This window comes from Esox lucius, chromosome 11 (genome assembly GCF_011004845.1).
Source record: "Esox lucius isolate fEsoLuc1 chromosome 11, fEsoLuc1.pri, whole genome shotgun sequence".
NCBI lineage: Eukaryota > Metazoa > Chordata > Actinopteri > Esociformes > Esocidae > Esox > Esox lucius.
In genome coordinates, this window is record NC_047579.1 from 19,817,398 (window position 1) to 20,066,305 (window position 248,908).

General features: G+C 42.1%; 4 protein-coding genes and 1 long non-coding RNA gene across 9 annotated transcripts; 1 reads left to right on the forward strand and 4 right to left on the reverse strand.

Moving 5' to 3' along the window:
• Nucleotides 1-42,171: 42,171 nt before the first annotated feature.
• socs3a (suppressor of cytokine signaling 3a) lies at nucleotides 42,172-45,797 on the reverse strand. Its single transcript, XM_010874319.4, has 2 exons — nucleotides 45,591-45,797; nucleotides 42,172-44,583 (listed from the first exon to the last, which is right to left on the reverse strand). The coding sequence occupies exon 2, from the start codon at nucleotides 44,449-44,451 to the stop codon at nucleotides 43,819-43,821; it is 633 nt and encodes a 210-aa protein (XP_010872621.1). The 5' UTR covers nucleotides 44,452-44,583; nucleotides 45,591-45,797; the 3' UTR covers nucleotides 42,172-43,818.
• A 27,206-nt stretch (nucleotides 45,798-73,003) lies between these two features.
• cyth1a (cytohesin 1a) lies at nucleotides 73,004-160,860 on the reverse strand. 4 transcript variants are annotated; one of them, XM_010874315.5, is made up of 13 exons: nucleotides 160,645-160,860; nucleotides 94,912-94,994; nucleotides 89,644-89,708; nucleotides 87,888-87,954; nucleotides 87,274-87,392; nucleotides 86,330-86,410; nucleotides 85,824-85,936; nucleotides 84,578-84,726; nucleotides 84,350-84,461; nucleotides 77,602-77,678; nucleotides 77,286-77,354; nucleotides 76,284-76,438; nucleotides 73,004-75,947 (listed from the first exon to the last, which is right to left on the reverse strand). In XM_010874315.5, exons 1-13 carry the CDS (start codon nucleotides 160,856-160,858, stop codon nucleotides 75,869-75,871), a joined length of 1,383 nt encoding a protein of 460 aa, XP_010872617.1. In that variant the 5' UTR covers nucleotides 160,859-160,860; the 3' UTR covers nucleotides 73,004-75,868. The 4 variants fall into 4 exon arrangements, with proteins under 4 accessions (XP_010872617.1, XP_010872618.2, XP_010872619.1 ...); XM_010874316.5 differs by lacking the exon at nucleotides 160,645-160,860 and adding an exon at nucleotides 138,001-138,496 and having other exon boundaries at nucleotides 77,602-77,680; nucleotides 84,349-84,461; XM_010874317.5 differs by lacking the exon at nucleotides 160,645-160,860 and adding an exon at nucleotides 114,133-114,343 and having other exon boundaries at nucleotides 77,602-77,680; nucleotides 84,349-84,461.
• On the forward strand, nucleotides 146,498-148,947 carry LOC109616276. The gene is made up of 3 exons (XR_002197384.1): nucleotides 146,498-147,090; nucleotides 147,326-147,399; nucleotides 148,628-148,947. It is a non-coding gene; the product is annotated as an uncharacterized LOC109616276 (long non-coding RNA).
• Nucleotides 160,861-161,142: 282 nt separating the features above from the next.
• Nucleotides 161,143-196,828, reverse strand: usp36 (ubiquitin specific peptidase 36). 2 transcript variants are annotated; one of them, XM_010874313.4, is made up of 20 exons: nucleotides 196,724-196,828; nucleotides 178,519-178,793; nucleotides 178,022-178,243; nucleotides 177,598-177,708; nucleotides 174,897-174,999; nucleotides 174,695-174,762; nucleotides 174,385-174,455; nucleotides 173,978-174,060; nucleotides 173,787-173,898; nucleotides 173,506-173,646; nucleotides 173,202-173,302; nucleotides 172,169-172,298; nucleotides 169,181-169,549; nucleotides 168,858-169,079; nucleotides 167,943-168,073; nucleotides 166,647-167,318; nucleotides 166,234-166,436; nucleotides 165,806-165,982; nucleotides 165,178-165,293; nucleotides 161,143-164,896 (listed from the first exon to the last, which is right to left on the reverse strand). In XM_010874313.4, the coding sequence occupies exons 2-20, from the start codon at nucleotides 178,778-178,780 to the stop codon at nucleotides 164,765-164,767; spliced, it is 3,426 nt and encodes a 1,141-aa protein (XP_010872615.2). In that variant the 5' UTR covers nucleotides 178,781-178,793; nucleotides 196,724-196,828; the 3' UTR covers nucleotides 161,143-164,764. The 2 variants fall into 2 exon arrangements, with proteins under 2 accessions (XP_010872615.2, XP_010872616.2); XM_010874314.4 differs by lacking the exons at nucleotides 161,143-164,896; nucleotides 165,178-165,293 and having other exon boundaries at nucleotides 165,952-166,043.
• Nucleotides 196,829-199,842: 3,014 nt separating this feature from the next.
• On the reverse strand, nucleotides 199,843-217,397 carry timp2b (TIMP metallopeptidase inhibitor 2b). The gene is made up of 5 exons (XM_010874312.3): nucleotides 217,012-217,397; nucleotides 203,591-203,691; nucleotides 203,177-203,285; nucleotides 202,564-202,688; nucleotides 199,843-202,458 (listed from the first exon to the last, which is right to left on the reverse strand). The coding sequence occupies exons 1-5, from the start codon at nucleotides 217,136-217,138 to the stop codon at nucleotides 202,261-202,263; spliced, it is 660 nt and encodes a 219-aa protein (XP_010872614.1). The 5' UTR covers nucleotides 217,139-217,397; the 3' UTR covers nucleotides 199,843-202,260.
• Between the last annotated feature and the right edge of the window lie 31,511 nt (nucleotides 217,398-248,908).

Below are 248,908 nucleotides of genomic sequence, written 5' to 3' on the forward strand. Positions count from 1 at the left end.
AAAATTGCCTGGTATTTGGAACTGTTCATAATTCCCTCTACCCAGACTAAGGCCCTGGTTCCAGCTGAAGAAAAACAGCCCCAAAGCATGATGCTGCCACCACCATGCTTCACTGTGGGTATGGTGTTTTTTGGGTGATGTGCAGTGTTGTTTTTGCGCCGAACATACCTTTTGGAATTATGGCCAAAAAGTTCAACCTTGGTTTCATCAGAACATAAAACATTTTCCCACATGATTTTGGGGGACTTCAGCCCGGCTTGGATTTTCTTTGTAAGAAAAGGCTTCTGTCTTGACACCCTACAACATAGCTGTCACGGATGAGGTTGTGGTACGACACAGGCGCAGAGTCAAAATGGATGGTGTAATCCATGTTTTAATCAAAAAAAGGGAAGACAAAACAAAAGCAGCAACCAGTGTCGTGGGGTATCCAAAGGAGAGACAAAACCAAAATGAACCACACCACGGGTGTGGCCAAACAGAAAACATAAATAGGGTCCCCAATTGGAGGCAACAATCTGGAGGTGCCACCTTCCGTCCTGTCGTGACTATGGCCCTAGCCCAGTGCAGAGATGGCTAGAGGCATAGCCAGGACGTGACAATAGCCCATTCATATGAAGAATACGGGAGTTGTTGTCACATGTAGCACACAGCCAGTACTTGCCAGAAATTCCTGCAGTTCCTTTAATGTTGCTGTAGGCCTATTGGAAGGTTCCCTGACCAGTTTTCTTCTCGTCTTTTCATCAATTTTGGAGGGACCTCCAGTTCTTGGTAATGTCTCTGTTGTGCCATATTTTCTCCACTTGATGATGACTGTCTTCACTGTGTTCCATGGTATATCTAATGCTTTTGGAAATTATTTTGTACCCTTCTCCTGACTGATATTTCTCAACAATGAGATCTCTTTGTTGCTTTGGAAATTCTCTGTGGACCATGGCTTTTGCTCTGAGATGCAACCAAGAAAATATCAGGAAAATCCTACTAGAACAGCTGAACTTTTTTTGTGATTAATCAGAGTCACTTTAAATGATGGCAGGTGTGAAATGACCTATATTTAACATGAGTTTGAATGTGATTGGTTAAGTCTGAACACAGACACATCCCCAGTTAGAAGAGAGTGTGCACACTTATGCAACAAGGTTATTGTAAGGTTTTTATTTTATATTTTTCCCCCTTGAAGATTTCATTTTGTTTTTCAATTAAATTGTTCACATTATTGGTGACATTAAAAGTGGAAATCAAGTTATGACATGATTTATCTTTGTCTCATTCTTTTACATCACAAAAACCTGGCATTTTAAAAGGGGTGTGTAAACTTTTTATATCCACTGTACATTCAGTAAAGTGGTCATTGGAACACAAATTAATGCTTAAGGACATAAGTACCCAGGTGGGTTAAAATAGACAAGACGTTATCATTGTTACACTTTCAAAAACAGGCTTACAAACAAATTACTTAACTTTCAATTTGACCTATATGGTTGATTTCCCTGCTTGACATTTCAAATGTATTTTTAGGGTTGATTTCCATACAATCATCATGCTAATGTTTTTACCTCATCGAAGTGTGAAATACACATATTAACAATAGCTTTTGTTTAAGTTCAATGGGGAGATTCACAACCAATAACTTTTTTAATGTGAAGACAGTGGCTCTCTGTAAGGCAATTACCCAAATTACTTTTTACGAAAGATATCTCTGATGATTCTTAGAAACGCTGTGTTTTCCAGCATGGTCTATTGCCCTTTGAGTGATTTTCAGAATATTTGGTTTTAACATCTGTTCACTGTTTATTTTCCATCTACCAAGACATTTCCCCAACTATCTGCTTGCTAAGGTTAGTCTTAGGTTTAGATTAAGGTTTAGATTAAGGGTTAGGATTTTAAAATAAAGTGAAACTGTTTTTTTTGTTATGTTTTTGATTAGTTTAAATATGCTACAAAAAGTAAATATCAACATAACACTATTTTGAGGTGACCATTAAAGTTGAGATGATTGAGGTACTTTGGGCATAACATCTTCCGTTTCCCAGACAGTAGTACTTATTTATTTTTGTAGCTGTATTTTACCAGGTATGTAAAATAATGACCAGACAGTGGTCAGATGCGCTAACATCTGACAGCTGTGTCTGCTTTAATTAATAACGCTCTACTTGTGAGATATCCTAACTATGAATTTCTTATATGACTGGAAGGCCTGTTAACCAGGGATTTCATAAAACCCTCAAAAGCTCTCAATCAAAGCACTCATAGAATGGCCTCATTATCTGTTATCATAACTAATTATATATTTAGGCTAACAAGGTTGGTATAAAAGTTCATAGAGGCTTAAGTATAGAACCAAAAATACCATGCATTTAGATTTCTGTAGTATTCAGACCCCTTCACCTTTTCACATATTGTTACGTGACTTATTCTAAAAGGGATTACATTAATGTGATTGTCCTGTTGGAAGGTGAACCTCTGCCCCAGTCTGAGGTCCTGAGCGCACAGGAGCAACATTTCATCCAGGTGTTGTCTATACTTTTCTCTGTTCTTCTTTCTCTTCATACTGACTAGTTTCACAGTCTCTGCCACTGAAAAACATCCCCAGAGTATCATTCTGTCATCACCATGCTTCACCATAGAAATGGTATTGGCAAGGTGAAGAGCGATGCTTAGTTTCCTCCAGAGTGATGCTTGGTTTTCAGGCCAAAGAGTTCAATCTTGGTTACATCAGAGAAGAAGAATTTTGTTACTCATGGTTTGAGTCCTTTAGGTCCTTTTGGCAAATTCCAACTGGGGCTGATATGTGCCTCTTAGTGGGGAGTGGCTTCCATCTGGCTACTCTACCATAAAGGCCTGTTTGATGGAAAAGCCCTACTGGGTTTTTAGACACCCCCCTGACCAAGGCCCTACTCCCCAAATTGCTCAGTTTTGCCAGGCAGCCAGTTCTAGGAAAAGTGGTGGTTTCAAACGCCTTCCATTTAAGAATGATGGAGGCCACTGTGTCCTAAGGGAACTTCAATGCTGCAGACAATTTCTTGTACCCGTCCTCAGATTTATGCCTCAACACAATCCTGCCTCCTGCCACAATCCTGAGCTCTACAGACAGCTCCTTCAACCTCATGGCTTGGTTTTTGGTCTGACATGTATCATCAACTGTGGGACCTTATATAGATATGTGCTTTTCCAAATCATGTACAATCAACAGACTCAGGTGGACTACAATCAAGTTGTAGAAACATCTCAAGGATGTTTAATGGAATCAGGATGGACCTGAGCTCAATTTGGAGGGTCATAGCAAAGGGTCTGAATACTTTTTAAGTGGTTGCCGCTGTAATATTGTGATGCGCTGCCACAGAAAAACTATGTTCTTTCCAAGCTAAGCGCAGTTTACCACTGCACACAGTGTACTATTGCTTGAGCATCAGAGCAACAATGTCCTGCATTTGACGCTCAGAGTATCGAGCTAGCGAGTGAGATCAAATAAACGTAACTGTCGGTAAGTGGCGGTCACATTGGTATAAAGTTAGCTATCATCTAAGAGACAACCAAAGGTAAGACGCTAGCTAGCTAGCTAACTGTCACAACTCGATAGATTAGCATCATGCAGGCATCATTAGAGATTCGGCAGCAACAATAAGCCCTCTGGTTCGATAACATACTATGTACTGTTACATGCCTAGTGTACAGGGAGAAAATGTTTGCACTGCATAAAAAACGTTTTTATAGCATTTACCGCATCTAGCCGTTTCAATCAATCAAATGTATTCATATAGCCCTTTTTACATTAGCATTTGTCACAAAGTGCTTTTACAAAACACCCAGCCTGAAACCCCAAGGAGCACGCAACAACAGTGTTGATGCACAGTGGCTAGGAAAAAAATAAATAAAAGCGGCCGAAATTTAGGAAGAAACCTATAGAGGGACCAGGCTGGTAGGGATGACCAGTCCGCTTCTGGCTGCGCCAGGTGAACACTTTAAGAGTAGAAGTTGTAATAATTAAGAAATGCATGTGGGCTGTGACCAGAGTCTGTAAAACCATTCTGTAAAATGCGTTTGTGTTGTTGATGTCGGCATGTCGGCGTGCAACAAGCCCCCCCCAACCCCCCATGAAAAAAGGGAAACATAGAGGAAACATAAATTTGATAATCATTCAAAATTTGTCAATATAGGGTATTGTTTGTATATTGATGAAAAAATGCAGGTTAATCGATTCTAGAATAAGGCTGAAAAATCGTAGTTAATTTGTCATTTGGTACTCTTAGGTGCACATTCATGACTTCCTGTTTCTATGGAGTACGGTGTGACAAAAATGCAAAGCTCTGTCATCTACCAACATGGGAAAAAACACAAATTAAATTAAACAAAAGCTTGTCGGCCATCATACATTTAGCCATGGGTATATTATAGGTACACACATGAAAATACACATCTCCTCAAATTGAGCTGTGATGAAGCGGGCTGGAAGAAACCCCTCTCCTTCACAAGCTCCATTGGCTTACGGTAGAATCTTGCAACCGTTACAAGACCATGGTTCTTGCCGAGGGAACTGCAGCAAAGGGAACTTCACCTCCTTACCTGCAGGTTAAACCAAAACCTTACAACCATACCCGGGCACATCACTTCATGTCTTTTTGCCACCAAACCCTCAGGGGTGGGCAGCTCCCGCTCAGCCAAAGCAAAACTCTTCTCGGTCTTGGCACCTCAATGGTGGAACAAACTTCCCCCTGAAGCCAGGACAGCAGAATCTCTGCCAATCTTCCAAAAACTGCTGAAAACCCACCTTTTTGATGAGTATCTTAATTACTTGTGTATCCCCCCACCCTCGAAATAAGAAAATATACAGGTGCATCTAAAAGTGACACCTTCATATATTCTAGATTTATTGCACATAAAGTGAAATATTTCAAGCTTTTTTTGTTTCAATCTTGATGATTACGGCTTACAGCTCATGGAAATAAAAAATACAGTATCTCAAAATATTAGAATAAAATATTTACAATACAGAAATCTCATCCTGAAAATAACTCTAATCAGCTAATTAACTCTCTGAGCCTTCAGTCTCTCAGTCTGGTTCAGTACACAACCACGATCATGGGAAAAACTGCTGACTTGACAGTTGTCCAGAAGACACTCATTGACACCCTCCATGAGGAGGGTAAGCCACAGAAGGTAATTGCTGAAAGGGCTGGCTGTTTCCAGAGTGCTTGTATCAAAGCATATTCATGGAAAGTTGACTGGAAGGGGAAAAGTGTAATAGGAAAAGATGCACAAGAAACAGGGACGACCGTAGCCTTGAGAGGATTGTTACTGGATTTTCTATTTCCATGAGCTGTGAACTGTAATCATCAAGATTGAAAGAAACAAGAAACCAGGCAAGCCTAGTTCAGCTGGCCCGCAATAGAAAGTGTTACCACCTCTAAGTTTTCAAACCTGGGTCACCCACGTGAAAGGCTGCATCGTTAACCACTACACCACCGAGCTGTACATTTTCCCGGGCTGTCTATACTGACACCCGGCATCTGTATATCCTTATCAAATCCACTTTTGCCACTGGCCGTTTTAATAGTTAATTGGCCATTCATTAATGACAATGTTACAGTTAAACAGACTAACGTTTCTTACTAAGTATACCTCCTACCACAAATATTGTCTATATATGCCGTTTGTCACTAGCTGTTTTAACAGCATATTAGCCAGCAATAAGCTTTTCCGGTATCAACTAACTTACTGGAATAGTCATAAGAATTGAGCAATTGCTAGCGAGTCAGCCAAAGCTATTTCATTTCATAAGCTTAAGAACGTATTCTTCTCTTTCATGGCAAAACAACATACTTTTTTCTTTCATTCATGAATTACATTTATACTGTAAATATCAATAAAGGCGACGATAACTAACTTTTTCATCAAGTGAAAAGACGAGAGAATCATGGAATCTACCAGAAATAATTAATAAATGTTGTTGCTCTCAATAGATTTGAATTTATGTCTTCCACATGAGAGACATATGTCTGTAACTACTACGCCACGACATTACACGTTTCAGCAGTCGCTAGACTCCATTGAGGATTGTGCTAAACTGACCAACATTTCTTATTTAAGTTTCTTCCACCATAGCGTCTATGAACTGTATTGCTTTTGCCACTGGCCGTTTTAACAGCTTATTAGCCAGTAATAGGCTTACTAGTATCTACTAACTTCCTGGGAATAATCATAAACATTTAGCAATTGCTAGCGAGACTGAAGATGGAACTTTTCCATGCCAGAAACAGTCGCAATATAACCATATACAGTTTCAGTTAAGGCTTACTATAACGTAACTACTGTATGTTAAGCCAGCAAATGTGTTTGTCTATCCTGATCCAAAAAGCATGCACAGATGCATACTTCAAAAATCCACCAGAAAAAGTTGCAATATATCCATGAACTGTTTTATTTCAGGCTTACTATAATGTAGATACTAATGGTTTTTCATCTATATGGAATAATACATAACGCATACTTCGCCTGCGAGGAGATATGAACACAGGACCTATAGCCCGCATGTCTGCTTCTCTAACCACTTCACTATTCAACAAGCGCCGGTCAGTTAGGTCAGTCACTCACTCAGTCAGTTAGAGACATTCGCTCTTCTTAACCGGCTCCGCTATTGCGGTCCGGCAAAAAGTCTTGAAATATTTCATTTTGTGTATTGAATCTAGAATATACAGTTGTGCTCAAAAGTTTGCATACCCCTGGAAAATTGGTTATATACACACACCTAAAGGAACACCTGTTCAATTTCTCATTAATGCAATTATCTAATCAACCAATCACATGGCAGTTGCTTCAATGCATTTAGGGGTGTGGTCCTGGTCAAGACAATCTCCTGAACTCCAAACTGAATGTCAGAATGGGAAAGAAAGGTGATTTAAGCAATTTTGAGCGTGGCATGGTTGTTGGTGCCAGACATGCCGGTCTGAGTATTTCACAATCTGCTCAGTTACTGGGATTTTCACACACAACCATTTCTAGGGTTTACAAAGAATGGTGTGAAAAGGTAAAAACATCCAGTATGCGGCAGTCCTGTGGGCGAAAAAGCCTCAGAGGTCAGAGGAGAATGGGCAGACTGTTTCAAGCTGATAGAAGAGCAACTTTGACTGAAATAACCACTCGTTACAACCGAGGTATGCAGCAAAGCATTTGTGAACCCAAAACACGTACAACATGAGGCGGATGGGCTACAACAGCAGAAGACACCACCGGGTACCACTCATCTCCACTACAAATAGGAAAAAGAGGCTACAATTTGCACGAGCTCACCAAAATTGGACAGTTGAAGACTGGAAGAATGTTGCCTGGTCTGATGAGTCTCGATTTCTGTTGAGACATTCAGATGGTAGAGTCAGAATTTGGCATAAACAGAATGAGAACATGGATCCATCATGCCTTGTTACCACTGTGCAGGCTGGTGGTGGTGGTGTAATGGTGTGGTGGATGTTTTCTTGGCACACTTTAGGCCCCTTAGTGCCAATTGGGCATCGTTTAAATGCCACGGCCTACCTGAGCATTGTTTCTGACCATGTCCATCCCTTTATGACCACCATGTACCCATCCTCTGATGGCTACTTCCAACAGGATAATGCACCATGTCACAAAGCTCGAATCATTTCAAATTGGTTTCTTGAACATGACAATGCGTTCACTGTACTGATATGGCCCCCACAGTCACCAGATCTCAACCCAATAGAGCATCTTTGGGATTTGGTGGAACGGGAGCTTCGTGCCCTGGATGTGCATCCCACAAATCTCCCATCAACTGCAAGATGCTATCCTATCAATATGGGCCAACATTTCTAAAGAATGCTTTCAGCACCTTTTTGAATCAATGACACGTAGAATTAAGGCAGTTCTGAAGGCGAAAGGGGGTCAAACACAGTATTAGTATGGTGTTCCTAATAATCCTTTAGATGAGTGTATGGACCATTGGCAAAGAAAACATGAGCGAGCAGGCTGAACACATGCCTATTATTTCTTGTGGGATTTGCATTCAACTGTAGGTCATAACAAAATGGCACAATCATAAAACAAAACATGGCAAAAAAGAAAAAGAATAATAATAGCGTAGCGTAACTTTTGTAATAGTTGTCTATGAGGCCCTGAATTTTTGCAGGTGGTATAGCTGCCCATTCGTCTTGGCAAAATGCCTCCAGGTAATGCTAAGTTTTTGGTCGTCTTGCATGAACCGCATGTTTGAGATCTCCCCAGAGGGTCTCGATGATATTAAGGTCAGGAGACTGTGATGGCCACTCCAGAACCTTCACCTTTCTCTGCTGTAACAATTGGAGGGTCAACTTGGCCTTGTGCTTAGGGTCATTGTCATGCTGGAAAGTCCAAGAGCGTCCCATGCACAATGTTCATGCAGAAGAATGCAAATTGTCTGCCAGTATTTTCTTATGAGATGCTGCATTAATCTTGCCATCAAATTTCACAAGATTCCCCATGCCTTTAAGGCACCCCCCCCAAAACATCAGTGAGTCACCACCATACTTCACAGTGGGGAAGGTATTCTGTTCTCTATTGGCCTTATTGACCACTCTCTAAACATATTGCTTATGGTTGTGACTCTGTTTTGGTCTTGTCACTCCAAATTACTGTGTGCCTGAAGTTGTGAAGCATGTCAAGGTGTTGTTGAGTATATTGTAAACAGGCTTTTTTGTGGCATTGGCGCAGTAAAGGCTTTTTTCTAAAAACTTGACATGCATCTAATTTTTGTTCAAGTATCATCGTATTGTTCTCCTTGAGACAACCACACCATCTTTTTCCAGAGCAGCCTGTACTTCCCCTGAGGTTACCTGTATGTTTTTCTTTGTATCCTGGACAAATCTTCTTGCAGTTTTGGCTGAAATACTTCTTGGTCTACCTGACCTTAGCTTGGTATCAAGAGATCCCGAATTTTCCAAGTCTTAATAAGTGATTGAACAGTACTGACTGGCATTTGCAAGGCTTTGGATATATTTTTATACCCTTTTCCATCTTTATAAAGTTCCATTACCTTGTTATGCAGGTCTTTTGACAGTTCTTTTCTGCTCCCCACGGCTCAGTATCTAGCCTGCTCAGTGCATCCACGTGAGAGTTAACAAACTCATTGACTATTTATACACAGACACTAATCGCAATTTAAAATGCCACAGGTGTGGGTAATTCACCTATAATTGCCATTTTCACCTGTATGTTTCACCTTGTGTGTCTGTAACAAGGCCAAACATTCGAGGGTATGTCAACTTTTAATCTGGGCCATTTGGGTGATTTCTGTTCTCATTATGATTTCAAAAGGAGCCAAACAACTACATGATAATAAATGGGTTCATATGATCACTATCTTAAAATTAAAAAGTTAAAGTAAAGTTTATTTTGCCCTCATGCAAAGTGAAAAATTATTATTTATTGATCACAGTCGGACAATTGCATAAGTTTGGCAAACAAAACTACCAATAGATAGCACCTCCAAGCGATTAGAACATAATGGTGAATGGTGGTGGGTATGTGATGCTCTGTTGGTGTTTGGTTTCCAAAGGCTCTGCGAAGTTGGTGAGGATATTTGGCATCATGGACTCAAACCCCAGGAGATTGTGGAGAAAATCAGCCTCCTTTTCCGGGACACTCAAACTGGGTCGTTGTTGAAACTTCCCACAGGACAATAAATCTAAAGCAATTCCCCAGATCCACACAAAATGGTCTCATTGACCACAGAATCAAGCTTTTGCACAGTCCATTCCAGTCCCCTAACCTAAACTAAACAAAAAGAAGGAGATTACATGCGTGAGGACCAAGGACTCTAAAGGATCAGGAGAAATTCTCCAATAGTCTCAGACAACTTTGTTATGCGTTCTCCCACCTAATCAAGCATTATTGGAGAAGACTCAGGGCTGCTATCTTGGTAAGGAGAGAGCAAACCAAGTATTAAATCCAGGGTTGCCAATCATTTTGCAATTTTTTTAAGAAAATGACTGTATTTACATATTCACAGGGTTGTCTATAGCATCAGAAAGTGTTCTACTATGGGGGGAATATCAAATCACCTTATGTGGTTCTGCTTTTTGTTAGAGTCTATATGTACCTCTCACCTCAGCACCTGTCAGGTCAACAAGGCAGTCATCCCTAGTAATGTACACATTTTTGTATGAACAGCAATTACTACCAACACAATGGAAATTAAGTGAGCAGTTTACTCGATTCAATGCCTGGCAGAATGATATCATGTTCTGCATAAATACAGTGGCCCTTTGTTTTGCAAACTAGAACGTATGTGTGTTACATAAACATGGCTACAGCAGTGCAAGAAGCCTTTCCACTGTGACCTTTTCAAAACACCTCTTTTATGGGTGGCTTGGTTAGGACATTTTAGGAAACACCACTTATCTGAGCATCACAAAAACAGGATATATTCTGAGAAAGTGGTGGAACTACTTTTATGTATGATTCCAAATGGTCAACGAACTAATGTATCAAACATAGCAGTTCTCTGGAGATTTGACATTTTTCAAGAGCTAAGATGCATGTACAGAGGTTAAGGGAAATGCTAGAACAGTGTTTCTAAAACAATTTTTTATAACTCAAAAGGTGGATTTAGCCCACTAATTTATCAGTGGATTCACATTCCAATCTATGGCTTCCTGGGTAGTGTCTGTCTAAATGATCTAAAGGCCTAAACAACTAATGCATTACATTTGGACTAGGACACAGTAACAGAGAGACATCTAAATAGAACAGCAACAACTAATAGTATTCAATTAAATGGCACAAACAGTTCATGGCATAGAATATTCTATGATACACAGAATATTCAGGACATCTGAATGGATATAGTACAGAGTGAAGAATCATTGCATGGGTAGTGAATGAACATAGAATGAAAATGTTTTGGTTCCTTCAAAGATAAAACTTTGCTGATTTAGTTTGTTGTGGAATGCTGGCTGCAAGCTACATTCACTGGAAACTCAGTGACAGCATTTAGGCCAGCTAAGGTTAATTAGTGCAGCGATAAACATACTTTATCTTGTTACTTATTTTTGATATGTTTTTAGATATGTTTTTAACTTTCAAGCAGTCAGTTTTGTAATTTTAACTTCCAAGCAGTCAGTTCTCCAGTCAGAACTGCTTTCATCCTCTGTGGTGCTGTCATTTCTAGTGCTGTTTGTCCCTAAGGGCCTGCCATAATGCAGTCCAGTTCAGCAAGTGACATTCCAACCTGTCCCCTGCTTCCTTGGAACTGAGCTATTTCTGTCAATGAATTTCAGATGAATGGTTCCACTCCAGTTTGGCTGTAGGACATGTTTCCAGTTCTACATTTGAAAGATAGTATAGTCATGGGTTTGGGCATTTAAGACTAATACACATGCAATGTGCTCAGATGATTTGGCTCACATTCCACTCTGGTTTAAATATTTACAGCAATGGCAATACAACTTCAAAACATTGTTGTACTTTGCATTTTAAATATAGGGTCATACAGGACACATTCAGGATTTGGATATTAACCAAAGTAAACTTTCTAACCAATAACAAAATTCTGTCAACCTCCCCATCAAGCATTAAATGTCATGCCTTTATCCTCTGAATTCTGTTGTTCAAAAATACAGTATAACACACAAACAGTGTTTATTTCTTTACCTCCACTATGCCTCTTTAATAAAGGCTTTTTGTAGTGTCATACAAGAGAGTTCCTTGGATTGAAGTTTGAAAAGTATTACCCTTGTACAGTTTATTTTTTTAGCAGATAGATAGTTACTTTGGTTTTTGGTTTAGCAATTTCTGTTTCAGCATTTGAGCAAATTTCTAAACCAATGTGGGGTTTGCTACTTTAGAATGCTTCATCATTAAGGGAATTGACATTTAAATACATGACTATGCCTTGAATTTAGTTTGTTGTTTTCACCCGGTACACGTTAGATTTGAGTGCCAAGATAATACATTAGTACATATTTTCATTTAATGGTTAACTACCCACTATCTAGCCAAATAGCATTTGATGTAATTTCTGAAGAACGGCAGACAACAGTACAGGAGAACCCACCCCCAGCGTGTGTGTGTATGTGTGTAAGCTGTCACTTTCGTTTTGTAACATGTAGGAGGGGGAACAGCTGGGGCAAGCCCAGTCAATATGTTTGGGTAGTTTTGCCTCCTGGTTAATGTGGGTGGTGATGTGTGGGCAATGACAGTTCCCCTTCTTCAAAGGAAAGGCGTGTTTGATGCACCAGAAGCCTGTCTTTGGTATTCAGCCATATCGTTTTTCTTCTCAATTAAATTAGCATTTGGGGATTCCCTAAACATTTATAAACAAAATGTATTTGGTGATGTTGGGAAAATCAATGAATTCCTGAAACTAGTCTCTTTCAAATAAATGTCTTGCATTGTGTTCTGTTCAAAGTTTAGCTTTCATTAGATTAGCTAAATGTAATTTATTTCAATTAATTGGACAGCAATGTTTTGTGTGAAATGATCATGCCCTTCTGTAGTTAGACTAAATGTCCATAACTGGTTAAAACAACGTGTAGTCACACCGTACATCTGGGACGACTCCCCCTTCCTCTACACCCCTCCCTGGGGTGTCGCGCTTCGGCAGGTCGACGTCACCAGCCAACTAGCTGCCTCCGTCCCGTGTACTCCATGCCGGGTTTTTGGTTTTTCCTTTGGATCATATGGCACACACCTGTCTCCCATTATTCGTTACCTGTATATATACTCCCTCAGTTCTGGGTTCGGTGTCCTTTGTTAAGTTACCGTACGTTTCGTTACCCATGTGTATCACAGCAGAAGAGACTCGCTGTGTTGTTTTTCCTCATGTCGTTTTGAGGCATTTTGTTGTGTTAGCTTTTGATCAAAGAGCGGTGCTCATTAAAACCCTCCGGTTTCTCTCCACCTGCATTTGGGTCTCCTCCTTTTCGGAACATCACAATGTTTTTTTCCGAATGTAATTATAGATCATAACCAATGCTTGTTACCATGCTTGTTGCAAATGTAACAACAGCTTTTCATAGAATCTGAATACCTTGAGAAGTCACTGTATTTATTAATGGTAATGTACATCTTTAAGGGAGAGTTGACCCTATGCAGGTCAAGATTATTTTATTTACAGTTCTGGTTGCCTAGTGACATCAGTTCTTCACAGACCAAGGAAATGCTTGTTCTGTGGAACAAAATTATATTTAGAGATGCATTTTTGTTTCAGTATTTTACAAAACAGTTACCAAAAATATATGATTAGGTTGTCAGATTGGGTAATCTTGACAGGTTCACATTAATGAAAAATAATGCCTAACAAACATTTTATTACAACTAACAGCATTCTGTGTAATGACTATTAGAGTGTACTCTGTGGTGTGCAAGTGGGTGGGTCCTCCCAGTTGAATGACAGTGAGGTTCAGGTTGTCCAAATGGATAACCTACACATGTATTATAAGTAAATGGGTGTAATTTCTGATCTTGGATGACACTCATAGAGTAGACCCCCAGTCAGTGAGGTTGACAAATAGCCTAAACGCAGCCACTTAAACATTAATGGTTGTTTTGGATTTCCTGTTTCAATTGACAGTGGTGGCCAACATTGTGTTTCTGCTGTCAGCTGTCATTGTTGAGTGACAATACAGTTTTGGTCGTAACAGTTTTGGTATTTCAGGGGTTATTTCCGCTGGTGGGTGTGAGTGTAGGTGCTTTGTGTGTTGGTTTCTCTTCTCCTTTTCAGTGCAGCGAGAAGTCAAATCTTAGCTAGAGCATGCCCTTTGTGCTTCACTACACAAATGGTCTGTTTCAAGAATGTGATGCCACCAGTTTCTGTGTTGTGTTATGAATCACCAGAGATAGTACATCTCTGTTTATCTTATTGTAACCTAAAGGGTTGCCATGGTGAATAAAGCTAGAGTTGTGAATGAAAGGATTGTGGTGGTGGTGACATCAGGGTGACGTCTGATTGAAGTACAGACTGTTCTACGACACGCCTACACTTGTTCCAGGAGCAACACCACTTACAGACAGAGGCATACCTGGCACATACAGTACCTGAGTAATGTGTACAGATCTTCATGAAAGCCTGTCTATTTTTGGGTTTTCTGACTTGATGTATTAGATATCCCTAGAATGTAGTTAAATCAGGAATAGTTAACGAAAGAGGACTTTTTTTTTCCTTTCCTATATTTGTTTGCTTAAGTGTTTAGGTTTTAAAGGGTTAGGGTCAGAATATGGGTAGGCTTATGTTTAAGCATAAATGTTTGGTTATTTAGGTTAAGGTTGGATTGAAGTTAAGGTTAGGGTTAAGGTAAGCTTTGGGATTAGGATTGGGATTAATTAAAGTAAAAGTGTGTTTTGAAAAGGCCATTTACTTTGGTGCATCTATGAGCATAATTTTGCAGACGCAAATTTAGCCTTGTCCTGGACAAAAAATGTAAGCTCAATGGAAATCTCCCAGAGTAAAAAGGTTTAGATTTAGTTTTAAAGTCAAGTTTTTGGAGCTTAGGTTACGATTCGGTGTAGGATTTCTGTTAGGAAGTACATTCTGAAAAAGTTAACCCATGATCGCTGTCATCGATGGCTAATCCCCTTGCTGTGAACAGACTTTATCTCCAATTCACAAGTCAATAGTGGACCTTGTGAAAAAAATGCTATAGAATAAATACAAGCACCTGTTTAAATATTGTAATAGCATAGACTTTGTATTGGGAAATCATACAGCCCACTCTGTACACACTGTGCTTTCACAGTTCGACATCAACACAGCATTTCCTTAAAGTTGCGTTAACTCGAAGCTACAGTACAGTATGTAATATCCCCAGGCTTTTCAGATGAGTCACTGTTTCTGAGATAACTGTTTTTTTTGTTATGGAATACAATTGAGCCAGCAACACCCTCATCATCTTTGTAATGAGGAATGTTGGTATAACATATGATCCAATTGAGTTCATACAAACTGAACTGTAGCAGTGTTTAATATTCAGCATTTACAGTAATCATTCCCATTGAAGCCCCGTACATTGGTTGGTTACTATGGCCGTATCACCGTGCATAAACACAACTGCCCCTACGCTAACATTAGTCGATTGGACAGCCAGAGAATGAACAGCTGTTATTCTAACAACCCACAAAGGTCTCGTATTCAGTAAAAAAAAGAACTACTCATAAAAAAACGGTCAAGACGTCAAGGAAAGACGTAGTAAAGGACGCTTAAAATCCCAGTCTAATTGTGGAGTAATGAATTCATGAACAAAATATGTCTATATTAATCTTATTTACTATTCTGAGACATTGTGAATATAAAGTTAAAGTTCACTAAGGTGTGCACTACACAATTAAGAAAAAGATGATGCTCCCTCAAAACACATGCTGAGAAATACAGTGCGGCACCACTGCAGGACATGCACTGGAGCATGCACTGGAGCAGTGAAGCACGATTTTCAAGCTTAAAGACACATTCCGGGATTACTGGCCACTGGTTGAAATAGTGGCGCTGTTGAGCCGTAACGGGTAACCAAAGAATCATGCACATATAAACAACACACCACTGGTCTTCGGGGGGACATTGATCAAACAATGCATTTCGATACGGAATGTCACCTGCTTACTCCGCTCCAGATTTTCCCGTTGAATTCAGGATTTGATCTGGTGACCCTCTTGTCGTGTCTCCTTAAACACTGTTTCGCCTTTCTCATGATTGTCTATTCCACAATATTCTGTGGCTCCTTTGGTTTCATGTTAACATGTTTTCCTGGAACATCCCTGATGGTGAAAACCACTCATGTTCTGAATACAGAGCCAAATTGACCGTGTTGCTTTTTTCCCTCATTGAGCTTCTGAAATGAGTTCCTTTTTGGAAACCTAAATGTATGACGAGGAAATCCAGAGTGAAGTCTCCCTTTTCACCACAAACATCATCACTATGGTCAAAGTGATGCTAAATGTCCTGGTTTTTATTTTATTGGCTTACATACAAATGCCCTATCTGGAAGAAATGTGACGTCTGTATTTGGATCATTTGAATAATGCAATTCTTACTCGCATTCTAGTGACTGTGTTTTCTATGTACTGTATGCTCTGTACGGATGTTGATATTTCCTTGACTTTTCTCAGTATCATGTGATATTTTGTTAAATGCCAACTGAGGTGTGTGAGGTTAATTTTCAAGCCTGTGTGCGGTCTGTTCACTTCGCTGCCTCTGCTCCTCCTCGCTGAGTCTTACAGAAGCTATGTGAAATGTCAGTCTTCTCACGAAGCTGTCTCATCTCCAACGCATGTGGTATTTTTACTTTATGTCGCCTGCATAAGGTCATGCTAAACCAAACCAGCCAGTGCATGGTTGAGGTAGGTGCACACACAGACACTGTCTGGCCACATGACTCAACTCAGTAAAACTACACTACCCACAAACTTAACCAGTAACCTCTATTACGGGGAATCGACTGTAACATGGAAATGCAAGTTTGTCACAGTGTAGTATAGATATAACTTGTCGATTCACAAACGCACACACGCACACACACACACACACACACACACACACACACTTGTTAAGGCTTTCTTAGAGTTTTTACATTTCATGTTGAAAAGAGCAACAGGCTATTAGTCAAAGCTAACAGTCTGTTCTACAATGCAGCCTCCATACACGGGCCAGCACAACCCGCTCACTTATAGCCAAGCAACCCGTAATGAAGTTGAGTGACTGTCGGGTCGCTGTGGTGTGGCGGTTTGAGCCACGAGCTGCTGCCCACAGCCTTGGTCGGACACACGTCTAGTGAATTGTGATGATGGTGGACTACTGTGTGAGCTCCCAGATCACATATCAGAAAGGAGTCTGTCAGGTTTCCGGGAAAGCCTGGCTTACAATATTACACATCGAATGTCTTTGCAACTAATAACATAGAGGTCTACACACGCTTAGTACAGAACTTTAAAGAACTCAGAACTCTAAAGTAATTACAGAAAACTTGAAGAACATCCTGTCGTTTGAAGTTGTTGAAATCCTTCTAACCTATATCCGTGGTCCAAAATTTAAATTCCCTCTAGGAATAAAGCACAGGAACAGTTTATCAGGGTGTATTAATATCATATTATAAATAGTTGCCAACTGTTATTCCTCACTCTTTGTCTACACTTTTCTTTTCTACATAACTTCATTCCAAAAAAGGAAGCTCTAAGTGTGGAGATCTGCAAAGGGGAGTGTATTTACCGTAAAGGTCAAACAAGAGGAGTGGAGAAAAGGGAGTGGAGAGCATTCAGTAAATCACTTGATCCAGGACTAGGAGGAGTTCGCCCGCATTACCCTGTCAGGAGAGGGGCAGGGCTGACAGGTCATTACGACTACCAGTCCCTCTCCCTGGTTGGCTCAGTGACCTGGCATCTGGAGCTCATTGGGCTGTGTCATGGCAACCGTGTAAACAGAGGCAAGACAGAGAGGAGAACTGGGAATTAGGGTTTTGCGGTTTGCCTCTGCACGTGTAAGTCCTTCGTCTGTCTCCTGTGAGATTACACACAGGAGAGGGAGATGCCAGGAAGTTGAGGGTAGGTTGAAAAGGGCAAGATGTCTGTCAGTGTACAGAATGGGCCAACAAGAGTGTAAATAGATATATCCTATCTAGAGGGGTTAAACTGGGATGTGGCGGAACACTGCTTTCTACTTTCCAGGTAGGGAAATTAGAAAGCTCTCCTTAGGGCTCATTACAACCATGTGTGCGTGAGGCCATTTTCTGCGGGCCCCTGCCCAATTTAACTCCTGCCAATGTGACTTTTCTTCTCTACTATTTTGCCACTGTCAGACTGCAACATTGATTTTTCACATTCAAGTTATTTTTTTGCATGGTTTAGCATGGGATAGTCTGCCATCTTCTTATACAGTGCGTCAGCTCAGTATGGCTCAGTAGTATGAATAGACTAGTAAGATAGGGGAGTTTAGCATCCTTGTCAGCAGTCAATTCGATTTAAATTTTAGTCAATTCAGAAAGTGCAGTGCAACTCCAATGCTCTTTAATCCCTATGGAAAGGTTTACATTTGGATTCGCATTTACCCAAACCCTGCTTGTCAGCATGCTCTTAATAACATTTCTAACACGTTGCGTATGGAAATGTAGGGCAAGGCCTCTCAAAATACATAAATACATAGAATACATGAATACATAGTTTCATCAAAGTACAACATTACGTGTAAGATCATATTGATCAATATTCAGAAGATTTATCCAGAACTGCTGTTATTCATCTTGGGGTCCAAATGATAAATATTCTATCCGTGTGGAGCACGTTCGAGTCTGAGATCCTGTTGTAGAACAGGGAGGCTGCGATGGAGGGCACCCGCTTCAGGTCCCCTCTACAGTCTCTTCAGCAAAACGATGTGGCTAATCCGCTGGTCCCTCTTTGTGTTTCATCCACCCCAAAGGCAGAGACAACACTGTTGAGCTCTTCTCGTATCAGCTCCAGTACCAATGCGCCAATCTAACTAGTCTATCCAGCATATTATAATAAAAAGTTCAGAAGTTGTCATTTGATTGCTAGATGTTATTTTACATGCTGTAGAATTAGATTGCAAATAAGAAAATGTTTATTGTAAATGTAGGCTATTCTTTACTGGGGGACATTTTGGACTATGAATATGTAATAATAAGTGAAGTGTTTATTTAAAGTTGTCCACAAATACTGAGTCATACTGAGTTTATTATGTAGGCCTATGTCGTTGAAGAAATTTAACTAGAATTGAACCAAGAGAAGTGGCCTACAAAATACATGAGAGAGAGAAATTCGGGTTTATTTATAATGTAAACAGAACACCTTTCTCTAGAAATAACATTATCGGTCATCTCTTGTCACACTACATCTGATGAGCTCTGTTTTACTCTCCCAGTATACACCAATTCATTATTTTGAACATACCATACATAAGATACAGCCTTTGTCTCAGTTTTGTACAATATGTGTTTTTTGCTGGCATATTTTTAAATACACAAGAAAAGCAGTTCCTTAGAGATATCGGGTCATGAATGTTTCTCAGTGTAGCCAGAAACAAAGAGTTGGCTCTGCCGGTGTTGTGGGTGGGGAATTACAGAGAACGTAGTGCTTTCATGACATGACAAAGGTTTGCAGAACTATACTAACTCTTCCGTGGGGCACTCACTTCTCTGGAATCACATGACCAAGTACAGCAGAATTTCAGTTGGTGTTGCATTATTATGACTTGGCTGAAGGATGTACTTGTATAAACTTGTCTCTTAAAGTACCCAGCATAAAAACTTTGTCAAACAAGATTACAATTGTTATTAATAGTTTGAGCTTTTCCTTTAACACAATGAGCCAGACAACTGTAAGATCAGTCAGACAGAGTTTTTAATCTGCCATGAGGCTGCTAACGGCAGTCTGTCAGACAGTTTTTAATCTGCCATGAGGCTGCTAACGGCAGTCTATCAGACAGAGTTTTTAATCTGCCATGAGGCTGCTAACGGGAGTCTGTCAGAGATTTTAATCTGCCATGAGGCTGCTAATGGCAGTCTGTCAGGCAGAGTTTTTAATCTGCCGGGAGGCTGATAATGGGAGTCTGTCAGACAGAGTTTGTAATCTGCCATGAGGCTGCTAACAGGAGTCTGTCAGGCAGAGTATTTAATCTGCAATGAGGCTGCTAGCGGGAGTCTGTCAGACAGAGTTTTTAATCTGCCATGAGGCTGCTAGCGGGAGTCTGTCAGACAGAGTTTTTAATCTGCCATGAGGCTGCTAACGGCAGTCTGTCAGACAGTTTTTAATCTGCCATGAGGCTGCTAATGGGAGTCTGTCAGACAGAGTTTTTAATCTGCCATGAGGCTGCTAACGGCAGTCTGTCAGACAGAGTTTTTAATCTGCCATGAGGCTGCAAATGGGAGTCTGTCAGAGATTTTAATCTGCCATGAGGCTGCTAACAGGAGTCTGTCAGGCAGAGTTTTAATCTGCCGTGAGGCTGCTAACGGGAGTCTGTCAGACAGAGTTTTTAATCTGCCATGAGGCTGCTAGCGGGAGTCTGTCAGACAGAGTTTTTAATCTGCCATGAGGCTGCTAACGAGAGTCTGTCAGACAGAGTTTGTAATCTGCCATGAGGCTGCTAACGGGAGTCTCTCAGACAGAGTTTTTAATCTGCCATGAGGCTGCTAACGGGAGTCTGTCAGACAGATTTTTTTAATCTGCCATGAGGCTGCTAACGGGAGTCTGTCAGACAGAGTTTTTAATCTGCCATGAGGCTGCTAAAGTGAGTCTGTCAGACAGAGTTTTAACCTGCCGTGAGGCAGCTAACAGGAGTCTGTCAGACAGAGTTTTTAATCTGTCGTGAGGTTGCTAACAGGAGTCTGCCGAGGTCAAGGAGGTAGGATGAAGCTTGGCAAGACTTTCAAATCATGGTGTGAGCATGAAGGGCATAACTGAACACAACTGAAGTTATCACGGAGGAAGGTGATAGTGAGGTTGTGCGCTTATGTTCAGAAAATATGTGATTGTTGTTTTTATGTTCCATCACAAATAACTTGGTATTTGCTGAACATTAGATGGAACTGTTTTCATTTAACTCTCATGGATAAGTTTCAGAATATTAACAGGGCTGAAGTTAGGTAGTACCCAGGTTGATAGGGTTAGGACATTTTAGCGTCATGTGATGGAATAGAAGAAACAAAAAAAAGGTATTTCAGGAAGTGTAAACCCTGGGAAATCTCCTTCTTGCTGCAAGATAGGAATATTAATGTTGGGGAAACCCATAGATTAAAATACAACAGTGAATGTGCAAGCACCTGTTTTTCTGGTTTACTGCTATGATGAGATCCTGATTGGGAATGCTGCTTTGGATGTTGAAAATATGGATGTAAACGAGGAATTCATGCATCCAAGTTATCAATCAAGGTCAATCTCATTGCCAAAGATAGAAGACACAGGTATTGTTCTACAGACATGCATCCTCTTTCCAATGAATGCACCAAAAACTGTAAACTGGCCACAGATATCATTTAGAACGCACTGATATCCCCGCGACAGAAGATGCACCAAAAAAAAGAAAAAAAGAAAGAAGTGAAACAATTAAATGCAGAATCAGGATTTTTAAAATGTTGATTCTTTTGGATATATTTTGAAAAATACATTGCTCTGGCTGTTATGAAGTTCCCAGAAATGTCTCATTGACAACTCATTGACATGAAAAACAACTCATTGACATGAAATTCATTAGCCAATAAGAAATTACTCTTGTCATAGGCATTGGTTTAATTGGCTAAATCTATTGACAAACATCTCCCACAAAATAAAATCACTATCAGGACTTCAATAACTGAAAATAACTTGCATCAAATCTCCTCTAGACTTTGCCGGAAGGTATGTGTTAGACTCTGAGACCACATGAAAGAAGAAGCTATGGTCAGTTAAGACAAAAACAGACATCAATGCTGTGTGTTATGTTTGGTGCATGCCAAACACTGCACATCCTGCTGAGAACACCATCCCTAACTTGAAGCATGGTGGTGAGTTTTTGGGTCTGTTTCTCTGCATCAGGGCTTGGAAGGATGTGAAGATAGAGGGCAAAATGAATGCCGCGAAGTGCAGAGAAATCCTAGAAGAAAACCTGTTGAAGTCTCCAAGAACCCTGAGTGAAGATTCATCTTCCAGTATGAAAATGACCCCAAACATATAGCCAAAGCCACACCAGAGAGGCTTAAAAACGTAAAAACATAATGGTCACTGTCCTGGAAAGGCCAGTCAAAGCCTGGACCTCAATCAAATTGAGAATACAGTGAGGATAACAAGTATTTGATACACTGCCGATTTTGCAGATTTTCCCACTTACAAAGCATGTAGAAGTGTGTAATTTTTATCAAAAGTACTCTTCAACTGTGAGTTGAAGTAAAATTTGCAATAAAATGCAAATTCATTATTTATAAATCATACAAAATGACTTTCTGGACTTTTGTTTTAGATTGTTTACAGACTTCTACATGCTTTATAAGTGGGAAAATCTGCAAAATCAGCAGTATATCAAATACTTGTTCTCCCCATTGTATGTAGCTGCCAACTGCGGTTCAATAAAGGTCCCCACACAACTTGAGGGACTTGAAACTTGCAAAAACGAATGGCCAAAACTTGCTATATCCAGATATGGAAAAGAGGTAGAGACTTATCCAAATACACTCATGGCTGTCATTGCTGCCAAAGGTGCTTCTGACAAATATTCACTAAAGGGGTGAATACAGTCAACGATTTTATTAGATTTGTAATTAATTTAAAACAATTTGATGTTACTTATGTACTTATTTTGTGTTAATCAGTGGTAAAAAATACAATTGAAATTAAATGCTATTCAGCCCAAGGTGGTGAATACTTTTGAGAGCCACTGTACGGCTGTGACTGCAACCAGTTTAAACTGAGGAAAGACTTCTAGTAATGAAAGACATGTTAATTATTTCTGTGAAAACAGGCAGCAATGTGGGTTGGCAGGTGTGAATTCAGGACATTTGGATAGGATCGACCGTAACAGGGGAAGTCACTTTTCAGTTCACTGCTATGACATTTTCACAGTTGCATAGTCAACGGAACGCATTTCCTCCTGGATTTGACTGATACTGTACCTTAACGCACTGTACCATAATGTACCGAAGGTTACCAAGAACCACGTCCAAATGATACGCCCATTACATGAATGTACCGTCCCGTCACACAGCACTTCAGTTTAACTACCTCCATTGTTGTTTCATCTCCAGCATTCTTCACAACTCCCATAACCCTGATGTGGATATGCAGCTTTGGTAGTTGAATGAGGAAATACATTTGAGGGGAGGGAGAGATGTGATCCTAATCTAGTCTTCTCTTCCATCAGAACACTCTGCACCCTCTCCTGTAATCTCCTAATCTCTGTCACCCACGTCATCAATCCCAGGGCCCGTATTCCATGGAATGTCTTGTCTTTTACTTTACAGTTGTTGACATTAAAGGGGAATTTCACCATACCGCAGCTACATAATGTAGTAATTACTAATGTAAGAAATGATACACTTGGGTCATAAACATGTAGCATCACCATCAACACAATCCAGAACGAACAAATGTGAATTTCTTGGTAGAATATTATTCTATTTGTATTTGAATGTATTTCCCCGGGATATTGGCTGGGGAAAGGAGCTAAAGCAGCTACAGCAGTGTTTCTCAACCCTGCGCCTGGACACCCCCCTGCCCTGCATGTTTTAGGTCTCTCCGTGCTGTAGCATACCTGATGTAACTCATGAAGGACTTGATAATGACCTGATCATTTGAATAAGGTGTGACAGAACAGGGTGAGATCTAAAACATGCAGGGCAGGGGGGCTCCCAGGAGCAGGGTTGAGAAACACTGAGTTACAGTTTCGAATCATGGCTATTGGACCTAGTCACTTTGTGCTGGAAAATATCCCCTAAAACATTGTATTGAACTGAATAATCAAGAAAAATCACAGAATCACTCATTTACTTTAGGTGCCTGCTATTTATCTGTTTCAATGCTTTTTGATGACATCCTAAATTATACAAATAGGCCAGAAATCCAAATCCAAGCTAAAGATACGCCATACTCGTATATGTAATCGTAACTGTGTCTCACAGTTACTCATAATCAACTGTACATGTTACTTGAAAGTTAATGAACCCTACAGGGGTACCATGCAGAGAGAGTGATTGGCTGCAATCTGCCGTCTTTACGCGACCTACACACCTCCAGGACGCGGAGGTGAGTGGCAAAGATTGGGGCTGATCCCACTCACCCTGGAAATGGACTATTCAGAGCTCTCCCCTCTGGCAGAAGGCTGAGGTCCATCAGGACCAAAACTTCTCACCACAAGAACAGTTTCTTTCTTACAGCTGTAGGCCTCATGAACATGCCCCTGGAACCAATCTGACTATAGCCACTCCCCATATACACACACAACCTTTAACTGGACAAATCTATAAGCTCTCACCCATACACACATGTTGAAATATATGAATGTATGCTTGTTTATGTTTAGATAACAAAAGAGCACCTGTTCATCCGTACACAGGAAGTCACGTTCATTTAAAGCGTGACAATTGTTGTATTCTGTTTGGGATATCTATAAAGGTGAGGACAACCAGACATTTCTTTGAGATTGAGTGAGAGGAGCTCAAGTTTGTAAGATTAATTATCAAGCCTGTAACATCATGAACAAGATTATCTAATGCTCCAAAAAATAATTGAATTACTGTCTCCCTTGACGACCGTGTACGCAATCATTATTTCAACCACTATACCAAATGGCGGATTCCTAACACACACAACCCTTAACTGGACAAATCTCGCACCTAACATTTATTTTTTGCAATTTATTAATGCTCAGTCTACAGTTTCTATTCTCAGTCCACTGGGTTTATTTGTTTAAAAAATAATTGTATAAATTGTTGCACTAATGGGCCAGAACAAATTCCTTGTTTGCTGTGAAACTTGAACGGGACATTGGAAAATGGGACTCTCTAGAGAATCTGGAGGGTTAGCAAACAGATCCATCTACAAACAGTAACATTGCATGAAAAGTAAATGAATGAGATAAACACATGATGATTTGGAAAAATGCAGGATCATTTTGTCCAGAAAACAAACAAAGCCAGCCTAAAAATAGAAGAGAGGGAAGAATTCTTAGCTGAACTATTTTGTTTGGAATTATTGGATTGATAACACTTATAGGGCAATTCTTCTTATGTCACCTTGGCAGCTAAATTAAGCTATTATCCAATCTTATTGTCAGATAAATAAGAGCTAGAATAAATACGAATGCATGGTGCACTATTGCAGCATATTCATTAGAGGATGGCCTGTCTAGCCTCTCTGATGGACTTGAACTAAACTAAACTATTCTCAGTAGAGTTGAACAGTCAGAACTAACCATCAAATCCAAGCAAAATCATGTATTATGATTAAAACCGTGCATGCTGATAACACTGCGCCTACAAACAACTTGACTGTCAGCACGGATGCGCTGCCGTCTGTCCGACCGCTGAAAACACTGCGTGGCAACGTAAACAGGATGTGTGGTGTGAGAGCGTGTAAAAAAGGTTCAGTTCTGTGAGTCAGGCAGTCAATGCGTGAGAGCTGGCTGCCCTGATGATCACACTGTAAATGGGCTGACTTTCCAACAGGCCTGGGGTAGCTACTTTCTAATAGGCCTACTTCATCCAGGGCCAACCTGAAAAGGGGTATCAAGATAACTAAACATGACGACAAACTGTGGATTGGGGAGCACTTCAGCAGCTCCAAATCTCAATTCATGTGACAGGGCATTTAAGTAACGGATTGCAGTTACAGTTTTTTTGTTTTACGTGTAATCCGTTACTCCCCAACTCTGTCTGTGATAGCTTGGATGCCCTGCCACATGCATTGAGATTTGGAGTTGAAGTGCTCCCCAATCCACAGTTTGTGGATCCACAGTTTATATTATATTACAACTAAAATTGAAATTGAAAAATAATATCATCATCATCATCTACCGCTTATCCGGGGCCGGGTCGCGGGGGCAGCAGTCTAAGCAGAGATGCCCAGACTTCCCTCTCCCTAGACACTTCCTGCAGCTCTTCCGGGGGGACACCGAGGCGTTCCCAGGCCAGCCGGGAGACATAGTCCCTCCAGCGTGTCCTAGGTCTTCCCCGGGGTCTCTTCCCGGTGGGACGGGACCCGAACACCTTCCCAGGAAGGCGTTCCAGAGGCATCCGAAACAGATGCCCAAGCCACCTCAGCTGACCCCTCTCGATGTGGAGGAGCAGCGGCTCTACTCTGAGCTCCTCCCGGGTGACCGAGCTTCTCACCCTATCTCTAAGGGATCGCCCAGCCACTCTGCGGAGAAAGCTCATTTCGGCCGCCTGTATCCGGGATCTTGTCCTTTCGGTCATTACTCAAAGCTCATGACCATAGGTGAGAGTAGGAACGTAGATTGACCGGTAAATCGAGAGCTTCGCCTTAGGGCTCAGCTATTTCTTCACCACGACAGACCGATACATCGACCGCATTACTGCTACCTCGGTCAAGATAGTATGTCAAAAAATGTCCAATCATCACCTTTTAATTCCATTTTCTAAAGCCAATCATTTATCACAATTCCATTTTATACAGCCAATCACAAATCTCCACTCCATTTTCTCAGTCCAATTATTGCCCTTAAATTCCATTTTTTCTTCCCCTTTTTTCACCTTTCTTCCCCCCCTTTAACAGACTATTGTTCCCCAGCTTCATGTATACATCCCACCTATAACATGCATTGTTCTAGAACATCTATTGGCACTTCTGGTGGAATGCTAACTGCATTTCATTGTATGGACTTCTACTTGTTAAATGACAATAAAGTTGATTGTAATCTAATCTATTGCTAATTTTCTCAGAAAATGCTCAAACTTACCAAAAGAACACAAGTAAATAAACATGGAAATGTGTAAAATATGTTAACTATTCCTGTGTATATATTCCTATGACGTTAAACAGAGTGAAGGAAAACAATATGCAGAGAAATAATGTTTTATTCACACAGTAAAGTTCTGTTTTGTTCCAGTTTGTTTTTGCTGTTGTCCCTAAATGTAGCCTAATTAGTTTTTTTCCCCTTTGTTCTTAAACATAGTCTGTCCTTTATGATCTGATTGTTTTCACCTGTTTGTTGTTTAGCACATGTTAGCAACCTATTTATTTGCCCAGTTCTGTCTGTTATTGTCGAGTCATTGAGTCTTTTTGGGTCTGTGTCTACCTGCCTGCCATGTTCCTGACATTTTTCTTGTTTTAATCCCACCTCAGTTTCCTTATTAAACCCTTTTTTTGTCCTTCTACTCCACGGTTGGTGTCCTGCTAAACCAAAACATGACACACTCGATATCATACCTTTCAACATGTCGCCTTTCAACTAGTGGCCCGTGATAGAAAATACAACCTATTCTCCCTCTTCCAAGGCAATTAAATAACTTTATTTATTGCACATTTTTGCTGGACCGTGTAAGCTGGGCCGGCTAAGAAGAGGTTCAGCTCTGACTGACTGAACAGACTGACTACCCCTTGTTAAATAGTTTAGAGGTTAGAGAAGCAGACTTGTGAACTACAGGTCCTGAGTAGTCCTTGCACGCAAAGCGAAGTACGCATTATGAATTATTCTGTTTAGACGAAATCTTAGCTGGCTAAAACCATTAGTATCTACATTATAGTAAGCCTGAAATAAAACAGTTTACGGTTATATTGCGACTGTTTCTGGTGGATTTTTGAAGTACACATTCGTGCATGTGTTTTGGGTCAGGATAGACAAACACATTTGCTGGCTTAACATACAGTAGTTACGTTATAGTAAGCCTTAATTGAAACTGTATGCGGTTATATTGTGACTATTTCTGGCATGGAAAAAGTTCATCTTCAGTCTCTCTAGAAATTGCTCAATTTCTCAATTACTCAGATGTACAGCTCCATGGTGTAGTGGTTAACGACACAGCCTTTCACTGGGGCTACCCGGGTTTGAATCTCTAGATGGCAACACTTTCTATTACAGGCCGGCTGAACTAGGCTTGCCTGGTTTCTTGTTCATATGCAGTGGTAATTCAAGGTCATCAACAACTATAGTTTAAAAGACAGAGGATGCATAAATATACTACTTGTAAGAAAAGACAGTTGATTTATAAGAACAATTCATAAATAAACAGCAGTGTAGTTACTAGATGTAATTTTTATATATATTTTTTTAAAGATCTCAACTTTAAAAAATGTAGAGAAAATGTATTAAATATTGTGTTCAACCTGTATATTACAAAATGTGCAAGATTATTACAAAATAAGTGTGTTTTTATATAATGAAGCGAAAATGTATTACATTTCTTCAAGTTATTACATAATGCAGCGTTATTACATAATACAGTGTTATTACATAATCTGTTGCTGCACACCCATACTAATTATTGAGTTAAGGTGTTTCAGCCACACACATTGCTCACTGGTGCATAAAATCCTGCACATAGCCATGATATCTCCAAAGACAAACATTGGCAGTACAATGGGCTGTACTGGAGAGCTCAGAGATTTTAAATGATGCACTGTCATAGGATGCCACCTTTGAAAAAGGTCCGTTTGTGGAATTTTTGCCATACTTGATCTGCCCCGGTTAACTGTAAGTGCTACAGTGAAGTGGAAGCGTCTAGGAGCCCAGCCACGAAGTGGTAGACCACACAAATCCTCTGAGCAGGGCCGCCGAGTGCTGAATCACACAGCTCGTATAAATCACATATCATCTGTTGCATCACTCACCACGGAGCTCCAAACTGCCACTGGAAGCATCATCAGACCCATGTGTCGGGAGCTTTCCATGGCGTTTCCATGGCGGAACAGCTGTACGCAAGTCTCACATTAACATGCACAATGCCAAGTGTCACCTGGAGTGGTGAAAAGCGCACAGCCGCTGGACTCGTTTTCTCTGGAGGGATTAATCACACATCACTATCTAGCAGTCGGATGGAAGAATCTTGGTGTGACAGATGCCAGGAAAATGCTGCCTACCGGAATGCATATTGTCTACTGGAAGGTTTGGTGAAGGAGGGTTGCTCTGAGGCTGCGTTTCAGGGTTTGGGTAAGGCCCCTTAGTTCCAGTGAAAAGTCATCGTAATTCTACAGGATACACAGACATTTTAGACAATTGGGTGCTTTCAATTTTGTGGCAACAGTTTGGAGAAGGCCCTTTCCTGTTCCAGCATGACTGTGCCCATGGGTCCATGATTCAATGAGGTTGGTGTGGATGAACTTGAGTGGCCTGCACAGAGTCCTGACCTCAACCCCACTGAACACCTTCAGGATGAATTAGACTGGCATTTGCGAGCCAGGTCTTCTTGTCCAACATCAGAGCCTGCTCTTTTGGCTGAATGGACACAAATTCCCCCAGAGACACTCAACAATTTGGTCGAAAGCATCCCCACAATAGTGGTGGCTCTTATAGCTGCAAAGTGGGGACCAACTCCATATTAATGCCCATGGTTTTGGAATGGGATTTCCAACATGCTCATATAAGTGTGATGGTCATTAGTCCACATACTTTTGGCCAAATTGTGTACTTACTTACTTGATTTAACCAATGCAACTAAAGCATATTCATTCAGTAGAAAGTTTGAACGCATTGAACGCAACACTGGTGATCGGTCTCACCTACTGTTTTCATTGACAAATGCTCCTCTATTACAGTTGAATGCCTGATGCCTTCTGTCCAGATACTGAAGGCCTGGCCCTGGCTGATGAGCTGCCTAGAGAGCACCAAAGTAAAATGAAACATAAAATGTGTGATGTTTGCATTCACCATTTGGCTTGGGGGTACAACGTAGGAGAGTGGCCTCTGGGCCAGAGAATTTTAATGCGTTCAATATCACCATTTAATGTATGGTGTTTCTATATTGTGTGTATGTGTATTGTATTAACATATTTACTGTGCACTTGCAGTTATTACTGATTTCTTTGTAGTGAAACAACTTTTAAAGAGAATAATTATAATTCTTTGGGCTGTTTTACCACTCATAGTCAGAACTCCCAGTACAGTGTAAATCACCTCAGAGACTGCACAGCTCTCTTAAATCCCCAGATTGGCCCCTTGGCTGAGTTAAAACAATAAACTGCACTGAAAGCAGGTAAGAGACAGCTATGGCTGGGAATTCTTTACGGTAAATAGGTTGAACAGGGGTTTGAAATGCAGGTTCCCAGCTATGCAAACAACACTGCAGTGAATCGTGGTGCACTAAGTGTGTGTCCCCAAAGCACTCCAGTAGTGCACTCTAACATGCTGACGCAGTGCTTTTCTCGACTCAGCCTTAGATTCCCGGCTGCACTCTTTGATGACAACTGAGGAGATTGTGTGAATAGAAAACAGAGTTCAAGGGTAGGAGAATAAGATCTGATTAAAATAGGTGTCATGGAAAACCGTGGTCATGTTCATTAGTTAGAAAAACATTTTGAAAAAGGAGAAATACTGGGATGGCATCTGAACGTGACCTAAAACCACGCACATTTATATTTACCATTACAAAAAAAGTGCACCTTCATTAGGGTCCCTCTTTTGAGTTTGAGCTGAATGGGAGGAAATACCTTTTGTACCTTTTGATTGTTAGACAATCAGATACTTGTGCGAGTGTAGAACATACAAGCTAAAACATGATAGAAATGCTATGACTAATATGTAATTCCAACCAGAGAGATCATGTTCAATTGAAAAGGATTATGTAGCCTAACCACTTAGACATGTGGGCGCCTTACTACACTAGCAAGAAAACGGACATACTCTCACACGTACCCTTCGTACGTTTTAGCCCTGGTGATGTCGAGTGACATGTTTTCTTTGGTTAAATATCCTCAGGCTTTTTTCATAAAACAGACACACATGTAATCTTAAGAAAATGTTGAACAATACAAAATAGTACTCTACAATGTTGAGAAGGTTGTCCTTAAATTCTGCAGCTTGTCCTGCATTTAGGTGTTTTAAATGCGGTCACCCTGTTGCTGAGGCAGTGTGCACTGTAGCCTAGTGAAGTGGTGGAAGCGCCCTGTGCAAGCTAGAATTATAGCATGGTCTACTAAGGTGATACTTTGTCCTTGTCTTTCTTGCCTATTTTGTTCACGTTAATGTGTGTAATTAGTTCGCCCTGTTCTTCCAGTTGGTTATTGTTTGTCTCAGGATACTGTCTATGTAAGATCTTTGATGGATTGTGGTTCGAGTTTGCCTAGGAAGCCTATGGGTTTTGTCTGCCCGGCTTGTCTTTAATTTGTTAAAGTATAGCTTGTACTTACCTTTGAATGAAATACTCTTTCATTTGGATCTCCTTCGTATCTGCGCCTACTTCCTACCGCTGTACAGACATTACAGTTACCTCGACAGCTTTCTATAAACTCAGCTCTGAAATGACCAATCTGTATGCGAGTGGTTAGTCCAACTGCCACACAGTTCACTCACCCCTTTGTCCTCCTTTCCCCGATCTAACGTTTAGAAGATATGTGCGGTGAACATCACTTTCCATTGTCTACTTAATTTAGGCGGGCCTGGGAAGCTCTATCCTGAACCAACCTCTAAAACGGTCTACTGCCAAAGTGACATTGAGACCTTTTACTCAATGTTTACCATCAGGATCATGAGGTGCTCAACATAGAGAAGCAGTGGTAACGGCATGTGAGAGAATTGCTTGTGTATGTCGGTCTGGATAAGATAATCTGCCAACTGACTAAATTTAATACAAGATTTAATACAAAATGTCTTCTGATCCCATGGGCCCTCATCTGTAGCTGACTTCATGGATCACGCCATGATGCAACCATGAGAGGAATGCATTTACAGTTTAATATTTTCATGAAGATATCCCTTATTGCGTGTGGTGTAGTTCTATCTAAACTAATGCACGCTGAGAAAAATATACAATCCAGTTTCATTTAATTAACAGTAAAGGTCTACATTGTGTTACAGGTAATGAAGTGGGGAAACCACACCTGCGAATGGTACGACGATTGACACGGACCATAGCACACTGTCAACGCCACCAAACATGTTTACCATGGCATCCAATGTTACATAATAGGTAGCAGTTAGCACTCAATCTAAACCTTAAACAATCACAATTTTCTAGATGGTATGCAGCAACAAAAAGACACATCTTAAAGCTGGACTTGACAAACCACGTTGTGAGCCTGTTGCAATTACAAAATCACGATGGATTCGAGAAATATCCATTTAGACTATGCGGTTTTGGCTGACCTAAAGACGTTCAGCCCGTTAACCTCTTTGAAATCTTTCAAAATCCCGACCATCATCCACATACCTTGATAAGCTTTGTTTTCCCAGGAAAACATGGCGGTGTGGTATCATGCCAAGCAAGAAGGCAGCCTGGGGTGTATGATGCAGTTTGCTCATTTTTCGTTTGGCTACCTAATATTTCTTCCAAACTGGCGCGTAGGTGTGGTAGAATTTCTTTTTTTTAGGCCATGCAACCTAGGTGTACTGGGTTCATAACAGATAACAGTGGGGAGAACAAGTATTTGAAACACTGCTGATTTTGCAGGTTTTCCCACTTACAAAGCATGTAGAAGTCTGTAATTTTTATCATAGGTACTCTTCAACTGTGAGTGACGGAATCTAAAACAAAAATTTAGAAAATCACATTGTATGATTCTTTAATAACTAATTTGCATTTTATTGCATGACATAAGTATTTGATACATCAGAAAAGCAGAACTTAATATTTGGTACGGAAACCTTTGTTTGCAATTACAGAGATCATACGTTTCCTGTAGCTCTTGACCAGGTTTGCACACACTGCAGCTGTTTTTTTTTTTGGCCAACCTTCTCCAGATCCTTCAGGTTTCGGGGCTGTCGCTAGGCAATACAGACTTTCATTTCCCTCCAAAGATTTTATACTGGGTTCAGGTCTGGAGAATGGCTAGGCCACTCCAGGACCTTGAGATGCTTCTTACGGAGACACTCCTTAGTTGCCCTGGCTGTGTGTTTAGGGTCGTTGTCATGCTGGAAGACCCAGCCACGACCCATCTTCAATGCTCTTATTTAGGGAAGGAGGTTGTTGGCCAAGATCTCTTGATACATGGCCCCATCCATCCTCCCCTCAATACGGTGCAATTGTCCTGTCCCCTTTGCAAAAAAGAATCCCCAAAGAATGATGTTTCCACCTCCATGCTTCACAGTTGGGATGGTGTTCTTGGGGTTGTACTCATCCTTGTGGAGTTTAGACCAAAAAGCTCTATTTTTGTCTCATCAGACCACATGACCTTCTCCCATTCCTCCTCTGGATCATCCAGATGGTTATTGGGAAACTTCAGACGGGCCTGCACATGCGCTGGCTTGAGCAGGGGGAACTTGCGTGCGCTGCAGGATTTTTATCCATGACAGCATAGTGTGTTACTAATGGTTTTCTTTGAGACTGTGGTCCCAGCTCTCTTCAGGTCATTGACCAGGTCCTGCCGTGTAGTTCTGGGCTGATCCCTCAACTTACACAGCTCTCTGGGCTTGGCCATTGTGGAGAGGTTGGAGTCTGTTTGATTGAGTGTGTGGACAGGTGTCTTTTATACAGGTAACGAGTTCAAACAGGTGCAGTTAATACAGGCAATGAATGGAGAACAGGAGGGCTTCTTAAAGAAAAACGAACAGGTCTGTGAGAGCCGGAATTCTTACTGGTTGGTAGGTGATCAAATACTTATTTGATGATATATGTCATGCAAAAAAAGGAAATTCATTATTTAAAAATCATACAATGTGATTTTCTGGATTTTTGTTTTAGATTCTATCACTCACAGTTGAAGAGTACCTATGATATAAATGACAGACCTCTACATGCTTTGTTAGTGGGAAAACCTGCAAAATCGGTGTGACAACTGCGACCTCTGCTGGTTCACCTCCCCCTGCAGTGGGCGGGCCCCAGCGGTCGACGTCACCGGCCTTCTGACACCACCGTCTCATCATACATTTCACCTGTGTCTCGTTTAGTGCACCTGTTCCTCATCATCGCTGTTTCCCCCGGTATATATGTTCCCTCTGCTCCCCCTGTCTTTGTGTGTGATTGTCTCTACCTACTAAGAGCTGTACGACGCTTCGTCACCTGTTTATACTTATTTTGCATTGGTTCGTGAGGATACCATTAAAAAGATCCTTCCACCACGCCTTCTCCTGCTCCTCCTTGTCCAAACCCCGAAGCCGTGACAGAATCACACACCCAGACAACAAACAAGGATATGGAGCAACAAGGAGCCACAGGCGAGGCCGGTGTTGCGGAGGTGGTAAAAGTACATTCAACCTTGCTGGCCAGCCTAGGCGCCGCGATGGACACTGTGTTGAAAGCGGTGCAGCGCCTAGAGCTGAGCCAGTGGAACCCCGCAGCACCGGCCGTCTCTCCACCTCCCCAAGCCGCATCGCCCAGCATGGGAGCGATGCCCATTCCGCTGCCCAGGGCCTACGACGGGGCGGCGGACCGCTGCCAGGGTTTCCTGCTACAACTGGACATCGCGCTCCAGGCGGTGCATCCTGCGCCGACCGAAGCCCAGAAGATCTCTTCACTCGTCTCCTGCCTGTCTGGGAAAGCCCTGGAGTGGGCCACCGCCGTTTGGAACATCGAGCAGCCCACCCAGGGCAGCTACGCCGAGTTCACCCGCCGCTTCCGAGTCGTGTTTGACCATCCTCACGAAGGGAGAGAGGCGGGTGAACGACTGTTCCACTTACGGCAGGAGACGAGATCGGCGCAGGAGTTCGCTCTGGAGTTCCGGACCCTGGCAGCGGGATCGGGGTGGAACGAGCGGGCTCAGATCGACCACTACCGGTGTAGCCTTCGCGAGGACGTCCGGAGGGAGCTGGCTTGTCGAGACGTGTCCCTCTCCTTTGACCAACTGGCGGACATGTCCATCCGTCTCGACAACCTGCTAGCTGCCCGAGGACGTCCCGGAAGAGGCCCGCCCGTTCCACCCTGCCAACCAGACGCCGCCGTCCCCATGGACCTGGGGACGGCTGCGCTGTCGGGCAGGTGTAGGGGAGGAGAGGTGCGGAGTGCCTCCAAGAGGAAACAAGGCCGTACAACCACGCCGCACCGCACCTCCCTCCCCGAGTCAAGAGGTGACAGGCAGGGCACTTCCGCATCACCCCAGGTAGCACATGCACATTCACCACTAACCTCTTCCCTCTCTATGTGCACTGTCCCTGTTAGGTTCCCCGGCTTTCCGCGGCTCTCCCGGTGTAAGGCGCTGGTAGACTCAGGCGCAGCCGGAAATTTCATGGATAAGTCTTTTGCCCTGCGGTCACGCATACCCCTCCAGGCCCTCGACACCCCCCTGCCCGTGAGAGCTCTAGACAGCCGGCCACTAGGGTCAGGTCTGGTCACGAGTTGCACTGTTCCCCTCCTCCTGGTTACCGACAACCGACACAGTGAAACCATATCCTTTCACATAATCGACTCACCCACTTTCCCAATAGTTTTAGGTTTCCCCTGGTTATCCCTACACGACCCCGTCATCTCCTGGTCTAGTCGACGTCTGTCGGGGTGGTCGCGGAAGTGCCAGGGTAGGTGTTTGGGTGTTTCCGTTGGCTCGACCTCGGTGGAGAGTCCAGACAGTGCGCCAGCCGTGCCCATTCCCCCCGAATACAGGGACTTGGCTACGGTTTTCTCCAAAGCCAAGGCTGCTGTGTTGCCACCACACCGGCTGGGGGATTGTGCGATAGACCTCGTTGACGGAGCCGCACTCCCGAAGGGTCACGTGTATCCACTGTCCCGCACCGAAACGGAGACTATGAACGCCTACGTTACGGAAGCGTTGGAACAGGGATACATTAGGCCCTCCAAGTCACAGGTCTCCTCGAGTTTCTTTTTTGTGAAAAAGAAGGACGGTGGTTTGCGCCCGTGCATTGATTACCGGGCGCTGAACAAGATCACCATTCCGTTCCGCTACCCTCTCCCTTTGATCTCTGCGGAGGTGGAGAGGATGCACGGGGCCCGCTTTTTCACTAAATTAGACCTCAGGAGTGCCTATAACCTGGTGCGTATCCGGGAAGGAGACGAGTGGAAAACCGCTTTTAGTACCACATCTGGCCATTACGAGTATTTAGTGATGCCGTACGGGTTGATGAATGCTCCTTCAGTCTTCCAGTCCTTCGTCAACGACGTATTCCGGGACTTGTTGTGCGAAGGAGTGGTAGTGTATATTGATGACATCTTGATATTCACTGCTACCCGCGCCAAACATGTCTCGTTAGTGCGCAGAGTGCTGGCTCGACTGCTGGAGCATGACCTGTACGTGAAAGCCGAGAAGTGTCTGTTTTTCCAGTCGTCTGTGTCCTTCCTGGGATATCGCTTTTCCAGCACAGGTGTGGCTATGGAGGAGCCTCACATTGACGCCGTGCGTAATTGGCCGACCCCAACCACGGTCAAGGACGTGCAACGTTTCTTAGGCTTCTCTAATTACTACAGGAGGTTTATCCGGGGCTTTAGCCAGGTCGCGGCTCCGATCACCTCCCTTCTGAAGGGGGGGGCGACCCGGTTGAGGTGGACCGTGGACGCGGAGCGGGCGTTTGTGGAACTGAAACACCGTTTCACCACCGCTCCGGTCCTGGCCCATCCCGACCCGTCGCTCCAGTTCATCGTGGAGGTGGACGCGTCCGATTGTGGGCTCGGTGCCATCCTCTCCCAGCGGACGGGGTGTCGTAACACGCTCCGTCCCTGTGCCTTCTTCTCCCAGAAGCTCAGTGCGGCGGAGCGGAACTACGACATCGGTGATCGTGAGCTGCTGGCCGTGGTTCGAGCTCTGTCGGCGTGGAGGCACTGGTTAGAGGGGGCTAAACACCCTTTCCTCGTCTGGACTGACCACCGGAACCTGGAGTACATGCGGGCAGCGAGGAGGCTGACCCCTCGCCAGGCAAGGTGGGCTATGTTCTTCACCCGGTTTGTGTTTACTCTCACTTACAGGCCGGGGAGTAAGAACGTCGGGGCTGACGCGCTGTCCCGCCAGCATGACACGGAGGAGAGGCCTGTGGATGATGCTCCCGTGCTCCCGGAGTCATGCATCGTGGCACCGGTGGTATGGGAACTGGACGCGGACATCGCCCGAGCGCAGCGCGACGAGCCCTCTCCGCCCACATGCCCTGAGGGCCGTACGTATGTGCCGGCGTCTGTCCGCGACCGCCTCATCTACTGGGCGCATACATCTCCCTCCTCCGGTCATCCTGGCATCGGGCCAACAGTGCGCGCCCTGGCCGGTAAGTACTGGTGGCCCACTTTAGCCAAGGACGCGAGGGTATACGTCTCTTCCTGCTCGGTGTGCGCCCAGAGTAAGGCACCCCGGCACCTACCGGTGGGCAAGTTGCACCCCTTGCCCATTCCACAACGACCATGGTCCCACCTTTCTGTTGATTTTTTGACTGATCTCCCCCCTTCCCAGGGCCATACCACCATCCTGGTCGTTGTGGATCGGTTCTCGAAGTCCTGCCGCCTCTTGCCCCTGCCCGGCCTTCCTACTGCCCTACAGACCGCGGAGGCCCTGTTTACACACGTCTTCCGGCACTATGGGGTGCCCGAGGACATCGTGTCTGACCGGGGTCCCCAATTCACGTCTAGGGTGTGGAAGGCATTTATGCAGCACCTGGGGATCTCGGTCAGCCTGACCTCGGGCTACCATCCCCAGTCCAACGGGCAGGTGGAACGGGTCAATCAAGAAGTGGGTAGGTTCCTCCGGTCCTACTGCCAGGACCGGCCGGGGGAGTGGGCAGAGTTTCTGCCGTGGGCGGAATACGCACTGAATTCTCTGCACCACTCCTCCACGGGAGTGACGCCTTTCCAGTGCGTCCTGGGCTACCAGCCGGTCCTGGCGCCGTGGACGCCGAGCCAGACCGGTACCCCTGCGGTGGACGACTGGTTCCGGCGGGCAGCGGGCACATGGGAGGCAGTGCAATCCCGCCTCCGGCTCGCTGTCCGCCGTCAAAAGACCTCCGCAGACCGCCACCGCGGGGAGGCCCCGGTGTATCGGCCGGGCGACCGGGTCTGGCTCTCGTCCAGGGACCTGCCCCTCCGCCTGCCCTGCCGGAAGCTGGCCCCGCGGTTTGTGGGGCCTTTTAAAGTCCTGAGGAGAGTCAACGAGGTAACATATCGGTTACGCCTTCCCCCCGACTACCGTATTAACCCCTCGTTTCATGTGTCTCTCCTCAGGCCGGTGGTGGATGGTCCCCTCCAGGGGTGTGAGGTGCGGGAGGTGCCCCCTCCCCCTCTGGACATCGAGGGGGCCCCGGCGTACTCTGTCCGCTCCATCGTCGACTCGAGGCGCCGGGCGGGGGGCCTCCAGTACCTCGTGGAGTGGGAGGGGTACGGCCCGGAGGAGCGGAGCTGGGTTCCGGTGAAGGACGTCCTGGCTCCCGTCCTTGTCCGCGACTTCCATCAGCGTCGGCCGGACCGCCCTGCTCCGCGCCCCCCGGGTCGGCCCCGAGGCCGGCGTCGTCGCGCGGCTGGGGCCGCGCGTCAGGGGGGGGGTACTGTGACAACTGCGACCTCTGCTGGTTCACCTCCCCCTGCAGTGGGCGGGCCCCAGCGGTCGACGTCACCGGCCTTCTGACACCACCGTCTCATCATACATTTCACCTGTGTCTCGTTTAGTGCACCTGTTCCTCATCATCGCTGTTTCCCCCGGTATATATGTTCCCTCTGCTCCCCCTGTCTTTGTGTGTGATTGTCTCTACCTACTAAGAGCTGTACGACGCTTCGTCACCTGTTTATACTTATTTTGCATTGGTTCGTGAGGATACCATTAAAAAGATCCTTCCACCACGCCTTCTCCTGCTCCTCCTTGTCCAAACCCCGAAGCCGTGACAATCGGCAGTGTATCAAATACTTGTTCTCCCCACTGTACGTCTGCGAGGCGTATTGCTTAGAGATGGATGGTTTGGAGGAGGAAGGGCCAGTCTAAGTTAGTTATCTACCTTGGCCTAACTGCTCACTCCCTAACAAACAATGTTGATTTTCAGCAGGCCAGCTGTCTATGTAGCTGTCTCACTCCCTCAGCAGACCAGCTGTCTATGTAGCTGTCTCACTCCCTCAGCAGACCAGCTGTCTATGTAGCTGTCTCACTCCGTCAAATGATCACAGTGGAAGCCGTCTGTGCCTTGGTTGACTTTATCCCATCGATGGCAGGGATCAGAGCAAGACGGACCATCTATTAGGTTAGCTGATTTCCCTAAATGCAGCGTGGTTTCAGGAAGTCGGCTCGAGGAGTTGGAGAACGGGGTGGGAAAATGGAGTTTCTCCCACAGATGGTCCGTCACTTTAAATGCTGGTCTCTTCTACATTGTGTGTTTGTGTGTGTGATCCACATCTGTGTGTACACGTCCCGACCTTGGCTCATTAGTCACGGCAAAGAGGGAGTCCACGTAATCCAGTGAGATTTGATCATCAGCATACCAGTAATGTAGCGAGTGGATGATGGGAATGACTGGGTGAAAACACATGTAGAAAGGTTAAGAACCGAACCAAACCTAACAACTCAAAACCACCCATGCTTCCAGAAGGGACGCCCCATAATTAATTAGTGACTGAGAAGGTAAGCCCAATAAGCCCCAGCCAATGTCTACTACAACCCTCTCAGCTCCACTCACCAACCTGCACAGAACAGAACAGTTAAGCAGGCAGAGCGAGAGGGCCGTCACAACAATGGGGAAAATCTGATTTTTGGATGGAGACAAAAACTGCAGTGTTAAAATTGGGGTTACTTTTAGGTTTAGCCAGATTTCTGCAGAGCTCTGGAAAAAGTTAGTGTGGACAGATGAGATGAAGATGAACATGTGTTTAAAACTTTATGAGACCAAGAATAGCCACCAGAAATGTCACCTGTCATCTGGTAGTGTCAACCTCGTTTTTTTCACACTATTTCATGATAAACAATCTGCGATAAAGCCTGTGAACTCAGTTGACAGTTGATTTCACGCTGTGCATACTTAGCACATCTGATGCTGTTCTGGTTCTTAACATGTTGCTTGCTCAACCATGAACTATTCACCAGAATCCTGAAACACTAGAGGGAATGTATTCTCCAGTCTTCTACCTTCATTTATTACACAGGCTCCTAAAGTAGTCACAATGGTGTAACAAGGCAAGGCAACCATATTTGTTACTGAACAATTACAGTAAACCCAGACCCAGCCATAATGCACCACCCTATTTTTGACCCATGGACAAGCAAAAGTGCTGTCATATGTAAGTGGTGAAATGTGTACAAATACCCTCAAATAAAACTATCATTTGCCCTCATACCTATTGTTTGATTAAAAATTCTAACTTATCCAGTAATTAATGGGCACTGGAGGTGCCATATAAACGTATAAACTTGAATATCCCCAAGCAGGAGGGGGGAAAACATGTTATTCTATTTTTGAGTACAACAGTTAACTTAATATTGCTGCTTTAAATAAATGTGGATAAGAGTGTCTGCTAAGTGACTAGAATGTAATGTAATGTGACTTTAATGCCACTGAAACTTCATGGTAATTTGACTCAGCTGTCTTGTGGAATGAGAGAGAGAAGGGTAATATATCATTGAACATATATCTTGTTTATGATCTAATAGCAAAGCATTTCAAGAGATAAGAAAACAAACCAGCAATAAATAATGAATGGTCAATCAAGACCAAGTCTTTGAATGCTGCATTCTCTGAACATGGACAGGGTCTGGTCCTATTTTGACTTTTGAAAGGGGATCAGTGGACTGGAGATGATGGTAATGGAGTTTGCTGATTCGTGGGCAGTCCTCTTCCGTTCAGAGCATAGGTTATAAGTGTAACGCTGCTTCTGAAACTCAGTCTACCAATGTAAAATGTTGGGTCAGTTAACAATTCATGAATGGATTTTGACACACATGTTTGAGGTCATTGTCTTGTTGGAAGATCTATTTGCAGTGAACTTTTCAGTCTTCTGTCTTACCAGGCTAAAATATCCTGGCAAATTGTGGAGTCATTGATGCTGATTACTTTAGCAAGGGTCCCAGGACAAGTAGAAGCAAGGATTAACACTGTTACATGATTACCAGGCAGGATTACCACTGTTATCCGGGGGAGACCTCAGACAGGGCCCAACAGGCAGGAAATCAGTCCACCCACATTGCCAAGCATCAACCAAAGGGACACCAACCAACTGCAACCACCCTGAAATTAGGGCAGAGTATTGCCAGCAGAGTACAGCCCAAATGCACAATGGGCGCAACAGAGAGACAACAATAAGCCAGTGACTCCGCCCCCTGAATGTCATTGAAGGGATGGCATCCCAGTGACGATGAGAGCCCACCTGGCAAGACAGCAAGGATGGACAGTACCAAGCCTTTCCAGTCACCTTCAAATCCCTGGGCCAGGCTGCACGTAAACATAGACCATGCTGTAGAGATTCGTCTTTAGTAGACAGTTGAAAATGTGTTTATCTTAATATGTCATATGTTTATCTTGAAAAAAACAAATTATTGTGGAGATATCAGTGTTACACGATGATTCATGCAGTACAATGCAAAAAGGTTTAAAGGCAATTTCTTCCTCTTTCCCTAGAACAGTGGCCTGGGGCGTGATCTCACTTTAATTTCTAGTGTAATTCTCTGGAGTCTGGATCTACCACATGCTTTCCATGGTAAAGGGAGGAGCTTGGTAATCACTTTGAAGGTTTGATAAATTCCTCCCAATCACTTCAAAGGCAATTCTTCAGGAAAGGTTTTTAACACAGCGGTAGGCTACATTTGTATAGTATAAAATAATAATGAAAAGACAGAATCCTTTATTTTCATTGTTTACTTGGTATTGAGTGATTTGAACAAAAAAAAACTACTGTCGTACATGAGGTGAAGAAGTTTTATATTTCAAAAATTGCTAGAGCTAACTGCACTACCAATTTAGGAGTAAAGCATTAACATGTTCAACTTGCGTTTCTTGCTCAAAGGTGCATTAATCAGGTTAATCATCCCACAGTGCGCTGTGTCCTTTGAGGACATTGAAGGTGATATACTTTGATGAAATGTAAATAAAATATGCGTTGTAGATAAGTGTGCCAGTACCACCTGCAGGCAGGTCTGACGATCTGGGGTGCTGATCTGTTATTGTGGTTTGTGCCCTGTCTCTAGTGATCAGAAAATATAACTGTATTCCTGCACAGACCACTTAGATGTTAAATAACGGGGTGAGGAAAGTGATAATACCCAATGACAGAACATACGCTTAAACCAATTTAGTGGGAGTTTTATGACTGTGACTCTGGGGTGGATTATTCCTGGTAATAGAAAACAAAAATGTGCCTTGGAGCCTTACATTTCTAGCTGGTACTTAATGCTCACAAGTCAAGTTTTTTGGGGTATTAAGTTATCTAACTGTCTATCGCTTTTTATGTAGGTTATCTATTTACGTTTCTTTATGTAGGTTATCACTGTACTAATGAGATTGCTATAAGCTGAGTGTGGTGCCTTATTGGGATTTTGGAACTGCAACTCCAAACATATAATACACATTTTGTGTGCCTAATATTGTTTAGTACATCTTGAATGTGTGTTGTTCCTGCCAAATGACGTGACAAGAGGTTAAGGCACTCTGGTTCTTTTGTTTTTTGGGGGCGACACTCCTGGGAAGGAGGAGGATATAAGCAACATCTTCAGTGTCCATGGAAGATGTGTAGTGATTACAACTTTCATGTCTAAAGTTATCATAAAGCATTGTGACAGACAACAAATGAATTCATAGAAAAATAGTGCTTTTATTATAAATTATTGAAATGTCTTATAAATATAAATATGTGCAAAGTTTTTTTTTTCTGGTCTTCTTGCTTCTGCAATCGTATTTTTCTTCAAAACACTGTCAAGCTTCTACTACAGCCAGTCAGATGGCCAGACAATTATGAATATCTTTATAAAAGATAAGAAAAAAAACATGTTTGCAATTTTCTTTGTCACTAATGTAAACATTGTCTTGCTTTAACAAAAATGATAGAATAGGATTAACCTTTGATAATTCTAATACAATACATTCAATAGCAATAGCAAGCGATATCTGGTCTACAACCTGTGTCACAAATACCACCACATTCATCTAGGTATATTCCCTATCCAGTGAGGACTAAGGACTAACCCATTCTCAAAAACCATTGTCTCTGTGTGAGTGATGCTTCTTCCTCAAGCATAAAAGCAACTTTTCATTTGTATTTGTGGTACATCTGTTGTTCTATCAACAAGCTATTGGAGACATCAGGGCAGGTTTGGCTTGTTCATATGGAAAACCCGTGCCACTGACTAAATCATTACACACATTTATTTTCCCAACAATGTAATCAACACTTCACATCTCAAAATACATTTTTCTCCATTCTTTCAGATTTGTCGTTTACACTCGGTAACTTTGGGCAATATTTGGTTCACAGTTCTGACCTTTTTTTCCTCAAACAAAGACACAAACATTGACTCAAACTGTGGCGTTGGTGGTAGTGACGCCGAACGTCAAAATTGGAACACAGGGTTATAATTCCTGTTTGCTAGGCAGTTTCCTGGCAAGGCAGAGGCGGAGGATCAGAGTTTTCCCAGAGGAGAGGAAAAGGCTTGGCGCTTCTGACCGACGTGTTTAATACTTCCAGGCACTGGCATAATGTTCATGACTAATATTCAACAGGCAGCTAAAGCCAGTTATTACAGCCAGTTCTGCTGTAATAAATGAATGATTATCATAGGCTTGTGTGTGTCTCAGCCGGTGCCACGCCATGGCCAGACTCATGGATAGCAGCAGTGGGAATCTGTGCGTCATCGAAGGAGTGAAGGTGGTCAGCATGTTGGCTCCAGGGCCTTCATAGACTAGAGAAAACGGACCTCTGGGGGAAGTTGTAAGTCATACAGTGAGGTTGAGGATGAGTAGTAGTCCTTTGATCCAATCGTTCGGGCCCGATATGACACATTGTCTGATCCAATAGCAGCACACCTGTTCACAATCTCAGTGGACGAGTCGTTCTTCCCTCTCTGTCTCTCTTTCTACAGTCATGGATGAGAGACTGGAAAGTCTGATGAAAATGCCGACCGCTTTTGGCTGGCAGGCAAATGAATGTGACTGGCTGGCTGATTGCGGGCCGGTACAGCTCGACTCCTCGTGGTAATATGACATCACTCCTGGGCGCCAACACCAAACCCCTTCTCGTTCCTCTCTCGTACTCTAACGGCCGGCTTCCCCTCTGCCTCATTGTCTATAGTAGCTCACCTATAATGGGAGAACTGTCTCTTTTAGACGCAGTCACATTTCTCTCTTTTCAATAGGGCACACTGCAATACAGTCTATACCCAGTCCCTTCATAACACCTTTTATAAGTCCCATGCCCATTGGGGACATCACATCAGCCGAGAGCCCTAGATGGGCGCATCGTACTCCTGCAGGAACTCTTTGAGCGGGTGGGGGAGCTGGTCCCGTTTGCCAGACATATCGAGGTGGCCATTGACCGTCTTCCTGCACAGGTGCTGCAAGGTGGACAGGCTGGACGAGAAAGGCTTGAGGAGCTCGAGGGGGATCTTCTCACCGCCGGAGTCGATGTAGTAGGAGGCGTTCCCCCCTCTCGTGTTCCCCGACGAAGCCCCTTTGGTGGGCGGCATGTAGTGGTGCACCAGCTTGAGCACGCAGTCGAATCGGGGCACGGCCTGCAGGTTTTTGGGGTCCGTCTGGAGAAAGAAGCAACCGGCGTCGCACTGGATGCGCAGGTTCTTGGTGCCCGAAGCCGTCTTGACGCTGAGCGTGAAAAAGTGGCGGTTGTCGGAGCTGTCGCGGATGAGGAAGGTCCCGACCGACTCAGCGGCCAGCATGGCGTTGGCTTCCTTGCCGCTGATGGAGCCCCAGTAGAAGCCGCTCTCCTGGAGCTTGTGGACAGTGGTGAGGACGAGCTGGTACTGCACCTTGGAGCTGAAGGTTTTGTAACGGTGAGGCAGCCGCATGGTGGCGTCGAAGGGGCTGCAGCTCATGACGGAGTCAAACTTGCTGTGGGTTACCATGGCGCTGTACACAGCGTCTCCCTGTGTCCTGCCCGGTGAGCGCTCGGCAACACGCAGACAGCCAGAGGAGTTGTAACGAGAGGTTAAGGCGCTCAGGTCGTGTTGTTTTTGGGGGGTGGATAGAGAACACTCCTGGGAAGGAAGAAGATAAAGGCAACAACATCAGTATCTGTGGTATTGAAGAAACTCAGAGCGACTACCCGAAACGTGTGATATGAATGGAGTGTTATATATATGAATGGAGTGTTAAGGTTATTAACTCTGGATATCCAGTTGTATCATTTTAATTACAGAAATAAAAAGGTTTATTTATAGTGGAATTGTCTAAGTATGAGGGTTAATCTAATACTCTTCGACCCATGTAACTCTCAGGGAAGCATTACGTTTTGGGTTATTATTTCAACTATTCCAATTCATCATGTGCAGAGACTTCTCTGCTTACATAGTGAGAAAGTAGAACCCATGGAACCCGTCTATTTTTTGACCTCTTGCGGACCATTGATAACCACACTAAGTAATATGATTCGACATGGCTTATGTTATTGCAGGCGCCACTTTTCAGGAGTCTATCACTACTAAACTAAACATTAGGTTTTGACTACATGTAATAGAATCAGAAGTCAGAAGTGAATCTTAGTAGCAGATTAAAACATAAGTAGTAACTTAAGTGCCTTAAGGATAAAATATAAAAAAAATATCCTTTTATGAAACTACTAACAGATCTCCAATTAAACACTATTACCATGTCCTATTTAAGCAGAGTTCTGACTTTCTCAAACTCCCGGTGTAACGAATGCCTACGGGATTAATGACCATGTTGTTTAGCAAGATGATAAATAGCATTACTATTTTGGGTTACGTGATGTTTACTCATTTACAGGAAAGTAGTGTTACTTCTACAGGAAAGTAGTGTTATTTCTATCTTTGCCCTCCGGCTCAGACAGTCACCGCGGTCAATTCCAGTAAAGTGTAGGCAACCTGACTGAGCGGAATCCTTGAATCGTTGCGTAATTTTATACACAAAAGTTTCATGAGAAAAATGTAAAACTTAATAATGATAAGTTACATTGTCTTTCAAAATATAATATGAAAATAGTGTAATATAAATGTAATTTAAAATATAATTATTTATTTCTTACCTTTCACGGTCTCTTTACACTTGGAGCTTAGAAAGTTTATCCAATTGCTTCAGTCCTTTGAGAAGATGTGTTTGCTTGAGCGCTTGTATTTTTTTTCTAATTGTTACAATATCCTGAAGGATTTTCAATGTATTGTACAGTGTTCTTTTTCCCCTTCGTCTGCACAGCGAACTGGACTTCGCCCGTACACCAGTCGACTCTTTGGTGATCTCGCAGCGCTAGTGAGTAGACCTCATAATGTGTCGAGAGGCTCCGCCTCCTAGGTCTTCCAGTAAGGGCCTCTTGGCAGATTGTCAGTAAGAAATACTTTTTTTAAAGGACGATTCCTGGTATTCTAGTCCCCTCCCCCACTACTCCAAAACGAAGTTATGGAGTTCCAAGCAATAACTTTTCCTGCAGAAAATTGTATTCATATACTCTGTTAGCGCTCTATTGTGTTAGCCCGCATGTAACAGCACATTGATGTTAATGTAATGCATTAATTGCATTAGAATACCAACTGTAGCCTCACTTCATGTAATGCACCTTAAAGATTCTAAGTACTGAACTCGTTGGTTTGCAGAATTTGCCTAAACTGTAAACAACTCCGTCTAGAAAAATGATAGACCTACTAAATATAATATTATTTTTATAATGAGTAGTTTAATGTAACTGGGCAGTAATAACACTGGTTGCTATGGTAAATATGCCTCCTAGTGGCAAGGGGTTCCTCATTGAGATCTGCTGGATGTTGTATAACCCATAGAGGGCGCCAATACAGACCGAATACACTTGGCCAGTGAGCGATTCTTTCGGTTCCACAAAGTTTTTCTGTATATTCTTTAATATTTTTCTTTCGTTTTTTTATTAGAAAACCTTGTAAACATGTTTAATTTAAGAAATGCATTCCCACGAATTAATGAAAGTAAATGATGTAATTGTGTCTCAATTTAATGAAGATATGAATGTATTGTTATTTTTCAAATAGTCCTTTTTTTTGGCCAAGTTATACATTGATAAAGTGTACTAATATTTATTTTTTATGATCTTCTGTCTCCCTGACTGTCTCATTTCACAGAAATCAGTGTGCCGCTGAATGAATGTTATTACCCCTGCTTTATAGGCCCTTTTTATAACTTAATTATAGTTATATCGTTTCTTTGGAACTGGCTGTCAGTTTATTATGCCCTGGAACATGTGTAGCTCTGTTACTTTCCATCAGCTACTGGCAGATTTCTATATGAGATCTTTAGAGAAAGAAATTGCACTAACTCTTTGTAGACACCTCTTTCTTTAGATTATTAAAGAATAATCAACTGGCCAGCCCTAAAACAATTCCAGACTCATTGCTTGTCCTGTAATGTGTGATTTCTTCACAACTCACCATGTTTTGTTTCTACCTCCCTTCCTGCTTACTCATCTGAGAACTAGATGTATCCCGAGGCTTAACCAACCAGGGCAGTGGAACGGATGTGTGTAAATGGTGAGTTACCTTGCCAGGTGGGTAACTCCAGGCCATTTTTCTACCCCTCCCCTGCTGTTTCAACCACCTCAATTCCCTCACTTTTTTACACCCGCCATCTTAGAATGAGAAGACCGGTCTGTCTGTCCCAGGAAAAGTGAGGAGAAAGTCCCGTGCTGAATGAAAGCACTGTCGCTAGTTAGGCTGTGGGCACATCTCAACTAAAGCTTGCCTGACAGGATGGATATGGGGGGGGGGGGGGGGGGGGGGGGGGGCCTTACACCAAATCGGCATGGCTCGTAATGAGCTTTGGAGAGCGCCAGCTGTGTCTACAGAGGTGAGTCAGGTGCCTTTGTGATTCAGTTCAGACCACCAGGATGGGTGACTGGGGCTGACTCCAAAATGACGCCTCCTTCAAGGGCACTACATGGTGTGCAGCTTCCATGACCAGCATTTGTTTCCAGAAAGCCTTGTTGTGTCATCCGCGTGAGGCATGCACGCTGTTGGTTAACAGGCCATCTCAGGGAACTACTGGAAGTGAAACACAGGTTTGGTAAACCAGGAAAGAGAAACACTCAGGGGATCATTGTGGAGGCAGAACAGTGAGCCTTATGGCAAATAAGAAAGAAGACATGCAACAGCAACGCTGGGCTAAACAAAGAACTGACCGATGTCAAATGGATTTCACTTTATAGCACATTGTCACAGTCCAACAGAGTTCAGGCGACACAAAAGGGGGAATGGAATGCCTAATTTTAAACATTACTAAAAGAGCAGTTAGTCAGAGCTGGTGGAGGATGACGCACTTTTCAATTTCCTTATGTTTCACCGTCAGGGTTTCAGCAATTGCGTGTTGCATGTGCGTATCCTGGAGGGCAAAGGTCAGATAGGCGGTCAGCGGTCAGTTGGACCTGTCTACTCTGTAAATGCTCGTTCTTCTATGTTGCTCCTGTTGCCTGTGTACATCTGGCAGGACATCTGAAGCAGAGAATGAGAGACTTGGCTGGGTCGATTACTGTTTTGGCTCGCACAGCCAAACATACACGCACAATCATACACGTGCACGTCTCACAGAAAGAAGACATGCCTGTATTCCCGTCTGATCGTCGATGGCACACACACATAGACAGACACACACACGTTACTGAGTTACACTCAACAAATGTGGTTATGCGTGTAGGTTTTTCCATTGTTGCCTCACTGTGAAAAAGTTGCCGATTGGTTTTCTAATCTACTTCCCACCGTCGGAACTATGAAACAGATTGGCTTGAAGTTGAGTGATTCTGCTATAGAGGGAGGACAGATGAGGTTTCTTTGACTGGTTGTCCTTAAAGTTTTGTTTCATCAGGCCAAGCAGCCGCTTCATATTGTACGCTATCCCACACTGACTCAGCTTCGGCTCATAGACAAACTTCCAGTAAATATGTTTTGTTGGGCAGGAAAAAGGCGGGCGGTGACTGAATGGGGAAATCTAAATAAGAAAAGTAAACATTTTGTCAGAAATGTTTTTTGTTCTTTTACTTTTCATAAGATTATCTGTGGACCTTCACTTTGCAAAGAAAGGCCTAGCTGTCAGTAATAAAAAAAACTTCATATTCTGCATGTTTTAACTCAGATGAAGGCAATGAAAGAAGGGTTCAGTGCTGTGTATTATATTATGTTTGGCTCAAACCCCTTTTACATCCCAGTGTTATCTACCTTGTGCATGCTTCCAAGTTCTCCGTCATGCCAAGTGGATTATTTCTGTCCTCCCCAGACGTGATAGTGACATGCAGGCCAAACACCAAAGCCAAATATTAACCAACTGTAACAATTTGGGGACAGGTAAAAACATGTTAAACATCAAACAACACAAACTTCGAAAATGATTTATCCCTGTTAATCTTTCAATGACTCACAAGGTTAAAATGCTCCTGAAAACCAAGTAGTATACAGTGATGAGCCAAAAGATTATGACCACTCACTGGTGAAGCAAATAACGTTGATCATCTCCTAACAAGGGCACATTTCAAGGTGTGGGTAGATTAAATGGTATGCAAAAAAATCTGTTCTAGTAGTCAACATGTTGCATGCAGTAGAAGTGGGCCAGAGTAAAGAACTGATTGACTTTGACAAGGGTATGGCCAGATAACTTGTTCAGAGCATCTCTGAAACGACAAGGCTTGTGGGGTGCTCTTGGTCGGCAGTGGTGAGTACCTACCAACAGTGGACAAACCACAGAGACAAACCACAAACCAGGGTGTTGGGCGCCCAAGGCTAATCGATGGGCGAGGGCAACAACGGCTATGCCATGCGGTCTGAAATGACAGAAGGTCTACTGTGGCACAAGTCAGACCAAATTTTTATGATGGTTATGGGTAGGGCTGGGAATTGCGAGGGAACTCATGATATTATCACAACACTTAGGTGCCAATACGATATGTATTGTGATTCAATATTGCGATTGTTTAGCTTCTTTTAATCATATAAGTTATACGTCCAAAGACCAAATTCTGAATAATACAATAAAACTATGAGTTTGTCAATGATATTTGCTCTGAACTTTCCAAGTTTTTTTTTGGAACAAGACAGTTTGTATGCAAAAGTGCATTGTGCCTTGGGTTATTGGTTTATATATAAAATATATGCTACTGTATTCAGCCATTTGAAAAATACAAAATATATTTATATATATAAAGTTACATTTTAATGAAAATGTAAGTTGCTACCTTTGGCTGTTCTGAAACAATGAATTTATGCAGATCTTTACATATTAAATTTGTCACAGATTGGGTGATTCGCTTTGCCACCTAAGAATTGTGGACTAGTCTGGACTATCCAGTGTTTCGTTGTTTTGGTTTCTCTGCTATTGCAAAATTCAACTCTGAATGAGCTCTCAAGTTGGTGGTATTACCTGAGTACTTGATTTTGGTGCGACGTGATTTCAACACAGAGTGAGACCATCTCTTGCTTCCCTGCAATGTCGTTGAATCCCAAGTGATCCCATAACTTTGATTTCCAAGTCGCGGGTACAAATCGAATGGCGTTGGCATTGTTCATGTTTTGTTCACAGAAATTGCTTTCTACGACTAATATGGCATTCTAGAATGCTGCTGCGTTTCCCTGGTCTGATGTGGCCATATATGTGTGCGCCATTTACCTGGGGCTTTGATGGTACCAGGATGCACTGTGGGAAGGCAAGCTGGTGGAGGGAGTGTGATGCTCTGGGCCATGTTCTGCTGGGAAACCCTGGGTCCAGGCATTCATGTGGACGTCTACCTAAACAGTGTTGCAGACCAGGCACACCCCTTCATGCTGCTAATGTCTTGGTGCCAGATACCACAGCACACCTTCATGGGTCTTGTGGAGCCTCGGCGGGGTGGCACTGTTTGGCGGCACATGGTGGAGCACCAGCATATTTGGCAGGTGGGTATAATGTTTTGGCTCATCAGTGTATAAGGGAGAAGTGAGACCTACAGCAAACTGAGCATCAAAAATATAACTAATTTTATTTTACTGCCTGGTTCTGTGCTCATTTATTTTGCAATGCTCTTGCACACAATCTGTCATTTCGAAACATACTTAAACCATTTGGTAAGGTCTTCTCTGAGAAGATGCTTCCAATTTTGTGTCCACACACATTCGTTTGACAACAAATGTAATGGGTCACATCAATATAGGTGGGTGTAGGACAGATTCTGACACATGACCTTATCAGTCAATATAATATTTTTTTGGAGGATATAGCAGCGCTGTTGCTTCATGTCCAAGATCATAAATTATGTCATGCTTAGCAAAGTGACGTGTCAGGTTCTTCTTTCAGGCGAAATTCTAAGTATGCAGTTTCTGTGTAATTTAGTAAAATCATACCTTGCCCAATCATAGGAGTCATGCCAAGACCTTCCTTATTCTTGGTTATCGAAATGACCATTATTTCTTTAAGGGCAATTACTAATGCAACAATGAATTCCAGTCAACTGTGTTCTTTTTTAATGCTTTTCTTGTTCTGTTTTGATCTGCATGCAGATAAATCGCATAGTATTTCAAAAAAAGGTACGCTAACTAAATAACAACAACAGAAAGGAATTTGTCTGGTGAACTTAAATGTTTTAAATATGTAATCTGGAGAGCTGATTTTAAAATGAACATCTCAGAATACATATTTGTTTTCTCAACACACCTTTAATTAATTAATTAATGCTAAGAACATTCTGCACAAACTGCCCAATCATAGTGGTTAACCAAACTTTTAAATGTACTGTTTGAATCAAAGTGGGGACATTGTTTTTGACGGTCTGGATTAAATTAATATTAATTTTTATGCAGATGTTGCTCAAAGAAAAATAATGTTTCGCTCTTTAAACAGCCAGTGTTTAATCAAATATTTATACATCCCATGCCCCAATGCATTTCTTATTTTATTCTATTTCTATTTTATTATTCTTTGTTTTATTATTATGATGTTGTTTTGATGTTTTCATTTGAGTATTTGTTTTTATGCTATTATATTTGTATATATATTTTTTTCTTTGTTTTTGTAAAGCACATAGGATGAATTGTGCTATATAAATAAACTTGCTTGCTTGCTAATTCTAATAGCTACGCACTGTGAGGGCCACTGCCCTGATACAAGATGCTGGGTTTAATACATTGCATATTATCAGTCTGTGAATTCATCTGACAGTGAGAAAAATAGCTATCTTTTAAATACTGCTCTGCTAGTTGGATTACACTGAAAATTAATCAAGAAACTCAGCTGTTCATGTTTCTGTTGTAGCCTGCACACTGACATTGCCAACAAATTTCAGTTGCAGCATTTGTCATACCTGCCGCCACTTCTGATCTGATCTGACACTTCTGGCAGGTTCTGAGCAATTCAGCAGAAAAATAGATGTGATCAGCTACCATTTTGCTAGTTTCGACTGATCAAGGTGACAGATAGGACAACACAATAATAATAGGTGTTGTATCTTGATGGAAAAAGAATAACTTGTTATGGTTGTAATTTGGTTCAGGTTTGGCAAACAGAACTGATACCTCTGTATTAATTGGCACAGATTTTGGCCAATATAACTTTGCCTTCTAGGATGAAGCAAGAACATTGCTTTTGCTCTCAAAATGTAAATACTCTATGTACAGTATACATGATCAGTTGTGTCAGCAGTTAAAGAAAAGACACATGACACTGTCCCCAGATGACAGAAGAACACTGCCCATGTAGGCTTTCTGCCCAATAACTGAAACAGTTTGAGAGAAAGACAGGGAAGTTCCTCAATGGGATGGCATTAGAAAACAATCAACCACAAACTCAGGACAAATTGTTTCTGGGAAGTCATGATCTCTGTGAAATCCCTTGGAATTCAGCTTAAAAAAACTCTTTCATTTCAAATGTATTTCAACACATAATTTCTGTTCCCAAAGGGGCAAAGGGCGGTAAGAGAAAATCTAGTCTTGGCCAGAGCACGAAATGAACATACCACAAAGTGATATGATTTGCAGAGGGATTGTTGAACGTGGACTTGAACAGCATCTTGCTGGGTTCTCAGTGTACCACCATGATGAGAGAGCAGATTTGTGTGAGACGAAGAGGGCTAGGCGTGTGCTTCTGCGAACAACAGCTTGAACAACAGCGCTGAGTGCAACTTATTCAGAAATCCTAATGTAAGCTGCAGGTCATCCAATCTAGCTGTCTTCTACTGCATATCCCACCACAAACCATGCTGGCACTAAGGCCGCACTGAATGAGCTTTATGGACTCAAAACCCACTACAAAATCTATACCCAGAAGGGGTTCATCTGGGCAGGTGACTTTGATGCAGACAATCTGAAATACATTTTACTTAAAGGGGGAGTGTATAGAATTGTTGCTTGGTAATGTCAGAAAATGTCCATAGTCGATCTGCGTGAAGAGTGGAATGTCGACCAGATTCGGTTGTCATATGGACAAGCTGCACCCACCTCTTCTCTATCAATGTAACCTAGAGATAAGGTAATCTACCCCTCTAAAAGTTGCAGACATGAGCACAGAAAATTCCTCTCTCTTTTACAGGATGTTAAAACTGTACACAGTTCACACACTTTATGCCTCCCCCAAACTACCTTTGGCATATGTGGCCAAAACTCTATTCTCCTGCTTCCTGCTGGCAAAGAACCAAACACGAGTACCAGAAATGGGCTCAGTAAGTGTTTGGATGAAGCAGATGTTATACTACAGGGCTGTTTTACAAACACTGACTGGATAATGTGGCAAACACATTGCCACAATCACACCTTAGATTTAGTTATATATAGAAATAGATATTTTAGATCTAATATTTTCCCCCCAAAATCCTGGATTATCGAATCACTGTTTTATTACATTTACCGTTAAAACAAGAAATCCACTTGCTCCGCAAACAATGAGTTTCAAAAGCCGTACTATAAATTCTCTTACTACAAATACATTTCTTGATATTCTTACAAGTTTGCTCATTAACAACAGAGTAAATAAATCTGCAAACAATCAAATCGAGGATCTAAACTCAACACTGCGAAATACATTAGATACGGTTGCAAGAAACTTGCAAGAAACTTGCTCCCTGGTACACAGACAATACTAGAGCACTTAAGCAAGCCTCCAGAAAATTGGAGCGAAAGTGGCACTCCACCCAGTTGGAAGTATTCAGACTAGCCTGGATACACAGTACACTACAATACCGAAAATCATTCACGTCTGCTTGATCAGCTTATTTCTCCAAACTGATTGAGGTGAACAAAAACAATCCAACATTTCTCTTCGATACAGTTGCAAAGTTAACAAAAAAGCAAAGCTCAACAAGTAAAGTGGGTCTTCACTTTAGTTGTAATGAATACATGAAATATTTTGATGAACAGATCAACACCATTAGAAAACAAATAACTGACTCCTCTTTAAATAGTTATGGTCCTCAAAATCTCAGTTGTCCGGATAATGTCCTGAACCTCCCTGACCAGGTGTCAATGGGGACACTTGAATTTTTTGATACCGTATCGCTCGACACATTCACTAAATTTATAATTTTAGAGTTCTAAACCCACAAACTCTCAGCTAGACCCGATTCCAACAAAATTACTTAAGGAACTATTTCCTGTGCTAGGTCAGCCAATGTTGAACATAATAAAATGTTCCCTTTCCTCCAGAGGTCTAACAAACTCTACCTCTCAGAAATCTTAGAAAAATGTGTTTCCCAACAACTGAATTCCTTCCTGAAGACAAATAACATTTATGAAATGCTCCAGTCCGGTTTCAGACCCCATCATAGTACTGAGACTGTACTCGTGAAGGTAACAAATGACCTTCTAATGGCCTCAGACAAAGGTTCCGCATCTGTCCTGCTGCTTCTTGATCTTAGTGCTGCTTTTGACACTAATGATCACTCCCTTCTCTTAGAGAGACTGGAAACCCATATTGGGCTACGTGGACATGTTCTAGTCTGGTTTAAATCTTATTTATCTGAAAGAGATCAGTTTGTTAGTGTGGATGGCATATCCTCTGACAAGTCAAAGGTATGCTTTGGGGTTCCTCAAGGCTCGGTTCTGGGCCCATTATTGTTCTCACTATATATGCTGCCTCTGGGCGATGTAATCCGAAATCACAATGTACATATTCAATGAAGCATGGAGAAGCCCCAAAATTAGCTACTTTGGAAGCATGCGTTTCAGATATTAGGAAGTGGATGAAAGAGAACTTCTTGCTCTTAAACTCAAGAAAAACAGAAATGCTTGTTTTAGGACCCAAAAAACAAAGAGCTTTGTTAGCAGATCTCACTGTGAACCGCGACGGCTGCATGGTCGTATCCCTAAAAACTGTAAAAAACCTTGGCATTACCCTTGACCCTAACCTCTCCTTTGATGAACATATAAAATATGTCTCAAGAGTTGCTTATTTTCATCTTCGAAACATTGCAAAAATTCAAAACTTTCTATCAAAAACTGATGCAGAAAAATTAATCCATGCTTTTGTTACTTCTGGATTAGATTAGTGCAATGCTCTTCTCTCTGGTTTTCCAGACAAATTAATAAATAAACTTCAATTAGTGCTGCACACGGCTGCTAGAATCCTAACTAGAACAAAAAATGTTTAACACATTACTCCTGTCCTAGCGTCCTTACACTGGCTGCCTGTTAGGGTTAGGGCTGATTTTAAGGTTTTACTGTTAACCTATAAATCAATACATGGACTTGCTCTTACTTACCTTGCTGAAATGATCCAGCCATACATACCTACACGTAACCTACGTTCACAAGAGGCAGGCCTTTTAATTGTACCTAGAATTTCTAAAAAACTGCCGGAGGCAAGGCCTTTTCTCATAGAGCTCCACTACTGTGGAATGATCTGCCAATTAAGGTTTGAAATGCAAACTCAGTGCAAACATTCTACAAAAAATCTACAGCACGGTCTATGATTAGGTGTAGCCTGGCCTGGGGGTGTGAAGGTGACCAGTAGGCTTGATACTGTCCACCCTTGCTGTCTTGCCAGGTGGGCTCTCGTTGCCACTGGGATGCCCTCCCTCCAATGCCTTTCGGGGGAAGAGTCACTGGCTTGTTGTTGTCTCTCTGTTGCGCACTTGTGCAATTGGGCTGTACTCTGCTGGCAATACTCGGCCTCATTCAGGGGGGTTGCGGTTGGTGGGTGTCCTTTTGGTTGATGCCTGGCAATGTGGATGGATTTATATCCTGCCTGGTGGGCCCTGTCTGGGGCCTCTCCTGGGTAGGGCCACAGTTACGCTGCTTTACTATTGTGCTGGGGGATTGGGTCAGTTCTCCTTCTCCACTAAGTTCTCCTTTTCCACTAAAAATCGTTGTTGATATGAGGAATGCATTTTCTGAATTTTCACAGTCTCCTCCTGTTTTAAACTTTAGGTGGACATGAGGTCCTGGTCCAGACCTGCGGAGTACCTGGTTTGGGGGTCCCGTTGGTGTCCCTGTCCTTGTCCATCTGATCATACTTCTGACCTAGTCTAAATGTAAATTGACTCTGGATTTAACCCACATGCATTTATTCATTATTCCAATTGGACTCTTAATATCTTACCCGGCACAGCCAGAAGAGGACTGGTCCCTCTCTAGGTTTCTTCATAAATTTTGGCCTTCATAGGGAGTTTTTCCTAGCCACTGAAATTCAACACTACTGTTGTTTGCTCCTTGGGTTTTAAGGCCGGGTGTTTCTGTAAAAGCACTTTGTGACAACTGCTGTTGTAAAAATGTGACTGATTGATTGATAATGTTCTGCGATTCATCGGATAGCATTGACATGAAGTTTACTACAGCAGTCACTAGCTATATTAACAAATGCATCAGTGACGTCATCCCCACTGTGGCCATAAGTAGAATTCCTAACCAGAAGCCTTATATTAAAGGCCAAATCATGAACACTGAGCTGCTGCTTTCAAGGAACAGGTCACAAAGCTGGTCACTTATAAGGTTTTAATCTAAAATGATTAGCAAGCCTTGAAACACTCAAAGTATTAATACAGGATTAGAGCATTTACTGGAAGAAAGGGTGAATCTGTGAAAGCAAACAACAAAGGAGTTATTTTGGGGCATCTATGGGTTGCAGCTGGAGAAATGTAGCCACTCTTAACATCATTGACAAAAAATCTAAATGATTAATCATCCATGAGAGTTTTTAAGCCCTGTTTATATCTCCACTAACATCTTCCAAGATCCAGACTTTGTTCTGATCTTGATCCTAAATCTGCTTATTTAAACATATTACATTTGATTGCAATCGGATCACATTGCATCTTTTAAAAATCTAACTTTTCCAATTTGTCGGTATAATCACAATCAGGACAAAGGACACATGTAAGAACCAGGTTTAAACAGGGCTTCTGAAAGCCGTCACAGTCATTAAACAAATATTGATGTATACACCTATATGTTCAAATATTTGTTTGGCTGGTACATATTGTGCTAGCACAAATCATTAGGGTGCTGGTGTATTTCCAGATTCTCGCCATGGAAAATGATTTCAGCGTACCACATCAAACAATCCCTGACTACAAAAAGACATCCAGCTGCAAGCTGTCCAGTGACACAGTACCAAAATGAATGAGCTAAAGGTCAGTGCTTGCTTTATGTCAAGTAACACCAAACCGTGCTTGCGAATGTCTGCTGTCGCAGAGAGATATGGGATTTTCCGTAATGGAAGTGAGATGTTTCAGCAAGTTAGCATTCGCAAGGCCGCGGGGCAGCCCTGGGGACTCGTACATACAGCGCATTCAGCCTTGGGGACTCGTACGTAGAGCATATTCAGCCCTGGGGACTCGTACATAGAGCGTATTCAGCCCTGGGGACTCGTACATACAGCGTATTCAGCCCTGGGGACTCGTACATAGAGTGTATTCAGATCAACGCTCAGGTTTCTTTACTGACATCTCCCTGTAATGCCAACTGACTTTAGTACACCTAAATAGTCAACTTGCCCATGAATGCAAAGGCAATGTGAATGACTGTTGGTCAGAGCATTCATCTCTAGTCCTGAAATGCTTTGAATGACTGGTCATGGCTAACATCAAAACACTCATCTCAGGCAATCTGGACAAGCTCCAATACGCCCCTTGATATCCACAGATGACGCTATGTATTTATTGCACTCAACACTGCCCTTAACCAGGTATGAGGAATATCTATGAAAGAATGCTGTTCATCAACTACAGCTCAGTGTTCAACACCATAGTACCCACTGAGCTCACCTATAAGCTTTGGACCCTAGAGCTGAATACCTTCGTCTGTAACTGGATCCTGGACCTCCGGACAGGCTGCCTCCCAGTGGTGGTAGCATGCAACGACACATCCGCCATGATCGTCTTAATGCTGAGGGGTGTGTGCGGTTTGTCCCATCTTGCACTTCTTGTTCAGCCGCTACTGCAATGCGCGACTCATAACACCATGAGCGAATTTGGCGACGACATCAAGTTAGAATGACTGACCCACGGATGACGCCGGATGGCCTATGGGGTGGAGTTCAGGGACTTGGCAGTGTGGTCACTTCCTTAAACTCAGCAAGACAAAAGCAGCTTATGGTGCATAGCAGGAAACAGGGGGTCAGGGATACCCCCATTCACTTCAGCGGGAATGAAGTGGAGCAAGTGTACTGCTTCTAAGTTCCTTGGTGTGCTCATCAACATGTGTGTCATGATCCACACACACACCCAGACATTGGTGAAGAAAGCGCTTCTTCCAACTTAGGAGGCTGAAAAGGTGTCCCTCCCACCAAAAGACATTAGAGTACTTCTACTGTGTGTTACTACATCAGCCAAACGATGAGGTAATGCGTCGAATCTTAGAGATCATTAGAGTTGAAATTACAACTAATTTCCATGATAATAGCAATGCTATTTTTGTCTAGCTAATAACATGAAAATATCAGTGTTTATTTTAACAGGTGAAGTAGGGTATACAACCCTCTGCAACTGAAACCATACGCATGCTATGAAAACGTCAGTACTCTTTTCATGCATTTCTTGAAAGAATTCCAGTTGCTTAAATGTCAGCTCGCAAAACAAGCAGACATTTAGCTAATCCATAAAGACCTGGGCCTGAAGACCGGGAAGGCCGGGCATAACGAAGTCACTGGCACTTTCGGGGTAAAATTGATCTAGAAGAGTCTGTCGTTCTAACCCTGCGTGAACTCTACTAGGGAGAATAGAGAAACTGATGCAATGTTCTGGTCCAAATTTGGCAGGTTAATGCAACAGCCCTAACAATGGACATTGGCAGGGTAACACTATTTGGCATGACGGATTTATGAAACTTTCTACAGCTATTCCATGTGAGCATTTTTGTCAGGCTGCATCACCACTTGGTTTGGCAACTGCACCACCCTCAAGGCGCTTCAGCGGGAGTTGCAAACAATTGAATTTATGACCATGACCAAACGTCAGAGGAAGGCCTTGAATACTGTCAATGACCTCAGTCACCTTAGTCACGGGCTATTCTCGATACCGCACATGAGACTGTTAAACAATGCTCTCAAATACCAAATATCATTGTCGATGATTATCGAGTTTCTATTACCCATTTCTTTTTTCAATTGCCCATCAGTACTGACACTTACATTTAAGTAATGTAGCAGAAGCTCTTATCCGGACACACAAATGCACTACACTCTGCACACACACATGCAAACACAAACTAGCACGCACTTATTAATACATCACACTGTATTGTAATGAGATAAGTGGGAAAATATGGCGTTTAGATGGGTTCTGGCACCAGATCTCCTCCAACAGACCCATAATAATGTTCATGATGTTTCAGTTGCATCATCAGGACCATTTGCCAGGCAATCAAGCTGGACGCCACCTGTCAGTGTGCTACTAATAGTTCATTAGTAGCACACTTACAAAGATAAAAGTAGCCCTTAGCAGCCATACCACGCATAACATATAGAAACAGAGTTTCCCCAATTCTACATATAATGTACAGCCTGCTTTGATTTTAAGAAAGAGATGTGTTACAGCAAAATCACAATTCCTTTTATTGTTTTAATTCTCTATGCCTGATCATCAATACCATCACAAGTTACTTGTAAACAAGCCAAGGTAAGCATAGTACTAAAGCCCTGTTTAAACTTCAATATACTGTACAACCTTCATCCTGATCTTGTCTGTTTGTACGTATACAGTGTAATCACAATCCAATCAGATGTCCACAATGTTAAAACCAGGTAGAACCTTGAACACGGTTGTTTATTCCAAGCGGTGCACCTGGTTATCTCACATTAATCAGAAATTATATTTCCTTAACGTTCTCATGCCACTTTAAGACGCAAGGGTTTTCCCCCTGTATCTCATAGTTTTCCTCAGCACTTCCCTGCACAGGCAGACAGCAATTCATTTGCTGCAGTAAGCTTGGCGGAAGATGTGCAAGGCTGACTGTCAGGAATGTTGCACATCAGGGCGGGTGTTTTCTTTGTCAGTTATCGAGAAAACACATTTTATTACGGGACAGATCCAACATCAAACCTCACCTCGAGGTTTAAATTTGCTTCAGCACTTTAAATAGCGTTAGCTCTAGCTAGTGTCAGCTCTAGACCAATTCCAAAGTTGAGATGTAAAACCTGCCTTTTCTATTTGGAACATGCAGTACAGTATGTGGTCGCTCAAGATCAGATGTGTTCTGTGTTGTGATGGTATTCCTGACATTAGGTGCAAACATGCAGACAGCACTGATAGACGGGCATATATTTCCACTATGTGAAGGGCAGCCCTATTGTTCTGCTGAGACCGATGAAAGCCAATGCCCTTTCTAACAACACTGACTCCCAAGGAGAGAAAAGTTGACAGCGGCCGGAAAAGTTTCACGGAATCAATGTCGAGAGTTTTGAGAAACTTGTTTCACATTGGCTTGTTGTCGGTCACTTCCTCACACACGCACATTCAGAAACACACGCAAACACACTTCATCACTTGGTCGCTTCCTGTCTCAGTGCCTGACATGAGCCTGAGTTGAGCCAATAAGAGGAATAGACATTGGTACAGTGTGAGATCGGACGGCAGGAGGACGTGTGACTGGAAAGGAAGGAGGGTGTTTCACTTCAGGCATGTGGCAATGACATAGGATTATTTTGAGGTTCTCTAAAGCTGTCATTGACCAGCTCATATTATGTGCCTTTTGTTCAGAGGAAGAACTAGAAACTAAAGTGGGAATAGTACTGACTGACTAGCAGTGACATTTTTACAGTCATATGCTCTATAAAAGGAGGTTATGAGAATAGCCACTGGAGAATTTGCAAGGTAGCATTACTCTCAAATGTATTCCTTTGTCAGGGTTTTGAGGAAGCAGTTAAAGATAGAATGCTGGTAATGTGTCATTAATTTCCATCACCTCACATTACCAGAACTCCTTCCATTTGAAGAGTGACCGATAGGTGTATGTATATATAGAGTGGATATAAAAAGTCTACACACCCCTGATAACTGTTTGTTTTCAATTGAATTGTTCACATTATAGGTCACATTAAAGGTGGAAAAAGTCCTGACATGATTTATCTTTGTCTCATTCTTTTATATCACAAGAACCTGGGATTTTAACAGGGGTGTAAACATTTTATATCCACTGTATATACAGACATAGCCTTATCATGGTACACTCACCTAAAGGATTATTAGGAACACCTATTCAATTTCTCATTAATGCAATTATCTAATCAACCAATCACATGGCAGTTGCTTCAATGCATTTAGGGGTGTGGTCCTGGTCAAGACAATCTCCTGAACTCCAAACGGAATGTCAGAATGGGAAAGAAAGGTGATTTAAGCAATTTTGAGCGTGGCATGGTTGTTGGTGCCAGACAGGCCGGTCTGAGTATTTCACAATCTGCTCAGTTACTGGGATTTTCACGCACAACCATATCTAGGGTTTACAAAGAATGGTGTGAAAAGGGAAAAACATCCAGTATGCGGCAGTCCTGTGGGCGAAAATGCCTTGTTGATGCTAGAGGTCAGACTGATTCAAGCTGATAGAAGAGCAACTTCTATCTTCGAGTGGTGACTGAAATAACCACTCGTTACAACCGAGGTATGCAGCAAAGCATTTGTGAAGCCACAACACGCACAACGTTGAGGGGGATGGGCTACAACAGCAGAAGACCCCACCGGGTACCACTCATCTCCACTACAAATAGGAAAAAGAGACTCAAAATTGCTTAAATCACCTTTCTTTCCCATTCTGACATTCAGTTTGAAGTTCAGGAGATTGACCAGGACCACACCCCTAAATGCATTGAAGCAACTGCCATGTGATTGGTTGATTAGACAATTGCATTAATGAGAAATTGAACAGGTGTTCCTAATAATCCTTTAGGTGTATGTATATATATATATATATATATATATATATACACACACACACACACACACACACATAAATATGCGTTTGTATATGTTTGCATGTGCATTTCTTTTGTCAAATAGCATTAAAATACATTTACAAACACATGAAGATATGTTATTTGGCCATTTTCTACGATGTAAAAAGTAATATCTATATTAATTGTTTCAATGGTTTTATTTGGATACATGTCTAACTGTTCAATGTGTAAATGCACAGAATGAACATGAATTAGAAACAAAATCTTTTACATTGTGAAATTCAGTAATATAATGATCAGTTTTACTGACATTATCTCATGTCAAAAGTCTACAGCCTTTTGACGTTTCACATTCCATTGATCAGCCAGTTACAGCCGCAGCAGTCGGGCCCCATTGGCCCATCAGTGCTCATTGGACGGTGAGGAGAAACGGAGGAGCCAGTGACATAATGGGGCTCTTACAAATGGACCGATTGCCACAAAAGCCCTGAAATAGCCGTGTGATGTCATCCGGGGCAGATGGTAAATAATCTGTCTGCAGCATAATAGCGAAGGCTGTTCGACTGAGACGTGTCAGTGGCCGTTTGCTCACTGAATGGGCCTCGTAGACACACACACACACACACACACAATCATCTAGAACACGGTAGTAGTAACCTGATCCTCAGCTATGCCAGTAAGCGATGTCTGACATTTCCGATTCGGGGTGTATGAGTATAACGTTCAAACACGTGTAGGCTACAGAACCGTACACAACCACACGAATAACCTGCAACGCACTGGTCTTCTAGAACATGTTTCACCAGGGCTGATGAAAAGCATTGTAGTGTGTGAATTAGGTGGTTCAGTGAATCTTTCCTGGGGATTTAGCTCAATCAAACATATGCATTTTCGGCGCAGTCTAACGTGTCTAGAAGCTTTGAATCCGCCACAGTTGTTTGTGGGAACATGACTCTCTCATCCGTTTCCCAGGATGCACCGGGTTACTCATTCAGAACCAGAAGTCTTCAATGCCAGTGTTCCCTGTTGCAGTAAAGGAAACCATTGTGTCCAGCCTACTTGTACAATTTGCTGTTCTGATGTCATATTTTCTTTTGTGCTTTTAACAATATGTATTGAGATTCCTGTTAAAATGAGTTATCTCAAGGAGGACATTAACATTCTGAATCTGATGTCACTGAAGGGTGAGGACTGAGAGGATCCCCATGCATAAAACAATGAAACATTCCTGGTGTAAAGAAGGTACTTAAGTGAACCCCATTCCAGGTTGTCATGAGCTTTTTTTGTATTCATTCTTACGATAAAAAAAAAAAAAGAATGTTGTTGCAAGTGTTATGATGTAAAATGTTGAGGTAGTGCACAAATGGATGACGGCGCACAACAAAACAGGGACCCATTTTTGTTTGCAGCCCATCTTCTCAACTACTTGCTGAAATTATTTCGAAAAACTCTGGAGTGCACCTTTAATTTACAGTGATGGCCTGAAGGTAACCCGGTCTCTGAGACTCGGCTTAGCTTTCCAACCACTGTCAGTATCATTGACTGTAGTGGCACAGTGGAACCATCCACTGTCATTGAGCACCTGAAAGAGTGTAACACCAGACATCCTGGTCATGAACGCCACCTGAGTCCTAGAACAGTATGTCCCATGTGGCTGTTTAGTTCCTCCCAAGGAGGTTGTTGTCTGAGCTTGGAGCTCTAGTCATTGTTCCCTTTGCACAGAATGTTCTGCTATACCCAGTGCTTGAACTGGGCCTGGAAAAGTACTTCTTATGTAAGGCAAACAGTTTCTTTTTTAGGCAAGTCTCATTAACCCGTTCAGTTTCATGAACATAGTCTAATTTGCGATTTGCCAGTTACTTATTTTATCCCGAGTCTGATGCTGGCTGTACCGGAACTTTGAGCCACATACCCACGTGTTTGCATGTGTATATGTACACAGCATTTAGCAGTCATTTCCATAGAAACGCAAACAAACAGTTATCTTTTTGCACCTCCTTCCCTATTATGTCTGAGTGATCTTTGAGCACCAGCAGTGTCTGTGTTTCTGCCTGTCTGTCTATATGCACTCCTTATTGAGGCGTACTTTCCACAGAAATGCCAGACATTTATTTGTGCTTTGTGTCTGTTGTACCAGAACCTGCATAATGTGTTTGCTCAGAGTTGACACACAACTCTGGAAACACTAGACTAGTGTCCCTAACCAGAAGTTGAAAATGAAAGCTTGGACGGGGAACAGCCATGTACTGTAATTTACACTACATAGGAAATTATAAATGTATGCTATGTTAAACAAGGGTTTAAAATGAGAACCATATTCACAATGTCAGCTCAGCTAAATTCAATTACCTTGTACAAGGTGTATGTGTCTACTGCCCATTTTGTCATTTCTCGCTCACCCATGTAAGTTACTCTTTGAAAATACCTTGCCACTGTAAAATAATGTTACAAAACCTCCCTCAAGCCCAAGTTCATTCGCAATCATCCAACAATAAACCTATGATGAAAAATACCCCTGTTGGCATACACCACCAGCAGCATCCAGTTTAAAGCTCAACAATGTCTTAATGTGCTCTTGTACACCCTGAGAAATGAGAAAGGACTTGTTTGGTTTCTGCAGAACCTAGATCCATAAAAGAGAGACATTGAGTACTTTCCCTCTTAACAGCATTTCCTAGTACTCTCGCCCTACCAAACCCGCCCTGTACAGACAAAACATTTCTTTGGCGCCTTTCCAAGTCCCTGCCTCTATTCCCTTTTCCCGGTCCTCCTACCGTGGCATTCCTAGAATGAGAAAACGAGAGAGAACAGCCAGTACCCAATTCCACAGTGAATTCCTGTAAACAATGAGCTCGAACATACGGTGTGTCCCCTTGGGCCTTGGTTAAAAGGAGGGCACTGGGTTGTACATACGGTGTGTCCCCTTGGGCCTTGGTTAAAAGGAGGGCACTGGGTTGAACATACGGTGTGTCCCCTTGGGCCTTGGTTAAAAGGAGGGCACTGGGTTGAACATACGGTGTGTCCCCTTGGGCCTTGGTTAAAAGGAGGGCACAGGGTTGAACATACGGTGTGTCCCCTTGGGCCTTGGTTAAAAGGAGGGCACAGGGTTGAACATACGGTGTGTCCCCTTGGGCCTTGGTTAAAAGGAGGGCACTGGGTTGAACATAGGGTGTGTCCCCTTGGGCCTTGGTTAAAAGGAGGGCACTGGGTTGAACATAGGGTGTGTCCCCTTGGGCCTTGGTTAAAAGGAGGGCACTGGGTTGAACATAGGGTGCATGTTGGGAAGCACAGAGATCCAGAAATGCTCATGTTCCGTGTCTGGGTGGCAGTGCTCATCAAATCAACGGGATGATCATTTTGATGGGGTGGTGCTTCATTCTATATTTGCATAGTAAATATAAAACAAAGGCCACGGATCCCACTTTCCGGGTTCTTTCTTTCCCCAGCAATGACTGCCAGCGTCAAAACCGCATTTTCACCAAATGTTCTTTAGAGGACGTGCAGCATTACTGATATATCGGGCGATCAGTGCTGTAGGTTCCTACTCTGTTTTGTTATGTAGGCTTGTGCCTGACACTGAGCTGTTAGCCCTGCAGTCTAAGGAAGGGTGGCAGAGACACGCGGGATACCAGAGAGACGTACAATATTCTATTGTTGGCTTGCCACCATGTTGTCAAAATACTCACTTTCATGAGTGTGACAGATTCACCTCTACAGGTTACTGCGAATATCACAATAACTCCCTTACTGAAAACAACATCTTGAAAATAAAGATTAACTTCCTGCCAACAGCCTGTAATGAAGTTACTGGAAGCACACAGTAACATCCTTGTCACAACTTCAGCTCCAAGTTCCCATTTTTGTTGTTGTTGTTGTTGTTTTTGTTGTAACAAAAAAAAGCTCTCAGCCATCCAGTATAACCACTTAAACATTTTCAACTATGGTTGGCACAAATACAAATTATTTTAGACCAAATCCACAACTATGCTAATGAATCTCCACCAGCCAGCCAATGCAGTTTTTTAAATTATATTGGCTACAATATATACATTTATTCTATAGTAAATGAAGGCACTTAGATTTGACCTTTGACCTGTTTGTATAGAAGAACACTGTACCCTAACTACAGTAATATTTTTGAGAGCATGTGATGTTAATACATAAATGTACATCTAGTGGCACTGCTGTAACATTAATGCACATCCATGTCTAAATCTCCAGAGCATTTATACACACTTTACACGTCTCCAAAACATACATGCCCCTAAGCACCTTCCTAATTTACATCGTAGTCAGAACAAACCATACATATTTACTATGTTATTACTGTGACCAGTAGCCAGGAAAGTAAAAAAAGTGTAACCAAGTACCATGGTCTTGTATATATTATTAGTAGCCCAATTCTGAAAAAAAATAGTTTTTTATGTACTGACTAACACTCTTTTATACCTAATAAAGTAAAAACAATTGTATTTTTATTTTAGTGGATCCCAGACAAAAAATCTGATAAAGCAAAAAGATTAAAATCCTCTGTAATCCAAACTGTCTTTCATTTACAGACCTTATCACAGTGATGATTCCGTTACGAGATGTTCCTGTCACAGTATGCAATGACAGAGTTCACACAGAGATGTTGCAAATATATAATCAGCGGCAAACTTTCTTGTCACATGTTTCATGTCCTGACAAGACATGCACTGCAGGCACTGTCGCGCTGCATAAGAACTCAACAACAATTCCAACATTAAAAGACACTTGCTCACCGACTGCAATAAATCAGCAGAAGGTCCCTCACTCACACAATCCCTGTGGGATAAACAACTGTGGACGTTTGGCCTGTTCACATGATGTCCAGCTGTTCCCCTCACTGACATTGTAACTATGGGACAGAACGAGCTACCCCAATTTCCCCTGACAATACTTTTTTGTTCAGCAAAACCCCATTCTGAAAATAGTAACCTCATTGTCCTTTGTTAGTTTTGTAGGACAGGTAGCAATGGTAATTTTTCTTAGTGGCTTGCCAAGAGGTGTGTTCTTTCACTTTGTAATTACCGCTTTGTCTGGGATTTACGTCAGTTTGAGTTGCTGTCAATTTGTTTTTATCAGACAAACATTTGTGTTCACACTTTATATGCAATGTGTAATTACAGTGCAGACATAATGTATTATAAGCCTTGTCATAAACATTATAGGAAAATGCCCTAATGACCCTGTGCCAAAAGTAGTTATAGTCACTTAATATGAATGAAAACAATGTAAGGGCTTCAACAGGCTTATAAATACATATGTAGTGTTATTGATCTTATGTAATATAAGAAAACTAAGCCCAAATTCAACAGAAATACATGCCCGTACCATAAATTAAAATCTTAACATTCCAGTATGCACCTACAAAGCAAATATGCCATGCACGTTATCACAAGCAATCATTTTTATATGATTTCCCGAAAGGTGTGAGTGTTTACTGACTGTTCTCTCTTATCTTGAGTTTATTCATTATAATTGTTAAACTGTGGTTGCATTGTCAGATAATGTTTTCTCCGGGAAAAAATATTTCAATTCATGATTAATCTCTCTTCTGCAGAGTGAGTTACAATGAGTGCATTTGCTGATTCACTTAATGCAATAGATGGTATAGTCAGTGTGACAAGAAATTGTTAGCAAGTGTAATCTCTGTCCTGTGAGAATATGCAACCAAGCCAATGCTTTATTGTCTGTAGGGACTATTTGTTCATCCAGTTGACCCTGTATGTCACTGGTGCTCTCAATTACTTTTCTTTTGTTTATTATCATGAGTGCTACAGAACTCCCTTTCTCAGAAATCCTTCCCAAAGGAGGCCTTTTTCTAGAAGGAAATTGTAAATATGCAGGATTCCTGAACGAGTTAATACAGGAATCAAGGATGAATGCGTTGAGCACCAGTTTATGATTCACAGCCTTGTGTAGTTTTTACATGCACTTCTTACAGGCCCATGCACACACACACAAACTCACGCCGGGCCAGGCCAAAACCAATCAATATCCCGTAACCGTTGTTTGAACGCGTTTGCTTGTTATCGAGTTACAAAGCACGCCATTTCACCGAGGCACACTACATAAAGTGTTGAGTTGTCCTCTTCTGCATGACGGCGGTGAGTTTGAGACGGGCTCCACGGAGTCTATGCGGTGACCGCCTCCGTATATCAGCGCGATCAGAGGAAGACCACAGTGACTGGCGCTTCTGTCTGATCGACAGAGGCAGACTAACCGTCTGGCATTTTGGCCAAAATTAGACAGCTTTGTAAAATGTATACCCAGTGGGCCTGTGTAAGTTAGCCGTAATGGGCCCGTCTACATTTTTTCGGCACAATATTATTAGGAATTCCCTAAAGACTGACCAGTATTAGTGCCTCAAGGGGGAAATAGCCTGGTGTTTTGAAAATGCCAGATTTGGGTCCCAGCCTGCCACTGTCGCAGGCTGTGCTGCTGGTGGGATTTGCGTTTGGCGGAGATTGGAGTTCCAGCAAATTGATGGGGGAGCCCATGCCTGTGTTCCAAATGGCAGTGTGTTTCACATGTACTACTGCACTAGTTTTGCCCTAGACACTGATAGTGCACTGTAAAGGAATAGGGTGTTGAGTGTTTAGTAGCTAATGATAAACACTTGCTTTTAAATGAAAGACTTTAAGTTCAAAGCATTCTTGCTAACTGGCCACAGTGTATATTAAACGTTTAAGTCATAGCAGAAGCTCTTATCCAGTGTGTACATGCATACATTCTGAGGTAGGTTTTAGTACTAGTTATCAGCTGAAACTGTTATGACAGCCTTTGAAATGTGAAGTGTTGTGTTTGATAGAGGATTTGCATGGGAATGGCCATTTTCTTTTGTGTGTGCCAGTTATACCATGCTTTACAAGAAAATAGTGATTAAAGCCTTGCTTAGTTGTAGCAACTGCAAGCCCTTGGGACAGACAATGGCAGGATATGTGTCTTCTCGAACCACATCAGATGCCTTTCTGGTTCTTATTACATTGCTTGCTCAACCAGGAGGTCTTCACCAGAATTCCTGCACACTGGAAGGAACGCACTCTCCAGTCTTTCACCTTGATTGAGCTCACAGATGCCAAAGCCACCACTATGGGTTGCTAGTTTGCAACATGGCATGGCAACCATATTCGCTCCCTGAAAACCTTATGGTGCTGCCAAATTGCCCTAACCTTCTATATTCAAAATACAAATTTTTTAAAACTTTGAAAAGGTTTTGAACCTAATCCCTACTATATAATATATGGAGAACCTGGTGTCGTACTCCTACAGCCTGACGATGACTCAAAGGCCATTTGTGTGAGGAAACCCCACTCATTTTATGAAGAAAAATTACAATTCAACCTTGTGCGATGCTGCATTTGCTCTGTTTATTATGGATTGGCCATTAGGACAGGCAAAGCAAGAAGTAATGGTAGCCAGCGATGGCTCAAGCTTTTGAGGGCCCTAAGCAACATTTTATTCTGGGCCCCCTCTCCATTAGGGGGCCCTGAGCGAACGTTTATGTCGCTTATGTCTAGAATCGGCCCTGATGGTAGCCATGCCAAAAACGCTTAAAGGTTATATAAAAATGACTAAGAAAAATACAGACTTATTTTAAATATCAGGATATACCTTTATGTAACAAGTCTAGTAGGTTTGATTTTTTTTTTTTTGAAAAGGCATTTTCAGCCATAATTTTTCAATGTTGTTTTCCTTTTTCAAGTACACCCTTACATAATTTAGAAAATGCAAATAACCGTGCTCCCCCTAGTTCAACGTCAGGTTCCGGATTAAAATCAAGATTAGTTATTAGAGGTTTGGGATTATGGATAACCTTCAATTAGAAGTCATCCTGTGGTTGGTCTTGCGGGTATAGCGACATCAGCGTGCAGGCTCGCATGCGTGTGTGCCTGTGCAGCATCTGCCTGCAGAGTCGAAGGGGGCACGCCGAGTCAATAGAGGGAAACGCATAATGAACAACGAAACCAATAAAAATGAATAGCTTCTTGTCCAGTCCTTTTAGCCTATCTAGACACACAAACGACAGCCTTTCTCCTGCCCGGTCAGGGCGGTCCGAGGCCAGGTCAAGTCGCCCAGGGAACTACGGGGTGTGTCCGAGCCATCCCTCCCCTGTCACGATGGGCTAGAGGAGGCAGTGGGAGGCAGCCCCAGTTCTGGGAAACAGTCTGGGTCTAATTGGAGCCTGACTGGCCTCACATGTCTCCACTTAGCCTGGAGGAGAAGACGGGAGGAGGAGACAGGAGGAGACGGATGATCTCGCTGGCCCAACTGATCGTCGAGGAAACATTTTTGCTACGAGGTGCGGTACTTAACATTATCCGGCAGTATGCGAGCTCGCTTTCCCATGGGCACATCGCGAGCATCATACACTTACAAACCTCTCATTTCACAGCCACTCACTTCCCCAACTGAACGGGGGCGGCCAAAGCCTAGGGAAGACTTCACAGAGAATTTGAACTCACCAGGTTGGATTGTAGTGTTGGAAATACTCAGGAATGCTGACTTAACCCTATAGCACAGCCAGAAAATCCTTGGCCTGTATTCAAAAAAGGGCCTTTGAGTATAGCAGTGTTGATTTAAGAACCCCTCCCCCATAAATGTTCTAAGAATTAAATCAGAACTCATACTGAGAGACTTTGTGAATATCCTGGGGGTGTGAGTCCACTCTGTTTCTCTGTAAACGGCTTGATGTTCCGTGCTTCCTCCCGAGTTTTAATGTATTTCACGTGTTTGTTTTTTGGACATTGTTTTTTGTTTTTTTCTCGAGTGGGTAAAGCCCAGTAGAGGGAATGCCAAACAGTGCTCATAAAATCATATGTTTTCAACAGTGTTGCAAGATGCTGTACGTGAAACCATGTGGTGGAAAACAGAGATGACAAAAATGAAGAACTTTCTCGCTCGCTTTACCACTCCACCCTCTCATAAGTTTTTTCTACTGTAGCTGATTGTGATGTGTTTTGTCATGGCATACGTTCTGGCACACAGAGGACCTGCTTATTTATAGGTAATGGGGATCCTAAGAAAATCCTAAATCCTCTCTTTCTCTACACATCCAACCCCACCCCCCCCCCCCGTTATGGCAACATGCCTTTCGTTTCCCATCACAGTGAAGGTGATTCTCTTTGTCCTGTGCTGCCTTTCTCGAAATGAATTATCATCTTTTTTACAACGGTCGTAATGGTCCAGTTGTTAAGGACTATTCCGTAAAAAGCCTTCCACCCACATCATTGGCTTCAACCACTTTCATTGTTCAGTTCCATTTCATAAGGCTGTTATAGTGATAGATTATACTGTGTTTATTCAAATGTATCTATGTTTATTGGCCATGTTCACCTAGTAGCTAACTTCATAACCAAATCATTCCCCAAAACAAAAATGGAAGTAATAATTTCTCATTAGTGTTCTTAAAGTATTGTTTTAACAACTTTATTACGCGGGATAACCAGGGCTAAAAGTAGATCACAGTTGCATTCATGCGTTTTATTGGAAAATACTGAATGAATTCCACGAAATAATAATCTTTTGAAGAGTTATAAAAAAGCATCTGGGAAGTACAGAAACTGTTTGCAGAGACTGGGACGAATTTCCAACTAGTCAGTGACAGCCGTGTGGTGTTATGTTCTGGGAGGTTTAATTCAGAACTAAAAATAATAAACACAATAGCTAATATCAAACTGAATTTGATCACCTCAGACGCACATCAGTCAGTCAATGTTGATGATAGACTTCCTTTTTTTCTCTCTTTTCAGTGACCTTCACACTGAAAGCAGGGCTGCCCAGCCCTGTTCCCAGCCATCCAACTTCCTTAAGGTTTTATCTCCAGCCTTAGTGTTGACTAACCTCATTTATCTTTTCATCAAGGTAATTGTTAGAATCAGGTGTGTGAGATGTGTTGAAGGGAACACACAGGGAACAGGTTTGGGCAGTCTTGCTCTAAAGAATATGTTGGTATTAGAATTTGCTGTGAAAAGCAGAGAGTTTAGGATACAAAATGGAGATGTTAGTTGTCTCTTACGATGGTCACTCATCTTAAAATCGAAATTTCAAAAAAACTGTTGTTGGGTTACGAATCAATTACCGGCTTAGTTAAACTCAGTGGATTGTTATGGATTGCGATCCAGAGAACTGAAAATATCCATCTTACACAATTGTCAAATAATTTTATGTATTATTAGCATATTGGAAATTAAGGCAATAGATTTTTGAGCAGTGGTCTACAGCTGAATAGAGTAGGACTAAACAATGCAAACATGCGTAAAGAAAGACCAGCCTGGGGTTTTTATGGCCCAATCATGTCCATTTCTCTGTTTTAATACAGTATATTACACAAGGAAATGTACAATAAAAGGGGGGTGCAGGCTGAGTTTTCCCCAAGGCAAAGATTTCTTCCAGAAGTAAAAAAATAAAAGTATAAACCCTCTGAAATGATTAGAATGATTCTTGTTCTTGAACCATCATAGCCCAAATGAAACATTTTCACAACAGATTAATCATGTCATACCACAAAGGTCCGGAGATTCACCTGGTCAGGTTACCAGATCAGGAAAATGATTGTCCCCATGGAAACATTCTTCTTCACATCACTATGGGACAACCGGTCTGTAGTGCCTCATGGTTTAATCCTACCACCACAATGCCATTCATTCACTGTTGTTTTCAGCACCAGCCATTCCATTGAGCCTCGTTATTGATTCAGTTTCCAGGCATCATTTAATGATACACATTAACTTCAAAATATTGATATTTCCCAGTCAGTCTATAGCAGTGTAAACGGTATGAATGTTAGCTTATATCATAGTCTCAAGGACAATCGAGACATTGGGGGGGGGGGGGGGGGGGGGGGGGGGAGTGTTTTGCAGTTCTCTAGTTACTGTTTGTTATTCATTCATAGGCTAGTTAAAGGTGCTATGGAGGTTATGATATTATGAGGACACACTTTGGTTCCCATAGAGATTGTATTAAACTATTCTAGTTAATAATTCTACAAGTGTTCAGATCTCCAATCCACGGCCAGCTAGCTGATAGTGTGCTGCCCCCTAGTGGGTCAGTAAAACATCTATACAGTATATATCTATTTCATGTTGACCAGCCAGTTACTGGCCCAATAATCTAATCACTTGGTTATCTGCCTGTATGTCTAATGTTGGTTTTATTAAATCAGTTGGGAGGATGACACTCACAAGGCAAACATTTTGATTCTCACTGGGCATTTCCTTTATCATTAGAACAAAAATACAGCAAAATGTACATAAAATGAAAACATTCTGTTCTATTTGAGAGACATATAATATACACTTTGACAAAAGAATGAGTCTGCAACAGCTGTCAAAACAGACAACCACTCTTACTGACGTATCTGTCTTTATTTGAGCCTTTGATTACATGGCAATGATAGAAACCTCAAATCAAACACTAGGAAACAAACCAGAAAATGGCACTCGGCTAATAACAATGTCATCATACTGCTACATAAAAACTGAAAAAGACATACAGTATATTAAATGAAAACAGATAAACCCACTATACATTTAAGTATATACAACCATGATAAATAACCAATAACCAAACACTGTCTCGATTTATGATTGGTTTAATTTGCAGTTGTCTGTTTTCTACTTAAACAGTGCGCTGAGATGCTGCAAGGAAAGACTAACCAAGAAAACAGGCTACAGAGCTATTAAAGCAAAATCTTGCCAGAAATAGCAAATAAACTTAATATTTATGCATTTTCTGGTTGTTTATGCAGAATGTTTCTTGCAAGAAATTTCTTCCATAAACAAGGAAAAGCATATAAACAAATAGCCAGGCAGGTACTGACCACAGAGAAGAGATGGCTTTATTATGCACAAGCTGCAGTCGCTGTTCTTTGGAGGCATTTCCAACTCCATGTACAACTCGGATTTCCTTTTTTAATTACCAACAAATAACAAATCACATGTACCATGTACATGTACCAACTGATAGTTCCCCATGCCACTCGTGCTGACGTTATGATTGCCGAAAAATGTGATGATGATGACCCCCCCCCCGCCCACCCCCCCACGGAGCGCAGTGGTACATTCCTAATAACAGCTGTGCTTTGTCTCAAAACCAATCCAACAAATGCTCTTTGTTGAAAGTCATGCAAGTTAAACATTCAACTTGAAATGCAGAGCGAAGTTGCATAACTCGAATGGCCCCAAATTATCCACGACAATGCCGTCGTTTGTCTTATCGGTATGCATAAAAAAAATGCATCACTGTGTTATAACTGACACAGAAATGTGAGAGTCTATTCCATGTATCGTGTGAGCGAAAGGTACTCATTCTTTTTTAGAAAGTGATTTCTGAAGTTGGGATGGGGTTAAAGGTGAAACCTGGATTGTTCTAGCATTTTAAACTGGATTCATCAACAACATTTCACAAAGGCAATTTAAGGGTGGTCCATTCGGATAACAGGAAAGGTGAGGGCATTACCGTTGTACTGAAGAGCTCAAAAAGCAGCTTGACTGAGAAAGACGCTCAGTCAGCTAACCAGCAGCATGATGGTCCGACACCTCATTGACAGTGTCGGGTGGACAATGACTGGGAAAACATTTAATCATTGTTCAATTCTTTTATGTACGTTACAGCTGGAGAGAGAAGACACAGAGAGAGGGAGCGAGACGAGACGAGGAGGGGTAAAAGGCGTGAACTGTCCATAGAAGGGGAACAGACGAAGAGTTACACCAGACACCACAAAGTCCTGTCATTTCCTGAACTGAACTCTGAATTAACAGAGCTCCAAACTAACAGTCTGAGAGGCCTGCTGGTTCCGTGACCGGATCGGAAATTCTAACAGGTAATGAAAAGGGAGGGCCAAGGCCTGTCCCATAATCCCATGCTAAGACAGTGTCCAAATCAAGCATCAATGTCATGGTCATTAGGGCACCCAACGGGAGATGTTGTGCAATGAGAAATGAAAACAAGCATACTGGTAAGTGAAGAGTCCGCAGTCTTCCATTTGATACCTAATGAACACAACCCTGTGTTGTGTGAAACAACTGTGTTTTGGAGTGTGTTTGTACAACCAAGCTAGCACATCCAAACTGCTGTCATACAACCAGCGTTTTTAAGTTAAGGTTTGGGGGCAAAACATACAGTATAGAATATTGTCACATCAAATGAACACGGAGAGCTAAGAAATAACATCCATTTTGTTCAGTATCAATTGAATTTTGACGGCTATTTCCTTCAGTCATTGTAAATGGACTCCTATTGAGTGACAGTGTAAGAGTCAACGCTGATCCTGATACAGACAGAGCCAAGCAGCAATCTCCTGAGAGGCAACTTTGACAAAAAGACTTAAAAAAAAATATTTCTTCTCGTTTCTACAAAATCACAAGTCGGTTGGCAATTAAACCCATCAGTTATCTTTCTCAAAAATGTATTTAAAAAACAAAAACCAAAGCACAAGATTCTGAGAGGAATATATACAGTATTAAGCTGTAAAAACATACACACGTTGCCAACTGTATTAAAGCACACAAGAAAAGCATCTTTCTTTTCTTTCTGAAAGCAAGTAAGAATATTTTGGTTGGGATGACAACTCTGTCAGACCTGCTGAGTTTAGATAAGGTATATATATATATATGTGTGTGTGTGTGTGTGTGTGTGTGTACAGTCTGAGTTCAGTGTGGGTGTGTGTGTGGGTGTGTGAACACGAGTGTGGGTCACTGAGCGACGGACCCCCTCCTCCAAAAATACACAGAGGACTGAGCCGAGCGAGAGATGGCGAACATTCAGCGACATGAGACCGGTGCCAGGGGTTAGGGTGAGGTTGGTTGGGAGGGGGGGGTGTTGGCCCCTTGTTCTGAGGAAACCCAGCATGCCCCCCTGTCGGTTCTGCAACCACAGTCACGCCCCCTAAAAACACATCCCAGGGCCCGAGCGGGCTCGGTCCAAACTCTCTCAAGGGCACCGGGTGGGGAGGGGCTACACGTTGGGAGGTTCATAGGGGTGGAGTCCAAAGCAGCTCTAGTGCCTCTTTATGGAGGAGACCTTCTTCTTGCGCGTGGCCAGCATCTCGTAGAAGGGATCCCTGCTGATGGCAGCCCTGCGAAGGGGATCCAAGAGAAGAAAACCAGTTACCCTGAGAGAGTCTAAATGAGGTTGTTCGCAGCGTCACATTACCATGTCTGGAACGTAAACGGATACATGCTCTCCGCAATGTAATCACGTCTAACCACTTGGCTAATGTAGCCCGGGTGACCGTTAGCTTTCCAGTCCAGGCAGTGGGGTGTGCACGGTCCATTTGAGCCGCTACACTTCAGTCAGTGGCTGCCCATCTAAATGGACTGGGACAGACCTTATCGAAACTAATAATAGGCCTGTGCGTTCGGGGCCAAAGTGGACGCCCGTCGTTAAAATGTGCCTAAGCAGCGCTACTGACTTGATGCTGTTCATCCACTCGTCCTTCTCCTCTGGCGTGGGGGCGGAGATCCGGTAGAAGGTGTGGTTCCCCTCCACCACCCTGCCGTCCGCCTCAGTCTTACACGCCTTGATGACCTGGTCCTTGTTCTCGGGGATGAAGAGCTCAAAGCAGTTCTGCATGGAGATGGGGGTGGGGAGAGAGAGAGAGAGAGAACCCTCAATTTGATTTCCGCCACTTCCCCTCGACCTCCCTCCTCGTCTCCTCAAAGGATGTCGGAGAAGATCGGAGGTATCTCCCGACGCGCTTAGAGGCGACAAGAGGAGAGGACTTAAGGGATGCCACATCCCTGTCAGACCTGCTGGGCTCGTGCGTGTTTTTCCGATCGAGGAAGTGCAGTTGAGACGAACCCCCGGGCGGATCGTAAGCGCGGCCCAGTGCCACCACAGGGAGACAGAGGCTCCACTGTTACGCTGCCGAGCTGCGATCTCTCACTGATCTCCAGTGGGATCTTATTTTACGCCCATTCCTACACAGAGTGCTTAAAAGGCACAAAAATGGGCAGACTTTAATAGTGGGTGGGGATTATTTGGGGCTTCTAACCCTGCGAACGTAAGGGGCGGCTCGCTCGTCTGAAATACAGTCCCGGAAAAAATTAAGAGGCCAGTGCAAAGTCGAAAAGGAAGGTTTTGAGTGAGGAACAGAAGCATTCAATTTGCAGTGGTCTCTTAATTTGAACCCTTCTGTTCCGGACTCAAAACCTTCCTTTTTGACTTTGTTGAGGGAGGAAAATGGGGCAGTGGTCTCTTAATTTTTTCCAGAGCTTAATTTTGGTCACATTTTTAGAAGTCATACGTAAACCGTTGTTGCCCGTGATTGTGCGAGTGCCTAAATTAATAGGGGGCCTTGGAAGCACAGCCTTATTTCCGGATCTCATTGGGACTCCAAGACATTTGACAGAGCTTCTTTGGCCCATGCATGTATTACGCAGTTGATCCAGCAGAGGGTGCAGTCGGTGCTTACAGGCTTCTTGTCCTCCACTTCCCGGATGCTAAGGTTCTCCAGGGGAATAATTCCTCTGGGCTCTTTGTCCTGCACAGAAACACAAGAACGATGTTAAGGTTTTATTGGTGGAAAACGCGGTACATACCAGTAACTGCAACGGTAATAATGTTGGAATGGAAAAGCTAAATCAGCTAATAATGTGAGTGTACCATCCCTAAATTACAAACTTAACGACAAAACGTGTTTTGTTGCACAAACTGCCCATGGTGTAGGACGTACTGATCATAACACGATAACACAGAACACAGAATTCCAGGTCCAGTCAAGTACTTACAGTGGTGTACTCAAAGTAATAGAGACAGTTGTCTGTGAGAATGAACCATCTTCTCTTCCAGGTTTTGACACGTCCCCCTGAGGAATGGAAACACAATGTTAGCCTTGGTCCCTGGCGGGAGGGGGAGAGGAATGAGCACCGGACAGAGGAAGGCAGCGCAGCAGACAGGCGGACAGACGGACGCATGGGTAGGCAGACAGGCAGATGACAGCTCTAGAACTACAACTCCCACGTCCCTACGTTCCCCATCAAGCAGTGCACAGGAGCATGCTCCTCCATTCACCAACACCACAGTATCCAGAGAACTTGTTATTCTACTCTGCGCGAGATTTGACTTTTTAAGCTCCGCCGACCGAAGAGGGCTTTGATGAGACCGGGGGAATTTTGTCATTTGCTGACGTCAACTTGAACTACACTGGCTCTGATATTGCAATTTCTCGTTTTCCGTTTTCCTTTCAGTACTAGACAAAGCAGTGGTATCTCATGTTTGATGCCGCACTGTGTCTGAAACCTTTGAGAGCTCACTTTAAGTGTCCCTCCTCTCCCCCCGTAGCTTGTTAGTGTAGCTGACTCAGGACTCACAGGCTTTCTTAGGGCGGACCAAATATAAAAGGGTATCAATAGCTGGGATGTGAAGCCAATCACAAAGTTTCATTCTCTGGAAGTAAATTAAATCTTACTATGGGGATTATGAAACGAAAAGAATGAACTGTTTATAAACTTGGCCCTGACTTTGAGCAACTACTGGAAATCACAAGGACGATACTAGCAAAGATGTGAGACATCCGTTCCTGTAGTAGGTCATTTCAAGAATAACGTCCTTGAAAAGGCTAATCATTTGTTCTACCGTTGCAAATCCTTTGACTCTTTCACACTCTGCGGGGTCTTTCTTGTTAACTCAGCGGCTCAGTGATCTGTAACTGACCCCTGACCTCAGCAACACACCCACATCCTGCGGGGGGGAAACCTGATCAGAGCAGCAGATGGCAGCTAGAGGCCATGCCGATAAACAGCATCGGGGCCAAACTGTAGCTAGCATGGACCTATGGTATGGATGCCCCTAATCTTCACTGGAATATCCTGTTTGTAACAGAAGAGGCCTAGTTATTGAAGACAATATGGGACATTAGCTGCTAACCACGTTTAAATCTAGGCCATATTGTCACCATTTAATGTATTGTCTGAAGAAATCTCTCAGGTCAAGGATTTTATTTCCAGAGAACAATTTCAGGCCATTTAAGGGGCCCGGTTTGGCTAAAAAGGATTAAGGTTCTGTCCTCTTTAACTCAAAAGAGTGAGACAATGACTGTTATCGACATAGCTTGTCAGTGAACTCAACCTTACAAGCTGTTTTGATGATGACAAATCGACCAGATTATTTAACGCGGGTTTGAATGTCCTACGCCTGGGCTTTGCTGTCGATGAAACGTTACACCAATGTTAGTATGAAACCCCGCTCAGGGCTCTACCAAGGCAGAAGACCTGCTATACAGACCACCAAACACAAGTGTCGATCTGGGTTGAAGAAACACACGTACATTTATCATATATCAGTAAAGCTACTGTATATGATATCCTATCATCCAACAGCGTTCATGATAGGGTATTCAAGCACTATCTGCCCCAATACACACGTACAAGCACCCTATGAAGCAAGGCAATGGGATCCCATCTCCTGGACACATGTCCTTCTAGACCTTTCTAGAGGAACCCCAAGATATCTGCAGCATGGGACAGGTGAATGTCGGAACTGACACTTAACAGAGCGTACACGCGGTCATTTAGAGACAAATGGCAGAATCACACAGCCGATGATATGACAGTTGATTGGCTTAGAGGAGATTGTGAATGACCGATGACCGGTTGATTGTTGATCACTTCAGTTCCTGTCAGTCACTCAGAAGGAGAGAGAGGGAGAGGACTCTAGCCAAAAAGGCAAGGCGATTTGACAAGGATAATTATTTGGGTGGTGTCAGCGGACGGGGGTGCTGGGCTGGTGGGAGGGAGGGTGGAGGAGGAGCGATGGTCCATGCACGGGGGGGGGGGGGGGTCAGAAGAGTTAGTAAGGAACCTGGGTAGTGTTCAGTAAGGACAGCATGTTTTGAAATGGAGTGAAACAGGGAGGTACTGAAACACCTGTTCAATAACAACACTTTTTTTTTTTGCTTCAGTGTGCCCAACTGAACATAACCCAGGACATGTCCAGAACTCGTCTTTTGACAAATAGCGTGTAGTTCAATTAAACTGATTTCATAATTGTATCAGAGTCTGATTATAACTGACAACTTGGCTGTGAAAGGATCCAAAATTCCTCTCTGTTAATAAACACCTACACTCACCTAAAGGATTATTAGGAACACCAAACTAATACTGTGTTTGACCCCTTTCGCCTTCAGAACTGCCTTAATTCTACGTGGCATTGATTCAACAAGGTGCTGAAAGCATTCTTTAGAAATGTTGGCCCATATTGGTAGGAGAGCATCTTGCAGTTGATGGAGATTTGTGGGATGCACATCCAGGGCACGAAGCTCCTGTTCCACCACATCCCAAAGATGCTCTATTGGGTTGAGATCTGGTGAATTTGGGGGCCATTTCACTACAGTGAACTCATTGTCATGTTCAAGAAACCAATTTGAAATGATTCAAGCTTTGTGACATGGTCCATTATCCTGCTGGAAGTAGCCATCAGAGGATGGGTACATGGTGGTCATAAAGGGATGGACATGGTCAGAAACAATGCTCAGGTAGGCCGTGGCATTTAAACAATGCCCAATTGGCACTAAGGGGCCTAAAGTGTGCCAAGAAAACATCCCCCACACCATTACACCACCACCACCAGCCTGCACAGTGGTAACAAGGCATGATGGATCCATGTTCTCATTCTGTTTACGCCAAATTCTGACTCTACCATCTGAATGTCTCAACAGAAATCGAGACTCATCAGACCAGGCAACATTCTTCCAGTCTTCAACTGTCCAATTTTGGTGAGATTGTGCAAACTGTAGCCTCTTTTTCCTATTTGTAGAGGAGATGAGTGGTACCCGGTGGGGTCTTCTGCTGTTGTAGCCCATCCGCCTCAAGGTTCTGCGTGTTGTGGCTTCACAAATGCTTTGCTGCATACCTCGGTTGTAACGAGTGGTTATTTCAGTCAAAGTTGCTCTTCTATCAGCTTGAATCAGTCGGCCCGTTCTCCTCTGACCTCTAGCATCAACAGGGCATTTTTGCCCACAGGACTGCCGCATACTGGATGTTTTTCTCTTTTCACACCATTCTTTGTAAACCCTAGAAATGGTTGTGCGTGAAAATCCCAGTAACTGAACAGATTGTAAAATACTCAGACCGGCCCGTCTGGCACCAACAACCACGCCACGCTCAAAATTGCTTAAATCACTTTTCTTTCCCATTCTGACATTCAGTTTGGAGTTCAGGAGATTGTCTTGACCATGTGATTGGTTGATTAGATAATTGCATTAATGATAAATTGAACAGGTGTTCCTAATAATCCTTTAGGTGAGTGTAGCTTATGTTAACAACATGAACCATGGATAGCCCCATAGATGGCACCCGGACCCAGCTCCCCTCCAAATCTTCCCTTCTAACCACACACATCCACCGTTCTCCATTCTCCTCACATGCCTAGACCCACCACACTGCCAGTCCTGCACCACACCTGGGTTTAAACAGTACTTGTTCCCTTGCAGATTCTGTGAGCATTGAATGAACCCGCTGTGGTTCTGCTGTGCCGGGCAAACTCAATCAAGTGCTGCTGAGGTACCTGTGAGAAAACTATTACCATTTAAACCCAGGTTTGCATCAGGCTAAAGCCAGACCAAAGCCAAACCAGGCTAGACTAGGCCAAAGCCATACCATCACCCTTCAGGTTCAGTAAGAGCATGACAGAGAGAGTAGAGCTGGAGCCATTTGGAAAAGATGCAGTATTCCCTATCCATCCCTTCCCAGAGCTCACGGCAGCAGACATTATTCCGGTGAGTCAGTACTTCTGAGAAGTCCTCTCACGATTTATGACGTGCCTTCACAGTTTAAAACGCTGGGGCATTTTGAATAGGTGGCCCAACTACCTAACATTGTTAGGTCTGTCTTCTAACCCTACGTTGTGCTCTCTGTGGAAAGAGGAATACTGCAGCTGGCCAAAACACAGAGATTGAAAGGGTAAATCACCACGGCATAACCAAGAAATTCAGACTCATGACTACGGTGGTCACGAAACAAAATGGCCACCCCGTTGTTCCCCGAGCGGCCTGACCAGGCAAAGCACCTAGTAACTGCCCGGCGACCAATATAGAGAGAGACAGAGAAAGAAGCATGTGGACAAACCACCAGCTCAATGGAAGACCGAACGAACAAGACAAATAAAACTAGATTAAATTGATGATGAAGGAACAACATAACCCAACAACAATTAAAAATTGAATAAATAAAAAAACATTAAAAGCATACAACGGAAATAAATGAAGAACGGAAGCAATGGCCGACCACCGAAAGCACTGGAGAGCTGAGATAATGGACTAGTTTTTGGGAAGGGCAGGTGTACATACCTCCTGAGGAAAGACAACAGCCAAAATCATGGGAACAAACAAACAAACGAGGAAGAAAAGAAAACAAAAATCAAAATCAAATAATAAGAAATCATAGCACCATATCCTGCTCATCTGATTGGAGGTGTCACTCGATGCACTGCTTTACAAATGTTGGCACTTGGAGGATTAGAGCTTCACACAATTTTTTTATTGTATTCCTCAACTGATATACATGTGTAGCAAAATAAATAGACAACTTGCACTTCTTAAATCATTTCCTATTTTGTTCTTAAATATAGATTTATTTTCAGCTCTTGCCATATATTTTTTTTTAAACCGGACTGGACTGACCAGTCCAAAGCAGTACAGGGATGTGTCTCGTTGTGTCGCGTCAGGTTTTCTTGCTAACACCAATCAACCTGAAAGAAAAATGCCACCCGACAACATTACTGTAGGCACGGTGTCATTTTCTTTGAACACTTAATTCGGTCATTGGCAAACATGGGAAGACCCCACTGTTGAAATGTGCTTTCGACCTTTCAAATAAACTTTAAGCTATTTGGCACTGTGTTCGCTGACAACCAAACGAAGCATTTACAAAACAATGATTAGATTTTCCGCCACCGGTGCTGGTGGCATTGATCATGTATATGGACATCTCAAAACCTGATAAACAGTCCAACGTTCCCCACAGTGTCCAAGAAACATAAGCTGTCGTTATTTCTGATAAGCAAATCATTAACTATAAAAATGTTGCAATTAAATGTTGACAATTCAACAGACAAGCTGTAGCAAACAGCTTGTTAGTTTACTTTTTAAGTAAAATACCAAGTAAACTACTTATCATTATAAACATGCAAGAATGTCTATGTATTTTTCCACAACTGTAAACAGTGTATATATATTGTTATGTTATTACACTTTTATTTTAATGTATAATATAAATAAAAGTGTAATAAATGAGGCCCCGGGTTAGAGTTAATCTCTGGAACACTTCCACTTCCAACCACCGGGGGGGGGGTGCTTACACAGTTCATGTCAGTTCATTGAAGCAGTTGTGCCAACTTCTGTAATGCGCTGCATTGCCCAGCACGTCCACTGGGTCCCAGTCCTTTCAAACATTTAACCTTCCACCCAAATCACAGGAGCCCACATGTCAATATTCCCCATTCAGTTTCACTAGAGTGTGTTCGTACACTTCCTCATGTTACGGGTTATAAAGGTTTCACTTGATTGGGGTCTTAAATTTCAGTTCCAGGTTGTGTTCATCAAGCACTAAACAGAGGAAAATTGGCAAAAACGCAGAGTTCTCACATGTTCTAGACCAATAAAAAACATCACATTAAATATTTTGATGGAGAGTTGGTTTGCTGAAAGAGTAGTGGCCTGGATTGAGACCTGTGTTATGAACGGTACGTGGGCACCGGAGACAGCGGCAAAGAACACTCATTTTAAACGTTTTGTGCTAATGAACAGGGCCCGGATCAATGTGAGTTGATAAGAGTCACTGTGAATCCCTCCAACGGAGGACTGGCTGGATAGGGAGTTTCTGTTAGATCACATTAGTACACCATGTGATCACCAGGAAGTCCTGGAAGAGTTATGGCAACATTAGATGTGTCTGTCTGTGTGTCAGTCAGTCAAGTGTAGGTACTGTTACCTGCAAATGTGTGCGTGCGACTGAATGCGTGAGTGCATGTGAGTGAAAATATGTGTGTGTGCATCTGTGAGACTGAACGTGTGAATGCTTATGCATAGCTGTGCATTATTGAAAGCCCACCAAATGTAGGTCTTCTGATCTCAGGGCCACATCTATAATTTATCTGGGAGGGCAGAAGACCCTTTCATGTCTGGGTTACACACACACAGACACACACACACAGACACACACACACACACACACACACAGACACACAGACACACAGACACACAGACACACAGACACACACACACACAGACACACACACACACACACACACACACACTCTCTCATAAAAACAAAAGCAAACCAACACAAACAAACAGAAAAATGCAGGCAGTCTGATGGAGACCGTTCCACCGATCAGTCACTAGGCCTCGGTTTCAGTCCCGCTTGGATCCGTCTGAGCCGCCCCCACTGCGACAGAGACTCAGACACAGTCATCAGCGTGCCTGTCAACGTTTCTACAACATGTTCTGCAAACGTCCACTAGACGTCCAGTCCCACTGACCCAGTTTAAGCAGCCAGCCCTCTCGGTCCGGGTTGAAGAACGTGTGCGTGAGGTCGTTCCCGTCGTCTTCGGGGATTTTGAAGGGCTCGTTCTTGATGCTGTCGTACAGGTTCTGAGGGGAGAAGCGGCACGGAGAGTTTAGCAGGTAAACACCCAAAGACAGCGGGAATGACACGGGGGTTCGGCGAGTGAGATGGGAGAGGAGGGTTGAGAGGAAGAGCCCCGTACCCGGAGCAGGTCCTCCGGCAGGTCCCCCCCCTCGTTGATGCCTCGGTTCATGGAGATGAAGCGCTCCACCGCCGGCTTGTCCTTCACGTTGGGGTTGTGTAGGCTGGTGTTCAGCATGATGATGGCGAAGGACAGGATGTAGCAGGTGTCTGGGGGACGCAACCACACACACACACACATTTGAACTACATTTAAACTCACAGGAACAAAAGAGGGCACACACACACTTTGAATCATGCACTCTGATCTACAAATGGCATCAGAGTGACATTGGCGAGCTTTGTCGCGTAGGCGGATGTCTGGATGTCACAGACACCAGTGTGGACTGGCCTGAAACGCAACAGGGTCAAATCCAACAACAGACATGGTGCCTCCGGTCCGCGGCGGCGCACAGAAACACGAAGCCAAATCAGACTACTCGGGGAGAACGGGCCAAAGAACGTGACAGTCGGACAGCCCCGTACCCCACACCATGGGGAATATTCCACCTAACACCTGTTACAGGACCTCATTTCTAGATCAGTGACTATTCAGAATTCCTATAAGTGGGCCTGCATACGTGCCTCCAGATGAGACAGAGCTCAGCGATTCGCCAGAAAAATACCCTCGAAATGACAGCATGCTGCCGGTCTTTAATGTACGCTGTTTAAATATACATGGCAATTTCTACAGCTGAAAGGACTGCACTTTGGGGACCAGGTAAAGAGAGGGCAGAGTGTGGCGAACGAGCGCGGCGAACGAGCGCGGCGAACGAGCGTGAACTGGTTAGTAAATGCCTACGGCCGCACTAGCGTTACACCGCGTGCACGTGCGCCCTGTCCACGCGCGTGTGCCGACTGTGTGATCACAGGCAGGCGGATACAGCAGCAGCACTTTGCATTATGGGAGCCGCTAGGCCCCGTGAGAGAAGCTGGTGAATTATTCACACCCATTTACATCCAAGTAACAAGTGACAGTCTGCCATGTGAAATAATGTTCCCCAGCGAAACGCCAGACCCCCCTCCCCCGAGGGAAAAGCCTCTTCTCCGCGCCGCGCTGTAACAGGGCGGAGCAGCATCTACGCCCGGTCATGTCCGCGCGCTGAGTATTCCCGACATATTTTCATTTCGTCAGCTTTCGCTTGTTGATGAGGGGTGGGCCCCCCGAGAGACGGGGTGAGGATTAAAACGCCCCTTTCGCGGGGTTAACCCGTTCGTGGAAGGACGCCATCATGCGCTCTCGGCCTGCTCAAGCCTACGCGTCTCACCTGTGGACTGGAAGACGCCAGGGTTGCACTGGCAGTATCTCTGGGCGAAGGCCTCCATCATACGGTCAATCTTCTGGGCCTCGCCGGGAAGCCGGAAGCTCCACAGGAACTGTCTGTCAGGTGGAGAGAGAGAGCCGTGACACATCGCCATGTTATCCATCAACTGCTGAGTGGGCGTGTCAGACGGCATCTTGCTCATAGAAGCGCACTAATCCAGCCCCGTACAGGGCCCGGCTGTGTGAGTCGCTCTTAGGTTAGACCTGATTCAAGGTGGAAAGGGTTAACAGGGACACAGTGAACCAACGTTAAGCAACCAAATCACAATAAGGTGACATTTAGGACAATGCTAATTTTAGCACCACACAATCAATCTGGGCTTTGGCTCTCGGAGGAACATGATGTGCGCGTGCCACGAGCACACACAGGGGTCTGATGACTGCAAGGTTAATCTACTGAGGACAGGAAGGGGGCTGGCCTGGTTTTGAAGGCACACCGGGGGGGCTTACCTCAGGGCCTGGACCAAGTTCAGGTCGGTGAATTCATGGAGCTCCACGAAGTCATGCAGGACCTGGAGGTTGAACTCATCTCTGGGGGAGAGGAGATTGAATATGTTTAGTAATGATTTTCGGAAAATCACTGTTAAATCATTTGACTTCCAAGCCACAGACTCAGATGAAGACAGACACACTGACAGGCAGAAACACGATCCATTAAAAATGGGGGAGGGGTCACGGCACACTCTTTATCCTGCCAACACTGTCACGACATCACGGCAGTTATTGATATCCCCTCCGAGACAGACAGGAGACCTCTCAGGGCATATCACTGACAGGGTCAAAGCCAAGCAAGGCCAACCCCGGCTCTGCCCATGGGACTCTTGACTAATAAGGGAGAGCCCCCATGCCCCTCCCCCCGAGAATCAGACAACCCTCTACAAGAGAGCGTGATGAGTATAATGACATGTGGGTCATATCAATTAGGTACCAAAAAGAAATAAAAAGGGACAAACGGGCAGGGACAACCAAATCTTCAATTAACTCTCCATTTCCTTTTCATTGCTTACAAACCATATTAAAATGTTACCCCAATGAACTCTGCCCCAGGAGGAGTTCTAAACACACCTGACAGACAATTCTGAGTTTAATAAAGATGCTCTCTCTTCAGGATAGCCAACATCCCGTTCTTTTTTATGCCAACATTCCAGGCACTTAATGGATGAAGGGGAGCGAACACAGAACTGTGAAGGGACCGCCACCTCGGCTTTGAGGTCTGGTGGCCTGATAGTGAGACTAACAAGGCCACTGAGTTAAAGGACGTGTGTGGCGTGACAGAGGAAATGACACTTAGGGAAAGTATGTGATCTGAAAATGGGACATTGCTGAGGAAAGGAGGGTTCTCTTGAACTGTACGCACACACGCACGCTTGGCAGTCACTGCTTTCCCCACTGACCTCTCCCCAAGATAGTCTCCGATGGCTGTCTTGTTTAGCCCCTCCCCCTTATACAGGAACTGGGCGATGTCGTCGCTGGTGTGCTTCAGCAGGTCATTCTCGATGAGGAACTGGATCCCCTGAGAAACGAGTACATCCTGTGTCAGAGCCTTGCCAATACCATGGTCCCCGATTAGAAACAAAATACTGACTAATAGGGGACAGTTTTCTCAAAGAACGTATTCGTTGACAATTCATAACGTGTACTTGCATATCACAGACATAAGTCTATGTTTTTAGAAAATCAAGAGGAACATTCAACTTCGACTGCTCAACTATAAAAATGTCAGTCTACCAAGAACCTAAATGACCAAACAATTTTCCAAACAGGGTCAGTCCTAAATGGAAGGATTCATGGGCACAGTGTTTATGGCCAAGCAGAACATATCAACAGATTACAATCATATCGTACAAACTAGGAGTAAAGATCACATTCAACCCGGACCAGAACCCTAATGCGAAAAGTGGAACCTCCTGAAGAGGTTAATATGTTTGAGTCAGACAATATAGAAGTGCACATCAAAGCCACAACTTAAAAGAGCACATCAAACCCAAAGAACCTTTGTCTAAGTTACCTTTTTGGGGTCCATGTTGAATTTCTTTCGGCCCATGGCCACTTGTTTGTTCCTCTGCATATTTTTCCTGCAACATTAGAGAAACAAATGTTAGTAAATCAAAAACACAACATTCAAAGACGTGAAATGCTAAGGGATGAATACACTTGTGCTCAAAAATGTGCATACCCTTGGAGAATTGGTAATATATGTACCATTTGTAAAAAAATAAAACATAAGTGAGCAGGCAAAATGTCTTTGTCACATTCAACTGTAGGTCATAACATAATGGCACAATCATAAAACAAAATGTGACAACAAAACGTCGTCAAACTATGCTCAATAGTTTGTGCTCCGTTTGTGCTGGTTTGTGCTGTAAAAAGTTTCGTTTGTGCTGCTTCGGTCTTTTAGATATTAACATAATATTTTTAGGTCAATCTGAGGTCACTACCAACATGCTCCAAATTCACCCAAAACAGACTAGTTCGTTTGTGCTTAGTTTGTGCTGGTTTGTGCCGGTAAAAGTTTAGTTTGTGCTGCATTGGGTTTTAAAATATTAGACATTGAATTATAGACGATGACGTCACCAGACCCCCCACAGGCTCCAAATTCACCCAAAATAGTCTCATTCTTTGTGCTACGTTGGGTTTTAAAATATCAGAAATTAAATTAATGTTAATATTTATTAGTACCTGATAACATGTAAAGCCCAGTCCTACGATAAAGAGCACTTTTTGTTGAGATTTTCTGTAAAAGTTTTCAGTCTAGAATGAGTCAGGGACCAAAAAAATCAAAAGAAAATGTGCATTGGTATTTGCCCTTACCTATCCATTGAAATCACCCATGATTTATTTGTTTATCTAAGACACTGACTTCAGGTCAATATTATACATTTGGTCCCTAATAAAATATTTGATAATAAAATATATACAGAAATTGAAAAGTTGGCAGATACTACAGCTCCCATGGTCCAGTGGTGTGAAACGGCCAATCAACTAAGGGGATTATGGGAAAAAGCTACTTCTCAGGTTTGGAGTGTCAAGAGGTCAAAGTGTATGCTTAGTCTCCACCATCACCATAGTTACATGACCTTGCCCCAGCTAGCTAGAAGTCACCAGACTTTCCCACTGATTCATAACTTTTTCCCAAGCATTCCTTTGGCTATTGTCATTGGGAACTATTCATTCGCGTCAATTAAACAAGACGCACGTTACAGGACAAACACGCCCAAGCTGCAGAAGCTGGCTGTTCACCCCATGAACTGACTTTCATTTTCATCAGCCTGGTGGTCATTGACAAATGGATCGCGAGCCGTTGAAGCAATTTCTGAAAACGGCCAAAGCAAACAAACGTGGCTGTCTGAATGTTTAAAGGGTGGGTGGTGGAGTGGGTTTCCCTTCCACTTCAGGGAGTAACCCCTGGCCACTTTCCAAAGTACCCTCGATTCACTCCTCCACCTCCCTGGGGACCATACATTGTCTTCTCCACCCAAAACACCCCTGAATTATTAAATAGACCCTTCCATCACTGTGGGTGAGACTGATTAAACATTTAAAACCCTTGTGTGTGTGTGTGTGTGTGTGTGTGTGTGTCTTTTTGGGCAGGGGAAGAGGACAGCTAGCAGGTGGACATTAGGGCATACATATTTAACGACGGTAATTTGCTAAGTTAATGGAATACAAATAACAAAGCAATTTGCAATGTCTGAGACAGGCGGTAGGGGGTGATAAAGCAAACCCGCAGAACCCTAAGGAACCCAGTACTGTCACATGCTCACCTTTCCTCGGTGGAACCCAGGTTCTCAATCTCACTGGTCACTTCTGCTATCTCATTCTTCAGACGCTGGAAATTAAAGACAGGGTTAGCACCGCAAACGGCCACGCAGACATGTACAGACAAACAGACACAGGTTTTGATGTTCCAGAACATTCTCCTTCCTCTGACTTTGTCCGACACTGGTCTGTACCCACTGTCTGATCCTGCCGCCATGCTGTCTCCCCATAGCCCTAACCAACACTGACACTAAATACACTGATTTAATATCAACCGGATTTGTCTGTCTGTGTGTGTGTGTGTGTGTGTGTGTGTGTGTGTGTGTGTCTGTCTGTGCGCGCGCGCGCACGCGGGAGCTGCAGCCGGTCTCTCCATTCCCTCCAGCCCCAAACAGTTCCTTCTTTACAAATAATGGTAAAAGGGAGGAATGCTGTCGGGTGACCTCAATACAAATGGACTGTGCGTCGTCAAATGTGATTATTTTGGGGTTGTGTTCTGGAGATTAATGGCGTTAGAGCCGTCCTCCCTTTCCCACTGTGACGTGGAGGGCCAGTGGCCGACAGGCTCAAAGGATGGAGGACGGCAGGGATGGAAGGAAGGAGGTGTAGGGCAAGGAGGTCAACAGTCAGGACCCGTGAGAATGTGAAAAGGTGATGATACTGGAGGGTGACAGTGCTGCACTGGGCTCTGTTCAATGGCTCAGTTCCATTAATAAGAGTATCTTAACTCTGAACTAGCTCCTTTCTGTCAGTAAGAGTATCTTAACTCTGAACTAGCTCCTTTCTGTCAGTAAGAGTATCTTAACTCTGAACTAGCTCCTTTCTGTCAGTAAGAGTATCTTAACTCTGAACTAGCTCCTTTCTGTCAGTAAGAGTATCTTAACTCTGAACTAGCTCCTTTCTGTCAGTAAGAGTATCTTAACTCTGAACTAGCTCCTTTCTGTCAGTAAGAGTATCTTAACTCTGAACTAGCTCCTTTCTGTCAGTAAGAGTATCTTAACTCTGAACTAGCTCCTTTCTGTCAGTAAGAGTATCTTAACTCTGAACTAGCACCTTTCTGTCAGTAAGAGTATCTTAACTCTGAACTAGCACCTTTCTGTCAGTAAGAGTATCTTAACTCTGAACTAGCACCTTTCTGTCAGTAAGAGTATCTTAACTCTGAACTAGCACCTTTCTGTCAGTAAGAGTATCTTAACTCTGAACTAGCACCTTTCTGTCAGTAAGAGTATCTTAAATCTGAACTAGCTCCTTTCTGTCAGTAAGAGTATCTTAACTCTGAACTAGCTCCTTTCTTTTAGTAAGAGTATCCTGAATTAAACTGACATTTGAGAAGAAAAAACTCTCAAAACTCTCTATCAAATTGACAAGATAGCCTTCAAGACCGATTTCCACAGCCTCCGACGAGTAGAGTAACAACACAATCTGTCAATTGTAGTTATCCAATTATATACCTGGTCCCTTATCCACTCGACTTGACGCTGAATACCCAGGCAAAATCTAGTCCAGAGAAACAACAGTGGTTTCAAGGCCTATGCAATCACAATAATGCATTCCTCTGATAGTTGTCTCCACAAAGCCGGTGGAGTTGCCTGCATGTTGATGTCGGAAGGACCTTGACATGTTGGGTTAAGGGACAGCAGGGGAGTTGTGGGGATTACTCTATAGCAGCCCAAAATGGTGTGGGTGTGTGTGTGTGCGTGCGTGCGTGAGTGTGTGTGTGTGCGCGTGCGTGCGTGAGTGAGTGGAGAAGGGGGAGGGTTGTGAATGGATGGACATGTGCACACGCAGCTCATAAACGGAGGATTTTACATCCCTGATCCGCTCGTGTCTGTCCGTCACAGTAAGCAAGGCCTGCAGAGGTCTGCCAGTCAGAAGGACCACAGGGCCACTGCAGGAACCATCTGAGGGCCCAATCACTCAGTCCAGGGCCCCTGGCGATCTGAGGGCCCAATCCCTCAACCCAGGGTCCCTGGCGATTTCTCTAGTCCAGGTCTTTCAGATCGGTCATATAACTACACGGCGGTCAACTAAAGATGACCATTGATATCACACCTCAGCGTGGATGTCGCCTTTGATGCCAAAGTATAGAATTTCATCTTTTAGATCTGTCCTTCTGAACATTTATATATTCTACCACCTAAGAATAACAGCAATGTAAGCGGCGATACCCCCATTTTACGTGATCATATGTATTGGGACATTTGGATCACAGGTGTTTCTAACTGATCAGGTGTTTCCGGTAGCATTGATTTTGTATTCTCAGTTCCATCCTCGCTACCAATGTACAACCCCATTTCCAAAAAAGTTGGGACGCTGCGTAAAAGGCTAATAAAAACAGAATGCAAATGATGAGCAAATCAGTTATCCCTATATTTAATTGAAAAAAGTTAAAAGAAAACATATCAAATGTTGAAACTGAGATGTTCTTGGAAACACATGCCCATTTTGATTTGGATAACAACAGCACGGTAGAGTTTTAACACGCATTTGTGGATGCAGCAACGTATTGTGTTCATAGACAATGTTTTTTGTTCCATGCAGGGATTTCCACTACAGAATTGTGTCTGTTTTTAATGCAGTGCCACCTGAGGGGCCGAAGATTACGGCCATCCAATATTGGTTTTCAGCCTTGTCCCTTGCATACAGATTTCTCCAGATTCAGGAAATCTTTTAATAATATTATGTACCGTAGGTGATGAGATCCCCAGACTCCCCAACTTTACTTCTGAAATACTAATCCTCTCTGGGATGCTCGTTTTATACCCAATCAAGTTGCTGATCGGTTGCCAATTAACCTAAGTAGTTGTTAGAAGTTTTTTTGCCATTACACTACTTTTCCAGTTTTTTGTTGCCCAATTCCCCTCAGATTTTTGGAAACATGTTGCTGGCAACAAATTCAAAGTGGGCATATATTAAAAAATAAATAAATAAACATCTCAGTTTCAACATTTGATATGTTGTCTTGGTACTATTTTGGTACTATTGAAAATAGAGTTTAACCAATTTGCACATCACTGCATTCAGTTTTACTTTACATTTTATACAGCGTCCCAACCTTTTTAGAAACGGGGTTGTACAACATAATGCCACAAGACTCAGTCGGCTTCACTACACAATGCAACAGGACAATTACCCAAAAAAAACTCCTTGTGGGGGCGTTAGCAGTGCATAACAGGAAGAAAACGAAACATTTTAGACTGGACAAATCTCCTGATTTAAATCCGATTGAACTGATCCGATTCATTTCACTTGCCGAAAAGGAAACTGAAGTCACCAACTCCCCAAAACAAGCAACAGCTACAAATGGCTCAGGTCACGTCAACGAGTCCCAGACTCACTGGTGTTATTCAATATTATGCAAAGGATCCGCGACTGAATACTAGCATTAACATTTGCCATTAGTTGAATTATCCCAGTACTTACACTCGCATGAAACAAGGGGATGCAACTCTGACAGTTGCTGTTATTCTTTGTGGGTTAAACCGGACAGACATAAAAGTTCCTATTCTGTACTTCTGCCTCATATTCATCTTTTAACTGTATTTCCATACGCCTTGAGTGTACAGCAAAAATAGCAATTTTGACTTTACTGCCCCAATGCTTATGGAGGCCACTACAGTTTCCAAATAAATAAAGTCCATATCCAACTACTGTGTTGACCAAGGCCTAAACTTGAACACTTTTCTTAAAACAGCAGGAGTAAAGATAAAGGATTTATGAGTGCAGATCAAAGATATGTTTTGCACTTCAGATTGTAAAGAATAACATGGAATGTCGGCCCTGGTTCTAGATCAGCCCTCCTACACTAAGACGCTCTGTGATTACGGGTCCCAATCTCAAGTGCTAATATGTTCAACCACATTTCCATCCACATTTGACTCTACGATGCTTCACACCATGGGAAGTTCTGCATCTGCATTATGCAAGAAATAGAGGCGGAGATACAGTTAATAAAAACATCAGTCAATGATCACACAGATCGAGATGTCCAAGGGAAGTCAGTTTGGAAACAATCTTGTTTTTCGGAAACAGATTTTAGAACCCTCTCGTGAATCGCCTGGAAACGTAGCTAATGAGTCCAACCTGTATTTTAAAGGTGAGGCACAAATGAGGTGTCATGAAGAGGCAACAGTGACTTGTACTACTGTGCAGTAGAGACGTGTATTAATTAACCTCAGTGATTTGGATTTGGCACCACTGAATGTTACGGTAGATGAAGGGCTGATGAAGGACACTTGCTTATCCCACAGGAATTTAGCTAACCCCATTCTGTGTGTTGGAGGATTGATGGGAAATAGAATAATCTAGTCATTTTCCAACCCGCAACGGTCTTAAAAAAAAACCTAGCTATAAATAGTATTTGTCCTACAAAAACCATCTTCCTCAATCAATCACTCCTTGTATTTTTAAAGAAAACCAATACAATTTGATCATGTTCTGACTTACCCATCTTCTAAAATAGTACTCTATTTACGTACGGCCAGTTTACTAAAGGTGATTGTGGACTTTGTGGAAGGAAATGCCCCACATTCTTCAGGGGCTGTACTATTTGGAGGATATATTCAGTAACTCTGCAAAGAGAGAAGCCTGGAGGACTAAGGCATGGGTAGAGCTGACTGGCAGAGGAAGTCACTGTTTAATCAAAAGGCAGAGGGGAGGCAGACAGAGCCTGGGGAGGGCAGACAACGTCTGGGTTCATGTGGGTCAACAGGAAAGGGGATGAGTGGCCCCACCGCCCATGAGAACTCCACTCATCCCCCCCTCATCCTTCTGGTTCACGGCTGCGGTCAGGTACAACATTGTGGAATTACCAGACATGAGAACAAACATGTCTCTCTAACTAATCAACAAGGTATGTAATTAACAGGTTCAGAAGTGGAAAATCCTGAGAGCTGGTTTGTACAGTAAATGCAACAAAGAGTGTACCTCAAGGAATGTCTGGGGCTGCTGGAAGATGCTTTGATACCAAGATAACTCCTGCTAATTCTACAGTACCTGAATGATAGAGATGACTCCCACAAAATCTACAGTACCTGAATGATACTGAGGTAACTCCCACTAAATCTACAGTACATGAATGATACTGAGGTAACTCCCGCTAAATCTGCAGTAACTAAATGATACTGAGGTAACTCCCGCTAAATCTACAGTACGTGAATAATACTGAGGTAACTTCCGCTAAATCTACAGTACGTGAATGATACTGAGGTAACTTCCGCTAAATCTACAGTACCTGAAAAACACTGAGGTAATTCTCACTAGATCCAAAGTACCTGAATGTCTTCCAGGAGCTCCTGCTTGCGTCGGCGGATATTCTCCAGCTCCTGCTGCTCCTGAGGAGTGAGGTCATCTGGCACTGCAGAGATGGAGAGAAAGAGACAGTGGGAGAGAGTAGAGGTTAAGTTTGGGTTCTCCAAATAACTTTTCTTGTAGCCTACTGGTTCCTTTATGGTGAATAAATATTGTTATGTCAAATAGTCATTTGAAGGCTCTGAATAAAAGGCTGTAAGCCAAGGGACAACGAGGAGAGACGGCAACAGTGCCAGATAGTAGCAAAGAACCAAAGTGTGTTAGTATGAGAAGTCTGTTTGGAGAGCACACTGAACACTCAGTTGAAGAGGAGTGTTCCCATCCAGGCTTAACCTACATTGCAAGCCAGTCAATACATTCATGGAGAAAGTATTGAGATTTCCTGGCAGCACAGGTCTTCGCCTGCCACAAATCTACTACCCCACAGTGTTCCCAGACCCCCAGAAATCAGACAGGCCCACAGCACACCACAGCCAAACACACCATCCAGAAGAGCCAACAGAACACAGATATTTCAAGACAGGCCTGGGACCAGGGCCATCAGCCGGGGTGAAGAAAACTCTGCAACAAGCCTTGTCAGGGCAAACCTGCTCCTTTCCACCTTGGCTCGAGTGTCTTCTTCAATCAGTGACACAGCATTGGTCTCTGTCTGTGTGTGGGTGGGTGTGTGTGTGTGTGTGTGTGTGTACCAGCTCAGTAAGCGAAACACAAGTCCAAGCTAGCAGTGCCAGGACAGCACAAGCATTGCATATATCAAAGCGCTGCCGCTGCCTGTTTGGCTATTATTAGCCACCCTGGCTCAAGGACTGAGGGTTGGATAAAATGTGTCTCTGTGTGAGTTTGTTGGTGAGTTTGTCACGCTTATTCCACGTAACCGGGCACAGCACTATGCAAAAAACACAGGTAGATTACACTAATGTTGGTTAACAGCAGCTGCTCTGAAATTCACCCGCGGTCCGTAGTTCACGACAAACACAGTGTTGCTACTTAGAAACAAAAACAGCTCTAAAGAACTGCAATGTATATCCCCATGAATCACAACAGATTGAGATCAACCCGGTTATTGAATTATGCTGCTAGGTAAACTGGTAGACCTTGAAGAATTATCATTTAAGCAGTGTTGTTTTGTCTTAAAGTTATGTAAAACTACGCTATTAGCTTCTGTTAAACTTGGTACAAAAAATTCTGCTATGTTTATGTGATCTTAAGATAAATGCACTAACTGTAAGTTGCTCCAGAAATGGACTAAAATGCACAACTTAATTGAGTGTGAAATGCACAATTCATTGGAGGTTCCAGCCCAAGATAATAAATGAAATTAGAGTGCTTAGTTGAAATGGTCAATTGAAATGATGATGGGGAATTCCAAATGACATACCTTGAGTCAAAACAGAATAAGACAGAATAAGACAGAAGTGGTCCAGGTGTGTACTGTTTGTGGCTAACGTCCCCCCCATCCTCATCCACCTCCCAACCGGCCGCACATTGGCGCTTTCCAAATTCTCACAGTATCCATGACAACCCCCAACTTGCTCTCTCAATCTATCCCTCCTCACCTACCACGGAATGCTGACAAGGCTAATAAAGTAAAGACAGAGACAATGTCTGCCACACAGACGGCAAAATATGTAGAAGAAAGGTTTTTCATTCATTTACGCAGGCGCTTGGAATTATCTTCTTGAGGAAGGACAAAGTTCCAAAAAGGCCTTAAATACCATACACCATACAGACCTACCGTTGGCGTCTCGCAGTTAACAGCCTCGTCTCGCATCGATCGCACGGGTTTGTGTCGTGCTGAGTTTACCCAGAGCAGGGGCGGTGTGCTTAATAGTCAAACCCGCTAACACAGGAACAATTGCTCATCCTTCAAATGAACGGCCAAGTCACAGCGATAGCCCAGAAACACGGGGGAAGACACAGCCAACCTTAACATTCCCCTGTGACAGTGAGAACACCACCACACGAACCAGACAGACAGACAGAAACCGAGAATCAGAAGAAGAGAGAGAGTGATAGGGGGTGGGGAAAGCAAGAAAATATGGGAAACAGAGACCGAGAGAATGGCAGAGGAACCAAAGACACTGACAGACAGACAGAGGTGGAGGGGATGGGGAACAGAGAGAAAGACAGAAACCAAGGACACAGAGAAGGACAAGACATCCCTGAACTACTTTCCTCCCATGAAACTATTCAAATATTCTCCACTTGGCAGGCTGTTCAGGGACGTATCGGAAACACGCAGAGCCCTAGTCGGCGGTGAAGCCTGGGCGTTCTGCTTTGAATTAGACGAGGAACCACATGAGGGAGTAGTCCGACCCGGCTGAGCCATCGGTGCCACGCAGCAGGCACCAAAGTGGGTGTCACGCTCACATCTCTTCCCAGAATATACGCCTGCTTCAACAACAGCCTTCATGGCAGACCCCTTTTCGCTCGGAGACCCGGTCAAAAGTAGCGCACAGTCTAGGAAACAGGACGCACCCTAAGAAAGAGGGAAAGCCCGTCCACTTGGACTAATGCTGTGTTGGGAAGCCCGTCCACTTTGAACTAATTGCTGTGTTGGGAAGCCGAGGAGTACTGCCTGTGATTGCCGGTTGGCAGTTTTTCATCAGGACTCTGTTGCTGGACATGTCGGCTCAGCCACAGGATGGAGAGTGCGTTGCGTGCGTGTGTGTGCGCGCGTGTGTGTGTGTGTGTGTGCCCGCGCGTGATGGAACGTCTGCCTGCCTGGAAAGAACTGGGAAGACAAATGTACTGGTACTCCCTGGCAAAAGCCTAAAACAGAAATATGGTTACTAGTCAGACATTCCCCATTACATGTCAGCCATAGTAAGTACAGTGCCACGAAAAGAAGTGGTCGCCCATGAGTCATACTCTTTGCATTTTCCCTTGTTGTTCAACCACCACGACGCAGACACGCTCGGGTGTTTGAGATCAGCGTCTTGCTGCACGGCCCAGCTGCGCTTCAACCTCAGCTAACGGACGGACGGCCTGACATTCCCCTGTAGAATTTCCTCTGACACAAAGCAGAACTGATGAAGCCTTCAAAGACAACAAGTTGTCCGAGCCATGACACTGTCACCACCACGCCGGGGGTATGAGGTTCTTAATGGGGAAGGTTGGGTATTTGCTAGACATAAAAGGGCCCACGATGCCCAAGACATTCTGCTCTCTATATATTACTGTAACCTACTACAGGATCTGCCCAAGGTCAATGTGAAAAACAAGCAAAAGCATGCATGTCAGGGGGAAATACTTTTCTACAGCACTATGAGTCATTTGCTAGTGTTTTGTTGTTATTAGCTACATCCCTTATACTAGATCTATTTTCAGGATCTCCTACGGTTGCCGTGTGAGAGATCGGCTGCAGAGAGAGGTGTCGTTTTAGAATACATGAGATCACACATACGTGGCATCTCACAGGCTCCGTGGTCGCCTCCATCTCCCTGGATCTCTGTATCATAACGGTATCACGGGTCCTTTAGTCAGAGACAAACCTTTTACTGGAAATGAAACATCTGGAGCAACAGGTCACCTAGCATTTGTTAAAACAGTGAACATGCCTCAGGCTCGCAGATGGAAAGGCCTAACAGGCACAACGTGTGAGTGTGTGGGACGAGAGAGAAACACACACCACCCACGTCCTGTCCTCTAGGGCCTCATACTGCCTGAAAACAGGTCACACACACACACTCTTCTGTGTCTCTGTTTGACACAGTGTCAGCACTCACGCAGTCCATTCCGTTTCATCCGAAACTCTTCATAATCAAACAGTAACACAATCAGCCGCGTAGAACTGCCAATAAAAACCCGCTCTGTTGCATATATTTCCAGACCAAATGACTAGACCCTGCCACCAGGGGCCTCACAGGAAGGTCTTCTGATGAACAGACTGTGGATCAAATAGAGAGGCAAAGATCTTACTAGGGGATTCACTTGAAAATCAGACCGAGTGCCATGTTGAATATTTAGCGCCGAGACAACGCAAAATGTCCTGGCTTACGTCTCCTTCGTACGGCCAACCCAAACTGCACTCTGCTAGCTTGGTTTTAACATTGTCATTATCATAATGGTATCAGCAGTGATGTCATAGGCATAACCGGGCCAGCGCAGTACAGCTGGATTCAACCCTTTCAAGTACCATCCTGTAGGTTTCTCACCCAAAACCTAATCTAGCACAACTGATTCCTGTAATTACCTAGCTGATAAGGGGAATCATGGTTAGTGTGGGTTGTAGTAAAAACCTACACAGAGGGTGGTTCTACAGGATTAGGACAGAAACATCCTGTAACATACTGTAGACAGCCTGTGAAAGTTCTTCTGAAGAAACACAAAATCACCTGGTACTTTCTCAACAGGGTTTAAACTGTGACACCTAGCCACAACCATTTAGCTCTAGTTTATATTTTTGACCTAACGCAACCCCAATTTGCGACTCAACCTACAGTATCTCACAAAGGTGAGTACACCCCTCACATTTTTGCAAATATTCGATTATATCTTTTCATGTGACAACACTGAGGAAATGACACTTCGCAACAATGTAAAGCAGTGAGTGTACAGCTTGTATAACAGTGTACATTTGCTGTCCCCCACAAAACAACTCAAAACACAGCCATTAATGTCTGAACTGCTGGCAACAAAAGTGTGTACAAGCTGTACACTCACTACTTTACATCGTAGCAACGTGTCATTTCTTCCATGTTGTCACATGAAAAGATATAATTCATATTTACTGAAATGTGAGGGGTGTACTCACGTCTGTGAGACATTGTAAGTGGATCATTGTATCATTACCCAATAGATTTTGTGTGCTGGCTCTTTTTGTAAATGTGTCTGCGGTGGAGATCCCAGACAGATGAGGGACTTTCTTAAAAAACCTCGGTATTTCACAACTTTCCGGGGCTTGCAGAGCGACAGCAGAAGTCTGGCTCACGCTGGCGGTGTACGTCTCTTGTTCGTTGTGTGTTGTGGTCCGCATCACCCAGGCTGCATAAATACCGCAATAAGCACACAGGCTGGAATCAAAACACCACTTCTCCTTTTTCGATCTGTCCTTCGACGTTCTTGAAATGTGTATGGGGGAACTGAGAGACCGACTGCTTGGCGACCGCCCAGCTCATCTCAGCTTGTGTTGAGATGGGGCCAAGCGACAGCATCCATTGAAAAACTATCTACAGAAAGCACATGCCCGTCCCGGTCGTCCCGTTTCTGTGAGCGTCGTGGTCCGGCTGGGTGGTGTTGCCTCCTGGGGCCTGAGGTGGCTGAGGTGAGGAGCAGGCGGTGTGGGAAGGAAATTATATAGCTCAGACGAATCACCCCCCCCCCCCACCCGCTCCTCCCTCCCTTCTTATGATTTGACCCAATTCAGAGAGAGAGCACCTCTCGAAGGGCCTGAGCCCAAAACCGTGACCCCGGCCATCCCAACCCTTCATACAGCGTCACAGCTGAGGCAGAGCTCTTCACCATGGGGTCATACTGACAGAAACACTGTGGGTAAAACAGCAGAGCATCATGGGGTCATACTGACAGAAACACTGTGGGTAAAACAGCAGAGCATCATGGGGTCATACTGACAGAAACACTGTGGGTAAAACAGCAGAGCACCATGGGGTCATACTGACAGAAACACTGTGGGTAAAACAGCAGAGCACCATGGGGTCATACTGACAGAAACACTGTGGGTAAAACAGCAGAGCACCATGGGGTCATACTGACAGAAACACTGTGGGTAAAACAGCAGAGCACCATGGGGTCATACTGACAGAAACACTGTGGGTAAAACAGCAGAGCACCATGGGGTCATACTGACAGAAACACTGTGGGTAAAACAGCAGAGCACCATGGGGTCATACTGACAGAAACACTGTGGGTAAAACAGCAGAGCACCATGGGGTCATACTGACAGAAACACTGTGGGTAAAACAGCAGAGCACCATGGGGTCATACTGACAGAAACACTGTGGGTAAAACAGCAGAGCACCATGGGGTCATACTGACAGAAACACTGTGGGTAAAACAGCAGAGCACCATGGGGTCATACTGACAGAAACACTGTGGGTAAAACAGCAGAGCACCATGGGGTCATACTGACAGAAACACTGTGGGTAAAACAGCAGAGCACCATGGGGTCATACTGACAGAAACACTGTGGGTAAAACAGCAGAGCACCATGGGGTCATACTGACAGAAACACTGTGGGTAAAACAGCAGAGCACCATGGGGTCATACTGACAGAAACACTGTGGGTAAAACAGCAGAGCACCATGGGGTCATACTGACAGAAACACTGTGGGTAAAACAGCAGGCCTCAGGATCCGCGCACAGACATGCAAACACAGCACCACCCAAAATCTGCGGTTCCTCCATCCGGCAGTGATATGCCCGTACCCGTCCAGGAGGGCACTGCAGTAAGACACACCCAGCTCAGCCAGGAACAGTGAGGAAGGATAGGCAGGTTAGCAGTGCATCTGAAGAACCCTGTTACTCTCACCAGACAGACAGGACTGTGTGTGAGTGTGTGTGTCAGTTTTGATGAAGCCCCACCGGCCACTCCTTTCGTTCTGCAGCCTTGCGTTTCCTCGTCTACTCTGCGAACGCGTCCCAAACGGAGCCCTAGCCCGGTGCACTGCAGGGCCTGTTCCCAGAGAGATCAGGGGGGTAGGGTGACGCTCAGGACCCTATCTAGGCCTCTGAATCTGCCCAGCCAAACAGGCCTTTCAGAGTCTCCATTAGAGCTGATTACAGTTCTCAAGTCCTCCTTTCCTCTCTCCGTTCACTCACTCGCTCCATTCCTCTTATACGTCCCGAGCCATCTCCAAAATGCCATGTAACCACAGCCAGCCCGCACCCCCACGGCCTGGCTTCATGGCAGAGAGGACACGCCGTCCATTCAACTGTTAAAAGCACAGTTAATGTATGGATCAGGACCCCTGACCAGCCAACGCACGTCCCTATAGGATACACAGGACAGCCAATCAACCGCGTAAGTGGGAACGGCATGCTTCGTGCATGAGACGGGCTCACACAGACGGCATGTGGCGCATTAGCTTGTTAGACAGGGGGGTCTCCTTTAGAAGGGCTGTCCTCCTGCCTGCCTGAACAGCCAAGGCGCTGTGTTAAAGACACCGGCTGTTGCTCTTTACTCTCCCGAGTCTCACCGGTACAGCAGCAGAGTCCGTTCCCTCCGGCCCGTTCCCCGGGGAAGAGCCCCCCCCCCCCCCCCCAATCACTGGCGCAGAAACCCGCGCCTCCCCCCCCCCCACCCCCGCACATTCCGTCCCCCACTCCCGGTAACAACGCACTTACAAAACAGAACCCAGTCGCCAGACACATCAGCAACAATAAACAAAGAGAGGGCTCTCTTCTTCACCTTTGACCCTCTGGCCTGTCTCTGTGACCCGTGTCACTACTCGTTAACTCCGCAGCCACAGAAAGACGTGCGACGCACACGCGAACACACCCAGCTAATTCAACGCCGTGATTGAGCATCGGCAGAACCAATGATGACACCGTCGGTCACGGACCACACAGGATCACTTTGAGGTCAAAGGTTAACTGCTAAAAACGGCCACATCCTTTCAACAATTGGGGCCGACTCCTAATTGAAAGCATGTTTTCGTATTGTTAGTGCTTTAAGTACAGTGGAGTTCAGTACAGTAAAGAAAAGCCAAGCGGGGTAAAGGTTGAAAAATACTGTAGTTGATTAAGCAATAAGGCATGAGGGGCCTAAATACTATGGTCTTGTTCTGAGACAGAGGTCATTACAATAATAGCGTGTAGAATGACACCCAAAGAAAATGCAATTATAGTTTGGCAGGTACAGTACAGACCATGGAACCAGTACATTCTGTAATCGGAGTGTCAACATCACTCTGTTCCTGTGAAATTGTCCCTATCCCATTCTCGCCTTATGTTGGCCTGCCTGATTTAAAAGCATTTACAGACACCTAAAATGTTAAAACTGTGCACAATCTTGAAAACCCTTGACTCTTACCAATAACAGAGGCACAAGGAAAGAGAAGGTTGCACAGATGCTCAGTGTCCATTAAAAAAATCAATATTTATTGCAAAATAATATTACGCTTAATGTACAAAACAACACCATGTTCAAACCATCATAACGGTTGTTCTCATTACAGACAATGGTATATTCCAGAAACAAAGCCCTTTCACCTTGTATAAAACAGGGATCGGATCGACTCAAACGTTTCTCGATGTAGATGCTAACCTTACCACGCCTTTGTCCATAATCTTTTGTCGCCAGCGGTCTCAACCTGACCTGGTAAGGAGTTGGCAGGGAGGAAAGAAGACGAACAGAGAGGACAAACGGGGGAGGCTGAAGGAGACAGGCTCTGTGTTTGGCTGGGGAGGCGTGGGACGGTGAATGGGTGAATGGCAGGAGAACACAGGAGTGGTGGGAAGTGAGAGTGGGACGATCACAGCTCCCCTTTGTCTGTTGAAGAACACTCGGGACGGGGACATTCCTCAAGCAAGATGAAAGTTCTGCTGTGTTCCTTATCTTTGGCTCGAGTAGCTCTTGCTTTTTCTCAGTCCCAGGAAAATTTCTACAGCCTGGTCTAGGACCCTTTTAGCGCTGTGCCCTGTGGAACTTTTTGCTGTTCAACAGGGTTTGGGTCAAACCCATTTCATTTTGGGTCAGCATAAAAAAATTGAACCAAGAAAGTTAGAACATTAGTGAAATTGTTGCATTGATTATAAGGGAAATGGAACTGACCCAACCTACATCGATTAGCAACAAAAATGTATACATAGTGGAACATTGGGGTAAAGAAACTAGCAACTCAACGGATTTCACAACATTATTCAAACTGAAACCCTAAAACATCTGAGACAATATGCGCTTGCCAATCAGCTACATCAGTCACAGTTGTGGTTGAGCTACCCAGCCCATTTCTTGCCATTAGTGTATTAGCAAAGAGTCGGCTGTACAGCAATAACAGCTACCTGGGTCTGTGCTAACATTTCTAACCCAAACAAGAGGCCCCTCACAACACAACACCCCGCTGTCCAAAGAACATCCTTTTAGGCCCCATGGTCTTCACGCACCGCGGTATAACGTGGGGGAACCTGAACTCTGAACCCTGGTTTTACAACCCAGCCATAAAAGCCCTGCTAACTGAAACTCTCCCCTTGGATTCCCTAGACACAGAATACGATGCAGCCTCCTCATTCAGCTCCCACTCCAGCGGCCATGTGACCTAGCCGCTAACACACAACCTTACGTCCCGCCAGACGAATGAAAGTGGTCTAACATGGAGCGGGTCCAGGAGTTGCTGGACCCGTCCCAATAAGAAATGTAGGGTTTTTTCCGCCGGAAGATGTTTTGCTGCGCTGTGCCTTGCTTGAACCCAACCCTGATGTGCTAGCGGTTGACACGCATAGATTCAGACCTACGGCAAAGTGCAGAAAGGCCTGAAGGTTCTGTAGGAAACTCTAAAATCGATTGCAGGGTGAAGTTCCCTCAAGGTATAGGCCTACCGCCACCTTCCCCCACTTCTAACCCGTTTAGAGGGGAAAATGCCAAACTGACCCAGGACCAGTGTACACCCGGGGAGAAAGCCATGCCTGTCGGGTAAGCTTGTATTGCATTATACTGTACGGTGTTGAATTATATTGTATGTTGCTGTATTGCATTACATGATGTGGTATTATATTGTACAGTGTTGTATGCTATTGAATACTAGATCCATCTTCCACCTGACAATATTTACAGTGCACACGGCCAGAGGTTGTATTGATCAGAAAGAGAGGCATTATCTCTTGGCTGTTGTTATTGACTCTGAAATGAAAATGGATTGTGTGTGTGTGTGTGTGTGTGAGTGCGCCTGTGTTTACACACGCCTGAGTACACATGCACATGCAAACATAATAAAAACAAGCTGGCGTGCACAGAAACATCCATTTTAGAACTGTACAGGGTTCCGATGTCCATTTAAAAGAACGGTGTTGACTCCACACGGACCGGTAAAAATAAAATGCTGGCTCCAGCGCCCAATCATAAATAATCAATCAACCATCAAAATCCAACCAATGAAACGGAACTAACCTGTGTAAACAATCCGGAGAGGTATGCCTAGCGTGTCTTTTCCGGAACGCTCCGCTCGTCCTCCTCTCCTCCCCCTCTACTATCCTCCGGTGACCCCCCACTCTCGTCAGAGACGAAAGATTAAATCCCTGCCTGTCAATCAGCTAGTCCCGGCTGTTGAGCCTCTCATGACGGCTTGGCCAGCAAGGGCGGCCGGCTCGTCCATCAGCCGGGAAGGAGACTGTCCGTATGAACTGCCGTACCACAGAGCACTCTCTACAGCCAGCCTGCTCCGAGCACACAATCCACCACAGTCCATCTGGAGAGAAACACTTACTCACACACCCCCTCTCGCTCCTCTTGCCTGCTCCCTCCCTCCCTCCCTCGCTTCTCCTCAGTGGTGGAAATCATTAACATACAGGCTCCACCCAGTGGCCGTTCTCTGTTCCTGCGCTTCTGTATTTCATGGCATCTCTTCACCCACCAACCCACACACCCACACACCCACACACCCACACACCCACACACCCACACACCCACACACCCTTCATGCGGGAAGTCGCAGGTCGACTGCAGCATCGGGTCAGGCCCTGAATGGGAGACTGGCTGCTGGAAGTGTTGTCGGAGGGCCAGCAGGAGGCGCTCTTGCCTCTCATCTAAATATCAAATCCCAATGGTACAGGGCAATAAAGGGGACATTGCTCTGCGCTGGGTACCGTCTTCGTGAAGGGAGGTTTAATGGGCGTCCTGGCGCTCTGTTGTCATCCCGTGGCCCTAATTTCAAGAGCCAGTTTCCTGCTTTATTTCCAATGTGGCCCATTAACCACAACCTGATGTGTTGTAATAAGCCCAGCTTCCATTGGGCTTATTACCCCCCCCCCCTAAAAAAACAAACAAATTGGAAAGAAACAAGAAGTACAAAAATTCTATAACCAATCACTTACAGCCATTTTCTCTGGATACTAGTGACAGCTAAATTACTCTAAATAACTGTAAAGGCTCAAGCCCTCATTCAGTTCTTAGGAAAAGACCCATCAAGCATAAATGGTGGTCATTTGACCACTTTTAACAGAACAGTAGATAATACCTTACTATTATGACAGATTCTTTTCTGGCTGACACTCTCCAACTCAAAGTGCAACAGGAGTCGAGACACTCGATGAGGTCATCAGTCCTCTAAGGACAGCGAGGGAGTGCTAAGCGGAGTCGGCTCTCGTTGTGAGTCAGGCCGATGAGTCGTCTTCTCTGGCCAGTCTGAGTCACAACTACACACACCGTCTTGGAGTAACCACGTCTAACACCTAAGCCTCACAAGGGTCAGACTAGAATCTCAAACGGCCATGACGCAGCGTAAACAAGAACATTATCACTCATAGTTTGGATAAGGCAACGACCATTCAACAGGAAAAACAAGCAACATTTACCAAAGTTAACGCGTCACATGAATGCGGATGGCGTTCATTCACTCTGGAATTGTCCCTGATTGGGCGTCTAATTGAATCAGATCTCCTTTTCAAGCCCCAACGGTTCAGCTAGGCCTTTTCTTGTGTGAGATAAGAGCTCCATCTTACAAAATTCTACAGAGAATTGGAGGAAGAGAGAGGAGGGTGAGGTGGGGGACAACAGAGAGACAGTGAGAGGGGGAACAGAGAAAGACAGATGGGGGGGAGGGAGAGAAAGACAGGCAGAAAGAAAACAGGGGTGGGGAAGATACAGAGATAGGAAGTGGTTGTAGGAGCTGGTGGTTGTTCCAGTAAAAGAGCTGTATAGCCCCCGTGATGGAGCTTAGCTAACACATACAGGGTCCTGTGGATGGGCCCTCTGGTACATCATGGGCTCCTGTATCCTGGGCCTCTCAGCTAAACCAACAGACACACCGCTCCATCGCATACCATCCTGACCTCCTGGAAAGCCGGGATAACACGTTCCTTTTCCTCGGGACGCCGTGAACCTCTAGTCTGTCTCGGAATAGGGTGGAGTTGACCACATACACTCCTCGATTCCCCACATGTATGATTTAGGGAGGTGGTCCTAGTTATGGCTGTGAATAAGGGGTGAATTTTACCAAAGATTATTCTACATAAATAACTCCAATATCTTCAGTGTTGGTGACGCTCAACCCCCTAAAGCTCCTGATTTCCCTCTACCATGTCATACTAGCCAGTCACACAGAAGAAGAAATCACACAAAAGTGATCAGCACGGTTAATAAACACAGGGATGGAACGCACGGAATCACTAATCAAAATAACAATGTTCATATAAGCTCTCTTCCCAACTGGCGGATAGCACAACATAAAAATGCCACAAAAAGAGTTATTTCACAACGACCATAATATTTTGAAATAATAACGCGGCAACATATTTAGTTCACAGCAGTCTCCTACCCATCACATTTATTTTCACAAGGGTTTCCATGTAATGTCAATACTTTGGTTACTTCCACTGGGCTGTCATATCAATGTTACGGTCACTTCCTGTGGGTTTTGCCTACTTCCTGTGATTGCTCCATGCATCATTCAGGCGAATGGAGAGCATCGAGCCAGCAGCACTCAGGCAACACCCTGACTGTGGTTAAAGCGTATTTCACATCTGCACATCCTACCCCTCCCTTCATTACCACACTCCAACTACACTTTGATAGAAGTACAATCTGTTCTGGTAATATTTTCCAATATCCATGCAATAAAATGACATTCAATGATATACAGCTTTTTGTATTCTTTGTTAACTAAGTTAACTGCCTAGATAGGTAAGCCAGTTAGCTCTACCTTTTCTGAAAAAAATTGCTTGCTTAACTTGTTTCATGAAGTTGTAAACTTGCTTTTCCAAGAAAGTGACTGCTGTAGGGAAATCATATTATGAAACATATTTAATGTTATATATTCTATACTGGTTAGCAACATCCCTATTACATTTTAGTTTCAAACAAAGTTTGACAGGCTGGCTCTGCTATGTCAGCTAGCTTAGCAATAGCACAAGCAGCCAAATATGAAGACAATGATGTCGGAACTGTATCAAGTTTCTGTGCAGAGTGCAAGCATATCACTGGATTATTCCGTGCTTGACGGCCACAATCCGGCGTGTTATGGATGACCCCATTCAGTCGACTCGTCAATTAGGCTTAGGTCGTAGGCTTAGGTGAAAAAATGTCCGACAGGGGTTTAAAGGTTGACCTTTTCGATTATGTCCTCCAAAGACGGCTCAAGCACTTACAATATTTTTTTTTATTTCAAGAAGTCGATTAGTCAGAGAGATCAGTTAAATCTCAGGCTACCTCAAACGTCTTGGTCGGGGATAGCCCTAGCACAGGCTACCTCAAACGTCCTGGTCGGGGATAGCCCTAGCACAGGCTACCTCAAACGTCCTGGTCGGGGATAGCCCTAGCACAGGCTTGCAGACCATGTTCACTGCGGAGAACATTCTGAACTGGTAGAATAGCATACCGAAATGAGTGGCTGTAATAAAGATTATTCTACCTGTTATGCAGTGGATTAATGACAATGACGTGAACACACAGGAGCTGCACTGAAACTTTGATGGTTTCTCTCTATCCTGACCCTTAAAGCATGCACGGACCGTGAACAGTTTTATTTTAGGCTTACTATAAAAGAGCTACTGAAGGTTGAAGCCAGCAAAGTTTCTCTCTATCTGGAACAAATCCTAATGCTTATTTTGCTTTGACTGTAATGAGAATCGAACGCAGGTCCACGCCTATAACCACTACGCTATTTGGCAAGGGGTAGTCAATCAGTCACTCAGAGACATTGGCTGATCTTGGTCGGCTCCGCTTACACTGTCCGGCAAAAACAAAAATTACATTAAAATCTGAAATATTAAGTAAACAACACACTTATATTATAAGATATGTAGTGTAATAACAATGAGCAAATAGTTATGAAAAAACTAATACACAATACAATACTGATAATGTTCACATAACCATATTTTTCTGCTCCACTGGTCATGTTTTTCTCATGGCATTGGGTTAGAACTAACTGCTGTGATTGCACTTTGCGCTATTTTGGCTTAAAGGAGTTCATCAATGTTTGATTTGATGTGAAATTCTTTGTGGTTCTGTATGATCTGCAGGAAATAGGTCCAGAGATTTGGACATAAGCTTGGCAGGAGGTTAGGAAGTGCAGCTCCGTTTCCACCTCATTTTGTGGATACACAGTGTGTCTTCTCTTGAGGGTCTGGTCTGCCTGTGGCAGCCTCTTTCAATATCAAGGCTCACTGTCTGTACACAGTCACGTTTTTTTTCTTAATTTTGTATGAGTCAATCTGCCACTGTGTACTCTGTTTACGGAAAGGTATTATCCAATTTACTTTAGGTTTGGGTTGTTGTATTTCTGGAGATTACTATTACCTCATTATTTTAATTTCCCTAACAATGTTTCTGGAAGCAGGTTTCTCTTGCTCCCCTCCATACTATCATTTTAAATTATTATTTTCACAGAGACACATATCAAGTAAATGTTTGTGCAGTTGCTTGCAAGCACACAATGGCACTCTCATGTGACCGGCACTAGAAGTGTTTTTAAAAGGAAAAACATCCTTTCACTTCTTCAGTGATAATAAATCAAGTGCAAATAATGTTTCTCAAATCAAGCAACCAACGAATGGGCAGTATAATTTTGAATGGCAAATTGTTCAAAGTATTTGAACTGCTTGGCAACACAAGTCACAAAAAGACTCAAGCTTAACACATCTGCAGCCATTTTAGGCTGTAACACTAAATCAGCGGTTTATGTTGTTGTAAGAAATAAAATGAAAGCCTGTTGCTACCTGTACTAGAACTGGAAAAGAAATGTTTTGAAAAGAGGAAAAAAAGGTTGGAAAAAGATAAGGGAGTGAGAGACACCAAAGATAAAAGGTAAAAAGCGAACAACTAGGAGCGTGAGAAAGGAAAAAGAGTGAGGGAAGAGATTGTTTGGTTTGGTTGAGACCATGGGCATTGGAAGTGATCGACAGAGTGAAAGGGGCCACTCATGGGAAAATGTTATCAGTTTAGTAACCAGGCCTAAAGAAAAAGGCTTTGTCCTAAATGGAACCGTAATTCCTGTTTTGACCCTGGTCAAATGTAGTACACTTTACATGGATTTATGTGCCATTTGCGACACAACCATGGGTGTGTAGAAATGTGTCTAAATGTATTCTGATTGTATGCGTGATCCTGGTTTTAATGAAATAATAAAACCTGATAAATGTGTTTCTTTGCCAGTCCCCACTAGTCAATGAAAGCAATATTTGATTAATGGGTAAGTTTCATAATTGGAGTTAGTTTTGAGCAGAAATTAGGATAAGGATTAGGGCAAGGTGTTGTCTTAACTTTAGGCAAAACTGTAATTGATGTTAGGATTAGGGTCATGATTAGGTTTAGGGTTAAGAGAACAGAATCTTTTTTTCTGGTCCTCACAAGGATAGACAAACAAAAAAGTGTGTGTGTGTGTGTGTGTGTGTGTGTGTGTGTGTGTGTGTGTGTTTAGACTTCACCACCAGAAACACACCCGGCAGACACACAGGTGGAATGAGTAAAACACAGTTATAAGATAAGCTAAAGGGAGATGATAAATGATAACGACCAAGCCAGCTGGTCCTGAACAACAAAGGAGCAAATTAGTAGATCCTATATGATAAAGGATCAAAGCATTAGGTCTTAAATGATAATCAGACCAGCAGGTCCTGAGCAATAAAGGATCAAACCAGCAGATCCTAACTGATGAACAGTCAAACCAGTAGGTTCAAAATTATAACGATCAAAACAGCAGGTCTCACATGTTAACAATCAAACCAGCTGGTTCTAATAGATACCTATTAAACCAGCAAGTTCTATGTGATAAAGGATTAAACCAGAACCAAACTGTAATATCAAGTCTTACGCAAGCGCACACAGGCTCACCCCTTTTGATCACTAGTCATTAGCCAGGTACAATTACTGAGAGCAACACACATCTTCACAGACCAGACACTTCTAAGGGGCAAAGAGACATGGACTTAAAAGATAGCACTGACAGGTCTTTTTCGGGTGATGGAAAATAAGGTTCTCCCTCTACTATGAAGTGCCAAGGAGCCTATAAGCATCTGCCACAGCTGAAGTAGCCGTATTTAGTTCATTAGAGACCAAATGAAAGAGAACAGACAAAACAAGAAGAGCAGATCCAATAAAAAGTTCCTTTTTCGCTGGAAAGGTTTGCATGGCCCAATAAATGTCAGATGTCTCTACAATCAGAGGAACAAAGGCAGCAACAGATTTTCTACATCAAGAGGTTCCAGAATGTGCCCTTCAAACATGTAGTGCCCTGATGATCAACACCCAGTAGTTGTGTGTTCTCATACACAATCAGCAGAACTAAAGGGAGCCACTCTTAACAAGATCAGTCACATGGTTTCACACACTCTAATGGCATTCCTAATGACAGAAGTGAAGTGGGTCAAAACTGCTAATAAAACCCGCCCCCTGAGTCTTCAATGAAAAATACATATCGAACAACGGCTTCAAGGAGACCATTTTTCCACTACTGAACCAAAGGCAGCATAGGTGGTCTTGAGTAAGAACATGCTTAATGGTTATGATTAAATGATATTGTAAGAATACAATACCCTGTTTACAAAAAAGTTGGGATGCTGTGTAAAATGCAAATAAAAACAGAATGCAATGATGTGCAAATCATTTTCCCCCTAGATTTAATGGAAAGCAGCAGTACAGTGACAACATATCAAACATATTAAAAGTTGAAACTGAGAAGATTTACTGTTTTTTGGAAAGATACAGGCCCATTTTGAATTTGATGGCAGCAACATGTTTAAAACAAAGTTGGGACAGGGGCATGTTTACCAATGTGTTGCATCACCTCTTCTTTTAACAATACTCTGTAAGCATTTGGGAACTGAGGAGACCAACTGCTGTAGTTTTGAATGTGAAATGTTTTCCCATTCTTGCTTGATATGGGATTTCAGCTGCTCAACAGTTCAGGGTCTCCTTTGTCATATTTTTAATTTCCTAATACGCCAAATGTTTTCAATGGGTGACAGGTCAGGACTGCAGGCAGGCCAGTTTAGCACACAGACTCTTTTACTCCGGAGCCATGCTGTTGTAATACATGCAGAATGTGGTTTGGCATTGCCTTGCTGAAATAAGCAAGGCATTCCCTGAAAACAACAATGGCCCTCATTCATAAAATGTGCTTATGATCAAATTTGATCTTAAAAAAATTATACGATCATTCCCCAGACAGAGACGTTATTCATCAATAATATCATTGTCGTATCCTTACGATCAAACTCACGTCTGGTCGGACACAGTGTAAAGCAAAGTCAAAAAATAAGATAATGCTTGATTGGCAATAAGACCATCATTATCACGAAAAACAACAATCGTAACAGGCCTCAGTAACAACAACCACTAGAACTAGTAGTGGTACAAGACCTGTTAGCTAATCAAGATGACAGCCAACAGAATTATAATGACCATTTATGATCTCGATGTGTCAATACCTGAGTGACTTGTGTGTATGGAATGCGCTAGACAAAGCACATTTATTTGTCTAGTGCATTACATATTCAAAGGCAATTGAAACTTTACAAATGCATATACAACAGAAATAAGAGATAGAAAATGTGGAATGAAGTGAAATAAATAAATATGACATTAAACATACATATATAATGTAATGTATATATGGTTTCTTCTTTGCATGATAGAGAATTAACTTGCATTTGTGGATGCAGCAAAGTACACAGTTCACAGACAATGGTTTTCCCAAGTGTTCCTGAGCTTATCCAGTGATGTCCACTACAGAATCATGTCTGTTTTTAATGCAAAGCCATCTAAGGGCCCAAAAATCCAAGCCATCCAATAGGCCTATTGGTTTTCGGTCTTGTCCATTGAATACAGAGATTCCTGCAGATGCTCAGAATGTTTTAATGATATCATGTACAATAGACGATGAGATCCCCAAACTTTTTGCAATTTCACAATGAGAAACGTTATTCATCAATTGTTGCATATCCTCTCTGGAATGATCTTTTAATACACAATCATGTTACTGATCCGTTGCCAATTTACCTAATTAGCTGCATGATATTCCACCAGGTTTAGTTTTTTTAGCATTACACAACCTTTACAGTCTTTTGTTGCCTCTGTCCCAACTTTTTTTAAACGAGTTACCAGCATCAAATTCAAAGTGGGCATATATTTCCCTCACTTTCAACATCTAATGTGTTCTCTTTGTACTATTTTCTATTGAATATGGGGTTTAAATGATGTGCACATCATTGCATTCTGTTCTTATTTACATTTTACTGTGTCCCAACGTTTTTGGAAAAGGGGTTGCAAAAAAATTTAAGAAAATAAAAGAATATATGTTCCCATTGAGGGTTGTGACCCAGAAAACATCAACTTAGGCTCTACTTTGGCAATACAAGTAAGGCTGTTATGAGTCACGCACCTGTTGGTTGAACCATCCAGTATTGCCGTCTACTCTAGATCAATGCAACAACATGATCAAGCCGAATTATATAATTTGCAGGAAGTTGTGTAATTCATTTTTGATATGACAATGCGGTTCTAATAAGTCAAGCAAAGAAACGGGTCTATGATTATGCTATACATTAAAATATTTGCATACATAACATAAAGTGGTAATGTATTGAAGGCCTCAAAATCGAGTAACAGGCTATTGTATAAAGTCATTACACAACACTGTCACCTCATGCCGTTTACGAATATGACAAGTGACATGGATTTGTACATTAAAAAAAAGTTAACATGCATAAATCAGCTGACAACTGATTACGTAAATCGCAACAACAGAGCACATGTAATCTGTTATCAGGATTCTGACCAGTGCATTTCAAGATATAACTGTTAGTCAACTTTGCTATTAAATAAAGCGTGTAAACAAGGCCATTCCACCGAAGACCCAGAGTAGAAGACATTTTGTCTGAGTTCTTAATGCTCACAACTAAAGCAATATTACATGCTACTGAACTTATGATCATTCTATGACTGTTGTTGAAACAAAAACAAACAAAAAAACGAATATATATATATGATTGGAGATATATTGAAACCGAGTGAATAAACTTTCTGGATAACTTTCGAAAGAGAGTAATACTTCTCAAAAAAAATAACTTACCAACTCCGTCTTCCGATTTGAGAACCATTTTCAGTCTTTATGTAGGCCAATTCCAATTAACGGGTGATGGAAATGTTTCACCGATCACCTTGTCGCTTCAAAAACAATTCGATTTAACCTGATAATTAAAAAACGTGTACTATTCTGATTTGGAATCGCGTCTACAAAACACCACACCGGATGGGTTGCTGTCTAAAGGAAGGGAGTTTGCAGTAAAGGGAGTGTTTTCGTGTACTTTCATCAGCCAATCTGTTTCTGGGCAGCAGCGAACCTAGTCCGGTATAGGCGGGGCAAACAACCAGCCAAATGACGCGCACGTTCCGTCAATGCGTAAAGCTCTGAATAAAAATGCCGCCCTGTTTTATGGGCCGCCTGTGCTCAGTTTTTCTCTCACACAAACGCGGACGTGCTGTTCTTGGGAAGAGGAAGACAGACAGCAGTGTCGAGTTGTGGGGGCAGGGAAAGTGATTGACAAACACAGATAGTGCGCGGTTATCTACCACATAACACAAATGAGAGGTGTATGTCTTAAGAATGCTGTTAAGAATTACACAAAACACGGGATTATAGTCACCTGGTACGAAATGAATTCAGATAATTCAGTCCTAAAGTTTTGCGGTAGGCCTTTTAAATTCCATAATTCTGTTCAGTGACATAGACAGGGACATCACTAAGCCCCCTTTGGGTGGGTCTGGGCATACTGCCTAAGACATATTTTTTAGAGTAACAACAGGTGTAAAATCTATCAAAATAAGGTTATTTTTGGTCAAAATGACTTAAATTCTCTCCAAATAAAGGTATTAAAGTCCAGTCTGTCCTTATCCATCCAACACCAACAAAAGGCACCAAACGGATGTAGCCAAAATACTTACGGCAACTATAGCTTATAGCAGATGAACATCTACATACACTAGGCCTACATATTCTGCTTCTAAGCGAGATTTCTCTGAATCATTCTGAGTCATTTCAAAACAGATTTAGTCATTAGCCCACACTTCTCAGAATTAAGTCATTAAAAAATGCATCATAATTAAAAAATAATAATCATAAAAAAATCACATCTCCCTTCCTCTGAACAGAATACGCGGCATTATGTTAACTTCAAACCTAAACAAACATGAATCTGTGAAACACGCACAGTTTTGCAACTGTGTTCCGGAGAAACTAAGAATTGAACGAACATAACTAATTGGCATATCAAACAGCAATTTTGAAAAACATCTTGTGCTGAGTAATCATTTGATCAAGTCACCAATGTTTATGATGATTATTAGTGACATACAAATGTTAGGTAGCATGTCATTAATGGGGAATTCATATTTTCAGTGGTTGGTTAGTGACGTATCTAAAAAATACGCCCCCTATTATCGGCCACCGTCTCCAATTATAGGCCACCGTTCTATTTTGTTGATTACATTAATTGCTTTTTATTTGTATTACAAATAAAAGATCATAGTATTTTCTGAAGTGTGAAGTCTTTTCTGAAGTGTGAAGTGAAGTGTACTAGAAAGTTGTGTAGCTTGCTTTCTTACCTTCCCGTAAAGAAAAAAAAAACGGATCACTTTGATATTACATGACGTCCAGACAGTCCTGCAAGTCGAAATTCACGAACAGCAACTTTAGCAACTTTCCATACATTACATTTTTAGACCTTTTTTACATTTCTATAAAAAAATGGTGGTGGGCTAGCTCAAAGAGTATATTGATGAACAAAACATACCGTTGCTTTCCAGTGCTATTCCATTTTGAACTTGAGAGGATTTACTTCTCTGACCATTAGAAACGTTAGCTGCTATTTACAGAAGACAGATCGCTTCAGGAGCGAGTTACATTCAAAGCATCACACTAAAAAGAACATGCTGCTAAATGCACACGTTTCTACACAATTTCTATACAATTTGTAAGAAGTTGAGATGGGATGGAAAGGTTGCCCGGAAAAAATCTATCACTGAGAAAATATTTTGACTGATATATTGATTTATTTAGGGGGGCAAATTAATATTTTAGGGGGCTAAAGCCCCTCAGTAGGCCTATCTCAGAAACGGCTGTCATCCTGGCCTCTCCACGTGCAACAATGTTTAGGGATCAACAAGAAATGTGGGATGAACTAAACTATCCAGTCAATGGTAGCCCTGTGGTCAAAAACAGCTTGTTGATGAGATTGGTTAAAAGAGAATCATGCAAGCTTGTAAGCGGACTATTACCAGGCAAACAGCAGTACAGTATAACAGTGCGGTGAATAACGGCATCTCATAACACATAACTCATAGGATTGGCTATTGAAACTCACTACCACACCAGGGTCCACTCTGATCAGGCAGTGGGCAACAACCCTGGGGAGTGGAAAGATATTGGCTCGCCGGGAACCCTGTTCAGTTTATTTGAGTGGCCTGCGCATTCCCCAGACTCAATATATATCAGTGGCCACTCTAAAATTGTGAATGATCCATCAGCAGAGTTTTATTCAAAGTGGGCCTAATCAAAACCTTTGAGTGTTTTGGACCATTATCGTGTTGAAAGATAATGTTTTTGCTAATCTGTTACGGATGGCCAATTTTTGTAATGCTTCTTCTCAGGGCTGTAACGTGTACTTTGGTGCCAGATGACCCTGCCAGTTGCTGAGGAAGCAATTTACTGGACCTTTAAGTACTGTGTGTCAAATGTAGACAGCTTCTGGATTTCCTGTGGGTTCTCGGTTCTCAACTTGCCCAGTTTTTTCACATTTCTTTATGACATTTCTTTAACCACCTTACAAGATGTTAAATGCTTTATTGTATTAATATTTATTTGTATTCATTTTAAGTTAACATTTTAAGTTTTCTTTATCAATGCAGTGCCCTGCTGGAACCTGAATCCCTTAACTTAATTTTGGAAGTAGCAGAGACTTATTTGGACTTGATAACAACACAGCATCCAGTCTACCAGAAATGTACAAGATGATAAGTTAATGCTTATCACCTATTCACTACTCTATTTTTACTTTTATCCCATCGTTCTCCTCAATTTCTTGTTATCCAATTTGTGATTAAGGCCCACTTCATTGCAACACCCAGCGAATTTGGGTAAGTTGTAGTCTTTCGAAGAACGGCATTCGGTTTCTTGTGACGCCGTTTACTTAACCCGGAAGCCTAAACCGGAATCCTTATGCACCGAAAGAAAGGTACTCGGTCTTGTACTTTGATTGAGCCTAAAGGCACCCTCTCCGTCACAAGCAGTTGCTACAGCGTAATGAGGCAAAGCAACTTATTTGATTACAAACCCAAACCCAAGTGATGCTGGTCAATTGCAACACCCTTTGCAGAACCCCTGGGATAATCAGTGGGCAGGATTTGATCCTTGGCATCGCACTGATGCAGCTTACTGCAAGGCAGGGACTTCACCTCTGAGCCATTTACAGAGCTCCTAAAACCAACTTTTTAAAGTAACCACTTCGCAGGAGGCTTTAAATTACTCACTTGCTGCCATTTTATTTGCTTTGATAACACATTACTATTCATATGAACATATTACCTCTAGTTGGCTAACAACTATATAGTTGGACTACCAACTACTAGTCTACGCACACATTTGTAATAACTGAAAACGGATACGCTATGCCTCACAAAGAAATGTGGTATTATGCAAGAGGAGTGTGTGTGTGTGTGTGTGTGTGTGTGTGTGAGAGGGAGGAAGTGCAGAGGGTATCAGTGGGAGGAATGAGGTATGTAGGCGGCCTATGTGTGTAATATTATCTGGAAAGTAATGATGGTAAAGATGGTATTTTCATAACATCATTGGGCATGTTTCAAAGCTGTTAGTTTGTATCCATGGAAACTGTTCTTTTCTCCTAATTCCTATACAGTCGTCAAGTCTTCAGTCAGAAACTAGAAGATCAGCCATTTAGAATATCTAAAGCTTTACCACGTCTTGTGTGTAACAAATGTCAAGGCATATACCCTTTGTAATGGTTTTATCCTATTTCAAAGTCAATTTGATTTGCACATTTAAATAAAATTAAACTTTAAGAGCATAGAAAAGACACGGTTGGCCTATTCTAAAATCAATACAATACATTAGTGATTTGTTTTGTTGTTTGGGGAAAATGTCCTTAAAGAAACATTCTAGTACAGAGTATTTTATAGTTTTATCCCACAAAGGAGAGTAGAAGTTTCACCCAGTTCAGTGCTGTTTACATGGATATGAACTAAACAGTTGTGCTCAAAAGTTTGCATACCCTTGGAGAATTGATAATATATGTACCATTTTGTAAAGAAAACATGAGTGAGCAGTCTTATTTCTTTTGGGATTCACCTCAACTGTAGGTCATAACAGAATGGCACAATCATAAAAAAAAACATGGCAACAAAGAAATTAATGATGTAATGATTGGTGCAGTGTTGCGGGAGCAAGGAACCAGGTGGAGGCAGGGGTAGTCGGTGTTGATTCTTTTAATTTAAACAAAAGTAACGGGTATACTGTACATACATAAAACGGCAACACACAAGACATCCAAACACGACAACAACAATGATCCACAATGTGGGGAGCAGAGGTGATTGAAGACATGTGACACAGAAGTCTGGGATGCATTCATGTGATGTTTGGAACTGAAGGTGTATGGAACGGTGGCGCTGCTGCTCACCGTACCATGACAAATGACCCCTGTTCAAAAGTCTGCATACCCTTAGTTTTTAATACTGTGTATTGCCCCCTTTAGCATCAATGACAGCGTATAGTCTTTTGTAATAGTTTTCTATGAGGCCCTGAATTTTAGCAGGTGGTATAGCTGCATATTCATCTTGATAAAATGCCCCAGGTAAGTCTTTGGTCGTCTTGCATGAACCACACGTTTGCGATCTCACCAGAGTGGCTTGATGATATTAAGGTCAGGAGGCCACTCCAGAACCTTCACCTTTTTCTTCTGTAACCACTGGAAGGTCACTTGGCTTTGTGCATAGGGTCATTGTTGTGCTGGAAAGTCCAAGAGCGTCCCATGCGCAGCTTTCGTGCAGAAAAATGCAAATTGTCTGCCATTATTTTCTGATAACATTCTGCATTAATCTTGCCATCAATTTTCATAAGATTCACATGCCTTTAGAGCTCACACCCCCCCAAAACATCAGTGAGCCACCACCATGCTTCACTATAGGCCATGTTGACACCTTTCCAAACATAGCGCTTTTAGTTGTGACCATAAAGTTCCTGTTTGGTCTCGTCACTTCACATTACATTGTGCCAGAAGCTGTGAGTTGTCAGGCATACCGTAAACAGGCTTTTTTGTGGCATTGTCGCAGTAAAGCCTTTTTTCTAGCAACTCGACCATGCAGCTCATTTCTGTTCAAGTATCGTCGTATTGTGCTCCTTGAAACAACCACTCCATCTTTTTCCAGAGCAGCCTGTATTTCTTGAGGTTACCTGTGGGTTTTTCTTTGTATCCCGACCAATTCTTCTGGCAGTTTTGGCTACAATCTTTTTTGGTCTACCTGAGCTTGGCTTGGTCTGAAGTGATCCCCAAATTTTCCACTTCTTAATAAGTGATTGAACAGTACTGACATGCATTTGCAAGCTTTGGATATCTTTTTATATCCTTTTCCATCTTTATAAAGTTCCATTACCTTGTTAAGTAGGTCTTTTGACAGTTCTTTTCTGCTCCCCATGGCTCAGTATCTAGCCTGCTCAGTGCATCCACGTGAGAGTTAACAAACTCATTGACTATTTATACAAAGACACTAATTGCAATTTAAAAAGCCACAGATGTGGGAAATTCACCTTTAATTGCCATTTTTGTGTGTCACCTTGTGTTTCTGTAACAAGATCAAACATTCAAGGGAATGTAAACTCTTGATCAGGGCCATTTGGGTGATTTCTGTTATCATTATGATTTAAAAAGGAGCCGAACAAGTATTTGATAATTTTTTTTTTGCTAAAATCTGTGCCAAAAGTTCACAATTTCTGCCAGGGTATGCCTACTTACAAGCAGAACTGTATGATTGGATTATATCAGTTTTGTACTGTTATCACTTGTTGCAATGTGAGCTTGGTATGACGAAGTGATCTCTCGCTTTAGTACCACATAGATTCCGTGAGCTGCCGGCTGACACATCAAAAGTGTGCAGTAATGCTGATTAGGAGGAGTGCACGTCACAGCACATAGGATGCTTGTGGTGCTGTAGTCTGCCAGTTAAATATGGGATCAACATGTTCTAGCATGTTCCAACATTGAGAAAGGCGAGGGTGAAGAATGCTGCCTGAGTAGTTCAAGCTGTCAGGAAGTAGGACAGAGGGAGGAAGAGTTAAGACTTTCCCCCCTAATTCTTCTCCTCACCTTTTCTTGAACCCCATTGGGGGAAACAATAATAGTCCCCCCCATTTGAAAATTCTCCAATGAAAGTGAGGAGCAGATGTAAGTAATTTACGAAAGGCAAAGTGGGGAAGAGGTGGATATCTTGTCCCTCCCCATCTTTGGTTCGCCCTACTGGAAATTGACAGAAAAGGAGTGTAGATAGGATGGTCTTGTCCAAAAACAACGTGTAGCACTGGCCAAGACACTCGTAGAGATCCGAAAGAATGCCTCAGAAGAATGTCTCTAAATAAATACTTAAATAATGTCCTATCAACCCGATGAGAGGAAAAGATTGAGGATCCGGGTCTAATGTATCCTCCAATCCTTTCTGATCTACATTACTAACCCTGAGACCTAGGATGTAGTGGCTCGCTAGGGGTTCAGGACAAGGTCATTCTCTTTTCAGCATCTCAGTCTGACAGAGCCCACATGGAGACCGGACCGCTCATTGGCCACTAACTGAAATTCTCATCCCAAAACTCTAAATCTAATTCTTAACTTCAGCTTGAAATGTAACATCATCATCTATTGCAGCAATGCTCTGAAAAATGTAGGAATGCACCAACTTTTTTGTTCGTTCAAAGTCTAACCAAATAGCACGTTTGTTGCAATCTTCCCACGTGCTTCACCAATAGGTCAAAGCATGGCAATTCTCCCATAGAGGGATATATTTACTGAATGCATCTATTGTGCTCCCCAAATACCAACTTGAGATACAGTAGACGTGATGACAATGTTCTGCTCTGTGTATGCCTGTTGAGCGGTTCAAAGAAAGATACAATTCATTGTAAAGCAGTTCAACTCAGTTACATACGTTTTAGCAAACCTGGCAACAATATGAAAAGCTACCAAAAGCCAAGTTAAAAAATAAACCTTGATCTTAACCTTGATCTTTATAATGCATGTGAAGCGCATGCTCACGATAATGTGATGTAAATTGGATGTTTGGATCAGAATTTTGGTAAATTATGTAAATGTAACATTTGCTGATAGACTGTAAAATAAATAGGTCTTTGTTCTAGGAAATTAAATCATACAGCTGCTTACCATTCTAAAGCAGGAAATAATTCCATTACTGAAAAGGGCAAATTATATATATTTTTTAAACAATATCTTTCTTCAACATTTCCCTGCATAATACACTGATCCAAAAGATTAAGGGAACACTTAAATCACACATCAGGTCTTGATTAACGAAAGATCAAAATCCTTACTGTACATTGGGTAATTCATTGAGAACAAAATGACGTAACAGTCAATACAAACCAAATTCACTAACAGATTGAGGGCTGGATTCAAACTCACACCGAAAATATAAGTAAACAGTTGAAATCACAGGCTGTTCCAACTTGCATGAATTTCATCACAGCAACTCATAATGTGACTCAGTAGTGTGTATGGCCCCCACGTGCCTGAATGCACTCCCGACAACATCTGGAGATGCTCCTGGTGAGACAGCAGATGGTGTCCTGGGGGATCTCCTCCTAGACCTGGATCAGGGCATCAGTGAGCTCCTGGACAGTCTGTGGCCCTACTTGGCGGCGTCAGATGCACTGATACATAACGTCCCAGAGATTCTCAATTGGATTCAGGTCAGCGGAACGTTGGAGCCAGTCAATGGCATCAATGCCTTCGTCATCCAGGAACTGCCTACACAATCTGTCCATGTGAGGCTGGGCATTGTCCAGCACCAGGAGGAACCCAGGGCCCACTGCACCAGCGTAAGGTCTTACGTTGGGTCTGAGGACTTCATCCAAGTACCTAACAGCAGTCAGGGTACTGTTGGCTAACACGTGGAGGTCTGTGCGACCCTCCAAGGCTATGCCTCCCTAGACCATCACTGACCCACAGACAAACCGGTCATGTTGCAGGCAGCATAACGTTCACCACAGCGTCTTCAGACTCTTCCACATCTGTCACATGTGCTCAGTGTACCCTGATGAAGACAGCATGTCTGTCGAAACGTTGGTCTTATAAAAAAATAAGATATGCATTTGAGTTTAGAGTGTGCAGCTTTTTCATTCATTTTGTTTACATGCTCAGTGTGAACCTGCTCTCAACTGTGAAAAGAAAGGGACGCCATTGGCGAACCTGCCAAACCTGGTGTTCTCTGGCAAATGATATTCGACAGTTTTTGACAGTTTATTCAGAAACATGCTAGATGTCATTTTGTAGGGCTCTGGCAGTGCTCCTCTTGCCTCCTCGCACAAAGGAGCAGATACTGGTCCTGCTACTGGGTTGATGCCCTTCTACAGTCCTGTCAAGCTCTCCTTGTGTACACAGCCCGTTTCCTGGTATCTCCTCCATGCTCTTGAGACTGTACTGGGAGACACAGCAATCCTTCTTGCAACCGCACGTATGGATGTGCCATCATGGAGGAGCTGAACTACCTGTGCAACCTGAATGGGCTGCAGGTACTGCCTCATGCTACCAGTATTGACAAAGACACTGGCTAAAGGCAAAACTAGAGAAGAATCAGTCAGGAAGGATAAGGAGAGAAGAATTGTCTGTGGCCACTACCTGTAAAACCATTCCCTTTCTAGGGGTTGTCTTGCTGTTGCCTCTCCAGTGTGCCTGTTGTCACTTTCATTTGCACCAAAACAGGTGACATTGATTCACAATCGCTTATACTTCCTAAGTGGACAGAGTGAATATCCCTGAAGTTTAATTGACTTGACTGTGATGATTATGTGTTCCCTTCATTTTTTTGAGCAGTGTATGTCAATTATTTGGTTGTGGTTGTAAACTCATTGTCATAAAACTAAAGGAAATTTCATATTTCATATTTTAGTTATCATAAAATATACCAAAACCAGAGGTTTGGGATTTCACTCCTGCTTCTACATTTCCCTTTTCATGCCTCTGTCTTCTGTTTCAAATCTAAATAGAGTTTTAACATTCTGAAACACCGGTATTGTCAATTAATATTTAAGGTATACATTTGATTGTATGACAGACACTTTCTGGTGTTTAAATGTTGCCATTTCTTTTCACTGAAACACTAAAAAGATTCACATTTTACAGGTGCATATAATTAGAATATCATCAAAAGGTTTATTTCAGTAATTTCATTCAAAAATTGAAACTTGTATATTATATTCATTCATTGCACACAGATATATTTCAAATGTTTATTTATTTTAATTGTGATGATTATAACTGACAACTAATGAAAATCTCAAATTCAGTATCTCAGTAAATTAGAATATTACTTAAGACCAATACAAAAAAATTATTTTTAGAAATGTTGGCCAACTGAAAAGTATGAGCATGTACAGCACTCAATACTTAGTTGGGGCTCCATTTGCCTGAATTACTGCAGCTATGCGGCGTGGCATGGAGTCGATCAGTCTGTGGCACTCCTCAGGTGTTATGAGAGCCCAGGTTGCTCTGATAGTGGCCTTCAGCTCTTCTGCATTGTTGGGTCTGGCATATCGCATCTTCCTCTTCACAATACCCCATATATTTTCTATAGGGTTAAGATCAGGCGAGTTTGCTGGCCAATTAAGAACAGGGATACCATGGTCCTTAAACCAGGTACTGGTAGCTTTGGCACTGTGTGCAGGAGCCAAGTCCTGTTGGAAAATGAAATCTGCATCTCCATAAAGTTGGTCAGCAGCAGGAAGCATGAAGTCCTCTAAAACTTCCTGGTAGACGGCTGCTTTGACCTTGGACCTCAGAAAACACAGTGGACCAACACCAGCAGATGACATGGCACCCCAAACCATCACTGACTGTGGAAACTTTACACTGGACTTCAAGCAACGTGGATTATTTGCCTCTCCTCTCTTCCTCCAGACTCTGGGACCTTGATTTCCAAAGGAAATGCTAAATTTTGAGAACATAACTTTGGACCACTCAGCAGCAGTCCAGTCCTTTTTGTCTTTAGCCCAGGCGAGACGCTTCTGACGCTGTGTCTTGTTCAAGAGTGGCTTGACACAAGGAATGTGACAGCTGAAACCCATGTCTTGCATATGTCTGTGCATGGTGGTTCTTGAAGCACTGACTCCAGCTGCAGTCCACTCTTTGTGAATCTCCCCCACATTTTTGAATGGGTTTTGTTTCACAATCATCTCCAGGGTGCGGTAATCCTTATTGCTTGTACACTTTTTTCTACCACATCTTTTCCTTCCCTTCGCCTCTCTATTAATGTGCTTGGACACAGAGCTCTGTGAACAGCCAGCCTCTTTAGCTATGACCTTTTGTGTCTTGGCCTCCTTGTGCAAGGTGTCAATGGTCGTCTTTTGGACAGCTGTCAAGTCAGAAGTCTTACCCATGATTGTGTTGCCTACAGAACTAGACTGAGAGACCATTTAAAGGCCTTTGCAGGTGTTTTGAGTTAATTAGCTGATTAGAGTGTGGCACCAGGTGTCTTCAATATTGAACTTTTTCACAATATTCAAATTTTCTGAGATACTGAATTTGGGGTTTTCATTAGTTGTCAGTTATAATCATTAAAATTAAAAGAAATAAACACTTGAAATATATCAGTCTGTGTGGAATGAATGTATACATTATACAAGTTTCACTTTTTGAATGGAATTACTGAAATAAATCAACTTTTTGATGATATTCTAATTATATGACCAGCACCTGTATAAAACACAAAATGTAAATTGAAAAAACACATTGGTTGTACCTCTGTTTTTAAAAAGAATCCTTGTACTGTACAATAACACTTACATTAGGGTTTACATTAAGAACCACATTTTAGATTAGGTAAACTACTTTTCATGGTTTTATTAGTTCCTTTTAGGCAAATCCCCCACCTATCTCAGAGCACTCCTGAATATCTGCTACTCTAAAAGAAGCCTACACTCTGGTAGATATCTCATACTAGTCACTCCATAAACCCACACTCCTTCCCACACTGACTTTGGCCGTTATTCATTTACGTTATTTTGCCACCAGTAACTGGAATGAATTGACTCAAATATTACACTTATCACACCACACATTACAAACGAATCAAGCTGCTTTTGCTTATGGTAGTCAGTAAGTTTTCAACTTCACTGAATCACACAGAGTACAACTTTACCTCCATGTTCAACTCGCACATCGTTTTGCTCTACTCTGTTTTCACAACTGGACAGAGGCAAACGCAGTTATTTGCGGAATGTTATTCTTCCTTGTATTGTTCCAGCCCCAAGGACATGTCTGCCGGTGTGGTGTTGCATCCTGGAATTTCCAGAATGCGTTAGATCCTCACCAATAAAACCAGGGAATACTTTTTTAGGGCTTATATCTACATAAGCTCCAGACATAACTTTTAGTATTCCACATCTAAACGGCTTTATTACAAAAACACAGAAAAGACAAATGTAATACCTTCAAACCCCACATCATTTACAATCACCCATAGATGCGTACGTTCACTTGCATACAGCATCAGCTACTATTGGCATTATTAATCTGTGCACCCCGTTATACGCCTTAACGATATTGCGCCACGAACGAGCGGACGAGGATGAACGGCATATCCGGCCAGTAGAATACAGGGCTTAGTGTGTGTGTGACAGGGCTGATGCTCACTGCAACCCATTGTTCTGGCACTGGACCAGAGAGAGGCTACGCCTAGCCGTCTTAACGTCTAACACAACAAGCCGGTTCTCATACGCCTTTCCCGTCTGACTGAGCTCTGTGTGTTTGGACTCGTTGACTGACTACGCCGAGCAAGCCCTGGGGCGTGGTACACGCAGGAATGCTCGAGTGAAGTGTGTGTTTCTGTGTAAACCTCTCACCGCATACGCGGTTCTGTTGTGACAGAAACAGGATGTACCCTATATACCCCACAACAGGGCTCAGATGAAAGTAGTCCTTAGTAGTGCGGAGGTCAAGTCTGAACCATGTGGACTTGAAAGGATGTTTACTCTTATAATCTCCACCCTATCTGCACTGGCCAATACCTACAGCCTGGCACCTCTCAAGGTTTCTTCCTGGCTTCTAACCTTCCTAGGGAGTTTTTCCTTGACATTGTGCTTCGACATGCAATTGTTTACTCACTGTTTTGTTTGGGTGTGTTTTCTGGCTGGGTATCTGTATAAGCAAGTCAAATTTGCTCATGTAAAAAGAGCTTTGTACAATACATTTAATATACACCGATCAGCCATAACATTATGACCACTGACAGGTGAGGTGAATAACACTGATAATCTTGTTATCATGGCACCTATCAGTGGGTGGGATATATTAGGCAGCAAGTGAACATTCTAACCTCAAAGTTGATGTGTAAGATGAAGGAAAAGTGGGCAAGCATAAGGATCTGAGCGACTTTGACAAGGGCCAAATTGTGATTGCTAGATGACTGGGTCAGAGCATCTCCAAAACCACAGGCCTTGTGGGATGTTCCCGGGCTGCAGTGGTCAGTACCTCTCAAAAGTGGTCCAAGGAAGAAAAAGTGGTGACCCAGCGACAGGGTCATGGGCCAAGGCTCATTGATGCACGTGGCGTGTGAAGGCTGGCCGTGTGGTCCAAACCAACAAACGAGTTACTGTGGCTCTTATTCCTGAAACAGTTAATGCTGTTACCGATAGAAAGGTGTCAGAACACACAGAGCATCTCAGTTTGTTGCGTATGGGGCTGCGTACCACAGACCAGCCAGGGTGTCCATACTGACCCCTGTCCGAAAAGACCCCCCTAACAAAAGTGTCTACAATAGGCACGTGAGCATGAATCACGTTTTCTTTTACATCACCTGGATGGCCGGGTGCGTGTGTGTTGCTTACCTGGAGAACACATGGCACCAGGATGCACTATGGGAAGGAGGCAACCCGGCGGAGGCAGTGTGATGCTTTGGATATTGTTCTGCTGGGAAACCTTGGGTCCTGCCATTCATGTGGATGAGCATTGTTACAGACCATGTGCACCCTTTCATGGCAACAGTATTCCCTGATGGCATTGGCCTCTTTCAGCAGGATAATGCGCCCTGCCACAAAGCAAAAATGGTTCAGCAATGGGTTGAGGAACACAACAATGAGTTCAAGGTGTTGACTTGGCCTCAAAATTCCCCAGATTTCAATCCAATCAAGCATCTGTGGGATGTGCTGGACTAACAGGTCTGATCCATGGAGGTCCCACCTTGCAATTTACAGGACTTAAAAGATCTTCTGCTAATGTACGTTTTGGTGCCAGATACCACAGCACACCTTCAGAGGTCTAGTGGAGTTCATGCCTCGACGGGTCAGGGCTGTTTTGGCGGCAAAAGGGGACATACACAATATTAGGCAGGTGGTCATAATGTTATGGCTGATCGGTGTCCTCTGACTAGGAGCACATTCATCTAAATTGATTGTTACATTGTGATTGAGTTTGGTACAACACAAAATGCTAAGGAGCTAGTAGTTCCACTGTACCAGTCTGAGGGTGTGTAAAGCATCACGACATACTGATGGACACAAATTGTACTCAGAGAAATACACAGCATTTTCAAACCTCATCTAAATATCCCAAATGGTAACACTGACCTCTTCAGGACATTTCCATGTATTGCAGTTTCCCCAAGGTTATATATATACACACACATGATATTGCCTCATCCGCGAGCAACGCAAATTATAATTAAAGAGAGCACATTAATAAAACTATCAAGACCGTCCCCGGAGAAGCACGGCATTCATTTAGACTAATTGCCTCATATTTCTTTTCTTTTCAAAACATTTAATTCCCCCTGGCACTATGACTAGATGGATTCTGGTCACTCAGAGTGATATGTCTGACATGTACAAGCTGATATATCACCAGCGATAAGATTATTCGCCTGGTATAAACAGACTGGCAGCCCAGAGAAACATTGCACCCCCAGGAGCAGAGGCATCCAGCCACAGATGAAACAATGGCAACTCTCCCTGGTGTCCAAAACATAAATCAAAATACAACAAAATACATAACAGCAAAACCAGATACTAAAATACACCATAAAATACAATATATAACACCACATATTGTCTCTGTCTTTTCACAGTCACCGGATGTTGTTTTATCTGTTTTTTAAATCAGATTTTAAAGCTTGTGCGAGCTACCTGGCGTGGCAGAGACTGTTTAGTAAAGGGAGCCTCCCTGCTTCTGTTTCAGACTTGGTGGCTGTGGTGAGACCTCCGATGGCATGTATAGTGTCGTGCTGATGATTTGTCCGAGATGTGTGTGGACTGACTGAACAAACAGCATGCTACCTTGAAAACACTGAAATCTCTTACAAACACCAACAGTGATCTCTCCTCTTATCTGAACAACAACTGGTTTGCATTCGCTCTATGTGTGATTTCATAAGTGTGCAGTAGTTTCGGTGATATGATGAAACTTGGGTCTGCAGGGCTTTGGTCGATTGTGATATCAAGAAAGTAGAGCAATGTTTTATCATGGACATACCATTTTTGCAGCAGCCACTGAGTCTATGTTTTATTTCAACAAGTAAGCTTTCAGTCTAGGGTGACACTCAGGCCTTTAGTCACCTCAAATTGCTCAAGGCCTTAGAGCTTTACAGAGGACATCACACTATAGTGCCTTTTGTGTGTTTCATCTCTCTTGTATTAAATACTGAACTTCAAAAAACCTGTCTGATTTGTGTGCCAGTGGGAGTGACAGACATAAAAGCATTGCATCAGGTCAAGATGACTCATGAGATCTCTGTTTTAAATGTTGGGTGAGTTATTTAATATCAGATCTGGATTATTAATAGGTTGAATGAGTGATTTGTCCTAAATACAATACTTTTTCTTTTAGTGTCATTTAGATGTTTGGTCATACGCAATTCTTTCCATATATTTGTTAAGGACCGGTAATAGGCTGAATGGTCGGTGGTTTGAACCAGAAAAATACTGTACTCTGTGATAGCTAAGTTCAACTTCCATCCGGGTCTGAGGAAGACACTTTCCTGTAGGACACGTGTGAGTGTATCTGAGCCCATGACCATGGTGGAGCCTAAATGGACTCAAATTCACAATTTCCAGATAGGGATGCGGTACCCCTAGATATTTCCAGACAGGGTCCTGCATGCTGGGCCCCTTATTAATAACAGACTGGGTCCTACATTCCGGGCTCCCTAATATTAGCAGACAATGTCCTGCATGCTGGGCCCCCTATATATTAGCAGATAGGATCCTACATGCTGGGCACCCCATGCTGGGCCCCCTAGATATTATAAGACAATGTCCTGCATGCTGGGCCCCCTAGATATAGCAGAGAGGGTCCTGCATGCTGGGCCCCCTAGATATTAGCAGACAGGATCCTGCATGCTGGGCTCCGCTTACTGGGCCCCCTAGATATCAGAAGACAATGTCCTGGATGCTGGACCCCCTAGATATTAGAAGACAATGTCCTGGATGCTGGACCCCCTAGATATTAGAAGACAATGTCCTGGATGCTGGACCCCCTAGATATTAGCAGAGAGGCTCCTGCATGCTGGGCTCCTGCATGCTGGGCCCCCTAGATATTAGAAGACAATGTACTGTATGCTGGGCCCCGTAGATATTAACAGACAGGATCCTGCATGCTGGGCTCCCAATACTGGGCCCTCTAGATATTAGAAGACAATGTCCTGCATGCTGGGCCCCCTAGATATTAGCAGAGAGGGTCCTGGTTGCTGGGCCCCCTAGATATTAGCAGACATGGTCCTGTCCAACAACAGAGTTTTGCATGTTGTTGCACACCAGTCTAAAATTGTTTACATTGCCAACAGCACTGCATTGTTAGCCCGGGGGTCTGCTACCTAAACACAGGAGCCAAGTGAAATGTCTTCCACAGGGACCCAAGACGATGTAGATATGCCCCTGCACTGAATAGGACAATAGCCTTTCAAGTGGTGCTACTCCCAATTCATTTCTAAATGCTGCCAAGCAGAGAGAAATCAGGTCACTATTCTAGAGTCATGCTATCCTGCATGCCAGAGGAGCGCATTAACTCGCTAATCCAGTGCTTCCCAAACTAACAACTCCATTTTCTAATGAGGAGCATCACCAATGCCACCAGATGGAGTCATAGTTCAACAGGTTAATCCTCTAAGCCGTCGTATCCAATACCACCACTACATTACCTCCACAGGTCTCCAAAGAGCACAATCCCTGAATCATCTTTGATACAAGATCACATTTTTACCTGATGGTCCTATATAACATATAGTATATATAGCAGCCAAGCTAAGATCTGAAAGGGACATAAACAAGTCATTGACTTCTCACTGGATAATAGCAGTTTATGCTCCACCTGCGAGTTGGCTCATAGTTGACTGATAAGGAGCGTATCAATGTTATTTCCCTTCTTGTAAAGTGTACAGTACTCCCCATATTCCTGAAGGCATTAGACAGGTGGATGTGCTGGTTTAGTGGGAGTTTCCATGTCTCATCTCAGTCATTTACTTTGAATTAGTGAAGACTGTTAACCATCAGACGCACCCACACCTTCGATGGTTTCTCCCTTTGAACCCAGACAATTAATCCAACCTCAGAGTGCTCATCCAAACAGAGGTTGTTTACTGTGACTACGCAGTGGCCAGGAAGATGTAAGTGGTACATTATTGGCGTGACTCACATAATAGGACCACAGAGGTAAAAACCCCTCAGATCCCTATTGTTTTTGTGACTCACCTTCAGTTCATCACATGCCCAGCACAAATCCTAAACTATAAAAGAACCTAGAGAACCAATGAGCTATCCAAATGTTGACTCTCTACTATGCTCGTTAGCATTGTGATGTCGATGGTCGAAAGACTACACAGCTGCCCCAGACATGAACAGGGCTGTAACAGGGCTGTAACAGGGCTGTAACAAGGCTGTAACAGGGCTGTAACAAGGCTGTAACAGGGATGTAACAAGGCTGTAACAGGGCTCCTACGGCAGGCTGATCTCACCACTGAGAGTGTAATAATAAATCCCAATTGGCATCGTATTCTAAATAGGCCCTATAAAGTGCACTACTTATGATCAGATCTCTATGTGTACAAAGTAGTGCACTAAATGGGGAATATAGGGTGTAATTTAGGACACGGTCCTTAACTCCGGGTGCATGAATAATAACCTGAACAACAGTGCACCTAAATGACCTCACAGCCCAATTCCCTCTCAGGTCTGGTACACCCCTTTTAGCTAAGTTATTGTTATTTATGTCATTATGTAGCCTTCCTGGACATTTGTTGTTGTTATTATTATTCTTATACGTGAATATACTGTAATTGTTAATATATATTTTTTTTATTGTATTTTATTTATTTACTTTATCTTGTTCTCACTTTTTTTAAAGGAGCATAGGTCACATGACCAATGAAGTTCCTTCAGAAACATTGTTCTGACAAAAAGTGATCTGAGTTTGTCTAAAGGTGACTTCGACCTCTCCCAGACATATCACTTCCAATCACATTCCCAATCACAAGCTCTTTTTTGCACTGCTTTGTCTGTTTAAATTGGCTAGAATCAGTTTTTATTTCTGAGGGACTTTTCCAATGGATGAACATGTGACTGTTGTTCCCCTTTAATCCAGCAATTTTGGGAAAGTAAGCATTTGACTACACTTCTTGTAACGAAGCATGTGACAAATCCAGTTTGATTTGAAATAAAGAGCTGACTAGGCAGGAGTGCTGCTGAAGTCACAAATTCTAAATTGCACTTCCCCTGGCGAGGCTTCACTTACATAGGCAATCATACATAGGCCAAGCCCTAATATATAAGATCGTGTGTATCACTTCACAAAAAGTGACCTTGATTTTTTCCATATCTCCAGTCAAATACTGAACATCAAAGACCTGGCAGATCTATATCTACCCGTAAATGTGAAAGACATGAAATAATTTTGGCCGGCTCAAGATGACTCCTGAGATCTCTGAATGTTAGGCCGATTTACTTCTCTTTACGTATAGAAAGGACAAAGGAATTTGATCTAATTTACCCATACTAAACCGAGTTGCCATCACGGTCGTCGTCTCGTTTCTGTCTGCATCAGACCAGTCATTCCATTTAGAAAGAGACATATGAGGCATGCTGAGATTGGACGGAGGGAGACACAACAAACAGAATGAGGCAGACAGTCAGACAGGCTGCACTTGTTAAAGCCCGGTCTTTGTGCATTCCATGCCTTTCTATTCAGATGCCAAGTCTCTTTGAAGTGGCTGGCAAACACCCCCTGATGTCTCAGTGTGTCTGGCCTCAGAAACATTCACTCCTCTACATTACGAGAACCCCCACTTTTACTGTGTACAGGACCTTCGATGGCATATGTTATTGAAATACATCTGAAATGGTTGTATTTTTCAGTACATCTGCGTTCCTCTCCCGGTCACTGCAACGCAAACACACTGGCCTCCCAGTGTGCCTCCCAGTGTGCCTCCCAGTGTGTCTCCCAGTGTGTCTCCCAGTGTGTCTCCCAGTGTGCCTCCCAGTGTGTCTCCCAGTGTGCCTCCCAGTGTGTCTCCCAGTGTGTCTCCCAGTGTGTCTCCCAGTGTGCCTCCCAGTGTGTCTCCCAGTGTGTCTCCCAGTGTGTCTCCCAGTGTGTACACTGATGATACACTGATGAACTGCTAACAAACACAGACTTGAACGCAGTCCAGAGCCAACCTCAGACAATACAATCAAAGCAGCATGGCATATCAGCTGTATGCTCACAATCATAAGGGCGTGAATGAAGGAATAAAATGCAGAATTATTAAATATGTTATTTAAGCAATAGGGCACGAGAAGGATTGGTATGTGTTCAACATACCATGACTAAGAGCTGTTGTTATGAATGGCGTATTGTGGAGTGCCTGGATACGGCACTTAGCTATGGTATTTTGGGAATATACCACAAACCCCTGAGATGCCTTATTCGTGTTATAAACCGGTTTATACCGGTTCAACACAAACAAACCATTAACAAGTTAGCCACAGCTTTCAGCCAATCAGCATTCAGAGTTCAAACCGCCAATATATACAGGTGTAAATAGAAATATATTATTTTAATTGTGAAAGTACTAATAAAACACTCAATTTAATTCAGCTGAATTTACTCTGTGAATTCATGCAACATATTTACAGGCAATGTCATAAAATGTGAGTTCATCAGTGAATTTGATAAAAGAATCCATGCCAAGTACAGTAAATCTTAGGCACATCTGAAACTACACCTGCGCTATAAACATCAGAGACACTGCTGAATTAAATGAGAGAGGAATGTTCTTTTGGATGATTTGCAGTTATTGCATTTGGCGGAGTGGCAAATATTAGACACTGTGGGAGATTTTTGCAGAAATTAAGCAGTAGATCATATTATAAGTAGATTCTCAATATTTTTGTAAATGTTTAAGATCTACTTCAAAAGGCACACTCATAGGGCAATCCTTTAGTTTTTTGAAACTTTTATGCCATATCTTGCCAACTGGCATGTCTTTTGACCACACTAAATCAGACAACTGATGCCCGCTGTTTTGGATGCAATCATTCGTTTATCAATAGTTTCATACAATTTTTATACACAATTGCAGAACAGGCTCAATTCAGGAGAAGTTTAGTTGCCATTAATGGGTTTCCAAATAAGATTGAAAGACAGCACTCACATCCCATAGGGTTTCCACAGACTGAATGACTGTTGGTGATCTACTGTTCACTATTGATTTACATTTTTTAAAATTCTCTCACCCTAATTTAAAGGTCAACTTTTCCCTCACAGTCTTGCCTGGTCGTAGACACTCCACAGCAGATGCAGGTGATCAGAGACTGAGATATGTTTCCTCTGGACGTCTCTTCCCGAGTCAGCCTGACTTTTAGCACACTGCACCCGCTGAAGTAACACAATCCCCAGGTTTACATCCACAGGTGAGTTTGGAGATGCCTGACCTCAAAACAACAAGTCTATGGAGTGTGAATAGTGCTGTACTCCCCGTTCGACTATTCAACCCGACTCCGACAGGGCAGCGCTGTTCCAGTTTGCACTGCCCTATGCTGTATTTTAGGGGGCGTCATCTGTATTTTAGTGTATCATCTGTATTTTAGGGCGTCATTTGTATTTTAGGGCATCATTGGTATTTTAGGGCGTCATCATTATGCCCGACCAGGATGCGAACCTCTGGCCACCGTGACACAGGTATGTGGCAAAGCAACGGCTAATGCCTGATGTCTATCAGATCCATATACATTTTTCCTTGTGTTGTTTTTGCTGATTGCCTAGTCCCCTGGAACTCAACTCCTGACCTTGAAGCCAGTTCCACTCCATTTTTTAATTGCAACCCTCTTACCAGGGACCTATACCAGGTGGGTGTAATTAATGAAAACCAGCAGGCTCCGGACCTCGTATGGTAAGAATTTAGTACCCCTGGTCTAGACCTAATATTCCCATAGCTGTTACAAATTGCACAGAACAGGTTGCAAGTTACGTTTATCGTTAGGGTATCCAGCACATCCTGGGCATTACGTACACAAACAAATGAAGTTGAAAGATGGTAAGCCTTTATTGAGAGGCTTGCGTTACAAGCCAAACCATGTGATGTCACAAAAACAAACAAAATCTTAAAGACATTACAAAGGTTCAGTGGAAATATTGAAATGATGACATGAGAGGTAATGTCTTTCTGTATTCACATCACCGCAGGGTAGAAGAGGGAATTGCAAAGGCATTTCAACCACCTGGTGTGTGGCCCTCTGGGTACATTGACGATGCTCTCGTATTAAAATGTGACATTTGCAAATCACACAATTGATGACACATTTGGTTGTCTGCGTGAGATCATGTTTAGCAATCTCCTATTGCTGCTTCAAGTTTCAAGTTTTATTTGTCAAATGCACCAAACAGCACAGCGTCATTCTGCACAATGAAATTCTTATGACATGGCACCAGACAACTACGTAGTGAGAATTATTTAAGAAGCAGAGTATATAAGCAAAAATATACCTCAACAGCAAATAATAATAAAATTAAGCAACAATATACATAACTCTGTACACTAGCAGGAATATAAAAGACAGTACTGTAAACTAGCAGCAATATGGGTAGTATTATTGATATAGCAGCAGTCTGGGTAGTATTATGAATATTGGACTATGGCAAGGATGGCAGTAATATACATAACAGCTGTAACTAGCAGCAATGGTAGAGTTACTTGAATGTTATAGATAATATGGGTGCAATAAGCATATGAATGGTATAGCACACTACAACTACGTAGTGGATATAAGAAAGAAGATATAGGAAATAAACTATAGCAAGAGGATAAAGCAATAACATACATAACACTGTACATAGCAGCAGTTTCAGAATAGTACTGTACTATTAGTAAGAGTACTGTAAAGCAGTACTGTAAACTAGCAGCAATATTGGTAGCACTATTGAACATGTAAATATGGCAAGAATGGCAGTAATACACATAAAAAATTTAAACTAGCATAATTTTTATGAACAAGTAGGATGGAGAGTATGAACAGTATGGCAGAATATTTGAATCACCATAAATACATATGAATGTAACATGCATGTAGGGTTGTTTGAAATATCAATGCTGTTCCTTGTGTAAGAACATTGTAAATTTGTGTTTTAGAATAGTTTCTACATAACATTGAAGAATGAGGTCCTAGGTCTTTCTGCTCAAAATGTCACTGCCCTGTGACCTCTGTCAAGATTCCACTGCTGCCACCAAATGTGTCACCAAATGGGAGTGTGTTTGAGTCTGTATAAGCCCATTTCACCATGCAGAAAATCAAACACTGCAAAATGCTGACATATTCGCAATAGCAGCGAGCGAGCCTGTCTCCTTCTCCACAGCTGTTCTGGTTAGGCTGCGACGCCCGCAGGGCCAATTTTCCTGTCAAACGATCGCATTGTAGCAGCAATTAACACAGTACACCTGTGTCTCAGCCTCAGACAAGACAGAGGCCAAGGTCCCAAGTGGAATCACATTCCCTACACAGTCCTACTTTTGACTGGAGCTATATTGGCATTAGTTGGAAGTTGTGAACTTTATAGGCTACAGGGTAACTTTTTAATCTCCCAATTATCATTGAGACCTTCTCAAGTCTCATGCTTAGGATCTCCCACTGTTGTGATTATCCTTACACAGATTTAGGATGAGTAATTTCCTATGAAGTCATACATGCCTTTCACCCCTATCAATTAAAACAGAATAACATTAAGACAACATAAACACTGCATGTCTGACAAAACATCTGTTCATTACATTACTGACACATTAACATGGAAACGGTCATGACTGTGAGGAACTAGCCCCGACCGCGGTGAAAATGTTGCCAGTCACGCGAGTTAGCTTTTGGGTAACTTCGATTTCTGGATGATAAGGTCACTGGAAGACTGCATTCCTCCACTTGTATCTTGCGGATGTTTTTATATTTTTACTGGAAATTCTGCTTATCAGACATGCCCACTTCCCCATTTCAGAAAACGCTTCTCTCACACCACCAGCACTGGACTCAGGTATTTCCACATCACTATGACAGTCTCGCCTTCCTCACTTGAGGTCGCTTTGCCTGACCTGCTCCACGCTAACAGCTGCTAGCGGGCTGGCACAATGGAGGGGAAAAAGAAAAAGCCCTCGAGCGACTTCAACACAACACACCCACGCGGCCACAGCTAGCTAACAGTCCCGAATTATTATCCTCAGAGAAAGTGACTGCCCCGAGGCGCTCACTGGCACCGCGGTAGAAGAACTCCACTTGACCTACCCCTCCAACCAGACTGCCCTTTCACATTACTGCTCTGACAGCAGTCAGGTTCAAAACGTGTCGGTCTCGTTTACACGCGAGTGAATGAAACAGTGAAGACTCGAGTTTAGAGGGACAGATGGCAAGCAAAACAAACCCATTCAACCCATTCTGATTCACTGAAGAGGCAGCCAAATAGGACCTGAACCTCCTACTTTATCGTGATGGATTATACAGTAGTTAACATAGACAAAGCACCTTAGGCTGACTGTGAGATAGTTACAGATGCTTATTGTCACGAGGTATGCCTGTTTCCTTTGGCAGTGTGTGTGTGTGTGTGTGTGTGTGTGTGTGTGTGTGTGTTTGTGTGTGGGTGCAACAGGATTCCATCTGCTCTCACTAATGGCATTAACTGGTCTCACTCCACTCCTATGTTTAGGAAGAAATGTCTTAAGCTGAACCTCGTTAGCTACAGCAAGATATTTTTGTTCCAATGGTTTGCTCTTAATTCTGGGTGTTCATGAGCACGTACTTAGTTTAGGACCCTTTTTAGGGGCCTGCCACCTGTTCGGGGGTTTGTTGAGTGTTTCCTTCTCAGCCAATAAAAAATGGAATCTGTCACTTGACAACACACATTTACTGACACATCCATTTACGCATGGCGGAAGGCGACACATTGTATTATAACGTTCCACTTCTCCAAAAGACCCGAATACAACAGCCATCAAACAGAAACGTGAACACAGGAATCAAGATGAGGTGAACCCTATGATCATGGCATTCAACCTATGAGGATCAAGACATTTCACAATTTCCCGCTAACCGTGCAGCACAACTGACGCAAGTAAACAACGGCACATAACAAGACTTGCGCCACACGTGAGCCATCTGTTGACGAAACAGACTACCCACACAGCTGGCTCCCGAAGCAGCCCGTCTTACCTGTGGGAGGCGGAGGGGGAGGCGCAGGCGGAGGGGGAGCCTTCACCGTAGGACACATGAACGCTTGGAAACTGGACACGCAAAGTTCGCTTACAGTCCCCATGGCGGCTCAGCCCAAAGGTGCGCGAGAGAGAGAGGGGTATTGAAGAAGGTTTGTGCGTCTTGGAGCGGCTCTCTTTTAGGTTCTATGCAAAAATCGATCAGCCGGAGGTGGAGGAGGAAGGAGAAGTTGACGTCGAGGCCAACCTCCCGTCTTTACGGGGGGGAGAAAGAGAACTCTCCCTCTCTTCTGCCTCCTTACCCTACCTTTCTCCTACCTCTGGCTTCAACTAGTCACAGCACTTTGCTTTCAAACACCCCCTTATCGCTCTATCTCCCTCTCTCTCTCTACATCGCGCTCTCACTCTCTGTCTCCCTCACATCAGTAGCTGAAGCTGAACTCATTCATTTCTCCCTCTTCCCTTTTGGGGCTCTCTCGTCCTCTCACTCTCTCTCTGCGCTTGCCTCTTTCTCCTTTCTCTGGTCAATCCTTTCCTCTTCTCCCTCTTTCTCTTGAGCTCCCTTGTTACTTTCCACAGTAGCTCTGCAAGATATTCTTAGACCCAACGGACAGCACACACACACACACACACACGCATGCACATACAGAAACACAAACACACGCACTCAGGCTATACAACAACACAGATGAACACACCTAATAACAGACCTGGTTGTACACACATACACGCAAGCTCACAGATGCATTGAAAAAACAGTCTTGATAACATTAATCTTGTCAGCAGCCCCTTCAAAGCAGCTCAACAGTTTTTCGCCCCTAAATTAGTGATAGACAATTTGTGACAAAGGCCCTTCTCCATATCAGCAACACCCAGCGGATTCAAGACAGTCAATGAGGAGATCTGTCTTCCTAAGCAAGTCTAAATGCCCGTCGTATAGCGGCGCTAGGAGGTTCAGAATGGCATTTTCGCGGGCCAGGTGAACGAGCTCATAACAAGGAGTCACTAGAGTGCGACGAGGCAAGGTAACCATATTTGATTACAAACCATCTAAACCTCGACAGCGCTGGCTGCTGCACCGCCCCCTCGGCAGGACCCCTGCTAAATCCTGGCGTCGCAATGACACAGCTAATTGCTAACATTAACTTTACAGCTGTGCCATTAAGAAGCCCTGGCCACAGACAATCTCTATAGAAACGTTCAATCATTATAATGCTAATGGGGATTTTCTACTAGCTCCATGGTTCAATATTCTCACCACTCTCCCCATATGTTGACTTGCCTCACTTTCCTTCATTGACTGAACGGAAATGACGAGTTAATACCTGACACCTATGGCTTAATCACAGTGGAACGCCAGGCTTCAGGACCAAGGAATACTGTCGGTTTTCATTCTAGCCCCCTAATCAGGGACTGATTTAGACCTGGGGCATTAGGTGAATGTGAATTAGAAAAAACAGCAGTACTTAGCTCTGTGTTGAGAACCATTTACTTTCTGCTTTTCAGAAAGTCAATGGGAATCTAAATAGGTATCCAATAAAGTAAAAGCATTAAGACTCACAGTAAGGTCAGTAAATAAAGGCTTTTTGGACCTTGGATACTTCAAACCGTCTTATACTCTTTTGTTGGATTTCATTTCTTCCATTCAAGCTTGGGCGTGTGACTCACCACATAGTGAATGCGGGAAACAACTTAACATATTATATATTTCCTGTCTTAAAGGGACTGTGAAAGTGTTATATGGAAATAAAGCGTCGGTTGAAATGAGCATGACATTAACCTACGTATGTACATAGTAAAGAACGTCGGATGTTTGCAACAGTCTTGCATAGGCATTTACAGGGAGTACAGATACAGATATTTACAGAATGCAATTGTGTTGTCCAACATGAAATCGGACCACAAGTGTTGGCGATACTTGCTAATCCAGATCAGGAACCAGGCTAGCTGACTTACATACGGTGTCTGCACTCACTGTATCTCCATTCTTTTCTCTGCCCAGTATCATTCTGTCTCCGCTTTTTTACCATGTCCCAAATGGCATGGTATTTCCGACACTACTTTTGACCAGGGTCCATGGGATTAGTAGTGGACTATACAGAGTATGGGGTGCCATGCCACAGACTTTATGTACAAATCAAGAACTCATTGTTGCTTGGCAACAGGTTAGAAAGAAATGATTTATTCTTGGGCGGGAATCTGTGAGGCATTTGATTAGATTGTATTATCATTCCTATTGCAGTGACTCATGAAAAACAAAAATCACTCTCAGGACGTACAAGGGCCTTCACTCAAAATATGAATGCACTCAAAACACACCCACGTGTGCCTTTACACATGCATGTGTGGAAACACACACACAGACACACACACAGACACACACAGATGTAGTGATTACAGGGTTTGATTGCTTTCATAAGGCTCCTGAATTCATATGTGGTTTTATATTTCCCTTTGGGGACCATGGCCATATTCACCTTCTGCAACAAATTACAGAATTTCCCAACTATAATGTTACCAGCCACAGTTGAAAATGTATCAAAAGTAGCTGGAACTTGGTATCCATAATTCTGCCAAATCCCCCCCATTTTCTGCCGATCTGATTTATTGGTTCATTCCCACCTTATCAGCCAATCAGATTCCTCATTCCCTAACTTTCTGCCTGTTAAAAGCCTAATCCCTTCCCTCTCTCCAGATCAGATGTCTCATCCCATCCTGTTCTGCCAGTTGGATGCCTAATCCCTTTCCTCTCTGCCAATCAGATGCCTCATCCCCTCCCGTTCTGCCAATCAGATGCCTCATCCCCTCCCGCTCTGGCAATCAGATGCCTCATCCCCTCCCGCTCTGCCAATCGGATGTCTGATCCCTACATTCTGTGCCAGTCAGGTGTCTCTTCACCTCCTCGAAGGCAATCAGATGCTTTATTGCTTCCCTTTTTTGCCAATCAGAAGACTCATTATCTGAATTAATTGCAAGAGCTTGCCTGACATCCGTCATGTCCCTCTGCTCAGACGTTGTGTGCATTGTCAACTGTTGGCTGATACATGCAGTCAGGCACCAAATTGCTACAGCATACTATAATCATCTGGTTCGGTGATATACAAAATAGCTATAGAGGAGTTGTACAATAGCTATAGAGGAGTTGTACAATAGCTATAGAGGAGTTGTACAATGCGGCATATGTCAGCAATGTGACCAGGGGAATGCCCACTGACATACTGAATATACATTGCGACGAAAGCTGCTCCAATTCACCAGACGTAGATTAAGGTGTTATTATGTCATTGGACAGATTAGTTCTTTTAATCGGCACACATTCCCTTTGATTCTGACCCCGGCTAAGATGGGCAGAATGAGGGGTTTACGTGATCACTGCATAATCGGCCTAAACTCGGTAAGAGGCAAAATGCTGAATGAACAGTGTGCGCCGACTTCATCAGCAAGGAACACAGGGTGGTTTTTTTTGGTGGTACCACTGGAACATAGAGTGGCGTGACAGGCAGCCATCATCCCAGCCCTGTCCAACTATAAGAGAACTCTTCCTAAATTGCACTCTAGTCCTTAAAGAGTGCCCTACTTTTGACGGGAGACTGGCGGGCCCCCGGTCCAAAGTATTGTGCTACATCCAGGGCATAGTGCGCCGGTTGTTCCACGGGCCAGAAGCTGCGGAGTCAGGAAGAGTTACGGAAAGTGCTGCAGCTGCACGTCATGGGTCCGTTGGAACAGACCAGTCATGAGAGGACAGTCAAGACCCCGTCCTGTCAAGTCAGCACAAATCCCGCTTCGGTTTTGTTTTAATATGTAGGCTATCACGTCGACTGCACAAAACTTAATATCATCCCCTCTGAGCAAGAGAACGCACTGCCTGCAAATCGTCTCACCTGCAAGGGACTCTGGGACCGGCATGTTGTGTGCGCGCGCGCGTGCGTGTGTGTTTGTGTCTATGTAATAAACAAAGCCCCGTAATCAGACTATAATTGTCCTCCGAGTGTGGTTGAGTATCGTCATATTGTTTCTGTACACAACAACACAGACACATTCTCAGCTCAATGGGGCCCATAAGAGCAGCCATCCATATCCGCGTGCCATGATGATGAATAGAAGGGAACAGAGCGCCGGGAGTTGGCGTCATTGTTTGTGCTAATTATAAAACGGATGTTATTCATTTATGACGAGACAAAATGCCCACAGTCGGGTCTACTTCCAATATCCATGCAAACCTTTAACACGTTAAGGCTATGCAAACAACATGCATGCAGAGATTCAGACACGGGCATAGACACATACGATCGCTAACGTGGACACGTTCTTACCGGGTTTAGAGCCACTGCCCAAAAAACCTCATCATTACCCTTGACCCTGACTTCTCTTTTGATGAACATATTTAATATATTTCAAGATCGTCCTTTTTCCCCACCTTCGGAAAATTGCTAAAATCTGAGACTTTTTATTGAAAAATTACTTCAAAAATCAGATTATTGCAATGGTCTTCTCCCCCAGTAACCCTGATAAGACTAAATAAACTTAAATCATGTCTGAACACGGCTCCTACAGTATTAACTAGAATGAAAAATAATATCAAATTACCTCAGTATTAGTCTCTTTACACTAGCAGCATGTTAAGGCTAGGCCTGATTTTATATTTTTACAGTTAACTTACAAAGCGCTACATGGACTTGCTCCAACGTACCACTCTGAATGGGTCCAGCCTTCCTCCCTATACGTACACTCAGATGAAAGATGCAGACCTCCTCATTGTGCCTAGAATTTCTAAACTAAGAGCTGAAGGCAGGGCTTTCTCCCACAGGTCTCCAATAGTGTGGAATGATCTACCGTTTGAAGAGAGTGATGCAGACTCAGGCTCAACTTTTAAGTGTCTACTAAAGACTCATCTCTTCCGCAGGTTCTATGATTTAGTGTAGTCTGGCCCAGGTGTGTGAAGGTGAACAGAAGGCCACAAGCCCCTCCACGTTTTCTTTGACTGGTGGACTCTCACCTGGGATGTCCTCTTTCCAATGTCAAATCTCATGCAATGGGAGTGAACCCTCTTTCAGGGTGGTTGTGGACGGTCGGTGTCCGTTTTGGTCTGATGCTTGGCCAAGTGGGTGGAGTTACTTCCCGTTAGGTTGGCTCACCCCGGGGTTACCTTCGGACAGGGCCACAGTGTCACTGGACCCCCCCGTCTCAGCCCCTTGTTTTACGCTGCCTTGTTACTGCGCCAGCTTTTATTGACCTGCTGGTCTTCTGATCAAACGAGAACATTGACGTGGCCCAGAAGGTCATGCACTCTTATAATCTTCATCCGGTTCAGCCTGACGAGGACCGGCCACTACTCAGAGAGTTTGCTTTCTCTCTTGGTTTCTTTCTGTGTTTGGACCCTACTGGGGAGTTTTTCTAGCCACTGAGCAATAACTCTTGTTGCTTGCTCTTTGGGGTTTCAGGCAGGGTATCTGTAAAAGCACTTGACACAGGACAAGCGACGACTTCTGATGTAAAAAGGGCTTTATCATTTTTTTTGATTGTTTTGATTGATTGCTGACACATGAAATTGCATGCTTCAACACACATCCATAAACATACACACACACACACATTAAACATGACAAAAGCACTGAATTGCTGAGGGTATGTTTTGCAGAGCTCTTCCCTGAGGGCAAACAGCTTGGCAACAGAGGATTTTATCGCACGGTAATCCACATTCAGTAATTATTTATGCACTCGTCAGGTTTCAAATACAGATGGCATTCCTTGATTTGAGACAATTTCACACAGCTGGAAACTAATCCTGCAGCAACAGGGAATGTTCCTTTTTATGTAAATTATAATGAATTATATTTTTTGCAGAAGACGATACATTTCACATTAGAACAAAATAGGTCTGACATTTTGAAGTGGAGAAAGTTTAGAAGCCTTATCAAACCTTGAATACACTACTAATTTGCATTTCTTGCTGTGCAAAATAATTCCTGAAACAACAGGACGATCAAATTAAAATATGGCAGAGCTCAGATGATAAACCGATCACAGCTTTGCTGAATCACACTTTTGAGGTCTATTAGAATGGGGGGAAAAAATCTATGTCAATTAAAGTATGGGGCATGTGTTTACCTCAAAAAGCAGACCTTTCAAAATTGATGCTACTTTTAAAAATGATGCTACTTTAAAGCATGATGTATGTTTCAGGAATTTGAAAACCTTTTTGAGCAGACTAAACATATTCATAGCATGTTACATCATAAAAGTTTTGAAGGTTTCTTTTGGGTAAGAGAAGCCTCTGTGATGGCTGATGCAGAATTTTTCTAAAGTTATTTTACTAAGGCTTGAAAACACATTACTAACTCTAAAGAGTTAAATAAACTGATCCACCATAACATAATGACACCACCTGCCTGATATTGTGTAGGTTCCCCTTTTGCCGCCAAAACAGCCCTGACCCATTGAGGCATGGACTCCACTAGACCTCTGAAGGTGTGCTGTGGTATCTGGCACCAAGACATTAGCAGCAGGTCCTTTTAGTCCTGAAAGTTGCGAGGTGGGGCCTCCATGGATGGGACGTGTTTGTCCAGCACATCTCAAAGATGCTCAATTGGATTGAGATCTGGGGAATTTGGAGGCCAAGTCAACACCTTGAACTCGTTGTAGTGTTCCTCAAATCTTTTTGTGGCAGGGCGCATTATCCTGCTGAAAGAGGCCAAAGCCATCAGGGAATACTGCTGAAAGGGTGAACATGGTCTGCAACAATGCTCAGGTAGGTGATACGTGTCAAAGTGGCATCCGCATGAATGGCAGGACCCAAGGTTTCCCAGAAGAACATTGCCCAAAGCATCACACTTATTAGTAGCTAAACCTTTTATTTTGTTATCAAATTGATTTTAATTGCAACATAACGTTAACTAGCTAGCTAATACAGAAGGGAGTCCACCAAATTTTAGCTAGTTAGCTAACGTTAGCAATTCTTGCCAGACTTTGCTATGTAATGACAACGTTGCCTTAATATGATGATGAGGGCAATGTTGTTTCCAAATAAATATTACCCTATATTTCCCACCCCATGTGTCATTTAGACAAAGCTTTAATCAGCCCCTGTTAAAGTCAGTAGCCACTGTTCTACATCTGGTTGTAAATTTGGCTGCGGCATCTAGAATGTTAAGAGACCATGGAAACAATGCTTTCGACTGATGGAGGAGCTATCCATGAATTAGTAAAAGTATGTGAGTTTTTAAAGTCATATGTCATTCTCATTATTACTTTATAAAGCATAATTAACCTTTGTGGATGTTATTAAGGCTCAAATAGACATTCAAATATTGCAGACATATTCATCACAACACAGTAGTTGTGATTTGGAATGTTTTTAAAAGGTCAGCAGATGGCACCTCAGGAGAACTTAACTACAGGTTGCCTAAACAGTATTCAGGACCAGGCAACAAACATGTTATTATATTAAAGGCATGCCTGACCAATCCTGTTGGACCAGTCCCATTGGACCAATAATGTTCAACTATCCCATTCTGGTGAGGATCAACCACTCCCAACCTCTGATCGCTACATCCCCTGTTTCTGTCTGAGGACCAGCAAGGTTCCCCGCCTTGTGCCATGTGCATGTCCCATACACCTACAGTGAAAGTACACAGTGCCCTCCAGAAATGCTAGAACTGTCAGGTCCTGGCTGGGGTGCCTCTAGGCATCTCTATGTGCGCTTCTGTTTAATCATCCCCAATCAGAGGCAGCTGCTCCCTATTTCCTCTGATTGGGGATCCTATTTAAGTTGCCCTCTATGTCCCTTAGTTGTCTGTCATTGTTTGTAGTTAGCGCTGTGTATTGCTGCACTTCGATTCACGGTCTTACTTGCCTTTTGTCGTTTGCCTTTTGTCGTTTGCCTTTTGTCGTTTGCCTTTTGTCGTTTGCCTTTTGTCGTTTGCCTTTTGTCGTTTGCCTTTTGTCGTTTGCCTTTTGTCTTGCTTAAGAAGACATTAAAGGGATGTTCCCCAACTCTGTGCCTTGTGAACTACAACAAGACGCCACTTTTAAAGCAGCAAGTAAGAAACAAGCAACAATTTCTGATTGGAACCAGGTTTTAAAAATCTGATAAAACATGTGTCAACAGTATATATAAATATAATATTTAATAATTTGTTTATTCACCTTAATTTAGCCAGGTAACCAAATAAATAAAGGGGAAACACTGACCCCAGGTAAGAAAAAATAAATAAACTGGATTTTGCATTGCCTATCATAGCCCCAGTCACCCACTATCCTTATAAAACCGTAATAAAAATGCAACCAAAGCTTAAAAAAAAAGATTTCATCCAGTAGGCTATTTCACCCTTAACATGCCATCTTTATTGCTTTACATTAACAAGCTATGCAAGCCCTTTCTAAAAGCCATATTGATAGATTCTTAATTCATGCAGTTTACTTCATACATTGATAAAGCTAAACATGAGACCATAGGAATAAAAGTAATAATAATTTGGAAGTTACAAATTATTTGCCAGACACTTGTGTTGATCTTTGCAAGGAACTACCTTTATTATACTACCCTTACAATTTGATTTTGTATTCTCTCTAAGTGTTCGATCCTTCTGCATAGTGCTCAACTGTGTTTGGATGAGATAGCTGGTACATGTTTGCCACCTAGTGGGCATTGCCAGCAATAACATGTATGTCCAGTGTCCAGTCTAACCATAGCAAAGCAGTTTAGTGTTTTCACTCTCTTTCATTCAGTCATCCTCTGTTGCACGCCTAATAAACATTACCCAGGACAACAACTCTGGCAGAAAAGGCTGGATCCTCAAAGGGTGTTCACACTAAAAAAAGAGCATCACCTTTTCCTGTGCAAAAGTAGACATGAGACATCAGCGGAGTCAGCCTGGCAGAAGCAGTCATAAGGAATCAAGCAAAGCACAAGACTGTTTGGTTCTATGACAGTCTGTCAAGGATATTTACTGAGTACTTGCAGGGTATCGTGCAGCTGTGTTGATGGGACTCCCACACAGCAGCCTGGCTAGCAGCCCCTCTGTGACTCAAAGCAACGAGAGACATCCGGACCCACCAATGTTTCAAGGGTCACAGGAGGCTGCTCACACAAGTAAGATGTCTGAGTGAGAATAACAGCAATGAATAACACAATGTCAGGGTGCAGCACATTAGAACAAGAAGGGATCTCCAGCAAAATGTTCAACTTCAACGCTCTTAAATTCAATTCATTTCCACTTAAAGTCGTTAAGCATCTCCCCATGTTGTCTTTTTTCAGTCTGGATGTCTGAACACATAAGTGTTACGAGTTTAAAATGTTTCTCCCATCTTTGTCCCTTGTTGCTCAGACAGTCAGAAATACAGAAGAGCATGCATTCAGAGGCGGCGGTAGTTAATTCATAGAGGAAATGAAAAGATACAGGTATGAAGTGAATAAACATTTGCTCAAATGTGACAGTTATTTATTCTCTCTCATTTCCGCTTTAATGCCTTTTTCAACTTTCTTGTCTCTCCTTCCAACCATGTGTCTTAACCACAACGTATGGTTAGATCCTGTGCTGCAGGAAGTTTAGGGTGGCTGGTTTTACATTTTTGTTTTGCATAGGGCGAAGCAGGATTAAAAAAACACTGTTTTTAAGAACCCTTCTTATCTCTGTATCAGACAAGCCCTCACAGCTACACCATCTTATTCGAGAGAAGTGAAAAACCTTCCCAGCGTTGTGTTCATTCTTTCAAGAAGGACCGACCATCTGACAGAACGATGCACTCAACTAACCTCATTTCAGTCTTCCTGTCTAGGAGGCATGTGAAAGGGGCCACAGAAAACACACAAAGCTGTAATCACGGCAACCAAACACAAACACACCTGTTCACACACCTGCAATCACAACAGCAGCCTGACTGTGTTGTCTGTGTGTGCACTTTGTCCTGTGGAAAGAAATTACTCTGCATTATAAAAAATAAGTTCACCTTTAGAGAGAACCCTAGAAATATAGGCCCTTGTTTGGATTCCAAGACTATGGGCTTAAAGGGCAGTCTGTCAGCCATATTTTAATCCATATCAGATTAACCATTTATATTTAACCCACATTTTGGACATAAATCTCCCCCATTTTAGAGTGCCAAAAATATTTGGAGAGTTGGTTTCACAGCGGTTTCTTATAAGGCAGATGAATGCATGATTAGTGCATGCACAAGAGAGCAGTGAACATTTAGTCTTGATTCTAGGGTCTGTATTAGCATTTGGAGTCTGTTGCTGGTGTCTAACATGAGGACTAAAGATGTGCCAATGCAAGTATAGATCAAAATAAATCAATTACAAAATAAAACAGAGACATAGATAACTAAGTTGTGTGAAATTTTACTGTTTGGTACATGAGGAAGAAAATAAGGAGTAGTGAGGTAAGCAATAGCAAATAACAAGACCTCTACAATGGATGAACCAAAAATGCTAACCAAATGAAATGTCTGCCAGATCAGTAAAAGTCTCCGGGAGGTAGATGTGGACATTTTACTCTGTGCACACTGTCCGCTCGCTAGAGCTACAGAGAGGCACGCAATCATTAATTTCCAACAAGAGATCTGTGAACGTACAAACACCCTGTTACGATGATGGACAAATGTATTAATCTAGTTTTACAATCCTACAGCATCACGATCTGGACTTTTGGCAGTTTCATCTCATCCTCCCAAAAAACGTAACTGAAACTTTCCGGGATGAGTGCTAATAACAAGCAGAGGCAGTGTGACCAACAGGAAATCAGGGAAACTGGAAATAGATATCCTGCAAGATATCAATTTAAAAGTATCTTCTTTCTTCATGCATGCATAATGAATGCTGATTTTCATGTGCATTACTTCTCTTTTTGCATGGGTTTCATGTGTAATAAAAATGTACTTAAACGTATAGAAATGTTATTATTGTGTAGGCCTACACACTTGCTGTGGTCCAAAATACTCAGAACAGCGTTGCTTTATGGGTCTTTGTTTTTTCCTGTAAAATGAGAATTTGTTAAAATACTGAATAACTAAAACAAAATGTTAAGCAATTACTAGAGGTTCAAGGCCAAATACAGCCATCATAAATAACATGGACAGAACAAAGCTATTAAATAGCACATGTCAGACTAATATTTAAAGAATATCTTGACTTAAATCACTTCATTGTATTTTGCAGCTCAGAAGGATATTCTATACAAGGGTTTCATACGGAGATAGCATTCTAAAAATTGATGCATAGAAGGTTTCAGGAACCGTTGTTTTCATGCGTGAGTCATACATACTTGATGTAAAACGAACTAAATTGCTATTAGATTTTTTTTTTTTTTTTACAAATGATTGACTTGGCATCATCGTAAAACATCTTTAGTAGTGGAGTCACACAAATACTAAATTCTTATTAATATTTGCAGAGACGGAGGTTTCCCCTATATTGGTTGACTGGTTGTCGCTGGCATAAATTAGGAAGATACGCCCTGCAGTGCAAACTAGGGACAGCTCACCAGAGATTGAGTGATGTGCGAGTTGAGAGAGCGGACAGTGTGCACCTAGCATTTGCCACTAACATCCCCAGAACATCTGTACCACAGATTATGGATACTGTAAGGGTTTTCACAATAAAAAAGAGCATCACCAATTTAGTGTAAATGTAGACATGACTACTGGAGTATTACGCTGATCAGCCACACAGAAACAGTCATAAGGAATCAAGCAAAGCACAAGATAGTTTGGTTCTAAGACAGTCTACCTGTGGAACTATATAATGCAAGGTATGAAGATAAGTACCGGAGATACTTATGAAGAGAAGTACTGGATAAACTCCCAGTCAGATCAGACCAAAACAAGTTGTAAAAACACTGGTTAGCCTCAAAAACAGGATGACATTGAAAAGTATCAAAAATAGCATGCACAGTTCTGGAAAAGGGTATTGTGGACTGATGGGACAAATATTAACCTGTACAAGAGTGATTACAAGAGGAAAAGTTACAGGGAAAAGTCTGTATGTTATAGGCATGTATCACTACCACTGAAACTAGCTCACTTGTCTTCATTGATGATGTAACTGAAAGATTCAGAAGTATAAACTAATATCTTGTCTGCTCAGAGAAAACCAAATGCCTTTAAATACATTGGGCTGTGTTTAATCATGCAGCAAGAAAACACTATATTGTCATAGGTACCAAGAGGTTTTTCCGGACCAAAATGTTTTCAACGAGCCAAGAAAATGAGCCACCTGTTATAACTGAGCATGCCTTCAGTCTTTTTTGTAGAAAAGACTGAAGGCAAATATGCCCCAAAAGAATGAGGAACTGAAGATATCTACAGGAAAAGAAATATGTTAACAGAGTAAAAATGACAAATGTGCCCAGGAAGGATGATATTTAAGCAACATTGCACAGATTTAAGCAACTCTGTTCTTTTGCATCAACCAATCAAGTTTAAATATTAAATATTACACTAACTGAAGCTAAGCTTCTTTACTGGTTAGAGCAGCAGGTAGACAGCAATTAGCCTATTGATTATAGTGTCTGTCTAGTAGCCTAACTAAAAGGTTTCTATATTGAATCTTGAGTAGGAAAAGGCAAAACATTTTATTAATGTAAAAATGTGTAGGTCATTTTGGATAAGAGTCTCTGCCAAATGAGTAAAATGTAATGTAATTATCGTATCAATCAAACTAGCTGACTTTGCATAGCCACCTGCATATTGGCTGTTTTAGGGTTAAGGTTTGGGTTGTTTTTTGCTGGAGTTCACTTGCATGTGTGGTATTTGAATTTGACTGGCTGACATGAAAGAATGAGTGGAGTTGCTTAAACATCTGCATTTGTATATGACAGTGTTTGCCAATCCTGGTCCCGGGGACCCCAAGGGGCACACATTTTTCTTTTTTCCCCAGCACTCACACACCTGATTCAAATTGTGCCTTGGTACTCACACACCTGATTCAAATTGTGCCTTGGCACTCACACACCTGATTCAAATTGTGCCTTGGTACTTACACACTTGATTGAGGTAATCAAACTATCAAGTCTTTCATTTGATTCAGATTTGTGAGTGCTTGGGCAAAAACAAAAACGAGCACCCCTTGGTGTCCCCACAAAATGTAATAAATCTCCCCACATCTTGTAATAAATTATTACATAATGTGGGAGTTTGACTGTTTTTGAATGAAAATGTAATATGGTGCATTATGTAATAATCTGTACAGTTACAATTTTAACAATTACACTAAATTACATATTACAAATATTAAATAAGACCCCTATGACCTTTATACCCCCCTTTCCTTCTTTCTTGTATTTTGGATAGCCCCTTGAGATGTACCTTCTCATTTGCATTATAGATCACCTAAATAGACACATGAAAGCTTTTATTTCAGGGTTGACTACTGAAATGGTCTCCTGACAGGACTCCCCAAAAAGACCATCAAAAAGCTTCAGTTTATTTATAATGCAGCTGTTAGATCTCTTACAGGGACCAAAAGGTCAGACCACATTTCTTCAGTCCCTATGTTGGGTTCCTGTTGAATACAATGCTGGGTTCCTGTTAGCCACAGAAATTAATACAAGGCAAAGCTGCTAGTTGCTGAACTTGGTGAGTATCAGTGATAAACTGGGAGAAGCAACCCTGTTATATATCTCTGGACCAGACTCCTTGTCTATCTTAAAAGTAGCCTAACCCTCAAAAACGTTTCAATCTGGACTCAAAGCCACACTGTTCATGAATGCTTTGAGTTAAGTTATTTAAGTCCTTTAAAAAAAATTGTAAAATGTAAAGAAACAGAATGCAATTATGTGCAAATCATTTAAATAAATATATTGAATAAAAAATAGTAAAAAAAGACTACACATCAAATGTTGAAACTGAGAAATGTTATGTATGTTACTGAGAAAGTAAGAAAGTAGTAAACTGCATCCGCCGGCTTGCCTTCTTCCCATAGTGCATCCTGGTGCCATGTGTTCTCCAGGTAAGTGACGTACACGCACCTGGCCATCCATGTGATGTAAAATAAATCATCAGACCAGGCCACCTTCTTCCATTTCTCCGTGGTCCAGTTCTGATGCTCACATGCCCATTGTAGGCGCTTTCAGCAGTGTAGAGGGGTCAGCATGGGCACCCTGACTGGTCTGTGGCTACGCAGCCCCACACGCAACAAACTGAGATTGTCTGTGGGTTCTGACACCTTTCTATCAGTACCAGTAACTTCTATCAGTAACTTTTTCAGCAATTTGAGCTACAGTAGCTCGTCTGTTAGATCGCTCCCCACGTGCATCAATGAGCCTTGGTCCACTTTTCCTTCCTTGGTCCACTTTTGATAAGTACTGACCACTGTAGACCGGGAACACCCCATAAGGGCAGTTTGGGAGATGCTCTGACCCAGTCGTCTAGCCATCACAATTTGTCCCTTGTCAAAGTCGCTCAGATTCTTACGCTTGCCCATTTTTTCTAACACAACAACTTTGAGGACAAATATGTTCACTTACTGCCTAATATATCCCACCCACTGACTGGTGCCATGATAACGAGATTCCTAGTGTTATTCACTTCACCTGTCATAATGTTATGACTGATTTCTGTATTTTTCTAAATACAATAAAATTTATCTGGTTCAACATATGAAATGCTGTCATAGGGATAAATGATTTGCACATCATTGCATTCTGTATTTATTTGCATTTTACACAGCATCCCAATGGGGTTGTATTTTTTTATTCATTGTTCTTATAAATCAATTTGTCTTTTCTTGCAAATAGTCTATTAATGTATCAATTGCCTCTCTTTCATTGCCTCTTAATCAGAAGTTGTAAAGCACCTTGGAAAAACATGCAATAAAGTTTTTGAACTGCCTTGTCCACAAAAATCTGAAACTTTCTATCAAAAACTGATGCAGAAAAACAAATCCATGCTTTTGTCACTTCTAGATTAGATCTCTTCTCTCCGGTTACCCTGATAAATCAATAAATAAACTTCAATTAGTGCTGAACACGGCTGCTGGAATCCTAACTAGAACAAAAAAACATGAACACATTACTCCAGTACTAGCCTCTTTACACTGGCTACAGGTAATCATCACAGTATGACACCAAGTAAATTAATCTTCATGGGATGTCAATCTGTCCAGTTACTGTAGGAAGCACAAGTGATTGTGAATCAATGTCACCTGTTTTAATGCAAATGAAAGTGAGAATAAGTGCACTGGAGAGGCAACAGCAATACAACCCCCCCAAAAGGGAATGGTTTTGCAGGTGGTGGCCACAGACAATTGCTCTCTCCTTAGCCGTCCTGACTAATTATTCTCTGGTTTTGTGTTTTGCTTGTGTCCTTGTCACTACTGGTAGCATGAGGCGGTAACTGCAGCCCGTTCAGGTTGCACAGGTAGTCCAGCTCCTCTAGGATGGCACATCCATACGTGCCGTTGAAAGAAAGTTTGCTGTGTCTCTCAGTACAGTCTCAAGAGCATAAAGGAGATAGCAGGAGATGGGCCGTTACACGAGGAGAGCTGGACAGGGCCGTAGAATGGCTCACAGCCCAGCACCATGCAGCTTGATCAGCCTTTACCAGTGAACACTAGAATTGTCGAAGGTATTGATGCCATTGACTGGCCCTCACATTCCCCAGACCTGAATCCAATTGAGAACCTCTGGGATGTTATGTATCAGTGCATCCAACACCGCCAAGTAGCGCCACAGTCTGTCCAGGACCTCACTGAAGCCCTGATCCAGGTCTGGGTGGAGATCCCGCAGGACACCATCCATAGTCTCATCCGCAGCATGCCCAGACGTTTTTGGGAGTACATACAGGCACGTAGGGGCCATACACACTACGGAGTCACTTTATGAGCTGCCGTGATGAAATTCAAGTTGGAACAGCCTGTGATTTCAATTGTTTATTTAGATCTTCGATGTGAGTTCAATTCAAGCCCTCAATCGGTTGGTGATTTGGTTTCCATTGAACGGAGTAACGCTCAAGTCAAGTTCAAGTTCAGTTCACTTTGTTCTCAACAAATTACACTATGTCCAGTAAAGATTTTGATCTTTAATACATTTCTTTCATTGAGACTTGATGTGTGATTTAAGTGTTCCCTTTATTTTTTTGAGAAGTGTATTTATGATTAACAATCAAATTATTAATTACCTAACTAGTTGCTACAGAGAGGGGAAAAAAGTACTTGATCCCCTGCTGATTTTGTACGTTTGCCCAATGGCAAAGAAATGATCAGTCTATAATTTTAATGGTAGGTTTTTTTGAATCCAGAAAAACGCAAGTAGTTTTGGCCATGAAAGATACAATTAGTTCAGTAGATTAGTAGTATCTTTTCAAATGAATTTTAAGTCAGTATGATTCATTCTAGAATGCAGCAAACAAACATTGTTATAATGATTTTCATGAATGAAGAAATAAAGTGTCTGGTTATTCCATAATGCACCATATTATTACATTTGTATAAAAAAAAAAGTCCAACTCCCACATTTTGTAATAATTACAGCATTATGTAATACATTATTACGAAACACAAGGAAATGTATTGCTTATTGCATTGAAGCGGTTTATTACAAAATGTCAAAAGCATAAAGATTTGTCAAATGATTACATAATGCAGTGTTATGACATATTGTTGTGTTGTTACATGCCTGGCAGAGCACCCGTTAACAGCAGGTTAACATGTTTTGGCTTGGCAATTTACTGTATAGCAAGCTAGCTAGCTAATGTTTTTGTTTGAAAAAAATTATCGGGAAACATCAGCTTATTCTTATACTTGGCTGCCAGTTTTGCAACTTTAGACAAAATTATTTTAGGTTGTCTGAGGTAAAAGAGGAGCAGGACATAAAGTAACACAGAAGTGATGAGGGAACAAACTTCTAGTGAGGATAGCTGGCTATTATTTTGACATTAGTATGGCGAGCCTTCTGTCCAGGGAAGCTGATTCATCACCCAAGTGGGTGTCACAAAGATTCTAAAAGTAGAAGCCCAGTGAGAGGAGGCGACATTCAAAGTTCTTGACCTCGATTGACTGACCTGCCACAATTACGCTCTCTTTATTACAGGAAGTCAGTAATGTATTATTATTATGGATCAGAAAAAATATATATATTTTTTAAACCTGATAAATCTTATTGGAAACTGTCTCATTCGTAAACATTTTTGTGAACATTGAGAAGTTACAATAGAACCCAACAGTTTGTAGTTGACATCACAAAGTAACAATGGAAAATAACTAATAACAAATGAACACAAAATTACTTTTGGAATATAATAACTATTTGTATAGCACTTTTCTAGTACAATTACACAAAGTGCTTTACACACACAATAAAAATGGAAAAACATTAAAATAATAACAATATATAAAATATATATAAGTAAAGGAAGTAAAATGTATAAACAAAATATAAAATCACAATGATAAAATATTAGTGAAAGATATTAGAAAAACAGGTTTTTAGGTAAGATTTAATAGAATGCACTGATGTAGCATCTCTGACATTCCGTAGTAGGCCGTTCCAGAGCCTAGGGGCCTGTATAGCAAAGGCCCGCTCCCTTTAGTTTTCAGTCTAGACTCCAGAACAGCCAAAAGTCCTTTTTCTGCTGATCTGAGAGGCAAATCAGTGCAGTATATGTCTAGCATGTCACTAATGCAATCAGATGCCTGACCATGTGCCTTAAAGTGATAAGTAGAATTTTAAAACTCTGAAATTCACTAGTAACCAATATAAAGCTGCCAACACTGGGGATATATGAGACCTTAATTTAGTAGGAAGTCTGGCAGCTGAATTCTATTAAACTTGGAGTTCACCTAGGGACTTACTGTTGAGGCATGTAAACAAAGCATTACAGTAGTCTGGGTGAGATGAAATAGAAGCATGTATCATTTTCTCAGTGTCTTCAAAAGTTAAAACTGATCTTATTTTGGCAATGTTTCTAAATTGGTAAAAGCATTACTGCAACAGTTTTTTTTTTTTTGTTATACACAAATTGTAAATCTGGATCAAGAAAATCTGTCCACAGGCATAATATTTTTTGCTAGCGATCCTAGAGCCAACCAAGCTGAGATATAAATGGGGGCACAATAATTAAAACTTCGGTTTCATCATTGTTTAACTGAAGAAAATTGGATTTTAAAGTCTTTCTGGCAATTATGCAGAACACAACTTGCATTTGGCTCAACCAACAAATACAACTGTGTATAATCTGCATAACAATGAAAGGAAATGTCATACTGCTGAATTATAGTACCTAATGGAAGCATATACAGAGAAAACAGGATTGGCCCCAGGATGGAACCCTGCAGAACACCACATATGACAGGCACAGAGGAAGACGTAATTGTTAATGGACACTGCAAATGCTCTATTAGACAGACACAACTTGAACCAATCTAGAGCAATCCCAGAGATCCCAACCCAATTTCATGGTCTGTCAATTGAAATGTTGTGGTCTAATCCGTTGAAAGCAGCACTAAGATCCAGTAACAACTAGATTGAACATTCGCCAGAGTCAGCATTCAACAACAAGACATCTGTTTCAGTACTGTGTTTCTGACGAAAGCCTGACTGGAATTTCTCAAAAATAAGATTGTTTTCAACCACCTGTAAAAGTTGCCTTGCTACAACTTTTACTAAAAAGTTGGATAAGGAAGGCAGCTTGGAAATTGGCTTGTAGTTATTAAAAATAGGTGTCAAGAATTTTTTTAAGAAGAGGCTGAACACAAAATAACCGTTCCAAACATTTCTTTAAAGGGTCTAGGTGGTATAACGTTAGAGGGCAAAAGGAGGTTTTTAAATTAGATGTGATGTCTAAAATGTCTTCTAGAACAATTGGAATAAACTAGTTAAAATAAGTTAAACCAGGGTAAGGAACTTCAGTACGGGGCAGAGTATGGTTTAACAGATCTAATTTTATTTTCTGATCAAAATAGGTTAAGAACTTTTCACAGTCTGCAGCAGTTGAGGCCATGGCCCTGACTGGTGCTAGATTACGGGACGGTCAAAAGTTATGAATAAGAACTAGTAATATAGTGTTCCCCCCACTGTAGTAACAGAGATAAACAGAATTGATTCTGAACAACAGAAAGGTGTGGGGAAAAGATGTCATAGGGACACATTTTTAATCTCCTCATTCAACTCTCTGATTCACACTGGAGTGACTTTAGGACAAGTCTTTATGTCCTTGAGTGGCCTGGCCAAACTGACACCCAACTGAATATTTCTGGGGAGGCCTGAAGAACGCAGTTCACCGACGCTCCTCCAATATGACTACATCTACAAGGAATAATGCAAGAAACTGCCAAATCCAAGTGATCAAAGCTGGTAGAGGTACACATATGTACTGGAAATGCAAAAAGAAAAACAGCCCTTTCAGAGTTGCACCTTCACCATTTCATGGTGGGAATTCAACTTGTAAGAAGTATAAAAGCAGGAATTTTGTTGGAAACCCTTTGCAGAAACCATCAGTGAGTCTGTGACCTATTGACATCACCAAACTCTTAGTATCATCCTTTACTGGAGTCGTTTTAAGCTGTTGCTTGTTTTGGAGAATACAATTACCAATACCAGTATGCTATATTTTAGATATAAAACATGTTTTTGTCTAACATATGTACATGGATAGTGACACAAATTTGTTGTTTTGGCCCTTTTGCTCCAGCACTTTGTCCTTGAATTTACAGAAATATGATGGATAAAGTACAATTAAAATTTTTTGTCCATATTGGATGAACAATTTCAAGAGACATTGCTAAAACAAGGTGTGTCACAATCAACCACTTGGTACATTAAGAAGACTGTTCTTAACTCAGCAATGGCAAATGACCTGCTAGACCTAGGAAGACCTCGAAGTCCTAAGCAGTTGAGGGGACACAGCTGACAGCCTCGGGTATTTGCACGTCAAACACACCTGAAGGAGTCGCTAGAATGCACAGAGAGAAGGAATCTGTCAATGATGACAGACCCACCTCAGGGCAATGCTTAGCCAATACATATAACGCCACTGGGCTCCCAGCCACACATTAGACTGTGGCACAGTCAAAGCTCGATACCAGACTATGGTGGACATTATGTCAGAGCGCTTTAGAATGCTGAGCCACAGAACGCTGTGTCCCAAAATAAATCTTTCAAACAGAAATGAGAAATGTCATTTGTATTTTCTCTCCAATCTATATTACTTAACACTATTCAAAACATTATTCACCCTGTACAAAACTGTCAATGCATTTTTTGTTTTCATGGAGGCAAGAGGGAGAAGATGAATGCAATTTTTGCAAAACTATGCAGTAAAGGGTTATGCTGAAGTTTGCATTACGGAAAGAGGATGATGAGATGACATTCTTAATAGCAACTGGTGTTTTTGATAGGAGGCCTGCCTCCCAAATGTCACCCAACTTCCTACATCATACACAATGTAGGGAGGAGAATGTCATTTGAGATGTTGCCATTGATGGACATTGCCATTGTTGTGTGTCAGGATCAGAGAGTCATTTTAATGAATAAATGTGCTGACCACATCATTACATAAGGCCATGAGGTAAGGCTTTACTTGAATACCCTGTCATAAGGCCTGAATAAGACACCTATAAAAAAACAAAAACATAACCTTTCTCACAAACAGTCAACTTATGATACTGACTGTAAAGTCAGTGTAAACTGTCATGAAGCAAACCATTAACTAGCAAAGCATTTCTCTTTGCCAAGAGAATCCATCCACCAGGCAGGTATGGCACATCAACTTTAATTAAATTGCTGCTTTATTGGCATGAATGGATGGTTGCCAGTCTGATGCAGTTCTGATGAAGTCCTTCTTTAGATATATATAAATATCTACAGTATAATGAAATGCAGTTAGCATCGAACCAGAAGTGCAAATAGAAGAGGGCAGGAAATGTACATGCTTTAATTATCATGCATGTTACAAGTGGGATGAATAATTGTGCAATGAGGCAAATGCAAGTACAAATGGCAGTTCTGAATGTGCAATCAAGGCAAATTGCAAGTGAAAGGTAGCAGGTGCCCCTGAAATGCAGGGATAGCAGCAATGACGTTCCGGAGGTAGATGTGCATGTAACAACTGAAAAATGCATGTACAAAGACAATTCTAAATGTGCAGTGAAGGCAAATAGTAAAATACTTAGATTTTGCCATTATTTATGCTACAGAAAATAATTCCCAAATTGCAAGACAGAGAGGCCTCGATAGTTTATCGTCAAACTTTAATTTAGGTGTAATAATGTTTTGGCTCCAGATCTGAGGAAGTAAGCTTGACCTAATTAGCAGGTAAATCTGCCTAAGCATATCCTCTCTATGGTTATGGCTTCTAAAGTTCTGTTAGAATACTTTGGCCCACAGGCTTTAGTGCCTGAGGTCCTTGAGTTCATCAGTAAGTTCAGAAAAAGTAATAAAATAGTCAGGTTCAAGTTGTTTGTCTTTTATGGTTAATACAAACCAATGAAACAAGATGCCGATCAGCAGGTCAGCAGCACCAGGTTCCAGTTTCTGCCAATATCCAGAAACGTTGCACATCAATGAAGAGTGGGACAAGTTTCCACAGGCCACAATACACAGCCTGATTAGCAATATGAAAAGGAGAATTCTTAATGCAGCCCTACAGACTTGTAAAGCATTAGGAAGTAAGCAATATGAAGCATGCTGCTTAAACAGTATACTGGACTGATAGTGTAGGAAGACCATAAACTTTTCAGGACTTCATAGTGAATATCTGAAATCACCACTCCTTTGACTAGGTGAATCAGATGAGCTGGTTCAGGCCAATGACAAAAATGCGAAGCTTGCTGGTCCTTGAGGAATCACATTAATGTCTTACTGAAACAGCCCTCAACCAACAAACCACTCCCACTAAAACAAACAGCAGATAATATGATACAATGAGGCCATTGCGGATACAGACTTCTATTAAGCCACTAGCTAACTGATGAATAATTGAAATCATCAAGCCGGTGCATGATGGTACAATGGAATCATGAAATGACATCAGCAAGATTGTCCCGGGTGCAGTGTTGGACGAGCTCATGCATAGAAAAAATAAATAAATCCTGTAAAGTTGTATTAGTGCCTGTTTGCAGGTGTCTGCATCACCTGCCTAGTGCCCAGGAAGGATGTGGCTAGACTGAAAAGCAAAGCATACGAAGTCATTGATGTCTCAAAGACGCACATCTGGCAAAACCGAAGAAATTGTATCTGCATTATTTGTTTCTTCTAGATCTTCGTTTTCAATGAACCCGATTTATAGTGAACAAAGTCTCGTTGGAAAGGGAACTCCGCTTTTTAGGTCCCTATAAGCGACCGGGAACCATATCAAACGCTATGGACATTTCCCACCATCTAGCGCAAGGCTTCAGCACGTTAAATGATTTAGCATGCAAGTCTTTTTATAGCACATGGATTCCCATGGGACCACCTGAGCTGCTGTTCACCAGTGTTCATCAGGTAGCCAAAGGCTTGACAACTTCCGCCTATCTCACATCCGAACCGTCTGGCGTAAATCGAGTTAAGTGTATCATCATCACGCCAAGATCATCGATCATCAACTTTTGGCAAGACTACATGCGAATGCTTATACCAAAAAACATTCAATGAAAACACAGGTTTACAGTAGACAGGTCTTTACACGCACAACTATTCGTTATCGATGAAGTGATGAAAAAAAAATTACCTACCGTAGTTCTCCCCATCCATATTGCTGCAGGCTTCAGTGTGCGGGTTTTCAATATAAGAGCTCCCGCTGCAGCACCCGATATCTCGAATTCGTTCACCCACGCTTGTCCGGATGTCAGTCCGCCCGAATGTATCCCTCCCTAAAATCCCAAAATGTACCCTACCAACTGACTCCAATATGCGGGTAGGGTTTTGGGAACATCCATCCAAGCCCATACGGCAACCTTATGATCGTGGCCCCTCCTTTCAGAGGTGATGTCACGCGCTATAACTACATTTTGTCAGCTACTATTTTACAATAACACTATTGATAACTAGGGCTATTGGCTCATGAATAATTGTTCCGTTACACCTGCAAGATGACTTCTCTCGAGGCATATATTCATAAAAAATGTGATCCAATATTAATATTTCGAGTTTTGCAAAACACTATAGAAACATGAACACCATGCGCATTAAGAAAAGAAAGAATTATAATAATCATGCCACCTGACAAAAAAAGCAATTCACGTTTTTTATTTTCTCACAAAAACTCACAACATTATTGCACCTGTAGGCTATAGCTAATTACGTTATCTATTTTGGTAAGTCACCTTTCATTATCAAATGTCTCTTGTTGGTCTGAAACGGTGTAAATCCTAGAACCATCAATGCAAATATGACTTAGATGATCATTCACACCAGTATTGTGTCCTCGTGTTAATTTCCTTGAGAATTGAACAAGTCCTAAAGTTAATTTCACAATCAACATTTAACAAGTTCTAAGGAACAATCGAACAGTTGATGAAACCTCCCCCCTACTGTATGACACTACAGTAATAGATACAAGGTCTCAAGGTATGACAAACATTTCTCACACACAATCTGAAAAATTATTAAACGTAACACAATCCACCTGCAACCCTTAAATACAACCGATTTCATCAGTGTATTATTAATAGCACATAAAATACTTGAAGATTCTTTAAATTCTAACATTATCAAGTATTACCTACACTCTTTAAGCTGATTCAAGGCGACATCTCTAGACAGAAAGTCAATGTGTGGCTAAGTCTATACAGGGAGATCAGGGGTAGGCTGTACAATCTTCAACACTGGCAAAGCGATTTCGTATAATGACTAATCATATATTACTCCATTTATAGAATCAATCTATGCCCATATAAGTGGATCCAATGTTTGTCACCTGCCCACTCCTCCGCTGAATATGGGGGTAAAACTGTGGACTTGTATGTGTTGAAATGTGTACTTGAAAAACAACTGTTGGACAAGGAGCAGTGGGTTGTAAGTTTGGGGGGGGGTGTGCGGGTGCGGATTTGGACGATGGCTGGTTTCCTGAGGTTACACACCCTCGGTTCCAGGGGACCAGTTAGTTGGACTGTTAGAGAATTGCATAGTGTGTTCAGATTGGGACAATTGTCAAGTAATGATAACATACACATTATCTTCAAATGTATGTCATCTAGCCTGGCCACTGATTTGTTTGTACCGTATCGCCAACTTGGCGTGATGTTGAGCATTGTAGTTGGCCTGTCAACACAAACAGATCTGGAACCAAGATAGATTTTAACCCATCATCTGGGCTTTAAAAAAAAATTATACACAAAAACATTGTTTTACACTATATTAAGGCCTGAAATTCATTACAAAATACACAAGGAACAACAAAAAGATGACCTTCAGTGACAGTGGAAAAAAAACTCAAACCACAGACTCTGGCACAAATTTTCATTAGACTAGGGATAAGGATTGAACATTTTCAGAATACCAAGCAGATGAGATGGTTTTCGGAATACCAAGCAGATGAGACGGTTTTCGGAATACCAAGCAGATAAGATGTGATTAGCTATAAAAAATAAATGGTACACAGGTAGCTGCAGATGCCTACTGTAAATGGTGAACTAAAAAATTAAGTTCAAAAGATAAGTTAAACCCACCCCCCCTCAATGTCACTTATTCTTTCCAAACATAATAGAACTTTACTGGAAATGAGAGCTAATGGATTAAAAGACATATGAAACAATGTCTAATACATGTGGTGTTAAAGGAACAAAACCTTTATATACTGGTCTTGACAGTCCTTAATGTTACCTGGGAGGATCAACATGTAGGGTTCATTCATGTTTCAGCAGCACTCGGTGTCCATAAACCATGCCATTTTCTCATCTGCCACCTACCAAATTTCATTTTCAGCTTTGAAAACAAATCCCCCAACAAAAAAACAAATCAACCAAGTAGGGAAGAAAATACTGTACTTCAAAGGAAACTTAAAATCCTGCTAAAACGCACCCTATTAGGAACATTTTAATTGGAGGCCTGTTGTCCATTTGAGACAGGGGTCTGAAGTTGCCTCCACCAAAATAAACCAAAATAGCAGCCAAATGGGTCAGTTTAATAAAGTTATGTAAAACCTACCAAATGCAAAGGCATTGTGGCGAAGAAATCAAATTAGAGAAAACATAAAAACCATAAAATAATGATTATTTCAAACCTAAACTAAAACAGAGGATGGGAATAAAGCTAATCAGAAGGTATCACAATGTGGGCGTTGTGTTAATGTTTGGTATTTTAAGAGTGACAGGGTTTACCCTCAGATAGTCACGTGTCCTCACATAAAGAATGGGCCATTTCACACCAGAGTTCAAAGAACACACCACTACTGCCTAGCTCTACTGTAGATAGCGGTCTGCAACAATTTCAGGGGTTGCAACCAGTGGCATAGTGGTGGGTGAACAAACATAAGTGCAGCTTGCACTTTCTGATTTTGCTGGAGCACTTGCCCGCCATTTGCAGAAAAACCCATGTCAAAGTAGAAGGACTGTTACTTTTCGCAAATGGTAATGTTGATTCACTTTTTCAAACACTACATCGCTGGCTGCAACCTAATAGACTGACCAAGAAGAAGAAAAAACAGAGCAGAACAGAATGATTCTCTATAAGATAGGGAGTCATTTTAGCTCTGGACATTACATTGCTATAATTCAAGGATTTCATCAATAAACTGAGTTGGGCACTGTCTGTTTATAGTACAATATATTAGGGATGCACCAATACAAAAGGGCCAGAATACTGTAAAATAACCTGTAACGGGCCAAATGATTTAAAATGTTTTTGGACCAAATCTGCTTTCATCTGAATAGACATCCAATCTGTTCCAGTCATTTGTATCATAAAATGTTTCTGCCACCGTCATTTGTCCGATTGTTCTTTATTCTCTCTTGCCATTTTGTTGAGGACGTCTAATGCCTTATTCAGTACATTTATAGCCAGGCATTGTAGATTGTACAATTACAGAGAGAATGTATATTTATTATATAATCAAATAATGACAAATCTTTTCTATGAATTGTCCATATTTTAGTCATAATCTTTATGAAAATATAAAGAACTACCATTAGATTTCAACAAATGAATTTCCATTTGTTGAAATTAGAAGCACATTTTTGATACGCCAGAGTAGACGAGTGCAGAAATCACTAAATCATTGGTATCGGCCGTTTGTGTTACATGAATATCGGCTATCAGCATTGGTCAATAATATTATCGGCGCATCCCTACAATGTATGGAATATCTCTCACCTCATCCTTTCATACAGATTAACGCTCTAAGATGCACATCATTTGATACAGGCAACAAAAAAAAATATCCCAGAAATGTTCCCTTCTGTAGCCCAACCATGTAGTATGTCAAAATAAGGCATAACCTGATGTCATGGATTTATATTTGATATGGTGTCATGTTATTACAGTAAGCGGAAGCACAGCAGCATCATACTGCGGCAGGTCGATCACATGCTGTGAGCAGTGCGAGAGCCATTTACTCTGGAAAGTATTCTCATACCATCAGAGATAGTATAGCATCAACTCGTAGTTGACGTCTGGCTGACAGTCGTAAAATCTCATGTTGGTCAGTGAAGACTTGAAATCAACTCTGTCACTTTCACTCTGCATGGTCTGTATTTGTCAACTGGCTAGGGTCTTTTGTATGGCAATCAGGGTATGAGCTGCCGAACACACGAACAATCAAAAGAGGTACATTGTTTGAGTCCTGTCACGTGTGGTCACTTAGGTTCAGTTGTACCGTACGTGGCCAAACATTTATCCCTCCAACCAGGCTTGTTCTCAGTGACGGTATCCAAAGCTGGTCTTCTTTCCGCTGGGTGTGACCGACCACATGCTCCGTCGGTCCTGGATCTTCTGGAAGATATTGCCATTCCTCCTTTTCTCTCGCTTGTACTTTTTAATTTTCTTCACCTGTTCAAACACACAAGTTTTGCAATTAAATGCTGGTGCATACATATATATGAACAGGCATACGTAAACATTTACCCGTACGTAAACAAACTTTACCCATGCACCACTAAACAATCAATTGAATAACTAGACTTACAATATGTTCTTTAAATTGCTAGCCAGAAGATTCAAAATGCTGCAAAATAACCGAAGCCAAGATGAAAAAATAACCCTCTTAGCAAGTTTTTTTAAAAGCACAGGCGAAAACGGCTTTCCCTGGACATCTGATTAATCTCTCGTACCTTTCCAGTGTCGAAGTCCTCATCCCACTCGTCAATCACTGTGTCCATTCTGGCATCGCGTGTGTCCTCAATGGCATCTCTACTGATGGCAGACGCCTCTCCCTCCCAGCTGAGGACTGGACACCCAACTCAGTTACAGCCAAATTAAGTGCTACTGGGGCTTTTATTTGCTCTTGATGAGGGTAAGCTAGCTGCATAACTAACTTTGCTAAACATTTAATTACTTACCCAGGGTCTTTGATTTTGTAAGCATACAGATGTGTTTGGTTAACACTTAACACACATGGATTTTGTTACAGGCAACTTAGCACAGTAGGCTAAACGACAAAGTATTTATTTGCAAAATATGGCTAAATTTCACTAGCTGGCTAGTCAGATTAACCATTTCCGCTGGAAAGCACAGCTAGCTAACTTAACAAACAGGCAAACAAACAGAAAGATGAAAGCTTGTTATCATTATGGCAATATCAAAACCCAAAACATCCACAATTTACTCACAATTGTCTGTCTCTACTAGCATTTTAGCTACCCAATTGTTTGTACCTTCTTCTAAATATACCCAATTTTCTGCACAAAGCCTGGAGATTTGTACCTGTAAAGTACGTTAAAATAACATTCCAGATCTCACCTTGGGTTCCATAGGCTTTGTCCAAAGAGTTCTTCAGGAGCTCTTCTACTACCTTGCTGCTCCTCTTCCCATCCCAGGCCATGGGAGCAGGGCAGGGCGCTTCTCCAGACTCATCCTTTGCAGCAGGAGCTTTGGAACACTTGTAGCCATCCTTAACTTGGCTGTCCCACACGATCACTGATGATGGTAGGGGGTGGGGGTTAAACGTTCAACACGTTTGCAGATGCAAGAAAAAGAGCTAGCATGACAGAACAATAAAATGCAAGCCCAGGGGAAAATCACTGCATTTACACGAAAAGACATGTGAAACCTTTTAGAGAATGGGTTCTGTTAGAAATAAGGGCTGCTGGTTCAGATGGCACAAATTGAACACCGGTCAAAGCAGCTTCTCTGTTGGCTTTGTGGATATGAGGTGTGTGCGCACATACCAGTGTTCTCCACAATGCTCTTCTTAGGACGTGGCTCTGCTGCTTCAGTGTTGCATCTCGGGTCATCGGCAGCACCACAACGTCTGCTCTCTTCCCAAAGGCTCACCTCTTCTTTTAGCCTGTGCTTTTTCTTCTTGAACTTCTTCTTTGGCTCTGTTGAATCCCAGACACCGTTTTCCACGACAGCATCCTTCATCCCAAAACTGTTGTAAAGGAAAGGGGGGTGGGGGGGTCACATATGTCAATGTGAAAAAGAACTGCAAACAACAGACGTTCTATCGTCCCTTACACCGTCCATGAAAAACCACGCTGCCTTGCTCTACTAATAATCGTCTAAAGTCCCAGACATTTTCATTGGATCTTCATTTGATAACTTTTTTCGCTTGACTATCACAATTTCTTTTTTAACCAACCTTTCTGAGACGGTATGCCTTGGCGTTGCTTCCTCTGGTCCCTCAAGTGTCCTTTTTTTCCTCTTCTTCCTCTTCATCTCCACAGTGTCCATACTATGCCCTCCTTTATTCACATCATGTTGGTACTGCATTAGAACTGACATCTTCTCTGGTTGGGGTTCAGTCCGTTTTGGTTCACGCTGCTGCTGCTTTGGCTGATCTGGTGCTTCTGTAGCGGACAGGGTCAGGCTCCAGGATCCCCCCTGACACCACTCCTCCTCTTCGGCCTGAGAGCGAGGTTCCAGATGAGATGGGACACTCTCCCTGTGGCTCTCCGATTTATCTCCATCCAGTTCCTCACGCTTTCTTTTCCTTTTCTTCCTCTTCCTCCGCTTCTCGCCGGCTGGTTCGATGGCGGGAGCCGGTGCGGGCTCTCGCTCTCCCCCTATTTCAGAGTGACGGCGTTTCTTTTTCTTCTTCTTTAAGGTGGCGGTGGTAGCGTCGCTGCTTGTGCCAGGCTTTGACATACTGGATCTGGGGGCTTGGGTAGATTTAGGGCTCTTTGGATGATGGGGCTGAAGGCCGTTGGTTTGTAGAGAGAGGCTGGGGTTTTGTTTTTGGGGACTCTGATGTTTAATTGGGATGCCTGAGTGAACGTGGTGGGCTGCAGGTGGAGAATGGAATGGACCAACCCTGAGAATGGAATGAACAGAAACAAATTGAGGAGAGAAAAAAAATCTAATAATTTGGCAAAAATATTTAACACAATGTATGGGCTTGTGGTTTGTTTTAAAAGCTTGCTAATGTAACCAATGAATGGCTGGTTCAGCAGGGTATAAGGTTAGTGATGGCCATTCGAGGCTTCATTAGCGTTATTTTAGCAGCAGGATATTATGCTGGCAGCACTCAGATTTTCTTTATCACAATAAAAGCCATCATTTAAATATATACGGCCATATAGTTAATCTAATCTGTAAAAAAGAACAGACAAGAACATTGGAACGGACATTAAACATAAAATAACAGAATAGAGTAAGTATATTGCCATATATATATCTCAATGATGGGTTTTATTTTGATAAAGAAAATCTGAGCACTGCTAGCATCATATCCTGTGGCTAGAAGAAGGGTAATGAAGCCTCGAATGGCCATCACTACATAAGGTAGAAAACATGAAAAGTTAAGGTGGGAAATGGTAGGCTAACAAATTCAGGCAGTAACACACCATTGGCTCAGTCTCAAAGGGTTCTCTCCTGTTTTGGGAAAAATGGACAACGAATGTGTACAGTTTGTGTTGGGGTGCACCACAATGCATACCTGTGACTGTGTGTTGGTAAGGTGGAGGTGAGGGTGTGAAGTTGAGCGGGATGCAAGGGGTCACGGGACAGATGGCGGGGCCGGTGTGGATGCTGAGCCTCAGTGCTGCTCGGACTCTGGCTGCGACTGGCCTGCAGTTATTGACAAAAATAAAAACTTGGTGGTCTAAAAGAAAATTGCCATGAACGTGACAAAAAGGAGAAATGATCAAATGAGGGAGGAGTCATTGAAAGAAAAATGGAAACAAAAAAGGAGAGGAGGGTATGGCAGAGAAGAATTAGAAATGGTTAGAAGAAAAGGATTGGAACAAAAAAAGACAAAAATAAATCCTGAATCGAGAGCACTACTAGCGCATCTTGGTTGGTTAAATAGATCAAAAATGGACACAGCATGCTAGCCTAACAACTAGGGCAGCAAACCTCAACTTCTAATGAATTCTCTGGATTTCCAGAAAACCTGGTTTGACAATTCTGGATTGCCTGCTAATTGCAGGGATTCCACCAAATTCTGAAAACCAGCGAATTTATTCAGCCTAACTAAATGGTCTACAACAAATCAAATTGTCATAATCCAATCAATTATCTGGGCTAACACAAACACAGACTTTGTATATTTATTTCCAGGTATATTTTTTGAGGGATAGGGGTGAAAGAGAAGGCAGCAGGCAACAAAGACTATGTTTCCTAGACCAAGAGAGGTGAAACCTGGGGTATCACTGACAGACTATGAACACCACTAAACTATTATTGTGCTAGTCCTATAATCCAGTGTGGCACTCTCCGCTTAAGAGGGACAAAATAAACTACTCCTTGTTATGCCTGTGAAAATGCCATCGGGAGAGTAGCAGTTAGTTAGCAGTGGTTTGCGCCGCATTCCGCAGTAGAGGGTTTCACAATGCCTCTAGCCTAGGTTCACCTTCTTGGCTGACAGGGCCAGTTTTTTGGCCGGCGGGGGAGACATGGTGCTGGTGGGTGAAGACGTGATATTGTTGAGGGCCTGGGGTTTTAACTTGACCGTCTTCTGCTCCTCCGTGCCCGCTCGCTCCACGCTCTTGGCAGGGGACGCTGTGCCGGTCGATCCATTCCTCGGGGGCGTGGATGTCCCACCGACTGGCGCACTTTTGGTACCCACAAAATCCTAAAAGATGCAATTAGCAAGACGTTGGTCCTGATTAACAAGGAGACAAGGAAACCAATTGGTGCATTCAAACGTGTTGATTTTGGTAATTAGCGCTGTACCTTGGAGTCTGAGGTGTCCGTGGAGGAAGAGTCCGACAGGGACTTGAGTGAGGTAGATGTGGCCAAGCCCCTGTTCCCTTCACTCCCTTGCCTCTTGTCTCCATCCGACCTGCTGCCCGCTCCATTGGCGGTGGGGGCAGGGTTGGTGCCACGTGCCTGAGACAGCGGAGGGGGACACTGCTTCTTCAGCTTCTTGAAGGGCTCCTCGATTAACGTGGGTCCACCGGGGAGCTTGGGGGGACCGTGGGACGCCGTCCCATTGGACATCCTGCTGGGCTGCTGGGATCCATTGGAGCCGTTCCTTGACACGGGTACGCCCAAGCCGCCATCCATGGACTGGATCTTACGCAGCTGTGAAGGGTCCATTTTCTGCACCGAAAGAGGAGACATGGTTCGGTGACCAAGCCTTGGGTAACACAAGTCACAAGTCAACATTTTATTACACTACAAGGCATCCAGAAAGAGATACAAAGTCCCAAGGTTCATTGATGTTAGGGATGTGCATTGGACATTTTATTATCCGAATAGTATTTATTAATCAATTAGTATCCGGTTACCCAAAATACATTTTAAAAACTACAGACACAACATGGGCGCTACTTAACACGCAAAGGAGTGGGTGTCGTTCTAATCCAATGGTGGCTCACTGGCCATTTGTGTGAGAAAAGAGCCTACGCATATACAGAAGAAGTGTCAGAGCTACAGAACTACAAGCCAAAATGTATCAACACCTAACATTGAGTTTAATGGATGAAGTCTAGAGAAGCTAGTTTCCCAAGCTAGCCAGCTATAAGCGGTTTGCTTAACTCTGTTGTCTGCGCAGCCAACAGCCTTTAGATTCTACAGCATAACTTTACATAGCATTTGGTAGCTAAATCATTTTCATAGGTAACAATAATTTCCGATATGTTACATCTTCCCTTACACTACAGCTCTGATGATTGTAAACAAAAACAAGTGTGAAGGAATGCATGCCAAAAAAACGACTAAGAAACATTCCTTTAAATGCGAAGCGATATCATTACATGAAGAAACGCTAGATTGCAATTTTAATATTACTTAGAAAAACCATATACACTACTATTTATTTCAACCCCAAAAACACACAAATGTACAAATAATTTGAGGGGCAAGTCCTCAAATACTAACTTAATTTTGGTTATTCAACTAACCATGACCATCCCTAATTAATATTACAGCCAGGGCGGGCTTGATTCAATCTGCCATGGGGCTACTGAATTGTGGGATGTGCGAGTTTATTTTCTACAGGCCCTGTCTACAGGCCCTGTCCACTTCCTCAGTTCTGAATGACTGTGATTGTGACAACTAGTTTGCAGAGGACCAAGTGAGGTACCACCTAACTTTGTTTTCCCAAGGAATGAGTGAAGGATGAATATGGTGAAAAAACATATGAAGAATGGTGATGTGTTTTTGTTGGTGGGGGGGTTCACCTAGGGAGCCATACAAGCTAGAACCACCACTGGAAACAATCACTCCATTGAACGATAAAACTGAACGAGTCAGTTGTTAACGAGTCTTCTTTACTTAAGCAAACTCTCAGCGTATAACTTGATGTGGTCACCATGCCAATCGATAGACATCTACACATGCGTCCAATTATCATTTACAAATTTCCTAATAATGCCATTGTCTGGAGGATTACCGTGTTGTTGGGTAGAACTCCATTGCCAGCCGTTCAAATGAACAAAGTCATTTAATTGAACGAACCAGTCGTTTACAAGTCTTTTTTACTCAAGCAAATGCTCGGGGTATGATTTCATCTGTGTTAATCATTACAATAAAAAATGAACTAATACATTAATTATAGTAGGCCTACCATGTTGTGGAAATCCACTGCCAAACATTCGAATGAACGATACAATTGAAAAAAGGTCTTGAGTCCCAAGTCACTAAAAAGATGAATTCATTCACAAACTGTACATCACTACCAGAAGTACAATTAATACGGTCAGACTTCTATAGAACTGCCTTGTTCACAAGTTCACAGCCCATGCGTTGATGCATAAACACACAGTTCATATCAGCATTTTTATTGAGAAACTGCAATACGGTGCTTTATAACACTCAAACATGAAATAAATTATAAATAAACACTGTCGTGTATGGATACTTCATCTTGGAGTATATGCAAGCATACCTGTTTATAATGACATACTGAAACCATCTGCACATTATACTCCCAACATAATACGTATTCCCTAGATTTCTATTGCAAATGTTATTTGGGGATGATTGATGCCATGTATGAAGGGAACATTTACGGCACATTCTAACTACTAGCTCACTTTGTCCTACTCAGTGCCCACATGGCCTTATCACGTTTATTCTGAAAAACAAAATAAGCCCACCAACACAATAGGCAGAGTCATTTCCATTACCAGGACGAGGGGCCAATCCAGCGTGTCCAGCGCCCCACACAGGTTGCACGCTTACTACTCATCTAGTTAAAGTACCTTCCTGTTGCAGGCTAGATGACTAAACTCAGTACCGTTCTGCAAGCTAGCCATAATAAATTAAAGTACCTTGTATTTTTCCATTCCACTAGTTGAACTAAGCATTAAACAAGTAATTTTCAAATGGCATTTCTTTTGTCACAGTTTACATTTTTTATACACTTTGGTCAGCAAAGAAAGGGTGGGGTGCAGGATTAGATATATTGTGATCTGTTTTAAAACTTAAAACTATAAAAAAAAAAAAAGACTGTTGAAGGGACAAAAATGCTAATTAACAGACATATTTGTTCAGTCTATGTAAATAATACTGGCACTTTAAACAATAAAAGCCCAAAACAAATTTGTGAGAGACTTATGGCATCCAATAATGTTGCCCAACTGATTAATCAGTCAGGCTTTAATTAGTGTTGATTTCCATACAAATGAAAAACAGAAAGGAACTGTTCAAAGGTCAATACCTAACATAATGCTTAAAAACATGATGGATTCTGTCGTCGTCATGGACCATACATACCTTGGTGACCTGCGGGGAGGAGAGGGGCCCGTTGAGGTTGGTCTTCCTGAGCTGCTCTGACATTGTGTTGTTCTTTGCCATTCCCTGCTTGGCGCACTGACCAGCCACATTCTTCTTTGTCTCTGGGATCCTAATGCACAGAAAGTATTCCAGAATTTGAACAGTCACCTTGCCAGGTAAGGAACACTACATACATTTCATTGCAAGCTTCTCTCATTGACTCAAATTCAAAGAGCTGAAAAAGCTGGTTTTGATGTGTAACTGTAGCTAGCAAACGTCAGCTAACCGCTAGCTAACAAAGTGTGACGGGTAATTCAGTGCAGTGAAAATGAATAAACTATATAAAAAGCATAGTGGCGCCCACAACAGGTAATGTAACTTCTAGAAAGTTTTTACACAATAATTCTGACCGGTTGTCAGCTCTTCCAGGAAATGTTAAGATGCTCTATAGCAGTCGCTAATATCGTTGGTTTTTGTGTATTATGTTTATTGTAGAAAAATATAACTGCTAGTGTTGGCTGTCTGTTGGTACATAAGTAACACTTCTTGTCCCGATTTGAATGCTTGCTACTGGTTAATATCATAGTGTGGTCTTTAAACAATTACAATCAGGAAATAAAGTTATAAACACTGTTTGAGCTAAATGTGAGTAAATAACAGCGCGGTCTGACCAGCCATTGTTACGTTACTTGTACCAAGGCGTGCTAATGGTGTGTTTTAAACAATACGTTCTAATCACACCAGTGTGATGTACGCTTCAGGGACCACTCTAGCCTGATCACACTTGTGTGTTCGTACACGTCAAAGGGTTAAAAACTCGCCAGTCATCCGACCTGGGATTGAACACTAAGTTGAGCTAATCTTTGATATAGCTTGCCATTATAAATTACATCAATTAAATGGTTCCGAAAGAGGAAACTAAACCAAGTATTTCCATGGCTCACATTAAGTTAATGTCATTGTGACCTCTAGATTCAACAAACTGTGAAATAAAATACTTAAATGCAATCTAGAAACAGTATTAACACCTTACCTAAGGTAGAACAGGACATAGGCTTGCTGATTGAGGACTACTTTGATGTTACTTGAATGTACCATCGAGTCATTCATCTGGTACCATTGCCCGTTGCTGGCCTGCAATTAAAAGCAAAATATAAATGCTTCATCCCATATTAGAGTAAACCTTGTCCACTAATTGATCATTAAAATGCTAGCCTAAATAATCAGCTACTGTTTCTGCTGAAACTGACAATCAAAAACAAACTTAAACTATCCTTTTACAACTATAAAACAAAATGGAAATGTTAGTTCTCAGACCTGCCATTTTGGCTCCTTACCTTGACATAGCAGTAGTAGTGGCCAGCATGACAGCTGTATCCAGAATGAACTAGGACAGCATAGAGGCCATACATGACAGGGTCCCCGGTGCTCTGTGACATGTAGGGGCGGATGTTCAGAAATTCTGGGTAGCCAACATCCTAACAAAAACACAAGGCAAGATACAAATCAGTTATCTTCAGAGAGGATCAAATATTTTGAAACGGAGAGGAACTGCTTGAAATATACCTAATAGAAATTTCAATTTTAATTTTCATTGCAAAGCATTTCACAATGCTACCTTGGTGATTTTCCCACCACTGAAGTTGGCAAACCTCTTCAGAGACAGGGTGAGAACATTGGAAGTTCGATGGACAGTGAATCGCTTTGTTGCCGGCACTTTCTTCTTACACCTGGTAAAGTATACGTTTGTTGTTAATAAAACCCCAAATGTCCATTGCCACAATGTTTGCATAAAACATCAGCACTTACTTGGCACACATGTAAGCATTCTCGCCACTCAACATGTCCGGCTTCACAAATAACTCCAGGGCTCGGACAATGTTTGCAGCTTGCTGAAAAGGAAGAGTTCAAAGACTACTAAGCACAGATGTGAAACCAAGAAGTGAAATTAATTCGGGACCAGTGGCAGATATATTTATCCACTCTTAAATTCTAGGACAGGTATACATCAATTCAAAGCCAATAATTTATCATAATTTGATACATTTCTCTTCACAACTCAACATCTGCCTGTGCACTGCTGGCTATTTGGGTTTTTAGGCTGGGCTATTAAGCACTTTGTAACAACTGCCAATGTCAAAATTGGTTTATGGAACAATCGATTCATAAACTGTCCAGGACAGAAGGTATACATCAAAAGTAAGCCGGTAACTTACTCGAATCTCAACAGCAATGTCCAGATAAGGGTCGTATGTGTCCGACACACTTTTGCAAATTGAACACTTAACTGAAAGAGAGAATAGGGAAAGAATAGAATTAATCAAATAATGCAAATTGACAATATGCTATAGAACTTCAAGTTCACTGCAACTCAATTTTAACAAAACTTTGATTAGCTAGTTAATAAGGTAAATAAGCTTAGTTACAACTGAAGCAGGAGTAAAAAAACTTGCAGATTGGTATCACTCTAGGACCAGGGCTGGAATGTAGAAACTCTTTATGAATGGATTGTTGCGAAATCTATACCTCGCGATCTAAGGAAACCTCCAAATATCTGGTGGACCAGTGTGGTAGCCTGTGTCGTCCTGTCTAACCTACAACGGAAAGAGAAACGCATTGAGAAATAAGGAATCATTGTAAAGGACCAAATTATGTCAATATAAACAATATTAATCCACATTTCGGTTTGGCATAAGGTGACATTTACTTTGTGATTTGGAAAACTTACTTTGGGTAGCCATTCAGACAAGCTTTCTGCATGGCATCAATGGTGTAGCGCAGGAACTCATGGGCGTCTTCCTGGCTTCCAAACCGAAAGTGCCTGGCAATTTCTGTGATAGCGAAACAGAAATCCCCTAATTAGACCAATGACGTTGGTTTGATGTGGTTTGTAACGGGTGGTCAGTGACTGTGAAACTACATTATTGTGAGGGAGATGCTCTTTGCATTATCAACAGGCCTACAACATTCAACCACTAAAAGGCATTAAGTCATTAAAGCCATGAAGAAACAGAGTCCTCTAATCTGCTTATAGTCCACTCATATCAGGGTGAACTGTAAGCATAGACCAAGAACATAAAATAGGGTGCTTAATATGTTCAACAGATACCCAAATGTGTGCCGAAACCATTAAGGCCCAGAGTAAAAGCCATAAGAAAGAGGTCTGGAAGAGTCTTCCAATCTAATAGGCAGGGGGCAAATTATATTCCTCCATAACAGAAACTGAAAATGCATCCCCATGATTTTTATTATGACACAATTTGTGTACTTCAGTTAAAGCTGCTAGAAGATCCTCAGTGATGTTTTAGTTTGCAATTTCTTCTTCTTAATATCTATATTTTCCAGTTTCATTAAAGCACACCATGGACATCTCAAGACATTCAAACAGAACTGCTACTATAAGCTGTTTTCAGTCATGCATTAACACTAGAACCGCCAGGCATTTCAGACCTCCAGTATCCACCAGAGCCGAACGTCGTACAGCGTCATTAGCATATAAATTGTCCCTATTAGCATACACGTTCTCCTCCACAGCATCACCACCCAGTCAGAGCATCAGTTCATCTACTGGGTCATCATTAAACTATATAGAATAGTCAAAAAAATAAATAATATTAAGAATATAAAGAACAATTATTTCTAAGAACACAGGCTAGAGTATTTTCAATTGTTTATTAGGCCCAACAAATGCACAAAATGAAAATAATGCAGCAAAGCTATAGGTGACATGAATTGTCTATAGATGACATGAATAAGTTGTGGAGTTATTAGAAAGCCTATTCATTTTGGAAGTCGTCTATGTGACCAGCAGGTCACTATCGAGTTTCAACACCAATGCATAGCCCTGATCTCCTAGATTACTGGCATATACAATTTGTCTATAGGTGACATGAATAAGTTATCAAAAAAACAGAGGAATTATTAGAAATACGACTTAAAAAATGAATAGGCTATGTGAACAGCGTGTCTTTTTTAGGTCTCTTCAGGGGGGTTGTATTGGGGCCATGGATTTAATTATTGCCAATGCATAGCACTAGTGGTAAAGAATATAGTTAGTATTTTGTTTCGTATTTTGTTTTATTTAGCTTAATACATTTGTAGAATATTAATCTTACAGTAAAATAAGCAGTGAAAATTCAAAGAGACATGATAGGAAGTTCTTTCTAAATATAAAAAACAGTATAACTATGTGTAATACCTTTTTTGAATTGGTAATTGGTTACTGGTAAACAATATCATTGGTATTTCGTCTCTCGTTAATAATTATTTAGCATAATAAATTTTTACATTTGATGAATTAGCCTACACAATAAGCCGAATCTCCTATTGAAAAAGGTAACGTGTGATAAGTAGCCTATATTGTTTCAATAATAGCCTAATTAAGTTTTTGAATGGCCATGGAAATCTTGTATTTCATTTGTAAGTTCATTCAAATTCATTCATCTGGGAGTATCGCGCATTCATCCTTTGACATCATTTAGTGCGGGGTGATTAGCGCCTGGGTACCATTTGGGTACCAACGCTAAGTGCTACGGCGGATTAAGTCAGAAAACGGGGTAAAGAGTGTTCTGTTTGTCAGTTTAGAATTCTGACAATGGAACAATATAATATATGTCTATTTACGAAAAGTAATGGAGGGTGTAGCTTTCCAAATGGCAAAATGCCAAATGGCGTAGGCATTCGGCAGTTCTTGTGTTAAACAAGGGGGGGGGGGGGGGGGGGAGTATTCAGACCTTTTCACCTTTGCCACTTTATGTTGCAGTTTTAATGTAAAATGGATTAAATTTCTTTCTACTATATGTACACACAATATGTACAGCAAGCTCCAGGAAGTGGAATGGAGGTCACTTGGTCTTCGGGACCTTCAATGTTGCGGAAATGTTTTGGTACCCTTCCCCAACTGACTGCAGTTATAGGAGATACGTTGACAGTATTAAACCTTCGATCAAGGCACCTCATGTCTGTTTCCCTATGACAGTTTAGTGGTACAGCCACATCAGGTAGATAATACTTCAAAACACGGTACATTTTGATATCTGCACTAGAGTTTTTATTTTTAGGAGGAAAACATCTAATCAATTTGATACATTCTTAAATAATTTTTTACCCAGTATCTCATTATTGTGCTCACGACCTTAAGAGATCATCTGATATACTATCGATACAGAAAACACTGGAAATATAACAACGCACAATCACCCGATCTCCTGTCTGTTGTCAGAGCGAGAAGACTGACGCTGCCAGCATGCAACTTCCAGCCTGCAGTGTAGTGAGGTTGGACTGAAGTACGGCAGTAACTGTGACAAGTCGAACCAGTATCCTCACAATGCAAACTACTAGAGTCTCCAGGGTGCGTTCTCTGGCACTTCAAAATGAATGTACCGGTAAACAGCGAGCAATGGCGAACAGGCAAAAGAGGCATTACTCACTTTTCAGGTCTCGGATGAAGGAGACAGGCTTAATGGCATTGCCAGTGTTGGCAAAGGCTTGGATGATGTGGTTCTGCATTATACAAATCATACAGAAACCCGACTGGTGACCTGAAATAAACAGGAACACAACGATGGGGGTCAAGCACAGACAATTAAGCACCTCCAATAACAACTGCTGGGAATTCACACCACTTAGCTAGTTTGTTTAAAGATACAGATGTCTCATTGCCAATTGTTAAGTTTTGGTGTGAACCTTAGCTGTACGGGTTCTTATAAAACATTTATCCATTACATGCGAAAGCCATCATTTACTGATGGGAGTGACATCTTGAGTGATGATCTTTAAAGACCCATTTTGGTAAAATATTAGCACTATACTACATATTGTGCTATAAAAAAAAACTTTAGCTAATCTGCTCACAGGCACGACTGTGCTCCTTGGAGAGTAGATAGTTGGCTAGGGGGGGCGTGTAGGTGAGACACTGCACGGTGGAGTTGAGGAAGCAGGTGTTGCCGAGGTTGTGGAGGCCGGCTCCCACTCGGTAGACGCGCTCCCAGCGCATTGACAGCCTGTTCCCCGGGAAGAGCATCTTCTGCGGGGCGGGGATCCCATCACTGTGGCCACCCCCTTGGCTGTCAGAAACTGACGGAGTGAGAGGAACGAGAGAAATGTAATTGGTACGTCATGGAGACCTCCAAGTACTGGCAAAGACAATGGTTAGCCTCAATCACATCTTAAATCACTGCGATCAAAGGAAGTCAACCACCCTCTTCAACGGCTTCTGAGAGAATAACAAAAGATCTGGTCACACACATTTGAAGTAGTACTTATTGACCAAAAACTGAACGCTTGCAAGCGAGTGTGAGATAGCTATTCTCTCACAGAAAAAGAGACACTCTCTGGGCGAATGGCCTTACCTTGCCTCTTGATCTGTGCGGGCTCCGAGCTGGCCCGCTGGCCCGAAACGGCTCCCTCACAACGGGGATTGAGGATCACATACTTGCTCTTGAGGCTGTCCAACTGGTAGGTGAAGCCCTTGCTCGCTGGCTCAAATTCAATCTTCTGAAGTAGGACCTTCTTGGCTGAGGAGGCCAGCAGCTTGTTGAGGTCCCCTTCATCACCCGCAGAGTCCTTCCGGCCGGGCTTCAGGGCCTCCTTGAGCTTGTCCACTATAGGCATTGTATGAGCATCACTGTGGATGATAGACAGGGTGTGAGTCTGAGAACAATGACCTTTAATCACAAAGTAAAATGACATATAGATAAGGTCAGTTTGAGATTAAATACAATAATTTGGCCACAAATGCATTTAACAATGCATATTTTCTAACCTGTCAGAAATGCAAGCCATGATATTGCAATGGGCTAGTAAACCCGATATATCTTATGGAGCAGATATTGGTCTCAACCCTGTGTAGCACATCCACAAAATGCAGTCCACAGCAATGCAGCTTCATTCTTCCCCCAGAGAGGCAGGCTACTGTAGCAGTGAATTGTCAGGCAGACAACTAGCAACCCTCAATGTAACCAGGCACCCAGAAAGTAACCAGCTGTGTGTCTTGTTTGGACCAGGTCTTACTTCAAAATGTTCTCAACGAGACTAACCTGGTTAAATAAAAAAAATTAAAAGCTGTAATGAGAACTGGCTGTAAACATGGACCTTGTGCATTAAGCAGAGACTATCTTGGAGACCAGCAGAAAATTATCACAAGAGGACCGAGGGCATCTGGACAGCCAAGTTGAAAATTGGCAGTGGTCCCAGTCTTTACGCAAGTCAGAAGAAGCAGGCAGAAGGTGTGAAAGTATAGCTTGTGTGAGCATAAACCGTTTTTTTGTTTTTTGACAGTGGACCTTTGATAGATAAATATCAGTAAGACCTTTGATATCAATAAATATCAGGATATGCACAGTGCTCTACATTGGCCAGGGCTCAACATGAAGGTTTTTTTTAACTCACTGACCCAAAAAGATATGCCTTGAAAAAGTTGTAATTCATCAGCATTACAACATCAGCTTTAACAACCAAATACTTGTTGCTTAACATGTTTAATCCTTTATGACAAGCATTCTGGATAAATAAAACAATATTTTTATATTCCTTTCATCATATTAATTAGAAAAATTTATTAAACGATAAGTCAAAACATTTTACTTCTAAACAAAACACTTAACTCATTCAACCCCAGGGGAACAAGGCAAATGGCTGGTCCATCTTAGTTACTAGGAATGTGGTTGTTAGAAGTTGCGCAATCACCCAATGGGCATCTGCATTTAAATTCCTGATCAGTACGACCAAGGGCCCTGAAGACTGATTGTCAGCCACCCGCTTGGCTGTAATGCGGACCAGGTGCTGTTTGATACAGGCTCAGCCGGTCAGGGACTGTTTGCAAATGTTGTCAGTGACTTTGTAAAAAGACACACACTTGTCCGCTCTAGCCAGGAACACAGGACAGACGACACAATGCATCAGAGTGCCTTCGAAGTCAAAGCAGGCAAATCATTTTTTTGCATGGAGTTAAAATTATTCATAGTTATCCTTCACTGCCTTCACTTGGGTGAATCACGTAAGTCTTTAAATGTTTTATTGAACAGACCGTCTTTAAACATTACATTTAAACAGCAGATCTTTAACCACAGCCATTACATTCTTGCTGAAATAACGTGGACAACAGAACGTTTATTAACAGAACTAAAGTGTACTCTTGCACAAAGGATTACCGTAGATGGCTGGCAAATAGCTATACAGTACCTATAATGACTCCAATCACCCCATGGCTGGTTCGTTTCTTTAGAAAACAAAAATATAAAAAAGGGTCACATAATACAATTATTATTTTAGATTTTAGATTCATGATATTACAGAGTAGATATACAGCTCTGGAAAAAATTAAGAGACCACTGCAAAATTATCAGTTTCTCTGGTTTTACTATTCGTAGGTATGCGTTTGAGTAAAAATAACAGTTTTGTTTTATTCTATAAACTACTGACAACATTACACCCAAATCCCAAATAAATAAAATAGTCATTTAGAGTATTTATTTGTAGAAAACAACAACTGGTCAAAATAACCCCAAAAATATGCATTGTTTAGAGACCTCAAATAATGCAAAGAAAACACATTCTTATTCATTGTCCAACAACAAAATACTCATGTTTTAACTTAGGAAGAGTTCAGAAATCACTATTTGGTGGAATAACCCTGATTTTTAATAACAGCTTTCATGCCTCTTGGCATTCTCTCCACCAGTCTGTCACATTGCTGTTTGGTGACTTTATGCCACTCCTGGCACAAAAATTCAAGTAGCTTGGCTTTGTTTGATGGCTTGTGAACATCCATCTTCCTCTTGATCAAATTCCAAAGGTTTTCAATGGGTTCAGGTCTGGAGCACTGACCTGCTGAAAAAAACCAATTCTCCAAGTTGTGGAACATTGTCAGAGCAGAAGGAAGCAGATGTTCTTCCAGGATAACCCTGTACTTGGCTTGATTCATGCGTCCTTCACAAAGACAAATCTGCCCGATTCCAGCCTTGATCAAGCATCCCCAGATCATCACCAATCCTTAGGGATGCACCAATACCACTTTTTTTCATGCAGAGTACGAGTACTTATATTTGGGTACTTGCTGATGCAGAGTACCGATACCAAGTACTCAAAGCTGCACTAGGTAGGATTTGTAAGAAAAATATGTTGTCCCCTATAAACATTTTGTGGTTCTCTACACTAACTTACTTAAGCTCTAACCATTTCTCAATGGTAAAAGCTTAATTAAGTAACCATTGGTTAAGCTCTAACCAGTCCCTATTAGGGCTGAAACGATTCCTCGAGTTACTCGAGTTACTCGATTACAAAAATTCCTCGAGGCAAAAACTCTGCCTCGAAGCCTCGTTAAATTCCTATGACGAGCACTATTTGCGCGGCGCAGGGATTTGAATGATTGTTTTACACGGACCGTTTATTCACACGGGACGCGGAGCTGTTCAGGAATCACACCATAGTGCGTGTTATCTGTTTTAAATTTAGTTGGCGCGATGGCGGAGAAAAAAATTGTAAATAAACGGCAGAAATTGTCTAAAGTGTGGGATCATTACACACTAAATAAAAGAAGAGAACACGGTGCAGTGTCTCTACTGCAAAATAGATCTGGCTTACCACAACAGCACATCTTCTATGATCCAGCATCTAAACAGAAGACATCCACTCCATGCTGTTCCAACAAGCATTGCTGAAACAAGGTAAGCCTATTGATGTTCGCTGATTTTAATCCCCATACTGTATTTGTAGCGATGCCGTGATGCAGTTTGACTAGATGTTTAGCTTTGATGACGTTTTTAAGTAGTAAACGTAACTTTCACGTTCAAACTGATCAGCGCTGGGTCACGTTACAGCTCTTCTCTTCTTTAGCGGTACACTACCAGAATACAGAAATATGCTAAGAGCTCCACCTAGTGGTTAGATTATAACATCTTAAAGGAGAAATTCACACATAAATAAAGAGAGAGCTTATAACTTATAAAACATAAAACAACATAAATGTTTTTTTTAAATACATGTTATACATTGTGTACCTGTTCATTCATTTTGTTCTCAGGTTAACTTAACTAAATTTGCAGAAGGTTAAATCCTTTTTTTGTAAGGTTGTGTATTAAGAGGACTTTATATTTCTTTATATATTAAGAGTATATATTCATCATATTAAGTTTGTATTCATATTAGTTTTACAATACATGTTATGCATGTTACAGTAAGTTCACTTAACTGTATATTGTTATATAATTGTTGGCAATGCCAACTTGGCACTTAACTTTTTGAGCCAAACTTTTGGAGTTGGAAATAAATACCTCTGTTGAGAAATAAAAGCCTAATGCTTGATCATTTTACACCCACGTCATTTTTGTTATGTATTATTTGTTTTGGTTCTTCAAAAACAAACAAAAAATGTATCCGATTACTCGATTAATCGATCGATAAAGTGCTAGATTAATCGATTACAAAAAGAATCGATAGCTGCAGCCCTAGTCCCTATAATATTCTTTAATATAATGTATTATTTCAATAGTCATTTGTTTAATTTTGTATTTTACCCAAAAGTTATTTTTTGTTCTGACTATACACTTGGTACCAAGGTCTTGAGGGGCTCAGGTGGGGAGTGAGGAGTCAACTATCAATGCAATTAGATTTTCCGGTTAAAAAACAATATTTTTCTGGTAGTAAAATAAACAACACCATGCTCAGTTTGTTTATAATACCACGTTTGAACTTGAGTAATAAAACATTTCTTCCTCAAACTCCTGCGACTGGCTCCTTCTCCACCAACATTAATGACACTGCAACTGTAAGCCAGTGTATTCATTATTTAGTTTAATAACCTCCAAAGACCCTATGTCTGCATATGAGGACACTATGTTTCAGGCATCCTGCACCATGTACTTCATTCAGCTTAACTTAAACCTATTGTCATTAGTGAACAGCTATATTATACTTATCAGGTCCTACTAATCACAAATGGCAAAGATACATTATCAAAGGTTAAATATTTTGTCAAAAAAATATCTACCTTTAACAGAAGGATTTTGGAGTTCAGCAGGCTACGACTCGATCTCAGCGCTCCATTTTGCTGCTGAGTCAATGGCATCGTACTACCTCCGGTCGTTCCAACTCTTTCCGCTGTGAGTCTTCGCTTCCCTGTGCTGTTACAGTATTATCTTAAATTTGTCAGATCTGTTTGTTAGATCAGATGAAAGTCTTTTGGCTTCTCGTAATGGTTTTCATCTAATCTAACAAACAGATCTCTTATAAAACAAAACAATGTAACAGCAAAGGGAAGCAAAGACTCAAAGGAAAAGAGTTGACCGAAGGTAGTACAATGCCATTGACTCAATAGAAAAATGACATCGCTATTCGAATACCACAACGGGCAGCGTTTTCCCAGCACGTAACATGGAAATCCACAAACCCCGCCGTAAGTCCTAAAGTCCGGGGCTTGGCCCCAAGTGAGAGCCAGACTACTGGGCCACGGCCGACTGGCACTGGCCGGTGTCAATGGAAACAGAAACATTTCTGGACTTCAGTGTGAAACATCAGTGTTTGGCAGCAGTGGAAACAAGGCACGATATTGCTAAGAAAATCCAAATCCTTTTACTACATACTAAGAGGACATACTGTACCGGTGATGGTAACGTACCTACTGTTAAGAATATAGTAAGCCAGTATGCTAGTACTGGGACATACTAACCTTTTTATGTATTGGTATTTATTATGATAGATTAACTTCCACTACACATATCATCCACATATGGCTTTTGCCATTGGCCACTTGAATAGCTTACAAGCCAGTACTACTACCATCCAAGGAATGGTCCTTCCTTAGAATTGAGCCCATGCCAGCAAGCCTGCAGATGACCTTTACACTCACAAAGATAACCTTGCTAGAACAAAAGGTAGCTGGCTACAGCTAGCCGAATACTGTCCAAATCAGAACCTAATGGATTGTGCCTAAAATAGCATGCTATTTGCGCCTAAAATATCACACCACAACAACCTTTGTTTTGACATATACCACATCGCCTTGTTCATACTAATCCATATTTGGGGTTCCAACCACACAGTAAATCAAAGATCAGAACACTTGTAACTGCCCGTTTGAGATGCAGCAGGCCTTTTAATAAAAATGCTGTACAACTGGACAACAGAGCACACACATTTTCACAAACCCTTTCTCAATGAGTCAGCCGTTTAGACAGTTGAGTGATTGACTTGACGTGTCATATCCGACAGATGGCAATGTACTGGCAGACAGAGTTGAATGGGAAATGATGACAGAACAGTGAGAGTAGACTAATAGTCCCATGCAGTCGTTAACCAGTTTGCCTCAATTGTAATGCTCAAATTATGGAATAGGCCTAAATATCTGCAACTTACCCCAGAAATATGAAACCAGTCTTAGGCTAATGAGTTAGTGAAGTTCATTGACGTAATTACATTTAAAAAAAAAAAAGTTTTACTGTTTAGCATCGCCTACGACAAAACGCCAAAGCGAACTGGAATAGTCAGGGGATTGGTGTTGAAGATGACTGAATAGGCTACATTCTATAAGCTTAAAGATATGCTGAGACTTCTTTTCAAACAGCAACATCAGAGGGAAAAAACACATAACGTGTCTACTTCAGTTATGAACACCAAAGCCTTATAGGGATAGGCTAGTCTACATGTAAGTGAAACATTAGCACGTTTCCTCATGTGAATAGACACACTCCCAGGAGGAAAAGCTGATAAATAGGAAAAGGTAGACACGACGATTAACTCACAGTACAGTGTGTGTGTGTGTGTGTGTGTGTGTGTGTGTGTGTGTGTGAGCATACATGGCAGAAAGGGGGAGTGGATCCTTGTTCATCAAGACCTGGTAGTGACGTACATTGTGGAGGCACAAGGGCAGACTAACCTTCATGTGCAGACAGTGCAATACAATAGAAGTCAGGGATGGCCCAGCTAACTGCTGTGGTACACTATGATGTTTACATACCCTACAAACAGATTGGTTTTGCACAACTATGAGAATGTTTACACTACGATGGTTTTATTTATGAGACTTGGTTGCAAGAAAAATTAACATTAACAGGTGAAAATTAAAAATGTTCAAGATTGCTTTCTGAGGTCCTGTGGGACACATTTGAAAGATGCTCCCAGCAGCCACTATGATCTAAAAACTATGTCTCAATCGAAGTGTTTTATGGTGGAATGAGAAATGTCGTTGATCTTGTTCTGATGTACTTCCTGCTCTACATATTAACAGGAAAACATGTGTTTTAGTTATTGAGAAGCAACTCACACTGGCATTTAAATTCGACTATTATCAGCAACAGCACTTGTTCCATAGAGGCACGCTAAACCCACGGTTCAGTGAATTTAAGCATGTTCCTGTCAGGGGACTGGCCAAACCACTGTGCGTTTCGTCTCTTACAGCATAGCTCTGACCTAGTGAGTTCCTTGTTGCTAGTGTGAATGTTTAATTTAAATATTACGTAAACAACTGCTGTAGTCCCCATAGTCAAGGTAATAGCAGGAACAAGACATTATCATTAAAGTTTCATAAATGCCAAAATTCCTCAACACAAGAAAAGCTGCCAAGGAATTACAACAAGCCAGCTCCAAATCACATACAAAATTGTCAGAGATAAAATCAAAACACGAAGCTTTTGCTGACACCATTAGTGACATTGTCGGGTAACTCGCATATACAGATGTTCAGTTTATTTACCGAGGCATTCCAACATGGGTGAAAGTGCCAAATTTTATTAAAATAACGTGGTTCGCATTTTAGGGTTAGGAATAAGGTCTTGGGCTTAAGTTTAAAGATGCATTGATCCGACACTGGCATTACAAATGTATCCAACACTGGCCAAAAATACCGGGATCGGGTATCAGCGACAGCGAGACGATATAATGAGCCGAAACCATGACTAATAAACAGACTAATATGAATGTGAAGAAGCAGGTCATAAAGGTGTTGATGACTGGCATTTGGGCAGTCCGGAAACATGCCGGATATGCCTAGTAAACTCAATAACTATTGTCTGCTGTCTGGAATCACTTTACAATTGAAACAGCCACTGATGAAATAAGTAACTGCAGCTATTGCAAACAAGAGTTTCAAAGGAGCGCCAGCGAAGCTGAAAGAGAATAACGTTATTCTAGAGCCACTTTGATCATGTTGCGATCGGACGACCTGTTAAACATGCCAATTACCATAACATTTTATGATTTTAACCATATGCCGATATGAAAATGCTTGTATTTACTTTAAGGAAAATTGTTGGTATCCACTGCAGTGATTTATTTGTCCAATACATATCCATTTTCCCATTCGACATTGCTACAGAATATCCATAATTCTACCATGGAGTATTTTAACATTTTAAAATGATTAGTTGTTGTTAAAAGGGTGTAAGTTCTATAATCTTAAATATTTAGAAAGTTGTTAATAAAACATTATGACAAACAATTCAGTCATGTCAAATATTTGTCAATCATAGCACTTCAACAGCCATTTTCCCTCCCCAGTGTCATGAGACTCGTTAGTGTTACAAGGTCTCAGGTGTGAATGGGGAGCTGGTTTGTTAAATTTGGTGGCATCGCTCTCCCACCCCCTATTACTGGTCAAGTTCAACATGGCACCTTCATGGCAAAGAACTGAGGATCTGAAAAAAAGAATTGTTGCTCTCCATAAAGATGGCCTAGGCTATAAAAATATTGCCAAGAACCTTAAACTGAGCTCCAGCACGGTGGCCAAGATCATACAGCAGTTTAACAGGACAAGTTCCACTCAGAACTCGCAATGGTTGACCAAAGAAGTTGAGTGCACGGGCTCAGCTTCATATCCAGAGGTTGTCTTTGGGAAATAGACATATGAGGGCGGCCAGCATTGCTGCAGCGGTTGAAGGAGGGGGGTGTCAGCCTGTCAGTGCTCAGACCAAACGCCGCACACTGCATCAAATTGGTCCACATGGCTGTCATCCCAGAAGGAAGTTTCTTCTAAAGATGATGCACAAAAAAGCCAGCAGTTTGCTGAAGACAAGCAGACTGGGGACAGGTGAGGAGTACAAAGACAAGTGTCTTGCCTACAGTCAAGCATGGTGATGGGAGTGTCATGGTCCGGGGCTGCATGAGTGCTGCCGGCACTGGGGAGCTACAGTTCATTGAGGGAACCATGAATGCCAACATGCACTGTGACATACTGAAGCAGAGCGTGATCCCCCTCACGTCGGAGACTGGGCCGCAGGGCAGTATTCCAACATAACGACCCCAAACACACCACCAAGACGACCACTGCCTTGCAAAAGAAGCTGAGGACAAAGGTAATAGACTGGCCAAGCATGTCTCCAGACCTAAACCCTATTGAGTATCTGTGGGGCATCCTCAAACGGAAGGTGAAGGAGCACAAGGTCTCTAACATCCACCAGCTCCGTGATGGCGTAATGGAGGAGTGGAAGATGACTCCAGTGGCAACCTGTGAAGCTCTGGTGAACTCCATGCCAAAGAGGGTTTAAGGCAGTGCTGGAAAATGATGGTAGCCACACAAAATATTGACACTGTGGGCCCAATTTGGACATTTTCACTTAGGGGTGTACTCACTTTTGTTGCCAATGGTTTAGACATTAATGGGTGTGTGTTGTTTTGAGGGGATAACCAATTTACACTGTTTTAAAAGCTGTACACTCACTACTTTACATTGTAGCAAAGCGTCATTTCTTCAGTATTGTCACATGAAAAGATGTGAAGGGTGTACTCACTTTGAGATACTGTATGTGGCTAATCAGCTATGGAAACCAGTGTTTCCCTTTTAGTGTAATGACTTATGCACCGCCACAAAAAAAACAATATTTTCATGAAAAACTGTTTACCATCACACAAACAACAAAGCCAAGCAACAACATCCTACACCCAACATTCTGAGAATCAAGCTAACGTAACTGGCAGTGTCTGTGTATGGGCACGTACACGATCGTTCAAATGTTTGTGGTCACTTGCACTTGTTTTTAAGAAAAGCTAATTGTCCATTAAAGCTGGAAACGTCTGATTTTCAATGGAATATCTACATTGGCGTAGAGAAGACCACTATCAGCAACCATTACTCCTGTGCTCTAATGGCGCATAGAGAACATTAAGCATATTTTGATAAAATTATTACTGTTAATTTGCTGCTGCCCATTAGCCTTGGAGAGGAATTACGTTATAAATCCAACAACACCATTTTCCTCCTCTTTACGGTAATATACAAGCGATACTTTTTGCCTTATTGAAGAAATATTCTGTGTAGCAGTGTTTGTATTGTACAAAATACTCAGGAGTGTGTAAAGTCAAAAATATGTGTAAAGTCAGCATATCTTTAAAAATATGTGTTGCATTTATAATTTTGTTCAGTGTATGTGATCCAATTCAGCTACGGGAGCATTTGTCAAAACTATTTTCAGGAGAGCCATTTCTAAGAAATAAATGTCTACGATATATTGCAATTTTTGCAGAAATGTCTTTGTGAAGACGTGAACTTTCATATGCTTTAATAAACTATTATTAAGTGTAAATAATAAAAATGAAAACTAAAAGCCTTGTTCAACAAGCGAAAAATACAGGACTTGTTGATTGAGGGGCTGGAAATGCTGACATACTCAGTTCTGATTGGTCTGCCAAGTCACCCGCTTCTGTCATAACATGGTTTGTCAAAAAGAGACAACTGGGATCGCGTTGCTAGAGCTGTCAACTACATCGCTGCCCTGAATTCATTTCTGTGGGAACAAGATGTGAGAGACTACTTTCTGGAGGAGACCAGACCAGAACAGACTAAATGCAAACACTAAAGGACTTCGTATGTAATCAGAGGATAATTCAGTATGCCGCGAACAGTTCCCACATACACTCACCTAAAGGATTATTAGGAACACCATACTAATGCTGTGTTTGATCCCCTTTCGCCTTCAGAACTGCCTTAATTCTACGTGGCATTGATTCAACAAGGTGCTGAAAGCATTCTTTAGAAATGTTGGCCCATATTGATAGGATAGCATCTGGCAGTTGATGGAGATTTGTGGGATGCACATACAGGGCACGAAGCTCCCGTTCCACCACATCCCAAAGATGCTCTATTGGGTTGAAATGTGGTGACTGTGGGGGCCATTTCAGTACAGTGAACTCATTGTCATATTCAAGAAACCAATTTGAAATGATTCGAGCTTTGTGACATGGTGCATTAGCCTGCTGGAAGTAGCCATCAGAGGATGGGTACATGGTGGTCATAAAGGGATGGACATGGTCAGAAACAATGCTCCGGTAGGCCGTGGCATTTAAACGATGCCCAATTGGCACTAAGGGGCCTAAAGTGCGCCAAGAAAACATCCCCCACACCATTACACCACCACCACCAGCCTGCACAGTGGTAACAAGGCATGATGGATCCATGTTCTCATTCTGTTTACGCCAAATGTTTACGACTCTACCATCTGAATGTCTCAACAGAAATCGAGACTCATCAGACCAGGCAACATTCTTCCAGTCTCAGAGCTCGTGCAAATTGTAGCCTCTTTTTCCTATTTGTAGTGGAGATGAGTGGTACCCGGTGGGGTCTTGAGCTGTTGTAGCCCATCTGCCTCAAGGTTCTGCGTGTTGTGGCTTCACAAATGCTTTGCTGCATACCTCGGTTGTAACGAGTGGTTGTTTCAGTCAAAGTTGCTCTTCTATCAGCTTGAATCAGTCGGCCCATTCTCCTCTGACCTCTAGCATCAACAAGGCATTTTCGCCCATAGGACTGCCGCATACTGGATGTTTTTCCCTTTTCACACCATTCTTTGTAAACCCTAGAAATGGTTGTGCGTGAAAATCCCAGTAACTGAGCAGATTGTGAAACACTCAGACCAGCCCGTCTAGCACCAACAACCATGCCACGCTCAATATTGCTTAAATCACCTTTCTTTCCCATTCTGACATTCAGTTTGGAGTTCAGGAGATTGACCAGGACCACACCCCTAAATGCATTGAAGCAACTGCCATGTGATTGGTTGATTAGATAATTGCATTAATGAGAAATTGAACAGGTGTTCCTAATGATCCTTTAGGTGAGTGTATATACTGTACAGGGGAGTCTAATGTCTGCTAGCTAGCTACAGAGAATTATCTATTTCCAGAAGGTTGTTTGCATTGCTAGTAAGCGAGCTACAGCTACTGCCGTCACGGTTAACATTAGCTAGTCAGGTAAGTAGCTAACATTCCCTGGTTTCTAGCTTGATCAATAGGTTGCTAGCTTTAACTGACTATTAGTTATATCGTTTGTTAATAATACTGTAACATTTCATGTACGGTGGCTTAATTTGTTTTTTCTATAGTGTGTTTTTATAAGAGACCAACCAGACCAGTTTAGAACACGGTCTTAGTGTCCCCATTTAAATACTTTGAGTTGGGTAGGGTTAAGGCATAAGAGGGTGTGAACTTTGCTAAACGGGTGTATAAACAAAAACCAGCTCTCTGGCAAAAGTAAATCTTTTAAGCCTTTTTTCTCACAACTTGGTAGAGCAGATTATCAACTTTTAAAGCAGCATAATCTTCCCATATCTTTATCAAACTGTAGTGTATTATATACTGTTACAAAGCTCTGAGTCTGATCCTTTATAAAATGTAAAAAATACAAAGCCACAACATTTTTTAGATAGAACCCTGTTACTGAATCATGAGGCTTAACTGTTACTGAGAGATTATGAGGCTTAACACTTGACAGTTGAGCTATAGTTGCTCCTAGACGTTTGCACTTCCCAATAACAGCACAAACAGTTGAAAGGGGAAACTGCAGCAGGACAGAAATCTTTGGAGATACACTCATTGCTCGCAGGTGAATAGTAGTGACTGAAATAGCCAAATCCACTATTTGAAGGGGGTCACAGACATGTTGTGTATGTGGGGGGAAGGGACTGGAGAAATAAATACAAAAGGACTTATTAGGACAATCATTTAAAATCGTGTTTCCAAACAGGTTGGGAGGATGCATAAAATGCTAATAAAAACAGAATGCAAATCATTCATCCCTATATTTAATTGAAAATAGTACAAAGACAACATATGAAATGTTAAAACTGAGAAATGGTATTGTTTTTGAAAAATACATGCCAGCAATTTGATGCCAAAGTGTCAAAGTTGGGACAGGCATGTTTACCACAGAGCATTGTCTTTTGACAATACTCTGTAAGCTTTTGGGAACTGAGACGGCCAACTGCTGTAGTTTATAAAGTGGAATGTTGTCCCATTCTCACTTGATAAAGAATCACTGCTGCTCAACAGTTTGGGGTCTCCTGTGTTGTATTTGTCATTTCATAATGCACCAATATTTTCAGTAGGGGACAGGTGCGGACTGCAGGCAGGTTGTTGTGATGCATGCAGAATGTGTCCTGCTGAAAGAAGCAAGGCTTTCCCTGAAAAAGTCATAATCTGGATGGCAGCAAAGGTGGCTTCAAAACTTGTACATATTGTTCGGCATTAATGGTTTCTTCACAGAAGTGCAAGCCACCCATGCCATGTGCACTAATGCACCCCCATACCATCAGGGATGCTGACTTATGCACTGTACGCTGATAACAAGCCGGATGGTCCCTCTCATCTTCAGCCCAGAGAACATGGCGTCCATGACAGCCAAAAACAATCTTGATTCGTGACACCAGTGTTTCCTCTGGAAAATGTTCTTACTGCAGGGGGGAAATGTTGTTGACTTAATTCTCACTTTTCTCCCTATTCCCTTTACATCTATTCTCTCTTCCTATTCCCTCTCCATCTTCCTCCCCTATTCCTCTTCCATGTCCCCTGCTGGCTTTCTCCTGTCCTTAATCAGAGCACTTCTCTCTCACTTTCAAGACACTCTTCCCTGCCTAGTAGGGAGAGATGTAGATAATAAAATATATATTATAATATTGTTTTTTATTATTAATACATTTCCGAATTTGATTAACTTAAGGTTGTTGATGGTAAGGCATTTGTCCATTAAAAGAATATCTGTTGGTTATTTGGATGAATTTTTTATCAGGTCAGAGCTATTGAACATGTTAATGAAAAAAGGCTTCAAAAAAGGTGCCTTATGCAGCACTTTCCATACTAAAATATATAAAAATATCATTAGTTAACTTAAAAAAACAAAAATCAGGACTGACACTATTCCCACTATTGTGAGCAGATCCAGGAAATGCTATGTGTTTCTTTCTGGCAAGTTTGCTTGACGAGGTATTGTCGATCAAAATCGGAATCTTTGATATAAAACTGAATTCACCAGTTTTTGCTCAGTGGTTAACAAACTGCTCCATGGGTTGGGGACTATAAACTAGTTACAATTTAGTTATAGCTCAAGGCATTTGATGATTTGCTGACAACCTGAGTCAGCTATGCAAGTTCTGAAAGATATAAACTCCAACAAACGACTTGAGGACCCGTGGAGAGGCTTGCGAACCACTAATGTATAACTGTAGACATTAAGCTACCATGATTCACACTTGCTCAATGTTTACACTTATGTAATAGTATGCAAAATAATATTTTTTCCTTGAAAATGTATATAGGCATTTATTTATGCATTCCCTTGAGCTAATGAGGGGGCAGGACTTCAACAGTCAGACATAGCAATCAAGCCCAGAGCTGCAGATGGCATCAGACTGTGAAGACTGAGTGCTACTTTAAATACTTGGTGTGTCCCCATGTTGCGCATGCGTTGGATACCACCCAATCATTATTCAGGAGAAGCCTCAGAGGGGACTAGTTCTGCTTTGGTCAAGTAAGGCAGGCCTGCTAAAACAAAATTTATGCAGAGCTCGGAATAATATTTAACTTTAGGAGATTAATAATAATAATTTGAAGAAATTTGAAAAGCCCAGAATGAACCACATTTTATACAAGCTTGAGGTAATGCCCTAAACATATGAAGTATTTTGGGAAAGTGAAAAGACATCCTCTGGCGCAATCAACCTGTCTTGCCGCAATGATAGCTACTCCCTGACCATCACTACGCCATACAGCTCAACTCACTCGCATATTACCAACAAATATAGATCAATATATTGGGGGTTTGCCCTAACTTCATGCCCGTCTCATTGCTCAGCGATTTAACATTTTGTTTTTCTGCAGTTTGGCTGAGGGCTCTTCATATTTTTTAACTTTAGTCATGACCTAAAACATACAGGAATTCAGCTGTTAGACACTAGCTCAGTACCAATCTGTCAGATTACAAGGACATCTCCTGTGCACAGCCCTCTTCAGATCACCCCACAGATGTTCAATTGGATTCAGATCTGGGCTCTGGCTGGGCTATTCTTCTTCTGGTGAAGCCTTGCTTTTGTGGATTTGGATGTGTGTCGTTGTCGTGCTGAAAGGTGAACTTCCTCTTCATGTTCAGCTTTTTAACAGACGCCTGAAGGTTTTGTGCCAAAAGTGCCTGGTATTAGAACTATTCATATTTCTGACTAAGGCCCCGGTTCCAGCTGGAAAAAAACAGCCCCAAAGCATGATGCTGCCACCACCATGCTTCACTGTGGGTATGGAGTTCTTTGGGTGATGGGTAGTTTTGTTTTTGTGCCAAAAAGTTCAACCTTGGTTTCATTAGATCATAACACATTTTCCATGTGCTTTTGGGGGACTTGATGTTTGTTTTTGCAAACTTCAGCCGGGCTTGGATGTTTTTCTTTGTAAGAAAAGGCTTCCGTCTTGCCACCCTCCCCCAACGCCCATTCATATGAAGAATACGGGTGATTATTGTCACATGTAGCACACAGCCAGTACTTGTCAGTTCCTTTAATGTTGCTGTAGGCCTCTTGGAAGCCCTGACCAGTTTTCGTCTTTTCATTAATTTTTGGAGGGACGTCTTGTTCTTGGTAATGTCTCTGTTGTACCATATTTCCACCACTTGATGATGACTGTCTTCCATGGTATATCTAATGCTTAGGAAATTATTTTGTGCCCTTCTCCTGACTGATTCAACAATGAGATCCCTCTGATGCTTTAGAAGCTCTATGCGGACCATGGCTTTTGCTCTGAGATGCAACTAAGAAAACGTCATATTGATAGGATAGCATCTTGCAGTTGATGGAGATTTGTGGGATGCACATACAGGGCACGAAGCTCCCGTTCCACCACATCCCAAAGATGCTCTATTGGGTTGAAATGTGGTGACTGTGGGGGCCATTTCAGTACAGTGAACTCATTGTCATATTCAAGAAACCAATTTGAAATGATTCGAGCTTTGTGACATGGTGCATTAGCCTGCTGGAAGTAGCCATCAGAGGATGGGTACATGGTGGTCATAAAGGGATGGACATGGTCAGAAACAATGCTCCGGTAGGCCGTGGCATTTAAACGATGCCCAATTGGCACTAAGGGGCCTAAAGTGTGCCAAGAAAACATCCCCCACACAATTACACCACCACCACCAGCCTGCACAGTGGTAACAAGGCATGATGGATCCATGTTCTCATTCTGTTTACGCCAAGTCAGGTAAGTAGCTAAGAAAACGTCAGGAAAATCCTACTAGAACAACTGAACTTTGTGATTAATCAGAGTCACTTTAAATGATGGCAGGTGTGTAATGACTTATATTTAACATGAGTTTGAATGTGATTGGTTAAGTCTGAACACAGCCACATCCCCAGTTATATAAGAGGGTGTGCACACTCATGCAACCATGTTATTGTAAGGTTTTTATTTTTTCCCCCTTGAAGATTTCAGTTTGTTTTTCAATTGTTCACATTAAATGTCAAAAAAGTTCTGACATGATTTCTCTTTGTCTCATTCCTTTACATCACAAAAACCTGGCATTTTAACAGGGGTGTGTAGACTTTTTATATCCACTATATTATACCAGTCTAGAACAATAAGACTTCAGACAGTTAAGTTTTTAAATCATAAATGTAACCATGTCAGTTCATAGAGGAATGTCTATCTTTTAAACACATAAGACGTCCAGTAATAAATGTCAGTGCAACAAGTGGGTGATCGCTATCTAGTTAAAAAGTTAACTGTTAACTCTTGCAAACATAATATTTTTCATTAGGCTTAGCTCTTAAGCTGAGATGACATTGCCAACCATCATATCGGAAGGCAGAGATTTTACACTAATTATGCTATTACTTTCAGCATCAAAATAATTTAGCTATATCAGTTTTAACTTCAAGCGAAATGTAATCTAACATAACTAAGCCGTGGAAGAACTGACTACTTAAACATTTGAAATCGCTGTCAAGTTAGTTAAACCCTACGAGGTTATATATTAAGTGGTTTAATTGCTCTGCGTAATCTGAATTGTGGATAAAAAAAAATTAAGGCGATGACCCTTCCTCCAAATTACACTACATGGTCAAACTCTGTGTTAACATCTAAATAGAACAAATTGTCAGAGCCTCAATGCGAAAAAGTAAATAATCGGCATTTTAAGCTAGGTTAGCCAAGTTTCAAATCTCTTCGCTGTATGTAGCCATTTGTGCAGTAACTTTGTCACAGCAACCAAAGCATGTAAAATCGATCTTCGCACTATGATACTGATCAACTAAATGGAGAAAAGTGACAACCTGACATTATTTGACAGACCCTCATTAGCTTTATGAAGGACAAGGAAATAAACATGGAAATAAATGATTAAGGAAATGCATTAATACAAAAATAAACAGAAAATAAATATCAATGAAATACGGAAATAAAATGTATTAATACATTTATCATAGCATTTTTAAAAATATTGTGTATGTATTAATATATTTGTTAAATTAACTTTTTTGATTTTGGCAGCTCTGGACAATTAAGTTCGCGCTCTCCCAAGCTGGAAAACCACATTAAGTTGACTAGCTATATCTGTTATAATGCGAAGCTTAACTACGAGTATACCTGGATTTACGCGTTGTGTGTGTTTTCTAAGTAGCAAGTTTGCTACAGTAAAATACTGCGAGGAAGCATTCCTACTTGCCAGCGATTTACCTTTTTCGAATAATTACATATTTCACAAGTGTGACATGATTTTGTTTGCATCTACTGTAGTAGTCTATATTGGGCCTCGGTCAGGTAGCAACTAGCTAGTGTTCTACGTTAGCGTTAAGTGTTATGAAGGCAACGTTTAACTATGGCAGTACTGTAGCTAACTATCCGCCCGCTGAATCGGGTTTTGTCAAAATGTCTCCACGCGGTCTACAGTGGGTCACGAGAGACTAGAAACCCGTAGCTTGCATGCTAACTGATGTTAGCTACTGTAGCTAACTCAGAGAGCTCCGTTAGCTGGAGAGCTAGACCAGAAACAAACATGTGTTATTTAAGTTGACAGATACGAGTCGATATGAAATTATGTTCCTTACATTTGTATGAGTCAACTAAAAACCCTCACTGCATGGTAACATAACCATGACATAGCCAAACCACCCATCAAGGTACGGTATAGCGAACTGTTTACTGATATAAGTCTAGTTAGCTAGCTAGCAACCTTGCTAACGTGGCGTCTCGATGCTGCAATGTGGCTATTTCCCAACCCTCGTTACATCCGTTAGATATCCTTAATTCACTACTAAACAGATTGACACACTGCTCGTTAAGCTAATCTTTCTCAATTACGTGAACGACTTTACTGACACTTACCTTTTGTTTAATCACCCGAAAACGACGACTGTTTTACGATAAAGACTCCGCTTAGCTACAGTTCCTTCATTTTGTTACATTCTTTCCCACATGCTGCATTATGAGAGGGTGTGGGCAAGAATGACTGACAGATTTGAGAAGCCAATCAACATGCAATAGACGATTCATTCATGCATGCACAGTTAGCAAATCAGTAGCAATATTCATTTGATTTGTCATTATAACAGAAAGAAACGTTGACTATTTAGAAATGTTATTAATATTATCATTAGGCCTATATGGCTGTGTACAACCATTTCAATTTCCCGTATTTTAGGGCATTCTTGGTATATAAAAAGACATTTAGGTTTATTTATGCCATAGAAACTCTTTCGCCTAAACGTTTTTCGGCCCGCATAATGAGAAAACTAGCATTACAACCCGGCTTCATTAATAAAAACTGTAAGCCATCAGAAATGATGCGACGATGTCCCATAGATTACGGTAATCTACCCAGCAGAGAGCAGGTTCTTGGACGCGGGTCATCTATAAAGAACGAAGTTTGCGCATGGGTTGTCAAGAAATGCCCTCCCCGGAGTTAGGGCTAAACGATCTAGTGGTCCTTCACAAGTAGTAATAGGCATTCCTTTTTGTTAAGAAGTCACTGGCCTTGTGACTCCTCTTCAACTAAACTGTCAACCTCTTCCGAACGAGTTATCACTAGTAATTGTTGGAATAGTTGTCCTCTGTAAGGGGATGAAAGGTAACGTGTATACATATTGGGTGAGGGCTAACTAGACATTCACGTTTTCTTCTAAGTATGGTGTCCCAGTGTCTCTACATTTGGTAATATAATATTTTGTCAGAAGTTGGATCCAACCACTGTGATCACGTCTCAAAGACTGAATAAGTAATTGAGGATATCATTTAATGTTTTGAACGCAAGAATAAACAGTCATGGGAACACATTTTGGTATGGGATAAACTCAGTCTGTGTAATCAACAGGTCACATTCAACACTCACACAGGCACGAATGTCACAGTCATTACTGAGACACTGTGGCCAGTCTGGGCACTTGGAATGTCACAAGGACTGCACAGTTAAAACTCCACACTGTGTCATCACATCTGGAACAGGAGATTAAAGAAAAATACCCCAAACCTTTCCAAGGTATAGGGGAACTACACAGTGAGCCAATCTGATGCTCAGCCATTCGAGTTGTCTACACCCATACTAGTGTCTTTCCCCCTCCTAGGAAACAAATAGGAACTCGGCCACATGGTGGAGGAAGAGTAGAGGAAGCAACAGAATGGAGTGCTGGAATAATATTACTCAAGCCCAAGGACACTGTGCAAATATGTGCCATTGAGTTCCTAAATCATATTGCTTCCAGAGGCTCCAGTTTGGAATTTCATCAGTCCCGGAGAAAAATATCACAACTTGCAGGAAGGCCTTGAATGAGTTTGGGGCAACCCAGGACAGACATGACAAAAGTTTGTTTGCTGTTCTTGGGTGCCTCCAGTGCCAGCGCTAGTTTTTTGGGGGCCCCAAATCCATTTTCCCTATCAGTCGGGGGCCACCTAGCGGTCGGGGACCCTGAGCGACCACTTATGTCACTTATGCCGGGAGCCAGCCCTGGGTGCCTTGAACAGGCAGGCCTGACACTCAACAAGAAATGCAAGTTCTCCAAACAACAAGTGACATTTCTGGTTCAGTTCATCAGTGGAACTGGTGTTCGAGCAGATCTGGACAAGGTCGCACCAGTTGAACAAATGCCACTTGTGCCAAATACAGGAGTTAGGCCCAATACCGCAAAATATAACCACGAATACGATGACACTCCCAATACAAATACTCCACACTGTAACAGAGCAGCTGAACAGGCAGTACAGACTGCCAAACAACTCATTCACAAGACCTCTGACCCCTATCTGGCGATCTTACCGTACAGATGAACTCCCCTCTCCAATGGACTGAGCCCAGTAAATCTGTTGCAAGGCAGAAATCTTTGTAAGATCATTCCTACCCTGCCCTCCACTACCTACACCCACCCCAAACTGTACCCTACCAGGTCTGGGAGCCCACCCATTTACCTTAAAGATTTTATAGCTCCATTGTATACACCTGACATTTTGGTTAGGGATAGAATAAAGCTCCAGTTGTATGGAGAGTGACAAGTAGTATATCCTGTTTCCTAGTTTAAATGTTTGTTAAGGCATTCATGGAAATGGGTGGGTTCCTAGTAGTTCAGAGAATATTTCATGTTGGACATTTCATTTGAAAACGTGTTCACCTCTGCCTGGTGGTTCCGTAGGCCGTGTAATACACTTTCAGTTCTCACATTTATTTTTGCGCTGTACTCCAATAATGGTTTGGATAATTGCTAGTCAAAATAGTTTCCTAGGCAAAAACCATAGCATGTTTTGTAAAGATGAGACATTATGGCAGGTAGCAAACTAGTGCTTCGTTACTTCTATAATCTGAGATGTTTGAGATGTTTTTTTGTACACAATCCCAGGCGCCATGTTTGGCGAAAACATACCAATGCCATTGAACCTCCTAATATCATTAAAGCATGGAGGCAGTGGCATTATGGTTTGGGGCTGCTTTGCCTCTTTAGGGCCTGGCCAACTTGCCATCATTGAGTCAACCTGCATGAATTCCATATTGTACCAGAGAATTTTGGAGGATTATTGTGAGGTCATCTGTCAAAAAGCAGAAGCTGAACTGAACATGAATCTTGCAACAGGACAATGATCCAAAACACATAAACAAATCTACCCTAGTGGCTAAAAAAAAATACAGCCTACACATGTTAAAATAGTAGACACTATTCATGACTGTAGCCTTAAATTATGACATACAAAATAAAAGACCCTAGCAATTGATACATTTACCGTACATTTTACAGATTTTTTTAATGTAGAGAAACTTGTACATTTTCTGTCCACTGTTAATCCAGAGGAAGGCCCTCAAATAAAATATTAGATTGTGTGCAGCCCAAATATAATATCTGCCAGCAGAAGGAGCCATGGTGCCACCACCAAAATACAACATGACTGTGTCTTGAATATAGTGATAGATATTAAGAAAGGGACGTTATTCAGGGTGGTTAAAGAATGGAGGAATGTACACCAGATGCATATCTTAACTTTTATTTGTATCATCTGTCCATTGTCTGAAGGTACCATACAGTTTAAAACTTTGAATGATACGAGTCAAATGCATGCTAAAAAAGTTGCTTCTTTACACAACAGTCTCATGTGGATCCAGCACAGGACATTTATTCTCATTCTACTGTTCCAGATGAGACTCTAACTAATACAGAATGTATATCATGTACATTACAGGAACATTTATTTTTCTACTGTGGATATACACATGTAGTTCTATGATACTGTATCTTTGTCTCAAAGGCATCTCAATGATCACAATTATTATGAGTATAACATTTTGCACATTTCTGTCATAAGTAATAGTACAGTAAATATAGATACACCTCTTGTAGAGGACGGCTCCCGTTACAGAAAAGATTGCAGTTTTGAAACTGCAGTAAAAGTGCAGCAACTTCAGTCAACTGTACTATTTGGATGCAGTATTAGCAACATACTGATCAGAAAAGGTATACTGCACTCTGACTGCAATCACTTTTGGTAAGGATCATGATAACCAACAACACAATATTTAGCTATCTGTATTTAAGTTACAGTGCTCAAGGACAAAATATGTATTCCATCCTGAAGTAACATTTTCATATAAGTTAAATGAAATTGAATGTTGTGTAATCTGGCAAACCATCTCACCCAGATGGTGTTACCAGTGTATATTGTTCTACTTTCTTTGATTGATCGAGAACAAGCTACTCTGACCAACTCAGTTTGAACTCAGGTGTCCCACGCACCGCAAAACTATTATCTGGCTAAGATAAAAACTTAGGCATTAGCTCTGTGAGCTGATACAAGTTTTCATCGAAAATTATGGAATGCTGTCTGAGCTGTTTTATGATGTAACTTTATTAAAATTGTAAAGAAAGCAGAAAAGTGTGCCAAACATATGAACTTTACCATAATCCTAATTTAAGAATATTCACAAAAAATGTTTTCCACAAAGAAAACCTGGAATAAACCTGCAACAGGGAATATAGAATGTTTTAAATGAACTATGTTATACACAGAGGAAATACACCAAGAGACATAAACAAATCAACCAAAGCAAAATATTAAAACTATACCAGAATGAAAAAATACAAAAACGTACATAACAAAAAAAATGAGGATTCAATCCCCTTATTTTCAGACATTCGTCGTTTTTTTTATTTTTTGCAGCAACTGTGTTCAAAGTGCAGAACTAGATCTATCCACGTAATGAGTTAAAAGCTACTATGAATAAATGTTCAAAGAAACTTAAAAGTATCAAGGGCATACGGAAGTGTAGTCATATAAACATTGCACTGTGTAAAACTAAGCAGCCAGGTTTACAATCTCTGTAGCAGAGAAATCAACAAAGGTTTTTGTGCATAGTAAGACATCAAAAAAGCCAGTAAATATAATACCAATAATGAAGCATTTAGTGAATAAAACACAGTGACTTCGGCCAGTGTGGCACTTTTTTTTTAGACCACTCCTGTTTAGTACATTAGAATAATAGAATATTCATCCCACTTAAAAATAACCCCCCAGAAAATAATATTTATCAGAATCTGAATAATGTTTAATTTGGTTAAGAACAAAACAATGCTTTAAGCCCAGGTTTAAACCCAAACTATTCCAGGGCCAATTTTAGCAGGCAACCTTTGTAGAACATTGGAGATATAAATGCTGTGAACAGAGCTGAAATGATTCCTTTCAGTGAAGCATCTTTGTTCTCCTAAACCTTCTACAACATGGTACCATTCTGAGTATGCCACACCTTTAGGATGATTCGGGAGGGAATAATTTCCTGTTGAGGTTCTAAATAGATTTGACTAAAACCCCTGTCCTCCGTCCATAGTCCACTCTTCTACTTGCAAAACAAATAATCAGGCAAAGTACATTTACAGAGGAATCCCAAAAATGGTGTAGAGTGATAAAAATGTATCTGCTAGTTGTTGTAGAGCTTATATTAATTTACATTCTCCCCTGTCACTCAACCATTTGTTGTTTTTAGGGCAATGGCTAGAAAGAGGACAGAGTGTAAAGAACAGAGGACTCTCTTCTTTACAAATGAGTATCTACGCAGTTATACAACGCTTTTATAGCACCCTTTTGGGTATCAATAACAACTTCGGTTCCAGTTTAAAACCAAGCAACACAAAAGTCACCAAAAAATGGGAGGGGGTGGGGGGCAGAAAGTGCTTTTTTCATAAGATTGCTGTTTAACCTATCACCTAATCTCTCATTGTGATATCAAAACTTGACCAGTCAATATGGGTTTTGTAGTTTGTTTTATATTAACTACTTTATTTAATTAAATTATTTGGATTTGTAGCTTTACATCGTTGTTTTTTCATTTATTTCGTGAATTATTTATTGCAGGCATCTAAATTCTCTTTGAGCATTGAGTTGACAGCCTGTTGAGATTAAGGGTCTTCGATATCCAGGAAATCCTTCTTGGGTGGTGCCTCCCCCCTGTACCAGGCACAGGAAGCATCGCTCCTCTTGATACAGGCAAAGTGTTTGGCCTGGGGTCCACTATGGTTCTTCTCCATCACCCAGTCTGTCCACAGGCACTCTTCCGGGGCGCTGATTGCACATGGGATGGAAGTGCAGCGGATTATCTGGGGATGGCAATGGCGAAAGGGAAGATGCTCGAGAGTTAAACATGTAATGGGACGTGCGGTGCAGAGTAACAGCGATGAAATTCATGGAGGCAAAACGCTCACCTTGCACCCGCAGCCACTCTCGTAGCGCTGAGTCAAGCTCTTCTTCTGGGTAGGACTCATGGCCTCCCAGGACTCAGAGAAGTCACAAAGTGTGACGTGCATGGTGCCATCCATTTCCAGTTTGCCTGCAGGAGAGGATGTGGCAAGTATTCAGAACACTTCATGGAAAACACGGGTGTAGGTTTAGTTGCACTTAAATGTTGGTCTTGGATGTTATTTTACTCAGAGATTTGTTACTTGAAGAAACGTTATGCTAGAGCGTTAAAACATACTAGTAATGCCCAGAACAAATAATTATTTGTTTAATACTACTAATGAAATATGATTTATTAGTTCTAAACATGTGTAAGCCTTAGAAATCTGAATAACCATCTATACTAATTCATCATAATTTCATGCCGTGTTAACGCCTGTAAGCATTAATTCATACAATAATTAATTGAAACTTGGAGATGTAAAGATATTGTATTGTTTTCTAACCACTTTTCTTATACACGCTGCAGTCAGTGGTCAATAGTTTAGAGAAGGAGACGATGCTTACAACATTTCTAGTCACAGAGCATTTTAACCAGTGCTGTCAATTTTAAGTTGTGTAATATAGGGGAAAACACACCTGTAAAAAGATACTCCTTCTTGCCGTTGGTTTCCAGAGCCACACCACACATGGCTGAGGAAGGTGGAGTGAAGATGGCGTCGATATCTCGGTCAGGGCCTTTGAACATCTATCCAATCACAAGGAGAAACATAGAGGAGATAAAACTAGCATTTTGAGACCCTGTCATAGTCTTTCCTGATTCCCTCCATCTAGCCCATCACCTCACCCCTAACCGTTTGACATCTGCAGATCTGCAATGTACGAGCATTAAGGCAGATGCTCCACAACTACACTGCCGACACCCATCCAGATCCTTCCAAAATGGCTGCATTATGGCCATAGGAAGGGGAGTGAATTGGGACCAGCTGTAAGAGGGTTTATTGGGGTTTGAATGTTTCATTGCAGGAAGTGGCAGCCATCTGACGAACATACCTTGATCTGTTTGATGTCATACTTGATCCTTTTGATGGTGTTGCCGTAGATGTCATTACCAGCGTCAACCACTTTCTGTCCAACCACCTTTGCCCTGATCACTACCAGCGGGACACAAAGGAAGAAATGGTTTAACTCCACTGGAATGATAAATCATCAGTCCCATTACTTTGTTTCAGGTTTTCTGTCATACGAACCAAAGACAAGAGAAGATTAGTCCCATTGACAGAGCCACATTTCTTAGCTCTGAGTATAACATTCTGACTAGGTCGGCTCAAAAACAGATGACCGAGTCTAATATCCCTTCTGGTCCTAGTCGCCCTGCTCTGGTTTTTGTCTGCATCGGCTGCTTTGCCCTGCCTTTAATTTAAAACGCCTGGTTTAACTGCCGCCCTGCCTAGATCTGCAGAAAGCTCAGATGCCAAATAGGTGTTGGTAGGAAGACTTAAGTACATTAGTGTATCATCAGCTATAATCCTGACTAGGAATGTTCCGGGCCTGCTCTGAGGCTACATTGGAGGAAGCTAGTCAGCACTCTCAGAGAAAAACGGAACCATGATGCACACGTGTGCAACAACACAGCCGAACACACACACACACACACACACACACACTCTTTCAACCCTATGCTACTTTGACCCTAAACCAACAGAACATTATACAGCATTTTAATGTAAATAAACCCTTTATAATGCATATTTTGTTTTTTGTTAACTGTTTATGAGTAATAAAAGTAAAAAACAAAAACAATAAACAAAACATAAAAAGTAGTAAAATAGTAATACTACTAATATTTAGTAAAGATGAAAAAATTGTGAGCTAACTGTTAGCCTTATACAGGCTTTTCTAGGGACCCTTAAAAATTAAAGTTTACTGGTAATAACAACAACAATATTAATAATACAAGGCACTCAAAGAAATTAAAATGAAATGAAAGGTAATAATAATACATAGTAAGCACATAACAATGGAACTGAAATGAAAGGTAATAATAATACATAAGAGCATCTGCAAAATGACTTCAATGTAAACAAACTATAACAGGTATACATTTGGACTAGACAGAAGGAAAGTAACTGCTGTATTCTATAGGGATATGGTTGTACCTCAACACAATCTCTATTCTTATTTTTCAAATTATAATTTCGGCAACCCCTGCAAACATAGGCCAGTAGGGAAAATGCTGCTATGAATGAATGATGATGTTCACCATCAGCTGGGAACTTAACCGGATGTTTATTTCAGTCAGTCAGTTCTGTCATCCAGTTTCCCAAAGTGGTCACGGCAGGTGTCTTTCTGGGCAATATTACTGTCTAAAAAGTATGACGACGTGAAGCATATTGGCCTTAACTCAATAACAATGTAGGCTTAGAATAACAACTCCTTTTAAGGTTTTTTAAGAGCTAGTTGACCAGGGGAAAGGGATGACATCAGAATAGAGAGAAAGTGTGAAAGAGCAAAGAGCAAGCGAGAACAGAGGTACAACAGTTGACAAAGAGAGAGAGTATGGGGGTTTGGGAGAGTGATACATGGCTGTAGACTGTAGTTAAGTAGTGACGGGAATAGTAATCATGCTACCGTAGTGGAATTGTCCTCATCCCCATATGAGGAGGAGACAGGCCAGCAAAGCAGTACCATATGATAGCACCAAGATTCAGCGAGACTTCATATTGGCCTCTAATGAGAGAGAGGGGGACGGAGTCTGAGAGATAGAGAAGGAGAAAGGGAGGGAGAGACAGGGAGAGAGGGAGGGGGCAGTGATGGAGAGAGAGATGGAGAGGGGGAGAGTGAGAGAGAGAGAAGGAGAGGGGGAGAGTGAGAGAGAGAGAAGGAGAGGGGGAGAGTGAGAGAGAGAGAAAGAGAGGGGGAGAGTGAGAGAGAGAGAAAGAGAGGGGGAGAGTGAGAGAGAGAGAAGGACAGGGGGAGAGTGAGAGAGAGAGAAGGACAGGGGGAGAGTGAGAGAGAGAGACGGAGAGGGGGAGAGTGAGAGAGAGAGACGGAGAGGGGGAGAGTGAGAGAGAGAGACGGAGAGGGGGAGAGTGAGAGAGAGAGAAGGAGAGGGGGAGAGTGAGAGAGAGAGAGAAGGAGAGGGGGAGAGTGAGAGAGAGAGACGGAGAGGGGGAGAGTGAGAGAGAGAGACGGAGAGGGGGAGAGTGAGAGAGAGAGACGGAGAGGGGGAGAGTGAGAGAGAGAGACGGAGAGGGGGAGAGAGAGAGAGAGAGAAGGAGAGGGGGAGAGTGTGAGAGAGAGAGAAGGAGAGGGGGAGAGTGAGAGAGAGAGAAGGAGAGGGGGAGAGTGAGAGAAAGAGACAGAGAGGGGGAGAGTGAGAGAGAGAGAAGGAGAGGGGGAGAGTGAGAGAGAGAGAAGGAGAGGGGGAGAGTGAGAGAGAGAGACGGAGAGGGGGAGAGTGAGAGAGAGAGACGGAGAGGGGGAGAGTGAGAGAGAGAGAAGGAGAGGGGGAGAGTGAGAGAGAGAGACGGAGAGGGGGAGAGTGAGAGAGAGAGACGGAGAGGGGGAGAGTGAGAGAGAGAGACGGAGAGGGGGAGAGTAAGAGAGAGAGACGGAGAGGGGGAGAGTGAGAGAGAGAGACGGAGAGGGGGAGAGTGAGAGAGAGAGACGGATAGCAGTCAACAGGATGAGGTTCAGGATAAAATGCTTAACTCTGTCCAGGCTGGCTGTTTAGCTGTGTGCATCAGAGCAGCTCTAAGAGGACATGCAGCGCCTGCAGCCTGAGACTGTACAACCTACACATGGCCCCAGACAGAAGCACAGAGTACCTTCACCCCGAGGACACACACACACAAATGCACAAACGGCGAACATGCCCAGGAAAACCCAATAACACAAACAAACAACTTTCTCTTTGCCACTCTGCCAGTTGCTGTTGTTACAGTCCAAGAAACAACCAAGGAGAAGGTGTTCTACACACACACACACACACACACACACAGACAGAGAACCCCTCCAACTGCTTCAGTTACATGAGGATTGGTGGTAATCCCCTTTCCCTGAGTGTGCAGAAATAAATATGGCTGGCTGGGCAGGAATCAGACAGACCACATCTCCATCTCCGCTATTGTAAAGTAGGTCAGGTAAAATGTTCCAAAACAACTTTACCCACAAAGGATACTGACTCACTGGATTGAGGATGGAAACTGTTGGGTCCCAGGGATTGGTGGACAATACTGCCTGTCTGAAAATGTACTCTGGGAATGGTTGGGGAAATGAAAACTGGGCTCTTTGTACTGTATTAGCAATAGCTTTAAAATGGAAATTAATTTGGTATTTCATTTTTAAAAAGTCACTAATATGATTGGGATGTAAACATTTAATTCCAGATATTTAGTTTAAGGTAGAACCATTTGTTGGAAAGCCAAAACTTTTCTACCTGGAAAACCCTTTGGGAACATGTTTTTCTAAGAGACACATTTAGGTCAAGGATGAGACCTTTTGCCTTTATAACTGAATGCTTTGCAGTAAATCCATCCATCAGCATGATTCCACTATAGTGATGCTGGAGCAGTGGGGCTGCTATTGGAAGTCTTCCTGTAAAGATTGGTTTTATGTATCCCTCAGGGCCAGTTGAGGCTGTATGTGGTCGACAAACTACATCAGTGTAATTGGATATGTGATGTATGTGGTAGAATAATCTAGGGCTGTAAACACTGTGCTCTGTCTGGCCTCAAAGTTGAGCTGAATTGGTGTACCCCTTTCACACTCCCGAGCTAAGGTATTTATGGTTGGCAAAACAATTTGAAAAGGGTACTCCAAAAAGTTGAAATGTATGTAATCAATCCAATTTACTTATAAAGCCCTTTTTACAACAGCAGTTGTCACAAAGTGCTTTACAGAGACACCCGGCCTTAAACCCCAAAGAGCAAACAACAGTAGTGTTGAATTTCAGTGGCTAGGAAAAACTCCCTAAGTTTCATTTCATGTAATGAAATATATCGAAGAATACACTATAGCCAATTGATTATTTCTGTATTATAAACTGGTTTGTTTCAATTGTCTGGTTTCTGATTGGCTGAAAGCCATGATAAATATAAATAAAGGAATTTTATGAATGGGGGTGATACTTTCAGCTAAAAGCTTCCTAGACACATCACAGAGGGATTGGACACAGCACTTTGTTGTGGTATATTGGCAATGACTGCCTTATTACTACTAAAATATGAACTTTAACAAATCTCACTACTTTCCAAGTTAGGACACATAGTATTTCAGTGTGATAAGCAAATGACTGTGTAGACTACTTATGGTTAACGGAAAAAAACTGACTGAAAGTCGATGATTCCTGTGGTTGGTCAAAAAAGATATACGAGAGCTTGAGGGATTTCTTAGTACAGCCCAGCCAATATATCAGTTGAAAGATTTTATTGGCCGATATTAGCAGTATACCAATATATTTGTATCTGCGCTATATTCACCGATATGAAACCAATATATTTGTTAGCAATTCATTATTTGTTCTGAAGAGGGCGCTCTTTCCCTGGATTTAACTTTGTTCTCTACAAAAGGACGACACCCACAACCTTTTAAAACAGCGGGAGGGTAGAGAACAAACTACTTTTAAGGTGCGTTTTCCAGTGTAAAAAGGTCCCACAATATGAACACAAACTTTTACATGAATTTAAAGTGGCATGAAAAGGTGTTGACAGTTTAGCTACCTAGCTGTTTGGACAAAGAATGGATGCTACACAGCATTACACTGATGCTATGGCCAAACTCAGTGGTAACTACTGTACTGTAGGTGCCGTAACTACACTATTCCTGAAATTGCACTGAAAGGTCCCCTGCTTCCTTTAAGTAAAGATCCTGCAAAGTTTTTGTACAACTCAAGCTCTGGCAACGGACCCCCTTTGTATTAACGTTGTACTGAACAGTATGGGTCTTCAAAAAAGTAAACACTTGCGTTTCCTTATATCTAAGAATGCTAGCTGTCTAACTATTTTAGCTCCGTAGGACTAGGGAAGTGTGTTTCACAGCGTTCACTAAGGGGGCATGTTTAGATTTGAATAAAGTACTCTAGTTTCCTCACAGAGTTAAAGTTAGTTAGCTAGCTAGCTGTCTTGGGTAGTTTAGATTGGATGAAAGCAGCACTTGATCACCAGCAGACCAGTTAATTTTGTGATTTCTCTTTTAAATTATGACTATCAGACTTATTTGGCAACATTCCAACAGTTGATAAAAATGTAACTACATAATAATATATTGAAGATGTGTCATTTTGTTTTTGTCAAGTTGGCTAACACAAGACAGCTCAGAGTGAATACAGCATTAGATCAACGTTTAGTGGTTGCTACAGTTGCAGTAGTGACCAGTTGTTTGACAACAACTGGCTCTTTCTGTTGAAAATAGGTAAATAAATTGCATCTGTGTCAAGAAATGTTAGTTAGCTTAAAGATTTGCCTGCTTAAAAATAAAATCAAACAATTATCTTGATAAAGTTTGTGAACAAATGTTTGAAGAGGGTTGACTAAACAGGAAATGACTGATCATTAATCCACAACTTTTCCCTTATAAATGAATTATTGGTAACACTGTAAAAATTAGTTTACCAATTTTATTTTAAAAACATATTTCAAAAATAAAATAATGGTGAATCATTAAACATTCGCGACCCGGCCCAGGATGAAGCGGAAGAAGATGGATGGATGGAACTCATGAAGTAAAATTGTAAGACAGTCAAGTATTCTTCCCAGGATGAGGTCACTTAGGCCTCACCACTATGGAAACTGACCACGCAGAAGTAAATCTGGGAAAGTCCACTGAATAACTGATGACTAACATGGAGCATGTTTCTGCAATTGTAACCCCTGAACTCAAAAGAATGTACGCCCTCCCTCAAGATAATATCCTTATAGGAAATTATATTGACTGGAAACAGAAGCATAATCTGACCGGCTGGCAAAACATAGAAATGGCTTCAGAACTGAGTGGACGTTCTAATTTTCATCTTCCATAAACAACAGATTGACTACTTGGGAATGTTGTTTGGTCATCTGCAAACCTTTATAACAATACCCAGATGGGAAATACAAACATGCATGTTATTTAATTGTAGAAGAGGAGAAGGGTTTTCATTCAAAATCCAACAGTCCATTTCCCATCTGAACACATAGTGGTCAGTCAGTGGTCAACAGTTCCTGCTCTCTCAAAGAAAGACTGTTAAAAGACAGGCAATTGAAATCCAGATGTGGAAAGAAGGGTTAGAAAACCCAGGACGACGCTGAGGTGGAATAAATAGAGGTTAAGCAATATGCAATTGTAGGAATCCCCAGGAAAATAGTCAAGAAAGGTCCCCCAAACTATAGTACAGTTCAATCATATGATCACTTTGAAGAGCAAAAAGCTAAATGAAAACTAATTACCTGGTTCTTCCTCAAAAACATCATAACAGACTCCCCCATCTGAAGCTAGAAGACTCCTGAGCCACTAATTACTAGTTAGGCCTATCTGCTTAAGTACTATCTTCCCAATATCCTACTTGAACTGATGATTAACTGTTAGCTGATTCCTAGCCAACAATTGACAGATTAACTAGTTTGAGGGGCCAGTGCAATGCAATGTCGCATCCACTGCTCTGACACGTTAGGATTTTAAAACCCTGTTTCAAAAAAGTTGGGACATCCAGACAATGTCTTTTTTAGGGAAGGCCTAAAAAAAACCAGTACAAAGACAAAATATAAAATGTTGTAACTGAGGGTACAGAGGCAAAAGACTGGAAAAGTTGACGCTAAAAAACTAAACCTGGTGGAACATCACACAAATAATTACCGTAGGCACCATTAATGCTGAACAAAATATACAGATTTGAGATCAATCAATCAATTAAGGCCAGGTGTATTGTAAACGCACTTTGTGACAACTGCTGATGTAAAAAGGGCTTTATAAACAAATTTGATTGAGATTTGAGAGCAACATATGCTGCCATCCAGACAACCTCTTTTTCAGGGAAGGCCTCACTTATATCAGCAAGACAATGCCAAACCACATTCTGCACATATCACAGCAGCATGGCTCCGTAGTAACAGGGTCTATTTCGTCGTTTCAACATTTGATATGTTGTCTTTGTACTGTTTCCAATTAAGTGCAAGGGATAAATTACTTGCACATCATTACATTCGGTTTTGTTTTGTTGCATTTTACGCAGCGTCCCAACTTTTCTGGAAACAGGGTTGTATATTTTGACCTGGCCTTTGAACAACACAACCAGACACATTTGGTCTCCCACCCAGTGAGCAAAGAGGACCAACCCTGCTAGGCTCCAGAGGCAGACCAGCAGTGGGCAGCCAGCTGAGTACAATGGTTCCGCACACATCTTTCTCCAGATTAAATCCAGCAACTCCTGACCCCATGCTCATCTCATGATCAATGGAACCTCCGAATTTTATTTTACCTCTACTGGTTTTCTAGGTCCTACTTCATATAAATCTGGAAGCACTGGGCAGTTAGGCACTGACAAGATATTTTTAAACAATCACGTAATTGCAATAGCTTATACCACATTAGTATCCAGATAAAATAGGCAAATATATGAAAATAAAATACAAATCATAGCTACTGTGTATGTAAAGCCCTAATCAATTATGTATCAATTATGACTACGAAAAATGTTTTAGCCCCATTCACTCTGAGGACACTTGGCCTGAAAGCTGCCTATAAATAGAGGGTGGGGAAAGCAAATAAATGTAATCAATGAAACTAGAAAAACTGAAAAGTTAATTTCAACCACCCACCCAAATAAATTGTGGCCCTTTTCATCCTGCTGATTTCATATTATTCCAGTTTCACCAATACCCATAGTTTTCCGTGGCTCCTGGAATATACATGCTTTTATTGACTATAACTAGATCAATTGTCCATTTCTCTGTTTCAATGCAATGCTGAAGTCCTGACCCATCAATGTCATTCCAGCCCATGGCCGTCCCCTGAACATAATCCATCCAGTATTTTCATAGTGCACAGGACACTCAGTGCTTTAACAGAATGAAAAGGTGGCCATATTCAAGAAGTGGAACATTCTGGTGAACACTGGTCCACTTGAACCTATTGCATTAGCTGTCTGCTTAAGACGTTAAAAGATGGAAATGGAATCTGTCTTGGTAGTACAAACAACCTTAATACAATTCATGTGTGTGATAAGCAACCATCAAAGCCAAATGTTGCCTACTGGATAAGGCCGTCAGTCAAATTACCAAAATGTAAAATGTAAATTTAGGGTAGCTATTCTGTCCCCGCTGCAGGGACAGTCTTCAAAGAGGCATCCATATGTTAGTTAGCCTGCTTTCCCTGCCTCTGAACGGTTGACCCACAGCTATACACCTCTACCACTCGAAAGATTACAAAGCAACTCTATATATTAAATGCACAACTTCCATAAGATGACAGTCAAGCCAAGCAGCAGTGCAGGGCTCCAAAACGAGTGAGCATAGTGAGGTTGTCATTGACGTTGTTATGAATCAGCTGGTGTGCCTTTGAGAATGCCACCCAAACTGACAACTCCACGGTGGTCCCCTCACAGAGCACACAGAACCTTGGCGTGACACTTGACAAGAACCGATTATTGTTTGCAAACATCAAAGCAGTGACTCACTCTTGTAGTGAATCACTCATGCTTTACAACATCCGCAAAATACAACCCTATTTTACACAGCGGCTCAGGTTCTGATCCAGTCTCTTGTCATCTCTGGACTGTTGCAACGCACTGTTGACTGGGCTCCCCGCTTGGTTCTTGCCTAGGTAACTACAGCAAAGGGAACTGCACCTCCTTACCTGCAGGCTAAACCAAAACCTTACAACCATACCCGGGCACACCACTTCATGTCTTTTGGCCACCAAACCCTCACGGGTGGGCAGCTCCCGCTCAGCCAAAGCAAAACTCTTCTCGGTCTTGGCACCTCAATGGTGGAACAAACTTCCCCTTGAAGCCTGGACAGCATAATCCCTGCCAATCTTCCGAAAACAGCTGAAAACCCACCTCTTTGATGAGTATCTTAATTAACATCTGTATCCCCCCACCCTCACAACCTAAAAACGCACTTGACTTTGATTTCTCTGGCACTGACTTTGCCAACTAATGGCACCGAAGGAAAATGTACTTATTATGATGGGCAGATGTTGTTTTTCAAAGACACCTTAAGAAGAATGAACTTATTGTAAGTCGCTCTGGATGAGAGCATTTGCTAAATGACTAAAATGGAAATGTAATTGTCCATGGTAAGTGCTCTAGATAAAAGCATTAGCATTATGATTCAGGATGTATGTAATTGACATGAATTCAGGTCTGTTCATTCCTTCTCTTTAATTATTGTTTGATTTTCAAAATGGACCTGCAGGAATTTGTAGCACTTAGAAGTAAATCCAGAGACTATGGGTTTATCCAGCTGGACTGAATAGGCAGGATATGCCAGGGACTTTCACAACAGGTTGAAATGCTGGGTCATGCTCTTGGTCAGCTCTCCATTTTGTAATTTTCATTAGACGGCAATACCAGTGCAATGTGAGCACATTCATAATTGGTAACTAAGGCACTGTTGTGCAATGGAAATACAAATGTTTTCCAGTGTACAGGTATTAAAAAACAATAAAATAGCCCATTGTGACATACAGTAGGTTGGTTGAGATCACAACATAGCTAGTATCAATACCATGATACAATTTTTTTTCCTGAATTGACTCAGTGGAAATCCAAATCCATTTACTCCAATACTGACCCACAGACATATAAAACTAGAAAACCTTTTCTTGCTTACTTAGAATCAACGACTATTTGATTCATTCACTGTGCCATTCTTTGGATTTTTTCCCCCTAAACCTTTTCTGACCTACACCTAGGACTAATTATTCAGCACTCAGAAGATGGGGATGTTTCTTTGAGCACTGGTGCCATGGCAACCTATGGCAAAAAAATTTAATAAGAGAACTTCTGTACATAGCAAAGGCTGAGATGAGGCAAAAAGCCCCTTAACAAACCTGTATTTAATAGCAAGACAGGCCGGTCACTGTTAGAGATTCTCGTTAACATATTATTCAATGTGAACACAAACAACCCTAACAGGCAGTGACTTGTTCCAAGTAGTAATTGGAAAACCGTGGGAGGAAAATTTAAGTTATTCCCAAATATGACTGGTGGGATTCCCTAGCTTTTCAAAGCAAATGACTGACATGGATGCTACACTACTGTGTTGTTAGTAAGGCATGAAACTGAAGAAAACTTTCAAAAAACAGGAAAATAGGCCTTACCAAACATGACATATTAGAAACACAAATTGTATTTTACCATTGCACAACATTTTGCTACTATGTGTCTTGATGAATAACACCAAAGTCATAAGTAATAGTAGCAGTAGTTATAGCAGAAGTAATAATGGCCAACGCTTAAGACCTCCATCGTGTAGGTAGTTCTTGTTCGACTGATTTAAGATTGGTCTGGGTAGAACCCTTCCAAAGGAATATCTGATATTATTCATTTCTGACATGTCTGTACTGTAACTGAACCTGACTATCAAAAAGCTTACTGCATCGCTGAGGAAAAGCATTTTAAGTAAATATTTCACTGGATTGTTTAAACCTGTTGTATTCTGTGCATAAGAAACATGTAAGTATGGAAGTTACCATAACAGCACAACAGCAATAATGGCACAATTGTAAGGATAGATCACTGGAAAAGGGTTAACTATTGGCCTGGTCAAATATGCATGGCTCCAAAGTGAGTCATGCACAGCCCAGTTACATTCCACACTATGCAGTGTTCAGTTCACATGGATATGAAGAGAGAACACACTAGCTCCGCCCAATTTAACCCCTGGTATCAACAAATTATTTTATCACGGTTGTTACAATTGTTTAAGTATTTCACAAAAACTGAGCAAATCTTTTTTCTCTTCGATTAACTGCTTGTCCAAGTTCGAATATGCTCTAATTTCCATCAGGCAAGTCCCCATTTAAAATTATCCACTAAATGTTGTTGACTTTGGTCTGTTTACAGTAACAGATGAGCTATATCAACCTCACTGACTGGAGTCTGGCCCACCACTGTCATCCCAGTACAATATATCATTATAATACAGTGGGGAGAACAAGTATTTGATACACTGCCGATTTTGCAGGTTTTCCCACTTACAAAGCATGTAGAAGTCTGTAATTTCTATCATAGATACTCTTCAACTGTGAGTGACGGAATCTAATCACATTGTATGATTTTTAAGTAATTAATTTGCATCTTATTGCATGACAAAATTATTTGATACATCAGAAAAGCAGAAACCTTTGTTTGCAATTACAGAGATCATTCGTTTCCTGTAGTTCTTGACCAGGTTTGCACACACTGCAGCAGGGAAATTGGCCCACTCCTCCATACAGACCTTCTCAAGATCCTTCAGGTTTCGGGGCTATTGCTGGGCAATATGGACTTTCAGCTCCCTCCAAAGATTTTCTATTGGGTTCAGGTCTGGAGACAGACTAGGCCACTCCAGGACCTTGAGATGCTCCTTAGTTGCCCTGGCTGTGTGTTTCAGATTGTTGTCATGCTGGAAGACCCAGCCACGACCCATCTTCAATGCTCTTACTGAGGGAAGGAGGTTGTTGGCCAAGATCTTGCGATACATGGCCCCATCCATCCTCCCCTCAATACGGTGCAGTCGTCCTGTCCCCTTTGCAGAAAAGCATCCCCAAAGAAAGAGTTTTCCACCTCCATGCTTTACGGTTGGGATGGTGTTCTTGGGGTTGTACTCATCCTTCTTCTTCCTCCAAACAAGGCTAAAGTGGAGTTTAGACCAAAAAGCTCTATTTTTGTCTCATCAGACCACATGACCTTCTCCCATTCCTCCTCTGGATCATCCAGATGGTCATTGGCAAACTTCAGACGGGCCTAGACATGCGCTGGCTTGAGCGAGGGACCTTGCGTGCGCTGCAGGATTTTAATCCACAACAGCGTAGTGTGTTACTAATGGTTTTCTTTGAGACTGTGGTCCCAGCTCTCTTCAGGTCATTGACCAGGTCCTGCCGTGTAGTTCTGGGCTGATCCCTCACCTTCCTCATGATCATTGATGCCCCACTAGGTGAGATCTTGCATGGAGCTCCAGACCGAGGGAGATTGACCGTCATCTTGAACTTCCATTTTCTAATAATTGCGCCAACAGTTGTTGCCTTCTCACCAAGCTGCTTGCCTATTGCCCTGTAGCCCATCCCAGCATTGTGCAGGTCTACAATTTTATCCCTGATGTCCTTACACAGCTCTCTGGTCTTGGCCATTGTGGAGGGGTTGGAGTCTGTTTGATTGAGTGTGTGGACAGATGAGTGGAGAACAGGAGGGCTTCTTAAAGAAAAACTAACAAGTCTGTGAGAGCCGGAATTCTTACTAGTTGGTAGGTGATCAAATACTTATGTCATGCAATAAAATGCAAATTAATTATTTAAAAATTATACAATGTGATTTTCTGGATTTTTGTTTTTCAGACCTCTACATGCTTTGTAAGTAGGAAAACCTGCAAAATCGGCAGTGTATCAAATACTTGTTCTCCCCACTGTATATTTATGTATGTAACGCATTATGACAAACTCAACTACTTGCCATCCAAATGGAAGGATATAAATTATAGTCCATTGAAGAATAGGCTACATGTAATTTCTATATAAGTAAAATAGTATTATTGAGTGCTACACAGGATTTAGCATAGTAATATGACATGTATCTTGAAAGGTACTACTTACCTTCAGTTAATTTGTACTTCACAAAGTACATCACCCACACTGGCTCTCATTTTAATGCTTCCAAAGTTGGAGGATAAAAACAAAATATAGTAATGTAAACCGCCCACTTTTTGACAAAGCGCTCATAAGCTTCCACGCATTTCAAGTGAAAGCTTAACCTGGGCCAGGGCATCAGACTACAGAGCTTTTTATAGCAGAGTTGTCTCAATGAGGTGGTCTGTTTTCAATTGGCTTGTGTAGGATGAGAAATGTAGCATTGGAAATCAGAAACTTTACAATTTGTAACAAGCATGGTAACAAGCTCTGTAATACTGACTACAAACACCACCGGTTAATGTTGTTGACAGCACAGCGTAATGATGAATTAATAATATTATTATAATTGCAATTACTAAGTCCGTTTCATTACACAATGGAATGGTACTGTAATACGAAACCTTGTAGTGTTACCGAAAATACTAAGTTAATATTTTGGCATCATTCGGCTGTAGGCATGTAGGCCTAGATCAAAATAGAATACTTGGTGTATCTGTTTCCTTCTTGATTATGTATGAGGAGACTACAGCCCAACGGATTTCCTAAAATTATACAACATTACAAAGAAGCACACATTTCTATAAAAAAAAAATGCGCAATGATACATATGTCAACTTAACATGTGAAGGAAAGCAGAAAACTCAGAAACGTTGCCAAAATTTCCTTACCAACGTCTGCATTGCAAAAAGCCTGTTGAGGATGCGCCGGGGAGCAACTGCAAGCTTCTGCAATTTCTTCGACCCGCCAAAGCAACAAAACGACTACCAGAGTAACCAAACGTACGAGCCAAGTCATTTTGTAACAAAATATTTATACTGTCGACTCTATGAAAATGTATAAATCTATGAGGGAATTTTTTAACCAACGAAAGATAAGTATTTGAAACACAAATATGTATTTATTCCCAAGCTTTTCAGAACGTTATTACGTCGCGCTTCTCTAAATATATCGAAATTATCCCGATAATGAAAGTGCGAGATGTTAACTACACTAAAACGCAGGCCTATCCACTCCGCTTCGAGACTGTTCCAGACAGACACCTCCTTGGAATCTGTTATCCAGGAGGAATAGACGCCTTTTATTGCGGGCTAGCTCCGCCCCTCATTCTTAACCAAGCCAGTAGGCGGAAACCTTCGAAAAAATAACTTATGGCTGGTGAATACGTTATAGTCACAATTAAGTTACGTTTCAACAAAAGGCCAGGCTATGTACTCTACATAAAAACTGAGTCTTTAGAAGATAACTGTCTTACCTTTAAATATTAAAATGTAGGCTATGAAGTCATGGAGCACTATAATAAATATGGTACTTAATATACAAACAGACTTTGGGGTGGTTATATATCTGCACAAAGCGTCTAAAATCTCATAATGACTTTAGTGAATTTTTATGGCTCACTATGTCCTCATCTGAAGGTTAGAAATGTAAATTATTTGAAATGTAAATCTTGGTACTGACTATATACACTCGCCTAAATGATTATTAGGAACACCATGCTAATACTGTGTTTGACCCCCTTTCGCCTTCAGAACTGCCTTAATTCAACGTGGCATTGATTCAACAAGGTGCTGAAAGCGTTCTTTAGAAATGTTGGCCAATATTGATAGGATAGCATCTTGCAGTTGATGGAGATTTGTGGGATGCACATCCAGGGCACGAAGCTCCCGTTCCACCACATCCCAAAGATGCTCTATTGGGTTGAGATCTGGTGACTGTGGGGGCCATTTCAGTACAGTGAACTCATTGTCATGTTCAAGAAACCAATTTGAAATTAGCTTTTGTGACATGGTGCATTAACCTGCCGGAAGTAGCCATCAGAGGATGGGTACATGGTGGTCATAAAGGGATGGACATGGTCAGAAACAATGCTCAGGTAGGCCGTGGCATTTAAACGATGCCCAATTGGCACTAAGGGGCCTAAAGTGTGCCAAGAAAACATCCCCCACACCATTACACCACCACCAGCAGCCTGCACAGTGGTAACAAGGCATGATGGATCCATGTTCTCATTCTGTTTACGCCAAATTCTGACTCTACCATCTGAATGTCTCAACAGAAATTGAGACTCATCAGACCAGGCAACATTCTTCCAGTCTTCAACTGTCCGATTTTGGTGAGCTCGTGCAAATTGTAGCCTCTTTTTCCTATTTGTAGTGGAGATGAGTGGTACCCGGTGGGGTCTTCTGCTGTTGTAGCCCATCCGCCTCAACGTTGTGCGTGTTGTGGCTTCACAAATGGTCAGTCTATTGGCCAGTGTTATGATGTTGGTCTGTATGTCTCAATAATACATTTCCATTAATTAATATATTAACAAAAAAATATACATATATTGTTAATCTGCAGATAATGATTTATCTAAACATATAGAAATGTTGACCAAATTCTATTTTTATTCACACTAATTAGGAAATATGGTTGTTCTTAAAATAACAATGTTTTTGTAAATAATGTATTGTATAATAAATATTTTAAAAGAAAAAATCTGGGATCTAATAAGTGACATCTGATCTTTAAACATGTACATTTTGATGAATACTTTAAAAAGTGATGTGTATGTCTCCAAGATAATTAAAATATCCCATGGTTTCATGTGAATAGGCTTTGTACATTTATTAGGATTTTTGTCCCTGAGTTTGACAAAGATGTTTTTTCTGAGTCTGATTGCATATAAGAAATTTTTAAATATAAAAAAAAAAAATCCAGGGATTTTAAGGTCCAAATTGCATGTGTAGTAGGAATGATACTACTTATCCAGAGATCAGCTACTACAATGTTGTAAGTTTTCCTCAAGAGATGGTGTATTTGCATTTTAGTGAACTATCAATACTCTTAAGAATTTGTATTCACTTGTTATTATCATAGGGTGTACACCATGGGCAGTTTTATAATAAAATTGTCAAACAAGTGAAGGTCATTGCTGTAATATATATGGTTTTAAGATGATTAATATTTCTTAGTCTGACAGATTTCATTTTATTACTTCTTCCTCTTTTTCTCTTTCACGACTCAATAAGAACATCACCTTACAAAAAATAGTGCTTATAGTTATTTTTACTTGTAATTTGTTATATTGCACTATTTGATAGGGTTAAACCCCTCCTGACTTATAAAGGATTTCATTGTAAATTGTCTTAATGTGCAAATTACATGGAAAACCACTGAAATAACAACTCCATGTGATTTCATTCATTTGTTTTTACAACATTTATAAATGAACATTATACCCAAGTTCACAGAATACTAAATTAATTGAGTGAATTATAAAACACTAACTGTACCTCAAATTCAAATGTCTCTCTCTGGGTGTCCATATACAATATATGCTGCTATGACCATAGTTATTGCAATACAAACCTTTGGTGTCTGTGGGCAGTTGCAGTAGCTAATAGGAAAACCAAGACAAGACTGCAAAATACTAGCATAGCCTACAGGGTGACAGAGAGAGTTAGGGGGAGGAGGGTGACATCATCCTATTAAACATAATGGATTCAATCTGGTCACAATTCCCTTAACTTAGCAACTCCTTTCACATGCCCCCGTCTCACTGCTGAATGAAACATTGTGCTCAGATGTGGTCAGTTATCTTTAAACACTTTGCGTCCCTTACTCATGCACAAAAATTGACTGTTTTTTGTTGGAAAAACATATTCATCACTGACTTCTTGAAATACTAGTTGGAAGGGCGGTTTTTGGTTTGTGGCCCACACAGTGTTGTTTCTGTCCTGGGTGTAATGATTGTGTGTATGTGCATATGCACATGTGTGTATGTACAGTGGATATAATAAGTCTACACACCCCTGTTAAAATTAATTTGTTTTGTGATGTAAAAGAATGAGACAAAGATAAATCATGTCAGAACCTTTTCCACCTTTAAATGTGACCTACTGTGAACAATTCAATTGAAAAAAAATGAAATCTTTGAGGGGGAAACTTTTTAAAGAAAAACCTTACAATAACCTGGTTGCATAAGTGTTCACACCCTTAAACTAATACTGTATTGAAGCACCTTTTGATTTTTAATCTTGGTACTGACTATATACACTCGCCTAAATGATTATTAGGAACACCATGCTAATACTGTGTTTGACCCCCTTTCGCCTTCAGAACTGCCTTAATTCAACGTGGCATTGATTCAACAAGGTGCTGAAAGCGTTCTTTAGAAATGTTGGCCAATATTGATAGGATAGCATCTTGCAGTTGATGGAGATTTGTGGGATGCACATCCAGGGCACGAAGCTCCCGTTCCACCACATCCCAAAGATGCTCTATTGGGTTGAGATCTGGTGACTGTGGGGGCCATTTCAGTACAGTGAACTCATTGTCATGTTCAAGAAACCAATTTGAAATTATTCGAGCTTTGTGACATGGTGCATTAACCTGCTGGAAGTAGCCATCAGAGGATGGGTACATGGTGGTCATAAAGGGATGGACATGGTCAGAAACAATGCTCAGGTAGGCCGTGGCATTTAAACGATGCCCAATTGGCACTAAGGGGCCTAAAGTGTGCCAAGAAAACATCCCCCACACTATTACACCACCACCACCAGCATGCACAGTGGTAACAAGGCATGATGGATCCATGTTCTCATTCTGTTTACGCCAAATTCTGATTCTACCATCTGAATGTCTCAACAGAAATCGAGACTCATCAGACCAGGCAACATTCTTCCAGTCTTCCACTGTCCGATTTTGGTGAGCTCGTGCAAATTGTAGCCTCTTTTTCCTATTTGTAGTGGAGATGAGTGGTACCCGGTGGGGTCTTCTGCTGTTGTAGCCCATCCGCCTCAAGGTTGTGCGTGTAATGGCTTCACAAATGCTTTGCTGCATACCATGGTTGTAATGAGTGGTTATTTCAGTCAAAGTTGCTCTTCTATCAGCTTGAATCAGTCGGCCCATTCTCCTCTGACCTCTAGCATCAACAAGGCATTTTCGCCCACAGGACTGCCGCATACTGGATGTTTTTCTCTTTTCACACCATTCTTTGTAAACCCTAGAAATGGTTGTGCGTGAAAATCCCAGTAACTGAGCAGATTGTGAAATACTCAGACCAGCCCGTCTGGCACCAACAACCATGCCACAATCAAAATTGCTTAAATCACCTTTCTTTACCATTCTGACATTCAGTTTGGAGTTCAGGAGATTGTCTTGACCAGGACCACACCCTTAAATGCATTGAAGCAACTGCCATGTGATTGGTTGATTAGATAATTGCATTAACGAGAAATTGAACAGGTGTTCCTAATAATCCTTTAGGTGAGTGTATATTGTTCAGCAATCACATCCTGCCATGCAAGAGAGCCAACGCCATCCAGAGCCAATGCCCTTACATTACATGTAATGGCTATTTTTTTTTTCTTGTAATCCGTTACGTTACCAACAGGTGCATGAAATAATTATGACACGTTGTATGTTTGAGTTTATTTTATTTAATGTCATAAAAACGTTATTTGAACCTAAATATGAAGTGCTTGCCTCAGTTGTGTGTGTGATCATCATGTGCGCAAAGGTGGACGGGCATAACCAGTTTAGTGACTGAGGAAGCGCTAGTTACAATTTCTCCAGTTTTGGTTGGTCGGATGGCTGGAAAAAACAGAGTATATTTTCAATAATATTAGCAGAGTCTAATAAAATGTTATTTAGTTATCTACTCAACGCATAATTCTAAGAACAATGATAGGCAATAGGTTTACCTGGTGTTGTATCAAGGATTATTTGTCAAATGCACCGAACAACACAGCCAGAACGAGTTGCATCAAATAACTTTTACAGGAATTGTTTAATAGACCAGGCAACTATTTGTTAGATAGCTGTAACATGGCTCTGCCTTCAATATAAAACATTATATGGAATTCACCACGACATTTGAGGAGAAAAGGTGTGTTGGGAGGCACGCTGCCAAAGGATGATTATTTGCATTTGAAGCGGCCACATCATGTTGAGATACTTCATTCTTAAATTGTATTTATGCTGCTAGACTCTGGACACCCAGATGTATTTATGTATTTCACAGCCCACATGTATCTAGGCTTCTTCCTACATTTCGGCCCCTCTTAGGTAGTTTTTCCTAGCCACTGTGCTTCAACCCTGTTGTTGCTTGCTCCTTGGGGTTTCAGGTTGAGTGTTTTGTAAAAGCACTTTGTGACAACTGCTGATGTAAAAAAAAAGGCATTATAAATACATTTGATTGATTGCACTATTTGCCCGTGCAGTCATTAACAGACTTAAAATACCCAATGTGATATTTCACTAGGTTAAGTTGTTTAGCATTACACACCTTTTCCAGTCTTTTGTTGCCTCTGTCCCAACCTTTTTGAAATGTGTTACTGGCATCTAATTAATAGTAGGCATAATTTTTTTGAAATACAATAAAATGTCTCAGTTTCAACAATTGATGTATATTGTCTTTATACTATTTTCTACTGAATATAGGTTTTAAATTATTTGCACATCATTGCATCTTTATTTACATTTTACACTGCTTCCCAACAACCCTGATTTTTTGTTCTGGGCCTGTCTCTTTCACGTTTTGTTTGCTTGGTGCCACTGTCAGTAATGCACCCATAAAAAATTACAACAGATCTAACTGAGCAAACAATAACATTAATAGAAACAGTAGAAAAGTGTTGTTTCCACTGACAATTTGCTTTTGAAAAGCTAATTATGTTCTGTTGCAGTTACTTGGCAAAAATGCCAAGATACGTAAACGCGTGTTCACCTGTAGAAATAGTTAAGATTTCTCTCCATCAAATTTAAAAAACAAATCCTTCAAATCATAACGACAAGTCATTGTGCTGCTTATTGTATTTAAGTGTTTTAGCTAGCAGTATCCAGTCTACTGCAGATCTAATGAACCCACGGACACCTTGTACATTTATCATTATATCTGCCGAAAGGACCTTCCCGAAAGACATCCGATGGCTCTATCAATCATGGACAACCATGACAACATGTCAAATTCACTTTGAGTGCAATCAGTACAACATGGGGTCTTAGCAAAATGAAACAGAACATGCCTACATTGATTTTTCAGATCTCGCTTACATTTCAATACACACAGTGATGCAATAGTATGTGCTTTTTGCTGTGAAAAAATAGACCTTGCGCCACTTGACCAATTATGTGTGAAACAAATCTCACTGCCCTAGACATTTGTCAGACATGATCAGACCACCTAAGGTCCCTCCAGGCTGAAATCCCTCTTTAAGATCTATTTTGTTGCAAAACATTATTTAAAATCAGTTTTTGGTGCCTCCAAACATTTTGCTCATATTTTTGGCACACAATGGACTATTAACCCAGTTCCAAATGCATTTGAAAGATCAGGCTTTGGTTGTGGTATGGATACTGGGGCCAATTGACATTGACATTGAAGACAATTTATTGAAATTCTACACATTGTTTCAAGAAGCTGAAAGAAATCCAGAAATTCTAAACATTTCCCATGGCTAGGAGAACCATGGCAATGCAAACATTGCTCACACATTCAGCATTAAAAATGTAGCTATTCTATGTAATTACTATTGCAACTAATTGGTCAGACAATAGCTCATCAGCAAAAATGCATTTCATCCTGCCTATTTTACAGATATCCAGGTCCTATGATATAATTTACATTTAATTCATTAAGTAACCACTTTAGTTACTAGCAATAAATCATTCAGAATGAGCTGGCTATTTTTGCCAAACAGGAGTCACTTCCAGTTATGGTGGCATACTAAGCAGATCTCGTCTCCGCTGAAATACTTTCAAAATCCGTTGCTCCAAAACCTGTATATTGTTCAGCATTAAATGTGCCTTCACAGATGGGCAAATCACCCATGCAACGTGCACTAATGCATCTTGACTGTCTACATAGTCTAAATTTTATATCTAAATGTGTCGCCAAGTGTAAAGCTAAATATTTAGAAAATATTCAAATTCCCAAGGAAACCACGCCCACTGCAGTGGCTTCAAATCGCGCTGAACCGCCCCCACCAACTGAAAAGTATGAACATGAAAAGTATGAGCATGTACAGCACTCAATACTTAGTTGGGGCTCCTTTTGCCTGAATTACTGCAGCAATGTGGCATGGCATGGAGTCGATCAGTCTGTGGCACTGCTCAGGTGTTATGAGAGGCCAGGTTGCTCTGATAATGGCCTTCAGCTCGTCTGCATTGTTGGGTCTGGCGTATCGCATCTTCCTCTTCACAATACCCCATAGATTTTCTATAGGGTTAAGGTCAGGCCAGTTTGCTGGCTAATTAAGAACAGGGATACCATTGTCCTTAAACCAGGTACTGGTAGCTTTGGCACTTTGTGCAGGTGCCAAGTCCTGTTGGAAAATGAAATCTGCATCTCCATAAATTTGGTCAGCAGCAGGAAGCATGAAGTGCTCTAAAACTTCCTGGTAGACGGCTGTGTTGACCTTGGACCTCAGAAAACACAGTGGACCAACACCAGCAGATGACATGGCACCCCAAACCATCACTGACTGTGGAAACTTTACACTGGACTTCAAGCAACATGGATTCTGTGCCTCTCCTCTCTTCCTCCAGACTCTGGGACCTTGATTTCCAAAGGAAATGCAAAATTTACTTTCATCAGAGAACATAACTCAGCAGCAGTCCAGTCCTTTTTGTCTTTAGCCCAGGCGAGACGCTTCTGACGCTGTATCTTGTTCAAGAGTGGCTTAACACAAGAAATGCGACAGCTGAAACCCATGTCTTGCATACGTCTGTGCATGGTGGTTCTTGAAGCACTGACTCCAGCTCTAGTCCACTCTTTGTAAATCTCCCCCACATTTTTGAATGGGATTTGTTTCACAATCCTCTCCAGGGTGCGGTTATCCCTATTGCTTGTACACTTTCTTTCTACCACATCTTTTCCTTCCCTTCGCCTCTCTATTAATGTGCTTGGACACAGAGCTCTGTGAACAGCCAGCCTCTTTAGCTATGACCTTTTGTGTCTTGGCCTCCTTGTGCAAGGTGTCAATGGTCATCTTTTGGACAGCTGTCAAGTCAGCAGTCTTCCCCATGATTGTGTTGCCTACAGAACTAGACTGAGAGACCATTTAAAGGCCTTTGCAGGTGTTTTGGGTTAATTAGCTGATTAGAGTGTGGCACCAGGTGTCTTCAATATCGAACCTTTTCACAATATTCAAATTTTCTGAGATAATGATTTTTGGGTTTTCATTAGTTAGTCAGTTATAATCATCAAAATTAAAAGAAATGAACACTTCAAATATATCAGTCTGTGTGGAATGAATGTATACATTATGCAAGTTTCACTTTTTGAATGGAATTACTGAAATAAATCAACTTTTTGATGATAATCTAATTTTATGACCAGCACCTGTATGTATGACTGTATGCATACATTTTACGTTTACAGTAAGTACAGGGAAGAGTTTCCCAGGAGCAATGTAGGGTAAAAAGCCTTGCCCAGGGACACAATTGGCCTGGCCAGGATTCAACCCAGGAACCTTCCAATTACAAGCTTGACTCCCTAACCACTTAATAGTAGGCACTATGCAAAATGGACAACTTGAACCAGCAACTCTCCAGCATGGAATGTTACCATAAAAACTTTCAGCAACATGCCTGATAGGGTAAGTCCCCAAGTAGATAGTCGAGTTCACGCTAAAGCAGGTAGGAAAAAAAATGTTTGACGTTTGGTTCAGTGCATTGAAGAGTGGAGAACCTGAGACTTAAGGTTGAAGTGTCATTATATAACCTAGAATATGAGGCTTCCAGACGAACTAGGGCTTAAAAGGTGTGATAATATAATTAAATCTCCTTCACTGAGTTTGTTTGGCTGACTCATCCAAATTCCAGTAAACCATTATCTCCGACAACCTCAGATGGACAAACAACACCAAAGCGATCATTTCTATAGTAGCAGAATTTGTTTTAAATCCATTAATTACGATCTGGCATTTAACCTGAATCATAGAGTCCATCTTAACCACCTCCATTACCGAATGGTTTGGTACTCAGTCTGCCTACAACTGAGATTAACTAGGGAAGAATATGGTTTGTGGTATTCCCAGCTTATTTTTCAATACCGTATATTGTCTATGCTCACCACCTTTAAGTATTTAATCTTGTCAACTTTGTGTAGTTTTGTGTATCATATATGTTGTTGACTACCACTATCAGAGAGTAACATTTCTTAGTATGTTTACATTTACTAAAAGTATACAGCTGATTAAGATTCTATTAATTGTTTAACTTCATACAGTAGGCTGTTTACATTTTTGTTGTTGTCACTAAATACATTTTGAAATAAATGGAGCTAATGCTACTAAATGTGGGACAGATTTCTTGAAATCATCAAGAAGTTGGATTAGTTGCTTTATGCTTCTTTCCAGATGAAATAGCATCATCAATTTAAATTCCAGGGAAATCTTACTTAATTCACATAGGCCTACTACACCCAGCCACCAAGCAGCTTGTCATCACTAAAAGAGAGGAAATTTCACTGGAATGTCCAAAGATGCTATGTCGTAACAGGATGACGATGACATCATTAGACAGATTAAACAGATCTGAAAAAAATTTGATTAGATCCAGCGGTTGGAAAAGTACTCAACTGTCATGCTTGAGTTAAAGTAAATACACCATAATAAAACAACCCAAGTACAAGCGGACGTCACAGAGTAAAATACCACCATACCACACACCATTTGCTGATGAGGTTATCCAATTCATACTTTCTGTTTAGTTAAAATGGTTGTCAAGGGCTAACACACACACAGTTTCTAGCCACAGTTACCTTTCATAACTATTACCACATTATTTTTAGTTTATTAATGCGCAGATTCTGTTACGATTTACTACTGCACAATTTATACATCCCCACAACCCCATACAAATCTGAAACTACATTTTAATCATTAAACAGACGCTGTTATCCAGAGCGACTGAAAGTTAATGCATACATTCAAAGAGAGTCATGGAAAACAACCACACAGTTTAGTAGAAAGTGCATTATAATCAATGAATTAGTCAATCTACAAAAGTTAATGCTGAAAAAAAGATCATGTAAATCATCAACAAAAATCAAAAGTTTACAGACAGTAGAAATGGTGGCAGTGGAACTATTTTAGTTACTCTATGAAAAAATTACTTTTCAGATGCTATCTGTGGAATATGAGCATTAATAATAAAGTATTCACACAATATTAACACAATATGAATGTACATTTCATTGGAAGTGAATGTGCCTAGATAATGAGACATATCCTAGCTGGAGGCTTCCCTTGCAGGCTGAATACGACAAATACTGTACTAGCCACTTCATGTTTTTTGCCTTAATGCCCACCTTATTTGCTCTATTATTTCCATTGTTGTTGTATGGTCATGAGGGAACTAGCAAGTAAACATTGTTGAATGGTCCATTCGTTTGTGTGTTTTGTTGTAGATTGTAATACAGGTGGGAAATAGGCCCAGAGTTTAAACCAAAAACCAGGTATCTCTGCCCACTCAGGACGAAGCTGTGATCTAAGCAGGCTCCCACCACATCAGTGAACATCAAAGTAATGAGGAGGCTGGCTGCTTCTGATAAGGGTTGGTAGTGCTTTGCCTTACAATAGATGTCTGTGGTTTTAACTGTGGTTTTGGTGACTTTGGCATGACCGTGCGACAAAAGGGACAATTAAAGCATATGTCTACTCATTTAACTGGATGTGTCATTAGTTTTGGTGTCTTTCTCTCTTCTCTTCATACTTTTACGCCCAGCAGTGACCATGCAGTACTTTCCCACACATCCCATTTCCAGAACGTATAATGCCCATATTTCCAGTCAGGCCAGGGCATCACATGAATAATAAAACAGGGTGTTTGACCTATGAATCATGATGTGCCGAAGATGGAGTGGTCAGTCTTTCAAAATCAGAATGGCTTTTTTCAGAGGTGGCAAGTCCAAAAGTGGTGGGGCAAAATCTGGGACATTAGGGCATTTCTCAGGGACCAGACCATATTTCCTCAACTTGTGAGGTCAACATGTGTCTTACTTATATGCTTAGTTGTTAAATTGCATATCATTTGTGTTAGGATTTTATTTCATGTTCATTGGTCCCTGCCTTGCTGCTTCAGACTGCGTTCTGCCGATTCAATATCGCAGTAGTAGGCCATAGGCTAAGTGTGAATGTGGGGCTAGCCCCTCTCTCAGAATGCAATGTACATTGTACATGTGGAAATATTAATATGCATGCTCAGAATGTTAGTGTGATCAATGTAGATCACACAAATTTGATGCCAAGTGGAGCTGACAGCCGGTGGCATCACTACAGCGTCATTTCGGAAATTAGACCTGATTGGCTGTCTGTCTGTCTGGCGCCAACATTAGTCGACAAGAAGAGCGAGGAGGGTAGATTGTCTTAGCTAGCTTGTTAGCTTCACAAACGCCAGATAACTTGAGAAAATGAATAAAGTGGATTTCATATTCGAGCACCAGTTTGAAACCCTTAATTTGAAGGAGAAACTTGAAGTAAAGCGACTTGGTGCCCATCAGCCACGGGATATTGTCATCACTCCAACTGCTGGTAAGAGCAGCGGGAGTCATCTGGACAATGCTGTGAAATTGGTCTTACTTGGAAGGGTAAATGTCACAGCCTAAGTTGACAGTGCATACAGGCGTTCAATTGAGCAGCATAACAAACAGGTGGAGGAAAACAGGTATGTTCTCAGTCGGATCATAACATGTATTAAACTGTGTGGAAAATGTGAAACCACACTGCAGGGGCACGATGAGTAGGTGGACCCCCTGAATCCTGGAGTATTCAGATGCATTTTCGAGACTATGTGTGAGGGCGATTCGAGACTTCAGAAGCACTATGACGCTCAGCCCATCTTCAAAGGGGAATCTACCACTGTACAAAACGAACTGTTAGACTGTATGTATGAAGTGTACAGGGAGGAGGTAGCCAAGCAAGTGGACGAGACCTCATTTGTTGCCATACAGGCAGAGGATACAACTGATGTCTCCTGTAAATCACAAATGGTGGTTGGGTTGCGATACATGTTGACTGACAATACAGAGACAGAGATGTTTTTGGATTTTTTTTTAAGTCAAAGATAAAACTGGACTCGGCCTCTCTAATAGCATCAAGGGTGTGCTGGAACCACTGAAGCTGGGAGAAAAGCTGATCGCTCAGACTTATGATGGTGGGGCTTTAATGAGTGGAAATGTACGAGGGGTACAGATGCTCATGAAAGAGACACACCCACATGCACAGTTTGTTCACTGCTATGCTCACCAGCTGAACCTGACCTTGCAGCAACTTTGTTCAGCAAGGATAAGCTTCTTGAAGGTGTTTTTTGAAGATTTAACTGCTTTGGCCACCTTTTTCTCTGGCACTCCAAAACGTGTTGCGGCACTTGCTGAGTCAACACAGAGACGCATTCCAAGGACACCCGCTGTACGATGGAACTTTAAAGGTAGAACTGTCAATGCAGTTTGGGAAAACCGCGCTGCGCTGCTCCTGTGTATGGAGGACATACGCACACAACCAGGATGGGATGAGACCACCATAAGTGAGGCATACGGCCTGTCAAAAAAAAACTCTGGGACTGAGCTGCAGCTGCTGGAATTTTGCCAGAATTTGATGTTTTATACAACACTCCGCAAAAACGGAGCATCGATGCATCTGAGATTAGCAGTGCGCTCACCTGTTTCAAGGAGAATGTCCAGAATATGCAGAAGCAAACTGATTAATGGCCTACCACCGTTCATGATGGAACAGATGAACCAGGCCGATGAGTAACCAACACAGCGCCGGTGATGAAAGAGGCATGCGACACAGTCCCAGGTGGAGCAGAGGCTTTCACAAAGTGACCACTTGATCGCTGCCAAGCTGGTTGACAGCTCGTTCTTCCCACAATTTGTCCTGTCATTCCCTGAGCTTGACTGTGCGGTGAAACTATGGCCTCTAGGAAACAAGGAAAAGTTGAAGTCTGAGCTGACCACTCTGTACTGCCCCACTGACCTTCACACTGGTAAGACGGCCCTGTCTCTGTTAAGATCCATCCATGAGAACAACCTAGGGGAGGCTTTTGCTGAGACCGTCACTCTGCTGAAAATTATCATAACGGCACCTATGACGACATCCGAGTCAGAGATGAACTTTTCCACCTTGAAGAGGGTAAAAACCTTTACTCACAATACCATGGGACATCTGCGAACCAATGAATTGGCCATTTTGTCCATCGAAAGCCAACGGATTCAGCAGCTACATGACTTCATTCCCAAAGTCATTGAAAAGTTTGCCCACCTTTCTCTTCAAGTGAGCCCTCAGCCTTGGTGAGTGAAAGCATATTTTATCATCCTGCCTTTGTGGTGCTGGTCCGTGCATTGGACATATTTTCTGCTGGATCTATTGATATAGATGGTGACGAGTGTCAGTGTGTCCATGCTTATCTATTAAGGTTGTTGTCATTGAATGGATCTGTATCCCTAAAAAGTTGTCTTTCCGCTTCGTTGTGGCCTGCAGTGGTGTTGAGCTCATTGCTGTTCGTGTACGGCACATTGGTTCTGAGCTTGGTTGCATTCCTAATTTAGGTTTGTAAATGTGACAGTGGTCATTGTATATGTGTGGGAGAGAGGAGAGCAATTACACAAGGTCTCTCTCTCTCTCCAGTATGTGTACTACAACACCTGTTGCAAGCCGCTCTGTCGTTAAAAGTGTTTTGTGGAGCCACGCTGTTTGTTGATGTGTTAAATAAACAGTAGCAAGAGGGAGGTTTGTAGCTTTACTGATATGTATCCTATATTTTGAGATGGTTTGTGCCCCACCAATTGTTTACATATAAAAACGCCATTGGTAACAATTATAGATAAGTACAAAATGTTGTATATCCAATTATTAAATTGATTATTAAACAGCTGACTTCAAAAAGATGTTTATACAATTATATTCCCATTCCATACATCAGATTATATTGAATCACGTCTCTATATACTGCACTCTTCTTACTAACTCTTTCCTACTCTATCGCTAGGTTTTGTTGGCGCTAGATATCATTAGCTACTTATCCTAGTGCATTAGTCATGATCCATCTGTTATGGTTGGACAAAATTATTTATATTTTCCATGTAGACGACTGGAATCTTTAGCTAGGTAGGTTTTGAAAGGTTTGACAAATGTCAACGTAACAACCCCAGGTCACCTGTCTACAAACTAACTTAAATAGTGTCCCTTGCCTTTGCCTTGGGTAGCAGCAGCAGATCGTTTCATCTGTACTCGTCTTTTTCCCGTGGCAAACATGTACAGTAAATAGTGAGCTTAAAATAATACTACTTAGCTAGCTAGTTAGAACTGCCACCTTAACGTGGTGGAGGGGTTTGAGTACCCGAGTGACCCAGGAGCTATGTTGTCTGGGGCTATATGCCCCTGGTAGGGTCTCCCAAGGCAAACAGGTCTTAGGCGACGGGTCAGACTAAGAGCGGTTCAAAACCCCCTTAATGAAGAAAACCATTTTGAGTACCGTGATGTCGCCCGGTATGGCGCAGCCGGGGCCCCACCCTGGAGCCAGGCCCGGGGTTGGGGCTCAGCCCGAACGGGCGACGTGGGGCCGCCCTCCCGTGGGCTCACCACCCACAGGAGGGACCATAAGGGGCCGGTGCGAAGAGGATTGGGCGGCAGTCGAAGGCAGGGGCCTAGACAACCCGATCTCTGGACACGGAAACTGGCTCTAGGGACGTGGAATGTCACCTCGCTGGCGGGGAAGGAGCCTGAGTTGGTGCGTGAGGTTGAGAGGTTCCGATTAGAGGTAATCGGGATCACCTCTACACACGGCTTGGGCTCTGGAACCACACTCCTTGAGAGAGGATGGACTCTTCACCACTCTGGAGTTGCCCATGGTGAGAGGCGGCGGGCTGGTGTGGGTTTGCTTATAGCTCCCCAGCTCTGCCGCCATGTGTTGGAGTTTATCCCGGTGAACGAGAGGGTCGTTTCCCTGCGCCTACGGGTCGGGGATAGGTCTCTCACTGTTGTTTGTGCCTACGGGCCGAACGGCAGTGCAGAGTACCCGACCTTCTTGGAGTCTCTGGGAGGGGTGCTGGAAAGTGCTCCGACTGGGGACTCTATTGTTCTACTGGGGGACTTCAACGCCCACGTGGGCAACGACAGTGACACCTGGAGGGGCGTGATTGGGAGGAACGGCCCCCCGGATCTGAACCCGAGTGGTGTTCAATTATTGGACTTCTGTGCTAGTCACAGTTTGTCCATAACGAACACCATGTTCAAGCATAAGGGTGTCCATCAGTGCACGTGGCACCAGGACACCCTAGGCCGCAGGTCGATGATCGACTTTGTTGTCGTCTCATCTGACCTGCGGCCGTATGTCTTGGACACTCGGGTGAAGAGAGGGGCGGAGCTGTCAACTGATCACCACCTGGTGGTGAGTTGGATCCGATGGCGGGGGAGGAAGCTGGACAGACTCGGCAGGCCCAAGCGTACTGTAAGGGTCTGCTGGGAACGTCTGGCCGAGTCTCCTGTCAGAGAGATCTTTAACTCCCACCTCCGGCAGAGTTTCGACTGGATCCCGAGGGAGGTTGGAGATATTGAGTCCGAGTGGACCATGTTCTCCACCGCCATTGTCGAAGCGGCCGCTCGGAGCTGTGGCCGTAAGGTCTCCGGTGCCTGTCGAGGCGGCAATCCCCGAACCCGGTGGTGGACACCGGAAGTAAGGGATGCCGTCAAGCTGAAGAAGGAGTCCTATCAGGCCTGGTTGGCTTGTGGGACTCCTGAGGCAGCTGACGGGTACCGACAGGCCAAGCGGGCTGCAGCCCGGGTGGTTGTGGAGGCAAAAACTCGGGCCTGGGAGGAGTTCGGTGAGGCCATGGAGAAGGACTATCGGCTGGCCTCTAAGAGATTCTGGCAAACCATCCGGCGCCTCAGGAGAGGGAAACAGTGCCCTACCAACGCTGTTTACAGTAGAGGTGGGCAGCTGTTGACCTCAACTGAGGATGTCGTCGGGCGGTGGAAGGAGTACTTCGAGGATCTCCTCAATCCCGCTGACACGTCTTCCATTGAGGAAGCAGAGGATGAGGGCTCAGAGATGGACTCGTCCATCACCCGGGCTGAAGTCACAGAGGTGGTCAAGAAACTCCTCGGTGGCAAGGCACCGGGGGTGGATGAGATCCGCCCTGAGTACCTCAAGTCTCTGGATGTTGTGGGGCTGTCTTGGTTGACACGCCTGTGCAACATCGCGTGGCGGTCGGGGACAGTGCCTCTGGGATGGCAGACCGGGGTGGTGGTCCCTCTTTTTAAGAAGGGGGACCGGAGGGTGTGTTCCAACTATAGGGGGATCACACTTCTCAGCCTCCCCGGGAAAGTCTATGCCAGGGTTCTGGAGAGGAGAATACGGCCGATAGTAGAACCTCGGATTCAGGAGGAACAGTGTGGTTTTCGTCCGGGCCGTGGAACACTGGACCAGCTCTATACCCTCTACGGGGTGTTGGAGGGTTCATGGGAGTTTGCCCAACCAATCCACATGTGTTTTGTAGATTTGGAGAAAGCATTTGACTGTGTCCCTCGCGGCATCTTGTGGAGGGTGCTTGGGGAATATGGGGTCATGGGTCCTTTGCTAAGGGCTGTCAGGTCCCTGTACAACCGAAGCAGGAGCTTGGTCCGCATTGCCGGCAGTAAGTCAGACTTGTTCCCAGTGCATGTTGGACTCCGGCAGGGCTGCCCTTTGTCACCGGTTCTGTTCGTAATTTTTATGGACAGAATTTCTAGGCGCAGCCAGGGGCCGGAGGGTGTCAGGTTTGGGGAACACACAATTTCGTCTCTGCTCTTTGCAGATGATGTTGTCGTGTTGGCCCCTTCAAACCAGGACCTTCAGCATGCACTGGGACGGTTTGCAGCCGAGTGTGAAGCGGTGGGGATGAAAATCAGTACCTCCAAATCCGAGGCCATGGTCCTCAGTCGGAAAAGGGGGGCTTGCCCACTTCAGGTTGGTGGAGAGTGCCTGCCTCAAGTGGAGGAGTTTAAGTATCTAGGGGTCTTGTTCACGAGTGAGGGAAGGATGGAACAGGAGATTGACAGACGGATCGGTGCAGCTTCTGCAGTAATGCAGTCGATGTATCGGTCTGTCGTGGTGAAGAAAGAGCTGAGCCGCAAGGCGAAGCTCTCGATTTACCAGTCAATCTACGTTCCTACTCTCACCTATGGTCATGAGCTTTGGGTCATGACCGAAAGGACAAGATCCCGGATACAGGCGGCCGAAATGAGCTTTCTCCGCAGGGTGGCCGGGCGATCCCTTAGAGATAGGGTGAGAAGCTCGGTCACCCGGGAGGAGCTCAGAGTAGAGCCGCTGCTCCTCCACATCGAGAGGGGTCAGCTGAGGTGGCTTGGGCATCTTTTTCGGATGCCTCCGGAACGCCTTCCTGGGAAGGTGTTCCGGTCCCGTCCCACCGGGAAGAGACCCCGGGGAAGACCTAGGACACGCTGGAGGGACTATGTCTCCCGGCTGGCCTGGGAACGCCTCGGTGTCCCCCCGGAAGAGCTAGAGGAAGTGTCTGGGGAGAGGGAAGTCTGGGCATCCCTGCTTAGACTGCTGCCCCCGCGACCCGGCCCCGGATAAGCGGAAGAAGATGGATGGATGGATAGCTAGTTAATAATTTAATGTATGGCTACTAAATGTAACAGTAGCAGTTTTGTCAGTTATGGATATGATCATTGTGATGGGGACAAGTTAAGGGAGTTTGACATACCTTGTTTTTTTATTAATAACATTTCATTAGACTTTGCATTTTCAGGCGATAGGGCGATAAGGGAGCATGATGTATTTCTATGAACAACCAGATACAACCGCTTAACATTCACTAGCTACCAATGACATCACTGACAAATAATTTAGGCTGTGTGTGGTGGCTTCAGAAAATAGTTTTTGTAGTACCATTCAGAAGTCATCAAATACTGCCAGTTGTTTCGTCAGTATCCAGTCCAAAACATTTATGCTAGTGTGACAGAATACTGAATTCAGTTTGAAGTGTTTTTGGAGTTTGTTTTTGCTTGCAATGCAGCTTTTGAAGTTTTGGCCGCACAATTTCCATCTGTTAATTTCCGATGATGCTAATAATGCTAATTCCAGGCTGGCTTCTTGTGAAAAATCACTCCATGGGGCTTCAACAACTCAGGGTAAATTTATTTTCACCCAAATATGTATCAAGGTCAAACTATCCCTTTAATTCTCAAATCTGTTTTATTTTTAAATGCAATTTGGAATACTGACTGTTTATGCAACATTTACAAGTTTACTATGAATTTGTCTGAATTTAGATTGATGATTTAGAGGCTCCCAAACAATGGACATGTACTGCAAATGTGCTGGGGCAACTATACCATGGAGGAAACTTGTGAGTCTCATCACAGACCCCCAACAATATTGTTCTTTTTTGTATCTGAACTTCACACTCTATCTTTATACTATGGAAATAAAGATCTTGATTGTGTTTAATTCTTGTATGGACATCACCCGCAATTAATTAATGTAATTGTCAATAATTCATTACATTACAGTTGTAATTAATCATTACAACTTCAGACTGCCAAGACTTTAAAGTCACCATAGATGTACACTACCGTTCAAAAGTTTGGGATCAATTAGTCCTTGTTTTTGAAAGAAATAAATTTTGTCCATTAAAATATCATCAAATTGATCGGAAATACAGTGCAGACATTGTTAATGATGTAAATGACTACTGTAGCTTCAAACAGCTGATTTTCAATGGAATATCTACATAGACATACAGAGGCCCACTATCAGCAAACATCAGTCCTGTGTTCCAGTAGCACGTTGTGTTTGCTAATCCAAGTTTATAATTTTTAAAGGCTAATTGGTCTTTAAAAAAACCCTTTTGCAATTATGTCAGCACCGCTGAAAACTATAGTGCTGATTAAAGTAGCAGTAAAACTGTCCTTTAGACACTCTCAATACATTAGTGTGAGAGTGTCTAGTTTCTTGAAACAGATGCCAGTCACGGGTCTTCAGCTGGAAGCTTCATTAAATAGTACCCGCAAAATATCAGTAAATAGGCAAGTCCGGGATACTTGGCAGAGTTCTTCCTCTTTCCAGTGTCTGTGTTCTTTTGCCCATCTTAATATTTTCTTTTTATTGGCCAGTCTGAGATATGGCTTTTTCTTTGCAACTCTGCCTAAAAGGTCAGCATGCTGTTCCACTTTAATAATGTTTATTCTGTCAAAATGACCATGGCCGGAGCTATTGTGGCTAAATATATAACTCTATGTTAACTAATCTAATAATGAACTGCTAATGCTCCCCATGTACTCTAACTAACGATTGAAGCCTGCCCCTGATCAGTTAGTGCTATAGAATTTGGCACTGGCAAGGTTCTTTCTGTCACTTATATAGACATGGAGTAGCAGACAGGAAGCACAGGCCGGCGGAAAAGCAACCAGCCAAAAATACTCTGCTACAGAGTGGAAAAATATTTACTGGAGAACTTAAAAGGACCAGTGAACAGCCACCAAAGATGATGTCAGTGAAAAAGAGAGTGAACACAAGTCAGTGTGAACAAACATAAACACATATTTTATATGCTTTATCTGAATTCATAATTCACATTGTTGAAATGATTCAGACCTTTAAAGGTAATGAATATTCAAATTAATTAAATGTTGGAAGCCCTGCCTTCTCCATACAGGGGGGTTGAACTTGAGTGTTCAACCCACCTTTCAAGTTTAGCTCCTCCCAATGATGCCCTCCTAACAACGACAGGTGTAATTGGTATACCTGAAACACTATAATCTGTGTTTAAAGGAAAAGTTCGCTATTTTTGGATTATTCAGCCTAATCCTAGACTGTGGAGCCATTCTTTTTTGGAATTAATACAGTTTTGAGAGTTCACGAGTTTTTAAAGGAAGCCTCTATCCCAGCTAAAATGAAATGGATATAGCAATGGATATAGTGTTCGAAATGATATGATACATTCAGTTTTCCAAAATGGGAAGGCCAGGGTATATTGATATAGGCCTCTCTATGTTCCCCCGATAACAATTAGTGTCAAAAGGAGCATTGTATCTATGGTTCTGGCTGTTTATTCTTTCTGAAAAATGTAAGCAGCTGCCATTTGTGAGGAGACTATACGTAACTGGATTTGTTTACAGAATTGATTTTGATACTGCTGGGAACGACCATGTCAGTTATTTTTCCTGACTGATAACATTCCGGAATGACGGCCTGTTTTTTAGACAATTAACTAGATTTCATTTTATTAACACAATAGGGGACTGGACATTCTCCAAACATTTTGATAAATGTCCGTAAATTGTGCTTGTTGCTCGCTAGTAAACTCCACTGAGGTCAGCACCGTAGTTCAGCTGTTTTGAAACAGCAACGCGCTTTTAGCTCGAGAGCGGAAGTTTACAGATGTTGTAAGGTAGTGCATTGTTTATGAAAAAAAGAAAGAAATGTTTTACGTAGGACATAACCATTAATACAAAGCTGGTTTTGGTTTTACCTATATCACACTGTGGCCACCGAATGTATCATATCATTTTGAACGCTATATCCATTGCCTGGTTCATTTTCATTTTAGCTGGGAGAGGCTTCCTTTTAAAAATCGTAAACTCTCAAAACTGTATTAATTCAAAAAGATAATGTCTCCACGGTCCAGGATTTAGGCTAGATAATCCAAAAAAAGGCCACAGGATCAAAACTAGCTAACTTTTCCTTTAAGCAGGCTCTACACACACAAGCACCAAACATATATACACACTCACACCTCACACCTCACCCTTAACCTCAAACCCTGACACCAACTGTAACTTACCCACAACCTAACCCATTAAGCCACATTGTTTTGTTGTTCCAATTATTGCTAGATCCATATACAAATGATCTAAAAAAAAGTTAAAAAGTACACGTTTATTTTCTAAAAATGTCAATAGTCGGCATAAACAGCAGGTATTCTTTGACCTCAACAGGATAACCCATTTAAGTAGCGCAGATCCCCCAGACTCTAAAAGAAGCATTCACAAATGTGGATTGGTTTGCATTTTAAAATAGAAAGACTTTTTTTTTTTTCATTTGCACAACGAGGTTGGGATTTGTCAAAGTGCAATGTAAGCAACCACCTTTTAAACATATGAAGCACACTGCAAACGCCGCAGTCACTGGGGGGAACGGTGGAACCTCACTAGCCCAAATTATAGAGATGCAGGACAGAAATACCTCCTACAAAAGGAAGGGCACAATGAGACCAAAAAGAGGGTCTCATTGTGGCAACCAGTGGGCATCAGGGCAGTGACCCACATCCCTCCAACTTACACACACAAACCCCAGCACACACAAACACATGAACACACAAGATCTATTTAAGTCTTTATGGGGCTGTTTTGACCAGTATTAGTTGAAGCGCTGTGGTGAGGTGCGAACATCCCTTTAAATGTTTTAAGAACAGTTGTGTTCTTAAAACCTGTTATGCACTGGACACTGTTAGATTCCAATGAAAATCTTTGGTTGCGTGATCACTATGAGTAACTGTGATTCCTTTGGTTTTAGACATTGTGTCTACAGTATGTAGACTCTACGTAGACATGTTCATGAAATGTCATTGCTTGTGTTATGTAATTACATGAACATTCATAGCTGCCCACTGATTGTGAAACTTTGACAAACCTGCCTTGGGCATCATTTCCCATATGTGCTCATTCTCTTTTGTAAACAGAGCCGGGAAAGTATTTCCGGGTGGATGCTTTGGATTAGGTATATGAACCCAGTTCCCTGAAACAAGAGAACAAGGTATGACACATGGCTTGTACTTTCTCACTGATTACACAACCTGAATGTGAAATTCATTAAATCCTTTAGAGGCAAATAAGGTCTTGAGTGGACTTGGAAGTCCCCCTTCCAGGTGAAAACATTGGAGCGACACAATTCTAGAATACAACAACTAGAATCGCCCTGCAGTTCATTTTGTTGATATGTACATTTAGGAAATATTCCATCACTAAAAAAATATATAATTTAATGCACTTATTCCATATTAATAGGTGATATAAATAACTAAGGACATCAAATTTACATTTTTATGATTCAGAAATAGTATTGATTGATTCAGCTTCCAGGGCTCTGGGAGGCTCCTCGGTCCGGCCAGTGTATGTGATGACGGCCTTGAGCTTCTCCAGGGCTTCTGCCAAGTCTTCACTGATGAGCTGCAGCGTTGCACAGAGATCCGACAGTCAGGCACTGTCCTCCCGCTGGCCCTGTAACAATGTCTTTGCACCCTGGCAATGACACCACCAAACACAGCCGTTCCCTGTGTCTCTAGCCCGGTTCTGTGCCTTCATTCTCTGTGGTATGTGAACCCCTTCTGCAACTACAGATTTTGTTTTGTGTTCACCATGACATCTTTATTTAACCAGAACCATGTTACTGTCCTGTTGCCAATTGACCTAATTAATTGTATGATATTCCACCAAGTATCATTTTTGCTGGACTGTGGCCAAGAAGAATGAATGTCTCTAATTGAGTGACTGACTGACTGACTTCTTCCCCTTGTTAAATAGTGTAGTGGTTAGAGAAATGGACTTGTGAACTAAGTTCGTATCTTCTCGCAGGCAAAGCAATGTATGCATTATGAATTATTCCATTTAGATGAAAACTTAGCTGACTAAAACAGTTAGTATCCACATTATAGTAAGCCAGAAATAAGACAGTTTATGGTTATATTGGGACTGTTTCTGGTGGATTTTCAAAGTACGCATCCGTGCATGTGTTTTGGGTCAGGATAGACAAACACATTTTCTGGCTACGACATACAGTAGTTACGTTATAGTAAACCTTAACTGAAACTGTATACGGTTATATTGCAACTGTTTCTGGCATGGAAAAGTTCATCTTCAGTCTCGCTAGCAATTGCTCAATTCTTCTGATTATTCCTAGGAAGTTAGTAGATACTAGTAAGCCTATTACTGTCTAATAAGCTGTTAAAACGGCCAGTGGCAAAAGCAATACAGTTCATAGACGCTATGGTGGAGGTAAACTTAATAAGAAATGTGAGTCAGTTTAACACAATCTTTAATAGAGTCTAGTGACTAATGAAACTTGTAATGCCGTGGCGTAGTGGTTAAAGACAGTGCCTCTCATGTGGAAGAGCTAAGTTTGAATCTATTGAGAGCAACGACATTTATTAATTTCTGGTAGATTCCATGATTTTCTTGTCTTTTCACTTGATGAAAAGTTAGTTATCGTTGCCTTTATTGATAGTTATTGTAGAAATGTCATTCACAAATGAAAGAAAAAAGTATGTTGTTTTGCCATGAAGATTTTTTTTTTTTCTTATGCCATAAAATGAAATTGCTTTGGCAGACACGCTAGCAATTGCTAAATTCTTATGACTATTCCAGTAAGTTAGTAGATACCGGTAAAGCTTATTACTGGCTAATACGCTGTTAAAACAGGCAGTGGCAAACCGCATACATAGACGCTATTTGTGGTGGAGGTAAACTTAGTAAGAAACATTAGTCAGTTTAACTGTATCAATGTCATTCACAAATGGCCAGTTACCTTTAACATTAACACAGCCAATGGCAGAAGAGGATTTGTTCAGTATAGAGACAAGAGGCTAAATGACCCCAGGCAAATGTACAGCTCTGTGGTCAACAACACAGCCTTTCATGTGGACGACCTGGGTTTGAATCTCAAGATGGCAAAACTTTCTATTGCGGGCCTGCTGAACAAGGCTTGCCTGGTTTCTTGTTAAGCATTCCACCAACTCTTCCAGTCTTTTGTTGCCTCTGTCCCAAAAAGTTGGGACAGTCCTTCCTGCCCTGTTTTCCTTTTAGGGTTCTGCTTGTTTTGCAGGTGATTGTAGAGCTGCCTATTTGGAGCCAGATTGCGTGCACCTGGGGAGTGGCTGGCTTTGCAGGCCTGACGTTCTCTGGCGGGGACCTTGCAGCTGTTTTGTTTGCTAACTTGAATATTTTAATAAAACATTGTTATTCCTTAGTTGATGTGTGGCTCCTTGTTGGTCATGGCATTTAGAGCCTGGCTGTGAGGGTTTCGTCCAGGATTGGTGTAGGATGGTTTTGGTAAGGTGTTTTTTTCCCTTCCTTGGTTATTGGTTGTGGTAGTCATTAATGGGGAGTTACAGTGAGGGAAAAAAAGATGTTATCCCCTGCTGAGTTTGTACGTCAGCCCACTAACAAAGAAATGATCAGTCTACAGTTTTAATGGCAGGTTTATTTGAACAGTGAGAACAGTGATAACAACAAAAAAAAAATCCAGGAAAACGCATGTAAATAATGGCTCCCAGGTGTCTTTTATACAGGTAATAAAATGAGATTAGGAGCACACACTTAAAGGGAGTGCTCCTAATCTCAGCTTGTTACCTCTATAAAAGACACCTGCCCACAAAAGCAATCAATCAATCAGATTCCAAACTCTCCACCATGGCCAAGACCAAAGAGCTGTCCAGGGATGTCAGGGACAAGATTGTAGACCTACACAAGTCTGGAATGGGCTTCAAGACCATCGCCATGCAGCTTGGTGAGAAAGTGACAACAGTTGGTGCGGTTATTTGCAAATGGAAGAAACACAAAATAAACGTCAATCTCCCTCTGTCTGGGGCTCCATGATCTCTCCTTGTGGAGTTGCAATGATCATGAGAACGGTGAGGAATCAGCCCAGAACTACACAGGAGGATCTTGTCAATGATCTCACGGCAGCTGGGACCATAGTCACAAAGAAAACAATTAGTAACACACTACGCCGTGAAAGGACGGATATCCTGCACCGCCCGCCAGGTCCCCCTGCTCAAGAAAGCATATGTACAGGCCCGTCTGAGGTTTGCCAATGAACATCTGAATGATTCAGAGGAGAACTGGATGAAAGTGTTGTGGTCAGATGAGACCAAAATGTAGCTCTTTGGCATCAACTCAGCTCGCCGTGTTTGGAGGAATGCTGCCTATGACACCAAGAACACCATCCCCACCGTCAAACATGGAGGTGGAAACATTATGATTTGGGGGTGTTTTTCTGCTAAGGGGACAGGACAACTTCACTGCATCAATGGGACGATGGACGGGGACATGTACAGTCAAATTTTGTATGAGAACCTCCTTCACTCAGCCAGGGCATTGAAAATGGGCCGTGGATGGGTATTCCAGCATGACAATGACCCAAATCACACGGCCAAGGCAACGAAGGAGTGGCTCAAGAAGAAGCACATTAAGGTCCTTGAGTGGCCTTGCCAGTCTCCTGACCTTAATCCCATAGAAAATCTGTACAGGGAGCTAAAGGTTCGAGTTGCCAAATGTCAGGCTTGAAACCTTAAGGACTTGGAGAAAATCTGCAAAGAGGAGTGGGACAAAATCCCTCCTGAGATGTGAGCAAACCTGGTGGCCAACTATAAGAAACGTCTGACCTCTGTGATTGCCAACAAGGGTTTTGCAACCAAGTACTAAGTCATGTTTTGTAGAGGGGTCGAATACTTATTTCACTCATTAAAATGCAAATCAATTAATCACATTTTTGACATGCGTTTGTCTGGATTTTTTTGTTGTTATTCTGTCTCTCACTGTTCAAATAAACCTAACATAAAAATTATAGACTGATCATTTATTTGTCAGTGGGCAAACGTAAAAAATATGCAGGGGATCAAATAATTGTTCCCCTCACTCTACGTCATAGAATTGGTTTGGTTATTTTGGTGGCATGTCCGGGTAGGTTTTAACCTTACCAGCCAGAGTAAATGTTCTACGGTGTGTAGCATGGAAGGAGATTGGTTACCCTGAGCGATAGGTTTGCCCCAGATAGGAATAGCATTGTGTCCTTTTGGGCGTGGTGGTGTTTTTTGGTGATTGTGGTTAAGAGTAGTGGTCTCCGGGGCACTTCCGTGGTTTGGGGTGGTCGCCAGCGTGCTGGTTGTCTTTGGTTGGACCAACGGGCTTAGGTACGTAATTATCCACCATGAAGTCACACAAAGACTAGGGTTGAGCTAGTTTAGAATGGGGTGGCTCTTTTAAGGCTTACCTTTCTCCTGTGGTGCATGGAGGAACATTGGTTGGGTTGTAGGGCATCATGGCATCGGTAATTGATGAGTTTCTTGAAGGTCCGTTGGAGGATACCCTTAATAGGTGTACCAAAGATCAACTATTGATCAACTATTGTTTAATACTCGGTTGAAGGATTCTGTTCGATCTATATTGCAGGTGAATTTGTTTTTACCGGACGTATTAGTGTGAGATACGATTGATTTAGCAGCCATATCTTCTATGGAGGAACTTGCCTATTACTCCGGTTATACCGAGCGGTTTACCGTTTGAACAACATAAGGAATTATTGTTGTTACAATTAGAACATGATAGGGTTAAGTATGAGCGAGAGTTGGTCTTTAAAGGCGAGCTGGAGCGGGCTAGGATTGAGCTGCAACAAGAACAGTTGATTAGGAATGGGAAGCTTTCGGAGGGTGGTGTTTTTGGAGTAGATCCAGGGTCACCCAGGGGTAGTTTTTCCCTGGGTCGTGTTCCTGAGCCATTTGATGTTTTGGGTAATTTGCGGCTTTTGCCAGAATTTAGTGAATGACACTGAGTCTTTTTTTATATTGTCTGAACCGGTTGCTGATGCTAGACGAAGGCCGGATGCGGATCGTACCTTGATGTTGCATGTGTTTTGACCGGAAAGGCTCAGGAAGCTTATTCGGCTCTTAGTGTGACCAATAGTGAGGTTTATTATAGGGTTAAAGCAGCGGTGTTGCAAGCCCATGAACTGGTTCCTGAAGCTTATCGGCCAAATTTTCGTTCACTGTGGAAAACTGGTGCACAAAGCCATGTCGAGTTTGCACTAATGTCATCATTTAAAGTTACAGTTCCTGAACATATAGCCACCTATATTGCTGAACGTAAGGTAAGGACTGTGTCGGAGGATGCAGTTTTGGCTGATGAGTATGTGTTGACATAGGGGTAGTTTTGTGTTGGGCCATGATCGCTTTGAGAGGGGTGGGCCTGGTCGCTCCCTGGGGTTTCATTCGGCTTGCCCTTTTTTGGGAGTTGGTTGGTCCTTGTAACTCCTGTCATTATTGCAGAGGTAGATTTGGACTATGTTTTACTTGAATTTGAGTTCGGGTACAGGGAAAACCTAAATTTATACCACAGTACCTTACCACGTAAGGTACTCTCTAGCAACTCCTTCCGTGAAGATCAAGCGCTTGTGAGTTTAGTCATGTAAGTATAGTTAGCAAATGTGTAACCTCCTGCATGTACCAGGCTTCTGTGTTGAATGTGACAGCTTGGCGACATGTGCTTGGAGGAAGCATGTGAGCGACGTCGACCATCCCGCACCAGCTGAGGGCTTACCAAATTAAGCCAGGTCAGAGATACTGAACAATACCAATTGAGAGGGGAGAAAATTGAGAGCATTTAACATGACAGCAACTCTCTATTCCAAAATAAACCCACAGTTTACACAGTTTCTCTTAACTTGTCTTATGTATACCACCCACCCCTTAATATTTCTAACCTTCAAACATCCGTGTAACTATGTTTTGATTGTATGTGCGTGTAAGTGAGTATAACGGTAATTGTGAGTAATGTAAGGCGTTGTGCAATACTGTGAGAGCAAGGCCCATTTATGTCATCCTTCGTCAGGTGATAATAACACTGTACCATTTCAAAGCTGTCTGGCCTTTTTAACTAGCCGTACTTGATCTGGAAATTACTCATAACAAAACAGTCTTAAGTATGTTATCACACTGAAGAGTTACGAAATGAAGTCTGCTTCTTTGAAGATTCTGCATAGAGATACACAGTACAATATGACAAATGTTACACAGGAATTTCCTAGGTGCTTTATCAGACTTGGACAGTCACACTGTTTTTTTGGGCTCAGTATTGCAGCATGATAATGATACAATGAATACTTTGTATACGTGCAGACTTTCAGGTATAATTTTGGGGAATAATCATCCATATAGGATGAACCATTTAGAAATTACAGCACATTTTGTACATAGTCATCCCATTGTAGGGTGCTAAAAGAACTTGGACAGTTTTACATTATAAGTCTGCACCATTGACATCAACAGACACAGGCTAAACCCCTTGTTGGTGCTCTTCCAGGCTGTAGCCGACTTCAGTTGCTGCATGTTTTGGGGCCTTTTGAATTTAGTATATTCTCAATTAAATTGAGATTGGGTGATTTATTTTGCCATTCAATACCTCAAGGATCTTCATTTTGCCATTTCCAAAACTCTGCAGGATCTTTAATGTACTTTTTAAGTCATCTTAAAGATCCTGTTTTTAGTGTTTTGTAGCTTGTTATCCAGCCTCTGTAGTTTGGAACTGTCTAGGTTACTAGTGGTGTCAACACACTACCTACTTTTTGAATGTCCTTGAGAACTGTGTGTGATTCACCCTTATACTTCTGCTGACCATTTCTACTACCCTCTATAACATTTTGCTGACAATATTCAGATTGCCGAACCCAGCCCCCAGTGAAAATATAAAATGTGATAAAATGAAAAAGTGTCATGTTTTTGCTGACATTAAAAGATTTAATCAATCACTGCTCTCCATTTTTACAGATGACATCTGTGTTTTTGTCAAATGACAGCTTGTTGTCTAACATGGTTTTCCGGTAATTATAAGTACTGACCACTTCAGTGTCCCAGCCCTGAACACAGTGGGTTGGGTGTTCTGTGACTGCTTTCTCAAGTCAATAGCCATGTCTTTGGATTTAGAGACATTTAGATGGCGTTGAAGTATTCCTTGTTTAGGAAATACAATATTTTACAGAACCTAAAACCTCTGTTTTGAGCCCAATTGTGTTGACTGTCAAGACAACAGCAATACAATAGTTTTAACTAATGGAAAAGTCAAGGATCAGCAGTTATATGAACCCAGGTCAACAGCCCAATTCCCCAAAAGCACTACACCTGCTTACATTTCTATATAAATGATTTTGTTGCTCATGTGATTGTGACTACTATGTGATTTATATGTGATCGTATACAATTTGATTATTTACTCTGATGAACAAAATGTGTATAATAGGAACATTATACACACTGCTCAAACAAATTATGGGAACACTTAAATGACACATTGGGTCTCGATGAAGAAAATATATTGAAGATCAAAACAATGTGTAATTTGTTGAGAGCAAAATTACGTAACAACCGTCAGTGGAAACCAAAATCACCAACCGACTGAGGGCTTGATTCAGATTTACACCAAAAATCGAAGTAAACAATTCACAGGCCGTTCCAACTTGCGTGAATTTCATCACAGCAACTCATAATGTGACTCAGTAGTGTTTATGGCCCCCACGTGCCTGTATGTACTCCCGACAATGTCTGGGCATGCTCCTGATGAGACGGTGGATGGTGTCCTGGGGGGATCTCCTCCCAGACCTGGATCAGGGCATCAGTAAACTCCTGGACAGTCTGTGTCACTACTTGGTGGCGTCAGATGCACTGATACATAACGTCCCAGAGATTCTCAATTGGATTCAGGTCTGGGGAATGTGAGGGCCAGTCAATGGCATCAATGCCTTCATCATCCAGGAACAACCTATGGTTGGGAGAACAAATATTTGATACACTGCCGATTTTGCAGGTTTTCCCATTTGCATAGCATGTAAAAGTATGTAATTTTTATCATAGGTACTCTTCAACTGTGAGTGACGGATTCTAAAACAAAAATCCAGAAAATCACATTGTATGTCTTTTAAGTAATTAATTTGCATTTAATTGCATGACATACCTGTTTGATACATCAGAAAAGCAGAACTTAATATCTGGTACAGAAACCTTTGTTTGCAATTACAGAGATCATATGTTTCCTGTAGTTCTTGACCAGGTTTGCACACACTGCAGCAGGGATTTGGGCCCACTCCTTCATACAGACCTTCTCCAGATCCTTCAGGTTTCAGGGTTGTCGCTGGGCAGCTCCCTCCAAAGATTTTCTATTGGGTTCAGGCCTAGAGACCTCTTCCATTTTTGTTGCCTTCTCACCAAGCTGCTTGCCTATTGCCCTGTAGCCCATCCCAGCATTGTGCAGGTCTACAATTTTATCCCTGATGTCCTTACACAGCTCTCTGGTCTTGGCCATTGTGGACAGGTTGGAGTCTGTTTGATTGAGTGTGTGGACAGGTGTCTTTTATACAGGTAACGAGTTCAAACAGGTGGTAGGTGATCAAATTCTTAGGTCATGCAATAAAATGCAAATTAATTATTTAAAAATCATGCAATGTGATTTTCTGGATTTTTGTTTTAGATTCCGTCTCTCACAGTTGAAGTATACCTATGATAAGAATTACAGACAGGCCAGGCATTGTCCTGCACCAGGAGGAACCCTGCGCCCACTGCACTAGCACAAGTTCTGATGATGGGTCCCAGTACCTAACAGCAGTCAGGGTACCACCTGGTCTCATGTAGACTATATAATGTAAATCTTTGACAGCCAAATTCATAAAATATATTACGTTAGGGAAAGTAATGGTTTTAAAAGTTACTTAATTCATAATGTTCATGTGTTTCCCATTATGAACACATTCTGAAAGTTTCTGCTCAATAGACAGTCAGCCACCGGCTGAATCTGTGCCACCTTGCCAATCACAAATTATTGTTCTTAACTCTACCAACAGCTATCTATCAATAACTACTGTAGCTAGCTTGCTTAGCTGCATGTAGTCCGTTCTTGTGGTTGTTCTCAGTTGCAAACTACAAACAAACTTAAAAACAAACAAACCGACTGCTGAAGATTTGTACAGCAGGAGCATACAATGATTTTCGGGGCATCACGGCCTGAACGAAGGGCAACGAAGGCCATGGCCGTCGGGAAATTCCTACGTTGTATTTTGTAGCGGAGATTTAAAGGTGAATTGTGTAGAATACTGTCTCAACATTTATAAGACAGAATTTAAACAATTACTCAACCTATTTCCTTCTTTTCCTTTCCGGAATGAGATATGAATAGAATTAACTACTGCAGGGTGGTTTAGGTTGAGGGTAACAGCACTGTGGATTTCTATAGTGAGTGTGGGAAGACCATTCATCAATGCAAACTGATTTACGGACCAGCAAGAAAGTTTAAATGTGGAAAATCAGGCACTCTGAAACATTTTGTATAAAACAAGAAATCAGGCAAGCCTAGTTCAGGCGACACAGTGAATTGCTGATTGAGGGTCGAACCCGGGTTGCCCATGTGAAAGGCCATGTTCTTTAACCACTACGCCACCAAAGCAGTACATCTGCTAGCCTCTTGATTATATAATTTTGTCATGCAGTAACATCATGCCAAATTAGAATATTTAATTAGACACCATGAAGCATTGTGTTAAACTGAATAATGTTTCTTATTAAGTTAATCTCCAGCACAAACAGCATCTAGGAACAGTTTGGCTATTGCAACTGGCCGTTTGAACAACTGATTAGCCATTCGTGAATGATATTAATACAATAACTATTGTATCAATATAGGTGATGATAAAATACTTTTTTGTTGATTGAGAAGACGAGAGAATTGTGCAGTCAGCAAAGTTTTTGTCTATCCTGAACAAATACAAAGACGTAATTCGTAAATCCACCAAGAATTGTCGTAATATAACAGTAAACAG

What these genes read in the sequence shown, in the direction of transcription:
- socs3a (XM_010874319.4), bottom strand. Translation starts at nt 44,451, where the DNA reads ATGGTAACCCACAGCAAGTTTGACTCCGTCATGAGCTGCAGCCCCTTC.
- cyth1a (XM_010874315.5), bottom strand. Translation starts at nt 160,858, where the DNA reads ATGGGCTTGGATGGATGTTCCCAAAACCCTACCCGCATATTGGAGTCA. An exon ending in CTGGGTTCCACCGAGGAAAG is followed by an intron (nt 87,955 to 89,643) that starts GTGAGCATGTGA and finishes CTAATGTTGCAG; the next exon opens with GAAAAATATGCAGAGGAACA. An exon ending in AAGTGGAGGACAAGAAGCCT is followed by an intron (nt 76,439 to 77,285) that starts GTAAGCACCGAC and finishes ATCTCCATGCAG; the next exon opens with AACTGCTTTGAGCTCTTCAT.
- usp36 (XM_010874313.4), bottom strand. Translation starts at nt 178,780, where the DNA reads ATGCCTATAGTGGACAAGCTCAAGGAGGCCCTGAAGCCCGGCCGGAAG. An exon ending in CGCACAGATCAAGAGGCAAG is followed by an intron (nt 178,244 to 178,518) that starts GTAAGGCCATTC and finishes TCACTCCGTCAG; the next exon opens with TTTCTGACAGCCAAGGGGGT. An exon ending in TGTCTGAATGGCTACCCAAA is followed by an intron (nt 174,763 to 174,896) that starts GTAAGTTTTCCA and finishes TTTCCGTTGTAG; the next exon opens with GTTAGACAGGACGACACAGG.
- timp2b (XM_010874312.3), bottom strand. Translation starts at nt 217,138, where the DNA reads ATGACTTGGCTCGTACGTTTGGTTACTCTGGTAGTCGTTTTGTTGCTT. An exon ending in ATGACATCAAACAGATCAAG is followed by an intron (nt 203,286 to 203,590) that starts GTATGTTCGTCA and finishes GTGATTGGATAG; the next exon opens with ATGTTCAAAGGCCCTGACCG. An exon ending in GAAGGAGTATCTTTTTACAG is followed by an intron (nt 202,689 to 203,176) that starts GTGTGTTTTCCC and finishes CCTCTCCTGCAG; the next exon opens with GCAAACTGGAAATGGATGGC.